The sequence below is a fragment of the Tachyglossus aculeatus genome, chromosome X4 (genome assembly GCF_015852505.1).
Source record: "Tachyglossus aculeatus isolate mTacAcu1 chromosome X4, mTacAcu1.pri, whole genome shotgun sequence".
Classification (NCBI taxonomy): domain Eukaryota; kingdom Metazoa; phylum Chordata; class Mammalia; order Monotremata; family Tachyglossidae; genus Tachyglossus; species Tachyglossus aculeatus.
The window spans coordinates 25,451,504-25,739,861 of NC_052098.1; the positions used below are offsets into that span (position 1 = coordinate 25,451,504).

At 41.7% G+C, this 288,358-nt stretch overlaps 4 protein-coding genes across 7 annotated transcripts; all 4 read right to left on the reverse strand.

Annotated features, from left to right (window-relative positions):
* Nucleotides 1–12,489: 12,489 nt before the first annotated feature.
* On the reverse strand, nt 12,490–89,227 carry ZDHHC21 (zinc finger DHHC-type palmitoyltransferase 21). The gene is made up of 9 exons (XM_038769595.1): nt 89,150–89,227; nt 74,087–74,205; nt 70,137–70,338; nt 68,098–68,196; nt 60,228–60,339; nt 57,414–57,552; nt 35,363–35,479; nt 13,855–13,898; nt 12,490–13,313 (listed from the first exon to the last, which is right to left on the reverse strand). The coding sequence occupies exons 3-9, from the start codon at nt 70,288–70,290 to the stop codon at nt 13,181–13,183; spliced, it is 798 nt and encodes a 265-aa protein (XP_038625523.1). The 5' UTR covers nt 70,291–70,338; nt 74,087–74,205; nt 89,150–89,227; the 3' UTR covers nt 12,490–13,180.
* Nucleotides 89,228–122,928: 33,701 nt separating this feature from the next.
* On the reverse strand, nt 122,929–174,644 carry LOC119947929 (FRAS1-related extracellular matrix protein 1-like). 4 transcript variants are annotated; one of them, XM_038769592.1, is made up of 15 exons: nt 174,466–174,644; nt 173,204–173,468; nt 160,218–160,632; nt 156,611–156,812; nt 155,719–155,863; nt 140,461–140,590; nt 138,195–138,267; nt 133,524–133,673; nt 131,797–132,038; nt 130,825–130,872; nt 130,328–130,507; nt 129,979–130,107; nt 128,864–128,979; nt 124,189–124,274; nt 122,929–123,291 (listed from the first exon to the last, which is right to left on the reverse strand). In XM_038769592.1, the coding sequence occupies exons 1-15, from the start codon at nt 174,626–174,628 to the stop codon at nt 123,092–123,094; spliced, it is 2,544 nt and encodes an 847-aa protein (XP_038625520.1). In that variant the 5' UTR covers nt 174,629–174,644; the 3' UTR covers nt 122,929–123,091. The 4 variants fall into 4 exon arrangements, 3 of the variants coding, with proteins under 3 accessions (XP_038625520.1, XP_038625522.1, XP_038625521.1); XR_005456596.1 differs by having other exon boundaries at nt 123,212–123,291; nt 124,189–124,279; XM_038769594.1 differs by lacking the exon at nt 174,466–174,644 and having other exon boundaries at nt 160,218–160,682; nt 173,204–173,280.
* Nucleotides 174,645–177,485: 2,841 nt separating this feature from the next.
* Nucleotides 177,486–215,678, reverse strand: LOC119947866 (FRAS1-related extracellular matrix protein 1-like). Its single transcript, XM_038769520.1, has 15 exons — nt 215,639–215,678; nt 214,838–214,980; nt 205,626–205,822; nt 203,931–204,021; nt 202,045–202,212; nt 198,988–199,196; nt 198,273–198,366; nt 194,426–194,678; nt 188,749–188,946; nt 186,490–186,675; nt 185,421–185,617; nt 181,590–181,815; nt 179,816–179,960; nt 177,614–177,755; nt 177,486–177,506 (listed from the first exon to the last, which is right to left on the reverse strand). Exons 1-15 carry the CDS (start codon nt 215,676–215,678, stop codon nt 177,486–177,488), a joined length of 2,310 nt encoding a protein of 769 aa, XP_038625448.1.
* Nucleotides 215,679–216,083: 405 nt separating this feature from the next.
* LOC119947867 (FRAS1-related extracellular matrix protein 1-like) lies at nt 216,084–239,624 on the reverse strand. Its single transcript, XM_038769521.1, has 9 exons — nt 239,391–239,624; nt 227,474–227,568; nt 225,059–225,357; nt 223,651–223,847; nt 222,344–222,667; nt 221,787–221,895; nt 218,979–219,110; nt 216,728–217,072; nt 216,084–216,265 (listed from the first exon to the last, which is right to left on the reverse strand). Exons 1-9 carry the CDS (start codon nt 239,622–239,624, stop codon nt 216,084–216,086), a joined length of 1,917 nt encoding a protein of 638 aa, XP_038625449.1.
* Between the last annotated feature and the right edge of the window lie 48,734 nt (nt 239,625–288,358).

A 288,358-nucleotide genomic window follows, 5' to 3' on the forward strand; every position in this document is an offset into this window, starting at 1 on the left:
ATGTTAAAGAGCTCAGAATCCAACACAGATTATCTGTTTCTTATGCACAAACCAGGTCCACATTCTGAGTCCTGAAACCCCCTTTCCCTCTGCTTCCCGCTCACTCTAACAAAAGCAGGTGTAGAGAGAAGCTACACAAATACTGTATTGTGCATCTGTACTCGATCCATGACTGCTAATACCCATTCATACGCAACCCATTACTTTCAAGGAAGGTCTCATTACTTGAGCTGACCCATATTTCCCAACTGTTATAGTGTTATATTGTACTCTCCCAAGTGCTTAGCATAGTGCTCTGACACGTTAAGCACTTAATAAATACAGTTGATTGATTTCTGATGCCTCCTCTCACTTGGAGTGGCTTTGTCCCAAGGAGGATCTGAGTTTCCATTTTTTTTTTTATGATTTATGTTCTTAAGGTGGTATAGAAATCTTAAGGACTGATGAGAAAAACTAGTTCTGTTGGGAGGGGCATGAGAGGTAGGAGAAGGTGTCAGATCAGAGAAGGGAACCATCTTTAATTGGCTGCTCAGTTGCATCATTCAGTAGTGTTCATTAGCATCATGGGTGCCTGGATAACCTTATCTAGAAATGCACAGCTCATCCCAATTGCTTAGGAGGACAATAAAAGGTTCCCTAAAAACTACCTGCCTCACCCAAAGTTCATCAGAGGACCATGACTGGTCTCCTCATCTTCAAAACCCTTCTGAACTCTCACTTACTCTTTTAACACTGCCCAAATACTTTTCTTTTCTCCAGATCTCATCCTTCCAACTGGTCATCACTAATCCATCAAAGATTACCCAAACATAGTAACAATCCAGACCTAGAAAAGACAGGGGCTACTATATGAAGCAATAACATTAAATCTTTTATAAAAATTCATTTTTGCTAGCTGTTAGCCAAGGTAAGAGCCCCGATTATGGCATTTTAAGGAAATGATCTTACTTGGTTCCAAAATGGAGCTTGTATGGCTAATGAGAGCAATGGGTTCTAACTCGGGTCTTGTTGCACATTGCACACCATGTTAAATAGGTATAGGAGGTCAAAACTGTTGTGTCATTTTCAGTAACACCTGTCTGGTGCATTTGGTCACTGGACACAACCAGAATTTCTGAAATTTATTTATTTATTTATTTATTTTTGCATTCAAAGTGCATTACAGTCTGTGTCTCCGCTTTAAGCAAGGAGGTTTTTTGGTTGGGAGAGGAGCCTAATGAGAAAAACATTGTGAAACTAGAAGGCACACAAAGAATGTGCTGGGACTGATACAAATTCTGCTCTGTTTTTTTTAATTAGCTTAGATGTATTTTATTCAAACTAACACACATCCTCTATCCTTCCTCAGTCCTGTTTACTCAGCTGGATGTCCACAGGGTCCAATTTTCCCTCCAATTGCCCTTGCACGCTAATATAATTGCTGCTCATATGGGTAATTGGTCAGCCTACAGCAGCGTTTGTATGCATTTGTTCATCTGCAGTATTTGGCAGTTTCTCAAATGAATTTGCGGACTCCTACCACTATCTTGTGTTTTCAGTTCCTCTTTTCCCATATAAAGGCTAAACAGCTAAATATATTTTTAAAGAAGCTTTTTTAAACTTTAAAAAATATGGTAGCTTTTTAAAAAAGAGAGGCCCTTGTTCTGATTTATCAAAAAATGGGGGGGGGGGGGGGGGGAGGATAGCTGTACTAAATGCCAAAAAAAACAAAAGAAATCCTATTGAACTGAAATAATTTTGTGATGTCTGGAAAACATATGTGATAAAACTCCAGACAAGAAAACAAAAGATGTTCTAACCAATTCTTTCCTAAGGAGCAAAAAAACACAGAAAGGAATTTCATGTTTATTTTATACATTATGTTTCATAAGAACATTTGGGGGATGGTGTGATCTTTTGTATTTTAGAGCAAATCCTATGCCATAAGCAATTCAACCAGTAAGTTGCTCTTTGGAAAATGTCAGTACCCAACTATTTTCATTTTTTAATTTTCCTTCTTGCATTTTTTTTTTACTTTATTGTCTTGCTTTCACTCTCTCTCTCTCTCTCTCCCCCCGTTCCTCCTTTTCCTCCCTCCCTCCCTCTCTCATTCCTTTGCCAGGGCTATTTTCACATCTAGCCTCTAGTCAAGAAGTCATAATTACTGTCAATGTCACTATGAATCCTGATAAAAAGATACCCTAAATAGCAGTTAGACTAAAGCCATCTCTGGTTGAGTCAACTTTACAGCATAGCCTGAATGCTAAAATCTAAAGATTTCTTTTGAATGGGGATAAACATATGCAAGACAACGGTTTTGTAGTTGTGGAAATCACTAACTGTTCAACTCTGATGGTAATTTCAATTAAATTAAATGAAAAAATTCAGTTAGAATTTTGGTCATACCCCCATTCTTTGTAATGAAATTTTAGAAACCAATGAAACTTTTGGTTAAAAATAGGCATTTTTTCTTCAAATGTTTAATTCTCACTCTTCATATGTAAAATCACATTTCCCTATCTTCTTTTTCTACAAGACTAAAAATTATTAGCTGAAAACAGAAGCAAAATTTAACGAAGCAACAGGCCCTTGGTTAGCTTCCAGTCAGTTACTGAGTCAAATCACGCAATTTACTGTCATCAAAATTGTGAATAATACCTCCAGTTTTTCTTTCTCTCCTTACATTAAACTGAAGCATTATACTTTACAGGACATTTTTAAAGATGTGATTGTGCAATAATAAAAGAGCTGAAAATTAGTGGTCAGTGATAATGGATAAAGAGAAAGCACAATCATTATAAAAACAGTTAAAAAAACATTTCCAGGAAACAGCGATTTATATTGCAGAATGACTAAATAAATAATGAGCTAGGATGGAAGGAACAATTTCAAATTTTGTTTTTAAAAATATTTATTTAAAAATAAGATTTCTAAAAATACAGTACATAATACATTCCAGTAGAAGTAAAAATTTCACCATTTAAATTAAAAACAATCTGTAAAGAAAAAATAGAAATATTACACAAGTGAAATAAAATCACCAAAATAAATACAAAAAGCATTGTTCATAAAGTAGGTATATATTTTGCTTTTTCATTTAAAGAACCAGTGCAGAATTTTTATTTAAATAAGTGTACCCCCTACCTTTCCCTGTCTAAACTTTCACCCGTTTTCTTCCTTTTTCATTCTTATCATTACTTCTCACTCATTGATTATATACTTCCCTTGTTAATCATCAGAACTAGACATTCCTACTGCAGATCATATTAAAATGCCCAAGGGGACTGCCAAGATATAGCATCAGACAACAAAGCAGCAAAACAGTACACAGGGTTTGGATTACATGGATTATAAAATTCTGATAGCGATAATTTTGTGGCACTTAAGGTTAAACATTTACAGAGAACATCACTACTAATACCATAGTAAAAGGAAAAAAAAAAAACAGTAAACACACTGAGTATAAGTGATCTCAAATACATACACTCAATTCAGATATAACGCACATTTTCACTATGCATTTTGGCTAAAATGCAACAGCAGAATCACAGAACATCTTTCTGACAACATGTGACTGCCTGGATACAGCCCAGTGCGGTGTCAGAAGAAACGGTTGTATGCGTGCTTGCAGCATCAAATGTGGAGTATTATATAAGTTGTCCTTAATGCAAGAATTAAACGCCTGCATTATATGAAAACTGGGTGTACAAGCATGATAAGGACTACTGAAGCAGCATGGCCTAGTGGATAGACATCAGCCTGGAAGTCAGAAGGACCTGGGTTCTAATCCAGGCTCCGCCACTTGTCTGCTGTGTGACCTTGGGCAAGTCACTTCACTTCTCTTTAACCTCAGTTACCTCATCTGTAAAATGGGCATTAAGACTGTGAGCCCTATGGGGGACAGGGGCTGTGTCCAATGTCATTAGCTTGTATCTACTCCAGTGCTTAGTACAGTGTAGTGCCCGTAGTAAGCGCTTAACTAATTTTAAATAAAAAAAAAAAGTTTGAATGGGGCTCAAAGCAAACATGCGGTTTTCCAATAAAGAATCCCTAGCCAGGTGTGCTGGCATGGAAAACTGAAGAAACTACAATGTCAAAATGCATTCAGAATACCCAAACAGAATGATAAGCCATGTTCTGTCTTTTGCCCTTAATTTGATTTTGAACTCTGGCTGTTCACCCTATAAAGCTAAACTCTGATTGTGGCGATTTGGTTTCATTTTTGCCAAGTTACAGGTTTAAAGTATCGAGAGAAATCAACTACTTTCTTAAAGTGAAGGTCAAATTTTCAGTGGCATTCCACATCACCTTGTCCAACTTTAACTCAACTAACTACACCAGGGCAATTCAAACTATATTGAAACAAGCTGCTGGAGATAAAATCAGTATTATCAATGTGATTTGGGAAATGCAATAAAAATGCTAGGTCTAATTTTGTTTTCAAATATATTTTACGCATAGTGGATTAGCCCTGATTTTATATCGTCTTGATTTCTAGAATTAAAATATTTTTCCTAGCTCGAGAAATTTTGTAAAACCCAATATGGCACAAACACTCAAAGGTTTGAATTTTAACTGACTGTCAAAATTGTGAAACAAAATCTTAAAATTTACTTGTCTGCTTTGTATACGTACCCAGGCATGCTCAGACACCCACTTACTCACTTCTTGTTGGAACTGTACTGTATGTATTCCTTGCATTAATCACTGAATAGGTCATAGCCTTCTCTATAGGTTTAGCATTTCTGCTGCACTTCTACAGACCAGTTAAGTGTACACTGAGTTTTGAAGGAAGAAGGGGGTGAATAGAGTACCAGAATGGCCTTGTAACCATCTACAGCAAATAATAATTATACTGGGCAAATAAAGAGGAAAGAATACTGTGTAACCCCTGGGGAAATGGTAGCCTGGTGAAAAAACCAAAGATGACATTTTTGTACTTATTTGCTAAACTAATTTAGGAGAACATTCCTTAATGCTATTGAGCATTTATGTACATATCCCCTTTTCCATCTTACTCCTAGCTGTAGTTTGAGTGTCTGTCTCTCCCCTGATAGATTATAAGCTCTTTTAGGGCACGAATCATGCCTATTCATGCTACTGTATTCTTCAAAGTGCTTAGTTCAGTGCTCGGCATACAATGGGTGCTCAATAAATACTATTAATTGATTTTGCAGAAGTTTAGGCTTCTTATTTTGCAACAAAACTTCCCCTCAATTATGAATGATACACACTTTGGGATTCTACCACTCACTCTATTAGGTTATGTAGCATATTCATTAACTATAAAAGCAGATCATTAAGTATCTTAAGAAAAGTGCTTCAACTATCCCGATTTATTGAACTACCTCATAAGAAAGGCAATTGCCCCAAAGATACACAAACACACACACACACACACTCTCTCTCTCTCCACCGAAAGAAAAGCTCCACTTTTTCTGAGGAAAAATGAAGTCCCCAAAACATAACACTTGCCATTGTACACCTTTACTCACAATGTGCTGCAGATATATTATAAATGCCTTCTATGAATATTAAGCCACTCTCACAACCACCTTATTAAGATTTTACAGTTGAACTGCTACATGCCAAAGGAAATAGAAATCTTGAGGTATAAAGCATCAGAGGAAGAAAAATGAAAATCCCCCTTCATTTCCAGACCAATGACTCATTCTCTACCAGAACATTATATTGTAGACTCCCAAGTGCTTAGTACAGTGCTCTGCACACAGTAAGCACTCAATAAATATGATTGACCGAATGACTGACAACAATGCTGAGATGTGGCATGGCTCCTTGACGAGTCTATTAGTAATTCCTTTGAAATAACCAGGAGTCAGGACCAAGTGAAATGCTTCCAAGTAAGGACCCAGCCTAATTTGATTCCAGGTATAATGTACAATAAACTTATTTGCCTCTCCAACTCTGGGCCACTTAATCCTTTCTATTCCACATAAAATATCTGCATTTATGGAAATACCCTTATCCCTCCTCCAGCAGGCCAGCAAACATATCACTACAGTAAATGGGTTCAAATTTAAAAACAATTCCTAAAAGATATCTAATCCAAAAGAGAAAAAGCAAAATAAATAAGTTAAACACCTTGGCTCAAGAGTGAACATTCACATGCCTCAAACAACTCTGATACTCGAGTAGCTGTCAGAATAATGATTTAATTCATCTGAGAAAATGAAAGCATGTCAGATGATCTTTTCTGAAAATATATTACTGGACAGTAAAATGCAGCTTTTTTAGCTTACAAATTCTCAGTTGTATGATGTTGTTTCAAGTTTTCTGGACAGGGTGGAATGGGTTTCATGGTAGCTCTAATGGATGATAATAATAATAATTAAAGGCTCACTATGTGCCAAATGCACTGAGCACTGGGGTAGATATATGATAATCAGATTGGACTTCTAGACTGTGAGCCCGCTGTTGGGTAGGGACCGTCTCTATGTGTTGCCGACTTGTACTTCCCAAGTGCTTAGTACAGTGCTCTGCACACAGTAAGCACTCAATAAATACAACTGAATGAATGAATTGGACATACACCACATGGGGCTCACAGTCTAAGGGAGAACAGGTACTGAATTCATATTTTACAGATAAGGAAACTGACCTACAAAGAAATTAAATGACTTGCCCAAGGTCACACAGCAGGCAAGTGGCAGAGCCAGGATTAGACACCAGGTGCTCTGAGTCCCAATCTGTGCTCCTCCCACTCACTAGACCATACTGCTTTCCGGTGCTAAAGAAACCATAGTATAATCTACGCTCTATTATTTGGAGCTAAAGACCCATTTTGTAGATTATCCATGACTGATGCCTCTTGGCAACCCTCTAGTACGGGCATACCCAAGATTCTGCTGGATTCTGTTCCTTGAAAAGGTGGCTGCATTGTGGGACATGTTTTTAGGTTCTGGTCCAGGACCTGCCCTGACATGAGGGCTGAACTCTACAAGCAAGTAAAACTACACTTTAAATCCCCCTGCCATGACATTGCTTCTTCTTTCCTTGTTTGTTCCTAGAAGCTTTCCTGCTGGCCCCTCCCCACCTCATTCCAAACTTGACTGCCTCCTTTCCCGTCTCCCCAGCCTCCAGGGTGTTGGGGTGGGGGGCAGGCAGCTGAGTCTGGGGTGTAGAATAGGGGTAGAAAAACCTGTGGGAACAGGAAGAGTGGAAAAAGAACAGGGGGAGGGAATTGACTTACCTGCCCACTTGGGAACGGAATTTATGTATTCTGGGTACAACATCAAAAGGATTAGCTCCTATCCTGGGACTCACATATTGGGAGGTGCTCAAAACCTGAAGTATGCCTGCACTGCATCATGTTCATTCACTATTGTTTCCACCAGAGAGGGGAGGAAACAGAAGAGGAGGGGAAACAATTCTGCTACTTGTTAAGAGCTTTAGTTCAGCTTTCTTGAAGTAGGAGTGAAACTAATGCTTAAAAGGAATTAACTTTATTTTATTTACTCTTTGTATCACTGCATTGGTAATTAATAGTTGACTGCACTACAGGTTCTGAAAGGAAGGAAAACTGTAAATGTCACTTTTCATTAGTGTTCAAATGCTGATGGAAAGGCTGACACTTTGCAAATGCTACATTGATCATTTCATTGGAATCAGAAAAGCTATATTGACTGGGATACTGAGTAAAATAAATTAATAAACGTTTTTCTCTGCACTATTCTGAACAAGTTAATTCTGTTCTTTTCTCAGGAACTACTGTGTGATACACTTAAGGGTTGATTTGAGAATTTCTAATTATAAGACATTATCCTAACTCCCAATGAATACATCAAACTCAGAGGATATACAGTGCAATTAAAGGATCAAATTTATGCCTATTTGTGTTTTGTGAACAGATTGTATTTTATGCTTTTTTGACTGTGACGTACTACGCTACTGCAATCTTGTAATCGCCTGCAAACTTGTTAAACAAGCTGCTTATGATTTTGTTTAGTACTTAAATCTCTCTAACTCAAAATCTCTTTTCGTATATACAATGAAAACTCAGGTATCCTGAATTCTAATCATCCATATCCATATCCAGACTATACTACTGAGGGAGGAGTGAGGAGTCAGAAAACTTCCTCTGAGAACTGTTGTCTTCCTAAACCAATGCAGTTCTAAAATTTAAATCATGGGATGGTAATGGTGATTTAGTTGGGTAATCTTGTGGTGTTCTAGCTGGGAAATATTTCCCAAGGGAGCACTGAATGCTGAGAACCCCAGGATGACCAGAAACCACCCATTTTATTTGGATAAAGTCCTTGCCAGTTTAGGCAGCAAATAGGTTTGGCATGACAAAGAGCTAAGAAACCCCCAAAGAAACTGCAACGTAGTCATTAGGTTCATTATTAGCACCCAGAATTAATTCAGCATTCCTTCACTAAATGGTGGTGTGAGGTTCATGAAAGCTCCCATGGCAAGCACAACTGGTTGGAAAAACCAAAGGCTTGGGGAATGAATGGAATTAGGGAAAGCCTCTGCAACTTCAGTCACACTGGATAGCCTCAATTTTCTTAAAGGTTCTCACATTGGGCTCAACATCAAATTGCCTCCTCACAGGCACTTCACTCTGTTCATGTGCCAGAAAATCCAACAACTTCACTTTCTTACCCAAGAAAATGACTTTTCTCCTTCTGCACCAATTGTTTGCTTGCTTTTTTCCTTAGGAGTCAGGATTAAGGACAATGAAATCAAAATGCCTGAGCACTGCAAAAAGATCAACAAGAAACTGAGAGTGTTGGGGTGTAAACTCCTTATGGACAGGGAATGTGTCTACCAACTCTGTGGTATTGTACTCTCCCAAGCACTTAATACAGTGCTCTGCACATAGTAAGCCCGCAATAAATACTACTGACTGATTGACTTGGGTAGTGAGACTGGATAACTCAAAATAGCAAGGAATGGGCCAAGAGGTTCTGCTACAAAAATCCTTTTTTCAAAGGAATTTTATTAAGCATCTCGGAAAAGCTGGTTAAAAGTAATAATTAATATGCCACTCAAGGCACTTTTTTGGTATTTGCTAAGCGCTTACTATGTGTCAAGCACTGTTCTAAGCACTGGGGTAGACATAAGTGGATATAAGGGTTAGATTTAATTGTCAGAAAGAAAGGCAAGCTATTAATGGACAAACTACACTGGATATTTACCATCAATCCATCTGGGGGATCCAAACTGTTTTATATTCTCTACAATTCTAATCCTTACTTCCCTGGGAGTCATACAGAAAATACTACTACTTCTTTCCAGTTGGAGATGAAATGCCCAAGTCCACACAAAGAGCCATTGGTATAGGCGGGTACAGAATCCACTTCTCCTAAATCCCATTTCCTGCTTCTCAATCTATCACACTATACTTACTACTCTGTTACTATTTATGGTAAACTGTTTTCTGCAGGTACATAAAAGATTTTCTATTGCAGTCCTAAATTTCTTAAATCTATTGGCCAACTACAGCAAATATTTTATTCCTACTTATGTCTTAAGCAGAAAAACATTCTTTCTAAAACAGTATACCAGTTCATTCTTATTTTTTAAAAATAAGCAATGGCTACAAAGTTCTTTTTCAGAATTCTTCAGTGGAGTGCCCTGTCCAATGAGGAGGTGTGGTCCCAAGGTAGGTTAACTCTGTACCCTTCTTTTTTTCATTTCATGTTTGGTTTGCAAAATCTAATATAATGAAATTTAGGAAGTGTGACTAACAATCTCTACTTCACTACCAAGGAGAGATTTTTCTTCCCCAATGTCCAATAACGTTTATGATATAAACCCACTTCTCTTTTAACACACGTTTTACTGTGGAAAAAAAATTGAACGTTTCCAAAGAAGCCTTTGACCCAACATATAGTAGTCACTCACATAACATCTGTTCCACTGCCAATAGAGCGATAACTCTTTTCTAGGACTCAATGGTTTCACTATCTTTATGTATAGAAAGCGTACCATAAATTATTGAAGACCAGAGTAGAGGGAATTAGAAATGGATTCAAAGACTCAATAAAATGCAAAACAATTACCAGAAAACAGAAAAATGACTACCTCTACCTCGTAACTACTAAAACTCTACGAAATAACTCCAATGTTTTTTAACTATATATGAAAATACCCAATCCTGTAAATGTGCAAAACAACAGTAGGGTCAAGTATAGTTTTAACATTTATTTTCAAAGAAAAACAGACTTCTCATCCATTCAATTATTTTTTTAAAAAGTGCTTCTAATCTTAGGGAATTAAAAAACTGCCAATATTCACCCCAAATAAAAATTGTGATTGTGTCCATCTGTTTTCCCTAAACGGATATAAATTTAATATTAATAAAAATGTACAAAATGATATATATTTGCATGTGGTGCAACAAGTAAACAGGACAGGCTAATGAACTGGGAATGGACAGTGCACATACGAATACACATTCACTGTTGAAAATTTTGCAGGTACTTCTTTTAAATTCACATCCCTTAGAGGTCCATTTATCTGCGAAGGTCAATTCTTTGGCTGCGTGTCGAAGACAAGACAGCTAATCCTTTTAGAGACTACATCATTTATGTCAATTAGCCAAAAGAGGGCGCATACGGAACATCAGACTTTTCTGATGTTTTCTTGGAGATTGTACATATCAGATTCTCTATTAGCCCACCAACAAAATCACCAAGAAACACACACACACACAGCTAATCAGCTCACCGGGAAACATCAAAAATTAAAGTATTCTTACCTAGAGTTTACATATGTAAATATACACATATGCACACACAGTACCCCAGCCACATTAATAAAAGTCTAGCTTGCTTCTCTGTCCTAGCAAGTAAGAGAGTGAGCCAGGAACAGGTCGTCGGAATGACCAGGGGAACTTGGAGCTACTCAAGAGAGGCAGGGAGAGAGAGGGGGAGTTAAAGGTATGTGTCGAATGGGTGTCTGTGTTTCCCTAACTCCATCCACTAGAGCCCAGGGAAGGCTAATCTGGAATCTGCAATCTGGAACCCAAGGATTCAGGATCGCTACTTGTCAAGAAAGAATGCCAAACTCGCCAAGACTGAGCCCTCAGTTCTAGGCCACAGTGTTGCTCTGTCTTTTTCCCACAGAAATGGCAGGTCCACGACAGCAGACAACTGCGCAAGGGCTTGAGTATAGGAAGTGGTATCTTCCGCTCCCGTTTCTGGGCCGGAGGCCCATTCTGGACCTACTTTTTGATATGGGAGGTTCCAGCACTATTTAGGAGAAATGTAACCATCGTGGTATTTTCTGTTTTCTTCTTGTGGAATCTCAGAATGGAAGGAACTGTTTTCCCTGAAGGTCCAATTTCCAATTGGATCCCGAGATATATTCACAAGGACTAGATTCCTTGAAATATTTCTCCTTTGGCCAATCCTTATCAGTAGGATACAGGGCCCCTCCCCTGCCTGGGAATCAGGCTGAAATTTTTCAATGCCCGGCGTGTACAGATGTCTGGTAATCGCCATAGCTGTGGTATACTGATTCTGTGCCTGATCAGGCCCTAATTAGAGATATCCTGGCATCAGGCTGGGAAAAGTCATTGTTCTTTCATATTCTAAATTACTCTAGATAAAGCACCTTATAAAAACTCACTAAATAGTGCCCCGTGCTTTCTAAAGTATGCTTAAGAGACCATGAAGAAATAGTTTCAATATTTCAATCACAACTTCACTGTTTCAGTATATTTTTTAGAACTCACAATATCTAAAAACACTGACTACATTCAGGTATTTAGACTGCAGCAAACTTCTGTTTCTTGATTTCTCAAGTATTTTCTTCAAGATGACAGAGTTCTGAGACTGAAAGTAAACTACTAACACACTTCAAGATGAGCAGGTCAGGAACACATGATCCTATCAAACCTCTTCTTAAGTGAAATATTGTGATCCTTTCCAATTAATAGTTACATGATATTTTTAAACAGAGCTACTTTTTAGACATCCTTTTCTCACAAATGTACTTTGACTTCCTAGAGGCCATCACTACAAATATATTTTAGCTAATAAAATCAGACAGGTTAATACTATTTGGTAATCAATAAGCTTTAAGGATCCTAAAGCTGTCATCTCACTTTAGGCACTGCTATTAATAGGGGACTCCATGAACTACCAAATGATCTTCACACCCCAAAGTGATGATTTAATTAACCAATTAAAACTGAATTTTATATGATTAACTGCAGATATACAGAAGTTACACATTAATAATACTTTCAAAGTATTTTTGCACCTAATATCCATTAAATATGAACATCCAAAACGAGCCTCTAATTCTATTAGAATGAGCAAACACAAAATAAAAAGTTTACTTCCTTAGAGAGAACAGAATTCTTCTATACAGTTTACATTATATATTAATGGCCCAAAATGGCATTTTAAAAAGGTTGCATCTTAATATACTGAACCATAAAAGGTATATATGGAATTATTGCAAATTATAAGGAGAATTTCAAGGGAAAAAATGGAAACATGCTTTTTAGTTACATTTTTCCTTTTCTGTCTTTGCTCTAACAGCTTTTATCAACAGAGCAAGCATAGTGATAACTTTGGAAGTAAGAATATTTTTATGAAGCTGTAAATTTGGCTGAGGATTGATTGTAAAAGAGAGGTGTTTAATGGAGAAAAGCCATTAGGAAGAAATCTGTTTTCTAATAAAACATTATGCCTTTTTTCAGTGATATGCTGCAATGCTAATCTCTTGAATTATAAATAAGAGGCATTAAAGATTTTTATATTAGATTAGCAGAAAAGGTGCTCATATAATAGCAATCTATATAAAAAAATCTAAAAAAATTAAATTCCGATTTGGTCAGTATTGTGCTTGAAACTGAAGATTTTAAGTAAACGTCACATTTCACTCAAAATAAAATCATCAACATACTCTGTCTGCACTAAAGAAAATTACATCCAATTATTTCATCCCAGTCACTGCCTTTTGAACTCAACAACAAAAGACTTTGAGAAATCCCAGTGGCTAGCTAATTTGAAAGTAAACACACTTTAAAACAAATATAGATCTTGTATTAGTCCCACAACAGGATCAAGATCACTATTAAAATAAAGCCTGGGGCACATTATGATGCCTAAGATTGGTGGGTGGATTTTAATTGACTTGAAGACTGTCATAGTTCTATTATCATAAAACCTGTAACACACTTCCAGCATGGAGGACCCATCTGTGCCCACCATCCATCTGTTTAGACGTGATTGGCAAAGTGGTAGGGAACTCGCAGTGGTTGCCTTTGCCTGAAAGGAATGAACCACAGGATCTTCCAACGAGTGCCAAAAACTTCTGAGAAGGTCTGCTGCCATGGCTTTCGCGGCCTGGATCTACAGAAGACAGCATTATTAGTGAAAGACAGCACTCCCCTGGTGCACTTCAGTCAGCTGAAACAATACAGGTTGGCTCGGGATCCATTACTGGACTCTGATGAATTGTGTCCCAGCATCACAAATACAGCTTTCCTTTCATTATGGCATGCAGCTGAGACTTAACTCTGGATAGCCGATATCGTATCGGTGTCGTCAATCAACCTAGGGCCACTTTTGAAGCAGAGGAGTTTCTCCAGATTAACAGAATGGATGTCAACAACGGAGTAGCAAGTGTCTCTTCGTGGACTTTCAGGCAAAATAATTTTGCTTGCTTTGGTTCAACAACAGACAAAACCAATCCAAAACTGAAATAAATTAAACCTCCATTAAAAACACCTTGCCTATTAACATGAGGCTGGGGGATCAGCCTCTCTTGCTTGGTTTTGAGGCAGGACAGCAAAGAAAAACTGTGCCTTCACTTTTCCTCCATATGCACTCATTCAAATTCTGCTGCTGGTTTAAATCTTTCAAGCACATTGTGCATAAATTTGATACTTACATTTCTTCACAACAATTTGACATCTTTTCAATAGAAGTTGTATCCTATTAAAATAAAAAAATATATTATTCAATTCCTTGTACAAATAGCACAGGCTTTTTTTATTCTCTCCAAGTAGTATTAAATATTTTTCTTTCACTCCAAAAGTCAAATAGACTAAAACAGCTTAACAACGCGGCTCAGTGGAAAGAGCATGCATGGGCTTTGGAGTCAGAGGTCATGGGTTCAAATCCCTGCTTGGCCACTTGGCAGCTGTGTGACTTTAGGCAAGTCACTTAACTTCTCTGTGCCTCAGTTCCCTCATCTGTAAAATGTGGATTGACTGTGAGCCCCACGTGGGACAACCTGATCACCTTGTATCCCCCCAGCACTTAGAACAGTGCTTTGCACGTACTAAGCACTTAACAAATACCATTGTTATTATTATTATTATTATTATTATCATTATTATTATGTATACTAAAATTATATTTGGGGCATCTTTTAAAACAAGATAATGCCTATTAAAGTGCATGACCTTTTTCTTTTGTTATCTACATGAAATTATTTTGAACTATGGGAGATCATATCTGTTCTCAATATAATTCAATAAGGCTATCGTCACTGCTTTGAATTACAGATTTAATTCTGTAATAAATATAATTTAGGTGCATTTAAAATGCAAATAATTCTATTAAATTAAAAACACTTATTGAGATTGCCATAAAACTAATTTAGGTAACTACACGGGTACAAAGTGAATTCAATTAATATTAAAAAAAATTACAACACAAAGATCCTTGAGATTTACAAACTTTAGAAAATATTTTTTTAACCTCAAAAATCAAAATTTACTGCTTATATCTAGAGTGGTGAGTTGGGTTTCAAAGTACCTACCAGAATTTCTGTACAAATTTCTTAACCTTCATAATACTTTGAGTCATTTATTGTGTTATTAATTCATATAAAGGAGGATATTAAAAATCAATTTCACAACATATGTCCATTCCCCTATTTCTAAATATAAATTATAAATTGCAGATTATTCACATTAATATAGAGGCACTGTTAGAGTTTTGAAAAAAAAATTCATTGAATAGGCAATTTTGTTATTTAAATGAAATATTGTAATTTAGTTTTTCATGCAAATATATTTACATTTTTTCCTTTAATAAATAGTGACAGGTTGAAATCTATGGATAAATCATGTAATGTATGGATAAATCCTTCTAACACCTAGTCCCTCAAGTACAGAAAGGATTTCTCTGTCATCAACAATTGTGTTTATTGAGTGCTTCCTGTGTGTGGACCACTGTACTAAGTGCTTGGGAGAGTACAATACAACAGAATTGTTCCCCGCCCACAAGGCCCTTATAGTCTAGAGGGGGATTAATGTTTTGTTCAAAATAGACAAATAATACTAGTTATCACAAATTAAGCATTACCACAATTTTTTAATAATCATCATGTGAAATGTCTAACCTGAGGCTTTTCATGTTATGGGCAACTGTTATTAACTGAATTGAGAAATGGATTTTCTAAAAGCAAAAGATACATCAATTTTTCTCATTAACCTAGGAAGTTATAGCAAAAATGATCCCCCTATACTAGCATAGCACATACTTGCATATCACCTATGAAAAGGAGATCTCTTTTTGAATTTCATGATCTGAAGTAGAATTACGGTACAGAATTTCACACCTCAGCTCTTTCAGTGGTTTGTATCATTCCCCAGGCTCCCTCTACATCAAGCAAAAATGCTGTTCAGCTCTCCTTCACTCCTATTAAGATCACCTGCTTATTTCCCCTCACTCCCACCTCTAGACTGTAAGCTCCTCGTGGGCAGGGAAAGTGTCTACCAACTCTGGTGTATTGTACTCTCCCAAGAGCTTAGGACAGAACTCTGTACTCAGTCAGCGCTCAATAAATACCACTGATTGAATGATTGACTGACCCCTAACTCACAGCGATCCTCCAACCCACCTCCCTGATCCTCGCCCAAATCTGCTACACCTAAGGGCTCCCTACTTTTTTTAGAATCCCACTTTAATTGATTCCCAAAACCCCAAGTCATATTAATTCAACAACCACTTTTAACACCTATTTATTTATCCCCATCCTCAGTGCTTATGTGTGTGCACACTTATTTATTCTGATTCCAGGATTTGTAAAATCTGTTTCCTCTGCTAAATCTTTAAGCTCCTTTGCAGACAGGGAATAATATCTTGTATTTCTGTTATACTTTCCATTGTGTTAAGTAGGTCCACTGTAAACAGTATGACTATTATTTTACTTGCAGTAAGTCCAAGTCACTGTCATCTACTGCCCTCTTGATTCCATCTCTGCATTTTTGAATCACTTTTATACATTCCTCATATTTTTCTTCTCCACCGCAGCTCCCATACTGATCTTTGAAGAGCCTGTGATCCGCCTAGATGATCAAGTAGAATCCATGGCATTTCAAGTTGTCATTCTGACCATAGACAATGACTCCCCATTAGCTGGCTCTCTCTTATTTATCTGCTCTCTTCTGTATCTACACCCTATCTTGCACTCTCTGCTCTTCCCAAGATCTCCTAAGTGTCCTTCACTCTTGATTCTCCAGCCTCCAACACATTGCTCACACCTATATCCTTACCTGGATGCTCTTCCACCTCAGTTTCCTTAAATTAAATCTCTCCCTCCCCTGAAAGATTTTCTAAAAAGTTACTTCTTCCAAAAGACATTTTCCAATTAATATCACCCCTTTCTGTCACGCAATTCTCTCACACTCTCAAGGATATCCTGTTTATTTGTTATTGATTTAATGAACCACTTGTGTTAATTATTTATTCCACTTCACTGTCTTACTTTTTAAAACTCAATTTATGTCTGTTTGTCTACCCCATTACAGGTTAAGGCTCTTGAAGATAATGCCTGTACAATAATTATGGTTCTGGCACTAGCTGCCAAAGCACTGTGCTACACATTGAGATAGACATGACATAACTGGATTGGATACTGCCTCTATACCATATGGGGTTCTCAATCTAGGAAGTTGGGAGAGAAGATAGATATCTTATTCTCATTTTACAGAAGAGGAAACTAAGGCACAGGGAGATTAACTGACTTGGCCAAGGTCATAAAGCACGCTAGAAGCAGAGTTGGCACCAGAATCTGAGCCTGACTCCCAGAAGCATGCTCTTTCCACTAGGCCACAGTGCTTCTTTTTATGTCTCCGAGGATCCAGTAGTGTTCTCTACATTGTAGACACTCAATAAAAATTGTCAATGGCAGTGATGATGATGACTCGACCTATCTCCAACTCCGTCCTACACTGATCTCATCACATAGGTCACAACAATGTCACAGGGTTACATATTGGTCTTTTCAGCCTCTCAGGCACACATGGATAGAATCTCACCATCAGTAAAACCTTCAAAAATCAAGGGACGATCACGTATAAACACCACACAAACCGTGGAGGTCATTAACCCCAGATGCTAATCCTAATAATGTTCTCTCTGATCTCCAGCTTTCAGACAGCAATCTTGCAGTCTGTCAGATTAATCCACACCTCTCCTCCTCTGGCCCAACTCTCTACCTCTGGCTAAGACTTCCACTCTATTCCTCTCATCTATTATCCCAGACAATAACACAAACAAACTCATCTTTCCTGTACTCAAGCAGTCATATCTTTAGACCTGGCTCTCTCGGCTATAAAACCACTCTCTGCTCCTGTTTCTGTCCAAACTCCTTGAGCCAACTATAGGCCCCTGCTATCCTGACTTCCCCTTCACCAACACCCTTCTTGACCACCTACAATCTCGTTTGGCCCCTTTCACTTGGCTGAAACAGCACTCACCAAGGTCTCCACTGGCATTCTTTTGGCTAGTGAGCTTTACTCTGTCAAAATCCTCCTAGACTTTTGGCGGCCTTGACATTTTTATCAGTAAATTTAATAACAGTGAATTTTAACCTTTTGATCCGAATAACCTGTATCTACCCCAGCGCTTAGAACAATGACTGGCATAGTAAGGGAAGCTCATCCCTCTAGACTGTAAGCTCATTGTGGGCAGGGAATGTATCTGTTTACTGTTATGTTGTGCTTTCCCAAGTACTTAGTACAGTGCTCTGCACAAGATAGGCACTCAATAAATACGACTGAATGAATGAATGGCTTAGCAAATACCATAAAAAAATTTACAAATAAGTTCCTGAGTAATATTAATGAACTACTGAAGCACAGTATTAGTCCTTAGTGCTCCGCAGTGAAACTGGCCTGAATGGGGTTTTTTAATTTGTTTTCCACAAACCTTTCTGAATGTCACCCTATGTGATGGAAACCAGGCCGAAGTAGCTAATCCCATTAACTCTATAAGCCTTGGGTATGCAAAGCAATTATACTTTCAGGAATTATACTTTCAGGAACCTAAACCCCACAGTGGGTGATGGAAATCTGTATTTATACAATTGAATTCCTCACCCTCCATCCTAAACCTATTCTTCCTACTAACTTTCCCATCAAACTCGACAACACCACTCCCTCACCTGTCCCAGAAGCTCACAACCTCAGCTTCACCTTTGACTCTGTCATTTATCTCTTAGTCTATCTACAAATCCTGTCCCTTCTTCCTCTACAATAGTTTCCAGATCTGCCCCTTTCAGCTGCCCTTGACACTGCCAACCACCTCCTTCTACTGGAAACATTATACAACCTTGGTTTCACTGACATTGTCCTCTCCTGGTTCTCCTCCTATCTCTCTGGCCACTCATTCTCAGTCTCTTTTATGGACTCCTCCTCTGACTCACTCCCCGAACCATGGGAGTTCCTCAGGTTCTGTTTCTTGGTCCCTTCTATTCTCCATCTACACCCACTCTCTTGGAGAACTCATTCTCCTATGACTTCAGCTACCACCTCTATGTGGATAATTCCCAAATCTACATCTCCAACCCTGATCTCTCTCCTTCTCTACTGCCTCACATTTCCTCCCGCCTCCAGGACATCTCTATTTGGATGTCCTGCCAATACTTCCAACTTAGCAAGTCCAAAACAGAACTCCTATCTTTCCACCCAAACCCTACCCACCCTTTGATTTTCTCGTCACTGGAGAAATCCTCTCCATTCAAACTGTTACAATGGTAATTCAAGCACTTAATTCTATTCAGCCTTGATTACTGCATCAGCCTCCTTGCTGATCTCCCTGCCTACTGCCTCTCCCCACTCCAGGCTATACTTCACTCTGCTGCTTGGATCATTTTTCTACAAAAACTTTCAGTCCGTGTTTCCCCACTCCTCAAGAACCTCCAGTGGTTGCCTATTCACCTCACATCAAACAGAAACTCCTTACCATTGTTTTTAAAGCACACCTTGTCCCTTCGTACCTTACATCGCTGCTTTCCTACTACAATCCAGTTCGCACACTTCGTTCCTCTAATGTCAACCTACTCACTGTACCTGCTACCTGCTACCATGCATTAAAAGATCATCTAATGAATTGGAAGACTTAGCATCCGTCCCCAAGTGCCAACCTAATACGAGCCTATAAAGCTAAGCACATGGAAAATTGGTTTTGCAATTAGAAGGATTTATGAAATGCACCTAAAGACAATCAGAATAATTTCCAGATGCTTGGAAGCATGTTGCCGGGACAATCAGCTTAAATCACTTCTTTTCTCTAAATTCTGCCTCAGTACCTTTACTCAAAGAACTGAGAGGGGGGAAGAGGGCAGGGGCAACAGGGTTAAGTGCAAATGGGTCACTTTTGTCATGCTAGCAACTGTCATGCTAGCACCTGTGGGATAAAGCTTAGGGAGGATGATCTTGGAGTTACTGACTCTTCATTTTTAATTACTATGGATTGAGAACTGCAAGTTAAGGCAGCGGTTGGACCATTTTATTTCTAATGTACTTTACCTGAAACAACTTATCTTCAAGAAAAGTAAGTTGTTGTTGCTGCTATTTTTTAGGTTTGAAGATCTTTGAGCAGATTGACCAAAGTCATTTAAGGGCCAAATTCAATATAATGGTAAAACAAAGCCTCAGGCCATCTTGCACCCCCACTGAAAATGGAGAGTCAATTGCTGACATAGACCTGCTTGGCATATTGCTATCAAGAAAGGAGTCACTCTGTTCGAGCAGAAGCAGCGTGGCTCAGTGAAAAGAGCACAGGCTTTGGAGTCAGAGGTCATGGGTTCAAACCCCTGCTCCAACAATTGTCAGCTGTGTAACTTTGGGCAAGTCACTTAACTTCTCTGTGCCTCAGTTCCCTCAACTGTAAAATGGGGATTAAGACTGTGAGCCCCTCGTGGGACAACCTGATCACCTTGTAACCTCCCCGGCGCTTAGAACAGTGCTTTGCACATAGTAATCGCTTAATAAACGCCATTATTATTATTATTATTTGTAAGAAATAAGAGCTAAGGTGGCAGAAAAAAAACAAATTCCAGACCCTGAAAACATTACACATGACAACACAACAAGGGAGATTGTGTGCACAACTTGGCCATGACTGTGGATCCTGCATTGGCCTTTTCAGTCACACAGGCATGTTATAGGTGAATTTCACAGTCAATGTTGTCTTTGAACACACAGGATGGGTTAGAAGAGAGATGCAGTTATTTCCTGGAAGGCTCTGTGAATCTGTCAAAACAATCCTGGTAAATTATGCCTTTTAAGAGGACTAGATTTCCTTAAGAATACTTATTTTCAATTAACTATTAAAAGATTCTATACTACATCTAGCAAACTGAGCAATGATAATAATGATGATGACTTTCATTGAGCACTCAGCTAGTGCCAAGCACTGTGCTAAACACTGGGATAGACAGAGATAATCAGACTGGATACAAGACTGTAAACTCCTTATGGGCAGGGATCGTGTCTGTTAATTCAATAATTGGATAGATTGAGTAATTGATTGAGCAATTGAGTGCTATTTAGTTGCTTAAGGGAAAGAAAGAGTATTTTTTTCCATGAGATATAGGGGAAGAATTTTCAGTGAAGTTATTTTTACCTTGAAGAGCAAATCTACATTACCAGCATAGGCGTGGTTCTTATATAACAGAAAAGTCCTTATATAACATATGTTTTCACTATGCATTTTGAATAGATCAGAGTTATTAGGGAATTAGGGAACATTTTTCTGAAAAATTTCTATCTAGAGAGAATGTGATGCAAAGAAACAGTTCTGCACATTCGGTCGACGTTGAAAGAAATGGCTGTGCACACGCAGGCAACGTTATTCAAGGCGTATGTAAGCTCGCTGTGGGCAGGGTATGAGTCTCCCAACTCTGTTAGACTGTACTCTCCCAAGCGCTTAGTACAGTGCTGTGCAAACAGTAAGCCCTCAATAAATACAATTAACAGATCGGTTGATTAAAACCCAAGTTTTTCTTAATGCAGGCTTGATCAATAACATAATCCCTGATTAGGAGAACTGTGTGTAACAATGTAAGCTCCTTGCAGGCAGGGATCATGTCTACCAACTCTATTGTACATAGTGCTCTGCACACAGTAAGTGCTCAAATAGTACTGGCTGACTGATTATAGATGGAGTCTTTGCAGCTCTTCGATGAATCAAAATAACAGAAGAAACAGTAAAGAAAACATAACCTCTTAACCTACAGGAAAAGCTTTTACCACAGAATAAAAGGTCCTAGAACTGTACTCCAGTATTCTGTGATAGAACACATTTCTTTCTTCTATCCAACTACCAACCTATCAGGCTCTGTATATGGAAAAAGCAGGTGAAACCTGTGGGGGAATTAATGATCAAAATTCCATATTATTTAGAAATGCTTCATTATAATATGCACACTACCTATTTTTTGTCCTGGAGATAAGGATGATGACATTCTTATGCAATTCTTATGCAGTTACTGCATAACCGTAATGCAGTTCTTATGCAATTCAGGCCTGCTTATTTTGATGCCTAAGTTACATTTTTTTTCTATTTTCTTAGTCCCAAATTTTGATTCAGTAGATGGAATATTAAGCGTATATAGCTACATATAAATCTTGGGCTACATATGCTCATCAGAATTTGGTTTCATTAATTTCACTTCCTTAAGAATCTGGGCCTTTCTTAAAGATTTATTTATGATACAGAATGCTATATTATTCTCTGAAGAAACAGATCCTAATATGCCCTTATTACTAGCTAAAACATACACTTTTGACAGATATACTTTCTAATCTGTTCTATAAAAGGAGTCATTTGAGAAATATATCGACAAAGACTGGGGAAAGGAAGATGATTCAGAATCCTTATCTTCAATCCCAGGATATTTTAAAGATAGATTAAATGTATCTAGTGATTTGAGGTCTATTATGAGATAGAACATCTAGTGTCAAGCTGAAAGGAAAAGAGAAAACTCCCAAATGTGTTGCTTTCCTATGTGCCATCCAAATCACCCATCAAGTCATCAACAGTAAAAACAAATTCTTGGAAAAGACATTTTCATAAAAATTGGTTAGAAAATTTCTGGATTAAGTATTACTTTCTTAATTTATCTTACATGCTGATTCCTATTTAAACCTCCAGTTAGCTACCTCTCTATATTTCACCCCAAACAAAGCTTCTTTCTACACAGCTGCCTTTATAAAGGTGTCATCTTTAGTTAGAATTAGTTTTACCCAAACACTTTCCAAATTTTAAAGCTTTTTGGGGTGGTAGTTGTTTTACAAAGAAAACAGGTTTTAATGACAAAATTTTAAACTAAAATCTAAAACTTTTGAACAGGTATTCTTTTTGTATTTCAAGAAGCAATAGAGCATGCAATTTATCTGAACAAAAGTAGTCTCAGAGATCAGGTTTGGCTGTGGTTTCATGCAAGCAATTGCTTTTCAAAAACTACTACTGATAAAAAAAAGAAAAAGTGGATCAAGTACTAGTCTTAAGTAGTCTTAATCCTTCATCTAAACTTTATTGAATGGTTAAATTTCTCTTGAGGGTACTGTGGTATAAACTGAAGTTTATTTTCATTGGGAAGACAAATAGTATTCAAAAAGTAAAACATCCCCATTCACTATTGATGAAAAAAATTAAAAGGTTTTAAAGAACTGCATAAAAGCCCCTTTATTGAAGGTGATGTCTATTGTGTTGAACATAATTAGCAAAGATATTATATTTGCAATGTGGTTTGGAGTTCAACATACCCATTTGTAATTTGTACTGAGATTGAATCTAATGCTGCTAATTTGCCACCCAGATTCTATGGCTAAATTTACTTACGAGAATTTATTAATTCTGTTGATTACCATTCTGTGGTGTATAAGAAAAGGGAGATAAAGCCATTCATTTGTTTGACTAATGAAAAGATAATTTAATCTATTATCTGGTTGAACATTTGATTAAAATATTTTGATAAAATAGTCCTTCCAACTAAAAACACTCATTATCTCTGCATGAATACATTTGCTTGAAAAATATATTTGCTGCGCATTTTAAATTGAAATCAGTGTCTCAATATGTATTTCAATTAAAAATACAAATCACCCTAAGAATAAAGAGACAAAGCACATCACACATCATTTAGAGAAAATAATATTCCCCTCATTTAATTTTGTTTACAGAAAAACCAAACTTTCCTTAATAATCCAACTTTCTAAAAAAAAAAATCCAAATGAAATCAAATAAAAATTCTCAATTATACCTTTCTTTTTGACGGTACAAAGCTTTGACAAAGCCTGGATTACTTTAGGCAAAGGTACTATTTAATGGCTAAAAAAATCCAGAAATGAACTACATGATTTTCACACACTCCACTGTGCACCTAAAAAGTGTCTTTATAGAGGAGTTAAAGTGTTACGGCAGCATCGCCGTACACAATAGAGAGCTGTCAGAGTACCACATGGTTGTGCCACACCAGCTGTTAAACTGTTCTTTTTTAACTCTCACCCACAAATAATACTGAAGAGATTAAACTGACACTGCATTTTCCAGTTCTGATGTTCAACAGTATTGACACGATCACTGTATGCAGTTTAAACAACTAATTAATAAGAAACCGTGGTAGCATTAATCACATTTCTAACATTCCTGTCCACTCCATTTATGGTGAGATCAATAACAGGCAAATAGTCAAGTAACACTGGATAATATCGAAATTAACTGAAGTGTCAAAAAATGCAAGAAAACACCAAATGTAAAAAAAATTACTATAAACAAAAACGCTGCATATTTAAGAACTTGAGGAATTAAATGTCATGTAAAACAATACAAATTAAAAGAATATTAAAATAGTCATAAATGTTAACTTTAAATGTAGGTTTATAAAAAACTATTCCGTGTTTTAAACATAAAATAAACAAAGTAATTCTTGAAAATTGGGTTTCAGATTAGCCTATGCAATTGAAACATCTGGTAGTCTTATGTTGAAGCGGACCTTTTTTACTTTAGAAATGAGATTAGTAGATCTATTATTTGTAAGGTCCAAGTAATTTCTAATTATTTTATCTGGGTCACAGATAATCCTCTTTTGCCGGTCTCATACAATGACATCAGAGGATCACTTCAAAAGTGATTATCTTGTTACCTTCCACTATCCCTGAGAAGATCGGATTTTTCCCTTTCATGCACAGAGTAGCCATTTTTTTCCAAGTGATAACCAATAACAAAAACCCACCAAAATTGGTAAAAAGATGCTTACTCTAACAACTCTAGCACACCGCTGAAGAAGAGAGAATTTTAAAGATGGGGTTTATTCATAGATAATGTAAACTTTAGAGTTACACCTTGCATTTTAATGGATGGTTAAACTACTATTCATGTTATTTCAGCAAACCTGAAATACAACCTTCTGGGCTAAGAAAAAAGTGGATTTTTCTTGTGAGGAAAAGAAAATATATTCAAACTCTAGTGCAAATAATATTTTAGGATCACTTATTTTACCCAATGAAAAAGTACAGATAGCGACAGTGATCCAATTTTAAAATAAATCAATATTAATTAGCTCTGAGATTTATTTATAAGAAGCACTTAGATTTAATCATAAATCATAAATATGGGAACACCTTAAAACTTTTCAAAAATGAAACCTGTCTCCCCTTTATAATGAACAATGATTTGGATACATGTATTAGTATGCATTATTGTGTTCTATTCTCCATTTAATGCTCAAATTCCTCAGTTAAAAAAGGAATGCCAATAGTAAAAATAATTGACATTTGTGAATTTAATTTGATATGGTTTCAAATTTTATGTTACTGTAACTCCAATTTTTATCATTTACACAGCCCCTTTCTCCAAATCATTCAAATAAATTTAAGGTTAGATTTAAAGCAATTATCTGAATACAGAATCAAGTTTCTTAAAGAAACTTAAATGGAAGGCTTAAGGAGTCCTTCAAACGAAAGTTGATAGAACATGTTCTGTAAAGTTTAAATCATATTTGAATTTATCTCGGTTGGAACTGTTTCATAAACGAAAACACCAGACTAATTAAAAATATAATCTAGATGCTCTTGAACATCAAAAGATATTGACAGTTCTTTTACTGATGTCCCTTAAAAACAAAATGATAATCCTGAAGCGGAAGGTAGTCACTGGACAAAATCAATTAACTGAAATGGTGACAGGCGCTGTTCTTTATATTCATAAATTCCAAGAACCTACTACGTTGATAATTTAAAAATTAATAGACTCAAAATGAATTTGAAAAACATTTGCTTTGTGTGCTGCCTTTTCACACCGACAAGAGATGCTATTTTCTTTTAAACCCAAGAAGCCAAGTGGGGAATGGTAAAAGAAATATTTCATTTAAAGGTTAAATTAAAATAAATTAGAATTTTAATAGAAATGTCGCCTTTGAATAGAAAGAACTATGTGGAATGAGGCTGTGAGCAGTGGATCAATGTTACTATGATTTCATCATCATCATCATCATCAATCATATTTATTGAGCACTTACTATGTGCAGAGCACTGTACTAAGCGCTTGGGAAGTACAAATTGGAAACATATAGAGACAGTCCCTACACAACAGTGGGCTCACAGTCTAAAAGGGGGACATTTCAACATGTGTAAGACATTTTTCTGGGTTGTGACCACTTGCCAGTTTAATCCTGACACATATAATTCATCCTTAACCTATCCAATGACTTTTTTAGTCTTGCATCTAATTGACTTGATATGTCCCGGTACTCATGAGAGCAGAGATATGTGACAATAAATTCTGTAGGCTAAAAGTAGATTAGCTGGGGAAGAGGAAAGTCTTGAAGTATTGAAGTGCTCTTAAACCAGCTATCAGACAATCCTCCCTTCCTCTTCCCCCATCAAGTGTAATTATTCAGAATGGAAAAGTAATTTTACAGAGCAAAATGCTCTCACGTACCCACACACATTTTCTCACACCCACATATTCTCACTCGCCGCCATTCTCACTTTGTACCTCTGTCTCTAGCCCCTCCTCCTCTAGAATCAGCAGCCTGGTCGGAAAGGTCGGTGAAAGTGAAGGTCGATAGGCTTTGAACTCTGATGTAAAAGGCAACTATGCTGACAAAAAGGCCCCATGGCTGCCTTCGAAGGCTTGGAGCCACATAGACAGTGGAGGTCGAGGTGAAAGATAGCAGCAGAGGAGGTGGGAGGCAGGCTGCACTGCTCTGAACACTTATGGTCAAGGCCATTTCCATAAACATTTATTCTAGAACAACCCATTTTGTTTGGGAACAAAATTTATGGCAATAAAAAAAATAAAAGCGAAGAGTGGCCCCCTACAAATTAGTGGGTTTACAGACTACTTGTGTTCGTAGGCCCTGTACACGTTTTTTGTTGAAAGCATGGCTTCAAACTCCCAACCCAGAAGTAAAAGTACAGAGAAAACAGCATAATCTCATGACAAGGCAGTATCATGAGACTAAAGAGATGGTTGGGACTAGGCAAATAAATAGCAGTGCAGCACATTTCAGTTTATTTGACAACCTGTATTTTACTTCAGCCTCTCTCTTGGAGATGTTGGCTTTTATAATTATCTCATAAACAATGTCTCCCGTTCATACAATATCATAATAGTTAGCCTAGGGGTGGGTAACTCAATTATGACAGTAAAAAGGGGTACATGTGTGCGGTTGTTTTTAATGATATTTGTTAAGCGCTTACTATGTGCAAAGCACTGTTCTAAACACTGGGGAGGTTACACACTTTATCTTTGCTTTTACATAATTCTAATCAATGAGGTCTCCTTGTACAGGTATAGTCTTCACAAGTTTAGCAGCGTGGCCTAATGGAAGGAGTACCAGCCTGGGAGTCAGAGGATCTGGGTTCTAATCCCAGCTCTACCACATGCCTGCAGTTATCGTCCCATATCCCTCCTACCATTCCTTTCCAAACTCCTTGAGCGAGTTGTCTACATGCGCTGCCTAGAATTCCTCAACAACAACTCTCTCCTCGACCCCCTCCAGTCTGGCTTCCGTCCCCTTCATTCCACGGAAACTGCACTCTCAAAGGTCACCAATGACCTCCTGCTTGCCAAATCCAACGGCTCATACTCTGTCCTAATCCTCCTCGACCTCTCAGCTGCCTTTGACACTGTGGACCACCCCCTTCTCCTCAACACGTTATCTGACCTTGGCTTCACAGACTCCGTCCTCTCCTGGTTCTCCTCTTATCTCTCCGGTCGTTCTTTCTCAGTCTCTTTTGCAGGCTCCTCCTCCCCCTCCCATCCTCTTACTGTGGGGGTTCCCCAAGGTTCAGTGCTTGGTCCCCTTCTGTTCTCAATATACACTCACTCCCTTGGTGACCTCATTCGCTCCCACGGCTTCAACTATCATCTCTACGCTGATGACACCCAGATCTACATCTCTGCCCCTGCTCTCTCCCCCTCCCTGCAGGCTCGCATCTCCTCCTGCCTTCAGGACATCTCCATCTGGATGTCCGCCCGCCACCTAAAGCTCAACATGTCGAAGACTGAGCTCCTTGTCATCCCTCCCAAACCTTGTCCTCTCCCTGACTTTCCCATCTCTGTTGACGGCACTACCATCCTTCCCGTCTCACAAGCCCGCAACCTTGGTGTCATCCTCGACTCCGCTCTCTCATTCACCCCTCACATCCAAGCCGTCACCAAAACCTGCCGGTCTCAGCTCCGCAACATTGCCAAGATCTGCCCTTTCCTCTCCATCCAAACCACTACCCTGCTAATTCAAGCTCTCATCTTATCCCGTCTGGACTACTGCACTAGCCTTCTCTCTGATCTCCCATCCTCGTGTCTCTCTCCACTTCAATCCATACTTCATGCTGCTGCCCGGATTATCTTTGTCCAGAAACGCTCTGGACATATTACTCCCCTCCTCAAAAACCTCCAATGGCTACCGATCAATCTGCACATCAGGCAGAAACTCCTCACCCTGGGCTTCAAGGCTCTCCATCACCTCGCCCCCTCCTACCTCACCTCCCTTCTCTCCTTCTACTGCCCAGCCCGCACCCTCCGCTCCTCCACCGCTAATCTCCTCACTGTACCTCGCTCTCGCCTGTCCCGCCATCGACCCCCGGCCCACGTCATCCCCCGGGCCTGGAATGCCCTCCCTCTGCCCATCCGCCAAACTAGCTCTCTTCCTCCCTTCAAGGCCCTGCTGAGAGCTCACCTCCTCCAGGAGGCCTTCCCAGACTGAGCCCCTTCTTTCCTCTCCCCCTCGTCCCCCTCTCCATCCCCCCGTCTTACCTCCTTCCCTTCCCCACAGCACCTGTATATATGTATATATGGTTGTACATATTTATTACTCTATTTATTTATTTATTTTACTTGTACATTTCTATCCTACTTATTTTATTTTGTTGGTATGTTTGGTTCTGTTCTCTGTCTCCCCCTTTTAGACTGTGAGCCCACTGTTGGGTAGGGACTGTCTCTATGTGATGCCAATTTGTACTTCCCAAGCGCTTAGTACAGTGCTCTGCACATAGTAAGTGCTCAATAAATACGATTGATTGATTGATGCCTGCTGTGTGACCTTGGGTAAGTCACTTAACTTCTCTATGCCTCAATTCCCTCATCTGTAAAATGGGGATTAATACTGGGAGCTTTATCACAGCTCACTGATTATCTTGTATCTACACCAGTGCTTAGTACAGTGTCTGATACATAGTCTGAGCTTAACAAATAGCATTTAAAAAAATTAAGCTGATCATGTAAACTTATAAATGAGGAGTTTTCACACTCTGAGAACTACATCTTTTTGAGACATCTATCCATATCAACATTATCCACTTAGGTTGAAAGATTCACGAGAGAATGGAAAACGTTTATCTGGCTTTGGTGTAACAATCAAGATGGCATTACTAGCATGCATAGAGTGAGTAAACGTTTTTTGATGAAGAGGTAGGGATGATGATGGCCCTTCTCCTTAATTATGTGATCTCTGATGCCCTTAATTTGCCTAGGGCTAAACCACTTGTGTGCAAGAATAGATTTTCACCATCAGTAGCTTCATCTTTGAAAATGAAAATGAAAGAAAACTACATATGTATATAAGTATATATATATATATATGTGTGTGTGTGTGTGTGTGTTCACATCTAGAAACGTATTTATCTTTCACCTTTTAATGTGAAACTACTGATGATGAGATATTATCCAGGAGTTTGGGTGGCAATGTATAGACTGACATTTTGTATGTAAAATGATTAGCAACTTAGTACATTAATATCAACTAGGCTATATAGAAGCAATGTGGTCTAGTGGAAAGAGCACAGGCCTGGGAGTGCGAAGATCTGAGTTTTTCATTCATTAATTCATTAATCCAATCAATCATACTTATTGAGCGCTTACTGTGTGCCAAGCACTGTACTAAGCGCTTGGGAGAGCACAATATAACAATAGACACATTCCCCACCCAATGAGTTCTAATCCCAGCTCGGCCATTTATCTGCCATGTGACCTTGGGCAAGTTGCTTAAGTTCTCTGTACCTCAGTTTCCTCTTCTGTAAAATGGGGATTAAGACTGTGAGCCCCATATGAGACATCACAGTCTGATATGTTCAAGCTGATCAGCTTGTAGCTATCCAAGTGCTTAGTACAGTGCCTGGCACATAGTAACTGCTTAACAAACATCATTTTTTTTAGAGTGAAATTAGGGAATAGCACTATCTCTTATTTTTTGCTGTGGGTGGTGTTTTTATGGGGGCAAAAAGGGCAGAAAAAGCAGAGTGAGAAAGACAGAGTGCTAGACATACATACACAAGAAACAGAGTGAGGCGCAGACGTAGATGAGAGACGGAAAGAGCCATACTCTTCTCACACACAGATATATACCAGTTAACTTGGATGAGTTCCTCCTGAGACAGGAGTGGGATATGGCGCAGGAGATGCAACAGAGTGCTCAGCCTTGACTTCTGCTGAGAAGTCAGGCACATGGTGTTGGAGGCGCTTCCTCCTGCAACTACAGTCGGTCTCCCGGGTGTCTGGCACAGGACTGGGGACATAGAGTGCTGCTGTCCTTAGAGCTATGGTACACTGGAATCCTGGAGAGCAACAGCAGAAGGAGCAGCAACCCTTGCTATGGCCTTGCTTCCTTGCTGTGGCCAGCTGTCTTTTGAGCAACATGCCGACCACAGATCTGGGGTCAGCAGATGCACTGTTTGGCCCAGCATTAGGTTCAGTGCTTTGATGATGTGTATGGCTAGCTAGAATATAAACTCCTTGATGGCAGGGTAATGTTCACTAACTTTACTGTACTCTCCCAGTCGATGATCCAAATTTTTGTAATTATTGAGCATTTACCATGTGCAGAGCATTGTACTCATTCCTTGGGACAGTACAATAGAGTGGGTAGACACAATTCCTGCCCTCAAGGATTTTACAATCTAGTGGCTAGAAAGACATTAAAATAAATTATCGACAGGGGCAGCAACCAAATATAAAGATATGCATGTAAGAGCTTGGATAGGGTGAGTATCAAAGTGCTTAGGGGGTATATATAAACCCATGAGCATAGGTGACTCAAGGGAGAGAGAATAGGGTGGGGAAGGATTCCTAGAGGAGATGTGATTTAGTACAGCTTTGGAGATGGGGAGAGTGGTAGTCTGTTGGATAAGAAGGGGGAGAGAGCTCCAGGCAGGAGGAAGAGCATAAGCAAGGGGTGAGTAGTGATAGAGACGAGATTGAAGTGTAGTGTTAGAGGTGCGAAGTGTTTATGCTGGGTTGTAGTGGAAGAGGAATGAGAGAGCTGGTTGAGTGAAGTGCTTAGAACAGTGCCCTGCACAGAGAAAGTGCTCAATAAACATTACTGACGTATTAAGTCAATGAAATGAATGAATGAAGTCTAGGCTGGTACATAATCTTACTTTTCTTCAGGGTCATTATTGGTCCATTCATTCACTCATTCATTCATTAAATCGTATTTATTGAGCGCTTACTGTGTGCAGAGCACTTTTCTAAGCACTTGGGAAGTACAAGTTGGCAACATATAGAGACGGTCCCTACCCAACAGCGGGCTCACAGTCTAGAAGGGGGAGACAGACAACAAAACAAAACATATTAACAAAATAAAATAAATAGAATAGTAAATATGTACAAGTAAAATAGAGTAATAAATCTGTACAAACATATATACAGGTGCTGTGGGGAGGGGAAGGAGGCAGGGCAGGGGGGAGGGGGAGGAGGGAGAGAGGAAGGAGGGGGCTCAGTCTGGGATGGCCTCCTGGAGGAGGTGAGCTCTCAGTAGGGCTTTGAAGGGAGGAAGAGAGCTAGCTTGGCGGATGTGTGGAGGGAGGGCATTCAGGTCAGGGGGAGGACATGGGCTGGGGGTCGATGACGGGACAGGCGAGAACGAGGCACAGGTTAGCGGCAGAGGAGCGGAGGGTGAAGGCTGGGCTGTAGAAGGAAAGAAGGGAGGTGAGGTAGCAGGGGGCGAGGTGATGGAAAGCCTTGAAGCCGAGAGTAAGGAGTTTTTGCCTGATGCGTAGGTTGATTGGTAGCCACTGGAGATTTTTGAGGAGGGGAGTAACATGCCCAGAGTGTTTCTGCACAACAGTCCACAGTCTGCTTTCCACAACACTGCCATTCTGCAATATATATTCTGTGGTACACCTACCCCTCTCAGTGAGTAAGCCAGCATCATGCCTCTTTTTAAATGCAGCGTAACACATGAAACGAGGATGTGTGATGTTGTTAATTTTAAAAGAGCAATACTTCTTTTATGGTCTGTATCTCCTGAGGGCCAATAGTACCACTCCAAAGTTTCTGGCCACATAATTGAGCAGACAAGGTGTGCCTTTTAAAGACCACATACAACTAGTCTGACCCCAAGGCTATCCAGCAAGAATGAGGTTGAATTACCTGTCTGACAGACTGCACTTACTGCACTTTCATTGCCCTGCCTTTTATCCCATGCCCTCTACGTGTTTTCCAAATAGGAAAGGGTGAGGTTCCACAACAAGGTTACACATTTTTGGCTACAGCATGCTATTCAGGTGAAATCCTTCAAGATGATATATCAAATAACATTCATTCATTCAATCGTATTTATTGAGTGCTTACTGCGTGCATAGCACTGTACTAAGCGCTTTATAATTAATATCAATATTATTTATATTACATATCATAATATATAAATAAATATAATAGCTAATAATATTGATAATAATAATGGCATTTGTTAAGCGCTTACTATGTGCCAAGCACTGTTCTAAGCGCTGGAGTAGATAAGAGGTAATCAGGGTGTCCCACATGGGGCTCACAGTATTAATCCCCATTTTACAGATGAGGTAACTGAGGCACAGAGACGTTAAGTGACTTGCCCAAAGTCACACAGCTGACAAGTGGTGGAGCCAGGATTATAACACATGACCTCTGACTGCCAAGCCCATGTTCTTTCCACTAAGCCATGCTGCTTCTCCTAATGGTGTTCTTAAATGTCTCCAGGCTAACTGTCTAATAGTTTGCATTTCTAGATCTCCTGATCTGGCAAATAGGGGCTGGAGATGAGGAAAGATTCTGATTTTGATTTTTCAGAAACATTCTCTCTGTGTCTCGGTCTCTGTGTCCCACTATGAGCTCACTACTACCTGGGACTGGAGGAATTCTAATAAATCTCCGCCATGTGCTGAGGCATAGCGGCCCCGGTTCCAAACCCTTCCCATAGCATGGGCAATGGGTCTAGGGACAGGGAAGGAAACTGATTTTGCTTTTCCAGAAACATCTCTCTGTCTCTAATAAAGTTTTAACGGTGTTCCAGATCCTGTCAGCAGAAAGTTCCAAGGTCCAAACCTCTCCCACAGCAGGAGCACTGGAACTGGGGATGAGGAAGGAAACTGATTTTGATTTTTCAGAAATATTCTCTTTGTCTCTAATAGAGTTTTAATCAAGTTGTGGGCAGGGAACATATCTACCAACTCTGCTGTATTTTAAACTCCCAAGAGCTTTGTACAATGATCTACAAACAGTTAGCACTCAATAAATATCACTGATCGATCCTGTCAGCAGGAACCAATAAAAAGTCACAGCTCCTGTTGGCAGGAGCCAATCAGAAGAGGAGATTCATAATTGTGCCATATATTAATCCCTTCAACTGAGTGAAGTGAGATCATATAGGGTCACCTAGAATGGTCCCAATCTAGTGAGAAGTAGTTTAGGCAGTACACACCCAAAAGAGATTTTTCTCAGTCAATAATGAAGCACTCATGAGAATACAGTCACAAAGTCAAAAATCACCATGCGCACAGAGCACACCCAAATTATTTTGATTAAACGAGCTCTAGTCCAAACACATTTTGATATCAGCGAAAATGAGGTAAGACACATTTGCACCATTTAAAATAAAAAATGTAAATATTAAAAATATTTTGATTTAGATATTTTTCTGAAAGAATGTAAATGCACTATTGAATTTTCAAAGAATTAACTTTCATGTGCTATTGTGCAAAAATATCATCTACGCTAAATAGATCTACCATCATCTATGCTAAATAGATAATATTTTCTAATACTAAATGGAAAATGGCTATTCAAAGTCATTCAAAATATTTCAAGGAAGAGAAAGGTAGGGCTTAAGCTAAGGTAAACTATGGAGGTACCTCAAATGAAAGAGTGCTATAAATACTACATACATTCAAATTCAGTAGTGCTAGTACTAAAGAGTGGTAGAAGAGTGGAGAAAGTGCTAAAAGGAGAATTTTATAAATGGGGAAGGAAAAAAAACTATATTCAGAACTGATCATGCATTGATTGATTGATTAATCTGTTTCAGGCTTTACATTTTAGGAAGGATGAGGGAGGAAACTGGAGGGTAGACTGAGACTGTAAGCTCCTCTAGACTTTAAGCTCCTCTAGACTGTAAGCTCACTGTGGGTACGGAACATGTCTACCAACTCTGTTACACTGTACTCTCCCAAGCACTTAGTACAGGGCTCGGCAAACAATAAGCGCTCAATAAATATGACTGATTGATTGGAAAGGATGCAGAGAAAAGTGTCAAAATTAAAAGATAGAGAGGATTGACAAATTATAATTATTCATCTGAGTAAAAGGCCAAAAAATGGCAATACTGGAAAAATACAAAGTGTTTTTCATGACCTTCACAATTACAATCTGATTTCCATCTCCACATAATATTTCCACTGTAAATCTTTTGGCTTATTAAAAGGGGAAATTACTGTACCATTACCATGTTCTATTGAATATCACGTGTACTGGGTTCATTTTTAAGAGTCCCCATACAGCTTGCACCATACCTTTAGAAGTTTGGTGCTGTTGTCACTGCTAAGAAGTGAAAGAACGATTATTTAGTTTGCCCTTGGTTGACAGATCAGCATCAATGAGTATTTCTAGATTAGACTTCAAAGGAGAAGAAAAATAATGCAAAAAACCCCAAAACACTTGCGTTAATTGCTACAGCTATATATTGGCCTAGCCTTTCCCAGAACACAAACTGATGAAAAAAATATGATACAATACTTCAGGATTTCTCCATACAAAATCACATCAAATGAACAGAGCATCACTCTTCCTTCACTTGTTCCAGGAAACTTTTCCAGACATAACAGGAAACACTATAAAAAGTATTGGTCTCTTCTAATAAAAGTCACAGCTTCAACTCATCATTTCATTGCCTTGGCCACTTGGGAAATATTCAATTTCATCAAAAGATTATATCCTAGAGATTCTATCATTAAATTTATTTCAAAGTGAAAACCCACACACTTAGTAAAGAGGAACAATCACAAAGGAAATGAAGGCTCCTTATTGGAAATACTCAGAGTGCTGCCGCTACCACTACCCCTGTCAAATATAACCATCCACCCTTATTTGACTTCTATGGGGTTTAGCTGAAATCAAGTTGAGAAGAAAAAGTGCAGCTAACTTGTCTGACCAATAAAAATATGTAATTATTTCAGGAAATCATAAATCATTGCAAAATACATTTACATCAGTAGGCCACTTTTCCTTTGTATTCTGGCTCACATATGACTAAGTAGTTTTACAAATTCATTAATAAAGGTGCTTGAAAGGCTTTAAAAAATATAGCCCATTATATAAAATGGTCCTTGCACTCATTCATGTACACAGGCAAGTTATTTTGCACGGAAAAATATTTGAATCATAAATAGTAAAATACTTACAGTGATGATGCCAATTAGCTGAGTGTAAAAGAGTCCACTAATTCCACCTAGCATAGTTAAACCCATAAAGGCAGCTATTCTTATTAAGGCCAGTTCATGTCTCACCAGAAAGAGATCCTGTGGAGAGGGCAGGGGGAAGGGTTTAAAAAAATGAAATCTGAGTTATCAAATGTTAAATCACTGGATCATGGCATATTTTCTCATACAATATTTTCATTTTATACACTATGCTCCACTTGGTCAATATACAAGTAGAGACTGATTTGAACACAAATGTTCCCAATTTAAACATGCAGGCAGACAAAATTGAGGATTTTCCTATGCTACTTTGCCAAAGGACTCAATCCAAAACTAAAGGTTGGGAGTTAGCCATGTTCATTTATTTTCGGGGTCTATTCTCCACAAAGAGTACCAGATGCTTTGCAATCTTCTATTCACATAAGGAAACAATCTATTAAACAGTCTCTCCGCTTTAAAACATCTGTATCTTGGCTTCACAAACCAAGTGATACACATTATATTTAAACCATGTGCAAAGTTACCTGAACATTTAGTGACCATACATTTCTCATTGAAAAGAGTAAAATGAGTGCATGTGCATAAATATATAGATACAGCTATATATATATATATATATATATATATACACATACACACACATACACACACACATGCTCTCTCTCAATCTTTTTCTCTCTCTCTCATATATAGACACTACACTGGAAATTTCCCAGGAGCACTTGTCTGGCCCCTGGATCATTTGTTCAACTATTTGGTTGTGGAAATAGGCCTGTGATATTTATGGAGGGATCGCAAGGCTACTCCCACTGAATGGGCTGAAGAGAAAACGACTCTCTCAAGTCAGACACACAAAATTCAGCAATGGGAGTCTCTGTTCTTCTTGTAGCCACCAGAGTAGCTTTACAACATCTGCATTGGGAGGAAGGAGAATCTTTTCAAATGGGGGATACCTAGAAGAAGTAGGTATAAGCATACTGGTGTCTACCCATTGGATTGGGAAAGAATACCACACTTGTTTAGACCCTGCTAAACAGCCAACCCAGCAGCAACAAGCATAGTAGTGGCCCTGCGGACTCTATCATGGTCCAAGCCCACGCCCAATCCCAAAATAGCCACAAAAGAGGAAAGTGAGGCAGGCCCAGGGTTTGTCTGGCCTTGCTGGATTCATCTTTGTACCACCAGCTTAAAGCAGGATCAGGACCAGGCCTGTCCCATGCAAAGGTTCTGCCAAGGTATCAGTCACCAGCTAGCCCATCCTACCTACCTACTTTTACTTCCTTTCACACTCTAGCCCCTATTCTAACAAAGCTTGTCTTTTTTCAGGTCCTTACACTGGCCTCCTTCTTTCATTGCCAAGTCTTCTGTCCTTTTACCATAGAATTAATTCTCTTCCTTCTCAAAAACCATATTTTCATCCTTTCCCTCTTTTAAACTGCATTCAAGGTCATATCCCTTCTGAGGAGCTTTCTGTAAATAGCCCTAACCACTGTTCAATCCACCAAAATAGTGTGACCCACTGCTTGCCCTCTGCTCACTCTTTAGTTGTTGTTTTCCTACGTGCCTACTTGTGCTGATTGAATGCTAATCTGTCTTGTCTGTTTGAGATGAGAGACCACGTCTATTTTTTAGCAATTATCCTCAGCACCTGTAGTGCATTCAGTCCTGTGGGCATTCAGTCTTGTTAACTGTGCAGTGATGTAACATTTCTTTAAAAGCATATTTTTATTAGTTTTACAAGTATAACGGGCTTCCCAGTCTTTAGTTCAATTGTGCTGATCCCCGAGTCTGAGCCATAATACCTTCTCAAATACCCTCCTGGGACTCCCAACCACATCAAATGGGATTTGCAATCTAGGAAGAGTAGTGCTGCTAAGGCCAGGAGAACTAACATCGCAGTGGTGACTCTTTTCCACTGTATTGGGCTTATGATGTTTACTTAGCAGGTTAGAGCAAAATCAGCAGGTGCTACAAAAGCCTGCAAAATTCACTTCTTGAAGAAGGGACAAGAACTCGACTTTCAGTGTTTGTGGATTCACCCCGGCTGGGTATGTAGTCCCTCCCCGTCCCCACCCTTGCAAAACCCTCCCCACTCTTTAAATTGCTGCAAAACTTGGCTTTCTCACCTTCTTTCCCTGCACCCCAAATTTGCACGTACACATACCCCCACACTGTCCCTACAGTCCCCGTGATATACCCCACCCCTCGGGCCAGTCGAACACTTGAAACCGGCCCAGGCTTTTTAAATTTTTTTTTAATAGTTAAAAAGAACTTAGTGGCTGCTAAGTTTAAAAAAAGTTTTTTGTTTTGTATTTTTAAAAAAAGGCCAGCGTTGGTTACCAGTGTTGGGCCAGACTGGTGGTGGGTGATGGGTGGTGTGGGAGGACTGTGGGAATGGGGGATAAAAGGGGCAAGTTTGGAGGACAGGAAGTGGGAGTCAGGAAATCTGGGTGGACAGCAATTAGAGAGTGGGGAGGGGAGGGTGAGGGGGGCATGGGGGCGGAGGGGTCAGAGAAGGGCGGGGGGAGGAGACTTACTTACCTCAAAAAGAAGCACGTTGTGCGCAGTGTGCTTCTCCTGACAGCGCAGCGAAATTCGCTGCGCTGTCGGGTATCTCCCCAGTGCTCTTTAGTATGGTAGACGGTAAGTAGACATTCAGGGAAAAGTGAACTGTCTCAGGTCCAGCTTCAGTGACTAGGCCATTTTGTTTAGCCCAGTTGCTGGCCGGAAATTTATGGTAGGCTTGCTCATGGTTGCTTGTTTTCCAAGAGTCCTTCAAGTTTAAGCTGAGCCGTTCCTAAGTAAGAAAATTCCAGTACTTTGTATCTCCTGCCTCCACCTCCCTGTAATGGTTCTAGGATAAATACACCATCCAAATTAGGGGGCTGCTTTACCCCTCCACTAAAGAACTGAAAAAAATGCCACCAAAACCACCCCCATCCTCTTCCTTGGCAATGTCAACAATCCAAAAAGGAAAGGCCTCAAGCACAGATTTTAGTAAAATCAGATAGTACTGGGTGAGCCAACTAATTCTATTAAAGGGGAGAAAAGTGACTAGCCTATAACAAGGCAACAGGTTCAGGTCAAATAGTCCTTCCTCTTCTAAGTTTTACCGCAATACATAAACTTTCTTTGGGCAGCCACAAGGGAATCCCGCCCATATGTTGTACTGATTTGCTTAAACAAAACTATTTTCAGAAATAAATAAATCTCCAGCACATAATTAAAAAATATGCATGACCAGTAAAACAAAAGAGAAAGATTGATTTTAGTTCTAAAGTTGACATTTGTTGTGTTATTTTAATGAAATAAAATGTTTAGTTAAATTTAAGCAACTTTCAGAGGGGATTTACAAAGCACATATTGCAGCTTTTGTGACAGTAAAGCAAAAATAGAAATTTTGGTTGTCCAAAATGGATGAAATTAAACAAATCCACATAGGTATTTAAAAATGATTCTTAAAGTTGTTGATAATTTCATAGCGCTAAGTTACATTCAATTGAGGTATATATTTCAAAAATATATTCCAAACAAAATGATTTTTAGGGCTGAAACATGCAATAAAATATTTCTGTCGATCCAAAATAAAGCATTTTGATTATAATTAATCAAAATACATATCTCACTAACCAAATGTACAAATTACCCATGTCAGAAATAAGTGAAACTTCATCCTGATCTCCTGTTCTATCCACTGTGCATGCTAAAAAATAAAAATAACTCTAATGGCAAGTAGCCAAAATTTCAAAGTGTTCTTAATGTGCCAGCCTAACGCTAAAATTCCAGATGGCCAACCCCTATTTTAGTAATTTCATCCAGTTTTCATATTCATGGCAAATATAAAGCTTTTAGATGGGAAAATAACAAAAACCAAAAGCTACTGATTGAAAGACTTTACTTACTGCATAAATGCTACTACATGTAAAAGGTAGGCATAATAAAAGTTCATGAAATGCTGTAGGGTATTTCATGACAAATCTATGTTTTGGGAGATTAAATTAATTTTTCAGTGTTGCCTAAATTCAAGACTAATTATAACCAACTTATCTTGCTGTTTTTGTTCTTTGTGATCCAAAAGACTGGGTGAATGACTTTATGTCAGTTATTTATGACTGAAAATCCCTAGCAACACTGTTAGACAATCAGCCAATTGGGTCAATAATGTCAATATTTTCCAAGCAAAAGAGCTGGCTGGATTTCCAATAGTTATTTTTCCTTTCCTGAATCTCAGCAGCATGTCCTTTACTAAAAAAAAAATCTAAATTCAGTCTTGTAGCTAGCTGCCCTAGATACAAAAATAAAACACTTGGAAATGACCAATTTGTAGTTGCCTTAAATTTCTTCCCCATTAAAAAAAGCTATTCAGAAAATTTAAACTTTAGCATAAAATAAATCGATCAATCAATGGTATTAATTGAGCACTTACTGTGCACAGAGCACGGTACTAAGTGCTTGGAAGAGTAAAATACAATAGAATTGATCTTCTGTAACAGACATTCGAACCTGAGTATTTTCAATGTGAAGGATGAAGTTTTCTCCCTAATAAAAATAATAGATCTATAAGATTTGAGTAAATGTATAGCAATTTGGATTCACTACAGGCCAGAGTTTGCCAATACCTATTTTGTAAGAACTGAATAACAGTATTTAAGAAAGAGCTGCATAAAATGAAGCAAATATATTATTTTAAAAACACAAATCAAGAATATTTTAAGAGGACCGGAATTGGTTTCTAAATCTTTGGCTTTATTTCTTTGCTTTCTTGGCTAAATAAAACATGCGCAAAAATCTGAGAGGCAGTGTGGCCTAGTGGAAATATCGTGGGCTTGGGAGTCAAAGGACCTGAGTTCTACTCCCACCTTTGCCACTTGCTTGCTGTGTGACCTTGGGCAAGTCACTTCTCTGGGCCTCAGTTTCCTCATATGTAAAATGAGGATTCCTGCCTATTTACACTGTAGCAAAAGGACTGTGTTCAACTTGACTATTTTGTATCTACCCCTGTACTTAGCTTGGCACATGTACATGTACTTCTGTGCTTGGCACATAGAAAGTGCTTAACAAATACCACTGTTATTATCTGCAGCCCAGAATTAAAAAAACAACCCTCTAAACTAGAATGCAAAAAAGAGAATATATTGAATCATATATATTATGATTCATGTAATCAAGACATATGTTAAAATCAAGATAATAAAAAAGTTGCAACATCCCAAACTCACCTACCAACTGTACCTCATTTTCGACTCTCCCAACTCTGACCCTTTTCTCAAATCTTGCTCCCTGTCAAATCTACCACACCATGTCCCTTCCCACCTTCAAAGCCTACTTATCAACCGATCAATTGGTAGGTATTGGTAGTGGTATCTACTATTGGCAGAGCACTGTACTAATCACTTGAGATGGTGCACCAGAAGTCACAGTCCCTGCCCTGAGAAGGTTTATAATTTAATGGGGGAGAAAAGCCGACATGCATTATTTACAAACAAAGAAAGCAGAAAGAAGAACAAGAGTACAACAGGTAGTAGCATGAGTTTGTCAGGACGAAATGGCTGAATAAACAACTGAATATACAAATGATTATATACATAGACATGTAAGTTCTGAGGATGGAAGTGACGACCTGAATGCCAAAGGAGGCTGTTGGGTTGATGTGATTTGAAGTGTTGGGAATTAGTCGAGAAAGACTTCTTGGTGGAGGAAGTTGGATTTTAGAAGGATAGAAGGACTCTGAAGATGTGGAAAGGGAAACAGCTCCAGGCAGGGAAAGCAGGAGGAGCAAGAGATCGGAGGTGGGTGATACACGGTTACAAGGTGTAAAGAATCAATCATTCAATCACATTTATTGAGCACTTACTGTATGCAGAGCCTTGTACTAAGCACTTGGGAGAGTACAATTGGGAGAGTCCATCTGGATGTCTGCCCGCCACCTAAAGCTCAACATGTCCAAGACTGAACTCCTTGTCTTCCCTCCAAAACCTTGCCCTCTCCCTGACTTTCCCATCTCTGTTGACGGCACTACCATCCTTCCCGTCTCACAAGCCCGCAACCTTGGTGTCATCCTCGACTCCGCTCTCTCATTCACCCCTCACATCCAAGCCGTCACCAAAACCTGCCGGTCTCAGCTCCGCAACATTGCCAAGATCCGCCCTTTCCTCTCCATCCATACCGCTACCCTGCTCATTCAAGCTCTCATCCTATCCCGTCTGGACTACTGCATCAGCCTTCTCTCTGATCTCCCATCCTCGTGTCTCTCCCCACTTAAATCCATAGTTCATGCTGCTGCCCGGATTGTCTTTGTCCAGAAACGCTCTGGGCATATTACTCCCCTCCTCAAATATCTCCAGTGGCTACCAATCAATCTGCGCATCAGGCAGAAACTCCTCACCCTGGGCTTCAAGGCTGTCCATCACCTCGCCCCCGCCTACCTCACCTCCCTTCTCTCCTTCTACAGCCCAACCCGCACCCTCCGCTCCTCTGCCTCTAATCTCCTCACCGTACCTCGTTCTCACCTGTCCCGCCATCAACCCCTGGCCCACATCATCCCCCGGGTCTGGAATGCCCTTCCTCTGCCCATCCGCCAAGCTAGCTCTCTTCCTCCCTTCAAGGCCCTACTGAGAGCTCACCTCCTCCAGGAGGCCTTCCCAGACTGAGCCCCTTCCTTCCTCTCCCCCTCGTCCCCCTCTCCATCCCCCCATCTTACCTCCTTCCCTTCCCCACAACACCTGTATGTATGTATATATGTTTGGACATATTTATTACTCTATTTATTTATTTATTTATTTTACTTGTACATATCTATTCTACTTATTTTATTTTGTTAGTATGTTTGGTTTTGTCTCCTCCTTTTAGACTGTGAGCCCACTGTTGGGTAGACCCTGTCTCTATATGTTGCCAATTTGTACTTCCCAAGTGCTTAGTACAGTGCTCTGCACACAGTAAGCGCTCAACAAATACGATTGATGATGATGATGATGATACAATTACAACAGATTTGGTAGATGTTTAAAGAGTGTGAGCTGGGGCACTGTGGTTGAAGGAAGTTGATATGCAGGACAGGGAGAACTGGTGGACACCCTTGAATCCAATGGTAAGGACACTGTGATTGAAGCAGAAGGAAATGGGTAGCCATTGGAGATTTTTGAGGGGTAATAATAATAATAATGGCATTTGTTAAGCGCTTACTATGTGCAAAGCACGTTCTAAGCACTGGGGGGGATACAAGGTGATCAGGTTGTCCCATGTGGGGCTCACAGTCGTCATCCCCATTTTACAGATGAGGTAACTGGGGCTCCGAGAAGTTAAGTGACTTGCCCAAGGTCACACAGCAGACATCTCCTCAAAAATCTCCAGTGGCTACCAATCAACCTACGCATCAGGCAGAAACTCTTCACCCTCGGCTTCAAGGCTGTCCATCACCTCGCCCCCTCCTACCTCACCTCCCTTCTCTCCTTCTACAGCCCTGCCCGCACCCTCCGCTCCTCTGCCGCTAACCTCCTCACCATGCCTCGTTCTCGCCTGTCCCACCATCGACCCCCAGCCCACGTCATCCCCCTGGCCTGGAATGCCCTCCCTCCCCACATCCGCCAAGGTAGCTCTCTTCCTCCCTTCAAGGCCCTACTGAGAGCTCACCTCCTCCAGGAGGCCTTCCCAGCCTGAGCCCCCTCCTTCCTCTCCGCCTCCTCCCCCTCTCCATCCCCCCCCGCCTTACCTCCTTCCCTTCCCACAGCACATGTATATATGTTTGTACATATTTATAACTCTATTTATTTTACTTGTACATATCTATTCTATTTATTTTATTTTGTTAATATGTTTGGTTTTGTTCTCTGTCTCCCCCTTCTAGACTGTGAGCCCACTGTTGGGTAGGGAACGTCTCTATATGTTGCCAACTTGTACTTCCCAAGTGCTTAGTACAGTGCTCTGCACACAGTAAGCGCTCAATAAATACAATTGATTGATTGATGTGGCGGAGCCGGGATTCGAACCCATGACCTCTGACTCCAAAGCCCGGGCTGTTTCCACTGAGCCACGCTGGGTAGAGAGGGCTGCATCAAAAGACATTTTAGGCAGCAGTGTATAGTATAAGCTGAATGGCTGGGGGAAGAGGATGGGATCTGGGCGACCAGTACAGAGACTAATACAGTATTCTAATTGTGACATGAAGAAAGCTAGAGGAATATACGGGTTCTGGGAAATGTTGCAGAGGATGAAACAGCAGGATTTAGCCGTTGACTGAATGAGAACGATGAACGACAGATGAGGAGGACACCGAGGTTGCAGGCTTCTTGGACTGGGGGGATGGTAATGTTAATGACAGAGATGAGAAAGTGAGGAATAGGATTAGGGTTACAAGAGAAGATGAGCTGCTCAATCCGAGACATGCTGAGCTTGATGTACTGGAAGTCACTAAAATGCTACCTCCTTTAGAAGGCATTTTTTCAACTGATTCCAACCACCCCCAGACATTTAACCTCATCAGTCATTCAGTGTATATCTGTTTATTTTACTTGTTTAATAATCTGCTTACTTTTGGTCAAGTCTTTTTATCTACATTAACTTACTCCTAATGTATGTTTGTAATTTGTCTCTGCTTGTTTCCTGCATTATATTGTAAGTTCCAAAAGGGCAAGGTCTCTTTTACTTCTCTTGCCTGTCAACAAGTGACTTGTACAGTCCTTTGAGTAATGTCATCTTTGAAAACGAAGGACAGATTAAAAAAATATGTACGTGTATACACACATAGATTGCATAGTGCTCTATACACAGTGGGTGTTCAATAAATATTGATAATGATGAAACATCGCTAATAAAATATTTGATATTCTCAAGGATTTTAAACCTGGAAAAGTAAATTTGTCATGTGTAGGTCTGTTTGAGAAAAATGTAATAATTTGTACTTTGGTAAACCACAAGTCTGAGATAAACCCAAAATATCTGTAATATAAACAGAGTTAGAGTTCAAGGAAACACAAACTAAGCAAGTTATGAAACTAGGGTCATTCACATGCAAAATTTTAGAACATCTATTCAGAGAAATAGTGCTTAAACAGCAGAATTTGTTACTCAAACACTGGACTGGTCCCCTTTAATATTTGTCACTGCTATTCATTAACCTGGCAAAAGATTTATTGTCCAAAACAATCCTCACTCTTCATGGGGGTTCAGGATATGGCCATTACTCCCAACCTCAATTGGCCCGCTGAGGAAGAAATTAAATTGAACTGGGGTTTTGTGGAGAGAAATTAAATTCCACTTCAATAATCTTCTTGGCATGGCAAGAAATGCAAATGATGGCAAATTATTTCATATCCCTGTAAATTAATCTTCATAATTTCAGTGGATCTCAAATATACACTGGGGTTCTGTCATAATGTGGTCACCTATCAGAGGAAAATTGTGCATATGTACACATGTGCATATATCTGGACATACATACATATAATTATGGGAAGAGAACATGTCTAATAATTCTGTTGTACTGTACTCTCCCAAGCACTTAGTACAGTGGTCTACACATAGTAAGCACTCAATAAGTACCATTATTGATTGCTACCACATATATACATGTGTATACACACACACACACACACACACACACACACACAGAGGGAGAGAAAAAGAGAGAGTTATTAAGCATGCAAGGAGTGAATCGCATGCTGTCTTTCATTTTCAAAGACAGTGAGCTATTATTCATACATGACCAAGGCTCTATGATCATGACAAAGGTAGATCCTTAACAGACTAATATGGTTAATCCATACAGGGTCTGTCTCTGTTTTCTAGCCTGCCTCCCGGTATCTAGATTTTCACCAAGTCAATGCTAAAGGAGATCAACCCTTCCCAATTGCTATCTGCCAGACTGGTCTATCCGCAATAGTGATCTCCCAACAGTCCAAAACCAAAAAAAGGTGTACCAGTCAAAAACAGGAAAACCCCATATACCTAAAGAGGCCCGCCCGCCATCACAGCGCGTGGCCCCCGCTGCTCCCGGAAGGCTCCTCTCCTCAGAGCGCCCCCATAGACGCCCCCTGCTTCCACACACACACACACACACACACACACACACACACACACACACACACACACACACACACACACCACCTAAGCGACCTTCCTTAAAGTGCCCCCCATACCCCCCTTCCCAGTCCAGACCTGACTGACTCTCCCCCCCCCGCCCCGGGAAAAAGGCCCTTGTTATCACCAAGTTACGTTAACGACAACCTCATTCGCACCTCCTCAGCCCTCCCATCCTATTTGGCTGTTCACTCCTCTCCCCAGGTATCTCTGCTCCCTGACCCCCCCTTAACAGCTCCACCCTACTCCAGAACATAATAGTTTGTATCTGCTCTCTGTGACATCATTATCTGCCAATTTTACTATTGCCATAGCATGTTAATCGTTAACTACCCCCTGTGATGCCACTGCCCATTTATATCATTGCTACTGTTTTATCGCTTCTGCATCTCAATTGTTAACCTCCCGCTGTACTGTCACTCGCCCTGCTGACCGCACCATAAACTTTCAATTCCCTTGCTCCCAACTGCCATTCCCATTCCTCACCTTCCCCTTCCCCTCCCCCACCAAGAACACTCCCCCTCACCCCCTACCAAGGATCCCTCTGTACCAGGGCCAATCCTCCACTCCTCCCTCCCAGCCCCCTCCCTCCCCTCCTCCCCGCCCCCACCACATCCCAGTTCTCCTTTCCCATCGCCACCCCTCTTCCCACTCTCCCGGCCTAGGCCCCGGCCAATTCATCCCAATCCAAACCCTCCCCACCCCTCACACCCTTCCCCCTCCCTCCCCTCCCTCAACAGCTACTGCCAAGTGTGGCCTCTGGAACCCCCGCTCCGTTATAAGTAAGATCCCTTTCATCTTGGACCTATTCCTTTCCAGCTCTCTACTCCTCCTCGCCCTAACTGAAACATGGCTGTCTCCAGATGACACGGTCTCTTCTGCTGCTCTCTCCAGTGGAGGCCTCTTCTTCTCCCACTTCCCCAGACTCACCAGGAAAGGAGATGTCGGTTTCCTTCTCGCCGCCCATTGTCGCTTTCGCACTATCCCTCCTCCCCCTTCCCTTTCCTTCCCTTCCTTTGAAGCCCACATTATTCACCTCTACCACCCCCTCCAGATTCTTGTAGCTGTCATCTACCGTCCCCCCCCGGCCCCACCTCCAACGTCTTTAACGATTTTGACCCCTTCCTCACCTTCATTTTCTCCTTTTCCATGCCCACTCTGATCCTCGGAGACTTCGACATCTACATGGATATCCTTGGTGACTCCTCTGCCGCCCGCCTTCTATCTCTCCTTGACACTGCCAACCTCTTGCTCCACCCCACCTCGCCCACTCACCAACTTGGTCACACCCTCGACCTCATCATCTCCTCCCGCTGCACTATCCCCACCCTCACCAACTCTGAAATCCCTCTCTGATCATAACCTTCTCACCTGCCTCCTCACTCACACTCCTCCACCCGTAAATCTATATTACTACCCCACAGAGACCTCCGCTCTCTCGACCCCATCCATCTCTCTCAGAGCATCACACCCCACCTCGCCTCCCTAACCTCTCTACCCACTCTTGATGACCAGATTACTGCTCTCAACTTCACCCTCTACTCAACTCGCTCGCTCCTCTTTCCCTTTGTCGCTCTCGTACCACTAACCTACAGCCCTGGATCACTGCCACTGTCCGCCTCCTTCGCTCTTATGCTCGAGCTACCAAACGCTGCTGGAGAAAGTCTAAACACCATGCTAACCTCGTTCACTTCAAGTTTATCCTTTCCTGCCTTAACTCAGCCCTGTCCTCTGCCAGACAAAACTATTTCTCCTCCCTTATTGACACCCATGCCCATCATCCCCGTCAGCTCTTCGGTACATTCAACTCCCTTCTCGGGCCCCCGGTTCCTCCCCCTCCTCCTTCCCTCACCCCCAACGATCTGGCCTCCTACTTCATTAATAAAATTAAATCCATCAGGTCTGACCTCCCTAAAGTCACTCCCCCCGCTTCCCCAACCTCCCGGCTCTCAACACTCTCTGCTACTCTCCCATCCTTCCCAGCAGTATCCTCAGAGGAGCTCTCCTCCCTCCTCTCAATTGCTACTCCGGCCACCTGTGCTTCTGACCCCATTCCCTCTCATCTCATGAAATCTCTCGCTCCGTCCCTTCTCCCTTCCTTAACTTCCATCTTCAACTGCTCACTCTTGACTGGTTCCGTCCCCTCTGCCTTCAAACATGCCAATGTCTCTCCCATCCTAAAAAAACCCTCTCTTAACCCCACCTCACCTTCTAGTTATCGCCCCATCTCCCTCCTACCATTCCTTTCCAAACTCCTTGAACGAGTCGTCTACACACACTGCCTCGAATTCCTCAACACCAGCTCTCTCCTCGACCCCCTCCAGTCTGGCTTCCATCCCCTACATTCCACGGAAACTGCCCTCTCAAAGGTTACCAATGACCTCCCGCTTGCCAAATCCAACGGCTCATACTCTATCCTAATCCTCCTCGACCTCTCGGCTGCCTTCGACACTGTGGACCACCCCCTTCACCTCAACATGTTATCCAACCTTGGCTTCACAGACTCTGTCCTCTCCTGGTTCTCCTCTTATCTCTCCGGTCGTTCATTCTCAGTCCCTTTTGCAGGCGCCTCCTCCCCCTCCCATCCCCTTACTCTGGGGGTTCCTCAAGGTTCAGTTCTTGGTCCCCTTCTGTTCTCGATCTACACTCACTCCCTCGGTGACCTCATTCGCTCCCTCGGCTTCAACTATCATCTCTACAGTGATGACACCCAAATCTACATCTCTGCCCCTGCTCTCTCCCCCTCCCTCCAGGCTCGCATCTCCTCCTGCCTTCGGGACACCTCCATCTGGATGTCTGCCCATCACCTAAAACTCAACATGTCCAAGACTGAACTCCTTGTCTTCCCTCCCAAACCCTGCCCTGTTCCTGACTTTCCCATCACTGTTGACGGCACTACCATCCTTCCCATCTTACAAGCCCGCAACCTTGGTGTCATCCTCGACTCTGCTCTCTCGTTCACCCCTCACATCCAAGCCGTCACCAAAACCTGCCGGTCTCAGCTCCGCAACATTGTCAAGATCCGCCCTTTCCACTCCATCCAAACCACTACCCTGCTCGTTCAAGCTCTCATCCTATCCCGTCTGGACTACTGTATCAGCCTCCTCTCTGATCTCCCATCCTCTTGTCTCTCCCCGCTTCAATCTATACTTCACACCGCTGCCCGGATTGTCCAGAAACGTTCTGGGCATGTTACTCCCCTCCTCAAAAATCTCCAGTGGCTACCAATCAACCTATGCATCAGGCAGAAACTCCTCACCCTCGGCTTCAAGGCTCTCCATCACCTCGCCCCCTCCTACCCCACCTCCTTTCTTTCCTTCTACAGCCCTGCCTGCACCCTCCGCTCCTCTGCCGCTAATCTCCTCACCGTGCCTCGTTCTCGCCTGTCCCACTGTCGACCCCCGGCCCACGTCATCCCCCTGGTCTGGAATGCCCTCCCTCCCCATATCCGCCAAGCTAGCTCTCTTCCTCCCTTCAAGGCCCTACTGAGAGCTCACCTCCTCCAGGAGGCCTTCCCAGACTGTTCCCCCTCCTTCCTCTCCCCCTCCCCCCCCATCCCCCCGCCTTACCTCCTTCCCTTCCCCACAGCACCTGTATATATGTATATATTTGTACGTATTTATTACTCTATTTATTTTACTTGTACATATCCTATTTATTTTATTTTGTTAATATGTTTGGTTTTGTTCTCTGTCTCCCCTTTCTAGACTGTGAGCCCACTGTTGGGTAGGGAGCAGCTCTATATGTTGCCAACTTGTACTTCCCAAGTGCTTAGTACAGTGCTCTGCACACAGTAAGCGCTCAATAAATACGACTGATTGATTGATTGATCAGCAACACAGAATTTAAAATTATAACTGAATTCGACTACCTACGAAGTACACTATCAAACAGCGCATGGATAAACAATGAAATAAGTAACTGAATAAATCAGACCAGTATGACTTTTGGCAGAGCGCAAGACAGTGTGGGCACTGGGTTTTAGGTCTATGATACTGTTGAAGCATCTGAGTTTCTATATAGAAATCAGTAATGCAGAACTGTCCAGAGTCTCCAAATTTGTATCACTGTGGCTAGTCACATGGTCCATTGAAAAAGCACCTCATTATGGTGTGGTATAGCTGGACAGAGATGGAGCATGTAATAGTGTATAATATATCCTACTTCATTTATTTATTTTTCTTAAAAACACTTCTATATTATATCCTAGTAAAATTTTCTGACCACCTGGGGATTGGGACAGGGGCTGTGTCAATCTGCAACTTATTTTAAGTGTTGGGCCTCTGCTAATTTGCTTGACTATTTTCTCTCCTTCCTCTGTATTAGCAGTAAATGGGATCGATAATTACTTTTGCTACAACTCTGTATTTTGCTTTTGAAACCCTTCCTCTTCTTGTAACCATCAGCTAATGAAATATGTTTTGATTTCACCACTTTTTGATCTCAGGATTTTTATCAGCTTAAGTCAACAAATGGAAACCACAGAATACAATTCACTATCATATTTGGAAACTCAAAAATCTTATTTTTCTACCACTGTACCCCACACTAGATGGTATCCAAAAGGCCTCAAAGAGGTCTTTCCTAACTAAGCCCCACTTCCCTGTTTAAATCCTGTGTGTCATCTTCACTCTTCTGCTAACCTATGCACTTGGGTCTATAGCCCTTTAGGCACTTGAAATTCACCCCACCCTCAGCCCCACAGAACTGATGTACAAATTAACAATGGACTTTACTGAGTGCTTCCTGTGTACAGAGCACTGGACTAGGTGCTTAAGAGAGTATGATACAATAGAGTTGGTAGGCATATTCCTTGCCCACAAGGAGCTTACATAACCTTAAAGTCTTCCATTTCCCGTCTGTAATTTATTTTAATGTCCATCTCCCCCTCTATTCTATAAGGTCTTTGTGGGTAGGGATAGTTTCTACCTACTCTATTGTATTGAGCTTTACCAAGGGTAAGCGCTCAATAAATACCACTGATGATGATGACGTCAACCTCGTCCACCTCAATTCATCCCCACCTACCCTAACTCTGCCCTCTCCTCCACCAAGCAACATTACTTCTCCATCCTTTTTGACTCTTGTGCCAATTGCCCACTCCAGCTGTTTCAGATGTTTAACTCTCTCCTCAACGCCCCCACCACCCTGTGCCCCTCATCTCTTGTCTCTAATGACTTGGCCTAGCTTTTTGTCAATAAAAATGAAACCTTTAGGTGTGGTCTCCCTAAAATCTCCTCTGCTCCTCTACAGTCCCTTCATCCTCCAGCTCTCTCTTCAACTCACCCATACTTCCCAACAGTATTTCAAGAGGAGCTATCCCACCTTATCTTAAATTCTAACCTCTCCACTTGTCTTCTGACCCGTTCCCTTCTCACCTCAAAGCAACTGCCCCCTTCCTTCTTCCCTCCCTGACGGCCGTCTTCACTCACTTTCCAATGGCTGCTTCCTCTCTGCTTTCAAGCATGCTCATGTACCATAGAGAAGCAGCATGGCTCATTGGAAAGAGCGCGGGCTTGGGAGTCAGAGGTCGTGGGTTGTAATCCCGGCTCCACCACTTGTCAGCTGTGTGACTTTGGGCAAGTCACTTAACTTCTCCCCAAGCGGGACAACCTGATCACCTTGTATCCCACCCCCCCTGTGCTTAGAACAGTGCTTTGCACATAGTAAGCGCATAAAAAATACCATTATTATTATTATTATCTATCCTAAAAGAAAACCCTGCCACGACCCCACAGCATCCTCCAGTTATCACCCTATTTCCCTCCTACCATTCCTAACCAAACTCCTTGAGTGAGCTGTCCACACTCGTAGCCTCCACTTCTTCTCTCCCAACTCTCTCCTTGACCCTTTTTGCAACCTGGCTCCCACCCCATCCACAGAAATGGTCCTCTTTAAGGTCACCAATGATCTCCTTCTCGCTAAATCCAAGGGCCACTACTCCATCCTAATTCTTCTCAAACTTTGTGCTGCCTTCGTGGCTGGGGACCACTCACTTCTCCTGCAAACATTCTCTAACCTAAGCTTCAGGAGGAGAACTGTCCTCTGATGGTTTTCCTCCCATCTTTCCGACTTCTCCTTCTCAGTATCTTTCACAAGCTCCTCCTTTACGTCCAACACCGTAACTGTGGCTCAAGGCTCAGTACTGGGTTCCCGTCTCTTCTTCACCTACACCTACTCCCTTGGAGAACTCATTCACTCCCATGGCTTCAACTACCATCTCTAAGTGGATGATTCCCAAATCTACCCCTCTAATCTTCTAGAGAAGCAGCGTGGTAGAGAAGCAGCGTGGCTGAGAAGCAGCGTGGCTCAGTGGAAAACAGCCCGGGCTTTGGAGTCAGAGGTCATGGGTTCAAATACCGGCTCCGCCACTTGTCAGCTGTGTGACTTTGGGCAAGTCACTTAACTTCTTTGTGCCTCAGTTCCCTCATCTGTAAAATGGGGTTGAAGACTGTGAGCCCCATGTGGGACAACCTCATCACCTTGTATCCCCCCAGCGCTTAGAACAGTGCTCTGCACAAGGTAAGCACTTAATAAATGCCATTATTATTATTATTATTATTAATCCTGACCACTCTCCTCTGCAGTCTTGCATTTCCTCCTGATTTCAAGGCATCCCTGTTGGGATGTTCCGCCAACACCTCAAATTTAAAATGTCCAAACAAAACTTTTCATATTCTCCCACCCAAACCTTTCCTCTCACTGTAGACAGCACCCCATCATCCCTGTCTCAAAAGCACCCATAATCTTGGCATTATCCTCGACTCATCTCTCTAACTCAATCCACAATTCAATCTGTCATGAAATCCTGTGGATTCTACCTCCAGAACATCTCTAGAACCCACCTTTTTCTTTCTATCTGAACTGCTACAATGCTGACCCAAACACTAATCATTTCCCACCTGGACTACTGCATCAGCCTCCTTACTGACCTCACTGTTTCCTATCTCTCCCTCTCCAGTCCATGCTTTTCATTTTTCTGAAAAATTCTTTTCTCCATATCTACCCACTTCTCAAAAGCCTCCAATGGTTGCCCATCCACCTCCACATTAAACAGAAACCTCTCACCAAAAGCTTGAAGGCACACAATTAGGTCACTCCCTCCTACCTAACCTAATGTGACATAGCTTATTCCCTTTTCACGGTTGAAAAAACTGAGGCATAGAGAAGTTAAATGCCTTGCCCAAAGTCACACAGCATGCACGGAGCAAGAATAAGCTTGGTCTAGTGGAAAGAGCAAGGGCCTGAGAGTCAGAGGAGGTGGGTTCTAATCCCAGATTTGCCATTTATCTGCTGTGTGACCTTGGGCGAATCACTTAACTTCTCTGTGTCTCAGTTACCTCATCTTTAAAATGGGGGTTAATACTGTGAGTCCCACGTGGGACATGGACTTTGTCCAATCTGATTATCTTGTATCTATCCCAGAGCTTAGTACAGTTACTGGCAAAAGTGAGTGCTTACCAAATGTCATAAAAAAACAAACAAAAAAACCCAATACTTACGCAAACCGCACACTCCACTCCTCTAACACCAACTTATTCTATATTCCTTGATCTTGTCTATCCTGCCACTGACCCCTTTCCCAATTCTCCCTTGGACCCCAAAATCCCTCCCGCTTCATAGCCGACAGTCTACCACTCTCCCCACCTCCATAACCCTCCTAAAATCACATGACCAAAGAGGCTTTCCCAGACTTAGCCCATTATTTTTCCTATCAGCCCTCCCCTCTATGTCTACTATGAACTTGGTTGTGTACCCCTTAAGAACTTTGATACTCACCCCAGCCTCACAATACTTACATAAATATCCTTATACTGTATGTACTATTTTTCCTATTCCTAATCCATTTTGATGTCATACTCCCCTCCAGACTACCCCTGTGGGCAGGTATCACAAACTCTGTTGCGCTGTACTCTCCCAAGCACGTAGTACAATAGTACAACACTCAGTACAATACCACTGATCGGATGACTGACTGATAATCAATGGCATTTACTGAGGGCTTACTGTGTGCAGACCACTGTATTAAGCACTTGACAAAAGGGATGCATCAAAACTTACAATATGGAATATGAACCACGTGAAGAGTGATAAGTGACAAGCACTTATAAGTGAGAAGCAGCGTGGCCTACTGGAAAGAGCATGGGCCTATGAGTCAGAGAATTCTGGGTTCTAATCCTGACTCTGCCACATGTCCACTGTCCCTTAATTTGTGTCTCAGTTAACTGACTTGTAAAATGAGAATTAAGACTGTGAGCCCCACTGAGACATGGACTGTGTCCAACCTGATTAGCTTGTATCTACCCCAGCACGTGGTACAGTGCTAAGTGCTTAACTAATGCCATTTAAAAATAAAACTTGGTGGAATATCAAGACTTCAGGCTGAAACTTAAAAAAGGCTTTCTAGGCATCCCTGAAAAATATAGATGGAACTACCCACCCTTCAAGGACTTCTACACATCCCTAAAAAGTGTATATGGACCCCTACATACATCCCACCATTGTCCCACTTTTAAGTAAATATGCCTGCACCCACATAAACAGAAAAAGAAGGAATCTGAAAGAGATGATAAGAACACTTCATTGAGCTCTGTAAATTTCCTATCACCACTGAGGATGATGTTCTACAAAGAAGAGCTTGCCTGCAAAACACGTCTAGGCAATGGTTCTCACTCCAACATTTGATGAAGTCTCCACCACAGTGAGACCAGGAAGACGAAGTTCCTAGATATGATGGAAGACCAACTGAGATCTACAAGCAAGGAGGAAATCTACTGGTCAGTCACCTTTACAGTAATAGTAAGCGCTTAACAAATGCCATTATTATTATTTACAGCCTCCTCTACAACATAAGGGACATCAAGGAAATACCACTGGATTTCAGGGAGTCCAGCATCATCCCCCTCTTTGCAAAGAAAGGGGTAAGAGCTGACTGGAAACGACTGCGGTATCTCACTGCTCTGAATTCTGACAAACTTTGAGCTGTAGTCTTTCTGAACAGGGCGTTGGAAGAACACTGTGAACCGGAATTGCAGTGCAGCTTCACATCACAGCAGAGACAGTATGCACGATCTCTGCCTCATGTCAGGTAAAGGAGAAGTGTGAAGAACCCTAGCAAGCCCTCTACACAGTGTCCCTAATAGTCCTCACAAAAGCATTTTGTATCATCAGTAGTCCTTGTTAACTACTGAAAAGCTTTGGCTGCCCTCAAAAATGTATCAAGTTCCTAATGCCATTATAGAATTGGTGGAGCCTTGTCGGAGCCTTTCAGCATCACCAATGGAATCAATCAATCAGTCAATGGTAGATTTTGAGCACTTACTTGAGCATAGCACTGTACTAAGTGCTTGAAGAGTACACTACAATAAAGTAGGTAGACATGATCCCTGTCCACAAGGAGCTTACAGACTCAAGAGATAATATAGGGCTATTCACTGGGTCCAGTCCTGTTCAACCTATTCTCTGCAAACATGTTTAAGGATGTGACAAGGGATCCGGGAGCTGGTGTTGTCGGAATATGGTTCCGAACCACTAAGAAACTTTTGATTCAGTGGGTTCAGAGCAGCACCACAGTCCTTCAATCACTCCCAGAGAAGGTACTACATGTTGATACTTGGAAGCCCCACAGACAAGAAGATATACAGACTTCCCAGAACCACCAAAGCACTATGGATTGGCAATTCCTCTGAAGAAGTCAAAATGTATTTGCCAGCCTGCACCTGGAAAGCTGTACAGAAAAACCAGACCCAATTAGAGGTTTATAGAGCTGTATGCCAACAAATCTATTCTAGGGCTGTGAGACTTGTACTCCCCAGTTGGAGCCACATTCAATTCATTCACCAATTCCATCGGCAAAAATGAACAGACTAAATTCAATATTGGATGACAAGATAAAATAAAAAGCAACAAAGTCCTCAAACAAAGTCAGTATCCTATCATCGATTAAATTCATCTCAACACATCTTCACTGGGTGGTTCACCTGAGGAGAATGTAGGATCCCCAAACAGCTACTATACGGTGAGCTGAAATTAGGGAACAAAAGCAAGGAAAGGAAAGATACCATTCTGAGAATATATTGAAATACAGCCTCAGACAATGTTGCACCTTAGCCAAAAACTAAGAACCCATTGTCATAGACTGACATGGCTCCCTACCCTCAAGAAAGAAGCAGCCCTTTCTGAGCAAAAAGGTTTGTTTAAGGAAGGAAAGACAGGGTGGAGAAAGTGAAAACAATGTCAGGTCCTGAAAAAACCTAAGTACATAGCAAGGAACAGTCTTTGAATTCACACACTGTAATTGAGACGGTAAGTCCCACATTGGCTTTTTCAGCCAAATGCAGACCTATAGGTGAATTTCACCACAATAGCACTTTCTTCAAGTATAAAAGACATGTCTTTCTTTAGTCTTTTATAAGTTTAAAATATGTTCTTGGATATGTGTATGTGTGTGTGTGTGTGTGTGTTTTGCAGCATGGCTCAGTGGAAAGAGCACGGGCTTTGGAGTCAGAAGTCATGGGTTCAAATCCCGGCTCCGGCGCTTGTCAGCTGTGTGACTTTGGGCAAGTCACTTAACTTCTCTGTGCCTCAGTTACCTCATCTGTAAAATGGGGATTAAAATTGTGAGCCCCACATGGGACAACCTGATCACCTTGTATGCTCCCCAGCACTTAGAACAGTGCTTTGCACAGAGTAAGCGCTTAACAAATACTAAAATTATTATTATTATTATAGTATAATAATATATATTCTCAAGTTTCTAGGACTTCTACTCATTAGAATTTATGTTTTTCCTGAACACACACATTAGATTATAAAATCCTATAAACGGAGATTGTGCTTTCTAACTTTCACAATGCACAATACATTGGGTGTTCAAAAAACACTAAATGGTGAAGAATGCCTAAACTGATTACTATTATTACTGATGGGAATTGGTATGCTTCTCTAGTACCTTCTATACACATTTTTTTCCATTCCCACCTCTTAGCGTCCTTTCCTGGTTATTTATTCTAACCTGGAGGTTGTAATCTTCCTTTATTCACCAATAATCATTATTTTACCAAGCAACTATAATCTACAGGTTCCACCTTAGTGAGAATTTTTGATCCTTTGAATAGCAAATAATTCACCTTTCACTTGAAAATCAAATCAGCTGACACTAATTCAGAGATCTGTGAACAGGAGCACTACATCATAACCTCTATTGCCCACTTTACTTTCTTTGATTTTTGTTATTTTCCAAGATGGCAATTTTATTTTCAAGATGTTTTTTCATCAAATAGCAACTACACCCATGGCTTCTTTCTTCCGTATATTCTCACTAAACTGACTGTACTAGTTATTCACTTCTTTTTATATACACTTATTTCTTTCTATCCCTCTCCATTTCTATTTTGCATTTTTCTCCCCTCTATCTTAGTCCCACCTACCTGAGACTTTTATCTTCAACCTCTCCTCATTTCTCTCAGCTTCTTTTAAATTCTAAGAACCCTACTGGAGTTCTTTGCCTACCTATTAAGCACGACAAATTAAGTCCATATTAGATTCAAAGGTGACATAGGTTGAAATATTTCAACAACTTCAGGACAAGAATGCTCCAAATACTGAGGATAGAATGGATATTCAGCTAAGTGGGCCTCAAATTGGCTCTTTTATGCTTTTTAGGGTGTCAGTGTCTACCCTTAATTAAATCCCTTGGATTGAATAAAAACTCTTCTGGTGGCAATATATCACCAAAGACCCCACTGGACCATGCAACTAGGCAATAGGAACAAAATGAGGCCATTTTTAAGTATCTAAAAAAGATCATGCATTTCAAAAAACAAAGAGGCAAAAGCTGCTTCTCCCACCTTCTGTCTCTCCAGGCACAAAGCTCCACTAAGTGTATTTGCCTCCAACAACTAGTAGCGTGCTCCTATCCACAGTTCCCCACTGTCAGCAAATATAAAGAGTTTCTTACCCAATTACGCCTTTTTAGTGGTAGGAAGTAATAATAGTGGCAGAAACAAATCATCAGTGAATAGCTCGTAAGTAGCTCTGTGTAGAAACACAACTGCAGAAACAGCCAATGATTGTCTTCCCCAACACAGTTGTTAATCCTGCAGAGAAAAAAAAAATGAAACAGACAACAACAAAAAAAATCCTTACTAGGACAACTTCTGAAATTTGAAGATAAGGGAACGGCAGGAAAAGTCAATACAACTTCACTTATTAAAGTGTATAAGACGACGTGGTGGTTAAGGCCATACTTTCAAAAAAAGCAGTGCAAGATAAAAGCCATTAATATAATAGCATATAGTTTCTTAACTCCAGCATGAGAGGTTAATTCTCTCTGTAGAAAAGAGCTTTTTGTATTTCTAAATCTGTTGTTTAGGATTTTTCTACCTTGGCAACTTTGTTTACATCAAACTGAACCATGGCCAACATACTGTCAATCTGGACAAATTTTCTCCTCTTTGAAAGGATGGTTTCAATTATTTAGAAAAGCATCACAGTTTCCTGAACAGAGACATTTGCTGCCAACTTTCCTTTTTAACCAGTTTTAAAATGAAACTTCATAAACAGATTTCACCTTTACACCAACTTCACAAAATATACTATCACTTTTTCTCTTTGACAAAATATTTAGGAGTGAATATTGCATTTACCAAACTGAAAAGGGATTTTGTCCAAATTCATATACTCTATACAGATTACATCCTTCAGAGATTTTGTAGTATTAAATATCTTTGATCCACCAATCTCAAATCCAGTTCCATATGTACATCAGTAATTGGCTCTCATTATAACAGTTTCAATGAAATTAATTCAAAGACCTTACACCACCCTAATACAAGTGGTTAGCTTGGACTCCTTTTTTTCTGTTGCAAGCTATCTAAAGTTATTTTTTTCAAAAAACCCCACTGAACTCCAAAATAACAATTACATTTCAAAAAGTGGGTAATGTATACTGGAAAAAGACTTCTACTGAATAAGAATTAAGTTTAAATTGTAGTCATTTGCATGTAGAAAAAATACCATGCAATATTTTTCAATTCAAAATGGGTTTTTTCCTCAAATCCAATAAAAACATAACCCAAAAGTTAAAGTTGCAATGCTACTAGCTCAATTTGTTTTAAATTTTAGTCAAACAGGAGTCTAAAACTCAGTAAATCACATATATTCAAGGATTTCAGGGGGTTAAAATATCTCACAGTAGCAGAGTAGCATTATACTGTCACCTTCTGAAGGAAATAAAGTATAGCAGCAAATCTAACATGTACCCACGATCAGAAAGCTCTTACAACTTGCAACCTGCACGGTTCCCTTTGAAAACAAGTGTCTTTTGCACCTTGAATTAAATATCTGAAGTAGGAAATGAAAGCAAACCTGCACCTGAGCAGTCAGCCCATGAGATGGTTTCTAGAATACATTTCATATACATAATATGCTTCATTTTTTTCTGTTACCCAGGAAGTTTCTGAATGGGTCTCTCATTTTCAAGAGGTTTGAATTTTGTCACCATTAAAGAATTTGGAAGAATTTGACAGAGAAGAACGTGGCATAGGTACATTCACTTCTACACTCAGATAGGAAAAATAATTCATTTTAAGAGTGGGTAATCTGGATTATACATGGCACACAGTAAGCACTAAAAAAATAACATTGATGATGACTGAAACATTAAATTTAAGCCTCCAAAGTATGGGGGCTTTGTTTCATCAAATCCATTTTACTCTGAGAAAAGAAATCCGAAATATTAACTGGATTATATAGAGGCAAACCATTTTGATTCTCCCTTTTGTACTGCATCAAATTTGTTCTTCTGAAGTTTTCATGTTGTTTATATTGTTTATTGCTTAAGGGTATCTTCTCTATTAAAAATTACATCAGCTAGTCAGAGGAATACCCTCAAAATAATTGATGACGTAAATTGAAAAAATAAACTGGCAAAAAGAAATAGTTTCAATTAGCAATACTGAGAAATTTTTAATGCCATGTTCTAGTCTGCATAAAGACTGGTTCCAAATGAATTTTGTAGACTAATAACTTCCTATTATTACATTTTTGAATATGTATTATATATACATAGATACATGTAAATACAAACACAAATAAGTATGTTACAGGCATATGTGTTTTAGAAAAAATATTTCAAAAACCGACACTGGATTTCTTGCTTTTCGCCAACACTGCAAAGTTTTGAATCAAGTACAGCACAGAAATCACATAAAACTGGATATAAAGACACTCTTTGCTACAAATTATGGAAAATTGTATTTCTGAACTAGACGTTTCCCTACGCAAAATACTTCCAAATGTTACAAGACAGCCCCCTATTGCTCAAAAGCGACACACACTACAGTACCATCAACCTACTCTAGCCCTCCCAAAAAATCCTATACTTAAACACACTAGTTTCATACACTGATAGTCAAAAAGCGAAAAAGCTTTCATTTTTATCAAGCAATGGTATAATTTTGAGGATGTTATTATGCGATAACAAGAATAATAATTCTTATGGAAGCAAAAGGCCAAATGCTACCATTCACTAAGGGCAAAACTAGGACTTGGTACTTTTGGGGGGCGGTTTGGCCTATACGCCTCTAATATTGATTATTATCTTGACACTAAATCTATTAAGGGACCTGGAGAAGAAAAATGATTTAATAAAAATGTAGCGCACTAAATAGGTGCTGAACAAACAGTCACCCAGGACCTTTCACTAAAACTCAATAAATAAATCTCCCAAGGATTAAGATTTTATTTTAAGATTAAAAGGTTCTTTTCTTACCATGGGCAATGGTGGTCCATTCTCCTAACACAGTGGCCACAGCGGCTGCAATGATGAGAACGCTTTGGTCTCATCAAATTGCACTTGTTACACAATTCCCAGAGCTCCCTTTCTATCAAGAGAAATTAAAATGAATTTAATTTAAATATGTCAATTCTCACTGAAATAAAATGCCATTTATTTTCAAGATTTCATAGAACAAAAAATACCCGTGATCTTTCAAAGATTACTTTTCCTTCCAGTTATACATGAATATGACCCTAAATTTAGTGGGTTGGCAGCATTTTTTGATAATCCATCCCCCCACTACTATATTTAGTATTATCTTCTGCAAATAGGATTTAGTCAAAAATACAAAATGCAACTTCCATCCAAAGGTAGGAGAAGAAGGCCAGGAATAAGGAATACTACTCTCTTAGTTCAGGCTGTTCTACTGATTTGTCACATGTGTTCATATATTCATTCATTCATTCAATCGCATTTATTGAGCACTTACTGTGTGCAGAGCACTGTACTAAGCACTTGGGAAGTACAAGTTGGCAACATAGAGATGGTTCCTACCAAACAGTGGGCTCATACATGTCGCTTCACCTCTCAACCTCTCAGTTTACTCATCTGCAAAGTGGGGTTAATGAAAATGACCCACCTCAAAAGGATATTATAATTATGAATTAGTGTTAGTGATGGCCTTAGATATCCACTGGTGACCAGTGCCAAGTACACTAGCAAATTCAAAATATTAGTGTCATTCAATAAGCCGGCAATGAAAACAATTAAACATTCATCTCAACACTTGCAATCCCTATTTTCAGAATGAAGAGAAAAACAATAACTGCCCAAAGAAGCAAAGTAAAATTAAACACATTTTTCAGTGATAGGACATAAATGTTTACTATAAGTGCAATCAAATGAACAGTTCACAACATATTTATACAGCAATGTGATTCACTAAAATTAAAGGGGATATTATATATACAGTTCATATGAATTTGATCTGCCAAAGGTGTTTTATCCAAAAGTTACACTCCTTTTACTCATTTTATTCCAACAGCTGAGAAACTCTTTACCTTATAGAAGGTACTGTTACAATTTGCTTCTGGACAAGACCTGCAATTCACGCCTCCTGTTAGGAGTTTCCTATGTAGCTAAAAAAGCGACATCATGTGACATTGCAGTAGTACAAAACCTCAATGTGAGAGACAGTTAAACTGGTAGTAATACCAGATGGAAATGGATTTTCAATCTGTCAGCATAAAACTGGTGTCACAAAAATGCCATATTTTGAAACTTAACTGGATGAGCTAAAATGCCTCAAACACTGAACTTCAAAATTCATCCATTTCAAAAGTGCACCTAAAGATGTGAAGCCTCGGGAGGCTACATTTTCTCCCAGGTGAAACTTTTTAAAATATCAAAACTCTTTTAAAGTAATACAAAAACCTTTATTTCCTTAAGATATTGTCCAGTCATATATTAATATATATATATATACAATATATAAAGTCCTTCTAGACGGTGAGCCCCTCCTAGACTGTGAGCCTGTTGTGGGCAGGGATTGTCTCTATTTCCTGCTGAATTGGACTTCCCAAGCGCTTAGTACAGTGCTCTGCACACAGTAAGTGCTCAATAAATATGATTGAATGAATTAATGGATGACCACAGAGGTATCATGTAGAAACTCTGCTTGATTTTTGGAGATCAGTACAAAATGCTGACTCTCCATTCCGCAACTAAAAAATGATTCCTTCCCTACAGTAGCAGATAATGTTTGTCGAGCACTCATTGGGTGTAGTACGCTGTACTCAGTGCTTGGGAAGTACAAAACAAACAAAAATATCTATATTCTATATTTAGAACAGGTTTGCAGTCCTATTGGTCTGCAGCATAAATGTAATGGGGCTAAAAGCCCTGGTGGGAAAGAGAAAAGCAGCTGCAACATGAGGCCTCCATAAAACCTCTAGAAGACTTGGGGGACTCATTGTGTTTGTGGACCCTGAGCCGTGAGGAACCCAAAATTCTGCTCCTCTTGACACAGGCCCCTGCTGATATTTTGTTATTTTGTGTATCTGCCCTTACCTATTTTGTTTACTGTTGTTTTAGTGTTTAATCTGTCCCCACTTGTATCCTTAGTTTGTGATCCCTTGAAGGGTCAGGTGTCCAATTACCTGTGTATTCTTTCCCAGAGCTTAGTAGTGTTTAGTAAATACTACTACTACTTCCACTACTACTAGAGAAACAGAGTGGCCTAGTCAAATAGGGCAGGTCTGGGAGTTGGATAATAATAATAATAATAATAATAATGATGATGATGGCATTTATTAGCACTGTTCTAAACACTGGGGAGGTTACAAGGTGATCAGGTTATCCTGGGGGGCTCACAGTCTTAATCCCCATTTGACAGATGACGTAACTGAGGCACAGTGAAGTGACTTGCCCAAAGTCACACAGCTGACAATTGGCAGAGCCAGAATTTGAACCCATGACCTCTGACTCCAAAGCCCGGGCTCTTTCCACTGAACCACGCAGTGTCTCAATTCTAATCCCAGAGCCATCACTTGTCTGCTGTACGACCTTGGGTGAATCTCTTAACACCGCCTGTTTCCTCTTCTGTAAAATGGGGATTAAAAACCTGTCCTCTCTCCTGTTTAAACTGTGAGCTCCATGTGGGGCAGGGACTTGATTATCTTGTATTTATCCCAGGACTTAGTATAGTGTTCGGCACATAGTAAGCACTTAAATACCACAGTGAGAAGCAGCGTGGCTCAGTGGAAAGAGCACGGGCTTTGGAGTCAGGGGTCATGGGTTCAAATTCTGACTCTGCCACTTGTCAGCTGTGTGACTTTGGGCAAGTCACTAAACTTCTCTGGGCCTCAGTTACTTCATCTGTAAAATGGGGATGAAGACTGTGAGCCCGTGGGACAACCTGATCACCTTGTAACCTCCCCAGCATTTAGAACAATGCTTTGCACATAGTAAGTGCTTAATAAATGCCATCATCATCATTATTATTATTAATTACTAATATCATTATTTTTATTCTCACTTCTACTACTAACTACTAACTGCTACCACTTTTCTGAATGGAGCTGCTACTTTGCCTGAATTTTTGAGAATCATATTCATATACAAATACTTTATGAACTGTTCATTTCATATACAATCTTGTAGATCAAAGTTGAAGAAATAAACTCAGAATACAACAAAGCCTTGAATGCTATCCAAAACCTAACATTAGTCCTTTGCTCAGACTTCCTCCCCCCATTTTTTTCCCATTTCATAAACTTTTTGGGTATTTGATAGGTTTAGAAGTTGTCAGAAGAGAAGTATACCTATACTTACATAAGAATAATCATCATGATGGGCAATTGATGTGAAGAGGTTTAATTAAGAATTGTTTTTACTATGTGTACACAGCTGAAAGATGTGATGACATGAGGGGAAGGTGAAAAACTTACAGGAAAATGCTCAATAACTAGCCCAGTAAACTGCAAGAGGCTAAATAATTGTGACAGGGAGTTTTGAAGAGTCCACCTGCCCCTGCCACCTGTTTGATGTCCCTAAGACTTGGTATCTTGAGAAACTGAGAACTCTTATACCCCTCTCTGTCAAAGAACTCTAATCTGGCAAGTGAAATCTCCAGGGTATTTTGGAGGCAAAAAAAAAGTGGCAAAAAGGTTGGTTTCTAGAGGAGTTAGGATGGAGTATAAAGCCCAATGGCAAAACAATAGCACATGTACATAATACCTCCATGGATGGAATGTATTGAATGCTTACTGTGTACAGACCACTGTATTAAGCATTTGGGGGAGTACCACACAACAGAGTTGGTAGGCACATAGTTTATAATAATAATAATGGTATTTGCTAAGTGCTTACTATGTGCAAAGCACTGTTCTAAGACCTGAGGAATACAAGGTGATCAGGTTGTCCCACGTGGGGCTCACAGTCTTAATCCCCATTTTACAGATGAGGGAACTGAGGCCCAGAGAAGTTAAGTGACTTGCCCAAAGTCACACAGCTGACAATTGGCGGAGCCAGGATTTGAACCCATGACCTCTGACTCCAAAGCCCGTGCTCTTTCCCCCGAGCCACGCTGCTTCTCTGTTTATATAGCAATAGCAATAGTTTATGTAGCAGTAGCATATGACAGACATATTAAACTCATTCCTGGGTGGACCACATTTGTGGTTATACAATTTAATGTGGGCCATACCTTTAAAAAGCTGCACACTACTAATAAATTATGTGGACAATTCTCAGCCGCTTAACACTTTATTATTAAATAACTTAAAAGGAAATTAAATTGGTGAACAGAACCACCTCACTTTTCCTTGCAGGTTCAGGGTTAGCAGCTGCTCCAGAGGCAGGGAGAATATTCCATGAATTGTAAACTCCTTGAGGGCAGGGATTATACCTGTTATTCTACATTACTCTCCCAAGTGCTTAGAGCAGTGATCTGCACCTGGTAAGCACTCAATAGATACTGATGACTGATAAGTGGGAGAGAAAGACAGGAAAGAGAAACTGAGACGGATGAGATAGAGGCATGGAGAGGCAGGTGAATGTCTCCTCGGACAAATGATGGTCGGGAGGGGAACGGAGGGGGAAGGAGAGAGAGGGGGAGACATGGTCAGAGTGTCCCTTTCTACTGCCAAACAGTTTGATAGCTTACTGTAAGGCTGCTGTCTCTGGGATTTCTGGTGTGGAGAGGCTATATAAAAACTGCCTCCTAGAATCCCAGAAACTGTCAAGAACAGAGGTGCGCTCTCTCCTCCTCTCCCTGCCGGCCCCAGGCCTGTCTCCTCCAGCTCCCGCACTTCTCTCCCCTCTCGTTTCCCCTTCCCCAGTTAGGGTGGTCCCTGGGAAAGGGGAGAGAAGTGGGGGGGATGAAGGGTCTGGAAGGGAAGGTCTAGGCTGTTCCTCCTGTTTCCTTGCTGCAGGTAATAATAATAATAATAATAATGGCATTTACTAAGCGCTTACTATGTGCAAAGCACTGTTCTAAGTGCTGGGGCGGTTACAAGGTGATCAGGTTGTCCGGCGGGGGGCTCACAGTCTTAATACCCATTTGACAGATGAGGTAACTGAGGCCCAGAGAAGTTAAGTGACTTGCCCAAAGTCACACAGCTGACAATTGGCAGAGATGGGATTTGAACCCACGACCTCTGACTCCAAAGCCCGGGCTCTTTCCACTGAACTAGCTGTGTTTATCTGAATTTAGCATGTTAAAGACTGGGACTCAGGTAAACCGGCCACAGGGAAGGGAAAGGAAAATGTAACCAATCTCCCTGAAATGGAGGAGAATACATCCTGAAGATACCTGAGCCATAAGTGGATTTAATTACAAAGACTATCATAGCAAGGAAGGGTGCTTTCTAACAACCAACTCCAACCCAAGCCACTTTAAAGAAAGCAAAGGAGAACACTTCAATTTTATTAGTGCTCTTCCAATGTTATTTTTAATCAGTAGCTGCTTAAGGCCAGACAATTGTCACATTATCAGAATGGGAAAATAAACGAGCACCAGAGCAGCTTTCTTCACCTGGCACCCCAATCACCATTCCCAGAATCCTGTAGATCACAAAAAACCTCTCTTGTCTAAAGACATCAGAGTAACTTGTTATATGATTTTCCAAGGAGTGTAAATTATATTCTTTATTTTCCTTCTGTCACTTCTCGTGGAGGTTTTAAAATTGGGTTCTGACACTCTTATGGCTGTGCCATTGAGCAAAAAGGAGGTCACTTGAACTGGAAGAATAAGTACTTAGGGATACGATAAAAAAAAGCAATGCATTCATTAGTCACTTTTGGAATTTGAAATTTGGAATTAAAATACCTTAAAAATATTATTTACACCACCACTTGAAATATAAGAAGCTTCCTTCACTTTTCAACCATTCTCTAGAACTAATATTGAAAACTTTCAGAAGCATAAACAAAGTTTTTCTTCTCTAAAGCCTGAAACAAATAGCTAAGTTTTTGTTTCCTACTAAATTTGACATGGCATGTCTCGATCCTGATTAATTTTTCCCTTTTTTAGGCAAAATCAAAATATCAGAATTATTGGATTGGAATCCGGAAACTAACACAAATTAGGAAAATATCACCCATTATACATTATACCCATATACATTATACAGTATCTCAGGCCTTGCCAATGGTAAAAGTAAAGCAGAATAATAATAATCATTATTATTATTATTATGACATTTGCTACTATGTGGCAGGCACTGTACTACGCGCTGGGGTGGATACAAACAAATGGGATTGGACACAGTCCCTGTCCCACATGGGACTCACAGTCTCAATCCCCATTTTATAGATGAGGGATCTGAGGCCCAGATAAGTGAATTGATTTGCCCAAGGTCACACAGCAGACAAGTGGCAGAGCCAGGATTAGAACTCATGACCTTCTGACTCCAAAGCCTGTGCTCTATCCACTACACCATGCTGCTTCTATGCCACACTGCAGATATGTCCAGAATGCCACCGCGGTAAACGACATTCAATCATTCATTCATTCAATCGTATTTATTGAGCACTTACTGCGTTCAGAGAACTGTACTAAGTGCTTGGGAAGTACAAGTTGGCAACATATAGACTGTGAGCCACTGTTGGGTAGGGACAGTCTCTATATGTTGCCAACTTATACTTCCCAAGCGCTTAGTACAGTGCTCTGCACACAGTAAACGCTCAATAAATATGATTGATGATATAGAGACGGTCCTTACCCAACAACAGGCTCACAGTCTAGAAGCAAGTGCAAGTATAGTCATTCCAGTATGAAAAATTTGAAGCTTTTTAGTTTTTATTCCAGTATGAAAAATTTGAAGCTTTTTAGCTTTTTTTTCTTTCCCTGCATTGTGGGGTGAGTTACAGGGGACCAGGTTGGTAGTTGGCCACAAGAGGTACTGTCAGCTCCTGTAGGGCTGCAGGCAGAGCATGGGGGCCACTTTGATGCGGGGAGTGGGGGAAATTCAGCTCTTCAGTTTTCTCTCCTCTCCCTGCTCCTCAACCAGGGTGATGCCTGCCCATCTGGTGGAGAGGCTGCTGTACTTAGTGCATACTCAGGGGTGGGCAGAGTGGAGAGAGGCCTCACCTATTCTAGGCTGGGTATGGCAAGGGAAGGAGGGAGGGAGGTGGTGAGCAGAGGGCAGATGTGGGAGAGGGTGGGAGGTGGGTGGGAGAGGAGGAGCTGCAGCTACTATGGCATGAGGCCAGTAAACACCTTCCTTTCGCTTTGTGGTGCAAACCCACCCTCTCCTCTTCAGCTCCCCCCCATCCCCACCCTTCCGTATCACCATCCAGAGCTATACTCCTAAACTCACTCCAGCAGTGGTTGCTATGGGGAACAGGAGAGAGACCAGAACCCAGAACTTCCCAGCAGCTGTAAGAGTAGCATCAGCTCAAGGGAGGGGAAAAGGGGAGTGAAGGAAGAAAGACCTGACTTCCAGGCAAGGAGCTCAAACACACGGAGAAGCAGCATGGCTCAATGGAAAGAGCATGGGCTTTGGAGTCAGAGATCATGGGATCAAATTCCGGCTCCGCCAACTGTCAGCTGCGTGACTTTGGGCAGGTCACTTAACTTCTCTGTGCCTCAGTTACCTCATCTGTAAAATGGGGATTAAAACTGTGAGCCCCCCATGAGACAACCTGATCACCTTATAACCTCACCAGAGCTTCGAACAGTGTTTTGCACATAGTAAGCGCTCAATACTATTATTATTATTATTATTATTATTATTACATGGCAACGGTTACCTCCCCCAGAAGCTCCTCTCTTGCCGTTCCAGAAAAAGGATTTTTTTTAAACTCTCACCCCTGGCTATTAAATAAGAGAAAATAAATATATTTCTGGAAAGTTTAATACCTCCATGGGGAATCTTTGGGTTTTCAGGGAGTCTTCCTGGATCAGATATAGAAGCTCTCACCAAGGCGACCAGACAAAACACAGCAATGCTATAAAATACTAAAAAAAAAAAACACAGGCAACCAATTATCCTTCAAAATCTTCACATTCAACCACATTTAAATTTGTGAAATCTCTAATTAGCACTGTTAAGACAGGAGAGGAAGGATTAATAAATTTACATTGTATTTGGTGATTAAAACACACCCAGTTGAAGCAAAGGGATACCCATATTCTCGAGTTTCACAGGGTCCGAGAAACCTTAGCCAAAAAAGCATAAAGAGAAATGCTTCATGCTACAAAATATGCCTCCTGGCCTTCAGGTTGGATGATGAGTAGATACAGTTCAGAATCTATTGATTGCAATGACGAATCCTTGTCTAATACATGGTATCGTGGGCCTGAGCCTATGGACCACTCATCTCCTAGGAAGGCTATGGCCAAAAGAGGTTTGTGCTCTGGGGAACCAGCCTTCAGTCAACAGCAACAGGGCAGGAGGGATGAACCTGACTAGAACCCTCTTCCCACCAGCCCTGCTTCCCCCTACTTATTCTGAAAATAGTGACCGCATATTCTGATCCACTGAACCTAGGAATGCAACCAAATGCAGCTCAAGTGAGTCACCAGCCAGCACTGGTACATGCCCTTTCAGCTGGGATTCGTCAGCCCCATCTTGCTGACTTCAACCTCAAAACCTCAAAACCTAGGACCTGAGTAGCCCCCTCCCGGGTCACTCGTTGGTAAATATGAACACTTTCAGAATTTTTACACATTTGAATTAAAATATCTGGAGTAAAATAGGTGGGGATGGAATTTTGGATTTTTTTTTTTTGGTCAGGTAGTGCATTCTGAGTAAGAATAGGGAAATAACCACTTAGAAAATATTCTTCTGAAAGAGGAACGCTTAGGAAAAACTCCAGGGATCTGAATTTGTAATTTAAGGTGACCTATTTTCAGACACTCTGAAATGAAAGCAACTGGCACACAATCAAATAACTGAATATCTGACTAGAGAAACTGATTAGATGTAACTGACAAACAGATGCACAGGAACATCTTCACTGTAATCACTATGCATTAGTGCCTATTGGATTACCACATGTTTTGGAAAAAAGGATAGAAATGTTTTCATTAACTTTTTCTCTAATGATAAAATGTGTCACCTGGGTCTGTTGTATCCATTTTCAGCTTAGTTTTGTTTCCATTCTATTTAGCAACTTGCCTCATGCTAAACCCCTTACAGTTCCCTGGGTTCTGAAAAAACATCATTCTCCACCCATGCTAAATAAGATTCTACTTCCCCAAGAAGTTCTATATGTGCCTATGATTAACTCAATTGAGAGTTTGAGAATTAAGAGTTTAAACACTCAACCAGGAAACCATTTTAGTATAAAGCCAGGAAAATAACATTATGTGTGATGATATAAACAGACCTGTTCAACACAACTACAGCTCAAGACCCCATCCATCAATCAAAAAAAAGATCCCTTTTGAACAGTTCATTCAGTCATTCATTCAATCGTATTTATTGAGCACTTACTGTGTGCAGAGCACCGCACTAAGCGCTTGGGAGAGTACAGTATAACAATAAACAGACACATTCCCTGCCCATATGTTACGTGTCTCTCAAAGTGAAAGCTGTTACATGATCCAGTTGAACATTAATGACTGTAAGCTCGTTGTGGGGAGGGAATGTGCCTGTTTATTGTTACATTGTACTCTCCCAAGAGTTTAGTACAGTGCTATGCACACAGTAAAAGCCCAATAATATGACTGACAGACTAATGATCATTATTCCAAATTTCTCGCACTCTGAAGGTGCACAGAGGCTATTTGCCAGAGTGTGTCCACTACTTACTAAAAAATAAAGAGAATGATAATGATGTTGAAGAAAGCAGGTACCTGACAGATACCATAAGAAGGGCTACCAGAGTGAGTCCTGTTATTCAGAAGGAGTCACACAGTGGAGTGAGGTGGTTCAAGTTAAATGAGAAACTTACACAGTATTGCTGAAGCAGAGATATGTCCTTCTTCATAGTGAGGATAAAGGACAATGTGGGGAAGTAGGATACAGTTGAATAACCAGACAAAGACAATCAAACCCATGCAGCACCAACCATGTGGGTCAACAACAAAGTGAATTCGTAGACCCATTGTGCATAGTCCTATGTTTGCTTTCCAACGCAGTGGGCAATGACAAACCTAAGGGGAGAAAAGGGGGAAAAAATCAATTTGACTGAATAATGGCCTTTGACTAATGGCAAAAAAGCAATTACAAAATAACATTCATCAACTGTTTCATCTATTTGAAAAATTTCATTATGAGAAGAGTTTCATCAGCAAACTTGTTTTCAGGTGAAAAAAAGTCATGAATCATCAAGTACATTGGGAACATAGATGGGTAACAGAAAGAGCTAATTAAGCCTGGCCAGCCTCAGTACAGCTTATATATATATATATATATATATTTGTGTGTGTAAGTATATTTATCATCTTTCCAATAATAAATATTTCCCAAAGTATTTCTAATATCATCTTAATAGTATACCAACAAACCACTAACTAATGAATTTAGAGATAGAAAAGTGCTTCTGGTTGCATGTACCCCAATGCTTAGTACAGTGTCTGGCACATAGTAAGCACTTAACAAATACCCTTAAAACAAACCATTAAAACAAAAAAGAGTATCTTAAAAATGTATGTGCACTTGGAAATCACTTCTAACATAACAATTTTTGTGTATGAACTAATGAGTTGGTCAAAGAGTTTCATTCAGATTGCTTTATGGACAAAATAGGTAATTGTTACAGTCCAAGCACTTTAAATCCCTGCCATCCCAAACATTCCTAAGAATGATTTGAACTCAACTGAATTGAGTACAAACACCTTTTCCACAGATTACCAAAAGTACTTTTCAATATCTCAACTTATGTTTCCCTTTTTCTTTATGCCATAAAGATTCCAAAAATAGGATATTAGGATGATAAAATATCATCCTTCTGTAACAATTTTCTCTCCAAATAACTACCTCTGTAACACAGAACTATTAATAAATCCAAACATTTACATGTGATTCAAAATTTTCATATTTCAAACTCTTCTCAGTTATCTGTGTTTAAATCTGATAAAATTACTAAAAATGAATGCAACGCTTTTCACCCCAAAACCAAGAGCTGAAGCCCAGAAGTTATTCCATTAGCATTCAATCAGGAAAGTTTAAAAGTATGCTGACCTTGTCAATATTAGTAAAAATGTGGAATACTTGGAAAAGTATTTTAATATAAAGTACGATTTAAAATTATGTTCATGTCTAAAAATCACCAAAAATGCTTTTAAAATCATATTAGTTTATTTTATGTTTCCTTCCAAAGAATTTCATATTAAGTAAATGCCAGCTGAATCACTCTTGGCTTACATGATATAACTATACTGGCATATCTCTTTTCTTCAAATGCTATGTTCCACTCAAAACTCAAATACACAACAACAAGATTCAAACAGTGAAATAGAGATAAGGATAAGCAAGCTAATTGCCGATTTTATATTCCTTTCCAAATTCAGTATCATGAGAAGTACAACACACAAACTTCAGGTAACAAAATGATCAAGAGTATTTATCGGTACAGAATCCACTTTGACTCTCCTGTACTACTAAGAGAAGAAAAACAATGTTCCTTCTCATTAAGATGAACAGCCTCTAGAGGAATAATACGGCTAATCTCTGCTGATTTTTCCTGGATTTACACAAAACAGAAATAAGAAAATTGAGACAGAGAAAGGAGAAGAGGATATCTGAAAAGACAAATCAATCTATTTTGGACAGCCATATAAAAGACCAAAGATGTACCTGATAAGGCGTAGCTAGAACAGCACAATCCTCACTAGAGCATTTGAAAGAGTTTGAGAGGAAGGAGCTATCTTCCAACAGCTCCAAATCCGATCAGAGTAGGAAATTCATAACAAGCAGAAGGCAAGGTCTCGCCACTCGGTTAATATCTACTAGGTGTGGCCTAAATAGAAACTATTACACATCCAGAATTTAACACAATGCTGCTCTTTGGGATTGCACAACCAAGGCAACAGTAGCATTTGTAAAATACTTTCATTGGCTGTTGTAAATTCCAACATGCTAATCTGTAAATTAAGAGGTGAGCTCACAACTTTGATTTAACTGGTGGACATACTGGCATTTCAACATTTCTGAGGATTGCTATCGGGGAACATAAGTATACTTCAGCACAATGACTCACTTCGCAAAGATACAAATTACTACAGCACAGAATGAAGAAAAAAAATTATAGCTCAGTCTACCTAACTTATACAGTAGGACCTTGCAGAGTAAATATAAATTTCAACTTGAATTTCTCTAAAGGCCTAAATCCTTTCCTTTTTTATGTAATAGAACATTTTGTCACAGTGGATGCCATAAGAAAAGGGATCAAACTACTGTGGAAAGATACTCTGTTTAAAGAGAATACAGAAGCCAATAGTTTATGGAAAGTTTGGCAAAAATTCTGCAACAAAGAAGCCCAAATAAATTAGTTGGAATTTCACCAAATCAACCTAAAACAATAGCAAACATCATCTAGATTTGAGTCATAAAGAAGATGAAGGCAGCATTAAAAGTATGTACTAAATACCTGATAATGCTTACACTGTGAGGCCCATGTGGGACAGGGACTATGCCCCACCTAATTCATTTATATCTACCCTGGTGTTTGGAACAGTGTTTGGCACATAGTAAGTAGATAACAAATACCATGAAAAAAATGCCTATGTGCATAGGGCTCTGTATTAGAAACTGACATAATCCCTGTTCTCTACAAATATACAATCTATAATGGACAGTAATGTTTCTAAGAACATCCAGAGATGTGGGCAAGCATTTAACAAAAACATAAATCAAATGAATGCATGAGAGAAAGAATGAATGATGTACTCATGATGCAGAATGGTGAGGGAAAGGGAAAATGATTCGCTTAAATCTTAAAGATATAAGATATAAATCTCTGCAGATGAAGTCAGGAGAAATTTCCTATTTAGTCAGTGAAAGCTTGGTGAAGGAGATGGGGATTTTGTGAATTTCTTGAAAGAAGGTTTGGCAAGTTGGGTGTTGGAAGATTGGCATTAGAGGCTTATAGTTGCCTATGAGAAGGCTAGAAAGTGGCAGTATCATGCTCAAATGGGAGCTTCAACAAATTTACCTGAATGAAAAATGAGGACAGATCTAGTAATGAGTGGAGACAAACCAAGTGGGATATGGTAACGTGAACTCTATCCTATTGTAAGTACACCACAGACCTTGCTTTCATAACTTCGAATTTTAAATCTCCTTTGGCAGAAATCTCAAAAAAAAAGTGAAGAGATGGTCCACTGAAGCACCACCCTATCAATGACTTTGTGGACTTATTCTCTATATTGTCAATTGTAAAATGGAAGCAAAGCTTTGAAACCTGAAATACTTCATAACCTGAGACTCAAAATGGTGAGTTTAAGCCCATCCATTCTATATTTCGGGTCTATCTCCTGGATGGATTCATCTGTACAATTTTACATCTACACAGCATGCTCTGTTTGTGATGACTGTTGTCTTTGAGGAGTTTTGAGCTATGATGAAAAATTCTCTGTAAATACATGACAAAAGCTTCATATGCAAAGTCCTGGGTGGTATTGTCTCATATGTGAATCTAACCATATTTAAAGCTCAAATATATATTTATGCAAGTTAATAATTATTTTTTGTGGATTCTTTTGGTATAGATAGGCGTCTCTGCCCATAACTTAAAATAAAAGTGAGCTTTCTGTTCCACAGATTTCTTCTGAAATAAGCATTTAAATTTACAGCTTAAGGTAAAAAAAAATACAGACTATTGAAACAGTGAAATAATGAAAGACTATTCTGAATAGAGTAGAAAAGCAATTCATTAAAAGGGATAAGCATCTTACTTACAAATTTATCAATCGCAAAGTCCACTTATGACACTACTGCTCCAAGTACTTCTCTTGCTTCATTCTTTACTTACAGATTACCAAATGTTTATGTCTTCAGTAATATATCTCCATGAAGATCTATTAATGTAAAGGATTAACAATTGTCTTACATTCACAAAAGACTTGCACAAAATTAGAAACTACGAAATGACAACCCCAAAACTATATTTGTGGGAATGGTAGGATTGGAACTAAATTCCACTGGACTCACTGCTTTCACAGGTAAAAGCAGTAGTTGTAGTAGCAGTACTAGTGCATATTAAATACTTACATTGTGCTGAGTACAAGCGCTGGGAAAAAAAAAATACACTCGCGAAAATTAGACATGGTTCCAGTCGCTGAAGGGGCTCAAAATCTGAGAATAAGGGAGGGAAAGGGAAGGGGTAACAGGTACACATGGAAGAGACAATGATATATACAAGCAGTTGGAAGAGTATAACAGAAGTAGTAGACATGCTCCCTGCTCTCAAGGGATGGGGATAGAGACACTGGCATATTTGGCTACAGTCCCCTTTGAGAGTCCACCAGTTGGAATGAGGTCATGTCTGTCTCCCCTGCTAGATTGTAAACTCCTTGAGGACAGGGATCATGTCTACTAACTACTGTAATTGCCCAAGTGTGCGGAAGAGGGTTCTACCCACAGTTGATGCTCAGTAAATATGACTGATTGATTTTTGCTCTCCTAAGCTTCTCATGTGTGCGTAAGTATTCCTAATGATGATATTATCTAGTTTAGGTGTGATTAAGCACTTAGTATTGGGCCAAACACTATGCATTCACTGTGTAGTCACTGGGGTGAATACAAACTGAACAATTCAAATATGGTCTCATACGGGGCTCGCTTTTTAGGTGGGAAAGGAAAGAAATAGAGGAGAGATAAATGAATTACAAAGGAGTATTTAAAATACAAAAATCATCAACAACACTAGGAGAGGGGTATGACTGAGCTGTGTGACCTTGGGCAAGTCACTTAACTTCTCTGTGCCTCACTTACCTCATCTGTAAAATGGGGATGAAGACTGTGAGCCCCCCGGGGGACAACCTGATCACCCTGTAACCTCCCCAGTGCTTAGAACAGTGCATTGCACATAGTAAGTGCTTAATAAATGCCATTATTATTATTATTATTACTACATACAACCAATCAATCATTAGCAATTATGGAGTGCTTACTGTGGGAAGAGCAGTATGCTAAGCACTTGGGAGAGTACAATACAATACAGAAGGGCGACATGATCCCTGCCCACAAGGAAGCAGTGCGGCCTACTGGAAAGAGTGAAGGCCTGGGAATCAGAGGACCTGGGTTCTAATCCTGACTCCACCACTTGTCTGCTCTGTACCTCAGTTACCTCATCTGTAAAATGGGGATTAAGACTGGAAGCCCTATGTGGGGCAGGGACTGTGTCCAACCCTCGTCCCCCTCTCTATCCCCCCCATCTTACCTCCTTCCCTTCCCCACAGCACCTGTATATATGTATATATGTTTGTACATATTTATTACTCTATTTATTTTACTTGTACATATCTATTCTACTTATTTTATTCTGATTGTATGTTTGGTTTTGTTCTCTGTCTCCCCCTTTTAGACAGTGAGCTATGGTTGTACATATTTATTACTCTATTTATTTATTTATTTATTTTACTTGTACATTTCTATCCTATTTATTTTATTTTGTTGGTATGTTTGGTTCTGTTCTCTGTCTCCCCCTTTTAGACTGTGAGCCCACTGTTGGGTAGGGACTGTCTCTATGTGTTGCCAATTTGTACTTCCCAAGTGCTTAGTACAGTGCTCTGCACATAGTATGCGCTCAATAAATACGATTGATTGATTGATTGATTAGTACAGTGCTCTGCGCACAGTAAGCGCTCAATAAATACGATTGATTGATTGATTATCCTGTATTATCCAGCACTGAATATGGTGCCTGGCACATAGCGAGGGCTTAATAAATACCATGAAAAGAAAGGAAATTTACAGACTAGAGGGACCATATAGGGTTATATACTAGGTCCAGCCCTGTTCAACCTGGGGTTGGATGAGTATCGAAGTGTATAATGGTACAGACCCAAATGCATGGATAACACAGAAGGGAGGGTGAATAAGGTGGGAAAATGAGCTGTTAGGGAAAGCTTCTTGGTTGAGATTTGAATTTAGTAGGGTTTTGAAGAAGATAAGAGTGGTGGTCTGTTGGATATGAAGGGGAGACAGTTCCAGGCAGCACAGAAGATGTGAGCAACAGGTCTACAGCAAGAGAGATGAGATCGAAACAAAATAAGTACGTTGGTGTTGGAAGAGTGAAGCATGTGGGCTGGACTGTATTAAGAAATCAGCAAGATAAACTATGAGGAGGCAAGCTGAATGAGTTATTTAAAGCCGAGGGAAGGGGTGTCTGTTCGATGTGGAGGTGAATGGACAACCATTGTAGGTTCTAGAGGAGTGGAGAGATATATATAGAATGATTTTTTTAGATAAATGATCCAAAAAGTGGAGTGTGGAGTTGGGGGAAACAGAAAGTAAATGATGCAGTAGTTGAGGAGGAATATGACAAGAAGTCTAAGACCTTGTGATGAACAGAGTTTCTGTGGGCAGGGAATGTATCTGTTTATTGTTATATTGTATGCTCCCAAGAGCTTTGCACACAGTAAGCACTCAATAACTATTACTGAATGAATGAATGGCTCTTCATGGCTCAGAGTCCAAATCACAGCCACGGCCACAGTTACAGTAACAATAGCCACAGTCTGCCCAACGCTCTGAAAGTTGAGGCGGCCTGATGTTGCCACTGCCTATTCACCCCCCCGGATGGAGGAGGGAATAATAATTGTGGTATTTGTTAAGCGGGTTTGTGCTTTGCAACATAGTAAGCGGTTAACAAATGCCATTATTACTATTATTATTATTATAATTATTATTATGGCACCGTACTAAGTACTGGGGTGGATACAAGTAAATCGGGTTGAACACTGTTCCTGTCCCGGATGAGGTCACAGTCTAAATCCCCATTTTACAGATGAGGCAACTGAGGCACCGAGAAGTTGAGTGAATTGCCCAAGGTCACATGGCAGGCAAGTGGAAGATCCAGGATTAGAACCCATGACTCTCTGACTCCCACTATGTCACTATATAGAGTACTATCCACTGTCCACTACGACATTGTGGGAGTCCCACTGAGGGGTGGGATGGAGTGGCCTCTCCCTCATGTGGGCAGGTTCGTACAGTCCAGAGGAAGGGGACTAGTTTTGGGTTGCTGTCGTTTCCTCCTGACTCTCCTGGCCGGAGAAGGAGGGACTAATGGGTATCCCAGTGAGGGGGAGAAGGGAGAGGAGGGGAGAGGATGCAGCCTCTCTCCTATGTGAATAAAGAAATGGTCCTTGTTTTCTCTAAATGATTTGCCTGCTAAGTTTATATAGACTCTCTAGCTTTGAAAATCAGTCTCTTCTTGCCATTTCAATTAGCAAGGCAATAAATCCACAGTGTGCATTATCAAAACAGCTATGATGATAAATCGTGAGGTGAAAAACACTGGATTATGAAAGCACAGAAACAAGCAGCAGGGGGTCAGTATGAGCGGAACAAGATTTTAGATTTTATCCTAGGTTAAAATTTGAATTTTTAAGAAAAATAAATGTCCCTGTCTTTATGAATCTACATCCTTCTTAAATGGATAATGTTAATCCACTGAGTAAAACAAAGACTTAGCTAATATCAAGAATACATACACAGCAGTAGCTAATATTATCAAACCTTCAGATAACAGAACTCTATTTTCCTACCAAAACCCTGTCCTCCCGTTTTTCCCATCACAGTACACAACACCACTATCCTCCCTATCTCACAGGCCCATAACCTTGTCACTGTCCTTGATTCATCTCTTTCACATAACGCACATATTCACTTGGTCACCAAATTCTGTCGGTTCTATCTTCACAACATCACTAAAATCTGCCTTTTCCTCGCCATCCAAACTACTACAACACTCCAAGGATTTATCCTAACCAACCTAGACTGCATCAGCTCCTTGTTGACCTCCCTGCCTTCAGTCTCTCCCCACTCCAGTCCCTACTTCAGTCTGCCACCCGGATCATTTTTCTAAAAAAACTGTTCAGTTCACATCTCCCCTCTCTTCAAACCTCCAGTGGCTGGCCAACCACCGCCACATCCAACAGAAACTCCTTACGGTAGGCTTTAAAGCACTCAGTCACCTTGCTATATTTATTTATAAATAATAAATATATTTATTTATAATAATGTGTCTCCCACTCTAGACTGTAAGATCATAACATGTCTACCAAATCTGTTATACTTTACTCTTCCAAGGACTTAATTTACTATGCTCAGTAAATACCATTAATTGACTACATAGTTCTTCCCCAAGTAAAATAGCTACCGCTTAAGGTTTTTCCTCTCCAACATCATATGTTTACAGTCATAAATTCCTGCTATACACTGATCTGTGTTTTGATATAAACCCAACTTTTTAACTTAATTTTAAGTCTTATTTGTTGCCCTGTGGCCACACCACTGCCTTCAGGTTGTGGAAAATCTGGTTTAGCACACTATAATGCCATAAGAAACTCTTCTCTACAGTAAGCCAACTAGCTCTCTACCTTTCTCCAGAAAGAATGCCAATACAATTACATTTTACACAGCAAAATGTTCTAATATACAGCCAAACACGTGAATATTGCTAAGGCCTCAGTTCCAAAATAATTCAGCTTTGTACCGTATGAACATAACGTGATCTCTTCACTGATAGCATACCCATGCTCTCTACCAACCATTCCCTCTTAAACCCATCCACCTCCACCTCCACATTCTTCTATTCTTCACCCACTCTGGCCCACTCATCTAGCCACTCTTTTCCATCTCAGCCACTGTGGGTGAATGAACACTAATAGACTAAAGACCCATCTGTACAGACGTTTTCCTAATTCCTAACTTTATTCACTCTAATTTTCATTCACTCTAATCTGAGCACTGAGGTTGCAACAACTCTGTATACAGTCCACTCCCAAGTCCTAAATACAATGCTTTGCATACAGCAATCACTTAATAAATGCCATCGATTGATTTACTTTATGTCTTAATGCAATTTTTTACAGTGTTCATCCTTTAGACAGAAATATTCATTTCGTTTGAGTTTTACATGAAAATGTAGGTGTGGTTGGTTTGGTAGAAATTGGTTATTTTTAAAGTAGTGTCTAAAGAAGTAATCATTTGGAAACAGGAAAGCTGGTTATGGAGCTTATATGGGACTGCTAAGGAGGGTATAAATGAAGTCATATATGCTACAAATGATTCAAAGGATGATATGGCTCAGAACGCTGGGAAATGAATCAGGGAAAATTTGTTGGAGGAGGTGGGATTTTCAGAGGGACTGCGTTCGGGGAAGAGGCTGTGGTTTGTCCGATGTTGGGAGAGAAAAAATTCCAAGCCAGGAGCAGTGTGAACAAGGGACGAAGTGGGAAGGGTAAAGAGCAAAGTGCAACTAGAACGCTGGCTTGGGAAGATGTCACACAAGACCCAAGGAGGAGGAGATGGAGAAATCCAGTGGAGGATTTTGAGGAAAGAAGGGGAGTGGGCCAAACGATTCTTCGGGAAGACCAAAGCTTGGGTATCAATTTGGGTGGAGCGGAAGGGGTGGCTCCAGGAGACATGCCATGCAGGAAGAATTGGCAAAATTTGGTGGGACACAATGTGGGAATGTGAGTCTTCTAGACTGTAAGCCCATTGTTGGGTAGGGATTGTCTCTATCTGTTGCCGAGTTGTACTTTCTAAGCGCTTAGTACAGTGCTCTGCACACAGTAAGAGCTCAATAAATATGACTGAATGAATAACACTTAATAATAATAATAATGATAGCATTTGTTAAGCCCTCATTCTTAATCGTATTGACTGAGGGCTTATTATGTGCAGAGCACTGTACAAAGCACTTGGGAGAGTACAATATAAGAGAGTCCCTGCTCACAGTCTAGAGGGAGAGACAGACATTAATATACATAAATAAATGATGGATATAATGTACCGAGCACACTACTAAAAGATGGGGTCGACCCAAGATGATCAGATCAGTCATGGTTTCTGCTCCATATGGGGCTCATGGACTAATTAGGTAGGAGAGCAGGTATTTAATCCCCATTTTATAGGTGAGTAAAGTGAGGTAGAGAAGTGACTTGTCAAAGGTCACAGAGCAGGCAAGTGGCCTAGTGGAAAGAGCATGGGTCTGGGAGCTTGATGACCTGGGTTTTAATTCCAGTTCTGCCACCTGCCTGCTGTGTGGCCTTGGGTAAATCACTTAATTTCGCTGTGCCTGTTTCCTCAACTGTAAAATGCCAATTTTATACAATTGATTATATATGTTCTCCATCCTGCTTAGACTGGGAGCCCCACATGGGGTAGGGACTGTGTCACCTGGTAAATTTGCTTCCACCCCAGCACTCAGAACAGTGCTTGACACATAGTAAGCACATAACAAATGACCATAATTCTTCTTAAGATTAAATGGTACAGCTGGGACTGGAACCCAGGTCTCCTGACTCCTATGCCCTTTCCACCGGGCCACGCTGAACTCTGGCATGAAGAGTCAAGGGTGACCCCGAGGTTCCAGACTTCTGGTACAGGGAGGATGTTAGTCTTTTTAGGTCTGTAAAGTGAGGAAAGGGAGTGGCTGATATAAAGCAAATAAGCAGAGCACAGAAAGAGAAATGGTGGGAAAGGGGAAGTGAAAGCTAAAAGGGTGGCCCAAGGAAGCCACGACTGTGTATGCAGCATTTGAAAGACAGGGTTCCACTTTTGTTTAATCTTTTTTTCCACTGTAATAGAATGGTAAAGTGAACTTAAAAGTGAATTTGGTGTACACAGAAAGGGCAGATCAATCAAATCTGAAATAATATTTCATAAATAGGGCAAAGGGATCTTACAGAAAAAGTCGTTCTACCCGTGCACTTTTGCAGGGCACTGAAAATGAAACTGGAGAAGCAGAGAATGAACTTACCCCAACCTTCAGGCCATCTCCACCTCCAGTAATTTCCACCCACAAGAAAAGGAGGAAGGAGGCTAGTAAACGGCAGAACCGTTGGGTTATTGGTGGGGGGGAGGGGGGAGGAAGGAAGGGGCAGGAGAGCAAGATTCAAAAGTGATCTGGTAAAATAGAGGGGGCTTTTTTGCTTTCTGGTAGGGGAATGAGGTCTAGGAGTACAAGAAATTCTGATTCTTCTACTATATACTCTCTTTGGGGTCAGAAAGAAGAAAAAATGTGTATGTATGGAAAGGTGGAGGGGACACAAGGCGGGAATGAATCAAATGCATTTTGCCTAGTGTACCACCATTCCAGGAAATCCTAAACATATGCAGTCTTGAAAATTCCTATGCTCAGGCAAGAGTAAACATAGGCTACACCTTGGCCCCCTAAGTTCCATCCACTTATTTCCATGGCAGTTGGGAATCTGAATCTGCTGTACTTTACTTTTGCCCTGTGAATATTCTGGAGAGAATCGAGACTGCTTCTTGACATTCCTCCCTTTCCTCCTATGGGTTTCTCTATGCTTTAAATATTTTCCTATATTTTCCTCCAGGTTTTAATATGTGTTACTTAATGCATGGCATCAGTGCACCCTTAATATTATTCTCTGAAAATTAGGTGTTTTACATTCAGTGGTGCTGAGAATGCTATTTTTGCATCCCTGAAAAGAACAAAATGAAGGTCCATCCCTTGATTTCTAGAGTGATCCTGTTATGGGCAATATAGCAATGGCTTTTGCTTTGCTTTCTCTGTTAAATCCACCAGGAATTCAGACCACGTTCATCTCGGTACTGAAAAATATTTCTGTTTCCATGGGCCTATGTTTACACTAAAACTCTAGAGGGAACAAGGTCTCTAATTTGTTACCAGGCTGCTGCTTCTACACTAAAAACCATAAAATATGTCAAATACCACTGCCACTGGAAATTAGCCATGCAGAGGAAAAGAGAGTCACAGAAACAGGGACTGTCAGATTTTAAGCCAACCCTAAAAGAAACCAGGCTGTAAGGCAAGTAAAAAATTGGATTCAATTTAGCAATAGGAACCACAGCACTCCTATTATTCAGATTATTGAAATCCATTTCCATCCAATTCATCATCACTTCTGAGAAGGGTAAAGAATGGAAAGGGGAAATGAGAATTTTTGCAGACAATTTCTGCATCAGCCTACTTGCTAATCTTCCTGTCTCCAGTACTTCACTCTGTTGCCTGGATCATTTTTATAAAGCAGCATTCTGAACACCACTCCCCACTCTTCAAAATCTTCCAATGCTTGACCGATCCTTGTCACTTCAAGCAGAAATTCCTGCCATTTGGTTTAAAGGGAGAGTGCTCTTGCTCTCTCTAAGTCCAGGCTCTTCTCTCATTACATCCCAGATCCCACACTTCATTCAAGTACATCTACTCCACTGTACCACATTCTCATCTCTTCTGTCAAACCCTCCCCACATTGTCTGGCACTCCCTTCCCTTTCAGATTTTGCAGACTACTCCTCTCCCTATCTTCAAAGCCCTACCAAAATCAAATCATCTCAAGGGGGTTTTCCCCAATTAATTTCTAATCTCCCCACAGTATATTTCTCCTACTACTACTTCAGCACTTCCACACAATCTATGTAACTGTGGATATTCATATACCCCTACCTCTCTACCTGCATCTCCATGGAATTATACTCTATTAGTTCCTTTTAGTTGTAACTGAGCTTAGTGTCTGTCTCACCTGCTGGACTGTAAGATCCTTGAGGGTAGAGATCAAGTTTAATAATTCCACCATACTCTCCCAAGCACAGAGTACGGGGCTCTGTATGCAGCAGGTCCTCAATAGATACTACAGACTAATAATTTTCTTTTAGAATCCATTTTCAATACCAATTTCAGCACATTACTTGCCTGACAGTGAAATAGTTCATTTAATTCTGGTAAGCAAAATCAATGACACGTAGGCTGTGAAACATCTACTACTCTCATTGTTTCATACCTTTTAATGAAACGTCATACTGAGTTGAACCAACTGCTTATCCAACTCATGCTCTGTCTTCGACGATGGAACCAAGGATGATTGGAGACTGAATGTGCGATCCTTCATCCACCCTGGTGGTTAAGGTTATACCTTCTAACATTTCTGTCTTTTCTACTAATAACCAACTGTAGATCTACTCAGATTTTCCACTGGGAAATTTACTCTGGTAATGAATTGTATATATTTCCTACCTTATCAACAATTCTCAAGCTCAAACAGGGCTAACGTTTTAAACACTTCAAACCTATCAGAAGGTTAGGCATTTGGATGGCTGGATTTAAGAAATCCGAAAGTTATTTTTTAGTATCTAAGAAATGGGATAAATATTCTTGATGAGAATATCCATCCATCTATGCTTATCTTACAGTGCTCAGCGCTTAGGACAGTGCTTCGCACATAGTAAGCATTTAACAAATGCCAACGTTATTATTATCATTATCAACACCCATCTACGCCTAATGCTACCTAGCATCGGTACTCATCCAGTCAATCAATGGTATTTCTCGAGTGATTACTGTGTGCAGAGCACCATACTCAGTGCTTGGGAGAGAACACCGTGAGTTAGTAGACACGATCCCTGCCACAAGGAGCTTACAGTCTAAAGTGGGGAGAAAAACATTGCAGATAAATTGCAGAGAGGTGAAATGGGAGAGTATAAAGATATAATAAGAAGAATGGTATTTGTTAAGCACTTACTAGGTGCAAAGCACTGTTCTAAGCTTTGGGGGGGTTACAAAGCGATCAGGTTGTCCCACGGGGGGCTCACAGTTTTAATCCCCATTTTGCAGATGAGGGAACTGAGGCACAGAGCAGTTAAGTGAGTTGCGCAAAGTCACACAGCTGACAGTTGGCGGAGCCGGGATTTGAACCCATGACTCCATGAACCCATACTCCAAAGCCCGTGCTTTTTCCACTGAGCCACGCTGCTTCTCTGGTATGTACGCAAGTGCTGTGGGGCATGGGGGTGGCAAGTATCAAGTGCTTAAGGAGTACAGATCCAAGGGCAAAGGCCACACAGAAGGGAGGGTGAATAGACGATTTGACGCCTTCGCCAGGGAAGGCCCTTGGTGGAGATGTGATTTTGGTAGGACTTTGAAAGTGGGAAGAATGGTGATTTATTAGCTAGGGGAAGGACATTCTAGGGCAGAGGTAGGATGTTGGTGAGGGGTCAGTGGTGAGAGAGACAAGATAAAGATGCAGTGAATAGGCTGGTGTTGTAGGCGCCTAGTTTAGACTGTGAGCACCTAGCTTAGACTGCGAGCCCTCTGTGGGCCAGGGACTGTATCCTAGCTAATTAAACTTGTACCTATCCTAGAGCGTAGAACAGTGTTCAGTACATAGTAGCACTTAACAAATAGAATCATAACAGTAAGAATGATTATAACAATAATAAATATCATTTTAAAAATGATCCAGGCAGCAGAGTGAAGTACGGAAAGAGGAAAGACAGGACTCCGTAAGAAGGTAAAGGCAGTAGTCAAGGCAGGATAAAAATGTTTGAAACAGTGTGGCAGCAGTTTGGACGGAAAGGAAGGGGCAGATTTTAGATATGTTGGGAAGATAGAGCCGACAGGACTTCGTAAGAGCCTGAATATGTGGGTTGAATGAGAGAGATGATTTGAGAATGACAAGGTTATGGGCTTGTGAAACAGGGAGAATGATGGTGGTATAGTGCTCGGCAACTGTAAGCACTCAATAAATACAAATGACTGAAGCCACATAGTGATGGATCACTGCCTTAGAAATCAAGAAAATTGGGCTCCTCCATTCTTCATTCCTCCACTGACTCTGTGCGGCCTCAAAGTCACGTATTCTCTCCGGTCTGAACTGCAGCCTTTTCTCCTGGTATCTCTTGACTCTCCATCTACCGTATCATAAGGATGATCTGAGCAGGGCTCAACAGATGTACTCATCTACCCTACAATGATGAGTGATATATCAAGGATCTCATCAATTCTCACACCTTCAACCAATCAATCAATAAACACTAAGGGCCAAGGGCTTCAGAGAGTACAATGCAATAGCTCTGGTAAACAAGTTCCCTGCCCAAGAGGAGTTTTCAGTCTAGAGGGGTACAAATATTAAAATTCATTATAGATATGTATGTAAGAACTATGGGGCTGATGGTGGGGTGAATAAACGGTATAAATCCAAGTGCATGGGTGATGCAGAAGGGAGAGGGAATAGGGGAAATGAGGGCTTAGTCAGGGAAGGCCTCTTGGAGCAGATGCGTTTTTATTAAGGCTTTGAAGGTGGGGAGAGTGATGGTCTGTCAGATGTGAAGGGGGAGGTATTTCCAGGACAGAGGCAGGACATGGAATAGGGGTTGGCAACGAGATGGACGAGTGCTAGAAGAGCGAAGTGAGAGTGGAAGGTTGTAGCAGGAAATCAGTGAGGTGAGGCAAGGTGACTGAGTGCTTTAAAGTCATTAGTAAGGAGTCTCTGATGGACGTGGAGGTGGATAGGCAATCACTGGAAGATCTTGAGGAGTGGGGAGAAGTGGCCTGAATATATTTTTAGAAAAATGATCTGGGTAGCAGATGAAGTAGGGACTAGAGTGTGGAGTGACAGTAGGCTTGGAGATCAGCAAAGAGGTTGATGCAGTAAGGGTGAGATAGGATTAATGCTTCGATCAACGGGGTAGCAGTTTGGATGGAGAGGAAAGGGCAGATTTCAGTGATGTCATGAAGGTAGAATCTATAGGATTTGGACTGGATGTGCGGGTTGAAAGTTGAAATTTTAGAAGATTCTAGGAAGGGAGAATGAATCATTTGAATTTGGATTATGGAGCTGGGTGAAGACAAGATAACCAAAAAGTATGCAACACCATATCTACAAAGATAAAGGCTTTATTGTTTCAACTCTTTGATGCAGTGCATGGGCAGGAGGGTTAGATCAAGTTATCAATCAATCAATTGTATTTATTGAGCGCTTACTGTGTGCAGAGCACTGTACTAAGCGCTTGGGAAGTACAAGTTGGCAACATATAGAGACGGTCCCTACCCAACAGTGGGCTCACAGTCTAGAAGAACACTTTTGGCTCTACCGTCCCAACTACTAGTTGACATCCCTACATCACCTTTGTTTTAAAAGCTATCAATTAACAGAGATACCCCAGGATGTAAATGTAGAATCAGCAGACTATTCAATAGCAAATGTAATACAGTTCATTCTGGACACCTTGTTTGCTTTTTGTTTTATTAGTGTTTGTTAAGCGCTTACTATGTGCCAGGCACTGTACTAAGTGCTGGGGTAGATACTAGTTTGTCAGGTTGGACACAGTTCATGTCCCACGTGGGGCTCACAGTCAATCCCCATTTTACAGATGAGGTAACTGAGGCACAGAGAAGCTAAGGGACTTAGCTAAACCCAAGGTCATCCAGCAGACAATTGGCAAGGCTGGGATGAGAACCCAGGTCCTGTCTCCCAGGCCCATGCTTTAACCACTAGGCCAAGCTGCTTCCCAAAGCACCTAGTTACAAATGGCATTTCTCGTTTTAAACCATAACGTGTAAGCCTCTTGCAGTGACCTAGTTTCTCCTCTACATCTCTTCCCCTCATATTTCAGAATCGTCAACCCTGGAGAGACTCACGAGAGGTTGAGGGGTTGATTGAGGCCTCTCCACTGTATCTCGATTCTGATCTCAAAAGGCCAACTACCACTAAAGGTGCACAGGAACAGCACGATCTCTGAATCCAGTAACCTTTTACAGGGTTGGCAATAAGTGGGCAACTAGTGTTGCCTGTATTTTCCGTCTGTTTTGCTGCAAGCGGTGGACCCTTTCACCCGGGCCATCAATTTACCTAATTCTTCATGCATAACCAACCACAGATTCTGCCCACCGATGCAAGAGGAAGGGTTCTGCCCCGGGTAAACCTCGAATCCATTCATTCGGTTGTATTTATTGGGCGCTTGCTGTGTGCAAAACACTGTACTGAGCCTTTGGAGGGTACAGTAACAACAACACATTCTCAACAACAACAAGCTCACAGTCTACGGAATCCATATCTGGTTGTTCCCCTATTCCATAAGCAGAGGATGAGATAGTCTACGGAATCCATATCTAGTTGTTCCCCTATTCCATAAGCAGAGGATGAGATAGTCTATGGAATCCATATCTAGTTGTTCCCCTATTCCATAAGCAGAGGATGAGATAGTCTACGGAATCCATATCTAGTTGTTCCCCTATTCCATAAGCAGAAGATGAGATAGTCTATGGAATCCATATCTAGTTGTTCCCCTATTCCATAAGCAGAGGATGAGCTAGTCTACGGAATCCATATCTAGTTGTTCCTCTATTCCATAAGCAGAGGATGAGCTAGTCTACGGAATCCATATCTAGTTGTTCCCCTATTCCATAAGCGGAGGATAAGATAGTCTACGGAATCCATATCTAGTTGTTCCCCTATTCCATAAGCAGAGGATGAGATATAGTCTACGGAATCCATATCTAGTTGTTCCCCTATTCCATAAGCGGAGGATGAGATAGTCTATGGAATCCATATCTAGTTGTTCCCCTATTCCATAAGCAGAGGATGAGATATAGTCTACGGAATCCATATCTAGTTGTTCCCCTATTCCATAAGCGGAGGATGAGATAGTCTATGGAATCCATATCTAGTTGTTCCCCTATTCCATAAGCAGAGGATGAGATAGTCTACGGAATCCATATCTAGTTGTTCCCATATTCCATAAGCGGAGGATGAGATAGTCTACGGAATCCATATCTAGTTGTTCCCCTATTCCATAAGCAGAGGATGAGCTAGTCTATGGAATCCACATCTAGTTGTTCCCCTATTCCATAAGCAGAGGATGAGATATAGTCTACGGAATCCATATCTAGTTGTTCCCCTATTCCATAAGCAGAGGATGAGATATGGTCTATGGAATCCATATCTAGTTGTTCCCCTATTCCATAAGCAGAGGATGAGCTAGTCTACGGAATCCATATCTAGTTGTTCCCCTATTCCATAAGCAGAGGATGGGATAGTCTACGGAATCCATATCTAGTTGTTCCCCTATTCCATAAGCAGAGGATGAGATATAGTCTGCGGAATCCATATCTAGTTGTTCCCCTATTCCATAAGCAGACGATGAGATATAGTCTACGGAATCCACATCTAGTTGTTCCCCTATTCCATAAGCGGAGGATGAGATAGTCTACGGAATCCATATCTAGTTGTTCCCCTATTCCATAAGCAGAGGATGGGATAGTCTACGGAATCCATATCTAGTTGTTCCCCTATTCCATAAGCAGAGGATGGGATGGTCTACGGAATCCATATCTAGTTGTTCCCCTATTCCATAAGCAGGGGATGAGATATAGTCTACGGAATCCATATCTAGTTGTTCCCCTATTCCATAAGCAGAGGATGAGATAGTCTACGGAATCCATATCTAGTTGTTCCCCTATTCCATAAGCAGAGGATGAGATAGTCTACGGAATCCATATCTAGTTGTTCCCCTATTCCATAAGCAGAGGATGGGATGGTCTACGGAATCCATATCTAGTTGTTCCCCTATTCCATAAGCAGAGGATGAGATAGTTCCGCATTGGAATTAGATCAGACTGTTTGGCTGGATAATCAACCGCTCCCTCTCCCCCTAAAAGGCTCAGCATCATCATCATCATCATCATCAATCGTATTTATTGAGCGCTCACTGTGTGCAGAGCGCTTGGGAAGTACAAATCGCTCACCTCCCCCGCGGCCACGGGGAGACTGAAGCGAGAGAAGGGAGCTGATTTCAGGGAATGAAAGCCGGCGGCAAGAGGGTGGGGAGGCAATTCCCACGGTTGGAAGCAGAGGCACGACTCGGGGGCTTAAGAGGTGAGAACGGGAAAGGAGGGGGCGGGAGGGAAGAGCCGGGTGGCTCGGGAAGGGGAGACGGGACAGGGAGGAGGGGGAGTCATCTGAGGTTAAGGGGAGGGGGAGAAGAAGGGGGATTAGGAAGGGGAGGGAAAGGTGAGGCCGGCACTCACCTGGGCCAACGGGGCTGCTCAGCCCCTTTTTTCGACCCCGCTCTCCCCTTCCGCTTCCTCGAGGGCAAAACGGCCGCCGCCTCGGAGCGGAGCAGCCCGAGACGGGAGCCTCCGAGGGCCAAGCGCCAGGCAGGAACCGTGTAGCGGGAGCAAGGACAATTGGTCCTCCCTCCCTCCCTCCCTACCCGCGGCCCTTGGCCGGCTTGGACTTGCAGTCAATCTAGCGATCAATCAGGAGCACTTAGGGAGGCCCTGATGTGGCCGGGGCATTGCCCTAAGTAATGCTGATAATAATAACTGCGGGGTTTGTTAAGCGCTTACTCCAGCTCGGCCACCGCATCCTCACCATCAGCCGTATTTATTGAGCGCTTGCTGTGTGCAGAGAACGTGCACTAAGCGCTTGGGAAGTACAAGCTGGCAACACATACAGTCCCTACCCAACAGTGGGCTCACAGTCTAAGAGGGGGAGACGGAGAACAAAACCATAAAATAGAGTAGATATCATCATCGTCAATCGTATTTATTGAGCGCTTGCTGTGTGCAGAGAACGTGCACTAAGCGCTTGGGAAGTACAAGCTGGCAACACATACAGTCCCTACCCAACAGTGGGCTCACAGTCTAAGAGGGGGAGACGGAGAACAAAACCATAAAATAGAGTAGATATCATCATCATCAATCGTATTTATTGAGCGCTTGCTGTGTGCAGAGAACGTGCACTAAGCGCTTGGGAAGTACAAGCTGGCAACACATACAGTCCCTACCCAACAGTGGGCTCACAGTCTAAGAGGGGGAGACGGAGAACAAAACCATAAAATAGAGTAGATATCATCACCGTCAATCGTATTTATTGAGCGCTTGCTGTGTGCAGAGAACGTGCACTAAGCGCTTGGGAAGTACAAGCTGGCAACACATACAGTCCCTACCCAACAGTGGGCTCACAGTCTAAGAGGGGGAGACGGAGAACAAAACCATAAAATAGAGTAGATATCATCATCATCAATCGTATTTATTGAGCGCTTGCTGTGTGCAGAGCACGTGCACTAAGCGCTTGGGAAGTACAAGCTGGCAACACAAAGAGACAGTCCCTACCCAACAGTGGGCTCACAGTCTAAAAGGGGGAGGCAGAGAGCAAAACCATAAAATAAATAGAGTAGATATCATCATCATCAATCGTATTTATTGAGTGCTTGCTGTGTGCAGAGAACGTGCACTAAGCGCTTGGGAAGTACAAGCTGGCAACACATACAGTCCCTACCCAACAGTGGGCTCACAGTCTAAGAGGGGGAGACGGAGAACAAAACCATAAAATAGAGTAGATATCATCATCATCAATCGTATTTATTGAGCGCTTGCTGTGTGCAGAGCACTGCACTAAGCGCTTGGGAAGTACAAGCTGGCAACATATAGAGACAGTCCCTACCCAACAGTGGGCTCACAGTCTAAAAGGGGGAGACGGAGAACAAAACCATAAAATAGAGTAGATATCATCATCATCAATCGTATTTATTGAGCGCTTGCTGTGTGCAGAGCATGGGCACTAAGCGCTTGGGAAGTACAAGCTGGCAACACATAGAGACAGTGCCTACCCTACAGTGGGCTCACAGTCTAGAAGGGGGAGATGGAGAACAAAACCATAAAATAGAGTAGATATCATCATCGTCAATCGTATTTATTGAGCGCTTGCTGTGTGCAGAGCACTGCACTAAGCGCTTGGGAAGTACAAGCTGGCAACACATACAGTCCCTACCCAACAGTGGGCTCACAGTCTAAGAGGGGGAGACGGAGAACAAAACCATAAAATAGAGTAGATATCATCATCATCAATCGTATTTATTGAGCGCTTGCTGTGTGCAGAGCACTGCACTAAGCGCTTGGGAAGCACAAGCTGGCAACACATAGAGACAGTCCCTACACAACAGTGGGCTCACAGTCTAAAAGGGGGAGACGGAGAACAAAACCATAAAATAGAGTAGATATCATCATCATCAATCGTATTTATTGAGCGCTTGCTGTGTGCAGAGCATGGGCACTAAGCGCTTGGGAAGTACAAGCTGGCAACACATAGAGACAGTGCCTACCCTACAGTGGGCTCACAGTCTAGAAGGGGGAGATGGAGAACAAAACCATAAAATAGAGTAGATATCATCATCATCAATCGTATTTATTGAGCGCTTGCTGTGTGCAGAGAACGTGCACTAAGCGCTTGGGAAGTACAAGCTGGCAACACATACAGTCCCTACCCAACAGTGGGCTCACAGTCTAAGAGGGGGAGACAGAGAACAAAACCATAAAATAGAGTAGATATCATCATCATCAATCGTATTTATTGAGCGCTTGCTGTGTGCAGAGCACTGCACTAAGCACTTGGGAAGTACAAGCTGGCAACATATAGAGACAGTCCCTACCCAACAGTGGGCTCACAGTCTAAGAGGGGGAGACAGAGAACAAAACCATAAAATAAATAGAGTAGATATCATCATCATCAATCGTATTTATTGAGCGCTTGCTGTGTGCAGAGAACGTGCACTAAGCGCTTGGGAAGTACAAGCTGGCAACACATACAGTCCCTACCCAACAGTGGGCTCACGGTCTAAAAGGGGGAGGCAGAGAACAAAACCAAACGTACTAACAAAATAAAATAAATAGAATAGATGTCAGCATCATCATCATCAATCGTATTTATTGAGCGCTTGCTGTGTGCAGAGAACGTGCACTAAGCGCTTGGGAAGTACAAGCTGGCAACACATAGAGACAGTGCCTACCCTACAGTGGGCTCACAGTCTAAAAGGGGGAGGCAGAGAACAAAACCAGACGTACTAACAAAATAAAATAAATAGAATAGATGTCATCATCATCAATCGTATTTATTGAGCGCTTGCTGTGTGCAGAGCACGTGCACTAAACGCTTGGGAAGTACAAGCTGGCAACACACAGAGACAGTCCCTACCCAACAGTGGGCTCACAGTCTAAAAGGGGGAGGCAGAGAACAAAACCAAACGTACTAACAAAATAAATAGAATAGATATCATCATCATCAATCGTATTTATTGAGCGCTTGCTGTGTGCAGAGCACGTGCACTAAGCGCTTGGGAAGTACAAGCTGGCAACACACAGAGACAGTCCCTACCCAACAGTGGGCTCACAGTCTAAAAGGGGGAGGCAGAGAACAAAACCAAACATACTAACAAAATAAAATAAATAGAATAGATATCATCATCATCAATCGTATTTATTGAGCGCGTACTGTGTGCAGAGCACGTGCACTAAGCGCTTGGGAAGTACAAGCTGGCAACACATACAGTCCCTACCCAACAGTGGGCTCACAGTCTAAAAGGGGGAGGCAGAGAACAAAACCAAACGTACTAACAAAATAAAATAAATAGAATAGATATGTACAAGTAAAATAAATAGAGTAACAAATATGTACAAACATATATACAGGTGCTGTGGGGAAGGGAAGGAGGTAAGAGGAGGGGGGTGGAAAGGGGGATGAGGGGGAGAGAAAGGAAGGGGCTCAGTCTGGGAAGGCCTCCTGGAGTAGGTGAGCTCTCAGTAGGGCCTTGAAGGGAGGAAGAGAGCGAGCTTGGCGGATGGGCAGAGGGAGGGCATTCCACACTGTACTGAGCGCTGGGGTGGATACAAGCACACTGGGTCCCTGGCCCCCGTGGGGCTCACAGTCCTAATCCCCGTTTTCCAGAGGCGGTGACGGAGGCCCAGAGAAGCGAAGCGTCCTGCCCGAAGTCACGCAGCGACAAGTGGCAGAGCTGGGATTAGAACCCAGGTCCTTCTGGTCCCAGAAGCCGCGTGGTTTAGTGGAAAGAGCCTGGATTTGGGAGTCAGAGGTCGTGGGTTTTAATCCTGACTCCGCCACTTTTCAGCTGTGCAATTTTGGGCAAGTCACTTAAGTTCTCTGTGCCCCAGTTACCTCATCGGGACAAGGGGGATTAAGGCTGTGAGCCCAAGTGGGACAACCTAGTTACCTTGTATCTAGCCCAGTGCTTAGAACAGTGCTTGGCACATAGTAAGCACTTAACAAATATTATTGTTATCATTATTATTCTGACTCCCAGGCTCTTGCTCTATCCGCTAGGCCATGCTGCTTGGGAGTGGGCAAGAGCCGGGGACACAGACATTAAAATCATCATCATCATCAATCATATTTATTGAGCGCTTACTGTGTGCAGAGCACACAGTACTAAGCGCTTGGGAAGTACAAGTTGGCAACGTATAGAGACAGTCCCTGCCCAACAGTGGGCTCACAGATAGGGGAAACAGTAGGCTATAAGGATATGAACATGTGTGCTGTGGGCCTGGTTGTGGGTTGATTATCAAAGTGTCTAAGGGGTATGGACTTAAGTGTGAAAGTGTAGAAGGGAGGGGAAATAAGGTGGGAAAATGAGAGGTTAATCAGGGAGGTGATTAATCGTCTAACTTGCCACTGACCCCTTTCCCACATCCTTCTTCTGGCCTGGAACTCCCTCCCCCTCCACATATGCCAGACTACCACTCCCCCCACCTACAAAGTCCTATTAAGATCACACCTCTTCCAAGAGGCCTTCCCCTATTAAGTGCTCTTTTCCCTGGCTCCCTCTCCCTTCTGCATTGTCTGTGCACTTGGATCTGTGATCTCTGGACATTTGACATTCACCCCACCTCCAGCCCCACCACATTTACGTACATATCTTTAAATTCTGTATTAGGAATTATTTATTTATATTAATTTTTATCTGTAGACTGTAAACATGTTGTGAACAGTGAGCATGTCTACCAACTCAATTGTACTGTACCCTTCCAAGTGCTTAGTACAGTGCTCTGCTCACAGAAAGCACTCAATAAATACCATTGGTGATGACTGATGATGATGATGATCTTCCCCACCCCCGTCCATTGCACTTACATTCATATCTTTAAACTCTATAGCTTCTCCCTACTTAAAATATAATTTAGTATTTGCCTCCCCCTTTCAGTTATAACTCTTTGATTGCAGGGATCATGTCTACTAGCTCTACTGCACTCTCCTAAGCACTTAGTACAGTGCTCTGCACACAATAGATGCTCAATAGATAGTATTGATTGATTATTGGAAGAAATCAAGGATTATACTAAGGTTGATGATTCTGGGATAGGGAGGAGAGAGGAGTGGATTTGGCAGGGCAGAGGAGTGGATTTGGCGGGGCAGAGGAGTTTCAGTCTTGGACATTTTAGTATAAGTTCCCAGCAGGCCATCCGTGAGTTGATGTCCAGGACGCAAGAAGAAATGCAAAATTGCAGAGCAGGTGAGAGGTTGGGGCTAGCCAGACATATTTGGAAGTTACCTGCATAGAGGACATATCTGCAGCCCTGGGTGGATGAAGTTCCAGAGAAGGTGAGTGCAAAGTGAGAAGAGTAGGGGCCTTAGAAAGTTCTCTGCATCTTTCCTATATCTTTCACCTTGCAAAGATTGTATCTGATGTGCTGAGGTTTGGTCTGAAAGTACTCTGTCTGATATTTTCCTCCTCACCATCGGAATGAAGCAAGGCCATATGGTTAGGTGAAGTCTTCTTCAGCCCTCAAGTTTGTAAGCTCCTTGTGGGCAGGAATATTGTCTACCTATTCTATTGCATTATACTCTTCCGAGTGCCTAATACAATGTTCTGTACACAGTAAGCAGTCAATAAATATCACTGATTGATTGATCAGTTGATTAAATCTATTTCATGCAGCCATGCTTCAGGATGCAGCCTGCTCAACAGCCTAAAAAAACATGACTGAATACTTTGGAGACAGTGGTTCAGGAACTGCCGTACACAGAAGATTTCATCTATAAGCCCTTGCACAAGAAGTCATAAGGTATTTCATCACTTTGCATATTCTCATATTGCATATGAGAAGCAGCGTGGCTTAGCAGAAGGAGCACGGGCTTGGGAGTCAGAGGTCGTGGGTTCTAATCCTGACTCCGCCACTTGTCAGCTATGTGATTTTGGGCAAGGCACTTAACTTCTCTGTGCCTCAGTTGCCTCATCTGGAAAATGGGGATTAAGACTGTGAGCCCCTTGTGGGACAACCTGATTACCTTGTATCTATCTCAGCGCTTAGAAAGTGCTGGGCACATAGCGAGCGCTTAACAAATACCATCATTGTTATTGTTATTATTATATTCCACATACCGCTATGGATTGACAATAAATCCAAAGAAAACTGAAATTACGTACCAGCCTGCACCTTTGAAGCCTCCCTCTCCCTCCCTGCAAACAGTAAAAAGTTGTCACTGGTGACACAGGACTTAAAGCTGTTAATTTCACTACCTAGGCAGAACACGGTATACTGATGCACAGATACACCAACTGGTAGAAAGTAGAATAAGAGACGGCAGCAACACTGTAGGCCGACCGCAAGACAGAATGTGGCACCTCCAAGGCATTAAGCTTCTTATCATGATGAAGGCCTATAAGGCTGTTGTGGGTGGATGTGGGTGGATATGCCTCTAGATGATTCTGAAACCAGGACCTACTACTATGGACAACCAGCATTACCTATGAACCATACTCAGCATTGAATGGCAGGACAAAATTACCGACATCATGGGTCGGGAATGCAGTCAGCTTACAAACACTGAAGCAACCCAGCTCTGCTGGACAGAGCATTTGAGGAAAACAGATGACGGTGAGATACCCCAAGTAGCCAATGTGTGAAGAACTGAAAGGGCACGCCAAGCCAGGAGGGCAGAATAACAATTTAGAGATATAACGAAGCACAGATTCAAACAACGTGAAATGGAAGTGGCCAGTTGGGAGGTTGCTCTAACAGACCAACCAGACTGGCTTTTCAGCAATTGCAAGAGAAGTTGCTCACACTGAGCAAAGGCTTTGCAGAGATCAGGAAACCAAAAGGCAGGCTTAAAACAGACCTAGGCTCTGAATGGGACAAACTCACTAGTACATCAACGAACTCTCCTTACATGAAAACTATGCAGAAGAGTGCTGATTAAACATCCGTCTCCTCAGCCACATTTGCCCGCATGGATAAAAGTCTCACTTTCTGTAGCATCATCTGCCAAAATGAAGAACAATTGTATATATGGGTGTATGCACATATGCATTTTAAACAACCTAGCATAGGAAATGGCTTCAGAAGATAGATCAGCCTGCTGTGCAGAGATCAGAATCAGGGTGAATGTCTTGGAAGTAGAGACATGAAAACAGTGCCGGTCACTATAGGTAATGCAATGAAGGATGATCTTTACAGGCACATGATACAGAAGCGATTGTTGATCATACACTGATATTATCAGCCAAACCTGCACAAACTGACAAAATCTCACTCTCACTAGCATCATTCTCCCACCTAAAGGGCAGGTTATAATCATAACAATGATAATAACGATATTCATTAAGCACTCACTAGTTGCCAAGCACGTTGCTAAGCACTGGGAAAGATACGAGATAATCAGATCGGACAAAATTCCTGTCCCATACGGGGTGAAAAGTCTAAGAGGGAAGGAGAGCAGGTGTCATCTCTATTTTCCTGAGAGGTTAAATGACTTTACCAAGGTCATGCAGTGGGCAAGTGACAGGGCCAGAACTAGAATTCAGGTCTCCTAATTCAGCCAGTGAGTCATATTTATTGAGTGCTTACTGTGTGTATACCACTGTACTAAACGCTTGGGAGAGTACAATATAACAAAATAACAGACACATTCCCTGCCTACAATGAGCTAACGGTCTAGAGCGGGAGACAGACATCAATATAAATGAATAAATAACAGATCTGTAATTGTCCTGTAGAGCTGGAAGAGAAGGAATGAATAAAGGGAGCAAGTCAGGGAGATGCAGAAGGGAGTGGAAGGAAAAGGAAAAGAGGGCTTATTCAGGGAAGGCTTCTTGGAGGAGATATGCCTTCAGTAAGGCTCTGAAGCAGGGGAGAGTAATTGTCTGCCACGATATGAGGAGGGAGGGTGCTCCAGGCCAGAGGCAGGTGATGGGCAAGAGGTCAGCAAAAAGATACATGAGATCGAAGTACAGTGAGAACTTTAGCATTAGAGGAGCGAAATGTGTGGGCTGGGTTGTAGTAGGAGAGTAGTGAGGTGAGGTTTGGAGGGAGGTGGTTGAGTGTTTTAAAGCCAGTCGTGAGGAGTTTCTGTTTGATGTGAAGGTGGATGGGCAACAACTGGAGGTTAAATGATCTGGGCAGCAAAGTATGGACTGGCGTTGGGAGACATAGGAGGCTGAGAGGCCAGCAAGGAGGCTTATACAGCAATCAAGGTGGGATAGGAAAAGTTATTGGATTAACGTAGAAGCGGTTCCCAATTCCCAATCCCACGCTCTTTCCACAAGACAATGCTGTCTATACGTCCTGTGCATTCTATTCAACATTTATAATTATTCAGATGCTTGGAACAAAAGTATACAGAACAAACCAAATTTATCAATCAATCAGTGGCATTGCTTGAGCACTTACTATGTGCAGAGCACTGTACAAAGACTTTAATTGAGGGTTTTTGGAAAATATTTGGTCGATCACTTACTGAAGCATCCTGATCATCATGTGTTGTTGTTTGATAATTGTAACAGGCACTGTCATCATAAAAACATTTATTGGCACCCTGTAAATATTCAATCAACAGGTTAAAATCACATCCTGTGAAGCAGCGGTTGATGCTGTTTTATGGAGGCAATATTAGAAAGCACGCAAGTGTGTTGCACTACAATTCCCATGATTCCTATTTCTTACAACTTCCCTGAAGCATGAAGCAGTGGTACAATTTGAACTCTTTAATCATAGTAGAATTGAGTTTCATTGATCTTTTGCTGTTGATAATGATATGATTGTCCTTCATACATATGAATCATTGGACCTTTAGAGGAAAGAATAAGAGTAGGTTGCTTTCCTTTGATGTTTCCAGTGGGGAGATAAAAAATCTCTTCATTCTACACATAAAGAACATGTAGGAGCTCCCAGTTGAAGCTATTACCTAAATGGTTTGCCTTAGTACAGTCAGTTCTCTGATAACACGAGGGTTATATTCCTGAAGAATGCTGTATAGAAGAAACCTCGGGTTGTAGTACCCTCACTCTGAGTTGACCCCGGGTGTATATGCATAACCATTTCCTCTGACACTACACATATTCTATCCATACTGCACGGCATCAGAAGACAAGGTCCCAACTGGGACAGGGACCATGTCTGACATTATCTTGTACCAATCAACTAATCAACCGTGTTTAGTAATGGGTTCTAATCCCTATTCCACCACTTGTCTGCTGTGTGACCTTGGGCAAGTCACTTCACTTCTCTGTACCCAGTTTCCTCATCTGTAAAATGAGGATTGAAACGGTGAGCCCCCATCATGTTTAACCTGATTTGTTTGTATCCACCACAGCACTTAGTACAGTGCCTGGCACATAGTAAGCATTTATCCATTACTATTTTTTTTAAAAAAAGGGCTTGGGAGAGTACAATATAACCAAGTTGATTAGACATATTTCCTGCCCACAACGAGCTTACAGTCTAGAGGGGGAGACACACATAATATAAATAAATGGATTAAATTACAGATATGTACATCAGTGTACATATCAGTGGGGCTGAGGGAGGGATGAATAAAGGGTACAAATACTAGTTCAAGGGTGATGCAGAAGGGAGTAGGAGAAGAGGAAAGTCAGGGAAGGCCTCTTGGAGATGTGTCTTTAATAAGGCTTTGAAGATGGGGAGAATAATCCTCTGTCAGATGTGAAGAAGGAGAACATTCAGGCCAGAAGCAGGATGTGAGAGATTGGTTGGCGGTGAGATAGATGAGACTGAGGTACAGTGAGTAGGTTGGCACTGAGGAGCAAAGTGTACAGGCTTCATTAAACCCTTAAAGCGTTTCTCTGTAATAGCATTTCCGCTCTCCATGCAGCAGTTGTTTAAGTAGCCTACTGACATTCATTTGATACACAGTCCCACCCATCAAAGCTATGTCAGAGGAGCAGCGTGGCTTAGTGGAAAGAGCACAGGCTTGGGAGTCAGAGGTCATGGGTTCTAATCCTGGCTCCACCATTTGTCAGCTGTGTGACTTTGGGCAAGTCACTTAACTTCTCTGGGCCTCAGTTACCTCATCTGTAAAATGGGAAATAAGACTGCAAGCCCCACGTGGGACAACCTGATGACCTTGTATCTACCCCAGCACTTAGAACACTGCTTGGCAAATAGTAAGCGCTTAACAAATACCAACATTATTGTTATTATTGTAGTAGGAAATCAGGGAAGTAAGGTAGGAGGGGGCAAGGTGATTGAATGCTTTAAAACCGATGGTAAGGATTTTCTGTTTGATGTGGAGGTGGATGGACAAACACTGGAGGTTCTTGAGGAGTGGGAAAATATGTACTGAATGTTATTTTAGAAAAATGATTTGCACAGAAGAGTGAAGTGTGGACTGGAGTGAGGAGAGACAGGAGGCAGGGAGTTCAGCAAGGAGCCTGGTGCGATAAGATGGAATAGGGTAAGTGCTCTACCCTGGTACCTGCCAACTCTATCATACTGTACTCTCCCAAGTGCCTGGCACAGTGCATCGCACACAGTAAGTGCTCAGTAAATACCCTTGATTGATCCCTTGGCAAATGGTAAGCGATTAACAAATACCACAATTAGTATTACTATAAGAAGACTAGTCCCTTATTCCCCAACCTCAAGCTCTCCAAACTGTGTAGTGAAAACATGCGTTTGAAGAGGACTGTATAGCTCTCCAAAAGTGAATGGATTTACTCTTTTCTAAATGGAAACTGTTTCATTACTTTTTGTGAAAACCACCTTGACATTTAGATAAACACTAATTACTGGGAAAGCCGAGTTCCATTAAATTTACATTTGGGTCTTTGGCATCTTCTGTGGTGTTGCTGTTTCAGTACGAAGCAATTTATCACAGTTAGTGGAAAATTTGAAAATCAGAATCTTACCATTCCTATTCTCCAGCAACACAACAATAGTAAATACTGGGCTATATTTGTGAACACAATTTCATTGATTTTATTAATTTAATCATTCTCAAGGGAATCACTCTGGGTGATCTCAGTGAAGTGATTTTTGATGGCATGATATGCATGTTAGCATGAGTTTTTAACCGCTGTCCCTGAAATCATAGTAATAATTGTATTTTTTGTTAAGCACTTACTATGTGCCAAGCATTGTAATAGCACTGTGGTAGATACAAGATAATCAGTCCCTGTTCCAGATGTGGCTTACAGTCTAAGTGGGAAGAACAGATATTTAATCCCCACTTCACAGATGAGGAAACTAAGGCACAAATAAATTAAATGACTTGCCCAAGATCACACAACAGGCAAGAGGCAGAGCTCAGATTAGAACCCAGGTCTCCTGGCTCCCAGATCCGTTCTCGTTAGACTAGACCAGCAACTTCTTAAAGCAGCTTTTAGAAGTTAGGAAAGCCCTTTCGGTAATATAATCAGTATAATGATTATAATAAAGAAAGTGGCCTACCTGAAATTCTTTTGTTTTGACAGTGGATCGTATAAATTTCTTTTCCTAAATGGGAGGTTTTTCCTAAAATTTCCAAGGAGATTAGTCCAGCCCCTGCCTGAATAGATTTTACATCCTACTGTGTGCCATCAGAGACTGATCCTTTCACAGCAAAGGAGGAGGAAGTAAAAATAAGTATCTGTCACACCTTAGGCAATGTGGGTGGATGAGTGCGTCTTCATTAGATGATGCACACCTTTCAAAAACAAGAATTACTGGTAAGTCATTTACAAATTTTTATTACTCATGTGAGGTGAACTCTAATAAAACTCCTAAGAATGAACATTAACCTACAAAAAATGAAAAAAATCCTCTTATAACAATTCTTGAACAGAAAAAACGGTGGTAGGGACAACTCAACAGAAAAACACTTTGAATAAGAAAGATGTATCAAAACTAGCTTAGTAATAGTACTGGACATCAGTTATCAGACACTGGGGCAATCAAAAGCCAAAATCTCTTTCTCTAACCTATCCTCATTTAGGCTTACAGTGAGGAAACATGACAAAGAGTGTAGCAATTCTCTCTAGCTGAGTCAAATGGATTTCATGAACGTTTTTCACTCTGGTATTACCTTTACCCTATACAGCCATAGCTAGTATCTCTATTTGCATGAAAATAGAAACAAGAAGGTGAAGACTATGAACCCCATGAGGAAGTCATTCAATAATTCATTCATTCAATCATATTTATTGAGCTCTTACTGTGTGCAAAGCATTGTACTATACATTTAGGAGAGTAATAATAATGATGGTATTTATTCAGCGCTTACTATGTGCAAAGCACTGTTCTAAGCACTGAAGTACAATATAATGATAAACAGAGAGGGACTGTGTCCAACCTGATTACTTTGTATTTACCCAATGCTTAGAACAGTGATTGACACATAGTAAATGCTTAACAAATACTATCATTATTATTATTATTATTATTATTATTATCATCATCATCATTATTATAGTACAGATAAAATGGGTAAAGAGAAGTCATGTCAGCATCCTTAAAAAATTAAAGACAGACCAGGGAGTACAGATAATTATGGATCCATAAGTCTGGGGCCTGGAATAAATCAAGAGAATCTAAAAAGCTAGGAAGCAAGCGGGTACACACTCTTTATAAAAATAAAAAATTGACCTCTCAGCACGGCTGTCATACTTGTTTAGGTTACTACTACTTACTGCCATTAGGTGCATTATTTTATGATCATAAGTATGGGAAAGACTGGTGAAACTATTGTCATCCAGAAAAAAATATTATAAATCATTTTCAGTTGACTATCTTGAGCAAATCTGCAAAGGTTGAGAGAGGATTTTTCGAGAATGAGAACAAAATTTTGGAAAGCAAAATTATGATGCTGCTAGCTGGAACAAGGTGACATAATCAGGTTTAAGCAATTACTAGCTGTTTTTTAGCTGAACAGCTGGTCAGTAGTATTTGGCATCTAAATATATTGACCGGCTGGGATGTCATTAATTTCTAAGAGTTTTATTCATGTGACTACATTTTAGGCAATTAGGTTACTTTGGCCATTAAAGAGTGTAATATATTCAGATGTACGTATACTACATTATATATGTAAATGGTATATTTCAAAATTTCAAATTTGGAAGTGGATAGAGTAAAAGTTGTGAGGTGGTCCTTTAAAAACTGCGTACCAGCATCACGTAGTACAGTGCCTGCCACATAGTAAGCAGTTAACAAAATGCCATAATTATTATTATTATTATTATTTAAAAAAGCAGTGTGGCCTAGTGGAAAGAGTATAGGCCTGGGAGTCAGAGGGCATGGGTTCTAATCCTGCTTTGTTAAATACCTGCCATGTGACCTGGGGCAAGTCACTTAACTTCTCTGTTCCTCAGTTCTTTCATCGGCACAATGGGCATTCAATACCTGTTCTCCTTCTTTCTTAGACTGTGAGCTCCATATGGGACCTGACATATGACATACGGCATATGGAACCTAACAATTGGAATCTGAAAATGGTTTCACTAACAACAATTTGGTTCAGGGTCAAAATTATACTTATTATTTAAGCAGTTTTTTAAGAAAAATTTACAAATGATAAGAAAATAAACTTAGAAATGTTATTGTCATCCAAGGCCAGAGGAAAGAGGCAGCATGTAGGCACCTGCTCTGTACTCTGCAGGCTGAGGACTCAGAATCCCACTTTTTTATGGCATTTGTTAAACACTTACAATGTGCTAAGTACAGTAGTAAGTCCTGGGGTAGATACAAGATAATTAGGTTGGACACAGCCCATGTCCCACATGGAGCTCACAGTTTTCATCCCCATTTTACAGATGAGGTAACCGAGGCACAAAAAAGTGAAGTGATTTGCCCAAGGTCACACAGCAGATACGTGGTGGAGCCTGGATTAGAACCCAGATCCCTCTGACTCCCAGGACCATTATCTATCCACTAGGCCATGCTGCTTTTATGAGGGCTTGTCTCCTCTTTGATCCAAAAGCAAGCGTGGGCTAGGATCTCTTCCTTGCCCTGGTTGTGCTCCTGCCTTTGAAGAGCACCTAGACTACTGATAACTAGTGCCACTCAAGAGCACATTAGATTCAGGATGGCAACAAAGACCCTAAGGAAGATTGTCCCTGAGGCATGACAGCATAGAGCATCCACCAGAGCATACTGAACTGGGACTAGGATCTGCTTTGGACATTTGACCACTCTGAGGTGGGGAAAAATTTGCTCCCCCCACCTCCATTCCTTATGACATAAGCATGATCTTGATATGTCAGGTAGATGTCGGCCCAAACCCAGCTCATTTCTCTGCTCTACAGCCATGACAATCTCCTGTTCATGCAAGCGCTCATCCCAACTTAGACAACTGCTTTCCAATTTTTAACTGCTGGCACCTAAGGCCACCCTCTGACGGTGCTCTCTGAGGTGGCTCCCTCACTTACTTGCTCTCTGAAACTTCTCCTGACTGGGAACCCCGCAGTCCAGTGTGGCCTAGTGGATAGAGCACGGGCTTGGGAGTCAGAAGGACCTGGGTTCTAGTTCCAGCTCCGCCACTTTTTTGCTGTGTGACCTTTGGCGAGACACTTCACTTCTCTGTGCCTCAGTTACCTCAACTGTAAAGTGGGGATTAAGACTGTGAGTCCCATGTTGGACAGGGACTGTGTCCAACTTGATGATCTTTTATCTGTTCCAGTGCTTAGAACAGTGATTGATTGATAGTCCTTAAATTAAAAGCTTACAGGTTTCTTTGGATTTGTCATTCTTGGGGGGCTATTTTGATTTTCATTTGGGTCTTTGACATTAACTCTAGTCATATATATATATAACTCTAGTTATATGTATATATATATATATATAACTCTAGTCATATGTATATATAAATATATATATATAACTCTAGTTATATGTATATATATATATAACTCTAGTCATATATATATATATATATATATATATATATATCCATGTAAGACTGAAAGTAGGAGTTGGTCATTATCGTGAGCTCTATTAACCTGACATTGGCCTTCATCCACAATCAACACCACCTATTTTCAGAAGAGAATCTAGTGTAGTTCAAGTCCCAGTGTTTCATGATGAATTTAGTAAGCAAGCAGTGGGAACAAGAGGTATATCCACAATCTTCCTGTCCAGGAAGGGAACCTCCCAGCAAACAGGTTGTTCACCATCATCATCATCATGATATTTGTTAATCGCTTACTATGTGCCAAGCACTGTTCAAAGCACTGGAGTAGACACAAGGTAATCAGGTTGTCCCACGTGGGGCTCACGGTATTCATCCCCATTTTACAGATGAGGTCAGTGAGGCACAGAGAAGTGACTTGCCCAAAGTCACACAGCAGACAAGTGGTGGAGCTGGGATTAGAACCCACGACCTCTGATTCTCAAGCCCAGACTCTTTCCACTAAGCCATGCTGTTTGCACCATCACCTTTTCACAGTTCTCATGCATCACAATATGAAATGACAAATGAGTTAAAGTACTAACATAGTCTTCTATATTTATATTAGCATGGGCTTGGGTGTCAGTAGGACCTGGACTGTAATCCCAGCTCTGCCACTTGTCTACTGGGTGACTTTGGGCAAGTCACTTCACTTCTCTGTGCCTCTGTTACCTCATCTGTAAAATAGGGATTAAGACTGTGAGCCCCCCAAGGAGGGACTGTGAGCACTAGCATAGTGCTTAGAATAGTGCCTGGCACATAGGAAGTGCTTAACAAATGCCATTATTAGTATTATTATTATTTAGAATACCCCAAATTCAAGACCTTTAAAAAGCTTATTTTATTTAGTGATGCCATTCAAAACAGGTTTATCCATACATATATCATTTGGGGGCAAAACATATTTTAATTTTAATTAAGGATAGAACTAAAAAAAATGAGTTTAAAAGGAAACTTGACTGCCTGATTTTCTAATTGCACCCAAGCCAACAAAGCAGTCATTATTATTAGATAATTGACTTGTCATTGTTACATAATCTTGACTTTTCGAGCAGGTTACTGCACTGCATTGCATACTCAATTACATTATAATACCACCTGCTTAATTGGGTGACATTACTAGACTATAAAATTTTACACAGCAATGGGTTGCTTTCATACGGAATAACCTATATTGCAAGTGATTCTTGGAGATACGCAAATGCAGAGATTTTATCAACAAAAAACAGTATTAGACCTGTTAACATTGGGGTCTAACTTAATTATGAGCTGTAATAGTCTGTGTGGGTGGGTGGAGGGAGGCATAAGTCAGTTAAAATTCCTGAATAATATTAGCTCAAGATACTGGACTAGGAACACTATTTGATGGTGGCAAATATAGGGTACTACTTCAAAAACCTTCTCTCTACATTTATCTTTGCCTAAATTGGAATTTGCTGTCCAACTGTTGGCAGATTGAAAGTTAGACCATCCAGGAAAAACTGCAAACTCTCTAGAGTTTATTTAAACTTTTGAGTTCTCCCTAGATGGTACTCTAGATGATGATGATGTCAGAAAACTGTGCTCTTCCCTAGTGGTGTAAACAGACCATATCTTGGATGTGGTGAATCAATAGCAATATCAATCGTGATACTTGTTAATCAATTAATCCATGACAAGCACTGATGTAAGCACTGAGATAGATGTGATTTAATCAGGTTGGACACAGTTCCTGTCCCACAGTCTAAGCAGGCGAGAGTAGGATTTAATCCCAATTTTATGGATGAGGTAACTGAGGTACAGAGAAGTTAAGTGACTTGCCCAAAGTCACACAGCAGAGAAGTGGCAGAACCAGGAATAGAACCCAGATTCTCTGACACCCAGGCCAGTGCTCTTTCCACTAGCCCACATCAGGTATGTGCCCTGAGCCCAGTGCTTCAAGGATCCCTGTCATTCTCCACATACAAGCCAGAGCCACTTCAGGAAATGCCTCACAACCACCTGTGCAAGAGGGAACAGAAACAGCAGGAAGGCAGGGAGATTATACCTCCTAGCAATATTGTTTATCCTAGAAGAGAGAATGCTACAGGAAGAGAATAATTGTCTATAGATGACAATAGGTGCACGATGGTTCTTCATAGAAAGGACAACAACCATGTTCTCTATATTAATTGAACATGTGGGAGAGAGTCTTTACTATCAAGGTGATGAAACCCTGGAATAGACTACAAAGTCACATTGGGTAGTTTCCATCCCTGAAGACCCTAAGGATGAGAAGCAGCGTAGCTCAATGGAAAGAGCCCGGGTTTGGGAGTCAGAGGTCGTGGGTTCTAATCTCGGTTCTGCCATTTGTCAGCTGTGTGACTTTGGGCAAGTCACTTAACTTCTCTGTGCCTCAGTTACCTCATCTGTAAAATGCAGATTGAGACTGTGAGCCCCACGTGGGACAACCTGATAACCTTGCATCAACCCCAGTGCTTAGAACAGTGCTTGGCACATAGTAAGCACTTAACAAATACCATCATCACCATCATAAAGTAGACAACCATTTTACTCATTTTTCTGCCTAGAACCTGGACCAGATGACTTTTAGAGATGCCTTTTACACTGTGATTCTATGGATTGACTGTTTGCCCAGAAATTGCTCTGCCCCCTACTTGCCTGTGAATTACCAGAGACCGGGGCCTCTGGAGGTTAGCCAGTCTCCAACCAACCTCACTCTTAACTTACAGCTTAGCACACAGCATTGAATATCAAAGGTTTATTCATACATGGGGAGCAGCGTTGCCTAGTGGGGAGAGCAGGGACATGGGAGTCAGAAGACCCGGATTCTAATCTCGGCTCTGCCACTTATGATAATAATGATGGGATTTGTTAAGAGCTTACCATGTGCCAAGCATGCTTCTAAGTACTGGGGTAGATACAGGGTAATCAGGTTGTTCCACATGGGGCCTACAGTTTTAATCCCCATTTTAACAGATGAGGGAACTGAGGCACAGAGAAGTGAAGTGACTTTCCCAAGGCCACACAGCAGATAAGTGGCAGAGTCAGGATTAGAACCCACATCCTCTGTCTCCCAAGCCTGTCACTTTCCACTAATCCGCAATTTATCTGCTGTGTGATCATGGGCAAGTCACTTAACTTCTCTATGCCTAGGTTTCCTAGATAGTAAAATGGAGATTAAATCCTACTCTCTCCTACTTAGACTTTAAACCCCAATATGGGACAGGGACTGTGTCCAGCCTGATAATCTTGAATCTGCCCTAGTGCTCAGTACAGTGCTTGGCATGTAGTAAGCACTTAACAAATACAACAATAATAACATTAATAATAATAATAGTAACTTGGGCTGCAATTTCCAAGGAGCATGCACTACCCAGAGTTTAGAACAGTGCTTAGCACATAGTAAGTGCTTAACAAATACCATCATTATTATTACAGGCACACGAGTCTGCATTCCCAACTGTCATGCTCACCCTCATATTTTGACAGCCCTGCCCTTAGCTTCTCCTTCATTCATTCAGTCATATCTACTGAGCCCTTACTGTGTGCAAATCACTGCACTAAGCACTTGGGAGAGTACAGTACAACAATAAACAGACACATTCCCTGCCCACAACAAGTTTACAGTATAGAGGCGGGGAGACAGTCATTAATATAAATAAATAAATTACGGATATGTACATAAGTGCTGTGGGGCTGGGAGGGGGGAAGAATACAGTGAGCAAGTCATAGCGAAGCAGAAGGGTGTGGGAGAAGAGGAAATAGGGACTTAGTCAGGGAAGATCTTTCAAAGGAGATGTGCCTTCAATGAGGCTTTGAAGGAGGGGAGAGTAATTGTCTGTCAGATTTGAGGAGGGAGGGCATTCCAGGCCAGAGGTAGGATGTGTGTGAGGGTTCAGTGGCAAGATAGATGAGATTGAGGCACAGTGAGAAGGTTAGCATTAGGGGAACAAAGTGTGCGGGCTGGGTTGTAGTAGAAGAGTAGCAAGGTGAAGTAGGAGGGGGCAAGGTGATTGAGTGCTTTAAAGCCAATGGTGAGCAGGTTTTGTTTGATGCAGAGGTGGATGGGCAACCACTGGAATTTTTTGAGGATTGGTGAAACATGTCCTGAACGTTCTTGTAGAATAATGATCTGGACAGCAGAGTGAAGTATGGACTGGAGTGGGGAGAGACTGGAGGCTGGGAAGTCAGCCAGAAGGCTGATGCAGTAATCCAGTTGGGATAGGATAAGCAATTCCATTAACATGGTGGCAGTTTGGATGGAAAGGAAAGGCACATTTTAGTGATGTGAAGGTGGGACTGACAGGATTTAGTGATAGATTGAATGTGTGGGTTGATCGAGAGAGGAGTAGAGGATAACTCCAAGGTTACGGGCTTGTGAGACAGGAAGAATATTGGTGCCATCTACAGTGATGGGAAAGTCAGTGATGGGAAAGTCATTCTTCATGCTTAGTAGAGTGGAACATACTGAGTACCTAGTACTGGCTAGGTATGTGGGATTACAAACGAATCTGTTTTTCCTTGTTTTTTCATCAACTGCTGGCATTGCTTTCTAACTCATGCTTTCAAGGATACCATGCTTTCTGTGGGAAAAGTCCTCACTTCTCTTTTTTCATTATTTCCCTGCTTCTCCTGGACAAGAGAGCAGTAGCAGCTGAAATAGCAGGAGAAACATACTTCTGCTTCAAGTTTCTTTCCCTTAAGGAAAGTTCTGGTGCTTTCTGGTTTGCTATGGAAAGAGTTTGTGTGTATGTGTATGTGTGTGTGTGTTACATATATGTATGTATATATGTATGTTTTATGGTCTCTGGGGGGAGGAAGGGATCTCTAGAAAGGCAAAGTAAACACATTTGTGTTGCTTTTAATTATCTGTGCTAATTCCATCCAGCCTTCCCTATTGCTTTGTGTATTTTCGAAGGCTCTATTGAGAGCCTGGGGGCCCAAAGGCATCCAATTAGCTGAAAGAAGAGTTTGGATCAATTATTTACCTAAGGTCTAGGAATTAAGTCGAGTTCCAGGATGTGTATTAGCTCAATCAATACATTCTTTGCCTGAATTTTCCATCACCACTCTGGGGAGAGATCATAGTTATGATCAAGCACTATACAATGTGGAATGTCCACTTCAGAAACACTGAAGAATGCAGTAAATCCATATAATTTTTCAATATATATTTTGCAAAGTCCTAAAAGACCCCTTAAAGTTCAAAAGGAAAGCCATTACGGTGGGAAAGCAAGACAGGGAAATTGGTAAGTACATTTTGCCTTTGCAAGTGCACCCTTGAAATTTTTATTTCAAGGAACACTTTCACTTTAAGTGAAGGTCCAAAAGAACTGGAATTTTAATTTTCCTAATGAAGAAGCAAGAAACTATTTGTTCTTTTCTATAAATGGTGTTTCTCTACTACTAAATCTCCTGCCTCCATGATTAATCATCATAAATCAGTTTGGATGTTCAAATGGAAAAAAGTAATATCGCAAGGAAGAATCCCTAGCAGAACTTACTTTTGTACAGGCAGGGAAGTGAAGAGTCTTCTATGACTATAGAGCTGGGGGAGAAGTTTCCTACCTACCAGCCCTGCTCCGATGTGTGGTCAGTGCTCCAAAATTTGGCACAGCAACAGTGAGTGCTCCGGCACAGGCTGCCAAAGTCTTCCCAAGATTCTGTGGAGACGGCAACAGGCTGCAGCTGCTTCTCTCTGTCCTGCCAGTGTGGGACCTGCAGGGACCATCAGGATGGAGGCTCCTCGGCGATGTGGAGGAGAGCCAGTGCAGAATCCAGGGGGGCAATGTAGTGGTCACTAAAGGAGGACCCTGAGGGCCCTGGATTTGTATGGCTGTCTGGTGGAGTGACAGGCCCAGGTTTTGGTCTGCAATTGCTTAAGTCCATATGGCTGGGGGAGCAACGGGTATACTGGGAGTGTTCCCGGACCCCTGAGAATTGCAATGGAGGAATGGCAAGCTTAAGCACTAATGGCTTTCTGAGTATCTAATTTGATTTTCTTCTCTGTTGGGGAACACACATTTGTCCAAGTTTCCTTCTGAATTACTCTATCTTGATTAAAAGAAGAAAGATTACAGTAGATAGTTGGAGGGCAGATGAAAACATATCCTGAAGAGCCTAAGTATTGAAAGATCCAACCCAAAGCTTTCTGATATTTTAGTAAGGGTAGGAAATAAAAGATATATTCAGAAAGCATCTTAAAGAGCAACTAAGAATTTGAGAAAACGGATCAAGTGTAGAGTATGCAGGCCGAGGCTTGCTCCTCTCTCTCCATTAGATGGTTAAGCAAAATAATTGTGGTATTTAGGGTCCCTACTCCCAACATGCCCTGTCCATGCCGTAGAGAAACAGTATGGAGTAGTGGATAGAGCACCGGCCTGGGAGTCAGAAGGTCACGGGTTCTAATCCAGTCTCTGCACCTTTCTGCTGTGTGACCTTGGATAGGTCATTTAACTTCTCTGTGCCTTAGTTCCCTCACCTGTAAAATGGGGATTGACACTGTGAGCCCCACATGGGACAGGGACTGTGTCCGACCTGATTTGCTTGTATGCATCCCAGTATTTAGTACAGTGTCTGACACATAACAAGTGCTTAACAAATACCATTTCGGCTACAGCAGAGCTTTGGCTTCTCTCTTTACCAGGCGGCCTAACCGAAACAGGGCACTCCGCCACCTTACCATTGTGACATCCAATCAATCAGTGGTATTTATTGAGCATTTACTTTGTGCAGAGCACTGAACTAAGCACTTGGAAGAGTACAATACAACCGAATTAGAGGAAACTTTCCCTGCCCATAACAAGCTTACAGTCTAGAGGACGAGCAGAGTCCCCGTTCCTGACGTACCAAGTGCATGAGAGGCTGTGGGGATTTATGCTGGAGCAGTGCATCCCTCAGCCTCTCTCTCTACTGGGCTGCCAAGCAAAGCTACCAGTAATTCCAGCTGCGCCCTGTCGCGATACCCAGGGCCCCTGCTCTTGACATGCCCTCTGCATGTGGGGCCACGGGATTTAAACAGTGACAGTACTCAGACTCCACAAGTTTTAGGTGACCCTTTTACCATCACTTGTCTTATGTGGCTCAGTGGAAAGAGCCCGAGCTTTGGAGTCAGAGGTCATGGGTGCAAATCCCGGCTCTGCCAATTATCAGCTGTGTGACTTTGGGCAAATCACTTAACTTCTCTGTGCCTCAATTACCTCATCTGTAAATGGGGATTAAGACTGTGAGCCCCCTGTGGGGCAACCTGATCACCTTGTAACCTCCACAGTGCTTAGAACAGTGCTTTGCACATAGTAAGTGCTTAATAAATGCCATCATCATTATTATTATTATCCTGCCTTGATTATTGTATCAGCCTCCTTGCTGACCTCCCTGTCTCCTGTCTCCACTCCAGTCCATACTCATTCTGCTGCCCGAATCATTTTCAGAAATGTTCAGACCATGTCTCCCCACTTCTCAAGAAACTCCAGTGGTTACCCACCCACCATCAAGCAAAAATTCCTCACCATTGGCTTTAAGCACTTAAGAACTTTGCCCCCTCCTACCTCACGTTGCCGCTCTCGTACTATAACCCGGCCTGGACACTTCCATTCCTCCAGTGCTAACCTTCTCACTGTACCGTTATCTCATCTATCTCACCACCGACCCCTCACCCACATCCTACCTCTGGCCTGGAATGCCCTCCCTCCTCATATCAGACAGATAATTGCTGTCCCCCACCTCAAAGCCTTATTGAAGGCACATCTCCAGGAAGCTTTCCCTGACTGAGCCCTCCTCTTCCCTTCTGCACTGCTCATACTCGCTCCTTCATTCATCCTCTCTCCCTTCCCCATGGCACATATGTATATATCTGTAATTAATTTTATCTATTTATTTATTTATATTAATGTCTGTCTCCCCCTCTAGACTGTGAGCTCGTTGTCGGCAGGGAATGTGTTTGGTGTTATATGGTACTCTCCCAAGAACTTAGTACAGTGCTTTACACACAGTAAATGCTCAATAAATATTATTATTATTATCAATAATCATACATACGGGTCTCTGGACTTCTATGATGATTTCAATTTATAGTATCTCATCATTCCTATTGTTTGTCTTACAGCATGGCATAGTGGATAGAGCATGAGCCTGGGAGTCAGACGGTCATGGGTTCAAATTCCGGCTCCGTGGCTCATCTGTTGTGTGACCTTGGGGAAGTCACTTCACTTCTCTGTGCCTCAGTTACCTCATCTGTAAAATAGGGATTGAGACTGTGAGCCCCATATGGGACAAGGACTGTGTCCCACCTGATTTGCTTATATCCACCCCAGTGCTTAGTACAGTGCTTGGCACATAGTAAGCGTTTAAGAAATACCATTATTATTACCAACTGTATCCACTTTATTTTTAGATTTTGAGCCCCTGAAGGAACAGAGACCATGTCTAACTCACATCTGTGTTTTTCCCCAGCACTTGGTACATTAGTTGGCACACAGAAAGCACTTAACTACAATTCTCAGCTTGTACTTCCCAAGCGCTTAGTACAGTGCTCTGCACACAGTAAGCGCTCAATAAATATGATTGAATGAATGAATGAATTCTCCTCCTAGTCTTCCTATTATTACTCGATGACTTATTAAATGATAAAACTACTTTCAAATTGATTCAAAGTCACAGCATCATGGTAAGGTACAAAATTGGATTGTATAAACATGTTATTTGTTTGTGCAACTCATCCTTTTAGATGATATCCTGATATTATCCAATAAAATGGGTGTTCATGTGTTCATGCCAATTCAGCTTGCTTTCCAGGAAATGGGCTTTGTAACTATTTTTTCAAAAGCTTATTTCTATTTTATCAGTCATTCTTATTATTCATCCCCTAAACCAGAGTCTCTATTTCTGAAGTTGTTTCCAAAACCTATGATCTAAATATGAGCATTTAGGACCCTGCTATACTGAATTGCACTAAAATGATTGCTTTTACTGAGCTAAATGCCTATTTAATCTATGTTCATGTTAATTAGTGTCTAGTTGATCTACTCAAAGTGTGTGTCAGTATATGCAGTCTTTTTTAAAATAATTATTTTTTAATTGATTGTTAATTTGACTTCCTGACTTCCCTTCAAGGATTTAAGGACATGGATTGCCAATCCTGCAGAATTACCCCACATGTGTATTATTCTATGAGCAGCATGAAACTGAGTTGCCTTCTTGCTTCTTAGCCTTCATTTTCACTGAAAAATAATAGTACCAAAATTTATGTCCCGGAAGACATTTCTTTATGTTATTTTCAGTCTAAAAGTTGTTTTTAATGTGTAAAATGTTTAATAGGAATTCCATTCACTTTGGAATCTTGTCAACCAGTGTTTTTCAACATTAAAGCCTTCTTTAAGTTTGCTTTTTGGGTCTCAGAAAACTGCTGCTGTGGATTTAAAATGGCATTGAATGTCCATGCTAATGCCTTGCACAACTCCATCATTTCATCTGTAGGAAAACCTTAAATATTTTTACCACTCTTCCTGGGGATGAATGAATGCCCCATTTTGCTGGTTGTTTGGCACACTATCATCCAAATATTTTGTTTCCAAAGCCCCCCTGCTGTTCTGTCAGACCTGTTTGACAAATGTTCACATCCCAGGATGGGAGAACAAGGTTCCTAGGGGCAGTGTTTCTTTAGTGTAGAACTTGCAGAACACAACAATCTCAGCCTCCAGCCCAGGTTTCATTTGCCAAAAAGACTGCATTCTTCAAGGCTGTGAGCACCTTTCATGAGTTCTAAATTCACAAACCTTTTCATGGGTACTAAAAACACACACAATTTGGACAAACATTTTGAGCTTCTAACATAAACACGCTGCTCCTTTGAAATTGAGGAAATAATTGGGACAATATCCAATGTCAGCATCAAGATTTCTAGCAATTAGGTGATGCCAAATAGGTGTCAGGCAGAAAGAGGTTTCTTTGATGCCCTATGTGAAAATGAAAATTCACACTTCTCTAAGAATACGTACCAATAAGAATAGGCACAAAGAGAGATTCAAATCCTAATTCTCATACCAAAAGTGGAATTTTCTGAGTGGCAGAAAGTATTAATGAGAAGCAGAGTGGCCTAGTGGAAAGAATATGGGCCCGGGAGTCAGAGGATCTGAGTTCTAATCCCGATTCTATCACTTACCTGCTGTGTGACTTTGGGCAAGCAGCGTGGCTGTTAGAGAAGCAGCGTGGCTCAGTGGAAAAAGCACGGGCTTGGGAGTCAGAAGCCATGGGTTCTAATCCTGGCTCTGCCACATGTCTGCTGTGTGACCTTGGGAAAGTCACTTAACTTCTCTGAGCCTCAGTTACCACATCTGTAAAATGGGATTAAGACCGTGAGCCCCACGTGGGACAACCTGATCACCTTGTATCCCCCAGCGCTTAGAACAGTGCTTTACACATAGTCAGTGCTTTAAAATGCCATTATTATTATTACTTAACTTCGCCGTGTTTCAGTTCCCTCATCTGCACAATGGGGATTCAATATCTGTTCTCCCTCCTACTTAGACTGTGAGTATCCTGTGGTACCTGATTATCTTGTATCTACCCCAGCGCTTAGTACAATGTTTAACACATAGTAAGCATTTAACAAATACCAGTTGCTGTTATTATTATGATTAATAATTTCTTATCCCCACCTTCTTTAGTTATACTTAGTAAAATGGTTTCTCTCACAAAAGATAGTCCTTGCCCAGATCTAAATGTGCCTATAAGAGTGATAACATACTGTTTTTCTCTGTTCTCTTATTGTCTCACAAGAGGATCTGGCATGTTCCCACTTTATGTTGGATGCTGGTCTTTATTCTTGGACAATTGAAATTGTACTGTTTACTATATAGAGAATCAATATTGCTGGACAGATGTCAATAGTTAAACTAAGATTCTGTGCGGGGTATATTTTTCAGGGTTTTGTTGCATCATAAATCAGCTGAATAGAGTCTAGAAACATTAGCCATCTGCCCCCTCAGAATTCTCAATAGTTTTGTCAGCATGAATCCAAAAGATAAAGATTTGTTTATTCTGGTCATCACATTGGCTGCCCATCTTCCTCTGCATCAAACAAAAAGTCAAACAAGTGCTTCAGGACTCTCCATCAGCTCTCTCTATTTTACCCACCAGTTCTCTTCACCTGTTCTTCCATAGCTAGCACTTTTCATTCCTCCCACAATTCACCTTCAAACAGTTCTTGGTGGTTGTCTCGCCCTCCCCCCATATTGTTCCCCCAACCTAGAAACCCCTTTCCCCCCAAATCCACCAGGCCACAGACATCCCGAAATTTCACCTTTCTCCAAGTCTTACCTGTTTGATTTCCCACACCTTGAGTCATATCAACCCAACAGCCACCTCTAGCACTTACGTATTCACTTCAGTGCTTGTGTCCATAGGCATTTTTCATTATTTATTCTGCTTCTAACCTTCATAAATACTTTTATGCCAATCTCCCCTGTAGAGGGTAAACTTCTTGTGCTTCGATTGTACTTTCCCAAGCACTCAATACAGAGCACTGCAACCAATGCTGTAATACTTAATACTATTATTATTTTGAATGGCATTTATTAAGCGCTATGTGCAAAGCACTGTTCTAAGTGCTAATATTTGTGTTCTTAATCACAAAAAATTTCCTGAAACAGATTCATCCCACTTCCTGCCATTTCCAGCAAGAAAGCTCCACCAGTGAAGTGGGAAGCTCGATCGCTTGTGTGCCTCAGAAATCACTCCTTGTGACCCAAAGGATCCCTTTCTATTGAATTGTAAACTTGCACCCACCTCTAGTAGCAATAGGAAAACAGGTTGGACTCAGGAAAGACCACAAGCCTGGAAGTCAGAGGACTTAGTCCCAGCTCTGCCGCTGGACTGCTGTGTGGCCTGGGACAAGTCGCTTAACCTCTATGTGCCTCAGTTTGCTCATCTGTAAAATGGGGATTCAGTGTTTTCCTTTTCCCTTAAACTAGGAGCCACGAAGGGGGTGGGGATTGTGTCTGATCTGATTATCTTGTATTTGCTTCACACATAATACGTGCTTAATAAATGCCCTGATAATAATTCCGTATGTCTTGGAATAAAACTATAAGGTGGGGGTAGTATTATCCTAGAAGAAACTAGGGAAAGTGAGTTTGGCTTCAAATCCCTCAAAGCTCAGTGGATTCTGTATTCCGGATGATGCTAGGAAAAACTAAAAGCATTTTCCAGTAACACATGGGCAAATTATTAAGAGCACATGGAAAACCGATCCGTGGTGAAGCTAAAATTCAGATGGGAATGAAATAGTAACTCGCACAGCTTTCAACTGTTTCAGGGCCAAATGTGGGACAGAATGTTAGGAAAAGATGCCAAAATAGAGGGCAGACAGGAAAAAAATCGTACTGAGAAAGTCACTTGAAACAATTATACCTTTTTGTTATGGAAAGACTTTCACAAAAGCCCTCAAAGGGCATACAGAAAACTATTTTACTGGTCCCCATAATGCTGAATTTGAGAAGGAAAAGAAACATCAATATATTCATTTTTAATGACACTTTAAGCAGCTCTATTTTCTACTTTATATAAAAGTTGAACTCATAGAGATTCACAAGTGGAGTTTTAATAAAATGTCTAACAATGCAATGAACTTATTATGAGGGTTTTTTTCCAAATCATAGAATTTAAATAATATCATCTTATGAGGCTACGTGTAAAGCACTGACAACATCAAATGGGAAAACTGCTCTGTGACCTTGGGCAAATCACTTAACTTCTCTAAGCCTCAGTTCCCTCATCTGTAAAATGGGATTCAAACCCACTCTCCCTTCTATTTAGACTGTGAGTCCCATGGGGGACCTGATTATCTTCCATCTACCCCAGTGCTTAGTAAAGTGTTTGGCACATAGAAGTGCTTAACAATTGCCATTATTATTGTTTATTTGGCATCTACTGTGTGCAGAGAGACCACTGAACTAATTTTGCACATTTAGTTGTAAATATATTTTGTTTGCCTCCCCTTTTATCGTGTAAGCTTCTTGAGGGCAGAGACCCTGTCTAGTAACTATTGTTGTTTCCCAAGCACTAAGTACAGTGCTCTGTGCACAGTAAGTGCTCAGTAAATGTCACTGAGTGTTACTGTTGCAAGCACCCAAGCTCTTAGTACAGTTCCTATCAATAGGTGCTCAATAAATGCCTTTGAATGCACATCACATTATAGACTGTAATCTCACTGGAGGCAGAGAACGTTTCTGCCAACTCTGTTCTATTGTATGTACTCTCTCAAGTGCTTAGTACAGGGCTCTACACACAGTAAGTGCTCAATAAATATGACTGATGGATTATATAGCATGTTGAGCTTTCCTTCAGTTCAAATACAAGACTGTCAACAGTGAGACTTCAACTATGGATGAGTCTTTGAGAGAGAATCTCATGCACACTCGTAGCGCAACTTTTCTGGAGCATTGTTGAGTTCACCATTGGGTGGGCATTGCTCAAATACTAATGGTTAAAAGGGAAAAATATCTCCTACCTGTAGGGGATATGCTTGACTTACTTTTTTTTGGAGATAGCAGTGATGATTTTTGTTGAGCCAGCCACAAAATTATAGCATATGAACAAGTGAATCTAATACACTAATAATGATAATTGTGGTATTTTTAAGCACTTACTATGTGTCAAGCACTATACTAAGCACTGGAGAGGTACATGCTAATCAGGTCCCACATGGGACTCACTGTTTAAGTAAGAGGGAAAATAGGTATTGAATCCCCATTTTGCAGATGAGGGAACTGAGGTAGAGAGAAGTGACTTGCCCAAGTTCTCAGCAGGTAAGAGGTGAAGTCAGGATTGAAACCCAGGTTCTCTGACTCCCAAACCCATGTTCTTTCCACTAGACCATCCTGCTCCTACAGTACTCTGTATCGTAACTTTTCAGTATTCATAAAAGAAATATATCATTTCAAATTTGTGTAGATTTTATATCACAGATTTGCCCCCATCTTACCTCCTTCCCTTCCCCACAGCACCTGTACATATGTATATATGTTTGTACATATTTATTACTCTATTTATTTATTTATTTTACTTGTACATATCTATTCTATTTATTTTATTTTGTTAGTATGTTTGGTTTTGTTCTCTGTCTCCCCCTTTTAGACTGTGAGCCCACTATTGGGTAGGAATTGTCTCTATATGTTGCCAACTTGTACTTCCCAAGCGCTTAGTACAGTGCTCTGCACACAGTAAGCGCTCAATAAATACAATTGATGATGATGATATTAGAGATCCTTTGAGGCAATGTGGTATTGAGGTTTGTCTCTTTACAAACTTTTAAAATTCCTGTTCCATATCCCTGCTATTTATTGCCTTAGAAATGGGAGGAATTCAAACATTTTCCTTTTGCCAGATTTGCGTTTTTGATTGACTTTGTTCTGGGACTGGACTATCTGCCAGTCTGCCTATCTGGACTATATTGTTTCATTATTGTTGTACATAGAACCTAGAGGCTTTGCAATCCGCACCACTCAAAGAAACCAAAGATTTGAATGAGGACTGAAGTTGAGGAAACAAACCTTATCGCACAGACTTAGTGGGAACTTTTACACTTGTTTAACTTTTTGATGATGAATTTCTTCTTTTATATGGAAATAATTGGTGTTATTTGGTGAATAAGGAGAAAAGCAGTGTGGTGTGCTGGTGAGATAACTAATGGTTTTAGTTTTATTTTTAGCTGCCAATAATTGATCAGTTTGAAAACTGCATTAGGACTGTTCTTTAAATCAGCATTTCAAATTAGCCCCTTTGAGGATAGAATAGTTTTATGCTAACAAGTACAAAAGAAGCTAGTTTGATTCATTTAAAACCACTAGAAAGTTCTTGGAGTCCATATCCCTTAAGCACTTTTATATTCACCCTTCCCCCAGCCCCACTGCACTTTGGAAACTACCCATCTGTAATGTATTTTAATGGCTATCTCCCCATGTAGTTTGTACTACTTTATTCCATTGTACTGTATTCTCCCAAGAGCTTAATACAGTCCTCTGCATACAGTAAGCACTCAACAGATACCATTGATCTGAATGATTGGTAACAGTTTTCTACTGTGCCTATTTGCAAAGAAGAGTGGATAGGAGTAGAGGAAATCTTTCATAATATTCTTACTTCACACTGTTTCACATGCTTCAAGACATACTCCACTTCATACATCACAGAACAAGGAAACCTTTCACAGATACTTTTCTAGGAAACAAGGGATCAAAATGATCAACCCTTTAACTGTATTTGCTTTGGAAAAACAGTGCAGTGCATGTGGCATGCAACTTGAATAGAAATGAATAGAATGTGCCTTAAATTATGCAGAAATGTGTTAATAATGAAAACATATATATGCATATTATATATATAATTTTTTGCTGTTTTAAAGGGAGCAAACAAAAACATAAACACAATTTCCCTTAATTTTAATTTCCTTTTGAAGGAAATGGAGTGATTACTGTTTTCAACAGATGCATACTATGGAATTGTAACTGGGTTTAAAGGCCTTTGAGAAAAAATACAATCTCTTCATTGGTTGTCACACTATTCTCCTAAAGCTAGGTTTTTGCCAAATCCTGCACAATCTCCTCACTTCCACTTTGCAACAACTCCACACAGCCTTCAACCTGCCTCCTCATTCATTCATTTTGGAGTCACGGCATGTTAAAATTGCTCTGTAGGAAATGTTCTGCAGATGAATGATTCCGTGACCAGAAAAGCCAAGGGGCCTATGCAGTAGATGATTAAAAATGTTGTTCTTGTTCTTTTATATCCCCTCATTAGGGCAACAATAACAATTGGTCATTTTTAAAGTACTTCTGACTAATGAGAACCTGTGAGGCAACAGTGCAGACAAGAGTTTGAATAATTTATATTTCACCATCTCATTTATATTCTTTGGCAGTTTTCAAATGTTTTAGGATTCCAGTAATTAGAAGCAGCTCATGACTGGTATTTGATTCTTTCCCAATGTCTCATAACACCTACTCCCCACCCTTTATATCTCCATTCCTTTCTATATTCACATTTTCTGCCCCATTCCACTACACATAACCATTCAGTACACTTTCCTGATCCATGCCCTTCAACATATTACAGAAGTGTATACACAAGGGGAGTGAAGTATATCAGAGTTAGAAAAAGCTCTTCTCAAGATTTACATTTATTAGGATCTCAAATTCAGTGCCATTTTATTTCAAGGAGCTAGAGTTGGAAAGAATAGGACTACAAGAGAGGTAGTTAGTCCTTTAAATGAAAAATCTATGATTTTTGCCCCACGGCTCAATCGTTATCCATTTCTGAAAAAAAATAAAGATGTACAGCAATATAGTCTGGATTAAGAACTGAGAAGCAATGTCATCCAGTGGAAAGAGAAAGGTCCTGGAAGTCAGAGGACCTGGGATCTAATCATGATTCTTCCACTTGTCTACTGTACGACCTTGAGCAAATCATTTAACTTCTGTGCCTCAGTTATCTGAACTGTAGAAAAGGATTAGGGGGTTTGGATGCCACCCATGGAAGAGTGGAGCTCTTGTAATTGTGGGTAGTAGTAGTAACAGCAGTAACAATATCAAATGCCTACTCTGTGTTTTTTTTTGTTCTATTTTTTGTGTGTGTGCAAAGCACTGTACTGAGTGCTGGGAAAAATACCCAGGTGAGAATAGACCTGGCCTCAGGGCCCCAATGGGCTCACAAGCAGAGAAGCAGTGTGGCCTGGTGGAAAGAGCACGGTCCCAGAGGTCGTGCCATCCAATGCTGGCTCTGCAAAACGTTTGCTGTGTGACCTTGGGCAAGTCACTGAACTTCTTCATGCCTCAGTTCTCCTGTTCTCCCTTTTACTTAGACTGTGAGCCCCATGCAGGCAGGGATGTGTCCAACCTGGTAAACTTGTATCTACTCGCAACTTTGGTGTCATCCTTGACCCCGCTCTCTCATTCACCCCTCACATCCAAGCCGTCACCAAAACCTGCCGGTCTCAGCTCCGCAACATTGCCAAGATCTGCCCTTTCCTCTCCATCCAAACCGCTACCCTGCTTGTTCAAGCTCTCATCCTATCCCGTCTGGACTACTGCATCAGCCTCCTCTCCGATCTCCCATCCTCTTGTCTCTCCCCACTTCAATCCGTACTTCACGCCGCTGCCCAGATTGTCTTTGTCCAGAAACGCTCTGGGCATGTTACTCCCCTCCTCAAAAATCTCCAGTGGCTACCAATCAACCTACGCATCAGGCAGAAACTCTTCACCCTCGGCTTCAAGGCTCTCCATCACCTCACCCCTTCCTACCTCACCTCCCTTCTCTCCTTCTACACTCCAGCCTGCACTCTCCACTCCTCTGCCGCTAATCTCCTCACCGTGCCTCATTCTCGCCTGTCCCGCCGTCGACCCCCGGCCCACGTCCTCCCCTTGGCCTGGAATGCCCTCCCTCTGCACATCCACCAAGCTAGGTCTCTTCCTCCCTTCAAAGCCATACTGAGAACTCACCTCCTCCAGGAGGCCTTCCCAGACTGAGCCCCCTCCTTCCTCTCCTCCTCCTCCCCCTCACTATCCCCCCAACCCTACCTCCTTCCCCTCCCCACAGCACCTGTATATATGTTTGTACATATTTATTACTCTATTTATTTTACTTGTACATATTTACTATTCTATTTATTTTATTTTGTTAATATGTTTTGTTTTGTTGTCTGTCTCCCCCTTCTAGACTGTGAGCCTGCTATTGGGTAGGGACCTTCTCTATATGTTGCCAACTTATACTTCCCAAGCGCTTAGTACAGTGCTCTGCACACAATAAGCGCTCAATAAATATGATTGAATGAATGAATGAATATATTTCTGGAACCAGCTAGAAGTGCTTAGCACAGTGCTCCTGTACACAGTAAGTACTCGGTAAATACCATTGATTGATTAGAAAAACTTCCATGTCAATAATGATCGCATCATAATTCAAGGTTCATAGCATTATATGAATTTTCTTCCTTAGCTGCATGGTGACTTTTGAGGGCAAGACAACGCTATTCTTCACTGATTATCATGGTGATTTATTGAAGCATTCAAGTTTATTGTTTCTTCCAAATGTCTATATAAAATACCAATTTGTAAAGAACTGTTTGTAATGGGGACAGAATGGGAGATGGGGAAATGAAGGAGGGGAGAGAGGAAAGGAGGGAGGGAAGAAAGGGAATGGAAGAAAGGAAAAGAGGAAGAGACACAGCCAGACAGAGACATGAACATACACTTGGACAGGTTTATATTTCTTAAACTGCATGGAAAACCCAGCTAGCATGTAATGATGACTGCCCACTCTAGTCTTGGAAAACTGATCTGCTGCATGATTAGTACTGAAGAAATGAAGAGAAAATTAGATGCTCAGCTGAACACTAGAATAATATCTTGAAACTTTCCTTGTGGGCACACACAAAATTTGGCTCTTCTGACATGATGTCAAATTATTCCAGCTCCCAGTAGTGATTCCCTCATTCCTAATCTCTCCTTCAAAGGTGCATAGATTCAGTTGACTCTCTGCTTCCAATATGTTTTCTTTACAAACCACATTTATCTCATAGTAATTGCATTAGACTAAATATGATACAATAGGTTAATAAAGAAATCAGGCAGCACAACTTTCGGGTGATGGACTATCTTTGAGCAGGAAGGGAAGCATCAGATAGAGGGGTGGAAGCAAGGAGTTAGTCTGGCTGAGGTCCTGAGGGTTTTCCCTTAAATACACAAATACTGCACTAGAGAAAATATTGAGTTTTGTTTAGAAGAACTGAGGGGTTAAAAGGCTTTTTTGGGGTGGGGGTTGAGGGGGGAGGGGTATGAAACATATTACCAGATTTGGGAATTGCTGATTTGTGATTGATTTTAATAAAGCCTTTTATACTCAATGACAAATCCATAAAGCAACCCTTAACAATAATGAAGTTACATTCCTAAACATATACCTTCACAATACTGAAAATAAATATGTTAAAAAGCATTGCTCCATGAGGGAAGTCCATTAGGCCTTTTCAATGTCAACTACGTTTACAATTTCCTGGAGCATATATAATTGTAACCTTTGCCCTTCCTGCAGTTCTTGGTTTGCCACTTTCCTCGCCTTTGTACCAAAACACAGTTTTTTCCCTTTTTTGAGTGACGGGGAGGCCCTCTTTTCCAGTTTGTGAAGGTAACAGTTTCTCCTCCATTCCACTCCCAGTGGCCAGCATTCACTTGATCATTCAAACCTAGCAGAAACCAAAACAACTTGTTACATCTATTCATTCTATTTGGAATCAAGGTGAAACTTTTCTAGAATTACTGATTGCATTTTCATGGCTAAATAATTCGATGTCTATGAGAATCCAGATTTGAGATAGTGTCCAAGGACTCTCCCTAAACTGCCTCAGCATATCTTATCCAGCCTCTTCGGCTTCCCTTTGTAACTTCATCTTTCTCTTTTCATCTGAGTAATGGAACATTTGACTGAAACCGAAAAACAAGGTTGGAGGTCCATTGGATGTTACTGAATTTATATATTTCCTGAATAGGAGAACCACATCTCTGTTTCAAAAGTCGTGGCCCTGCTAGGGAGTCTTTACATGGGCTTGAGAATGTTGACGTTTATGTTCCCTTGGAATGCAGTTAAGTTTCTGGGGTATATTTTTACAAGAATGTTTGTTTACTATTGAAATGCTTCCAGATGAACCTGACTCGACTAGTAAATAGTTCAAGAAATAAAAATTGGGAATCAATATGAATGTGCAAAAATCATGTGTTTTTACACTAACACAAAACTAATATTCCAAGAATGTTTATATCTATTTTTGAATTTCAGGCAGTTGAATTACAATCTCTCTTCTCCTTACTGCAAATCTGACTTTATAACATAACATACATCCTTAACTATGAGAATGAATGTCAGAGAGCAACCATTATGCTATTCCTCCTTGCATTCTGCAACTTCTGTAAGACAAAATTTTGAGCTAGACTGTGGACCTCCGGTTGGATTTAATAATGGCATTTCTTTTATTCTTAGGAACAGGCCTGTAAATCGTCAGTGTCCTTAATTAGGGATTCTGACATTGCAATAGTACTCCCATCCATCCCGCTTGCAGAATAAATAAAACATCCAGGATACTTGCCTATCCAAAAAGGTTTTCTTCCACTGAAGTCCCAAAGCCATTTCATGTGTTGTTTAGTAAGCACACTTACTAAGCTGCCCAGGTGTCTAAACTCAAATAAAAGAAAATGGAGGAATCAGAATTTGGCCAATTAAAGTATCTATAAAAATGCTGTCAACAATGTTACTTGTGGTATTTGTTAAATGCTTACTATGTGCCAAGAACTGGACTAAGCACTGGGGTAGATACATGATAATCAGGTCAGACACAGTCCCTGTCCCACATGGGACTCACAGCCTATGTAGGAGGGAGAAAAGGTATTCATCCACATTTTAAAAATGAGGAAGCTGAGGCACAGAAAAGTTAAGTGACTAGCTCAAGGTTGCACAGCAGGCAAGTGGCATAGTCCCCTGAGTCCCAGGCCTGTACTCTTTCCATTAGAACTTACTGCTTCTGTATATTGTAGTGATAACAATATTTATTAAGTGTCTACTCTGGGCAAAGCACTGTACTCAGTCCTGGGGAAGAAGGACATGGATGAATTATAGATCTGGTATTCTCTTCCAGCCTTTAGTGTGGTCCTCTGCAGACAGGAAGCCCTTGATTACTACTGTTACACAGTCCCTGGCACCCAAGGGGATCACAATCTAAGAATCAAGAGGAGAGGGGGTTGACAAAGAGACACGAAAGGAAGATGAAACACAAATATAAAAGACAATGATGACAATAAGTGCAACAGAAGTAGCAGGATTTAAGGTTCCTGACACCTTAGGCGCAGAATTCACATCTGCACCTATGGTGGTGGCCATCCCAATTTTTCAAAAGCTGAGAAGTCCTCATGAGTCCACTGTTTTGTATCCTTCCTATATGGGAACAAGGGCCGATGGGAGTCCCAGGGCTGTTGGGGTGTAGTAGTTTCTCTCTCTCACTACCTATGTATGGGAACATGTATGTTGAGTCTTTCAGAATGATATCTTCTTAGTTGCTACGTGGGGAAGAGAGGGATTGGATTCCTGAGGTGACAGCTGTTTCTGGTTCCTGACTCCTGGTTGTTGAGCTGGACTTCCACAATGATGGACAAGAGTGGAGAAGCTCCTAGCAGAAGCAACTCCCAGAGCTCATGGTGTGGCCTAGTGACTTTATGAAAATGGGACTTGTTTTGTGCTGGTGTCTTTTTCTCCTAAAACAAAGACTATGCAACAAATAATGGGATACTAAGAGTCAGTCTTAAAACAGTACTGTAACAAGTGTACTTAGATTAGCATATTTTGAACACATAATCAGGAGGACCAATTCTCTGGAGAAGACACTAATGGTAGGAAAAGTCTAGGGAAAACGTGGAAGAGGAAAACCGGTAGCTAGATTGGATAGAGACCATAACAAAGATAGAGGAAGAACCATTAGAAAAGTTGTGGATTATGGCAGAGGACAGGACGTTCTGGAGGAAGTACATATATGGAGTTGCTATGAATTGGAAATGACTCAATGGCACATAATAATAATAATAATGATAATAACAATAATAATAATAACAGCAAGTGTAGCAAGGATTACTTTTCACATGAAGACAGAGTAGACTGTAAGCTTATTATGGGCAGGGAACATGTCTGCCAACTATGTTGTATTCTGTTGTATTGTACTCTCAAGCATTTCAGTACTCTGCACATAGTAAGCACTTAATAAATACTATTGATTGATTGATTGATTGAAGAGACTCTTGATCCCTCATTAGTCTTTACAGCTACATTTATATGCATAGATGGAATTACACCTTCAGTACTGTCATCTTTGAAAACCAGGACAGATACGGGTTTATAAATGTTTATAAGTGTAGTAATCTAATGTAATATTTACTCTATCAGAGGATATGGATACAAAACTATCAGGTGGTTTAAGAACACAGGAATAAAATAGAAGACCTATTTATAAATAAATCTTATCTGTGATTGTTTCCAACTCCCAAATTGGTAGAGAAAGTGAAGGCTCAGTGACTTGGTTTATCAAGACACTGGAATAAATTTCGCATTCTATGCCATGGCCAGATATTATTTTCTGTGAATTTAGGTAGCACTTCTAACATAATATCACTCACTTAGAGATTTATTAATTATTTTAACTAGAGAGGACCTTCTTGATTCTGCTCTGCTACACACAATGTTATTTGGCAGAGGTAGATCAAGCAAGTTTGCATCGTCCTAGTGAAACTGCAGATTAATAGCTTCTCTTCCAGATAGGAATCCAGATTACTTCATAAATCAATAAAATGACTTAAATAGAGGTCCGGGCTTGCCAGATTTGGCAGCTAAAGCTGAATGGTGAATTTAGCTTGACAATCAACTTCCCTTGAATGTCTGAGGAAGGTTTGGTTCAATCAAATGATGAAAGCCGTGATTTTGACAGCTGTGATTTTGATTATACTGAGGAAAATCACTTAACAATCAAGACAAATAATAGCAGAGAACCGTGGATGTATGTTTCAGAAGCAATACTAACTATGCTTTTGTCAAATCCTGCAGAGAATTGGGTGGCTTAGACTCTTACTTTGCTTTGCGATTCTGGATTTATTTAAATCCAAAAGAAAACTAAGTCTGCAAATGTACCACAACCTAAATCAAAATATCAGTCTCCAAAGAAAATTCCCTGTTCAGAGAAACTGCTATTTTTTTTTTTACAATGGAAAAAAAAACGAACTCTTGCACTCACATACCTCAGTCCTTTTAGGTGAAAAAGTACCAGCTAGAAAGATAGGAATCAATAGTAATGAGGCAAGAACAGCTTATAGACAGGTACTTCTTTTCAGTTACCACCAAAATAATAAATGTAGGGCATCTTCCTATTTTGAGGATCAATTTTTTTTCTTGTTTCCAGAATTTTAAAAACTTTTCTTTCATTTTTGAAACAAAAAGGCAGCCCAAGAATTTGTAGCTTCCTCTGTTCCCATGAGACAGTACTGAGCAGAGGTTCTGCGAGGGAGACAAAGTGATGGCTTCCACCTAGCCCTCCCTTCTTGATCCCTGGATTCTTCTGGCTGGTCATTTTTCTTCATAGTTTGTGTAGGAGGAGGGGCAGTTACACCTCAGGAATTTTATGAAGCTTCATAAGCGTTTAACACAGTGCTCTGCACATAGTAACTGATCAGTAAATACCATTGTTTGTGGCATGAAATACCCATAAACTTGCATTACAATATTTTGTTTCTGTGTGTCAGTGTGTTTTCACATCAAATATCCATGTGAAGCAGCCGTGCAGCAAAGTGATGACAGTGTACCATGCACAGCGTGACATGAAACATCATGTGTCACATACCAACCCCTGACCTAGGGCACATGGAAAAACAGAGTTTTCCCGGATGGCAGTTAGAGAAGCAGCATGGCTCAGTGGAAACAGCACGGGCTTTGGAGTCAGTGGTCATGGGTTCACATCCCGGCTCCACCACTTGTCAGCTGTGTGACTTTGGGCAAGTCACTTCACTTCTCTGTGCCTCAGTTACCTCATCTGTAAAATGGGGATTGACTGTGAGCCCCACGTGGGACAACCTGATCACCTTGTAACCTCCCCAGCACTTAGAACAGTGCTTTGCACGTAGTAAGTGCTTAATAAATGCCATCATTATTATTATAATTATTATTATGGAGCCTTCACAGCAACAGCCATTGTTAGCAGCGGAGAAGGGAAGGGGGAGCGGAGGGATGGAGTGATGGGCTGTCGCTGGCAGAGGTTAGTTTCTTCTCTTCCCTCTTCTAGACTGTGAGCCCACTGTTGGGTAGGGACTGTCTCTATATGTTGCCAACTTGTACTTCCCAGGCGCTTAGTACAGTGCTTTGCACACAGTAAGCGCTCAATAAATACGATTGATCGATAGATTGACCATCTCTATATGTTGCCAACTTGTACTTCCCAAGCGCTTAGTACAGTGCTCTGCACACAGTAAGCGCTCAATAAATACGATGGAATGAACTGACCCCAGGGAAGTGAGAGGGCAGTGTCCACACAGCCGGGCATGGACATCTGCAGCACTGCACCTCTCTCACCACCCAGGCCCCTCAATCTCCCCGACAGGAGTGGCAGCATGATCTCTGGGCTTAGGAGTGTCCTGTTCCTCCCAGGATGGAGCAGGACACCGTGCTTCCCCGCATTGCAGCCAGCATCAGTTTTCAGCTGTGTTTCTCTGATGTAGGGATGGAGGAAGGACTTCCCGGGGCTCCTGCTCCAGTCTTCCATTCCTCCTTCCCCACCACATCGAAATTGGCCTCTGGGACTTCCTTCCTTCCTTTCTGGCTCCAAAGAGCTGTCAAGACTGAGGGAGGTGAAGGGTGGGGATTCCCCTCCTTGGAAGGGTGGGAACTCCAGCATTTACTATTAGCACTGAGCTAAATTCTGGGATTGATACAAGATAAGCTTCCCCAGTCCAAAAAGATGCAGGGTGGACAGTCCAAGCAGTGTGGGTCTGGCCCCAACTAGGTTTTAGAATCTTCCACTGAGCTCCCCCAATAATATTTTTAATTTCATCCTAATGGCCTGTGAAAAACATACATGAAACTTAGGCCAAAATGAGTTCTGTGGTTGGCTTAAACCATAATGAATGGCAGAACTGAAGAGACCAGAAAGTGTAGAGAAGAAAACATACAAATGACAGAGGAAAAACTCTAGCTAGATAAAAGCAAACATGGATGAAAAAGATGAACTGAAGTCTTACTGTTCCCGGCAAGCTTGAGCAGCTGCATTCCAGGTGATTTTCTTCTCAGTAATCAAGGAATAGCAGTAACCAGAATGGTAACTCCATTCAGGAGGACAAGTCCTCTCAATCGTTCCCTAAAAATACATCATTTGTGTTCACCATGCCAAAATGTTCTGAAATGTTTACGTTCACTATCTATAAAGTATATATTGTAAATTATTTATAGTAATGTCTGTTTCCCTCTCTAGACTGTCAGCTCATTGTGGGCAGGGAACATATCTACTAACTCTGCTGTATCGTACACTCCCAAGTGCTTAGTAAAGTGCTCTGCACACAGTAAGCTCTCAATAAATACCACTGATTGAAGATTAATTGATGGGGCCCCAAACTACTCTTCCATTGGATCCAGGGGGTTCACCCCACCCACCATCACTGGGGAAAAGTCTAGCCTGAAAAAGCAGGACAGGTGGAAGCTGAAGGCACAGCACACCCAAAACAATTGTTGGAACTTCGGGAAGATTGTGACTGTTGGACTAGGGACCCTCCTACTGGTATGCTGAGGAGCCAGAAAACTTGCACCATGGTAACATACTGCAGCTACTCTTGTGTCAATACTATTTCTGTTCATTAATATATTGCTTTTTCCTTTTCTATTTTACCATTTCTTTTCTTGGGTTACCAGTTGATTGCTATATTGCCATTCCTCTCACCCCTCACACTTTTAGACTGGGAGTCCCCTGTGGGACTCTCTGAATTATTATCCTTGTATCTTTCTTCAACATTTATGACAGCGCTCTGTACAAAGTAAGCACTAATATGATAAAAATAAATCATATTCCTATTTTGTGACCTTCAGCAACCAAATGGTTTTTGACAAAGAGTTCATCAATGTTGCAGTTTTTTTCTACACTTATCTTTCAGTAATTTTGGGAGCCAAGCCAATCACTTTTATTTTCTTTTTAAAAGATCTGCATGGAGTTAATTTTTCTCCTGTCCATAAAGATGGAATATGACATCTGGTTTTTTGGCTTTTTTAAACTGAAAAATAAACCTGATTTCCCAACAGAAATACCCTTTGTCCCACTATTATTCTTCTGGGGGAATATGCAGAGTACTCACTGCATTTCTCCCACCTTGTTTGTAGAGCTCCACAGCTTCCAGGAAATCCCATCACACTGAAATAACTTCTGGAGGATTTCTTCAAAATGCAAAAAGCCCTTTAATTCCAGGCTGCATTTCTTTGGAAAGGATGGTGAAGGGTCCTATAAAAAGGGGTTGAATCAGGGATGCAACAGCTGAACTAAACTGAAGTTTATTAGTGAGGAAGTTTGTCGTATATAGGTGGTTCTTTCAATTTATAAAATCCCACTCTGAATAACTTGGTCAGAAGAATTGGAAATGGGATACAGAGCCTCAGAGATGGAAATGTCCAAGTAAACAAGAAGTCAAAAACCCATTAGGAAGTGAAAAAGATTTCCATACCTGACTCTGGAAGTGTGAATTTGGTGTTCGCTCCACCTTATCGGCCTGAGGCAATTCTATCTTTCTGGAAGTTTTCTTTTGTTGAAGATGATGGTCATTAATGGTAGCTACTTTGTCCTTCTTTGAGGGGTTAGCTGGGGAGCTGGCCTCTTCCACTCGTAGTGATACAATCCCATGATACTTGATTTTAAAATAGGCACAAAAACAACACAGGCCAAAGAAACGTGAAAGAGGAGGTTGTTGAAAATTAACAATTCTAAATTTGGAATAAAGTCAAAAGACAAGGTATATTTCGAATTCTAACTTTCTGAACAATAAAATCAACAAAAAAGTGATTAAAAAGAAGGGAATGGAAAAAAAAGAAAGGAATAAGAAGAATGAAAGGAAAAATCACTTTGTTCATTCTACATCCCTATGCTTCTGCACCATTACTAAAGCAAAACAGAGAATAATGAGAAGCATATCTGAATACAGTGTGCCCTTTAGAAAATTCTTACTTTAAAAATGATATCCGTTCCATTTCTATAAACAGATGATGGATGAACCTAAAAGGAGCAGACAGCAAGATAAAATTGAACTTGGCTCTCGAGCAGCATGAAAGCAAATTGATTTGCACAGAATCTAACGAGGAACTGATGCTTTTCGATCGAACAGTGTGCATGGTTAAACTGGGGATTTGGGTTAGAAAAAAGAAAATAAGGCAATTGATTTCTAGGAGTCTCGCCCATTCAAAGGTGCCAACTCCTCTCCCTCCCTGCTACACGCACAGAATCGGCACCCAAGGCAGAGTGGGTAGCTTCAGCTCCCTGCCCCACCTCTCAAAGCCAGAAGGGCATTGGGTGGAATGAAGCCACTTGGATTGTGTCAGAAAGAGGGTTCCTGGGTGGTTCTGGCAGTGGGTTCTCACCTGACTCTGGTTGGAAACAGACATTTGCTGCTTCCTGGGAGGTTAGGCTCTCCCCAGGTCTAGGGCCCCCACTACGCAACCACTGGTATCAGGACAGGGGCTGATTGAGTCCATCATTCTGTTCTTTTATCCCCTTCTTTGTCCTTCTAGGTCTCTGTTTCTCTGCCTCCCAACCCCTGGAAGCCTTCTTTCTTGGAAGACCCAACCTCTGGAAGTTCTGTCTCTGCAAGTTCGGCCCCAAGCTCACCCCTGTACTCAGAAGGAAAAGTTGTTATCTACCTACACATCTGACTTATTTTAACTTTTCCCAACACATTCAGATTGGACCATAGCCTGTACACCAGTTGTGTAGCAATCCTTGTCATGCTAATAGGAAAAGAAAAAAAATCCCAAAAGCGGGTTTTTACAAAAATATACAAGTATATTTGTATACATACTGCATACTATGCACTATGACACCTGGGAACAGATTCATCTCTTTGGATTGTTATAGAAATAGATCCTATGCAACAACTGCCAAAAAAATCTCTCATCTCTTATTTAAGTTACATTTAATCCTTACTGTTTGGCCATTGGTGATTGCGCTAAGCCTGGTCCTGGACATTTCTGTAGACTCAAATCCCCGTAGCTTGTCCCTTCTGGGATTTAGTGCCATGCCTTTGAGAGGTGAAAGAGAGCTTCCTTCTAAGTGAACTGCACCATGATTGGAGGGTGATGATGAGCCTGGAGACATTGGAAGCCATATGCCTTTCCCCCATGAGTTGTACTTGTTTGGGCCGGAGGAATGTGCAGGGCTGCACTGACCTGAAAACATGCAAGATGGCAAATGGTCAGTCAGTTTATTTTACAGAAGGAAATAACTGATTACACTGACTCGGAGGCTGGAGCAGGTTGTAATTAAGGCTGGATGGATGGTTTTCCACCAGATGATATCCTATTTGCTATTTTCCTGTTACTTTTTCCTTCTCCATCAGTTTTCCTATGGGAAAGTTGGGCTGTTCTGCATTCAATACAGAAATTGTGAATACATGCAACTTCCTTTATGTTAAACCACTCCCCGGGGTGCCTGCTATTCCTCTGGCCCACATTTTATTCTGCAACTCTTCATTAATGAAATGTAATAGAAATACGTCTTATTGTGGTCACTTGGGCAGAATACGGCACTCCCTGGCCTCCTTTGCTCCACTGCACCAGAATTCTCAATTGTTTAAGGGTATTTGAAAAACTAGATGAATTGATTTTATCAAAAAGAGCTTCCCAAAAAATCACAATAACAACATCAGGAGGCCAAGCCCCAGTGAAGCAGCTTGTGCCTTCAGAATGCAACTTGGAGACATCATGGGGAGGTGGCTTAAATGCCTAAGGATGATTTGCTGGGTCTCATGGAGGGCTACTCAAGACCTGCAGACTCTGCTGGAAAAGAGTTGGCCTGGGAATAGGATGATGGTAGTGGATGGGCAGGGAACGTATCTACCAACACTGTTATATTGTACTCTCCTAAGCATTTAGTACTGAGTACAGTGCACTGCATACAGTAAGCGCTTGACAAATACATCGATTAATTCACTGACTGACTGGTGATGGCTGAAGGGAAAAGAGAAAAAGAATATTCTGAGGGGAAATAAGCAGTAACTCAATTTCCCCAAGGAGAAAGGGGAAAACACTGAAGACAATGGGACATGTCCAAGTAAAGACGTGAAGAGAAGAATTTTGGGAAATGGAAGTTTAGACTATCCTCCAGATTGTTGAGTCCTGCAGGTGTTCCTCAGGATACAGCAAACAAGAACTCTTTTCCCCTGCTGTCTAGGGCAATTCATGAATATTCTCTAATGACCCTCAATTCTCAGGCCAGCTGCATCTTTCATTTCTGTTTTTCTTCAACTGTTCTATCTCTTAGAAGTTTTCTGATCACGTTGTAATGTGGGCTTGGGTTTTAGGTTTTCAGAGACTTCTTTGACAGAGAAGGAAAATTACAGTGCTGCATTCATGGGGGGAAAGTAATTATCAATCGATTTTCAATACCTTTTTTTCCTGCAAAAACAGCAAAGAGGGTGGGAAAAAACAACCACCTTTCTGACTTGTTGCTTTTCTCAAGTGATCGTTCCTAACAGGAGAAAAACAGCATGCAGCAGGGACCACAATAAAGGGTCTACTGGGTTTGAGATTGCTTTCTTGACAAGAAATTAAGCATTTTGATTTGAAGGCGTTATCAACCACATTGGCTGTTGAAAGCCAGCAGCAACTGAGCCAAGACTGCTCCTGATTTCAAGATGAGGATCAAAAGAATACCTCCTTTTGAGTCCAAAATTTTCACTAGAGCTTTTGTCTTTGTGCCAAGAACTGCATTCACAGGGGAGTTCAGAATTACTTCAAAGACCTCATCATCTTCCTCAAATCCGTCATAGGTAATTGCTATATTCCACATCTTAGTTGACATTCCTACAAGAAGTAAACATTTTAATTACTCTTTAATTGCTATTTCAATCAACCTAGGTGTCAAAGAAATATATTAATTAACATGTCTACAGCTATACTAGAGTAGCCTGGGTGATCTATTGTGCTCCCACCAACTGACTGCACTCCTGCTGTTCTCCCAAATAACATTAAAAGACCACATTTGTTTCTGGACAATGATGATTCGGTTTAAATGCAAACACTGTAATAAAAAGGGCTGCATTATTCAGTAGAAGCAACGGTTAGTACATGAGATTTAAGACTTCTTTCTCTCCCACCTGCTCCCTTTTTTCATAAGGAGAATAGACCAAGTATTTACATTTTGAAATTTTAATTCTAAAGTAGCTAAAATTACTTAAAATGCTTGTGCAGTCAATTAAAAATGATATTATGTGGTATACACGGGACCCAGGAAATGGTTGATTTCTAAAGGCAGCTGCTTATATGAACTATCTTTCACTGTTTCTAGTCAATGAATGTTGCCTCTGCTGATGGAATACTTTGTATTTTAGTATCCTCCTGAGGAGAATTTAGGAGTTGGAATTTCTTGAAATTGCCTGAACCATTTGTTCCCTTTCTTGTTTTATCTATGTTCATAAGCACTCAATAAATACCAATGATTCATTCATTCATCAATGCCTTTGGTGGGCAGAATGCTGCACTAGGTGTCTGCGAGCATACAATAAAAGTAAGACACAGTCCCTTCCCTCGAGGATCTTACAATCTAATGGTGACACAATTAAGTTTAATTCCTACTCTTCATTTCTATTTACTACTGGAAAAAAAGCTTCACTCTGCTAACACTCCACCAGACCCTTTTACTGCTATTATTATGCAACGTACAGTGGTGTGGTTTATTGTGCTGCCTAGACTGAAGTCCACTAAAAGGTGGTAGAGACAGTATGAATCATGGGAAGAAGCACTGCTCTAAGAGTCAGGAGATCTGGATTAATCTTATTCCTGGTTAGACCATCTACTAGACAAAACTGTGAAACACATTAACCCCCTCAGTTAAAAGAACAGTAATACCAGTTTCCTTTTACCTATCTTTAAAGGGCTGTTTTCTGCATAAACATGGTGATGTATACGACCTGTTTTGAAGTCTTCTGAATGGAATTCAATGAATTCAAGTTATTATTATATAGGAAGATAAAGGCCATTCTAGGGCCTGCTACAGGCAATCTTCAATTAAGAACATTTCAAGGTATGATCAACAGTATTTATTTTAAATTTTACACCGAGTTTCAACTTAGAACACTTCAAATTTGACAATACAACACTAACATTCTTTATGGCACTAACTCCAGAAACATGGGCAGTGGGAGGGAGGAGGAGAGTGGAAGGGTACTGTGATGAAATGGGCAAAGCATTTTCAAAGCTGTGATGTGGCAGGGACGTGGAGTAAGGTTTAAGAAGGGCAGGAGGTTATAGAGGGAGGGGCCTTAAAATGGGGAAAGGGGCAGTTTCCTGATCATTAAGTGGCATCATGAGGGAGGATTGATGCATCCATTTTATTTCCAGTAAAATCAAAGTCTACTGCCAGCTTTCACTGTCTGAAATGTATTTTGTCACGTGCCTCGCTAAGTATCACTCAATCACTAGTAATTATTGAGCACTTACTGTGTGCAGAGCACTGTACTAAGTACCTGGGAGAGTACAACAGAATCAATATACATGATCTCTGCCCTCAAGGAGCACACAATCTAGCACTAAAACAGAACTCATCTTCCCACCCAAACCCAGTCCCCATCACTGTAGACAGCACCACCATCCATACTATCTCCCAAGTCTTTGGCACTATACTCGATTCATCTCTCTCATTTAACCCATATATTCAATCTCTCATACGATCCTGCCAGTTCCACCTTCATAACATCACTAAAATCTGCTCTCTCCTCTCCATCTAAACCACTAATACATTGATCCAAGCACGTATCCTAGTCTACAATTACTACTGCATCAGCCTCTTTGCTGACCTCCCTGCCTCTTGTCTCTCCCCACTCCAGTCCACGCTTCCCTCTGCGGCCCAGATCATTTTTCTAAAAACTGTTCAGTCCATGCTTCCACAATCCTTCAGAACCTTTAGTGGTTGGTCATCCACCTCTACATCAAACAGAAACTCCTTACCATCAGCTTTAAAGTACTTGATCACCTTGCCCCCTCCCATCTTACCTCACTGATTTTCTACTGCAACCCAGTACATTCACTTCGCTCCTCTAACACCAACCTACTCACATCATACCTGGAGCTTGTCTTTCTCACCACTGATCCCTTGCCCATGTCCTGCTTCTGACCTGAAACTCCCTTCCCCTTCACATCTGACAATCACTCTTTCCAACTTCAAAGCCTTATTATCAGATCTCCTACCAGAAGCCTTTTCTGACTAAGCCCTCATATCCTTTACTCCCTCTCCCTTCTGAGACACCCTTGTACTTTGATTTGTACCCTTTATTCACCCCACCCAGAGCCCCACAGCACTTATGTACATATCCATAATTTATTGTAATATTTGCCTCCCCCTCTAGATTGTAAGCTCCTTATGGGCAGGGAACTTGTCCACCACCTCTGTTATATTGTACTCTCCCAAGTGCTTAGTACAGTGCTCTAAAAACAGTAAGTGCTTAATAAATTCAATTGACTGATTGATGTTTTTGGTGACTACTGAGTTCAGTGCATTGCCTCATGCATACCAGGCCAGCACAACCTGAAAAGAGGGTGAGGTCTAAAGCATGGTGAGGACATGTCCAAACAGAGCTACTGGCACTCAGCAACTGCAATTTTGCCCTCGAGCCATCACACCACAATGTAAAGTAATTCTACTGTGAGAAAAGCTGCTTTCCCTCTGAAAGAAGTGTAGTTTTTCTTTGCCCTGCTGGGAGTTGTCAGATCTGGTTGAAGGAAACAATTCCAGTGAATGTAGGGATTGTTCATTTCCTGTTTGGGCCCCTCAACTGGAGCCCAGTATGTCTGTCATATCTCTAAACTGTTCTGACAGGAGATGGAGAGAAGCATGGAAATAAATAGGTTGTTATCCACTTATTGACATAATATGCTATTTTTCAAAATGTCATGACAATCATAGGGATCAAAGAACGGTCGGGTCCTTTGGAAGAGATCTGGGTCAGGCGAAACCAGAAAAAGCTTGAAGTCTCAGACTGATGGGTGTCTACCCCATCCTTAGAAATCATCAGGAAAAGAGATTTCCCAGCCACCCTTGGAAATCCATCCTGCTCCCTACAAACCCATACAGTTACAGTATCCGGTATGCCGCTCCAAGCATAAAATCTGAATCTGAGAAAAATTTGTCAAACAAATTTGAAATGGAAAGCAAGCTCAACAAAAGCATACTACATTTGGAAAAGCAAGAAAGCAGGAGCTGCCTTAAATCGAAATAGAATAAAGGACACCAGGAAAACCAGTTTCTTTCATTTTCCACTGCCCTTGGCATAAGGACCTGATGAAATTTATGCAAGGTAAACTTAAAACAAATAAAAGGAAATACTTCACACAGCATGTACTCAGGCTGAGGAATTTACTGATGCAGGTCAGAAAGTTAAATACCGTAGGAGGGGGGAATTATTTTATGACCAATAATAACAACATTTAGAGTTATGCGTGCCAAAATAAGGGTAATTAAATCTCATGCTTCATGTGGTAAAATGATTGCTGAAGTGGTCAGGAATTTCCTCTCTCTCCCATGAACAGACTTGCTCAATATTCTGGGACATGTTGGGCTTTTTTCTTTTCACCTTTTTCTGAAACATCACATTATCTGATTTCTAAAGCAGGATTTGAGACATGATTCATCTCAGATGTGATCCTTTGCTCCTGGAAACTTTCCTTCTGTAGGAGAGAGCAAAGTTGCAAGGGCCCCATTTTAGATAGGACTGAGAGCTAAAGGAGATCTTTTCCTCATTATTTTTTGTGGTATTTGTTAAGGACTGACTACGTTCCGGGCACTGTACTAAGCACTGGGATAGATACAAGCTAATCACGTTGGACACAGTTCATGTCTCATATGGATTTCACAGTCTTAATCCCCACTGTACAGATGGGGAACCAAGGCCCAGAAAAGTAAGCAATTTTTTTTATAGCATTTGCCACCCTTCCAGCACAAGGGGTTGTGACTGATCTCAGAACATGGGCTGACAGGAACGGAATGTAGCAAAGAGAACTATCCCTGATCTTCAAGCATCTAGGGAAGGCAGGTGCAGGGCCAACCATGTCACATGTCCACCCAGAGCACATGGCTGACAGGAATTGCCATCTAGAAACCAGTTGCATGGACAATGAGTCGAGAGAGGCACAGTGACCTAACTCACCTGATTGACCGAGTCAAGTTAGAAAAAATAGCTTGCGGGTGTCTCTCCGAAAGTTTCGGAGGAAACCCACAGCTGGGCAACCATTGCAAGCCTCTTGCTGCTTCATAGTTTAGCAGCCCTGACTCTCTAGAAACCCACATTCCTTCCCCAAAATGTAAAGTTAAATGATCAAAGCAAAACATACCTGGATCAAATTGAATCAGCTTGGAAGGATTAACAGTGAAATCTTTTCCAATTGTGGCTGACAGTTGGTTGACCTTAAAGGAAGATTTTTTTTATTCTTTTTTGTTTTACAAAGCAAATACAATATCCTGAATGTTTCTCCACCTACTTGTCCTGTCCAAACAAACATATACACTTGAATCTGTTTTCAATATAAAAACTTTTTCTTAAGCCATTAAACATTTAGGCTGCAATAATCTTCTTGAAAGTTTACTGCCAAAGTAATCACAATGGAAAACAAGGTTTTCGTTCTCGAAATTAGTGCAAAAATTCCCAGAACTTTAAAAAATAGTTTCTCTTGATTCAGTGTAAAATCCAATATCAGAACATTTTAGAAAAATAGCTTGGCCACAGCGGGGAAAAAAAAGCAGGGGGTGAGGGGGAGGGAGGTAGAAAGAGAGAGAGAGAGAGACGTAGTAAAAAAGTAGGTTTCCACTGACATCAGAATGATCCATCAACATGCCCTATATGAAAATTTGTTATCCCTACAGAATTTAAAGACATTGGCAGGATTAATTAAAAACCCAACCATGTCCATGGATGTAGCCATAACTCTCACTGACTTGAATGAAACCTTTGTGGAGAGAATTGGGTTGCTAAGGATTACTGGCATGGAAGTGCAGCCCACACTCTACATGAATACACTGTTAATGTTCCTTGGGGATAATTTGGTAAAACATCGCCCTGATCTCAAGAAGCCACTGGCAAGTGACTAAAATCAAAGAGGATGGCAGAGATCTTTAAGGAACAGAAGGAAAAATACCTGTGAAATTTAATTCTGGTGGCACGGAGAGAGGGAAATCCAGGGTCCTTTGCTTTACTATTATAACAACTACGTGGTTCATCTGCCCATTACAGTAGTAAGGGAATACATCAGATTACACACATGTATTTCTGAAGGGAAAAGGCTTAATGTGTTTCCCACAAGTTTTCTCCAAGAATGATTTAGGCAGCTGAACAACCTTCCATAAAACCTCAGGCAACAGTAACATCATTTAGGCTGAAGAACAAAGGGATAAAGGGGGCTAGCATCTGTTAACATTCCTTCATTGAAAGGAAGCACTTGAATCCACCATGCTGAAGGTCCTCACAAGGTACAATTGTGAAGCAGCAAGCCGATGTACCTCTGGATTTACCATATGCTCTAAGTTCTTTTACCCTCCATAATGAAGGAGCAGTTACTTAAATATTTGCCACTTGTGGGTCTAAAAGCTTAAGTAAGGAGAAAACTGCTTTCAAACAGACAGTGGAAGGCTGTCATAATATTTTCCTATTGTCCTCTCTTTACTCCTATTGACACTTAAACAGCAGCTCTTCAATGGGTAAAAAGCACTTGAAAAGGTCATGGGGGATTTACAAGGAATTGCAAGCTCAAGCTCTCTGATTTAAAACAAAGCTCATGCTATACAGGAAACAGAGATCACCAAAAGCCTCAGTGAGAGTTGAGAATCAACACAGTTTGTTGCTACTGCTACTGCAAAGTGGAGTATATCCTTTGTAGAAAATACGGTGCTTGTGAAAATTATACTCTATCATATATACTATGAATATTAATGGGACCTGCACTTTTTGGAAAGTGATCTGTAGTATGCCTTATTAAAAATAGGATTTAAATCAGAATCTCAGTCAGGTGCTTTTTTGTTGTTGTTGGGTCCTGGGGCAGTGGGTTGGAAATGCCTCGTTACTGGAGTGAGAGCAAATCTTTGTGGTTTTCTTTTTTTTGAATCAGTAAAACCCAGCATTTTCTCCCATAAAGGGCCCTAAGAGAAGTTCTAGTTTTAGTTGCCCATCAGAGAGATATTACAATGTGGAAAAGGAATGAGTTATGCAGCCTTCTCTACATCTTTTATTTTCAGTTCTGAGTGAAACAATCCTTCATCTTCACTAGGTCTGACCATTTGCTTGTGAAAACACAGGTAAAGTACAAAGTCTAAACAGAAACCGACCAAATGAGAATAACAAATTCTACAGTTTTAATAAGGAATTGATGAATATCAGCTGGGACTCAGGGCAGGGGAGGGAGTGCAGGGGGAGGAGATACTTCAGAAGCATTTGAAGTTAAACTTCCTGTCTCCTAAATCTTTCAGGGATAGATAAGGACAAGAGAGCTAGTCATTTTAGGAGCCTGAATGTCTTTACCATGTTAAATGTTTCCCACCACATGATCAGGGGCAAGGCTGGCAGATGTTTCAGTCCAACCTCAGAACCTTAAATAGTTTGTAAATTACCTTTACTCCAACAAAAGCAGAATCCATGGAGTACCCTATCCTGACGATTTTCAAGGGTAGTGTATCCAGCGTTTCACACACTTCATACTCAGTATGCAGCAATTCAATGCGAGACCACTTGAGTTCTAAGCTGTATATGGGAAGGAAAAGAAACTATCAAAACAACATTTTCTTTGGGAGGCCCAAAGGGATTCACTGCTAACTAAATTATTAATTGTTGTGATTGGTTATTTTCACTTCATGGTTTCTGATATCATTCATAAATTAAATTAGATTCTTGTTGTCTCTGTATAAGCAAAATAATCCATTGAAAAGAATAGCTTAGTCCAAACTTATCCTGATACATTTCAGCTTCTGAAATGTAATTCTTCTTATTTTTTCTTTTTGAAACCCCAAATGTGCCTTCTTTTCTTGTATTCTGATAGTTCTTAAACAATAGCAAAGACTCTTCCTACACCACAACCCTTTAATAATACTACTCGTTTTTATTCTCATTCACATACTCTCTCCATTCACCTCTCCCCATCACTCTGAAAGGAGTTTCAAATCACTATTTTAGTCCTTATGGGAAAACATCCACTGTAGGTGATACTAGATCCTTGCAGTAACGACATACAAAAAAAAAAACAAAAACCAGAGACAGTATGCAGAAGTAATATAATCATGTAATGGTCTATCGTTAGGTGCAGCATGATTACTGAAGTGAATTCGGAAGAGTGCAGTTCTGCAAACTGTTTAGTGTCAGTATATTTGTATAACTGTGAGAAAAGTTGCTATGCTTCATTAAAAATATTGCACACTGTATCAACTTTGGGTGTCAAACAATGTGAGTAAAATATATATATATATATATATATATATATATATACCCTCCCCTCCCCCCACAGCACTTCAGTACATATTCTTACACTCTGCCATTTCCCTTAACTGAAATTTAATTTAATATCTGTCTCCCCCTCTAGATTGTAAGCTCTTTTTGAGCACAGATCTTTTCTACCATCTCTATTGTATTGTGCTTTCTCAAGTACTTAGTTCAGTGCTCTGCACACTGTAAGCACTCAATACCACTGATTAAAGATCTAAAATATATTTGAGGTCATAATATTTGTCAGAGAATGTTTTAATCTGTAGGATCTTTAAAGATCCAAGTACTGGATCCTACAAGATGTAATAATAATTGTGTGGTCTTATGCGCTTACTGAGTATTAAGCACTGGGGCAGATACAGTGCAATCAGGCCAGAGAAAGTCAATGTTCCAGTGAGAACTAAGGGGGAGGAAGAACACAACAAATACAAACAACAAATTTATGGCATCACATTGCTTTGATTACTGTATCAGCCTCCTTGCTGACCTCCCTGTCTCTCCCCACTCCAGCCCATACTTTTTTTAATGGCATTTATTAAGCGCTTACTATGTGCAAAGCACTGTTCTAAGTGCTGGGGAGGCTACAAGGTGATCAGGTTGTCCCATGGGGGGCTCACAGTCTTAATCCCCATTTTACAGAGGAGGGAACTGAGGCACAGAGAAGTGATGTGACTTGCCCAAAGTTACACAGCTGACAATTGGCGGGGCCTGGATTTGAACCCATGACCTCTGACTCCAAAGCCCTCTGCTGTCCGGATAACTTTTCTACAAAAACGTTCAGTCCATCTCTCCCCAATCCTCAAGAACCTCCAGAGATTGCCCATTCACCCCTGCACCAAAGAGGAACACCTTACCATTGGCTTCAAAGCACTCACTCACCTTGTGCTCTCCTACCTCACCTCACTACCTTCCTACTACAATCCAGTACACACACTTTGATCCTCTAATGCAAACCTATTCACTGTATCTCAATCTCATCTATCTCACCTCAACTTCTTGCCCACGTCATGCCTCTGGCCTGGATTGCCCTCCCTTTTCACATCTGGCAATTACTCTCCCCACCTTCAAAGCCTTACTGAAGGCAAATCTCCTCTAAGAGGCCTTCCCCAACTAAGCCCTCATTTCCCCTTTTCCCACTCCCTTCTGGCTTGCTTCCTTTATTCACGACCCGGCTTCCAAGCCCCACAGCACTTGGGTACATATCCGCAATTCATTTATTAAGTCTGTCTCCCCCTCTAGACTGTAAGCACACTGTGGGTGGGGAATGTGTCTGTTATATTGTTGCATTGTACTCTCTTAAGCACTTAGTACAGTGCTCTGCACACAGTAAGTGCTCAGATACGACTGATTGATCAATTGATTGATCAAGTATGCACTTTTCACTACCTTATCCTTCTCCCTCAGCCTTTTCTCTAGACAGCCCTTACAACAAAATAGCCCAACCTCTGAACTGCCATTGGAATCATCCCTAAGCTGGCTACAAGAGTATCAGAGATTTCTTGGGGTAAGGTGGCTGCATTCCAGTACCAAAGCCTGGATTCTTGGTATCTTTCAGCCTTTTACTAGGATCTGTGGCACAACCACTACCTCAACCAGGCTCCTTCACCTCTGTGAGGATTTCTAAAATAGCACTGGTAGCAGATGGGCTGGTAGTGTCTATGTTGCTTTGACTCCCTACTCAGAGAAAGCTTGCTCCCAGCTCCATAATTTTAAAAAGCAGATAAGGGAAGTGATGATTGAGATCTACCTAAGGGCTTGGCAGACATATTGCATTTCAAAAATATTTGGTGAAAAAAACACTGGCTGTTATGTCAGAATCTAGTATGAAAAAAGGTATTCTTAATAGAGAATCCACCAATAAGAGTATTAGTAGTTATAGTATTTTTAAAAAATTATGGCATTTGTTAAGTGCTTACTATGTGCCAAGCAATGTACTAAGCACAGCACTTACTGTGTGCAGAACACTGTACTAAGTGCTGGAAGGGAATAATTCCCACAAGTGGAAATTAGATATAGCCCCGAGGGGCTCACAATCTAAGTTGTAAGCTCCTTGTGGACAGCGAACGTGTCTACCAACTCTATTGTACTGTACACTCCTGAGCGCTTAATTCAGTGTTCTGCACAGAATAAGTGCTCAATAAATATGACTGATTGATGGATTGATTTAGGTAACAGAGTAGTAATGATATGAAAGCTCAAACTTGGTGCTGTCAGTTAACATGGGGAACATATGCTCCTTTAATTTGCAGAGGGGACATGATGAAAGGGAATATAAATCAATCTATGGTATTTATGAAGTACTTATTTTGTGCAGAGCACTATACTAAGCACTCGGCAGAGTACAACACAAGAGAGCTGGTAGACATGTTCAAGAAGTGAACTTATTTCATTCATTCAATCATATTTATTGCACACTTACTGTGTGCAGAGAACTGTGCTAAGCGCTTGAGCATTGAACAACTCATACATATATCAAGGGAAAATGTCATCTGTGGGGATTCCACTTTGAAAAAAATACCATTCCCCTGATATTCATTTCTCTGGTTAGTTTATTTGATATATATTAGGGAATGTGAAAATTAAGTGAAAGCAGTTTAAATACAAATTTGGGGTTCAGGATAGCTAACTATTATTGCATTACAATGTTTATGGGAAGTTGCTTAACCTCCCTGTACCTGTTCCCCCAATTTTCAAGGGATGGTAATAATAAATTTCTACTTCAAAGGGTTATGTGAAGCTTAATTAATGTTTGCTAAGTACTTTGAGTTCTTTGATGAAAGGCAATATAAAAGTATGAAGTATTATTATTCTTATAAATGCTCCTGCATTTATACTAAAGGAGTGTATGCCTTAAGGAGCAGGACGAAACTTAAAAAAACAACATTCAGTGCATTTAAGGGTCCCAGTGAGAGAGTGTATTTATTGGCGGATGTGACTATTAAATTCCTCATTTAAATATAACCAGTACTCAATTGTCCTGGAAGATAGAGAGTGGGATAGCGTAGATAATTAAATCCCAAAACCTCATTTGGGGCATAGTTTTGACCCTTGCTGCCATCAAACTGTTCATCATAGGTACCAACAACAATATTGACTGATCTGAGTCCATCCTCTTTCATTTCTCCATCTTTCTTTTGGTAAGAGACAGATGTCAGTTAAACAGCCAAAAGAAATACAATGAGAGAGATAGAAAAGTAAACATATTAGGCCAGGGGTCAGCAACTTTTTTGCACTGAACAGGCTCATCACGCCATTTTCCAAAGCCCTCTAAAGCCACTTCACAGCAATAGCTGCTAGCAGAGCTGAACAATACTGGCAGGGGCAGAAGGGAGAGCAGAACGAAGAAGAAAGGAAAGGAAGGACAGACAAGAGGTAGGGGAGGCATTGGGAGGAAGAGAGGCACTGCATGTCTGCCAAAAAGCAGCAGGTGCTTTTTAATGGTACTTGTTAAGCACTTACTATGTACCAGGCACTAAGCACTGGGGTAGGTAGAAGATAGGTTGGACAGTCCCTATCCCACACTGGGTTTACAGTCTTAATCCCCATTTTAGGGATGAAGTAACTGAGGCACAGAGAAATTAAGTGACTTGCCCGAGCTCACACAGCAGACAAGTCACCCTCTAGACTGTAAGCTCATCCTCTAGACATTAAGCTCGTTGTGGTCAGGGAATGTGCCTGCTAAATTGCTTTATTGTACTCTTCCAAGATCTTAGTAGAGTGCTCTGCAAACAGTAAGTGCTCAATAAATACGACTGACTGACAAGTGGAGGAGCTGAGATTAAAACCCTGGTCTTCTGAGTTCCAAGCCCGTACTATTTCCACTAGGCCACACTGCTTCTCCAAGGGGCAACTTGACTCCAACACCCTTTGCAGCTATTACCACAGGGGGAACTGGGGGAGGAGGGGAGCCAAAGGCCTGAGGGCAGTTTTGCTGTGGGAGCACTTTGCTGCCAGTTTTGAAGGTAGAGGTGGGAAGAATGAGGGTCGCCATCAGTACCTCTGAGCTGCTGGAGGGAGAGCCGGAGACCTTGGAGAGCCCGAGACCTTGGAGAGCCCGGCAGCTCTCCAGCTGCTCTCAGGGGTTGGGTTTGTGCAGCGGCCCTGGGGCGGTGGCTCTTCCTCAAGACGGGGGCTGGGAATTGCCAAGCCATATTTGCTTACGTAAAGAGCCAGATGTGGCCACCCCTATTCTAGATAAACATCAGTGCCAGATCATCAGTCTACCCTCTTCCTGACCTTTCTGCCACCCTTGATATTGTTGCTCACACTCCTTCCTGAAAATCTTTCTGGCCTTGGTTTCAAAGACACAGCACTTTCCTGATTCTTGTCTTCAGTTTCCTTTTCTTCTAATCTTTTAACTCTGGTTTATCCCTCAAGGCTCGCTCTGGATCTTTTGCTCTTTTTGCTATTCATACCCACTCCTTTGGGGAGCTCATTGGCTCACAAGGTTTCAACTAACACATTTAGGAAGAGGGTTTCCAAATTTACATCTCCATCTAGAACCATCCTCCAGTATCTCCATTCTAGGATGCCTCCACTTCGATGGCTTAACACCTCAAACTTATTATAGTGAAAACTGAATTCCATACCATATCTTCTAAATTTTCGATTCCTAAGTTTCTCTTCAATGTTGACAGGATCACTCTCCTCCTTGACCCTCAAACTACCTCCAACCTTAGAGTCATCTTTGACTCCTGGATACTCAAACCAACCCATCAATAAATAGAAAAGGGCAGTTTGAAAATGAACAGATTCTATTCAAGATCTGGGAGTTATCAAGGGAAACCTGTAGACAATTTCTCCAAAAGAACCTGGAGAGGAAGAAAAAGTTTTAACAGCCATTCCAGCAGAGTGTCAACAAATAACAGGAGTAAATTAGAATTCTGGCACTGCAAGACCTACTGTTTTGCACTCACCCTTCCACAGACCATCTGCCACTCACATCTGCCCATTTTTCCTTAGTAATTTCCCTTGCTCTCCAGCGGTACAACCACAGCTTCACTACAACTCCTGACCATCTTGTCTAGATTACTGCAACACACTCTGTGCTGTTCTCCCTGCCTCCAGTCTGTCCCAGTCATGCACTTTCCTGATTCTTGTCTTCAGTTTCCTTTTCTTCTAATCTTTTAATTCTGGTTTATCCCTCAAGGCTCACTCTGGATCCTTTGCTCTTTCTGCTATTCATACCCACTCCTCTGGGGAGCTCATTGTCTCACAAGGTTTCAACTAATAGATTTAGGAGGAGGGTTTCAGTCCAGTCATGCATAGCTGCAGGAATCATCTTTCTCATAAGGAGGTTTGTTTCTCATACTATGATATGATCACAACACCCCCTTCCTCAAAAGCCTAATGGGGGCTCCTTATTGCTGCTCGATTCCATCTCAAGCTCTTGACCAACAGCTTCAATACTTTCTACCAGCTGGCTCCCTGATATCTGTCTTTCCCAATTACTTCAGCATGTGCTCTCCTCTCCACTCAAGCACACTTCTTCATTGTCTCTGAGCCATTTCGAATGCCAATTTCCTGAAGATGTTCTTCCACTCTACTTCATCTCTTTTTTAATGGCACTTAAGCGCTTACTATATATCAAAAATCATTCTAAGCTCTGGGGTAGTTGCAAGTTAATTAGGTCGGACCCGATCCTTGTCAAGCATGGGGCTCACAGTCTAAGTAGGACTGTTTTATTATTATTATCATTATTATTATAAGTGCCATCAAGTTCTTTCTGATACATAGCAACTCCATGGATATACTTTCTCCAGAACGTCCTGTCCTCTGCCATAATCCACAACCTTTCTAACAGTTCTTCTGCCACCTTTGTTATGGTCTCTATCCATCTAGCTGCCAGTCTGCCTCTTCCATGTTTTCCCTGGACTTTTCCTAGCATTAGTGTCTTCTCCAATTAGTCCTCCTGATTATGTGCCCCAAATATGCTAATCTAAGTTCAGTTATTTGGCTTTCCAAAGACCACTTTGGTTTAATTTGCTTTAAATTTGATTTAATTTAACCCCATTTTACTGTTGAGCAAACTGAGGCCCAGAGAAATTAAGTGATTTGCCCAAAGTCACACAGCAATCAATTGGCCGAGCAACTGGCAGAACCAGGATTAGAATCCAGGCCCTCGGACTCCCAGGCCAATGCTCTTTCTACTAGGCCACGCTGCTTCTCTTTCCCTTCAAAACCTTAAAACCCTGCCTTCAACTTGAAATCTTCCCTTCCTTTCATACCCTCCAGCTCTTACTGGACTGATCACCATCCACACAGCACTTATCTACATCCTTCTGTATTTTAAGCCCTTATAGCTACTTGTGGGCAGGGAGTCTACCAACTCTTTATATTGTACTCTCTCAAGCACTTAGTACAGTGCTCTGCTTATAGTAAGCACTCAATATATACAATTGATTGTACTTTTACTGATTGCTTCCATTTTCATGCTTCTTTGCCTTTCTATTAGATGATCAGCAACTCCAAGGCAGGGATGTTGCCTTTTTCTCTTGAAATTTGACCATAGCACCTGGCACTTTGTCTTGCACAAAGGGCATACAAGTTAAAAATTGTTGATGATGATGTTAGTGAAGATGAACGTAGAGTGGGCCTTTGATTTGAAGACGCTGCCTAAGGTGAGGCCATAGCCATGGATGTAAGTGTCGCAGAAAGAAAATCTCTTTGCGCACTTAGTCCATGAAAGTACAATAGTGTACCTTTTGGGTTCTTTGCCATTTTGGGTGAGGACTGCTCAGATGTCAATGATTAAAAGAGGGAAATATATGTCCTAGCACTATCAAGATATGATCTTGAGTTGTTTTTGCACTAGTCTGAGCCATCCACACTCTGTTACCTGGACCCCTTATATCTGTGGACAGATTTGGAAGGCCTGATCCCTGCAACTGTCTGACTGGGACTCCCCCACCCACCGATCAGCTACGGCTCCGATGAGGAAAGACCACTTTGAAACAAGTGCATCTAAATCTTTCGTTAAGTTGTGCAGTCTCACCCAGAGCTGGGATACTGACTCCACACTGAAAACAGACCAGCATTTCTTTTGACAAACACTCTTTTCAGAAGCAAAAGGAAACCGGCCAATTTTGGAAAATAAATTTAAAAAAAGCTCTTGCCAGAAATGTAACATGTAAACTTTAGCAACATAGTCAGTAATGGTATTTTTTTCTGGAAACACTTGATGGGTAAGGGTCTATGAATCAGTCAACCAAGACCTTGGTCTTTCTACCTATACTTGGAGACCCATATTAGAATAGAAGTTTGCTTGATCACAAGCTGAATATTGTGAGTAAAACAATTACTCACTCCCTGCCTGGCACCCTGCGTCTGGAAGCTGATTTGATTCTACTTAAGCTTTCTGGGTTCAAGTCCAGATCTGTTGGGCCAGACTCAATCTGGGAGACCCTGAATCCCAAGAAGATCAAGATTGAGAAAGTCAGCAGCTCCCTATAGTGAGTCTGGATTACTGTTTGACCAAGGATCCCGCTCCTCCATGGCAGTCTGGACTCTCAGAACAGAGACCGGAACTTAATGGGGGCTGGTCAAATGGACTTCTAGACTGGTCTCAATCTTTATGGGGTTCTTAGGATCAGGGGAAGACTCTGAAATGGTATTGTCCCTCCAAGGTTCTGAAAACAATTAAATTGTTAAACCGTTAATGCGGAGGGGACCCGTAATTGGAACCATTTGGGTATGGGTAGAAACTGATCTTCCCTAGAACTGCAGGGAACCCAACAGTGTCAGAACCCCAAATGTTCATTCCAGCCAGTTCCCTGTCATGATGGTGAAGGACGAAAAAGATCTGGTCTTCTGGGTGAAGGGAATCATTGGCTCAGAGTTAAACCATTAACTGGTGAGGTCTCGAAGCTTTTATTTGGACCTAAGCCGCCTCTGATTTTCTTAGAATTTAGAGTAATAAAATGCTCTTATTACTCTGCTCCCTCTTTAAAAATACTGTAACTCATTGACACTAGAAAATCAGGCTCCTTTTGAAGGGGCAATTCAGTCGGTCAAATATTAGTTTAGCTTCAGCCGAAGAAGTTATTTATCTTCCACAGAGACTAGAGAGTCTGTTGCTATGTTCCAAACCCAAAGGAGACTAAAGTTCAGTAGTGGCTGAATGCTATTCATCCATTATGTATGTATCTCTGTATATATATACAGCAGACTAAATGAAGCAAACTTCAGTTCACCATTTGGGTCACCATCTTACTGTCTTCTGATTGGCTAGCAAGTCTTCCAGGACAGAGAACCCACATAAATGAATTGATTTCAGTTCTAGTGGCTTATGCGGCACCATTCGCATTCTCTCACTTCTGCCCCTGTCACAGTCCATCAACAGATCTTGGATCTGACAAATGATAAGTAAATATGGTGAGAAATTCACCAAGATTTTTTAGCTCCACCATGATGAATTGAGTCGGATTTGAAGATGCACATTCAGACCCTCTTTCCAACACCAATGGAGTGATGCAGGGCTGTGTGATAGGTCCCAGTCCCGTTCAATGTATTCCTTGCCATTATGCTCTAAGATGCACTGAAAGATTTTAGAGCTAGAGCCAGAGCATGACTATGAGCCACCAAAAACCTTTTCCAGCTCAATAAACTATAAGCATCATCGATACTCCTTGAGATTGCAGTTTAGAAATTGCTGTATGCTGATGATTGTGCACTTTAGGCACATACAAAAAACCCTGACATACTAATGATTCTGAGTCACAGTGCTATGGACTGACTATAAGACAATGAATCTAATCTATAGGGAAGCCTTAATTATGACCAACTATTTTCTTTGGCAACCCAGAACTGAATTCTGCTACCTAGACAGCACTATCTGAAATTGCAAAAATAGACAAAAATGTAGGAAACTGAATCAACAAAGACAGTTTGCCTTTCAGCAGACTGGAAAATAGAGTGTGGTGACAATGAAGCATCAGGTTCCATAACAAGCTGAAAGTCTGTAGACTCTTGCAGTGTTCAAACTTCTGTATGGCTTACTACAGAAGACACAACCAGCTCCTGGAGCAGCTTTATCAACATCTCAACATCAAAGAGCAGGACAAGGTTATCCACAGTCATGCCCTGGAATGGAGCCAGCTCACCAGCATTGAAGTAGGCCTTCCCAGGAGGCCTTCCCAGACTGAGCCCCTTCCTTCCTCTCCCCCTCCCCATCCCCCCCATCTTACCTCCTTCCCTTCCCCACAGCACCTGTATATATGTATATATGTTTGTACATATTTATTACTCTATTTATTTATTTATTTATTTTACTTGTACATATCTATTCTATTTATTTTATTTTGTTAGTATGTTTGGTTTTGTTCTCTGTCTCCCGCTTTTAGACTGTGAGCCCACTGTTGGGTAGGGACTGTCTCTATATGTTGCCAATTTGTACTTCCCAAGCGCTTAGTACAGTGCTCTGCACATAGTAAGCGCTCAATAAATACGATTGATGATGATGATGATGAAGTAATGTTAAGAGCGAAACAGCTCTGCTGGGCAAGGTACGTGAGGAGAATAGGTGGTTATGGGACACATGAGTAGTTTCTGTGATGACAGGTGAGTCTTGGTCCTGAAATTTCAGGACCAAGAACCAACGGAAAGGGGGCACATGGAACCCAGGAAGGAAGAAAAGCAGTTCAAAGACATTGGGAAGCACAGTCCTAGATAACATGACATAGCAGCGAAATATGGGGTGACCACTGAAGCAAACAGACAATGGTGTAAGTAGCTAGAGTGTGGGCCTGGGGGTCAGAAGGTCAGGGGTTCTAATCCCGGCTCTGCCACTTGTCTGCTGTGTGGCCTTGGGCCAGTCACTTCACTTCTCTATGACTCAGTTACCTCATCTGTAAAAGGGAATTAAGACTGTGAGCCCCACATGTGACAGGACCTGTGTCCAACCCTATTTGCTTAGTACAGAGCTTAGTACAGTGGCTGACACATAGTAGGCACTTAAAAAATACCACAATTATTACAAGCCTGGCAAGAAATTATTACAAGGAATTAGAGAGGGGCTACTCTTACTGAGGAACAGCTTCACAAATATCATGATACCAAGAGGCAGCCTTGAAAACAGACAGACCATGATCAGACAAAAATATCAATGCAGCAAAGAGCTATTTTTATGAGCAAACAATTCACAAGGGAGGGTTAATCAAACATCGATCTTTTCAGCCATATTTGCAAACATGGATAGGATCTCACCATCAGTAGAGTCATCATTGAGAATGAAGGACATCCATATAGAGGTAGAAAAAGAAATTCAAAGACGCAATCTGTGTTTTACTGGCCCTAGACTGTAATCTAGTTGTGGGCAGAGAACATAACTACCAACACTTATACTGTACTCTCCCAAGCACTTAGTACAGTGCTCTGTACACAGTAAGTGCTCAATAAATGATTGATTGATTGATTGAGTTCAAGCAGAAATTTGTGGAGATGAGAGTTACTACTGAAAAGCATTGGATTAGGAGACCCTTTGGGAGAAAACATTTTTATTTTAGTAATTTCTAAAAAAAAGAGGGAATCTTTGTCAGTAGCTGAGAAATTATCTTACTGGCTGTAAAGAGGATTACTACATCAGATTGCTGGGATGTTGGGATGAGGCAGGAGACTTGGGTTCTAATCCTGACTCTGCCACTTGCTTGATATGTGATCTTGGGCAAATGCCTCAACTTCTTTGGGTCTCAATTTCCTCATATATTAAAATGGGGTTATGCTAACTATTCTCCCTCGCCCTTAGACTGTGTGTCCCAGGTGGGACAGGGATTTTGTCTGATCTGCGCATATTGTATCTACCACTGCACTTAGTGCAGTGCTTGGCACGGAATAAGAGTTTAACAAATTCCACAATTATTATTCTTTTTAGAGTCCCCCAGGTAACAGTAATTCAGAAATCAGGCCATAAGTAGCAGCCTCTCTGTTTTTGCATTTGCACTCCCAGGGGAGGAGCTCATGACCCCACAAGGAAACCAGAATTGCCCACCCTCATCGTTACCATAGGGATCATGTCTACCAACTCCGTTCTATTGTACTCTCCTAAGCACTTAGTACAGTGCTCTGCACACAGTAAGTGCTCAATAAATACCACTGATTGATGGATTGATTGATCAACATTATTTAATAAGAATCCTGGAATGCAGCCGAGGAGTGAACTGAGTTCTGGGGGACAATGTAATCAAAATTAGCCTACTCAAACCCTTAGGTGCCTCAGGTTTCTTTCTCTTGTTTTACCTTAGCTCTCCTTTAAATCCTGAACACAAGCGTTTTAATTGCAAAAGGTTCACAAAGCATTTCACTCCTAATGTCCGGCCTAACGACTGTGCAGAGAGCATTTCCAGTCCTCAAACTGCAGATAGCCACAGGGTATTTATTAGGCATTTAAAAGCCTTAGCTGAATTTATCTGGGATACTCTAGAGACATCTTCTGGTAAATCCTAGATTGCATGTTAACCTTTTGCGGTCGTTCTTTCCCGCCGCTTTGAATCAATCCATCAGTCAATCGTATTTATCGAGTGCCTCCTGAGTGCAGAGGACAGTACTAAGCGCTTGGGAGAGTACAATATAACCTGTTCCCTGCATGCAATGAGCTCTTCCAAGTCCAATTTATTTTGTGTAAGTCGAAGGAAAAATGTTTAATGCACAAAATGAAGGGTTTTTTAAAACATTTATACCTTTCATTAATTCAATTTGTTACCAATTTTGATACGATTATGCTCTTTACTAAACGCCCGGCTCAGCTGGCCCAGGACTGCAAAGGACTAATGGTAGTATACTTTGAAAACAAAATTGTCCTGACAACCAAAGTATTTCCTCATCCCATTCTCCTGTCCAATTTAAGCCCTGCTTATGTCCAAGTGTAAGGGTAAGGTGATAAGAACACCATGCTCTCTCATGCTCAAGTGAAAATGGAAAAATTCAAGGGAGGGGTATGCCATGGTATGGGAATGAGTAAACAAAAAGTTGATAGCAGACACAAAGGCAGGCAGGCAGGAAGGAAGGAACCTGATAAACCTTCAGTGACTTTAGTTTCTTTGACCTTGAGTCAGTTACTAAGTTATTCCACACTCTAGAAATGGGACTCTGCAGCACATTTGAGGAAAAGCGTCAAATGAGAATGTGATGGGTAAAATTGCTGATGGTTATGGCTGATTATTCCTGTTAATTCTGAAGAGAATTTTGATAATCTCTTTAATTTAAAGATTGCATGATTCCTTTAGTGCTTTTACTATGTTTTCTCCCATCCCTTTCTGAAAAGAATTGATCACATTTATTGAGTGCTTATTGTTTGCAGAGCATTGTACTAAGTGCTTGGGAGAACACAATATAATAGAGTTGGTAGACTGTTCCCTGCTCACAAGGAGCTTATGCTCTAGAGGAAATGTCCATTTCACCAGCAAACAGAAACAGTCACCAGCTTTTAACTTTTCCTTCACTTTCTTTAAAGAATGGGGAGGGCCCATTGGAGATAAAATACTTTTTGGTTAAAAATACGAAACTATGAAACCCACATTTTAAATGTCTGGCCACCCAAGCAGGATGGAGGCAGGGCCTCAAAGAGAGAAGAGGACATGGGTGGAGAAAGCGGGGGGGGGGGGGGAGAAAGAGAGTGAAGGGGAGGGGGAGAAGTCTTGAAAAGTAGAGAACAGGAAGGAAAGGGGGAAAGTGTTGGGGGGGAGGGGGGCAACTCACCAAATCGCTGACATGGTCTTCTACTGCCATGGGATGCCCGCACACTTCGCTCCTCTAGTGCTAACCTTCTCACTGTGCCTCCATCTCGCCTGTCATGCCGCCGATCCCTAGCCCATGTCCTGCTTCTGGCCTGGAAAGGCCTCCCACCTCAAATCCGACAGACTTTCTCTCCTCCCCTTTAAAGCCTTACTGAAGACTCATCTCCTCCAAGAGGCCTTCCCAGACTAAACCCCACTTTTTCTCACTGCCCTCTCCCAGCCCCACAGCACTTATGTACATATTATAACTTCATTCATTTGTATTGATGTCTGTCTCCTCCCCATCTAGACTGTAAGCTCGTTGTGGGCAGGGAATTTCACTGCTTATTATTGTGTTGTACTTTCCCAAGCACTCAGTACAGTATTTTGCACACAGTAAGTGCTCAGTAAATGAATGAATGAATGAATGAATTACTGCCAGCACCACTAGCCACCTCCACTGCCGTCACCACCCAGCTACCACTGCAACTCAAGTGGTCTTTTCTGGGGCCATTACTGGGGAGTTTCTGGCACAGCTGAAACATAACATTCTGGCTAGCCAGAAACCCCTAGCAATCCCCCAGAAAGAGCTGGTTCAGCCAAGGCACCAGTGAAAGAAGAGGAAGAAAAGAAGAAGGAAACCACACAGCTTCTTTGCTCCTCCTTTTCCTTCCTACTGCTGTACCGTTGCCACCACTCCTGGGGATGTCGGGTCCCTTCTTGTCAACATAGCCAAAGGCAGCATCCGAATGAGTCCTGTCTAATTCAGGATGTCTGATTACTTTAATGGCTTTCTGAACCAGAACTTCAGAAAGACCATACCCATAAGAAGAGCTGGCTTCAGATATTTGGCCACCCCAGGCAAGGAAAAATGAATCTTGCACTCCTGTTTCATATGACACCAGTACAATACGCTGCAAGAGCATGCAATGTTTCGCACAATGACATCCTATGGACATCCTTTAAAGCCCCCAAACCTAGAGTGGTTCTCTGGGGAGACCCCTGAACCCCCTACCTTTGCTTTGTAGCATTCCCCTTCCATGTCCCCAAACCTAGAGTGGTTCTCTGGGGAGACCCCTGAACCCCCAACCTTTACCGCGTAGCACTCCCCTTCTATGTCCCAGTTTAGAGTCATGCCGCTTCTGACTCAGACTAAGGTGTTTTCAAAAATGTTCATGGCTACCGCGCTGTGCTGTTACCCCAACTCCACTGGCCCAAGCTGGGCTGCCCCCTGCACCATGCAGCTGCCCCCTCTGACTTATGTTCTGAGGCAGTTGCCTCACTCACCTTCTGAAACCTGCCCCGTTTAACAGCCTAAAGCTCAGAAGGTCCTCTGCTGTTAACTGTTCAAAATTCACAATTCTAGCCCACATAGGACTGTCAAAACAGAAGACTCTTTGTGGTTGGTGGGTGGGTGTACTCCTACGCATAGTGGGGACGCATGTTTCCTCACTCGAGAAAGTGACTGGCTTTCCCTTTATTGAACACTACTTGAGAGGAAATCCTTCTTTCCCACTCTCCTCTATGTTTCCTGAATCAAAATTTATGAGATAAATTTGTAAAACTCTTCTCTCATCTTAGTAACCAGCCAACCTGGTTTCCGAAAACATGCTATATATCACCCAGTGGTCTAATAGGCGTGGAACCCGGCATGCCAGATCACTTAATATGCAAACTCTCAGTTACATTTGAGGAGTGGCAGAGTTCCCGGTTGGGTCTGTGACTTGAAACTCCAAGCTATCTGAATTTGCTTCCAAGGATGGATTGATGATATAAAGAATGTTTTTTCTGTTCAAATCCTTTTGGCTGAATCTCTCATGGATTAATTCACCTGTGGAAAAGAATAAAGGAATCACTAAAAAAGGCAGTTAAAGAAGAGAGGGCATGGTTATATATGGTTATTTCTTTTAAAATACTTTCCAATACAATCAGTACAGCTCAGCTTTAGTTTTTCAGAAATGTGTACTGTTCCAACTGCTTTAAGCTCAAATGGGGATCATAAGGAAGCTTCCAACCCTTTAAAATCATTTTACGTTTAGTTCAGGAAAATGGTGTTTACAGATAAAAGAAAGAAAAAGGAATAGTGAGATATGCTAGCAAAAGCAGCTTCTCCATAGCTCCATCCTGTTTAGTTTTATCAATCTTCACTGTTGTTACAAGGCAGAAGTGACATATAACCCAAGCAAAGCACCAGGCAAGTAAAAGTGGATTACAAAATTAACTGACATGGTATGAGGATTTATTTTAGAACTGAAAATCAGTTACAAAGATTAATTTGGGTCTGACACTCTTTCTTTCTCAGTAGATATTACAATCTGACAACGAAAGAAAGTTGTAAACAATAAACAGCTGGGTATCTGAATTGAGTTTCCCTACCCAAGATGAATGTAGGGGTTTTAGCCTTTAAATCCTCTTTAATGGCAGTATTGATTTATCAAATGCATCTATCACAAAGCCTCTGGGAATGTTTACCAAATGGCCATCAACTTAATTTAATTACTCTCCAGCACTCCAATCCTTGATGTGAGCCACTGGGTGTTTTAAAACAAGCAATTATAAGGATTAAGGAACCCAATACCTGTTGTTATATTTTCCAGATGCCCGTAACGGGGGCCTTGTAAAATATTGAAGATAATTTGGTCAGCCTCCGTGTCAGGATCGAATGCCTTCAAAACACGTGAAGTAATGTAAATTCCGTAACAGCCGTTTTTCAGGAGCTCCACTTTGGAAGGACAATGTAGATGGACAATGCGTGGAGCTGTTTTGTCTAGTTGGTCCACCTGAATCAGTACCAATGACACAGGCACTTCTGAATATTAAGCTCTATCTACTCAGGGTTCTAAAGTTTTAAAAAAAGATTATTATAAAAAGAAGTTTGGAGCACATTTCTTTCTAAAGGATCCAGGCATCGGATCACCCACCCACACCTAACTTCTCACTTCCCCCACCAGAGGCTGGGAGGAATAGATGGACAGGTACAGGAAGTCCCATGATTTAAGATGCTTCTCCTTAAGATGAACAGGACCACAAGAAGCAGTGTGGCCTAGTGGAAAGACCTCAGGCCTGGGAGTCAGAGGACCTGGGTTCTAATCTCGGTTCTGAAACTTTTCTGCTGTGTGATCTTGGGCAAGTCACGTAACTATCTGTGCCTCAGTTACCTCATCTGTAAAATGGGGATTAAAGCTCTGAGCCCCATGTGGCATATTGGCTATATCTAACCTGATCATCTTGAATGTACCCCAGTGCTTCGTACAGTGCCTGACACATAGTAGGCACTTAACAAATACAGTGTTTGGCACATAGCAAGTGCTTAAGAAGTACCACAATTATTATTAATGGAGCTATGTAACCTGAGTACACAATCTTGGGTAATTTTGGCAAAAACAGGGTAGCTGACTTTGCTTCGGGAACTACTCAGCACTATTCTTCTGACCAACTTGGTTCTGATTTACAAGGTTTCAACTAATAATGCAGTTTGCAGGAACCAGTTCTGTCGTAAGTCTACAGACTACCTTCTGCTGCCTTCTACAAGATAGGCTCTTTCATTAAAGGGAACTTAACAAGAGTAACAATAACAATCATGGTATTCCTTAAGTGCTTACTATGTGCCAAGCACTGTGCTAAGCAATGGGGCAGAAAGATACAAGATAAGGAGATCAGACACGGTCCCTGTCTCATCTGGGGCTCACGGTCTATAGAGAAGGGAGAACAGAGATTTAATCCCTGCTTTACAAATGAATGAAAATAGTTCAGTGGGGATGGTGGTAGAGGGCAGCAGCCTTTTCAGCTGGTGGAGAGCAATATCCTGGGCTAGAGTGGGGCTGTAGTGCCCAGCCCTGTCACCAGAAAGTGGAGCCAGGAAACAGGCTCAGGGCGGGAACTGGGATAATGGGAGGTGGCAATGGTTTAGAGGGGCTTTAGACCCTCTCAGAGACCTGTGGGGAGCAAGCATTATCGGGGGAGGTGTCATGAGGCAATTTTACTAGTACTGTAAGCACCTTGTGGACAAGGAACCGGTCTACCAACTCTGTTATATTGTACTTGTCCAAATACGACAGTCCTCTGCACACCGTAAGCAACCAATATGTTGATGATTGATTGAGTGAAGGGTCACACACAGCACATGGTCTCTCTGCAATCCAAAGCCCAGTCTGACCAGCACAGCCTAGTCTGGCCATCACAGCCAATTAGATGCTGCCTCCCCATCCACCCAGGTACCTGTTGCTGCTCTCTGACCCCTGCTGTGCCGCGAGCCAGGCTGCCAGAGCACAAAACAGTGACCTGCTCATTTGCGCTCTCTCCTCCCTCCTTGCTATCCTCCTTCATTCCTATCAATCAACCAATCACATTTTTGGAGCACTTACTGTGTGCAGAACTGTGTACTAAGTGCTTTGGAGAGTACAATAGAACAGAGCTCGTAGAGAAGTTCCCTACCCACATCAAGATTACAGTTTAGAGGGGGAGACAGACATTAATATAAATACATAAATTACAGATATGTACATAAGTGCTTTGAGGCCGAGGAAGGGGTGAATATAGGGTGGAAATCCAAGTGCAAGGGTGATGCAGAAGGGAATGGGAGAACAGGAAATGAGGCTTTAGTCAGGGAAGGCCTCTTGGAGGAGATGTGCTTTTAGTAAGGTTTTGAAGGTGGGACGAGTGATGGTCTGTCAGATATGAAGAGGGAGGGTGTTTCAGGCCAGAGAAAGGACGTGGGTGAGAGGTTGGCGGTAAAACAGAGGAGATTGAGGTACAGTGTGTAGAAGGAGCATAGCGTGCAGGCTGGTTTGTAGTAGGAAAATGGCAAGGTAAGGTTGGAGGGGGCAAGGTGAATAAGTGCTTTAAAGCCAATGGTAAGGAGTTTCTGCTGGATGCAGAGGTGGATGGGCAACCACTGGAGGTTCTTGAGGAGTAGGGAAACATTCATTCATTCATTCAATCGTATTTATTGAGCGCTTACTGTGTGCAGAGCACTGTACTAAGCGTTTGGGAAGTACAAGTTGGCAATATATAGAGACAGTTCCTACCTAACAGTGGGCTCACAGTCTAGAAACAGTGGGCTCACAGTCTAGAAGACTGAAAGGTTTTGTAGAAAAGTGATTTGGGCAGCAGAGTGAAGTAGGGACTAGTGTGGGGGAAGAGACAGGAGACAGGGAGATCAGCAAAGTGGTTGATGCATAATCAAGGCAGGATAGGGTAAGTGCTAGGATTAATGTGGTAGTCGTTTGGATGGAGAGGAAAGGGCGGATTTTAGCAGTGTTGTGATGGTAGAACAGAAGGATTTGGTGACCGATCGAATATGTGAGTTGAATGCGAGAGATGAGTCAAGTTTATCACTAACATTACGGGCTTGTGAGACAGGGAGGATTGTGGCCCTGGCTACAGTGATGGGAAAGTCAGGGAATCTCACACCGTCCTCCCACTTCCATCAACTCCACCACTGAGGTTTCTCAGGGAGGAGGAGTAAGATCTGGAGACCAAGTGGGAGTGATTGATCTAGCCTTACAGCCTTATATGATCCAAACTGTGGGTGCAGATTCCCATTGAGCTGTGGGGAGAACTGCTTGGGTGAGGGGTGGAAAAGGCAAGAGGAAAGTCACTTCTTTCTAGGGGTTTCTGTTCCTTGCTCAAAAAGTAGAGGCTAGAGTGAGCTGAGAAGAGTTTGGGGACCAAGGCTTCAGCCCTACCCCTGGCATTATCAAATAATACCACATGCATAAAGTATGTGATGTCATGAGCATTCTGGTAAGAAATATTTTCTAATTTCATGAAAGTGGAACCTTAGGGCAATCACCATCTGGAAGCTACTTGTGAGCTAATAAGAGCATCCCAAACAGTGACCTTTCCTTTTTTAATATGTTCAGAGATGAGGAAATCATTTGGGGTGTAACAACATTTTCCTATGCTTAGTTGTGTTTGAGGCTTCTAAAATAGAAACTGTTTTCAAAATGCAAAATGACTCTTGCAGTAATTAGCTTGACTCACACACCACACAGCTTTTGCCAAAATAGTTGCCTGTTAAATACAAAGTTTCCTTTGAAAGCAGAAAACCACAAGTTAGTAAAATGAGATATCTGTAAAGTAGAAAAAAAGACCTTGGCTACCATGACGAGAGAGCATATTTGACTTGCATGAAAGAATTCATTGATGGATTGGAAAGTGAATGGTGTGTTTTCCATACTTGCCTGGATAATGAAAGACACAGGTTCTTGAGAAAGCTTTCCATCCACAAGAAAACCTTGGTTTGTCCCGTCAGAAGCCACAAAAGTGAACCGATCGATCTGGGATCCCCCTTCCATGTGCCTGTAGGCTACATTCATGTTGTCCACATCTTGTTGGGTGAAATTGTGCTGTAGTAGCACAGCTCCTCTGAGATAGAGTTGACCATACTGAGGAAGCTGGACCAAGAGGAAGGTTAGATTATGGGCTGGAGTATCTGCATCTGACAGCTGGAGGAAGTCAGGAGAAAGGAGCATCATGGCACCCTCAAATAATTTGATTCCCTTGTTCCTGGAAACCACAGGCAAGGCATGATCCGCAGTCTCCAGTAGGATCTCCAAAACCCCGTGCTTGGTCCTCAGGCCATTGCTAACGATGAATCTGGCAAAGAGAGGCAAGGCAGCCTTCAGCATGTGTTCTTGTTTCACCATCTACTGAAATGAAATGATAATACACACCTTTACTAAAGAATCTGCCTCTCAACGACTCTGAAATGCAAATTAAAAGCTGTTCTCAGAGGAGGCTTTTAGGTGTTTGGACAAAAATCCTGAGTTAAGGGTGAAATTGACGGGCCCCAAGTAGGTTTACACATGTAAATATATCTTTATAGATATCTACCTATCTAGATAGATATCTACATCTATACACACACACACACACACACACACACACACACACACACACATATACATATTACAAAAAACCTGCCATATAGTTTCCCTTCAGGTTTGGGGATGACGCTGTTGATGATGGGATTGTGCTGTATTTTTTACTGGTGTGTCAGAGTGCAGTTGACAAGACCAATGCATCACCAATCCCCTCCAAACCTTTTGCATGTAAAGATTGTTCCTTATTGCACTGTTCAAATCATTTACCCATCAGTCTTGGTGATACTTTCGTTTCTCTTTGTGTTTTGATCTCCTCCAAGCTTCTCTTAAACAGTCAATCCATCTCTAGTGGCTGCATGCCAGGCTGATCTGTCCTCTACTACCATCTCCCAACTGGCCACCACTCTGCCCCATTGCTTGGGGTTTTGCTTCATACTAAGTGCTCAATAAATATGATTGATTGATTGTGTCTTTTCCTACCCACTCTGTTTCTGGTTACTTCGCTTGAACTAACTGTAGAGCAGCTGTTTAGATAATTACTTTGCAATCAATCGATCAATAGTATTTATTGAGCACTTTGTCCAAGAGCACTTTACCCAAGACTTTTGTGACAGAGTGGGTTCGCCTTTCCAGGGCCACTGTTCAGACCATTCAGGAAAATGATTGTGTTCAACCACTCATTAACACCCATATTCCCTTCATGGAGTTATTAATAGGGGAGGCAGCATAGTCTAATGGAAAATACATAGTCCTGGGAGTCAGGAGAGGCAGGGAAGTCAATTAACCTCCCTTTACCTTGATTTCCCTGTTAACTGAAAATGAAACTAGCATATTTTCTGTCTACCTCACCAGGAAGGAGGTGAAAAACTGACATGAAAGCACTTTGGAGAAAACAAAACTGTCACACAACTTCCAAGTATCATTTTCCTTGTTATCATTTCCAGCTAGTCTACAGACCTGAGACTTAGATTCAAATCCTGAAAAAGTGAAAAATTAAGAATGAATATAGTGGCCTCTTGTATCTATCTGGGTCCCCATCAGTGAGCCAGCCAAAAGCTACAAGCACATTCCCTCACATTCATCCTGTGGTTCACACTGAGATACTCTGGCAGAACTGTGAAGAAAAATTCACCTTAAGGGATGCTAATGCACGATCACCAAATAAACCAGAGATCAAAAGAGAAAACAGAGTTGTATTCTATCTCCATGCCTGGGATATTTACTTTCAAGCCCCCAAATTCCTAAAAATATATAGTAGCAATGTTATTCGAGATTCAGCAAACCCTGCTAAGAAACAAAACGACACACAAAATTCACTCTGTCCTGGCCACTAATCAAAGCCATTTTGAGTCCTTCCACCTCTAAACCGGATAGCCTCGGTGTCTTTTATTTTTCATTGAAAAAAAAAGCTGAAAAAACAAATGGGAACTATTCTCAAACAGTCCAGCGACACTCATCATCTTACAGATGTATTTTTTTACAGTAACTCATATTTGAAAAGTATGAAAATTGCGGTTTGGAATTAGCTTTTAAATAGTTTTTTAAAAAAATCAATCCCTGAAATTGAAAAGCTGATTACTCAGAATCTAGATGTCCAAATTAAATGGGGTTCAACTTACCCTATATCTATTCCATAGTATGCGTTTTAAAAGTCCCAGGGGACTGGTGATGTGATTTGTCTTTTGTGCTTTATTTCCACAGGGAGAGGAACAATTGATTTTAATAAACATTTGACTTAATTCTTTCCTTTGGTGAAATGGTAGGCTTAGCTTTAGCTGGGCACAGAATGCATTTTCCATGAATAAGTGAGTTTTATAACCTAACTGCAGCTCAACTTGCTCTTCAATAAAAGTAGTTCCAAGGGAAGTACCCTGCAGGCTGAAAAGCCCAGGAGCCCCAGAATAAGGGCTTTGGCATTCATTTCCTGGGTCTTCATCTGGTCAAAATGGTCCTGGGCCATTGAGTGGATCTTTCTCCTGAGGGCTAGGCTGCCTCCTTTTCTAGATTGTAAGCTCATCGAGGGCAGGGAACCAACTCGGTATTGTGTCGTACTCTTCCAAGCACTTATTACAATGCTTGGCACACAGTAAGTGCTCAATAAATACCACTGTGACTGATTAGCTGATGGGAGGCACCCTAGATCCTCTATCAGCATCTTCAGAAGATGGTTTGGCCACCAGCTTTTTGATGTTGTTTCAACCCCACAGCCCCCCAGTCTCCTGCTCTGCTTTCTCATGGCTTCAGGCCATCGAACAATGGGTTGGACACCTCTGAGTTTGGCTCTTTATCCACATAACACCTGTGCTGGGTGCACTGTGAAGTTTCAGGGGCTTTAACTGGTAAATTTAAAATCTATTGCTCACCACTTCTTTATTGAACTTCAAGACAAAGGGCAGGCTGCTTTCCTCAGACATACCCAGCCTCAGTCTATGCAGCATATATTTGTCATCATCATCAATCGTATTTATTGAGCGCTTACTGTGTGCAGAGCACTGTACTAAGCGCTTGGGAAGTACAAGTTGGCAACATATAGAGACAGTCCCTACCCAACAGTGGGCTCACAGTCTAAAAGGGGGAGACAGAGAACAAAGCCAAACATACTAACAAAATAAAATAGACTAACAAAATAGTCAAAGAATAATAATAATAATAATAATAATTGTGGTATTTGTTAAGCACTTACTATATTACTATGCTTAGAGAAGTAGTGTGGCTTAGTGGAAAGAGCCCGGGCTTGGGAGTCAGAGGACATGGGTTCTAATCTCATCCCCACCACTCATCTGCTGTGTGACCTTGGGCAAGTCACTTAACTTGTCTGTGCCTCAATTACCTCATCTGTAAAATGGGGATTAAGACTGTGAGCCCCACATGGGGCAACCTGATTACCTTGTATCTACCCCAACGCTTAGAACAGTGCTTGGCACATAGTACGCACTTAACAAATATACCATTATTATTATTATTACTCTTATTATTATTGTTATTATTATGTGCTAGGCACTGTTCTAAGCCCTGGGGTAGATACAAGCTAATCGGGTTGGACACAGTGACCGTCTCACATAGGGATCTCAGTCCTATTGCCCATTTTACAGATGAGAGAACGGAGGCCCAGAAGTGAAGTGACTTGTCCAAGGTCACACAGCAGACAAGTGACAGAGTTGGGATTAGACCCCAGGTCCTTCTGAGTTTCAGGCCTGTGCTCTATCCACTAGGTCATGCTGCTTCAGGTGCAACTGATGGTGAAGTTCAGCTATGACTACATGTATAGCTGAAAAGGTCAATCAATCAGTCAATCAATGGTATTTATTGAGTGCCAACTGTGTGCCCAATCCTCCACAGTCATGGCCACCTTAGAAGCCTGAAAAAAACTGACCAACCTGCAATTGAGAAAGCCTATGAACAACTATAGATCATCATCAGCAACAAAGAGCACTGAATCCTGCTATCCAGGCATTACACTAGCAAACGATGCAAGGATAGGCAAAGAAGTAGAAAATCAAATCAAGGCCAGCATGGCCTTCGATCAGTGGTATTAATTGAACAATTGCCATGTGCAGAGCACTGTATTAAGAACTTGGGAAAATTCAATACAACAGATTTGGTAGCCGCAAAACCTGCTTTGAGGGGAGACAAGCTTTAAAATAGATGGGGATAGGGGAAATTGTAGACTATAAGAATGTTTACATAAATATTGTGGGCCTGGGATGACTAACAAAGGGTTTGGGAGATACACAGCAAGTGCGTAGCCTACACATAGGGGAGGGCAGGTGAAATAAGGGGCTCAATCTAGGGAGGCTTCTTGGAAGAGATCTGATTTTCATTGGGTTTTGAAGGTAGGGAGAGTAGTGATCTGTTGTATATGAATGGGAAGGAAGGTCCAGGCCCAAGGGAGAACATGGGGGCAAGGGCTCGGTGGCAGGAGAGACCAGATAGAAGTACAGAGAGGAGATTGGTGTTAGAGGAATGGGGTGGGTTGAAGCAGTGTGGCTCAGTGGAAAGAGCACGGGCTTTGGAGTCAGAGGTCATGGGTTCAAATCCCAGCTCCACCACTTGTCAGCTGTGTGACTTTGAGCAAGTCACTTCACTTCTCTGTGCCTCAGTTACCTCATCTGTAAAAGGGGGATGAAGACTGTGAGCCCCATGTGGGACAACCTGATCACCTTGTAACCTCCCCAGCGCTTAGAACAGTGCTTTGCACATAGTAAGCACTTAATAAATGCCATTATTATAGAAGCAGCATGGCTCAGTGGAAAGAGCCGGGGCTTTGGAGTCAGAGGTCATGGGTTCAAATCCCAGCTCCACCAATTGTCAGCTGTGTGACTTTGGGCAAGCCACTTCACTTCTCTGTGCCTCAGTTACCTCATCTATAAAATGGGGATTAAGACTGTGAGCCCCCAGTGGGACAACCTGATCACCTTGTAATCTCCCCAGCGCTTAGAACAGTGCTCTGCACATAGTAAGCGCTTAATAAATGCCATTACTATTATTAGTAGTATTAGTAGAAAATCAGCAAGGGTAGGTAGGAGGGATAGAGCTGATTGAGTGCCTTAAAGCCAATGGTGAGAGGTTTCTGTTTAACGGGGACAATGGGACTTGAGTGTCACACTAAACTGAAGGTTCACATAACTGTGGTGGTGTTTTACCTTCTAAATTCATTCATTCATTCATTCAATCGTATTTATTGAGCGCTTACTGTGTGCAGAGCACTGTACTAAGCGCTTGGGAAGTACAAGTTGGCAACATATAGAGACGGTCCCTACCCAACAGTGGGCTCACAGTCTAGAAGAAATAATCATAAGACCTGGATTTAGCACAACCAAGGCACCTCTAGCATCGTGAGCTGTTTCCACAGCACTAAATAGAAGCTATACTCAAAATCAAATGGCAAGACCAGCTAACAAATACCTAGGGCCTGGAACATGGTCATCTCAACAACACTGAGCAATGCTCATTGTACCGTAGTTTTGCTGGATATAAGAAGAATGGACGAGATCAGAATCCTCAACCTGTTGCTTTCCAGTAAACCAAAAGGGAGCACCTGCAAGCAGGGAGGGCAGAACAAGTGTTCTAAAGCATAGTCTCAAACAGTGTGATATATCAATCTATTTTGGGGATGCAGTAGCAGTAGACAGACCAACCTGAAATGTAATAGTCAGGAGAGGGGTTGCCTTCCTTGAACAGGGGTTTCTGGAAGATCAAGATAAAAAAAGAGGCAGTTCCAGAAATAGTAAAAGTGCCTGACAAATGTAGAACCACAGCATGGAACTATTTTAAGGTGCTCACAATTCTATACCTAATTCTTGTTCCAAATGTATCTTAATGTCTGCCTCGCCCTAGAGACCATAAGCTTCTTGTGGGCAGTGATTGCATCGACAAACTCTGTTGTATTGTACTTTCCCAAGTGCTTAGTATAGTGCTCTGCATACAGTAAGCGCTCAATAAATATCATTGATTGACTGGTTGATTGGAATGTACTGCCAGTTGTGTTTTCAGCAACCTGTATATATGGATATATGACACGCAAATTCGTGAAGCGTTCCATATTTTTCTTCAAGGTCCTACTGAGTGCTCACCTCCTCCAGGAGGCCTTCCCAGACTGAGCCCCTTCCTTCCTCTCCCCCTCGTCCCCCCTGCATCCCCCCATCTCACCTCCTTCCCTTCCCCACAGCACCTGTATATATGTTTGTACATATTTATTACTCTATTTATTTATTTATTTATTTTCCTTGTACATATCTATTCTATTTATTTTATTTTGTTAGTATGTTTGGTTTTGTTCTCTGTCTCCCCCTTTTAGACTGTGAGCCCACTGTTGGGTAGGGATTGTCTCTATATGTTGCCAACTTGTACTTCCCAAGCGCTTAGTACAGTGCTCTGCACACAGTAAGTGCTCAATAAATATGATTGATTGATTGATGATAGGATTTCACTGCCAGTAGAAGGACAAATATATCTATCTATCCATCTATGGATAAAACCACTGCTCCCTTTCACCCATCGTAATTGCTAGACCTAAGCCCCCCTCAATTTGAAAGCCCTCCTAAAATCCCACCTCCTCCAACAAGTCTTCTTTGATTCTCATCAATCCTTCAGTCTTCTCTTGCCCATATGTATTTATTTATTGATTGAGTTATGGCTATCTTCAGTACTTCAAACAATGACATTTATCCATCAGTGGTATTTATTGAGGGCTTACTGTATGCAGAGCACTGTCAAGTGCTTAGGAGAGCACAATACAACAGAGTTGGTAGACACACTTCCTACCCACCAGGAGCTTACAGTCTAGAGGGGGAGACACACTAATATAAATAAATAATTTATGAATATATGGACAAGTTCTGTGGAGTTCAGGGCGGGGTGAACGCCTAATGTCCAAAAGGTACAATTCCAAGTGTATATTTGACTATTTGAAATGTCTATGTCTCCCCCATGAGAATGAAAGCTCCTTGTGAGCAAGGGTTGTTTCCTGTGCTTCAGTTGTATCTTTCAAGCCCTTAGTACAGTGTACTGTCTAAAAGAGTGACTCAATGAATACTGTTGTTACTACTACTGCTACCATTACTACAATACTAGCAATGCAGAAAAAAAGACAGCTTGAGATCTGCAGGAACACTACCAGATGGTGCTGTACATATCACCGACCAATGTTTCCTTTTTGTTATCCAGCGTTCTTGAACGACGAAAGGCTCAGATTTGCTCTCCATGCTGTCCTGAAAGAAGAACTTTGTGTTACCCTATCCCCTGATCACTCACTCTCATCCCACCACAGACTTTAGCCAATAACACAAATCCCTTCTTTCTGGTCTGTGTGAAGAGCACTTAATTACACTCTTTCTTATGCTGCAAATGTAGATCATGTAGATCAATGCTTTAAATGCTGCAGTCTACAGGCAGCATTTAATGTGTAAGGAGCAAGAATCTGTCCTGGTTCTGGCAGTAGAGAGGTTATAAGGCCCCTGGCTCAGGCTCCCCCAGGATGGGAATTACTAACCTTCATGCTCTCCTTGCCTCTCAGTGTTCCTTTACCCAAATACTGCCTTCATTCTAACAAATGGTTTTTTGGTTCAGAACATTGCGCACAATGGACTCTAACTGAAACTCAACCACACCAAAAATAAGATAAAGTCCAGAATAAAAGGAAGGTCAGTGAACCGGGTGCTGGCTGCCCATTTTGATTGTATTTTTACGTCAATAAATACATTTTAGGAGTGGTTGTAGACCTCTGAGGATTGAGGCAATGAATTTTCAAGTACAACCTTTTTTCTTTTAATCGAGACTAGAATTTCATTTCTGAAATATATGCCCTTTTTTCCTCCACCCCTTCCCACCCCCAACACACATGTCATTTGAAATATCCTGAACGGCTTTCTGAATCTACTACTCTCCCTGCTCAGATTTACCAGCTCTCATCCTCTAGAGCCTGCCTCTCCTGGCAGCCAAACCTACTCAATACTACTCCTGTGGCAGGTTCAGTAGCGCCTTTGTTAATAAAGTGTCTTCTCCCCGTCTTTCATCCACCCTCCATATTAATCAGCAGCTGCATCAGTACTTTCCATTCAGGGTTGAGATAGGAGGGTCAGGAGGGAGCTCTCTTCGCTAACTCCTGACAAAGTAAAGCACTCTTTCACTAAGCTGAGACTAAAGAAATGAAGCTGGTGACTAGCTGTTTTGTTTAATTCTTCAAACATCGAGTTCAGTTATCAGAATCATTTCAGAGAATGTTTTAAAATTTAAAAAAAATAAGATTTCCTGATCTAGCTAAATGTTGCAGCTAAATCCTTCCTAGACAATCAGGTCTTTTTACTCTACTAAACATTACCTCATGATGAGGCATTTGTGGAACTAAATCTATTTCTGCCTATGTGAGAAATAATTTGAAAGAAAATGCAGAAAATGGGCTCTCTCGCTTGCAAAACCTTCATTTCACTAATGTGATAATTTTTGATGACCCCAATAGTAAAAAGGACTACATTATGAGTATTGTAAGTATTTTTGCTCTGAATGGTAGGTAGAGAATGGAGCCTGTAATTAACTTTCTCCTTAATGTAGCCCTTTTCTTCCCCAAATATTTGTATTCCCATTCAGTATCCATCACTCATTTTCATTTTCATCTTGATAAAATTAACAAGTTCAACCCAACATGATATTAACATGTTCAACCCAACGTGATACATTTCAGGAGCGGAATTTCTATTTACAAGAATAATACATCCTAGGCACCCATTTAAGACTTGCCATTTTGTTTTCCAATTTGGTTGCTTAGCTCATGCTCTTTGTTCTGGAGGATGAAGAAAGTTTTGCTTGGTTTTTTTTATGGTATTAGTTAAGCACTTACTAAGTGGCAGGCACTGTTCTAAGCACTAGGGTAGATACAAGCTAATCAGGTTCTCCCTTCAAGGCCCTACTGAGAGCTCACCTCCTCCAGGAGGCCTTCCCATACTGAGCCCCCTCCTTCCTCTCCCCCTCCTCCCCCTCTCCATCCCCCCGTCTTACCTCCTTCCCTTCCCCACAGCACCTGTATATATGCTTGTACATATTTATTACTCTATTTATTTATTTTACTTGTACATATCTATTCTATTTATTTTATTTTGTTAATATGTTTGGTTTTGTTCTCTGTCTCCCCCTTCTAGACTGTGAGCCCACTATTGGGTAGGGACTGTCTCTATATGTTGCCAACTTGTACTTCCCAAGCGCTTAGTACAGTGCTCTGCACACAGTAACTGCTCAATAAAGACGATTGATTGATTGATTGACACATACCATGTCCCACATAGGGCTCAGTCTTAATCTCCATTTTACAGATGGGGTAACTGAAGTACAGACAAGTGAAGTGACTTGCCCAAGGTCACACAGCAGACAAGTGGCGGTTCTGGAATTAAAACCCAGGTCCTTCTGTCTCCCAGGTCTGTGCTCTATCCACTAGACTACGCTGCTACACTCGACTGCAACAACAGGAAATTTGTATTTACAGAGGGCATGCATGACCTTCGGGAGGTCACTAAAGTTCATTTTTGCATCACAAGGCTGCGCATTTCAAACTCCTCACGGCTTGCCATCCCTGCTTGATAAGCAGGGTCTGACCAACTTGAAAACAGGCACCTTGCCATCAGACAGATGGGAATGAGCAAAGGCAGGCCAGAGACCATATATGAGTATGAAATATGTTTACTGAGGACAGTATTCCCAGCTGGGAGCATCGAGACAGCTGTCCATGCTGACCTAAAATTCATGTGCCAATGGTCAAAGGGACACAATTACTAACATCGCTAGATCAAACAGAGTATTTGCATAATCAAAATCCCAATGAAAATTCGCTCTGGACTGATAATACTATTTCAGTTGGCCAGTGAGAGACTGGGAGAGTGCTGAATAAGGATGCGTACCGTCAATCACAAAACCTCCCATCTTTTTAAACTCCCTGAGAATGTCACCTTGGGAAATTGAGTCTTGCAATTCAAGTTAGATAAGATTAGGTCAGTTCATGTGTGTGAAAATGTAGGCCAAGAACATTCTGTCCATTTTCTCCAGAAAGAAACCTCTAAACCGGTCAGGAAGGCTAAAAACAATAATGCAGTTGGTACGGGTTATCTCAACTCTCAGATAATGAAGTTAGTCATGTCAAAGAAACATCTCCTTCTATGTGGCAATTTTATTATTTCCAATTACTAGCCTTTCACTTCCCCTGGGAACAGAAGACAGCCAAGATTGCCATCATTTAGATGAAATTTGGAGATGACTTTCAGATTTAGTTAGGACACACTGCATGGCTTGATTTCACCATTACCAGGGTTTTCATGCTTTCTTCAGTTCCATGGCAATAGAGCTGGCTAACGAAGCCACCATCTGTCATGGCATTTAGAAGATAAAAATGGAATCATAAATAGTGCCAGCTCAGTGCAAAAAAAGTCGAGCCGGCATGTCAAAATGGAGGACATTAGCATGTTCTTTTAGCACCCGGCTGCCAGCATCTGAAGTCAGGTTGCTAATCACTTGATGTCATCTGTCCCATAACATGCTGCCAAATCTTTCTTCCAGGCTAGCAACACCAAACAATGCAGGAAAAATTTATGATTCGAAAAAATATTTTTGCGGAAGGTAAAATCCGATCATTAAAACTCCCCCATTTAATTAATGTTGCAATTTCTTACATTTAGAAAGGAGAAAAAAAAAAAACCCTCTGCCACAGAATTTATCTTCTCTACCCAGCCAAATACTTTGCCAGAATCTAGCAGCAAGCAGCGTAAGTTTAAATGATTAGAGTGGCTGCAACTTTCATTTTCTTACAGCACCATGATCATGCTTTCATTAAATCAGGCTTTCAGCTTCGGTTTCGGAACACTTGACAGACATTGAGTTAGTAAGATGACAAAATTGAAATACAGAGCTTAGACAGATGCTAGTCTCTTCCATTTTAAAAATGCAAGGTCACCGGCCAGACACCAAACAACCCCAGTTTTAAAAATTCTGGGGTGTCTCTCTCAGTCTCTCTCTCTCTCTCTCTCTTTTCAAGGGGCTCTATCCCAGGACTGAGTATTTCTGACTCTGAACAAGATCAAAGCTAGATGCACAGAGGAGATAAAAATTAGAGAGGCAACCAGAAAACAGCCTGAGGTATTTTTGACCTCCAGTGCCCGGACGCCTCCAGAGTGTGTATGGAGAATTCTGAACCTAAGCCAAGACTCCTTCCCTTTTTCCCATTCCCACACCATAAAGCCCTTTGTCTTGTATCTGGCATGCCACTGAAAGGTCCAATATTTGCTTTTAGATTGTTCAGGTTTCCATACCCTAATCTGGGTAAGGAAACATTTCCATGGTCCACCCTTTCCTCTTCATCCAAATGGCCACCACATTGGTCCAGGCACCTGTCAAATCCCAGCCTATCTATTGTATCAGCCCCCTCGCAGGTCTTTCTGCCTCCAGTCTCTCCCTTCCCCAATCCATATGGCGCATTGTTACCCAGACCATTTTCCTAAAACATCCTTCAGGACACAACTCCCCATTCTTCAAAAACTTCCATTGGTTGTCCATTCCTTGCCACATCACACAGAAATTCTTGACTATTTTGAATTTTAGGGACTCCATCATCTCTCTCCCTCCTATGTATCCAGTCTCTTCTCCCACTTCACCCCAACTCATTCTCTTCATTCCTCTCAAGTTACTCTATTTGCTAGGCCTTGTCTTCAGCTCTCCGTCCTCCAACCCCTTCTTCATGCTCTCTCCCCTGCATGGAACTCTTCCCCCTCCATATCCAACAGACTGTATCTCCCCACAACATCAAAGCCCTTTTGAAATCATAACTTTGCTAGGAGGACTTCCTCAATTAATTTCTATATAATTCAGGCACCTTCTATCAGCCAGATCCCTTGTCAGCTTTCCTGCACCACCAAGGCACTTGGGAATCTTATCTTTATACTGCATTATATGCTCCAATCAATCAATGGTATTTATTATTATTGTACATACTATTACTCTGCACAGGGCACATACATACTACTACATTTACATACATGTACATACTATTACTATTACTATACATACATACTATTTACATACATGTACATACTATTACTATTACTCTGCACAGGGCACTGCACTAAGTGCTTGGGAGAGCACAGAACAACAGAGTTGGTAGACATGTGCCCTGTCCACAACAAGCTTACAGTCTAGAGTAAAAACAGAGTTCTATCTGAAATGTATCTGTGTCTGTCATCTCTGCTTTGATCGTAAGCTCCCGGAGGGGGCAGATCATGGTGATCAATTCTATTGTAGTCTCCTAAGAGCTTAGTAGAGTGTTGTATTCACCATAGGTGTGCCATAGATACTTTTGTGTGAACCCCATATGGGACAGGGGCTGTGCCCAACCTTATTATCTTGTATCTGCCCCAGAATTTAGTACAGTGCTTGGCACATAGTAAGTGCATAAGAAATTCCACAATCAATATCCTTTTTGATTGAACTGGCAAGTAGCGAGCAGCCAATAGAAATGAAAGCAGCAGTGAAGCTTCATGGTCTAAGTGGCTGGAAAGGATGGAAGAAGTTTAGAAAGCCAAATGGGCAGGGAATGTGTCTGCCAATTCTGTTGTATTGTACAGTATGGTGCTCTGTACATAGTGAGCACTCAATAAATACTATTGACTGAGGGAATACCAATCAATCATATTTATTGAACACTTATTGTGTGTAGAGCACTGTACTAAGGATTTGGGAGAGTACAATACAACAGTTAGGAGACATGATCCCTGCCTATAATGAGCTTATGTTCTAGAGACAATATGCACATAAGTGCTGTGGGGTGACCATCAAAAGGACACAGATCCAAGTAAAGTTGCATCAGGACTCACCTGAATGTATCTCTGGGAACAGCTGCCTTGCTTTTGTGCACGTAGCAGACTGTCTGACCTGCTACATCCATTTGGCTGAAGCTTGTAATGGGGACTCCAGGATAGCTGACATACTCCATCTGGCCATACTGAGGTGGAGAAGTGATTACATAGAGAAGCTCCTCTGGTCTGTCTGTTCCATCAACAGCAAGAAGAGCAACAGTTGTCAAGAAACCCCTGTCCCCATTCGACACGACAAGGGGTTTGGCAAAAATTACAATATCTCCTGCGAGACATGAGAGATGCTGGTTAAAAAACATGTCTTTAAAAGATTACAACACAGTGTTACAACACTGAGCATTATACTTCAGAAAAACGACTGCCTTCTTCATAAAATAATAAAATATCAGGGTTGACACTTCAAACCAAACCCTGTCCTGTGCAAATGTCTTGAACTCCTGGAAAAGATAGGAATGATCATTGCCAGGATTGAGGGCAAACACACTGTGGATTTCCCATACAGTGATACACCCTGCACATGGTACCAATTTATTCCTTCTCTTCCTTTTACCATCATTATTATTATTATTATTATTATTGTTGTATTGATTAAGCACTTACCATGCATTAGGCAGGTTGGGCACAGTCCCTGTCCCATATGGGGCTCACAGTCTAAGTGGGAGGGAGACTAGGCATTGAATCCCCATTTTCCAGAAGAGGAAACTGAGGAACAGAAAAGTGAAGTGATTTGCCCAAGGTGACACAGCAGACAAGTGGTAGAGCTGGGATTAGAACCCAGGTCCCCTGACTTTCAGGCCCGTGTTCGCTTCACTAGGCCACGCTGCTCCTCAACACTGCTCCTTCTTTTCTCTTTAAGAAAGACATATTTGTGAAGTAAAATACATGATGTAATATTCACTAGCAGAATAAAAGAACATGAGTGGAGCCACACTGGGCAGTCCAGTGATCTATTCAGCCTACTGTTTTGCCTTGGATAGTGGCAGCAAAGAATTCTTTTTGGTATCCCTGTAAGTAGAGAGGTACCTCCTAACCAAGTGTTGCATTGTCAACCTACTGTCCATGAATTGAGCAAAAACGTTTTTGAATCTTTGGCTATCTCATGTCTGCACAACCTCCTTGGGTAACAGATTGCATATGTTTTCTACTAACTGTGTGGAAAAGTGTTCCCTTATCCTGGTTTTGAAGGTACCACATTTAAACTTCCACGGCTATCCTCCGATTCTGGAATGAACTAGGAAGACAGAGATAAGCAATATCTTTACCCTTTTCCATGTCTTTGATGACGATCTGACAGACCAGTGTTGGGGACCTATTGTCTCCATCCCAGAGGTGGAATGTAAAGCTGTCTTGGTTTGGGGAGCCCATTGCCCCAGTGTGTGCATACCTCAGGAGATTCAGATCTACCTCTTCCTGAGAGCACTTCATGCCAGACTGGAGAGGAACCCAGTCCATCCCCACCTGTGAGAGAGAGAATGCAGTCAGTTACCCAAGGATGGATAGATTTTTTTTTTCCTCACGTTAAGTAGGTGTGGCAGAGGAATTCCAAGCACCCTGTTTTTTCCTCAGTTAATCACTGCAAGCTTTTCTGCACTTTGCAGAGAAGCTGCCTTGCCAAAAAGAGCTATGAAAAATGAAATTAACCAAACCCTTGAAAAATGATTGTAGAAATTCATACTAAAGGTGGAATGAGGTCTTTTGGATTTTTTTTCCCAATTTTCCCAAATCTTAAGTACTCACCTAAGCACTCAAGTTCCTTCAACTTTCTGTAGCACTACATATATCTTTCGTAGTCTATTACTTAAGCACTATTCATGTACATTGCCCCCTTTTCTTCCTTCTTATCTATAAACTTATTTTAATGTCTCCCCTGATAGACTGTAAACTCCTTGTTGATAAAGATTATGTCTACTAATTCTATTTTACCCTCACAAGTACTTAGTACTTGCAGTTGTAGGTGGGGCATTCTGGGAGAAATGTGTCCATGGCACTGCGATGGGTCGGAGATGACTCATTCATTCATTCATTCAATCGTATTTATTGAGCACTTACTGTGTGCAGAGCACTTTACTAAGCAATTGGAAAGTACAACAAAGCAATAAAGAGAGACAATCCCTGACCACAGTGGGCTAACAGTCTAGAGGGGGGAGACAGACACCAATACTAGTAAACGGGAATCAATATAAATAAATAGAATTGTAGATATATACAAATATACATAAGTGCTATGGGGGGGAGGAAGAGCAAAGGGAGCGAGTCAAGGTGACGCAGAAGGGGAGGAGCTGAGGAAAAGGGGGCTTAGTCTGGGAAGGCCTCTTGGAGGAGGTGCGCTTTCTGTAGGGCTTTGAAGGCCAGGGGGAAGAGTGATTGGCAGATTTGAGGAGGGAGGGCATTCCAGGCCAGAGGTAGTATGTGGGCCAGGGGTCAGCGGTGAGACAGGAGAGATCAAGGCACAGTGAGAAGGTTAGCACTAGAGGAGTGGAATGTGCAGGCTGGGATGTAGAAGGAGAGAAGGGAGGTGAGGTGAGAAGGGGCAAGGTGATGGAGAGCTATGAAGCCAATAGTGAGGAGTTTTTGTTTGATACAGAGGTGGTTAGGCAACCACTGGAGATTTTTGAGGAGGAGGGTGACATGCCCTGAATGTTTCTGTAGAAGGATAATCTGGGCAGTGGAGTGAAGTATGGACTGAATTGGAGAGAGGCAGGAGGTTGGGAGGTCAGAAAGGAGGCTGATGCAGTAAATCCAGTCAGGAGTGATTGTACTAATGTGGCAGCGGTTTGGATGGAGAGGAAACGACGAATCTTGGCAATGTTGTGAAGGTAAGACAGCAGGATTTAGTGACGGATTGGATATGTGGGGTGAATGAGAGAGCGGAGTCAAGGATGACACAAAGATTGCGGGCTTGTGAGACAGGAAGGGTTGTTGTGCCATCTAAGACAAGACAAATGTGCCAAGCACTGTTTTAAGTGCTGGGGTAGATACAAGTTAATCAGGTTGGACACAGTCCCTGTCCCACATAGGGCTCACACTTTTAATCCCTATTTTACACATGAGGTAACTGAGGCCCAGAGAAGTTAAGTGACTTACCCAAGGTCACCCAGCAGACATGTGGCAGAGCTAGGATTAGAACCCAAGTCCTTCTGACCCCCAGGACCGTGCTCTATCCACTTAGCCAAGCTGGTTTCTGACCTACTAGGGGCACACAACCTCAGTGGGAGAGGGTAGAAATAGCGAATAGTAACAAATTATTCCCTCCTCTTTATCATGGTACTTACTGAGAGTTTACTGGGTACAGAATACTGTATTAGGTGCTTGGGAGAGTACAATAGCATAAGTAGATATGATCCCTGACTTCAAGGAGTTTACAGCCTAGTTGGGGAGAGAGACATTAAAAATAAGTTACTGGTTGGGGAGACAACTGAATTGCAGGTGATTTTCATAAGGGCCGCGAGGATGGGCTGGAGTAACTAAGTGCTTCTTAAATCCTACCCAGCTTCATGAAATCAGATTATCCCCATCCAAACCACAACACACTGCTCACTTCAGGTCTTTGCCAGAAACTATTACCTCAGTGTAAACTCTATTCTGTTATTTGTGTTCTTAAATTTCCCTTACATTCCCGTGTGAACTTTTGTCCTGGAACACCAATTAGATTGTAACCTCCTTGTGAGCAAAGATTATAACTCTTTCTTTCTCTATAATTCCCCTAAAGTGCTAGAGTCAGTTGATGATGATGAACAGGAGGAGGAGAAAAAAAACACTACACAATCCTCTAGATTGCAAGCTCATTATGGCCAGGGAACATGTCTGCTAATTCTGCTGTACTCTCCCAAGTGCTCAGTACAGTGTTTGGCGCATAATAAACCCTCAATAAATGCCATTGATTGATCACTTTCTCTAGACACAGAAATAGCATTGCAACAGAAACATTGCAATAGAAACAGAAACATTGCAGAAACAGAAGCATTGCAATAGAAACAGCATTGCATCACTTTCTGAATTCAACAAGCTACCTCCAGTAATATTCCTTACTGTTTTATCCAGTACAGTTTAAATAACTCAGTTAACGGATCTCCCTGTCCTTTCTTCACACTTTAGTTCCCTTAATTCACTGTTCCTCAACCCAAAAAAAGCTGTCTATTTTTTTAATACATGACCTTTTTGTTCTCTTCTGGTTCATTTCTAGCTATAACACATTTTCAAACTATCACTAGTTCCATGATATTTCTACCCATCAAAGTTTGCATTGGGCATATTTTGTATACTAACTACTGAATCACACATCCTACTGGTTCACATGATCTTTCTACCCCCCCAAAAAAATGATATTCAGGAAAAAAAAGTGCATTCATTGCCTAACATACTGGATTTAAGATAGATTATTATTGTTGGTTAAATAAAAAGGCCACAAACCTGGAGCTGAAGCTGCCCATTTTCTGGAAGTCTTTCAAATAAATAGTAAATCCTTTCCCTGGGGGTGTCTTTATCTAAAGCAGAGAGAATGGCACTAGAAATAAACCGAGTTTCACCCATATTCACTGTTATTTCACCCTTCCTGCAAGAGAAAAAATTCAGTGTTGACATTAAAATAGAAGCTGTTAGTTCTAGGGTGTGCCACCCCAAAGGCTTACGCATCATGCCAACCTGCAGGGCGGTAAAAAAGAAAGCGTAGCTAAGGAAAAGCAGCCACACTAGGGCATCTGAAGGGGTAAAAAGGAAGGCATGTGAATAGAAATCACTCACACCAATTCCCTTCCTTACAAGACTCAGCTTATGCATCAGGAACAATATTTGGATACATACAATGTGGGAAGGATTGTCAGTCACACATCAATCACGTCATTCACAATCACACCCAGGAATAAAATCCCTCCATCAGTAGCATCTTCTAAACTGGAAAGAGTTACCATAAAGCATATGAATTTTCCACAATAGAGATGTGATTCAATGCAGAGAAATAATTTCCCTTACCCTTGTTAAAAAATGAAAATATAATGCATTTGTTACTTGCTCATTAGTGGCAATTAAGGAATAAAATATGAATTCAGAATTTATTTTAATGTCCAGCTCCCTTTTTAGACTGTTAGCTCTTTGTGGACAGGGATCATTCATGCCTTCCAAGTCTTTTGTACTGTACTCTCCCAGGTCCCTAGTATAGTGCTTAGCACACAGTAAGTGCTCCATAATAACCATTGGTTGACTGATGATGATCAGATAATACACAGCCAGTATTTTCTGGTATTGATTAATCTGCCTTGGAATCAGTATGCATGAAAAATGTTAAACTTCAAAAAAAAAATCAAAAGATAATATCTGATCTGAATGTGGTAATGACCTCTTTGAGGAGGTGGTAAGTTTTTTCATCGTATGAATTTCTTTGCATTTCCATATAGGTGGTCTGGCATCAAAATCACAACTTCTAGCCAGGGGAGAGAATGAAGCCTTTCGCTCTACCATGGCTTTCAGTCTACGGTCTTTAAGACACCATGGCTTTCAGTCTACGGTCTTTAAGACCTGCCACGCTACTGGAGGACCTTGCTGTTGTTACACAATGCCGTTCCAGTGAGAAAGTAAGACACTTACCAAAACTGACATGGTACATGGGAGAGGTAGTTTTTCTCTCCATTAAAGTGGTGTATGAGCGGGAAAAGAAATGGAAAAGAACAAAAAAGGTCTATGTGAGCTGTCCGTGCATATACCAGCAGAGGGTGCACTAAGATCAGCTTTGTTTTGAAGTAGCCTCAATAAACTAGGGGGTCTAGGATTTACAATAAATGGGTATGTGACCTATACTTAACTGTGACAATTGTTCAAATGAATAATCATAAGCAAGAGCTTCAGAACTCTGTTACTTAATCTAACAGGCACTTCATCATCATCAGTCGTATTTATTGAGCGCTTACTGTGTGCAGAGCACTGTACTAAGCGCTTGGGAAGTACAAATTGGCAACATATAGAGACAGTCCCTACCCAACAGTGGGCTCACAGTCTAAAAGGGGGAGACAAAACCAAACATACTAACAAAATAAAATAAATAGAATAGATATGTACAAGTAAAATAAATAAATAAATAAATAAAAAGAGTAATAAATATGTAGAAACATATATACAGGTGCTGTGGGGAAGGGAAGGAGGTAAGATGGGGGGGAAGGAGAGGGGGACGAGGGGGAGAGGAAGGAAGGGGCTCAGTCTGGGGAGGCCTCCTGGAGGAGGTGAGCTCTCAGTAGGGCCTTGAAGGGAGGAAGAGAGCTAGCTTGGCGGATGGGCAGAGGGAGGGCATTCCAGGCCCGGGGGATGACGTGGGCCGGGGGTCGATGGCGGGACAGGCGAGAACGAGGTACGGTGAGGAGATTAGCAGCAGAGGAGCGGATATGTTTGTTCAATCTATCCATCTTGACCAAACAGTAGGGTCAGGAAGGACTTTCCTGGCTAGCACACTCTGATTTCTATTTATTTCAGAATAACCCTGATCATCACTGACTCTTGGAGGCTACTAGTTATCATGATCAACCACTATCAAGTACTGTACCACTGTGCACAAAGGGCACTCAGAGTCGCAACAATTGTTCTGGTATCTTATAATCTGAGTATACAGACAACGAATAAGTGGCTTACTTGTTCATCACTGGTTTCTCATCATTAACTGGCATGACTTTTACCGAAATGCTTTTCAGGATTTTATGTTTCCCATCTGACAACTGAATTGTGAAACTATCCTCAAGATTTTCAGAGTCATCATGTACGTACATCAACTTCATTCCTGGGAGAGAAAGAAAGAAAGGAAATGTCTTCAAAACTCTCTTCACCACATTTCTCTTTCACTGGACTTTCACAGTACAAGTGAAATGGGGATTTTTCAGTTACCTTGTTAATGTGACTCAGGTACACAGCCAATCTGAGTAATTAAGGCCTAAAGTAGGGTGGTCTGTTTTAGATAGAACTATTCAGTTAGTCTGCTTAGATTAAATTCCCAAATAATTACTCAATCCTCCATTATCTTTTAGCTGGGAAAACCTAGCCTTTGTCTCTACTACATGTCTCAGGCAGCTTGTCTCTGCTAGTTTAGGGCATGTCTACATATCAGTGGCAGTTCATTTTAATCCAGCACTACAGTCTCCAAGATGTCATCATGATGACAGCTCATGAGGCTTAAATTATGTGGATTTCCACAGCAAAGCTTTGTTCAGTGGCATTAAATGAAACAAAACTTGTTTTGTCACTTAAAACTGAGGCATGCTATAGAGCACAGCTGGGACTATCATATTTCCCTTTTCCATGTCGTCACATTGAAAGGAAAATTATCAAATGAAACATATATGGTCCAACTTGCAAAACATTATCATGGACTTAGGTCTATCATCATAGATATTACAGGTGAAATCCCAGATTCCATATCTCTGCAAAGGTTGCCCTTTTAGAGCCCTGAGGAGGAAATGGAACCATAATACATGGATACACAGCTGGTCTCAGAGAACAGGATCCAAACCAGCAAAAACATCAACTCCTGCTTGGATTTGCATGTGTGCAGTGATTTGTCACTCTACCTGGCTGAAGAAACTCTGTGGGGAAAAAGTAATTTCTTGAAAAAGGAAGGGATAAAGACTAAACAAATCAAGATACCCAAATCGCTAAGGCAACTCTAGCCTTGTCAACTTGTAGAAGTTGACAATTAAAACACATGCTATTTTCTTGAAATTTTCCACAAGCATTGTTTGGGTTTGGGTTCTGGGGGCCGGGGGTTGGGGGAGAAGACAGAGAAGAAAATAGGAAAAACGGCAAGTATTTTTTTAAACACGTGGAACTATTTTCTTGTTTTCTCACTTAACCGAAAAGCTAATTAACAATTAATTGTATGCTGTGGTGAGATATGGTTACTCAGGTCATTTAAGTAACTTCAACATCTTTTTAACTTCAACATCTTTCCTAAATTTACTCTACATTTCCATTTCCCAGAGCACCAAAAAGGAAAAAAGGTGATGTGAATGAAAAACATGCACTACGGTGCCCAAGATTTTTCATACGATCATCAAAATAGATTTTAAAGAGCTATATTGGATTTTCAAAGAATTTTCCGACTTTTCTTTTTATCCCTCTACATGGAGAGGGTTTCTGTTCTGAAATTCAGAGAGACCTCAGAGGAAGCTTGGAATGTTTGTTGGACTCAGATTAGTTCATAGAACATACTCCTAGAGAGATTCTCATACAGTTAGAAAAATGCAAACTGACCCCAAGGTCTAAATGCTCCTCTATTGAATTTGTTAGGTTATTTTCAGTATTATCTAGGATAATCCAGTTAGATCTTCAGAATAAATTACGGTAGGAAATTAATGTTGCTTACTTTTCCCCACTCCTGATACTGATTATTAAATGCAAGAGGAATGCTACATACCAGTCTTGAGAAGATCCATGGAGAAGTTGTGCAGAGGAAATTTGGGATTCTGATGCATATTAATTAATCGTTTATAGAAGGTGACATCATTGCCAAGCACCCCATCAACAAGAATTCCATGCTGTGGCTGTTGGGTGACTGTGAACATTAAGCGGTCCTGGGGAATATCGAGATCAACTGCATTGATGATGGAAGGATCGAGCTCCTTCATCTGGCCCTCAACCACCTACACCGGCAGAGTGAACAAAAAGAAAATTGCCAGAAAATGTCAGTTGTCCTGGGAGAAAAGAAGGCTTTCAACAGATGGAAAAAAAAACCAAACATAAAACAGGATCTCATCTTTTAGTAATAATTATCATAATAATAATAGTGGTATTTGTTAAGCATTTTACTAAATGCCAAGCCCTGTACTAAGTCCTGGAGTAGATACAAGATAATCAAGTCAGACAGAGTCTCTGTCCCAAGTGAGGCTGACAGCCCAAATAGAAGGGAGAATGTGTATTGAATCCCATTTTTCAGATGATGAAACTGAGGCACAGAGAAGTGGCTTGCTCGAGGTCACACCCATCAGTTGGCGGGGTCAGCATAGAATCCAACTTCTCAGACTCTCAGGCCCGTGATCATTCCACTAGGCCATGCTGCTTCTCTTTCAGGAATCAGTTTTGCTTGTGTAAATCCTCGCACAGAAATCTTTGTGATTTGGGGGTGAAACAACGAAAATCGTTTTCTGCAGCTTTATTTTGAGGATAACAGAGCTCAATACCCATCCTCCGCTCTATGAATACAGTCAGGTTATTTGTTTGAAACTCCCACCAAGCATCATGAGCATCTGACCTTCAGCTTCTCCCAAAGAGCTCTAGAAGGGTTGGTGAGAGGACAGTCCAGGGACGTTTTGGGGAGTAGGAGCAGAGGGTCAGCAGGAGGACCAAGGGAAGGCTCCTCGCAGTGTGTTTCCTCCCACAGACTTCCCTGGGGCAGGCTCTCTCTCACCACGGAGGGCCCTAGATTTATTTCAATAACCTACCTAACATGGTCAAAATGGATATGTAATACCATCACAATTTGATAGATGAAGAAACTAAAGAACAAAGAGGACTTTTGGTTTGCCTGTAGTTACAAAGCAAATCAAAGGTCAGGCATCCAATCTATGGTTTAACCTACTTAGCCACTTTTTTTTAGACTGAGCCACATGTGGGTCAGGAACTACTTCCTATTCATCCAATCTGATTGTACTCTACCAACCGCAGTCCTCCACACATAGTAAGTGTGCCATAATCCATACCCTCACTTGCTTCCAAGGCCCTGAATTTACTAAGTGGATTTGATATGGTAGACATGAAAGGCTGCTGTATAAATAAGGGATGGCATAAATGTATGTTGTTTACTGTTCTACTATACTTAACAGTATGAGCTACACAATTTGATAACCCAAATTAGCCTCATATTTTTCAGGATGGACTCCAACTAAAATACAGTCCTGCCTAGCCTGAAATGTCACAAATCACATCTTTTTGTATAACAAGATCAAAGGCAAAAACTTAGATCTGTTTCAGATGTTAGTAGTGGTCTTGGATTGAGAACTGATTCCCTTTACAGGTCCTGTCTTTAATTCGGCTGGTGAAATTTCACACATGAGACACTGAAGAGAAAACTGTGTGAATTACTTTCCTGCCATCTACTTCAAGAAGACTAATTTGGAGTAGTATTCCACTTTAACAACTGTAATTGGTATATTGTAATAAAGTGCAAAAATTGAGAATTGGCATTTTTCCTCATGGATCTTAAAATACCCAAAACTTAAACTATTTTAGAGACCTAGACAAACTCCCATATCTTTCACTAGTTCTTGCACAAATAAGGCACAATAAGGCACAAGTGAATTTAACATGAACTTCTCTGTTTAAACAATTATCATTACATTACCATTTTGCAAAGGGAGGCTCTGTTGGTTAGTACAATTACCCTGGGATTCCTATGTGCAGAGTAAATATTCACTGGCTACTTTAAAAGAAAAATGTGACATAAATGCAGGACAATGTGATTTTCTGGATGGGAATCCGACTTTCAGAGAACATACGTGACTAGCCATCACAGGTGTCTGGTTTTGATTTGAATTTCTGAGTAGAAAAAGGAGCAGGGCTTTTAGGAGGGCTGCAAGAAGGATGGGGCCAGGGAGTGGCAAATAAGCTTCAACTGACTTGGGATCTTTTCAGCCCTGAACAGAAGCTTTCAACTTTCTCAGAGACCTGGAAGGTGCAGGGCTATCAATCAACGGTAGAATAGCCTTGCCTCGACAGTCTCAAACCCAGAGGGGCATTGGCCCCCACTGCTCCCATGGAATTAGCAGTTATGTTTGTCTGCCATTCATTCTAAGGCAAGTCAGTAGCAGGGTTTTGGAAGACAGTCAATACTCCTGCCTCTTTGGTCACCATGCTCATCACCAAACCATAAAAAAACAAAACCCAAGATAAACTAACTTCATAAAATATCTTGGCCAGAACAACTTTACAGGCATGGAGAAGTTAATTTTTCAAAGATTAAAAAGTTAGTTTTCTTTAAAAATCTATATGAAGCCTAAAGGTAGGCCTGTTGGAAAAGTGACCGACTTGAAAGTGACTGCTGTTTTCCATCCAGATTTACTCTCCAGAGCTTCCATTGTCAAAGTGCACAGGTAGAAAGCAAGGTTTCACCTAAAGTCTGGAAAGGGGGCCCAGCACTTCAGCAGGGCTCAGGTCTGACGTAAGTGTGCTCTTGGGAGCCACTGTGCCAGCAGAAGGGGTAGGAGTGGAATGAGAAACTGGTAAAGTTTCTTGTCCTGCTTCCCACAGAATCCTTCCAACCCCCGGTTAGGCTCTTCAAAAAAGCCGGCAACCCACCCAAATGAGAAAGGGAAAGTGAATCCCACAGATTCCCAGAGTGACTCTCTATAAGCCTCGACTATAAAAGTCCAAAGAGGATGGGGCAGGTTGAAAAGTCAAAAGTGTTTCTTGCATTGTTTCCAGCAATAAAGAGCCTAGCATCGGAATTTTGCTATAGGTCTTGAAACAGGATAAAGTCTTGGGTCCCTCTGGCTTTACCTTATAGATGTTGGTCCCGCAGTACGAACTGTAGTCCAAACTTGCTTTGGTCAATAAAATAAGTAGATATTACTCCAAAAAGAGAATGGTCAGAAATAAGGAGACATGAGACAGCCATGGCTAGACATTAAGTGCAACTAAAATAGAACTGATTTTTTAAAAAATAATTCTGTAAAAAGAAGTTTGTTAATCGGATGTATAAGCAAAGATGTGGGGGGCATGTCTAGGCCATTTGGTGCCTTTTGCACAACGCTGTTTCTGTCGCTTCCTTCCCCTGTGGTTACAGAGACTTTCACCTCCAGGGTGCGTTGGAAGAGCAGGAAAGGGAAGGGGAGAGAATACTCCTCTACTCCCAGACATTTCCACCTCTGAACCTGGCCAACTCTTGCCCTCCTCCCTGCCTCAGGTGCCTCACCTGTGGGTGAAAAATGCTCTTTCACACCCAAGGCCATTGTGCTCATTGTAAATGCAATCATTGGTATGGATTCCTAAATATGAATAGAGGGATGCATAAGGCCATTGTTCACGTGTATTCTGCATACATGATTTCTTAAATAGGTTTCATCAAACAAGGAGGGACTGCACTTCCCATGTGGGTACAGTATATGATTAAGTTTTCCAGTAGGTCTGAAGTGTTCGATGAACATAAGAATGTGCAATCGAAAAGGGTAAAGCATGGATCTCGAAGGACAGGGTAAGAGACAGAACATGAGACATCAAAGATAGAAGCTCAAGATATTTCTTTCTTCCTTACAGTGATGTTCCGTGCTACAAAGCCAGGAACTTCATCATTTGTCGGGTTGATTTTAATGTAAAATGGTGTCTCCAAAGAACGATGTTTCCCATCCGTGACGTACACCATAAACTGGTCTGACGTTGGTTCTATCCTCAGATGCCTGGACTGCACATAGTTTATGTGCAAAGCCTTCATGTGTTTCCACTGAAATGATGCTATAGCATTCCAAGAGATGACAGACAGGATGAGAACTACTTACAAAAAGAGCATCTCTAGATTCTCAACATTTGAGTCAATAATCCATTTTACAGAACAAACAGCATTATAAATAGGAACTGCCCACCTCCTTAGTTTGGATGGATCAAGTCTGCTACTTTGAAGAAATGCATCATACTTCTGTATGAGCACCTTTTATTAAGTTCAAAATATATAGACCCTGATCCTAGAGATGAAATCCTAATAATTTGCAAATAATGTACCTGGTGAATTTTTATAACCCTAAACTCACCTCAGGTCCAGTGTTTTTGAGGTCTTCGATATACATGCTTCCAAATCCAACTCCCCAAATCAAGGACTAGTTACCCCAGCTAGGTTTGACTGCTGTTTGTTACATTGTAACCGGAGATGAAGTTCATATGAAAGAAGGATATTGTTGCTCCAAAAGCAACCTAGTCAACTTATCGCTCTATCAAACTACTTTTGGGTTTTAAAGTTTTGAAACCCTTTCTTCCTTGTGATACTCAAGGTCATTTTTTTCAGTTCGTTCTCCTCATACCCATTCAGTTTTTTTTTTAAAAAAAGCATTGAAATTGAGAACATGTGGTAGCTCAAGCCATTTAAACTCTGATCCACCCAAGGACAGTGAATTCTTATAGTATTTTTTCCTTGAATGAAACACCTATTGGTTCCCAAAGAAAACTTAAAAGTACAGGCTGTGCACAGGTTAAGGAAATATGATGAAAGCAAGGCCATAAATAAAGCTCAAATTAGAACCAGATGTCACAAGTAAGCATGTGTTGTCAATCAAGATCCAAAATGATAAATGAAGGATAGTAATTGTTGGTCTTGTACCTAGAACTGTACTTACCTATGCTTATGCCCATGTTGCTTTTCTCAAAACCTGGGGTCGGTAGTGTATTTTCAATGTACCCAAACTGAGGAGGTGAAACCAAAACAAACTCTAAGTCATCTGCTTCAGTGTCGGGGTCAGTGGCAAATAAATGATTAACGGTAATGGCAGCTGAGAAGCTTTCATCCACAGCAAACACAGTACCTACACACAGATAATAAAATGGTTAGGAACTTAGAGACACCATCTTCTAATGACGAAGAGCAGAATTTGAAATTTCAATTACAAAGCCCTCAAATTGCATTGGAACGATCATGTAGATTACAGGGAATCTTCCTTCAAAATGAAAGTCTAAGGAGAAAATAATGGCTAGAATTTAATTCAACTTAGCAGGAGTTGTGTTTTTTCTTGTAAATGAGTCAACACCTGAAAAGTGTCTATAATTTAAAGTGTTCTTATTTATTTTCGAGTTATTCTCATGCCTCACTTGGAGTTGCAGTTGTGTCACCTAAGTGACACAAGGGGGAAAAAAAATCCCAAAAACCTTTAGTTTATGTATTCCTCAAGATCGGCCATTCCTTCAAGTTTTTGGAGTGTTAATTGTAGGAGAGCTATTATACAATGGCTCATAATGAACACTTGTTCATGTGTTGGTGCTTAATTATTTTGCCGGGACAATGCTTCCTTTCCAGAACATTGCTTGGGTGATAGGCTGTAAATTATAATAACATGCATGCATATGCTTAAATATATTTCTGAGAAACAGAACATATACAAAATGCCTTTGGAGAGATGGCCTTATAAAAATGAAATAAAACAATATACGTCTGTGCATATCAACTAAGAGAATTGTCTGGTTTCACTTGGGCCAAGGCAATGGGAACAAGGGCAGCTCCCCCGGCACCTCCCCCCAACCCAGCATACCAATTCATTCATTCATTCATTCAATTCATTCAATCAAATTTCTTGAGTGTTTACTGGGTGCAGAGCACTGTACTAAGTGCTTGGAAAGTACAGTTCAGCAACAAGTAGAGAGAATCCCTGCCCACAATGAGCTCACAGTCTAGAAGGGGTGACAAAGGCATCAAAACAAGTAAACAGGCATCAATAGCATCCCCTTTTAGACTGTGAGCCCACTGTTGGGTAGGGACTGTCTCTATATGTTGCCAACTTGTACTTCCCAAGCGCTTAGTACAGTGCTGTGCACACAGTAAGTGCTCAATAAATACGATTGATTGATTGAACAGCATCAATGAATAGAATTATAGATATATACACATAATTAACATAAAGAGAATTATAAATATGTGCATGTCTACACACAAGTGCTTGGGGGGGGTGGGGGGGGGGGACCAGAAACCAGTTCCTCAGCCCTACAGAGACACACAAACACACAAAAATATTTCCCATGAGGGAGCAAGAGAATTAGGAGATAGCCAGAGGGGAAAGAGGGAAAGGTTGGCCTGATCTCTAGAAAGTGGGGCTTATTTTCTTGATACAGCAGCTGGTAGGAGGGAGGAGAAGACCGAGTCATCAGACCTCTCTTCCCAAAGAGAGGAGCTGACATAGCAGTGGCTGTAGGAAGGAGATGTCACAGGGAAAGGGATACAACAATGGTTTAGGAGGGGCTACCAGATTGGTCTCCCTGGGGACAGGGCTTGGTCCATCAGCTCCATCAGAGTAGATTGGTCCATCAGCTTCCCACTAGCCCGTGTACAGAACTAGTGTCCTGTGGTGGCAGGAGAAATTGACTCAGGCTGAGTGGGGGGTAGGAGTGGTTAGATCTTCTCTCTAGGGCAGAGCTGTTACAGTGATGTCAGTGGGCGAAATGAGGGTTAAGCTTGATCCTCCGGCTCTTTCCTGGAGATCACTCTCTTTTTTCCATTTCAGAATCCCCAAAGCCTGCCCCCTGAATACCAGGGTGATCCAGGGAAACATAACCATGCGTGAATTTTGTCTGTAGTTTAAGATATTTAGCTAGGTATCTGTCATGTAGTTATTCTGTTCTAACAGAATATGAGTAAAAAGAGAGAGCACTAAAGAAGAAGGCACTTGGAATATTTATTTCTAAACTGAAAAGAACGGGACATTGTCCTCATTAAAGTGTTTCACCAGTAATTTTTTTGTTACTTAAAAACATTTACAGAAGCTATTTTTTTATTAAATCCTACCTGGGCTAAAATTTTTAGACAAGAACAATTATATTTGGTGACTTCATAAACTAGCTATATACGAGGATTAGTAGCTTAATGGCTATAATAAAAGAAAGGTTTTCACCGACTGCAATAGATGGTGGCTGGTTGTCCACTGGGTAGATGGTGATATGGAGATCATACACCGGAAATGAATCATGAAGTGGAACAGGAGGAGGAAGAGGTCCATTGTAACAACATTCATTTACATATGGTCCAGCTTCACCATCAGAAACCATAAAGGTAATCGTGTCGAAGTAAGGGACCAAACCAATCTCTCCACCTGGAAAACAGGAGCTGTAGATGTCATGCATCCAAAATAAAAGTGTTGGAAACAAGCAATAACAGTATTTGTTAAGAACTTACTATGCGTCAAGCACTGCACTAAGTCCTGGGATAGATCACTCAATCAATCAATCGCATTTACTGAGCATTTACTGTGTGCAGAGCATTGTACTAAGATCTTGGGAAAATACAATATAACAGACATATTGCCTGCCCACAACAAGTTTACAATCTAGAAGCCCCATGTGGCTCACATGGGGAAGCAGCATGGCTCAGTGGAAAGAGCACAGGCTTTGGAGTCAGGGGTCAGGGGTTCAAATCCCGGCTCCGCCAATTGTCAGCTGTGTGACTTTGGGCAAGTCACTTAACTTCTCTGTGCCTCAGTTACCTCATCTATAAAATGGGGATTAAGACTGTGAGCCCTCCGTGGGACAACCTGATCACCTTGTAACCTCCCCATCACTTAGAACAGTGCTTTGCACATAGTAAGTGCTTAATAAATGCCATCATTATTATTATTATTACAAATCACCCGTACCTTTTTTTCCCTAAAATCCTTGGTCAAGTAGATCATTTATTTTATGAGTTCAGAGCAACCCTTGGAGAAGAAGGAATGGGAAGCAGTGTGGCTCTATGGAAAGAGCCCACCAGGCTTTGGAGTCAGGGGTCATGGGTTTGAATCCTGCCTCTGCCAATTGTCAGCTGTGTGACTTTGGGCAAGTCACTTAACTTCTCTGTGCCTCAGTTACCTCACCTGTAAAATGGGGATTAAGACTGTGAGCCACCCATGGGACAATCTGATTACCTTGTAACCTTCCCAGTGCTTAGAACACTGCTTTGCACATAGTAAGCACTTAATAAATGTCATTATTATTATTATTATTAAGGGGAGACAGACATTAATATAAATGAATAAATTACAGATATGTATATCATCATCATCATCATCATCAATCGTATTTGAGCGCTTACTGTGTGCAGAGCACTGTACTAAGCGCTTGGGAAGTACAAGTTGGCAACATATAGAGACAGTCCCTACCCAACAGTGGGCTCACAGTTTAAAAGGGGGAGACAGAGAACAAAACCAAACATACCAACAAAATAAAATAAATAGAATAGATATGTACAAGTAAAATAAATAAATAAATAGAGTAACAAATACATAAGTACATGTACATAAGTACATAAGTACAAGTACATAACTGCTGTGGGACTGAGGGGTGGGGGTGAATAAAGGGAGCAAACCAGGAAGAGGTAGAAGGGAGTGGGAGAAATAAGGGCTTAGTTGGGGAAGGCCTCTTGGAGGAAATGGGCCTTCAGTAAGACTTTGAAGGTGGGGAGAGTAATTGTCAGATACGAAGAGGGAGGGTGTTCCAGGACGACGTGGGCAAGAGGTTGTCACTGTGATAGACGAGATCAAGGTACAGTGCGCACATTGGCATTAGGGGAGTGAAGTGTGCGGCCTGGGTTGTAGCAGAAGAGTAGTGAGGTGAGGTAGGAAAGGGCAAGGTGATTCAGTGCTTTAAAATCTATCAGGTTGGACACACTCCCTGTCTCACATGGGACTCACTCACAGCCTAAATTAGAGAGGGAATTCATTCTCATTTTGCAGGTAAGGTAAACAGAAGTGATATGCCCAAGGTCACCCAGCAAGTAATTGGCAGAGCCGGGATTAGACCTTACTCTCAGGCCCGTGCTCTTTTCACTAGGCCACGTTGCTTCAACATACTCTGCAGCCCATTTTGCACTGAGCACTGTAATAATAATAATAATAATGGCATTTGTTAAGCACTTACTATGTGCAAAGCACTGTTCTAAGCGCTGGGGAGGATACAAGGTGATCAGGTTGTCCCACTAGGGGTTCACAGTCTTAATCCCCATTTTACAGATGAAGGTAACTGAGGCCCAGAGAAGTGAAGTGACTTGCCCAAAGTCACACAGCTGACAATTGGAGGAGCCGGGATTTGAACCCATAACCTCTGACTCCAAAGCCCGTGCTCTTTCCAATGAGCCACCAACTGAGACCCACTGTAGTAAGCACATCAGAGAGTTCAGCAGTTAGTAATCATGATCCTGCCCTCAGGGAGCTTATAATGAAGCGGAGAAACAGACACTAAAAGAATTCACAGTTAGAGGAAGAAGAAAGTGAATATATAGGGGAGTGAATGTTTAAGTAACGGTTCGCATACAGTGCTACAGGCTAGGAGCACTTAAATGCATACTTGGCGGTGCTGTGGCAGTAGCTGGGGGATAAAAAGTGGAGAAGATAAAAAATAAAAAATGAATCAGGAAAGGACTCTTGAAAGGATAAAATTTCAGAAAGGCTTTGAATATGGGGAGAGCTCTGGTCTGGTAGATAGGAAGCAGCAGGAGCTTCCAGACAAGAAGGCTGCAAACAAAGGGGTCAGAGGCTGGAGAAACAAAAGCTATTAGGTTAGCTTGAGCAGAACAAGAGGGTGAGTTGGGGTGTAATTGGGGAAGAGTATGTATAAGAATGAGGAAAGAGAACTTAGATTATGTGCCATAAAGCCAAGGGTCAAGAGTTTCTAATAATAATAATGATAATAATAATAATAATGGTATTTGGTGAGTGCTTACTACGTGCTGGGCACTGTACTAAGCGCTGTGGTGGATACGAGCAAATCGAGTTGAACACAGTCCCTGACCCATTTCGGGCTCACAGTCCCAATCCCCATTGTACAGATTAGGTAACTGAGGAACAGAGAAGTGAAATGACTTGCCCAAGTGGCAGAGTCAGGATTAGAACCCATGACCTTCTGACTCCCGGTCCGTTTTCTATCCACTAGGCCATGCTGCTTCTTAACTGTGGTATTTGTTAAGCACTTACTATGTGCTTGGCACTATACTAAGTGCTGGGGTAAATATAAAATAATCGGGATGAACACAGACCCTGTCCCTCATGAGGCTCTCAGTGTAAGGAGGGAAAACAGGTATTTAATCCCCATTTCACTGAAGAGGAAGCTGAGGCACAGAGAAGTGACTTGCTCAAGATCCCTCAACAGGTAAGTGACAGAGCTGGGATTAGAATCCAGGTCCTCTGATTCCCAGGCTCATGCTTCTTGATAATAATAATAATAATAATGATGGCATTTATTAAGCGCTTACTATGTGCAAAGCACTGTTCTAAGTGCTGGGGAGGTTACAAGGTGATCGGTTGTCCCACGGGGGGCTCACAGTCTTAATCCCCATTTTACAGATGAGGGAACTGAGGCCCAGAGAAGTTAAGTGACTTGCCCAAAGTCACACAGCTGACGATTGGCAGAGCCGGGATTTGAACCCATGACCTCTGACTCCAAAGTCCGTGCTCTTTTCCACTGAGCCACGCTGCTTCTCATAAACTCTTCATGTAAGTAGATGTCCTGGGTCAAAACTGTCTCTTTGTTATACCAGTAGTAGTAGTAATAGTATTTATTGAGCAGCCACTGGGTGCAACACAATGTTCTAAGTACAAAATAAATAACTTATTCCCCACCCACGAGAAGCTTGCAGCATTCTAACAGGTATCCAGATGTTACTCATCATTTTATGTATTATTTGGATATCTGCCCTTTATTCTGGATTTGACTGTGAAGTGTTATTAACAAGGATGTTGCAGTCACACATGTTCCAGGAATAAGTACCTATATTGAGTGAAAAAGCTAAATACTGTACATGCTTTCCAGTTACCTTCCCTGGTTGAGGTGTTCAGGCTTCTGGTTACGCACAGCTATTTCAGGCTGTTATAGTAGGGAGAGGCATGGATCCCCTTTCCCATCCCAGGCTACTGTTTCTTTGACAGGCAACACACCCAGCCTGTCCTCCTAGTCTAGGAAGGGGGCTGGTGGATTTTTTTTTAATACAAAAGCTGTATTCATGGCTACAATATTTAAAATGGAACTATATAAATGTAAACAAAGTGCTTAGTTACCTGCTCCTTCTGGATTTCCCTCTCCCAACAACCTTCCAATCTAAGGGTGGAAATTGGGGGTGATAAAAGACCAGAGGTCCAGGGGAATGGGAGAGTCATAGTGGCTGTGCAGTGGCAGTCATTCATATTTATTGAGCACTTAGTGTGTGCAGAGCACTGTACTAAGCTCTTGGGAGAGAACAACACATCAATAAACAGACACATTCCCTGGCCACAATGAGTTTACAGTCTGGCAGCTGAACCTCATCCAGGCATTAAGAATGGAAGCAGGATGAAGAGAAGAGGTCCAATGCTCCCATAGGATACTGGGCCCTAATCACTGTATCCATTACTCACTCTAAATTACTGTCCATTGGAAATGCCTGATCTCAGAAGATAAAAGACACCAAACTAATATACCATGTAAGGTGGTGTCATCAAGATCATCAATGCCATCATCACAGAGAGAAAAGTAGAGTCTCTAAATGCCAGTTTCTTAAATCCCAGGAAACTTTTGGGAGTGTCAATATATTACAAATCTCCAGCCAGCCCACCCCCAAAAAATTAAAAAACATTAATGCATACCAAAATTTATCTCTGAGTTTTACAACATGGAGCATGCCTGAATTTTTTTTGTGGTATTTGTTAAGTGCTTCATATTTGTGAGGCACTCACTGTACTAAGCGCTGGGGTAGGTACAATCAAATCAGGTTGGACACAGTCCATTTCCCACACTTTACAGATGAGTTAACTGAGGCACAGAGAAGTTAAGTGACTTGTCCAAGGTCACACAGCAGTCAAGTTGCAGAGCGGGGATTACAATCTGGGTCCTACACAATTTTATGACATTCAAAAATACAGAAGGACCTATATTTCTCTATAGTAGTTGAAAGATGAAAAAGCACTATTAAAAGTAGTTGTTGGTTATTGACAGCCTTTTCTTCCACTCAGATATAGCAAAGTCCAATGTTTTTGAATTTGGGAATCAGATGTACGACTATTTAGTTTCTCGTGAAGGACAAGGAGAAGACTTTAAAATCTGTCACCGGGTCAGAAAATGGCAGCTGAACAAAGATTTACTTTAGGCTAAGTGGTCTCGTTATATGACCAATAGGCTTTTAACTACATTCACAATAGGACATAGTTCTGCAACAACATATTCAATGTGTATTATTATTCCCTCCTCAATATTACCTTTCTCTTTCATTGATATCATCCCTAAAGCAAATACTTAGTCTGTTTTGCTGAGGGGAAAAGATGCCATGGGCTGCTAGAGTTATATGACAACCTCAACACCACTGAACAAACATTTTTCAGAAGGCAACAGGAAACCAATGGGCAGGAAGGCTTTCTCCAGACTATCTGTATCTGTGATTCAGAGATTGTAAATGCCTCCAAGGCTTGGATTGTGTTTACTTATGCTATTGTACTCTCCCAAGTTCTCAGCACACAGTAAGTGCTCAATAAATACCATTGATTGATTGATATCTGGATTACCCTCAAATATGGCTTAAAATAGCATTTTGATTATACCCAGCATCAATTTCATCTTCTCATTAGTGTCACTTACTTGTGTGCTTGTATGTCATGACTTTTGAAATGATGTCTGCCTGAGAGAAACGATCCACAATGATCCCAGCTTTATGCACAATCCCGTGACGAGGCTGTCGAGCTATCACAAACATCAGTTTCAGGTCATCACTGTCCGTATCAGTAGCACTAATATAATCTGAGGTGATGATCACTTCCCCTCCCTCCTGACAGTTCATAACAGGAATCAGATCTGCTTTCAGAACAGGCGGTTCATCATTTACAGGCAGCACCTAAACAGAAAAAAAAAACCAAACTTCAAGGGGAAAGAAAAAAAAAAGACAAAGTGCCCAACTAGCAATTTATACATCACAGGGCAAGAGATGGAGATTTTCAAACAGAGAAAAAAATACTTTTCAGAAACATGAAACAATAAGCATGGAAATCGGCCAAGCCGCCTGCATCTTTAAAGTTCCCCATATGTATCATCTTGCACCAGATGACCCAGGCAGGGAACACTGAAATAGGGATGGGCGGGTACAGTTATCATTTGGGCCCAGCCAAAACTCTCCCACTATATTTCAATTGTTTCAGGGTTGGCAAAATTCAAAGCACATTTTGCCAACTTCTCTTTGTCCTTCATTGTTGAACTCATTTGCATTCAAAAGGAAATCTAACCCATATGTTTCCTTCTAATTTATAATTAACTCATCTGAATCAGATTTGGTACAAATTGGTCACCATTAAGTCTCAGTGCATTCCTTCACCCCCATCAAGTCACCATGCAGGAAATCACCCTGGTCCGGGAATAAGCAGCACCTGAGACTCAAAATGTACAGGATAAGTGAAAAATTCAGAACCCACCTGTTTTGAATGGGTCAAAACACATTACACCATCACTATAATGAAAAACAAACTTATAAATCTCAAAGAGAAATTGAAAATTTATGGAAGGGTAATTTCTCAAAGTCTGTTTAGATGAATGGATGAACTGGATGAATTAACAGCTCCCAAGAGTTAGGCGGACTCTTAAGGAAAGGTGAGTCCCAGTATCTGGGGAATAGTGGTGGGGTCAATGGGAATTTGCCTGCTATGAGTACAATCCTTATTGCAGGTGCCCTTATACATGGTTCTTCATTTAGGAACTAATGGTTTTAAGAAAGAGCAGAAAAATCATTATCCATTTAAATGGAGTTATTTAAGATTATCATCTGGCTTCAAAACTGGGTCCATTTGCACAGGTATGTACGTATGTGTGTGTGTGTGTGTGTGTGTGTGACTATCTATCTGGATAGATGGACAGATAGATTCTAGCGAACTTTTGAAGTCTGACTGTGAACTTGATTGTGGCAGAATTCAACTATCGAGCTGACATATCTCTCCATGTGGAAGTTAAGCAATATATTTCCAAATTACCTTGACACACAGAATGTCTGGTTCAGTATCCTGCACTTAAAGGAAGCTCAGTCAGCAATGATGGTGGAGTTCTATAGGATCGAGACATATTCTCATCTATCAAATATAATGTAAGTGTAGTTTTGCCTGGAGGCAAGGGAATTGGCTGTTACCCATTCAAGTCCTCTGATTCTATGGTAATACAAAAGTTTTAAATGCCTAGAAATAAATAAATAAATAAATATGATTGAATGAAACACTGTTGTGCTCTCCCAAGTGCTTAGTATTATGTGTTCTGCACACAGTAAGCACTCAATAATTACTACTGATTGATAGTAGGTATTTCCAGGGCTAGTGGAAAGGGTAATGGCCTGGGAGTAAGGAGATCCGAGTTCCAATCCCATCTCCACCACTTACCTTCTGTGGGACCTTGGGCAAGTCATTTAACTTCTCTAGGACTGAGCTTCCTTATCTGTGAATTGGGAATTAAATACCTGTTCTCCCTCAGACTTTGAGCCCCATGTGGGATGGAGACTGTCTGATCTGATTGCATCGTATCTATCTGAGCACTTAACTTATACTTATAACTTATATGTTGCCAATTTGTACTTCCCAAGCGCTTAGTACAGTGCTCTGCACATAGTAAGCGCTCAATAAATATGATTGATGATGATGATGACTTAACAAGTGCTTGGCACATAGTAAGCACTTATTATTATTATCATCATCATCATTTTATGGCTCACACTGGCCCATTGGGAGTTTCCTGGTGCTAGCTGCATCTACAGATGCAGATTCACGAGTTCCAGTTCCTCCACTGCATCATGGTTAAATCCAATCCTGTCCTCTCTCAAAATACACAGCTCTTTGGCTTTAGGACAACTAGGATAGGCATTGTCATTGAGTTGTTCAAGTGTTTTAATGTGGCTACCCACCATACGAGGTGGGAACTTGTTCTAAGGAACACTTGTGAGTCAAGCTAGCAAACTGCAAGGCAGACTGATAAATACACATTCATAGGTCACAAGTTTTCCTTAAATGGTGATGAAGCACAGATGCTGAATCATTAAGGGTGAATAGTTTCTTCGCTCTGATTTCTATCTTTTTAGAGGGTCCACACTTACAGTGATCCAACTTAAAGAACTTTAGGTGGCTTTTGACAATGTCCTCCCCTATTTCTGCTGTGAATTCAGGAATCTCACAAGTAAATCATTCTTGACCATCTTGTGGCACTCCAAAAAAAGGGTTTCAACTTTTGAAAGGATAACAAAGTCCAGAGGCAATAAGATTAAGAACATTCCCCCTGTTTAGAAAATCATAAATTCTTTTTTTTATGCAGCTTGGGTTCTGGTTTTCAAAGAGCATATGTTTTTGTTTAAAGAGTAACAATAAACAGATTGCCTCCCAAGATGCACTGAAAATTACCACTAACAAGAGGGGATGTGGATATTTTCCATGGAAAGTAGGTATTTGTTTTTTGAAATTTCCCTATCACGGGGATATCATTCACAATCATTGTAATCAATTTCCATTTCTGCTGCCAGGATGCCACCAAAATCAGAAACAGTGTTTTTATACTGAGAACTAAGTTTCACTGAGATCCCTTCAGAAGTTCCACAGAAATCAGTAGAACCGAACACAATTGTGTTAGTGATTCCTTCTCAAAGTATATTACATCTATCTACCCATCCTTTTCACTGTCCAAATCAGAGCCTATTTTATGGATATGTGGAAAATTACCACATTCAAGTGCAGCTAACTTGTTGTTAATTGAAAACTGGGTCACTCAATCCACAGGACTTTTTCCTAATCCACCATGTGTAAAGCCCTGACGTGAGGTTACAAAGGAAGAACAAAATACAGTGCCTGCTCACAAGAAGTTTCTGGAATAATAATAAAAAATATTACATATAGCACACAAATTCTCTCTAGACTAAACTCACTGTGGGCAGGGAACATGCCTACTGACTCTTATAGTGTACTCTCCCAAGTGCTTAGTACAGTACTCTGTACACAGTAAGTGCTCAACAACTCAACGAAGAATTGATTACCCACTGTCCTAGCATAGCTCTGAGAACAGCTATTACAATTTAGAAGTCAGCCATATAACTTGGCTGTTATTAAACTCACGAGATGGTACCTTTCTGAGTGCTAGTTAGGAGTCCTACATGCTTCAATTTGAAAACAGAGAAACAATTTATAATTGTGACATGAAATTTAAAGAAATACTTAGAACTGAAACCCTGAAATTTGGAAGCCAAGCAAGTTCCAGCTTTAATTCCTCTAGGGCAACATTTGCTAGTTTTGTTGGCAAAACAGAAATAGTTTCTTGAAAACCATCTGCCAAATATGCTTTCCAAGTCATATTCTCAGGGAACATACCATCCCCTCACATGGGAGTCCAAGTGCTCCAAATTTCCCTCGCAGCCCTGAAAACTTGCAAATCCTGAGCTGAATCTCTAGCTGACCTTGTGAGGTAGCAATACACCAACCTTGACCTGTAGGTCAAATGCTGCAGAATTAGTGCCGTCTGTGGCCACAAAACGGATGACATCGTGCAGAACGTCAGACCCATCATGACGATACCTGTGGGAAATCAAAATTAAGAACTAGTTTTTTTGTGATATTTTGTACAGCAATAACATGGCTTGCTGTTTATTTTAGTTTATTTTCTGGCTGCAGGATATTTCAATTACTATGAAAACAGTGCTCAGTTTGTACTGAAAGATATATGGGGGATAGAACAGTTATGGAATTTTACATTTTAAATTTGTAACAACTTTGAATATGTGGAAGTGTATTAGCTATATCATTAACCTATAAACATATATCTTGCGACTAACCCAGTGCTTGGCACATAGTAAGCACTTAAATACCACAATTATCACATATGTTCATACAAGCAATAAGTACAGTTTCACCCCTGTACCACCCTGGATGAGACAAAACTGGTCAACTATTATACTACTACTGTTAAAGGTCCTCAGGGAACAATGAGGACCTTTCCAATATGCTGAAGCAGAAAGCTACTAAACAGCAGTTCTGTGCCACAACATAAACTACTGTTAAAATCATTTTTTCTGAGCACTTAAGCATGCCTTGGTATGTTTGATGAATTAAACAAAGATGTTTTAGTTAGCCATGTTAGCTTTCCTTTGCTTGGGAGCATAAACATATATGAAGAAGAATGTATAAACTGTTTCTAACCTAACTTTTAATGTGTGGAGATCTTTCCAGGAAAATATGTCCCCTAGACTTAGGGGAAACCCATCTAGCTCCACTTCTCCATGCAGTGGGCATCGCTGTAGGTGAATGTGGAGGTCACTTTGCTTAGTATCCATATCTGAAATCAGAATATGCTCGGTTGTGATAGTGCACAGACCTCCTTCCTCCACTTTCAAGGGTTTCACAAATACCTAAAAAGAAGAAAAAAATTCAAATTGTTAGACACAGAGCACCAAAAGGGAAATGTCCTCAAGAAAAGAAGTAAAGGTAGAGGGGGAGATGCAAAGGGGCAAGGGGCAAAACTCACATGCCTTACCTGATGGCACGGCTTCCACCCAGCAACTTCAGTGGCCCAGTAGAAAGAGCATAGGCCTGGGCCACTGAATCCCAGCTCTGCCAGTTGCCTGCTGTGTGACCTCGGGAAAATTATTTAATTCCTCTCTGCCTCAGTTTCCTCTTCTATAAAGTGGGGATTCAATACCTGTTCTCCCTCCACTTAGGCTGAGAGTCACATTTGGGACAAGGATTGTGCCCGGCCTGATTATCTTGTATCTAGCCCAAAGTTTAGTACAATGCTTGGCACATAGTAAGTGCTTAACAAATATTATTATTATTATTATCAGCCTGACCCAAAACAGGCCAATTTAGCTGGGAATTAGCCAGCACCCTTCCCAAATCATGGCAGTAGTAACACTGACCCCAAATGAAATTGTGCCGCCTGCCCATATCACTGCCAGGGCTGCTGTTTTGAATTACCAGGGAAATTAGTGCTGGTGGCAACAGAGCACAGGACAGGTCAGTGAATCCAGGGCTATGCCACTGCTGTGACTCAGGCATAAGCAGCAATGGCCCCCTGACTGACCCCTCAAAAATAGAAACTTCTGGCTGTGCCAGATACTCACAATCCCACCACGTCACAAACTCCTATTTAAGCCCATAAAGGGCCAAAATGGCAATGATAGTGGAGAAGAAGGAGGAAGAGGAGGAGGAAATTTGGGAAAATTACTCACACTACCTGAATTACACAGTCATATTAATAGCCTGTACTTAAAACAAATAATCCCTTTCTGGTTGCTAGGACCACTGTAATCTTCTCCATATCCCCGGATCAACAAGTTGATACAAAATTAAATTGAAGGGGCCTCTGTCAGGCCAAACTCTGGTTTGGCAACTGGATAGTCTCACCTTTCAGATTGCAGAAATTCATTCTATCAGTCCACAGGTGTTGGATAGATAGGTGATAACCAAAGCAGTGTGATTTAAGCACTCTCCTATGAGGGATGGCTGAACATTATCAAGGGAATTGCAAGGGCGGAAAAGGCCCAAAACATGATCCAGAGTGCAGAGGGGCTGGTTTGCCTACACTTCCCAGAAGCTATTAAGACATTCTGGAAGAAGTGGGTCCACCCTCATTATAGGTGAGAGCTCCACCCGCTCTAAGTGGAGCATAATTTACCCGAGGAATTTCCAGGCAAGAGTGCTGACTTTGTGCTGTTTAATATCTGTCTCTCTTTATGCTGGAAGCAGGACATGTGTGTAACAACTCTGTTATATTGTACTCTCCCACGCTCTTAGTACAGTGAAGCAGTGAAGTAGAGAAGCAACACGGCTCAGTGGAAAGAGTCCAGGCTTGGGAGTCAGAGGTCATGGGCTCTAATTCTGCCTCCGCCACTTGTCAGCTGTGTGACTTTGGGCAAGTCACTTGACTTCTCTGTGCCTCAGCTACCTCATCTGTAAAATGGGGATTAAGACTGTGAGCCCCACGTGGGGCAACCTGATAACCTTGTATCTACCCCAGCGCTTAGAACAGTAAGTGATTAAAAAATGCTCTCATTATTATTATTATTATTATTATTATTATTATTATTACAGTGGTCTGCACACAGCAAGTACTCAGTTAAGATGATTGATGTAGATGCTGTTCTGTCCATGCTGATGGCTGCTTCCCTGCAGCTGGCTGCCTAATCTGTTCCCACCTGGGATTCTACTTGAAGGAGGTTTCTATGTGGTGAGATATTTCCTCTCTGTTTTAAACAATACCTATGATAAAAAGGGGCTAGGTAATCTAATTTGAGGATATTTCAATTTGAACCTCTTCCATCCCTTCTGCCAAGCAAAAGCCTTGGGCTCAGGGTAGCCTTGTGATTCTAAATACATGGTAAGTGGCTTTTACATCCGGCAATAAAGCTTTCCATTTGCAGTTTTGAACCCCAGGGGTTTTCAATTGCATTTTGTGAATGACCATTGGAATCCTTCTGTCTGTATTCTTACCAAGTATAAGAATTATTAAACACTGACCTTTGCCATTATTCCACTTGGGAAATTAGTTCAGCCATAGTGACTGAGGCTTTTGTAGAGCTAGAAAAAAAAACTTGGATAACCTCCCTGCCTCCATGTTAATAATAATGACGGTATTTTTGAAGTGCTTACTATGTGCCAGGCACTGTTCTAAGCACTGGGGTAGATACAAGCTAATCAATTTGGACACAGTCCCTGTCCCACATAGGGCTCACCGTCTTAATCCACATTTTACAGAGGAGGGAACTGAGGCACAGAGAAGTTAAGTGACTTGCTCAAGGTCGCACAGCTGACGAGTGGCAGAGTAGGAATTATAACCCATGACCTTCTGACTCACAGGCTCCTGCTCTATCCATTACTCCATGCTGCTCCTCCAAGAGGAGACTTGATATTACGATGTTTAATCAATAAATCAATCAATGCATTTATTGAATGCTGTGTCTAGAGCACTGGAGTTCAAGAGACTAGGTGGACAGGACAGCTGTCCTAAAGGATCTTTTAATCTTTGTTCTGTAGAAATCAAGCAGGTGACACCACCAAGCTCACGAAGCGTTTACTCCTAAGTCTAACAACAGGCTCTTTAGAACATTGCTACGAACAGTCCAAGGCTCTGGAAGAAGGAGCGGGGGCAAAGGGAAGGGGAAAGAGAGTGAGGGCCAGAGAGTCTCTACTTCCAATGAGGTCTTGGTCTTACTTAGGCTATACTTCCCTCCTCTCTTCCATTTGTAGCATTATACATACCTCTGGAGCTTGATTGTCTACTGGGAGAATAGTAATGTTAAAGCAGATTCCATGAAGTGTGCCCCCATGTTGATTACTGATGGAAAAAACGAACTGGACATGCAGAGGAACAGGGCCAATATCCTGCATTGGTGGCATATAGGCCACTTTCAAGAAATTGACTGCATGCTGCAAAGACAATTGAGAGAATGGATCAGATTTAGGGTTCTGGCAGGCACAAATGTTCAAGGTTCTATTTTCATGATAACCTTCCTGGAGATATTAACAAGGGTTGATATTATTATTATTATTGTCCTTTGACTGGGAAGGGCTATTTTTATCTGAGGGCTCATTTATCTGCAAGAAAAACCTGCATTTTTTGCACACTGGGAAAGAGGGATGCCTACAGGGAAGGGTGAGATCTACGAATTCTTTGCACACTGAAATTACAAGACCAAAGCACACACAGCATATTCATTCAATTGTATTTGTTGAGCGCTTACTGTGTGTAGAGCTTGGGAAGTACAAATTGGATATTCTTGACTGCTACCATTATGGCAGTTCACGGATGCTCTTTCTCTTCTCTCCCAAATGGACCCTGATAGTTAAGAACAGGAATTGCCTAAACAAGTAATTGCTGTTTGTCTCTGGATATTGATAACATTTTATCTGTTGAGTGTATTTTGAGACCTCCCAGACTTTCATAACCATATTTCCCCTGAAATCGACAAATTTGTCCCCTCGACACAACAGCGGATGCACAAGAGCAGCATTCCCTTACGATCTATCTTCCCTCCTGTGTATTTTCTATACCACATGAGTGCAGGTCTCCCTATGGTTGCATGGAATGTAAGCCATCACCAGCAGTTCAAAACCAAACCCTGGGCATTTTCTCCTGACAGTGGATATATTTTTCCAGGATTCTGGGAGATTGGAGACTAGATCAGATTGTGTATAATTAGTAAATGAAAAATTATAGAGCTTTTGGGTTGTACTTCAACTGCATTTGAGCTCTGATTGCTCTTTATTCCAAATTATTCTCCTAAACAATATGTTTAGGATGTGTATAATTTCTAAGAGTGATCAGCCTATAGCTTAATTATGTTCTACAACATGCAAAGCTTTGTGCAAGCTAATGAATATAGATGCCTGAGAACCAAATTTCTTTTGCTTGTTGGTATCTTTAACTGTCCAAAAACTTGTTCCTCATATTAACAGCCCTTTATAGCAATAAACACTAACCAAACTAGGCCTCAAGACTGTAAGCTCCTTGTGGGCAGGGAACATGTCTACCAACTCTGGTATACTGTACTCTCCCAAGGGCTGAATACAGTGCTGTGTACGCAGGAAGCACTCAGTAAATACCATTGATTGGTTCCCCTTCACTCAACCCTAAACTAAAGTTCTATGAAACATCGGTAACCTCATTCTCTCTCATATTGAGGGCGAGAGTATAGTGCCATTTGATAGCACCCTTGATGTCTGAGCAGCCCTATTTATCGTTGCAATGCTCACCCTTTAATTCTATTTGTTCAGACGACTTGACACCTGTCCACATGTTTTGTTTTGTTGTCTATCTCCCCTTTCTAGACTGTGAGCCCGTTGTTGGGTAGGGACCGTCTCTATATGTTGCCAACTTGTACTTCCCAAGCACTTAGTACAGTGCTCTGCACACAGTAAGCGCTCAATAAATACGATTGAAAGAATAAGGGCTCAGAAAATGTGCCCAATCACCTTTTCATGGGCACTGTGGGCAAGGCACTGTTTCTCAGTCTCTCCAAAAAAGAAGGAAGGTTGTCAGCGAAGTTATCAAGCTCCTCTAGAGTTCCAGCTACCCTTCTCACCTTCCAAGAAGGATAGAGGTTTTAGGGATTGAAGCCCTTCTAATTTGATGCAGACTAACACACCTGAGTGAATGATTTCAGGCTTGGAGCTGTAGGGTCCTTCATCAGCTTTGCCACACTATCCACCGTGAACAATTTCCCAGCATCTGAATGTCTAAACAAGAAATATAACAGCACTGATTGCAAAATCTCCTCACCATGCCTCGTTCTCGCCTGTCCCGCCATCGACCCCCGGCCCACGTCACCCCCCTGGCCTGGAATGCCCTCCCTCCAAGCTAGCTCTCCTCCTCTCTTCAAGGCCCTACTGAGAGCTCACCTCCTCCAGGAGGCCTTCCCAGACTGAGCCCCCTCTCTCCCTCCTCCCCCTCCCCATCCCCCTGCCTTACCTCCTTCCCCTCCCCACAGCACCTGTATATATGTATATATGTTTGTACATATTTATTACTCTATTTTATTTGTACATATTTATTCTATTTATTTTATTTTGTTAATATGTTTTGTTTTGTTTTCTGTCTCCCCCTTCTAGACTGTGAGCCCACTGTTGGGTAGGGACCATCTCTATATGTTGCCAACTTGTAGTTCCCAAGCGCTTAGTACAGTGCTCTGCACACAGTAAGCACTCAATAAATACGATTGAATGAATGAATGAATGAATGAAAATTGGCAGAAATAGCAAATCATATCTAACACAAATTTTCAAAACCCATCAATTCCTATTTTTAATGTTTATGATAGCTACTAACTGTCATGGTTGAGAATTCTATTTTTAAACCTACTTTCATCACTGCCCAACTCTTCCATGATTTTAGGTAATGAATGCAGCATGAACAAAGGCAGATACTGAGCCCAACAAATGGAAAATCTGAATACTTTCAGCACACCAGTCACTGAAAACCATGAGATGATTTGGGAACTGTTTGAAGTACAAATTACTGAATACATGTCATCTCATTTTAAAATGCTGTGTCTAAATTAGGAATGGCTCAACTGCAGATCCTGTGAAGCACATAAGGTCTCTGGTAGTTTGAGGGCTACTAAACATAGAGAACCAGAATGGCCTAGTGGAAAGAGTATGGGCCAGGAGTCAGATGACCTGGGTCCTAATCCCAATTTTTCCAATTACCTGCTGAGTGACCTTGAGTTTTTCAGTGCCCCAGTTGCCTCATCTGTAAAATAGGGATTGAATATCTGTCCTCCCTCCCACTTGGACAGAGAGCACCACGTGGGAGAGGGACTATGTCTCCCCTGATTGACTTGAATCTACTCCAGTGCTTAGAACAGTGCTTGATACATGGTAAGTGCTTAACAAATACCATAAAAAGCAAAGCATAAGCGAAGAGGGAGTGACTTGCTTAGCTGACTCCTTTTGGGAACATTATCCCCAGGGTACATGCTAGATACCTAAGCTTTCAGTTTTTGATAGCTGGAGCCTGAGGACACAAACCCACCACAATGTAAGCATCTGTTGGGCAGGGATCAGGTCTCCCAACTCTATTGTACTGCATTGTCCCAAAAGGTTAATACAGTGCTCTGCACACAGTAAGTGCTCAGTAAACACCACCGATTGATGTGAGAGCTATCAGCTTGTAGGTGGACAATCCTAAAGGGTGTGTGCTGCAGGAAAATAGCTCAAGAGTTACAGCTTGGCCCATCCTAATCTAAATATCTGGCTACCTAGGGTAGACACGCAGATTTTAAGCACTCTTCTACCCGCAGTGTGATAGATACCTACCATCTGTCCAGTACCATCTGACATACCTGTAACTAAAGGAGAAAAATGGAGGTGTTGTTACTGTGTAGAGAAGTTCCCTTTCACGAGATTCCACGTCTACAAAATGCAGATGTTTCTTAGTGAGATGAACCACCTCGGTTTCCTTGACAACCAGATGCCGAGTCACTCCTGCAACTTCTTTAGGAAGTTGGTCATCCACTGGCATGATATGCATTATTACCACCTAAAGTGAAAAATCAAAAATTGAACTGGACATAATGAAAGCAAGGTCAAGATTAATACAAAAAAATATTCCCAAGAGATGTCTCTCTAAAGCTATTTTTAATAAATTAACTGCCTAGTATAAGCCTGTAAGTTTAGTCTTAAAACTACCATGAATATGAACCAAAGCAGAAATATCCTTTTTTTCCTTTTATAGGGTGTCAGGCAAAAAGAACATCGTTCTAAGTGGGAGCTGAGGGAGATAGCCCTACTGAATTATCATTAGTATTAGTATTATGGTAGTTGTTAAATTCTTACCATCAAGCACTGTTCTAAGCACAGAGGTAGATATAACTTTCCCATCACTGTAGACAGCACAACCATCCTTCCCGTCTCACAAGCCCATACCCTTGGTGTCATCCTTGATGCTGCTCTCTTATTCAACCCACATATCCAATCTGTCACCAAATCCTGTCAGTCTCACCTTCACAAAATAGCCAAGATACGCCCTTTCCTCTCCATCCAAACTGCTACTGCGTTAGTACAATCACTCCTCCTATCCTGCCTAGATTACTGCATCAGCCTCCTTTCTGACCTTCCAACCTCCTGCCTCTTCCCACTTCAGTCCATGCTTCACTCCACTGCCCAGATTATCTTTATAAGAAATGTTCAGGGCATGTCACCCCCCTCCTCAAAAATCTCCAGTGGTTGCCTATCCACCTCTGTATCAAACAAAAACTCCCCACTATTGGCTTTAAAGCTCTTCTTCACCTTTCCCCCTCCTACCTCACCTCCCTTCTCTCCTTCTACATTCCAGCCTGTTCACTCTGCTCCTCTGGTGCTAACCGTCTCACTGTGCCACCATCTCACCTGTCTCGCCGCCGACCTTCGGCCTGGAATGCCCTCCCCTCTTCAAATCTGCCAATCAGTCTTCCTGCTTCAAAGCCATACTGAAGGCACACCTCCTCCAAGAGGCCTTCCCAGACTAAGCCCCACTTTTCCTCAGCTCCCACTCCCTTCCGCATCACCCTGACTCACTCCCTTTGCTCTTCCCCTTCTCCCTGCCCCACAGCACTTATGTATATATGTATATAATCTATAATTCTACTTATTTATATTGATACCTGTTTACTTGTATTGATGTCTGTCTCCCCCCTCTAGACTGTGATCACCTTGTGGGCAGGGATTGTCTCTCTTTATTGCTGTATTGTATTTTCCAAGCACTTAGTACAGTGGTCTGCACACAGTAAGCACTCAATAAACATGATTGATTGAATGAATGAATGAAGATAACAGGTTGGACAAAGTCCTTGGCCCCCTTGGAGCTCACAGTCTAAGTCAGGGGGAGAGCATTCATTGATTCCCCATTTTACAGATGAGGAAACTGAGGCACAGAGAAGTTAAGTGACTTGCCTAAGGTCACACAGCAGGCAAGTGGCAAAATTGGGATTAGAACCCTGGTCCTCTTACTGCCAGGTCCATGCTCTTTCCACTGGGCCATGATTCTCCTCATTACATGGCAATGTCAAGGCATAGTGATGTTGTCCATTTTCTGAAGTGGGGTGAGGCCACTGGACAAAGACATGGACCCAAGCCCTTTGTACAGTGCTCTGCACACAGTAAGCACTCAATAAATACCACTGATTGACCGGAGTGTCCAACTTGAGAATAGACCTTTATGATTACCCTTCCCCTTAGATGCACTACTGCCCAGAGCCTCATTCATTAATTCATTCAATTGTATTTATTGAGCGCCTACTCTGTGCAGAGCATTGTACTAAGCGCTTGGGAAGTACAAGTTGGCAACATATAGAGACGGTCCCTACCCAACAGCGGACTCACAGTCTACAAGGGGTAGACAGACAACAAAACAAAACATATTAACAAAATAAAATAAATAGAATAGTAAATACGTAGAAGTAAAATAAACAGATTAATAAATCTAAGCCTCCTTTGGCTACTGCAAAGCATGGGTTATGGGCAGGAAACATGCCTACCAACTCTGTTATATTATACTCTTTCGAGCACTTATTACAGTTCTCCCCCCACAGTAGGCGGTCAATAAATAACACTGATCGATCGATTGATTGATTGATGGGCTGCTGTTACACTCCTAGTTACTCTGGACTGGACTTGAGGTTTCTCCCCAGGATATATAGCTACTCCGAGGCTGAAGGAAATGGCTGGCAGCAGCAGTAGCAGGGATCCCAGCCCAAATTGCAGGGATTTGTGGAGTAGAGGCAGCCCAGAGGCAATAGCAGGGCTGCTCAGGAGTGGAAGAGGCTTCTCATATGGGCGTTCAGGAGATTCTCGCCACGGCAAGGACTAGGCAGGTAGCCACCTGCCTCCTCATCTAACATAAAAGTGACCTTCACCCCCTAGATCCATACCGGCTGCTAAGCTCTTAGTGACTGCCTCAGTCCTTGCCGCATATTTGCAAAGACTATGATGTACCAGAATCTGGAATCCAAGTTTGTTTCTTCAATTTTTTTTTATGTCAACACTCACACTCCCTCAAGCAACGGTTAGTGTTTCAAATCCAATGCAGGGTTAAGTTATTTTGCACCATATGGTACATAATTGAATACCCTTGCATTGGTCTCTCTGAGTCTTGTCATTCTATATTAAACCAGTAATTCAGAGCAGCATATGTCTAGTACCATCATTAATATAACCTCCCTAAATTTGAAAATAAATTCATACATTTGTGGGTTTTTTAATGCAAAAGTGGTAGCATGGCCCTACATTACTGAGACTTCATTAGAGCCACAAAAAGGTATGGCATTTTTACTCATTTTATAAAGTATGTCAGTGCTGAAAAATAAAGTGATCCCTTCCAAAAAAAAAATGCATACCTTCAGTGATGTGTTATCTTGAAATTTACTGACTGGTTTCTTCCATGACTTGCTAGTCTGCAAAGTTCATAGATTCCCTTAAGAACTTCATAAACACTGTGTGAATGAGTTGGTATTTAGTCTATTGTTCAAAATGTATTTAATAAGAAAACAATAGAGAAGCAGCATGGCTCAGTGGAAAGAACACAGGCTTGGGAGCCAGAGGTCAAGGGTTCTAATCCGGGCTCTGCCATTTGTCAGCTGTGTGACTTGGGGCAAGTCACTCAACTTCTCTGGGCCTCAGTTACCTCTTCTGTAAAATGGGGATTAAAACTGTGAGCCCCACTTGGGACAACCCAATCACCTTGTATTGTCCCCCCCCGCACCAGTGCTTAGAACAGTGCTTTGCACATAATAAGCACTTAACAAATGCCATCATTATTAATAGTTATTGTGGCTTTGAGGAAGCACTTTTCCAATTTTTGTATTTATTCTTTATTTTTTGCTATGTATCAGTAAAACATTTTTCAAGCACGAGGTTTTTCAATCATAAAGTACATTTCTTTAACAGTATCTTGAATGATGTGGTTTTATGTTTTTACATGTTCACATATATCTAGCTATACTCCTATAATGTAAATAAATATATCCAGGTCCTTTCCTACTCCAAGATGCTGTTGACAATGACACAAAGGTCATTCTCGAGTATATATGAGGCTGAAAGTATCAATATATGCCTATCTGATCTTTCCACTTGGTTGCAGGTAGAATTTAAACTACTCAAACATTTAAGGTAATAAAGAAGTACCAGATTCCATTTCTCCATTGTGAAAGATATGTACTGTTTCCAGCTCCAGTCTTTCATACCTAAGGAACTACTGTCTGGAATCATGGAAATGAGGAATCAGAGTAGAAAATGCACAGCAAATAAGGCAAAGCCAGAAAGACAGTTTGGAATTTAACGGGGCCATGGGAGAAAATAGCCCTGGTATCTGAGTGATGGAGAAGAGGCCCAGCATCAGTGGAGCCCAGAGAATGTCATGATTGCAGGCCATGATCGGGAGAAATATGAAAGGAAGGCAGGTTCATGACAGGGGAAATCTTAGCAATCCACCATAGGTCATCCTGGATAGTTGGGGTTGCCAGTACACCTCAAATAGAGTGTACTGAATCCAATCTCTTACCTGTTTTAAGTACCACTTCCCATGAAGCATCATGGAAAAGAAAGAGTGCTATTTTCAGTCTGAGTTAGAAAGGTCTTGCCCCTTTGCCTTGAATAAATGAGTCAGGTTCAAGTAGTACTGCCAGCAAACAGCTAGACCTTAAAGGCTGGGTTTCAAGAATGCATGCCCATTCCGGGACCCCCTAGGTGGAAACTGTCCAGAAGCAAATTGGAAAATTTTCCAAAATAAACAAATAAATGTCAACCCTACATGCTGAGCATAAGGCCTGGTCAGACCACCCACTCTTTTAAATGAAATCGTTGCTTGTCAACTTTCCTGTACCTAATTACCTGGACCAGCTTTTGGGAGACTGTGTTTTTTCCAAGTGTAGCTGACAATCATGCTTTATATGGTTAATTTCTATGGAAGCAGAAGCACCAAATTCACAGCTAGAGCCTTTTCCATTTTCCTTATCATCATTTATAGTATTTAAGGAAAGATATACCTGAGGACATTTTAAAATGCCTCAGCCACCAGATGTCCTTTATCATCATCATTCTGAAAGGTATTTATTGAACACTTCCTGAGTTTCCTTTCAGTATGTTAAAAACTTAGCTTCCCTCTTCCTAAAAGCATGTCATTTCTCCTCGAAGTTTTCTTTTTCATTCCTTCAAGTAATGAAACAGCATCTGAAAAATGTACTCATTCTCATTTCAGTGATGCACTGGAAATTAGCGTTTCAGTAAACACATATTTTGAGATCTAAAATGAGATTCTTTAACACTTAATGAACATTCGACATGGAAGACGGAATATAAGGCTCAGCTTTTTCGATTTTAAACAATGATAGTATTCCGCCAGTGCACTTTGATTCATTGTGGAGTTTGAGTACTGATCTAGAAGTATCATTGGCCAGCCAAGAATGGCTTCCTAATATTCTTATGTTCTTAAAAATGTTGATAATGTTCTATATAGAAATAGGAGCTTAGCATGTACTCCTCAAAGTCAAAGCTCTGCACAGATGCAACACAAGTATCAGTGAGTCTTACTAATCTCTGTCACTCTTTTATAAATATTTACCTATCTGATCTATCAAACCAGTTTATGTACAGACGGGTCTTCAGCACTAATTTGAACCAGGATCCTCACACTGGATTTTGACAGATAGACAACAGGAGGTCAAATGAAGGATGAGGGAAGAAATTAGGTAGTAGTTCCTCAAGCAAGTGTATTCCACTTTGCTTCTTATAGCACACATCAGTCAATGATATTTATTGAGTGTTTACTGTGTGCCAAGCACTGTACTATGTTCTTAAAGAGTACAACACAACAGAGTTGGTAGGGTACACACATCCCTAGCTGTCTCAGTTCCCACCCAGCACCCACTTCCCTAAGATTCTGGATTCTCTGCCACCCACCCCCCTAGAAGCAGCGTGGCTCAGTGGAAAGAGCACGGGCTTGGGAGTCAGAGGTCATGGGTTCTAATCCCTGCTCCACCATTTGTCTGCTGCGTGACCTTGGGCAAGTCACTTAACTTCTCTGTGCCTCAGTTCCCTCATCTGTAAAGTGGGGATTAAGACGGTGAACCCCACGTGGGACAACCTGATTACCTTGTATCCCACCCAGTGCTTAGAACAGTGCTTGACGCATAGTAAGTGCTTACCAAATACCATAATAATAATTATTATTATTACTCTGGCCCTTTAGTTAGAGTCTTCCTCCTAACAGAATCAATCAATCAATCAATCAATCGTATTTATTGAGCGCTTACTATGTGCAGAGCACTGTACTAAGCGCTTGGGAAGTACAAATTGGCAAAATATAGAGACAGTCCCTACCCAACAGTGGGCTCACAGTCTAAAAGGGGGAGACAGAGAACAAAACCAAACATACTAACAAAATAAAATAAATAGAATAGATACGTACAAGTAAAATAAATAAATAAATAAATAGAGTAATAAATATGTACAAACATATATACATATATACAGGAGCTGTGGGGAAGGGATGGAGATAAGATGGGGGGATGGAGGGGGGACGAGGGGGAGAGGAAGGAAGGGGCTCAGTCTGGGAAGGCCTCCTGGAGGAGGCGAGCTCTCAGCAGGGCCTTGAAGGGAGGAAGAGAGCTAGCTTGGCGGATGAATGGCAAAGACTACATCGAACGTCAGAAAGAAGTGGAGGGATAAGATTCTGGAAATTAGTCAATCGATCAATCATATATATTGAGTGCTTATTGTGAGCAGAACACTGTACTAAGTGCTTGGGAGACGACAGTATAACAGAGTTGGTAGACATGTCCCCTGCCCACAAGGAGTATACAGTCTAGAGGGGGAGACAGACATTAAAATAAATAAATTGCAGAAATGTACCTAAGTGCTGTGGGGCTGAGGGTGGGGTGAATATAAAGTGCTTAAAGGGTACAGATCCAAGTCAAGAAAATTTGGTAAAGCTTTTCAGCCTTTATAAGTCCTTGCTGATGCCTGTGAAGATGATGTCAATGATAATGATGACAATGCTGTCCATCATCAAACAGATCACCACCTTCCCCATCTTCAAAGTCCTACTTAAATCATATACTCCCTTCCTCCAGTATCTCCTATGCGCTTGGGTCCATACCACTTAAGCACTTTGACATCCCATCCCCAGCCCCAAAGAACTTGTGTTCATATCCTTGTACTCTCCCATTTCTCCTATCTTTAATTTATAATAATCAATCAATCGTATTTATTGAGCGCTTACTGTGTGCAGAGCACTGTACTAAGCGTTTGGGAAGTACAAGTTGGCAACATATAGAGACGGTCCCTACCCAACAGTGGGCTCACAGTCTAGAAGATAATATAATAATAACAATTTGGTATTTGCTAATCACTCACTATGTGCCAAGCACTGTACCAAGCAATGGGGTGGAGACCAGATAATCAAGTTGGACCCACTCCTGTCCCACATGGGACTCGTAGTCTAAGGGAGGGAGGAAAGGTACTTACTTCTTTTAATGTCTGTCTCCTCAACTAGACTGCAAGCTGCTTGTAGGCAGGGGTCATAACTACCAAGTCTATTGTTTTGTACTCTCTCAAGTGCTTAGTACAGTGCTCTGTACCCAGAAAGCACTCAATATCATTGATTGATCTACTGACGACAATGATACCAACCTAGGAAAAAAGCCACTTTAACTTAAATTCATCATTAAAAATATGGAATATTTGTTTTAAGAAACTGCTAAGTATGTGACTTCCTACCATTCAGAGGATCCTGTTTCTTAGACTCATAAGTTAATATGAATACTACTAGAGAAGTAACGTGGCTCAGTGGAAAGAGGAGTCAGAGGTCATGGGTTCAAATCCCAGCTCTACCAACTGTCAGCTATGTGACTTTGGACAAATCACTTGACTTCTCTGTGCCTCAGTTACCTTATCTGTAAAATGGGGATTAAGACTGTGAGCCCCCCGGGGGCAACCTGATCACCTTGTAACCTCCCCAGCGCTTAGAACAGTGCTTTGCACATAGTAAGTGCTTAATAAATGCCATCATTATTATTACTATCTTTTTAATGGTGTTTGTAAAGCACTTACTATGTGCCAGGCAATGTACTAAGTGCTGGGGTTGATCAAGATTATCAGGTTGGACACAGTCCATGTCTCCCATGGGGCTCACAGTCTTAATTCACCCTTTCCTTTCCATCCAAACTGCTACTACGTTCATCTAAGCATTCATCCTATCCAGCCTTAATTACTGAATCAGCTTCCTTGCCGACCTTCCTGCTTCCTGTCTCTCCCCACTCCAGTCCATACTTCACTCTGCTGCCTGGATCATTTTTCTTCAAAGCCATTCAGTCTATCTTTCCCCACTCCTCCAAAACCTCCAGTGGTTGCCCATCCACCTCTGCAACAAACAGAAACTCCTTACCATAGCCTTCAAAGCACTCATTCACCTTGCCCCTTCCTACCTTATTTCCCTGATTTCCTACTACAATCCAGCCTGAACACTTTGCTCCTTTAATGCCAACCTATTTCCTGTACCTTGATCTCCTCTATCTCACTGGTGAACTCTCGCTCACATTCTGACTCTGGCGTGAACGTCCTCCCTCTTCATATCTGGCAGATCATCACTCTCCCCAGCTTCAAAGCCCTATTTAAAGCACATCCCTTCCAAGAGGCCTTCCCTGAATAAGCCCTCATTTCCTCTTCTCCCACTCCCTTCTGCACTGCCCTTGCACTTAGATTTGCACCCTCCCTCAGCCCCACAGCACTTTTTTACATTCCCATAATTTATTTATTTGTATTAATGTCTCTATCCCCCTCTAGACTGTAAGCTCATTGTGGGCAAGGAACTTATCTTCTAACTTTGTTACATTGCACTCTCCCAATCATTTAGTATAGTTATCGCAAAGCGTCCAATAAATTATTGATTGATTGACTAATCCCCATTTTACAGATAAGGTAACCATGGCACAGAAAAGTTAAGTGACTTGCCAAGGTCACAAAGCAGACAAGTAGTGGAGCCAGGACTAGAATCCAGGCCCTCTGACATTTCTGTCTTAGATGGCCGAGGTAGTAGAGATAAGACCCATGAATTCCTCACTGCCATGATAGAATTCAAAAAGCACCTTCATGTTGGTTTGCGGGTTCAGAGACGCTGAAGTAATAAGATGACCACTACATGTCTTTCCTCAAAGATGACGACAGGGCTAAAGTGATCTGTCAGTGGGGCATTCATTCATTGGCTTGCACCCAAGGGTGCTCAGTTGAGGGGCGGCCACTCAGGCAGCAGCAGGATCAGAGGAAGAATGTTGAAGAGGCAGCAACAGGGAAATGCTCTTCCACAAAATGCTGTGCATGACTCTGTGGTTTTACACTGTGTATGTGGTGTGACATGATGATGGTTGGTAAGTACATTGTGCTGTGCGTGCAGCTTGACATGTGCACAACTTGACATGCTGGCGGTAGTTAGAACATGGTGGGCAACCATGGAGTGCCAAATGCCTGAAGCAGAGCCTAGATGGGAGTCTGCATACCTGAAAAGGCCCCCAAAATGTCCTCTTACCTGTGGCTCTGAGAGGTTAGGAGGATCATGGCTGTCATACAGGACAAACTCAAAGGAATCCTCAAAGATTTCCCCACCAAGGTGATGATAGTAAATAATACCATGGAAGAGATCCCTCTGAAGGAAGCCAGAGACTGGATAACCTGCCAGGACACAGAACGCCATGTATTTTACAACACTGTCCATGACATCTAGTTCAATTATATCAGGTTCATCTTTACCAATAAATTCATTCATTCAATCGTATTTATTGAGCACTTACTATGTGCAGAGCACTGTACTAAGCACTTGGGAAAGTACAGTACAACAATAAACAGACACATTCCCTGCCCGCAATGAGCTCTGTCAGATATACCTAATAGGGCTCCTAGAAAAGTGCCTGCACCCGGTGTGCGCTCACTAAACATAAGCTAAATAAAATATACCATAGTACATGTGATGACTTAGAAAACTACTGTATAGAGCTGCCCTCGTGACTCAAGACTAACTCTAACTGTACTGATGGTGAGTGTCGGTCTGAGAGATGATTGATGAATGACAGACCATCTCTTCAACATCATGTACCTCTTGCAATAACCGCAATGCTAACAATAGTATTTTTAAGCACTTATGTGAAAGTACTGTTTTAGATACAAAATAAACAAGTTGAACACAGTCCCTGTCCCACATAGGGCTCACCAAGTAAGAGGGAGGACAGGTATTGGATCCCCATTTTATAGATGAGGAAATGGAGGTACAAAAAAGTGAAGCATCTTGCCCAAGGTCACATGGCAAGTGGCAGAATCTCATTTTATTTCCTACTCACACTGCCTGGCTCTACTTTCATTTCTTCTTCTTTCATGTCCCGATCTTCTCAAAGCACACCCAGTCCTACAAAAATCCTACATCTGTGTTCCTAGAGGACTTTACATTGTGAAACAAATGGGTTACAGAAACCATTGATTCAATAGGAAGTAATGGGTTATAATATAGATGCTTCAAAGATACCACCATGAGTGACATTTTCTGATACAAACGTTGATGTTATCATTTTACCCTTGATCTGCACTTTGGGAATCCCTGGTAGAACTTTCCTTGCATGTTGGATCTATTTGGACTAGCAATAGTTACGTAAACCTTTGTACCAATCTGCACCTATAAATTCCTACACACCACCAAAGATTTTTAAAGTGTCACTGAGGTCTGCTACCTAGGCAGTACATTATCTAATGATGCACAAATAGATAAGGAGCTAGTAAAGAAAATTTCAAAGGCCCAGCATGGCCTGACTGCAATTAGAGTGTGGTGACAACAGGGCAGCGTGCTCCATACCAAGTGGAAGGTCTATAAAGCTTATCAGGGTAGCAAACCTTCTTTCCATATGTCCATGAGCCCTGGATCTAGCCCAGAAGACGCATCTAGCTTCCTGAGCAGTTTTACCAACATCATCTGCTAACCAAACCAAATATCAAATGGCAGGATGAGATTATTCAATAAATACGATTGATGATGATGATGATTATCAACAATAAGGTCTTGGAACTGGGAAACCACTGCAGCAGACAGACCAACTTCAAGCAGAGATTTCAAGAAAATGGGGCTGCCAAGAAGGCTCAAAAGCAGAAACAGAACAAACCAATCAGCGCAATTAAGGCCTATTTTTACATTCAAACAATGTGGCAGAGTGTGTTGGTTAGACATCAGTCTTGTCACATGAGTAGTTAGGATCCCACTGAGAGGGAAGGAAGGCATAAGGTCAGTAATGTCCTATGAAGACTTAGGTGACTTGAGAACTGATTGATTGTGAAGCCTATTCCTGGAAGCTTACATTCAGATGAGGGAAGATATATCTAAAAGAAAACTAGAGAAAGGGGGAAATTTCCAGCTCGCTTAAGAGACCCCCAAACTTACCAATAAAGCCTGGTCCTGGCTTCTTCACGATCTCTCCTGCTCGGGAAGGCTTGGTGATATTGAAGAAAATATAGTCATCACTGGAGTCCACGTCAGAAGCCTGCAGCATGGATTCTTGTATTGGGATGGTCTGTCCCTCGTGCAGTTCAATGACCATGTTGGTGATGAGGAAAGGGGGGCTGTCATCCTTCGGCAGGATGTTGATGGGAAACTTATGGCGAATGCTGTGGTGACCATCAGAAATCCTGAAGACTACGAAATCCTTTGTGGAGTCACTGTCATCATGATGATAGCGAACCACCCCGGCCTGAATGTCAGCCACGGTGAAAATGAATCCTTTCCCTCCTGACAGAAACAGTAGAGATGGGCTCTGTCAAAGATGGGCATAGAGAGTCAACCGGCAACCCCTACAGAACTGCACTTGGAGGATCACGAAAGAGAGTCAGCCAAATAAAGCTGCTCTCACCCTTGGAAACTAGGGAAGCTGTAACTTGACAACTCATTTCCCTGTGTTTGAAATCTCAAAAATTTTTCCTTTCTTGAGCCTGTCTCCCTTTACTACCTGTAATTATATTACAGGATACAGGACAGGAAACTGCCTAACAACTTTGCACCTTACTCAGAGGAGGCATTGTAGGCTGGGAATGAGTATGTTGTGAGTCTATTTTTTTCTCTGTCAGTGTCTTTTTATGGGGATCATCATCATCACCATCAATCATATTTATTGAGCGCTTACTATGTGCAGAGCACTGTACTAAGAGCTTGGGAAGTACAAATTGGCAACATATAGAGACAGTCCCTACCCAACAGTGGGCTCACAGTCTAAAAGGGGAAGTCTAAAAGGGGGGGACAATTATAATCAGTCCCTATCTAGAGACAGGATTATTAGGAACCTTGGGGCTCCTCAAAAGAAGGCATTCAATAATCTTAAGGGATTACTGACAATGAACTAAATGCTTCCCTCTTGAGCCAGGCTGGCACCAAGCTTTGGGAATGAATTGCTGCTGTGGAGTTAGAGGATCTGTGACTGGCAGAACTACAGGCCCTCTTGGAGCTTCAACCTCCTCTCTTGAGGTGCAAACACTCTGCCTGTACCTCCCAGTTCCTCCTAGGCTCCTAATGGCCAGACCCAACTCTTCCAAAGCCTAAAGAATTTTGGGAAATATAGGCCCTCAATATCGAAGGAAGTGGGGTTTTAAGAAAGTTGAAGGTTACTGGAGTAGACTTCGCATTCCTTTATTCCCCTGTGTTCATGTTCCAACTCCCATAAGGGCTTGAATATTCAGTAGTAATAATAGTATTTAATAAATGTTTACTGCGTGCAGAGCACTGTACTAAGCACTGAGAAAGAATACACAGATGGGAATTTAGCCATGGTCCTGTCTCTCTGGGGACTTGCAATCTAATAACAATTAATAATAATTATGGTATTTATTAAGCACTTACTATGTGCCAGGCACTGTACTAAGCGCTGGGGTGGATACATGAAAATCAGGTTGGACACAGTCCCTGTCTCACACGGGGCTGACAGTCACAATCTCCATTTTCTGGGTGAGGTAACTGAGGCACAGAGAAGTGAAGTGACTTGCCCAAGGTCACACATCAGAGATGTGGCAGAGTCAGCATTAGAACCCATGACCTTTTGAGTCCCTAGCCCATGCTAGATCCATTATGCCATGTTGCTTCTCCTTTATCTAAGAATCTAATTTATCTAAGAATAAAAAGATTGGGAGGGGACTGGTGACACACACAGGTGGAGAGATGAAACATTGAATGAAAAATCGGTAACATGAAACAAAGATTGGGAGGGTACAGCATGTGAGCAGTATAGCCTTAGAGTCAAGGGACCTGGGCTCTAATCTCAACCACTTGCCTGTGTGATCTTGGACAAGTCACTCAACTTCTCTGTGCCTCAATTTCCTCTTCTGCAAAATGGGGATTCTCTTTCCCACTTAAACTGTGCACTCCATGTGAAACAGGGATGACCTGGTTCCCTAGCCCAGGGCTTAGGACATGCTTGGCACATAGTAAATGCTTAACAGATACCACCGAAATCATTATTAATGCACAATGAAGCTCTGACACCACCACAAAATAGCAAAAAATCTTCAGTGATTCATAAAGCATTTTAATTCAGAACAAATGCCTCATCAATCAATCATATTTACTGAGTGCTTACAGTGTGCAGAGCACTGTACTGAGTGCTTGAGAGAGTATTCTACCAGTTAGCAAACAGAGAATGACTGTTTACCTCTGACAGTGAGTCGTCCATGCTGTAAGCCATCTACTGTGACCAAACGGACGGTGCTGATGTCATCATTATCTACTATCTGAAGCTGCTCCCAAGTGATGGGCCGAGACTGTCCTTCCAGAAGATTCAGACCTGCCAAAGACAAAAAAGGAGAGTCAGTCCCCCGGAACATGTTTTTCTTAGTGAGAAGTTAACCAAGACTGTGATCCTTGCATTCTAGAAGGCCTGATTGTTCCATCCATTTTAAGAGATAGTTAGAAGAAAATATAAATAAAATGACACCCAAAGAACTATCTAAATAGTTCTTTAAAAGCATTTAATGTCCACCAAATGTTAATTCCAGGAATATTAACTCTACTCTCCACAAAGGAAGCACTCCATAAATACCATTGATTGATTTAACCACTAGTCCAATAACATTACTAAAATCTTTCCTTCACAGGAATCATCATCATCATCATCAATTGTATTTATTGAGCGCTTACTATGTGCAGAGCACTGTACTAAGCGCTTGGGAAGTACAAATTGGCAACATATAGAGACAGTCCCTACCCAACAGTGGGCTCACAGTCTAAAAGAAATTGTCCCTCCAACATAAGGATTATAGGTAGACCTGCCCTTCATTTCTGAAGATGATGGCAATGAGAACTATTTTGGCAAGTGCAGCTGAAAATACTAATGAGCCACCAACAAGTCATTTCCTCACAATCACTTATTTTGACAGAAAGGCTGTAATTTATTTATATTAATGTCTCTCTCCCCCTCTAGACTGTAAGCTCAATGTGAACAGGGAATGTGTCTGTTATATTGTTATATTTTATTTACTCTCCCAAGTGCTTAGTACAGTGCTCTGCACACAGTAAGCACTCAATAATGATAATATTAATAATAGTGTTGGTATTTGTTAAGCACTTACTATGTGCCAAGCACTGTTCTAAGCACTGGGGTAAATGCAAGATAATCAGGTTGTCCCATGTGGGGCCCACAGTCTTCATCCCCATTTTACAGATGAGGTAACTGAGGCCCAGAGAAGTTAAGTGACTTGCCCAAGGACACACAGCTGACAAGTGGTGGAGCCGGGATTAGAACCCATGACCTCTGTGTCCCAAGAGCGTGTTCTTTCCACTAAGCCACACTGCTTCAATAAATATGATTGATTGCTGGATTGATTGGGAGCTGAAAACCAATACCTCGCTCATGGATGGTCAGTCACCTGCTGACTGGATTGCTAGAAAATGAGAAGGCGGGGGGAAAATGGGATTTGAGAACAAGAAGCTCCTTGGGTTTCTGTGGCTCGAAGGATCCTCACTGGTCCTATCTATCGATCTTCCTCCCTTCATCCCTTCCCTCTTCCTCTCTTTCTCATTTTGTTTCCATGATGACAGATCCAGTTGGCAACCCTCCTCCTCTTTTGCTGTGCTTGTGCAATTGCTCTTGGAAGGACTTGCTCAATCAATCGATTAATAGTATTTATTGAGTGCTTACTGTGTGTAGAGCTTGCAGTCTAGAGGGATAAACAGACATTAATTTAAATAAATTATATATACATAAGTGCTGTGGTGCTGAGGGAGGGGTGAATAAAGGGTTCAAATCCAAGTGGTAGTGTGGCGCTGAAGGGAATGGGAGAAGAGGAAATGAGGCCTTAGTCAGGGAAGGCCTCTTGGGGGAGATCAATAAGGCTTTGAAGTTCGGGAGAATGATCATCTGTCGGATATAAAGAGGGCGGGCGTTCCACGCCAGAGGCAGGATGTGGGCGAGAGGTTGGCAGTGAGATAGACAAGATCAAAGTATAGTGAGTAGGTTGGCATTAGAGGAGCAAAGTGTGCGGGCTGGGTTATAGTAGGAAAAACAGTTCCTCCTGTTGAGATAGCCATTTCTTGTATTTTTCATTCTATGTTCTTTTTCTGCAACCATGACTGAGATCCTACACTATGAGAACAGGGCAATTCATGAAAAACGTTTAGGGAGCTGGTGAGAACCTATAGTATTTTCTGCACCCAGACCCTTGTTATGCTCCCTTGCTCTGTTCAATGTAGTCCAAATACAATTCCCCTTTCTTTTAACTATGGTAAACTATCCCAAAAGAAGGATTTTAACTCATCTAAAGATGTGTAGTTGAGTTTCTGGGACACCAACATCTTACATTCCTAAACTATCAAAAATGCTTTCAATCGGGACAGTTTACATAACTGAAGTCCATGTTTTCCTGTTCTATTAGGAATTGCAATTTCACAGGATCATGTCATTTTCCAATTGTGCACATTTACTTTTGTTACAAAGTCTCCTTTGCCACAGCTTCATCTCAGCTTTGCTATTACTACCTTTTAAAAGCTACCAACCCAGAGTATTTTCTTGCCACTGAAATAATCGTCATCAAATTACAAAGGCTTAGCATTCAGAGGCAGGTGACCATCTGTTTTCCATCTTCTCTAAGAACAGAATAAAAGATAATGGACTTAATGTGCGACATTAGGTTTTAGGTTTGACATAAGGAAAACATTCCTGAAGTGAAGGTTGGAATGAGTTTCTTACGATCTTTCAAAGCCATCTAGGTACTCAGCCATCTGGGCTGGTTTAGGCGTGGTCCCACAAGAGGACAGAGGGAAGGATTTAATGACTTCATCGGGTCTTTCTCAGCCCTAGGAACTCAGGAACCCCAGTGGTCTCAAGCAGAGCCTCTCCCAATGGTGTTTTATTTGAAGGTTAACTCTAAAGCATATAAGGTGCTATAAGCATTTAAGATTTCTATTTCGTTCAATGTCAGTAGTTTAATTTGTCAGTGGACCAAAATTAAACCCAATGCCTCACCCATGTTCCAAGAGACTCTTGGGGCATTTGTATCTGCTTTTCGTATGGAGATATGGACAGTAATTGGTGAGCTCCTTTCAAAAAAGAAGTCATGAACCTCAAACTCCACCTGTTAAATAAACAGACATGTGTTGGCAAGATACAGACAGGAAGGGCACATTCGGTGCTGGATACAATTAAGTACGGATAATTTCCAAATACACCACTCTTCTGGTTAGTTTGTGCTAGACTTGGGTCTCTAGGTTGGAGGGTAGTTAAAGAAATATGTGTGTGCATGTGTCTGCGTGTGTAAGTAAATATAATGTTACAGAGTTGTCTATCTGTACAACAGAATTCTTATGATCATTCTATGAACCCAGATGCAACTAAGCAATGAAGGCAACATATAAAAGTGATAAATACCAAAGCAATAAAGGTATTGCTCAACATCTGGAAACGATTTAAGTGTTGGACTGCCTGAGAGTAGAGGGATGAACTAGATAACCTCTTAAGGCCCGTACAGCACCAGAATTTTAAAACGCTAAACAGACACAAGATTTATTCCTTCCCTTTATTACCTCAAAATGCCTCCTCTCCGTATGGCTGCTGTTTGGGGGCTGATAAGCAATCTGCATCTCATTTAGGTCTTCCCAAGTGAAGGAGGAGATGGGTTTAGTGTGGTCAGACAGATGAGTTATGTAGCCCTGGAGAGGGGGTGCGGTTATGTTGAACACCAGCAAGGATTTGGGTGTCTCGTCATCTTCACAGTCCACAGTCGAGGTTGACAAGGAGCTCAAGATGAACTGGTCCACCTCCAGAATATACAAAGGTGTGAATGCGGCTCTGGGGATCTGGTTTGGAATGGCACCCTTGATGTGAATAGGCAACCATGCATTTTCAGACTGGAAAAAGAGAGGCAAAGTGTGAGGGGAATAAAAGTGAGTACTTGTTAAGTGCTTGCTATGTGCTAAGTGCTGGGATAGAGACAAGTTAATCAGACTGGACACAGTCCCTGTCCCACATGGGGCTCACAGTCTAAGTAGGAGGGAGATCAGATATTGAATCCCCCATTTTACAGAAGAGGAAACAGAGAAGTTAAGTGACTGTCCAAGATAACATAAAAGGCAAGTGGCAAGTAAAAATGAGGAGTCTGGAGATCTAAATTCTAGTCTTAATTTGGTCCTTGGCTCAAATTGCAAAATAGGGTAAATGTAAAAGAGGGTGCTGACAGATTGATGCTAAAGAGGCAGAAATGATGTCTGGAGGAAAATGTACTGAGGAGGAGTAATTCTGAACACATGATTGTTTTAAAGTTTACAAAGATACTAACTCTATCTTTGAGTTTTTCCTTGATACATTTATCCATTCAACCAGGAATTTTTAATAGTATTTATTAAGTGCTTACTATGTGCCAGGCACTGTACTAAGCACTGGGGCACATAGCTAATCAGGTTGGACATGCCCCACAAGGGGCTCACACTCTTAATTCCCATTTTACAGATGAGGTAACTGAGGCACAGAGAAGTGCAGTGACTTGTCCCAAAGTCACACAGCGGACAAGTGGTGGAGCTGGGATTAGAACTCATGTCCTTCTGACTCCTAGGCAAGTGCTCTATCCACTAGACCATGATGCTTCTCAAATCTGTTGGGGTTCCCTGGGTGGAAGTGGGCAACTGGCTCCAAAGCAAATATGACTTTTATGAGGTGAAGAAATCCATTTCATTAGACCTCCAATGCCCACCCCCATAATCAGGTGCCATGAACAGTTTCCTGGCTGTTTCAAGGAGATGCTCAAGGAGGGCTGCTAAGAGGGCTGATTTGAGTAGTAAATACAACTATGAATTGATTGGAAAATGTATGAAAACCAAGGACCCCTGAATCTTACCTTGTATATGGTTTTACTCCTTCTATCGATAAGGTCCAGTCTGATAGAGATGTAATCAACATTGGGTGAAGGAGGAGCCAGGTGCTGATATCTCAACTCCATGAGTAGGAACTCTTCACAACTCACTTGGAGATTTTCAATTTTCTTCAACCCTGTAGTACAGCTCCCACTTGAGCAATTGGGATCAATTCTGTGTTCTGGAATGTAAATATTTTTTTGAACACATATTTGACCCCAAAAGCGCACTCCAACCCCCTCCCCACCCAACACATAGATTTTTTCAAGAAAACAAAGGGGTTGCCAAGGAGCCTAGGGGAATCTGTGCTGGTAGACCCATTTAAGATCCCGTGAGAATCCCACTTGAACCCTGGCTAATCCATATCAGTCTCCACATCAAACACTGTCTTTAATTCTGAGGTTCACTTTGTGTCCCAAGTTAACTGCCATAATGGAAGATGAGTGCAAACAATCTCACCTCCGCATCATCGCCAAGATCTGCCCTTTCCTCTCCATCCAAACCGCTACCTTGCTGGTTCAATCTCTCATCTTATCCCGACTGGATTACTGCATCAGCCTCCTCTCTGATCTCCCATCCTCCTGTCTCTCCCCACTTCAATCCATACTTCACGCTGCTGCCCGGATCATCTTTGTGCAGAAACACTCTGGGCATTACTCCCCTCCTCAAAAATCTCGAGTGGCTGCCAGTCAACCTACTCATCAAGCAAAAACTCCTCACTCTCTGCTTTACAGCTCTCCATCACCTCGCCCCCTCCTACCTCACCTCCCTTCTCTCCTTCTACAGCCCAGCCTGCACCCTCCGCTCCTCTGATGCTAACCTCCTCACTGTACCTCGTTCTCACCTGTCCCGCTGTCGACCCCCCAGCCCATGTCCTCCCCCTGGCCTGGAATGCCCTCCCTCCACACATCCGCCAAGCTAGCTCTCTTCCTCCCTTCAAAGCCCTACTGAGAGTTCACCTCCTCCAGGAGGCCTTCCCAGACTGAGCCCCCTTTATCCTCTCCTCCTCCCCATCCCCCCCGCCCTACCTCCTTCCCCTCCCCAGTGCACGTGTATATATGTCTGTACAGATTTATTACTCTATTTTACTTGTACAGATTTACTATTCTATTTATTTTGTTAATGATGTGCTTCTAGCTTTATTTCTATTTATTCTGATGACTTGATACCTGTCCACATGATTTGTTTTGTTGTCTGTCTCCCCCCTCTAGACTGTGAGTCCGTTGTTGGGTAGGGACCATCTCTATATGTTGCCAACTTGTACTTCCCAAGCACTCAGTACAGTGCTTTGCACACAGTAAGAGCTCAATAAATACGATTCAATGAATGAATCTTTGTAGGTTTCCTAGAAGGTGTCTGGAGATGGATGAAGGTAATTAAGACAGGCCTTACGGGATCCACGGAAAAAACCACGAGGCTGATCACCCCGAGGTTCCTCTTGAGGCTCCATGATGACAACGTGCCCATGAGCTGGTAAGTGAGTTTCAAGAGGCTCTAGTTTGATGGTGCACTCCAGACCGATTTTCCTTTCATACTCAAAACTAAGTACATTCTTATCGATCGCTCCAGACAGGCCTTTGAACTTAGGGACCTCCAGAGTCCTGGCACTCATCCGAATGATGTGGCAGTCAGGTTCCAGAAGCTGAATCCGAAGTATGAAGGTCTCTATGAAAGTTTCTGTTTCTGTAAATCTATGAGGAAGGATGAAATGGAGGAGGATAGCATATGGGTGGTCAGAATAACGCCAAGCCATGGCTAACTAAAACCCCTCAGCCAAATAACCACCTCATCTGTCAGGTTGCTGTCAGGGCTAGAAGAAGGATCTACAACAGGAGTTATTCAATTGACCTACAGTGAGTCAATAAATGTGGTGCCAAGGAACAATCAGGGAATCTGTGTGGCTTAGTGGAAAGAGCATGAGTCTGGGAGTCGGAGGACCTTGGTTTTAACCCCAGCTATACCACATGTCTACTGTGTGACTTTGGGCAAATCACTTAAATTCTCTCTACCTCAGTTTTCTCATCTGTAAAATGGGGATTCAATACCCGTTTTCCCTTCCTTTTAGACTGGGAGACCGGGACTGGGTCTGACCTGATGATCTTATATCTACCCCAGTGCTTAGTATGGTTCTTGGCACATAGTAAGTGCTTAATACCACACATAATAATAAATTATCCACAGCCCAACCCTGCTCCATATGCCACATTGAGAAGGCAGTCATCACCCCACCCTTTCTACCTCCCACCTCCTTGACAAGAAAACACGGAATGACATTACTGAGTCAGGGCTCTCCACAATAGACTGTAAGCTCGTTGTGGATAGGGAATGTGTCAACTAACTCTATTGAACTGTCCTGACTCAAGCACTTAGTACAGTGCTCTACACACAGTAAGCTCTCCATTGATGATGAGTCAGTAGTCTATAACAATCGCACTAACAGATGTTTGGAGGAGTCATGTGATAGCTGCCCTTTTTGACATCCAACCACATGGTTAGGAATACTCCATTTACCATCCTTAAACTTTCCCTCTAGCTACCTATTCTGGACTTCTCACTCAATAATTTTTCCAAAGCGTTCTTGAACCATTTAAGGTTTTCTCTCTATACAACTTCCTGGGTAATGAATTTCATATGTGTGAAAAAGGTTTTCTTTTTAATTGTTTTCAGTCTACCCCCTTAAATCTTCAGTGGTCCACCATGGTGCTGGGATTGTGGGATTTGGTGAGTGAAAATCTGGGTTCACCTGGTTTACACTCTTTAAGATTTTGTAAACTTCATTCATGACTCTTCCCAGCCTTCACCTTTCCTATCTGAAAAGACTTAATCTTTGCAATCTAGTCTCTTACGGAAGTTTACCTATTTCCCTGATACTGTTGGCTGCTTTACTCTTCAACTTCTCCCACTCTATGATTTACTTAATATGTAGTCACCAGAATTCCCACTAGCATTCCAGATGTGGGGTACTGTGATTTTAAAATGGGGCAGTTTGATGCTTTTTGCTTTGTTCTCCACATCCTGCCTGAGGGTACCCAGCATTTTCCAAGCCTGGTTGGCTGACTAGGTACACTGGACCAATGTTTTGAGGGTTAAAACCACAATAATGCCAAGATCTTTTTACTGCGTTATCACTGAGCCTTCCTTCGCATAGCCCAGGAAGAGCTCAAAAGTAAGTGTTAGGAAGGATCAGATTATGTTGGCAGCCCTCTGGACTCAGAGACTTTGTAATGGTTTTGATGAGCTGCACATCCAAATTCTTCCAGCTGCAGTTCTTAACAGAATCACTTGACAGAGCACCATTACTGTGTGCTGAATGGGATCCTTCTGTTGCTGACACTCTCAACACATGGGGGGCTGTCATTTACCCTGTGGGTAAGGGAAATTCAGGGTGGGAAAATTGAGCTCCTGATTCATTCTGGATGGAAGGTCATGCACTCCAGTTCCCTACTATATGAGAGGAACTGCAAAATCTGAGGTTTAATCATAAAGCTTTCCATTCTCTCTTCAGTTCAGCATTTTTTAAACATATCATTGATGTTTTCTCAACATTGAATATTCAGCTGCCTCACATAAATGAGGACAAATACATTTCTTTCCTTTATAATTCTGAACTCCAAACAGGCACAAAACCCTATAATAATTTTGAAAACCCTTGCTGATCTTCAGTCTCAGAGAATGGTCTTCCCTAGGGGTTTTGCCTGCTTTCAATATCACTTCCTGCCTCCTCACTCACATATTCAGACCTTCCTAAATAAGGCAAGTGCTCTGTGAAAACACCTATAAGGATGGCCAAGACTTCAGGTTTCTTACCTATATAGCCTAATTTTAACTGTATCTTCATCTAAGATGGGGCATCCATTATGAGTGTACTTCACTTCATTAGGGAGGAAGTGGCAGTCAAATACCTAAAAAAAAAGAGCATTGGAATATTAGCACAAAAATATACCTATTTATTTGCATAATTGACTTGACCACACATATCCCCCCCACCGTTTTTTGAGGAGGAAATAAAAGATCATTTTTTTTAGCAGCAATAGTTGGCATATCCAGATAATTATATCCATTGTAAGTGAGTACACCCCCCTCTCAGGGTTGCACTTGGAGAGTTTCCAGTACTTCACCAGTCTCAGCTACGGGAGGGAGAGTCAATCGGAGGCCTACCCATTCCATTCCTAGTTTGGGCAGCAGCTAGCAAGTAGAAGGCAATCTGCTACAACTCAAAACTCACCCATGATGGACAGTAGTGGCATGGAAGAGAGTCAAGGGCAGAGACTCGAGTTTACTGCATGGAAGGTGGCAATGGTAAACCATTTTCATATGTTTACCAAGAAAACTCTATGAATACACTACCAGAACAATTGCAGATGGAGAGCGGGGCATTCTGGGAGAGATGTGTCCGTGGTGTTGCTACGGGTCAGAAATGACTCGATAGCATAAGACAAGTGAATAAATCAACGTACAAATGTCTGATGATGAGAATAAATACATTCATATGATGGATGGCATTATATGACTAGGCTTGCAGTGGTAGGAGCTAATCAGTGAAGGCTTGTTGGAGGTGGTGGGATTTTCTGAGCACCCCTGGTGGTTCAGGAACCCCTTCTTGATAATAATAACAATAATAATAATACTAATCATGGTACTTGTTAAGCTCTTACTTTGTGCCAGGCACTGTACTAAACGCTAGGGTAGATACAAGCAAATCAGGTTGGACAGAGTCCCTGTCTCACATGGGGCTCACAGTCTCAATCCTCCTTTTACAGATGAGGTAAATGAGGCCAAAAGAAGTGAAATGACTTGCCCAAGATCACACAGGTGGTGGAGTTGGGATTAGAACCCACGACCTTCTGACTCCCAGGCCTGTACTCTATTCACTACGTTTATCTTGGTCTCTTGCATTTATGAATTTATTCATTTATGCCCAACCTCAGCACTTGTGTATTTATGCATATTTGCCTGAGTATTCAATTTTATTTATTCTGATTCCACTGCTTGTGAACATTTCTGTCTTTTACATTAGGGTGTGTATTCCTTGTGGGCAGGGGATGTCTCCTGTGCTTTTGTTGTACTTTCCAAACATCTAATACAGTACGCTGTTCATAGTAGGAGCTCAATAAATACCATTACTACTACTACTACTGCTACTACTAATATTTTACTAGTACTACTAGGCCTAGAGAAACATATTTTCAGACTGCTGCTACTAAATCTTAAAAGAATGTCTAAATAATGTTTTATCAGCCCATAACAGACAGTACTGATGGTGAGACCTGGAAGAAAAAATGGAATTGGATTGACTGTCTCTATATGTTGCCAACTTGTACTTCCCAAGTGCTTAGTACAGTGCTCTGCACACAGTAAATGCTCAATAAATACGATTGATTGATTGATTGATATACTCTGCTATTTCCCCTACCTGTAATTTATTTTAATGTCTGCCTTCCCCATTAGACTATAAGCTCCTTGAGGACAGGGATCATGTCTGCCAACTCTATTGTATCATACTCTCCCAAGTGCTTAGTACTCTAAGAGTACTCTAAGTACTTAGTACTCTAAGAGTACTCTACAGTACTCTACACACAGTAAGTGCTCAGTCAATACCACTGATCGATTAATTGCTTTCTGTGCCCAGTTAAAAAATGGTACCTGAAATGCTATAAAAAAATGCTCATATTCAGGGAAAAAATGTGCAGGGAAAAGGGAGGAGGTGCTGGGAGAGAGTTATACCCTTACCCCCAAATTGACCCATTCTCTTGAACACGAACATCTCCTCCGCTTCCTGGAATGAGCTGGGGGCTCTCATGCTGGGGGAGGAGGAGGTACATTTTGGTTTCACAGATACCAGATGCCCCTTCTCTGACCCAAAAGTTACAGACATATGCTCCAATAAGTATGTTATGTCAGTCACCTAATGCAATGCAGTGAGAGCACAGGAATCTATTTGTGGAAGTCTGTAGAACCTACAGCACTTCTCAGTGGAGGGTATGGGGGAGAATACCTGATCCCCCCCTCCAACTCCAAAGCCTTTGGGTTCCCCTTCCAAGCCCCTATAAACAAGTGTGCTAATTCTGAACCTAGTACTGAATGGCAAGAGCCAAAGCGGAGGGGGATTGGGCATTCAGAATGAAAATACAGGGCATAAAGGCATCTGGTATTGTATCAGCACTAGGTAGGGACCAGGCCTGCCACTACCTGGACAGTCCAGTAGAAAGCAGGACAAATTTCCTATTTGGAAAAATAGGACAAACCCTATTTCCCAAGCCTTTAAAACTGACATAACAGGTTACATCTCATTCAAGGAGCTAATGATCAATCAATCAATCAATCAATGGTATTTACTGAGGACTTACTGTGTGCGAGCTCAGTACTAAGCACTTGGGAGAGTGCAATACAACAGATTTGTTGGACATGATTTCTGCCCTCAAGGAACTTGCATTCTAGTCGGGGAGGCTGCTTGGACCTTACTGGTTCAGTGCTTTCACCAAGACCCAGGCTGGGGACATCTAAGAAAACTTTGAGCCCCATGTGTGACAAGGACTGTGTCCGACCTGATTACCTTGTATCTACCCCAGTGCTTCGAACAGTGCTTGACACAGAGTAAGAGCTTAGCAAATATAATAATGATAACAATGACCTCAGAAACTCAAAATGGAGCCATCAGGGAATAGGGTAAAAATGGTAGGAAAGGAAAACAGAAAAATAAAGAGGTACAGAGAAAGAAAAGACAGGCATAGAGAGGAACAGAAAGAGAAGACAAAAGTAGGGAGCACCTATCCACACACACACCAAACCACCACTGCCACTATCTCCACTGCCATGGCCAATTTTTCATTGCCCTTTAGGCTACTTCTGCTTGACCACTAACCATTTCCCTCTTAATGAGAAATGGTTAGTCAATGGTTGGAGAAGCAGTGTTGCCTAGTGGATAGAGCACAGGCCTGGGAGTCGAAGGACCTGGATTCTAATCCCGGCTCCACCACTTGTCTACTGTCTGACCTTGGGCAAGTCACTTAATTTATCTGTGCCTCAGTCACCTCATCTGTAAAACGGGGATTAAAACCGTGCACCCCATGTGGGACAGGGACTGTATCCAACCTGATTACCTTGTATCTACCCCAGCACTTAGAACAATGCCTGGCACATAGTAAGCACTTAATAAATACCATAAAAAAAATTTAAAAAATTCAATAAACTGAGATACCAAATTCCCTCAGGAGGGCTTCCTGGGAGGTTTTGGGACCAGGTATAAAATTTGAAGGAGAAAAACCTAGCCTGAGATTTCAGTTCATTTAGTAATTAAAGGGTTTGGTAATTAAAAGAAGAATGGGTATTTTGTCCCAGTTTTACAGATGAGGCAACTGAGGCCCACTGAAGTTAATTGGCTTGCTCAGGGTCAAACAGCAGGCAAATGGCAGTCAGTATTAGAACCCAGGTCCTCTGACTAACAAGCCAATCCTCTTTCCACTAGGACATGCTGTTTAGGAAAAGATCTCAGGGTAATCCATTTTTGCTTCTAATTTGCTGTAATCAGAGGTAAGATTTTGAGTTTGAAAGCCAAGACTTAGAGCCTCAAACTTTTGTAAGCACCATAGTCCACCCACAGGATGAATTCATTACTAAGACAATGATTTTCTTTTCTCAAAGACATCATTGGTTCCTCTTTCTAATTGACAAGAAGGGAGATAAGCAAAAGACCTTTCTCCATATCACCTAAAGATACTGATTATAACATAAACTCAATCTGCTTTGTTCAATGAAACATCTGTTTTATGTTTCCTAATATGTTTTCCTTTTATAAGAGGCGACAACCGTAATTGTCTATAAATTTACTAACTAAAACAAAGCCGAGCTAAATCATTTTCTAATTACCATCTAGGTTTGTTTTTTTTCCACTTCAACTGCTTTTCAATTACAATTTATAATTAAATTGTCACACATTCTTAACACATTACTCACTTTAAAGACAGTAAACCAGTTCAAACTAGAGACTTCTCACTGCTACACTTCCTGTTCAAAAGAGCACACTCAGCAATAAATCAAGTGTGCTGCCCATCTAGGAAATTTTTCACTTTTGACCACGCATGATGGACGAAAAGCAATTTTTTCATTATGAAAAGAAATGGGGAGTGACAATCTGAGCCTGCATGGGACAAACCTAACATTAGGTTGATAAAATGTTGCACAATATCTATTTTTCTCCATTGCCCTAACAAAATCTGTCCTGTTAGTTGCTGACAACAGGGAGATTTACTTCCAGTTGCTCCTGTTTGTGTTCTGCCTCTGTGATTCTATATATATGTGGTATTTGTTAAACATTTTGATATGCCAAGCACTATAATGCCAAGCACTATAGTAAACGCTGGGATAGATGCAACACTGGGGTAGACGCACGCCAATCAGGTCCCCCAAAGTAGGAGGGAGAGCAGGTATTGAATCCCCCATTTCGCAGGTGAGGGAACTGAAACTCCGAGAAGTTAAGTGAGTTGTCCAAGGTCACACAGCAGGTAAGTGGCAGAGCCGGAATTAGAACCCAGGGTCTCTCAATCCCAAGCCCATGCTTTTTCCACTAAAAAAAACCACGGTATTCTTTTAAGCTCTTACTATATGCCAAGCACTGTTCTAAGCGCTGCAGTAGTTACAAGGTAATCAAGGTAAGTTGTTCCACTTGCAGCTCACAGTCTTAATCCCCATTTTACAGATGAGGTAACTGAGGCACAGAGAAGTTAAGTGACTTGCCCAAGGTCACACAGCAGACGGGTGGCAGAGCAGGGATTAGAACCCATGTTCTCTGACTCCCAACCCTGTGCTGTTTCCACTAAGCCATACTGCTTCTGGCTTCCTCTCCTCCTCCCTTTATCTCCCCCTTCCAATGCCCAACCCAGATATCTTCATCCCTTACCTTCTTCCTCTGCCAATCTTACCCATGATTGGACCACTGAGTCTACCCTCTGGGATCCCTGCTCCTCTCCCACTTGGAGCTCCAGAAAATCTGCTTACTTTATCTTCACCCTATTTCCTGCCAACCTGGAGCCATGAGCTGAAGCCAGTGTAAGGACTAAGGGCCACAGGGGTCCAGGGAAAGGAACTGGGCCCAGAACAGCCACTGAGTTGTGAAAGGGACAGAACTATGCCTGGGTGCTCCTCTGGAGTCAGAGCCTAATGGTGAGGAGTCAAGGCCTCCTTCAGACACCCACAGACCAGGATCTCAGCCAGGTTCTTCATCCTATGTGGCATTGACCCTGGGGACCTGGCTCTCCCCTTCCCAGATGGTGTAGACCCTGATGCCATTCCGTAGTCTCGGGGCTATGAAACAATATTCTTTCAAGAGGGTCTCTCACAATTATTCTCGCCCAGGTTTGGCGGAAGCTTGAGATGGCCCCACTCTAAGAACTGCCACAGTGGCACAGGGTGGGGAAACAGGGCCGGTGGCTGGAAAAACCCTCAGTTGCCATCTATCAATCAGGTGAACATGCGAACATCAGGGTTCTTGAGGTACATCTCCGAGGAGGAACTAGAAGCATGTGGCTATGGCAGTAAATTAGCAGGATCCTGTTATTCATTCATTCATTCAGTCGTATTTATGAGTGCTTACTGTGTGCAGAGCACTGTACTAAGCACTTGGGAAGTACAAGTTGGCAACATATAGAGACGGTCCCTACCCAACAGCGGGCTTACAGTCTAGAAGGGGGAGACAGAGAACAAAACAAAACATATTAACAAAATAAAATAGAATAAATATGTACAAGTAAAATAAATAAATGGAGTAATAAATATGTACAAACATATACATATAAACAGGTGCTGTGGGGAGGGGAAGGAGGTAAGGTGGGGGGATGGGGAAGGGCAGGAGGGGGAGAGGAAGGAGGTGGCTCAGTCTGTTAGACCTGCTCCATTAAGATTCAGGTCAAAAAAGGAATTGTTCAGTAAAGATTAATTTTAAAAGAAGACTGATCCCATGGAGAGGCGCAGAATTCACTCAATTAATGTATCAAGAGAGGTAATCTTAATAGAACACATACTTGGTGGGAATGAGCCTAAATCCATTTTCAAATCTCTGTCCAGAGAATGCACTTGCTGGTCCTCAGATCAACTTTGATATTTAAACAAAACCAAAAAATTGGACAGCTGCTAAAACATTTTCTGCTCAAGCCACTTTAAATAGTTCATTAAACTGAAGGGTATTACTTATACAATTTCATTTTCCTAGAAAGCTGGCGTACACAAGCTTCAAGATGAATTTATTATAATATTATATTAAAGAATACCCCATCTCTTTTGCACTCAGCCTCAAGATTTGGTAAATAATCCAACCCCTGTGGTAGATGAGGCAATTTTGATTAGCCAGTACTAATTCCAATTCATACTCTTCCTGTGGTTCAAAAGTGTTTTCTAGTGGAAAGAACACAGGCCTGGGTGTCAGAGGACCTGGGTTCTAATCCAGCTCTGCCTCCTGCATGCTGTGTGACCTTGGGGAAGTCACAACTTATCTGTGCCTCAACTGCCTCATCTGTAAATTCGAGATTAAACTCCTCTTTTCCCTACTATATAGATTATGAGTCCCATGTGGGACAAGGACTAAAGCTGACATGATTCTCTACCTCAGTGCTTAGTGCAGTGCTTTAGCACATAGTAAGCATTTTTAAAATGTTATTATTATTATTATCATTATTACTACTACTACTACTATTACTTTAGGTGTCTGTGGCCAGGATCAGAAGCAGCAGAACCAAATATCAAGAAAAGTCTATTGGTAATTTTGGAAAGAGAGTTAAAGGTTTGTTTGAAAAAAAAAAAAAAAGATTGCCCAGTTCTGCAAATTCCAGACCTTCACAAGAATCCTAAATCCAAAGGGCTCACCCATGATTGAACAGGATTTTACAGGTTCCCAATCCCTAACCTTCACCAATTTTTCTTTAGGAGGTTTCAGATAAAAATTCTCATTTCTTTCCAAGAAAACAAACTGAAAATTCAAATTCAAAATACGGATGTGGGTGAGGAAGAGGGTGAGATGCTGGAAGTTGACAGGTTTGACTGGTTATGTTGGGAAGGCATTAGAGGCCAGGATGGCAGGAAAAAATCTATTCAATCAATGGTATTTACTGAGCACTTACTGTGTGCAGAGCACTGTTCTAAGCACTTGGGAGAGTACAATATAACAGAGTCAGACATGTTCCCTGCCAACAGTGAGCTTACAGTCTAGAGGACTCTATTTCTTCCAAGAAGGGTGCTTATTGAATCTAGAATTCTAAGATGTGTGAGGTAGCACTATCTAGAATTTGAGTGGGTATCTTTTGATTCCCCCTGGAACAACCATGAGAGTGCAAGAATTTCATAAAAAATGAGAGCACGACAACCAAACAGCTGTGGAAGAGACTCTGGGAAGGCTGAATAAACACAAACAGAATCCCAGAAAAGCAAATACAAAGTAAGGCATAACTAGGGCCAAAACCCCATCCAAGGAATTGCAGAACAATTTGCCATACAGTTAATCTACAATCCACAAGCATGCACAATCCATAATCCAGTTTATATTTTTCCATCTGGAGGTTCTGACTTCATTTTAACAAATACCACATTCATTATTTTATATAGTCTTTAATATTGTAGATAGCATTTAGAACCTGCAAAACATTAGATAGATAGATAGATAGATAGATAGATAGATATTGATATATATATATATATATCTAGATATATATTGATATATATTTATCAATAGATATCTGTTGAGGATATGGACATAGAGAGGTTCAGTTCAGATCATTATCTGTATCCCAAAAGACCTAAAATTGACCAAAATCTAACTCCATATATTGCTTTGTCTCAAGGATTGCAGATCTTTGGATAGCCTGCCATTATAAAACTACTTATGATGGCAGCAAAAAGTTTCCATGTCTGTATTAAGGATATAGAATCATGGAACAGAAGTGGGCCTTAAGAATCACAACCTTAACTGAGTATGGTGGTGTTGTCAATAGAGATGGGAAAGTCGGGAAGAAGAGAGGGTTTGGGTGGCAAGATGAGGAATTCTGATTTGGACATGTTAAGTTCCCTCCCAAACCCTCATCTTCCTCCAACTTTCCCATCACTGTTGACAACACCACCATCCTCCCTGTCTCACAAGCCCTCAACTTTGGCATTATCCTTGACTCTTCTCTCTCCTTCAACCTGCATAATCAACCAGTCAATCCATCAGTGGTATTTTTGAGGCTTACTGTATACAGAGCTCTTGGGAGAGTACATTGCAACTGAGTCAGTAGACACATTCTCTCCTCATGAGCTTAGTGAGTCTAGGCTGCATGCTTAGTCACCAAATTTTGTTTGTTCTATCTTCACAACATCTCCAGAATTTGCCCCTCCTTCTCCAACTAAACTGCCACTACACAGGTTCAAGCAATTGCATCTGCCTCCTTGCTGACCTCCCTGCCTCCAGCCTCTTCCCTCTCCAGTCCATACTTGATTCTGCTGCTCAAATCATTTTCCAAAATCACTGATCTGCACGCTCCCCAACTCATCCTTTAAACTAATATAAATCCACCCTTCCTTCATTCTGCAATGCCTCATTGCTTCGACTTGTTCTGTCATCAGTTACTCGTTCGCTTCGATCTTTTATTCTGACTCCAGTAAATATTGAGACCAGCAATTCTTTCTCTGCTTAATACAATCAAAACCAAGCAAATTGAAGGCACCCACAACCAAGCAGAGCCAACAGGACAGAGGTACAGATTGGGTATTTTCCTAACTGTTTATTTATATTAATGTCTGTCTTCCCCACAAGATTGTAAGCTCTTTCTGGTCAGGGAACATGTCTACCAATTCTGCTATACTGAACTCTCCCAAGCACTTAGTACAGTACTCTGCACCTACTAAATACCATTGATGATGATGATGATGGACCAGATTTATCGATTCTGACTGATTTCATTCGAAATGTCGGATACTCTCCTAGGGTTATTTGTTTGGGAAAAATATTTTAAATGCCAGTCTGGTACTAAAACATTATTGAGAGAGGAGAATGTGAGAGATGGGTACTATACTTTGCATTAATTAGTTCTTTATTAGAAAACAGTGTCCAATTTAACATGGAGCCACCAGAAAGTGGATAATTCCAGAAAAAAAAGCTGTTCTGAAGGAATGGAAAAAATATCCTATGGGGAAAATTATACCAAATTGGTATTGTTAGTCCAGTGAAAAGAAGGCTAAGGGTGGCAATACTGTCTTTAGGAATATGAAGAGTTTTTAATTTGAATATTAACCATTTGTGCTCCCAGGAAAGAGATTGAAATTTTAGCAAGAAAGTTGGTTATAGAGCAGTAAAGTGGAGTAGTGCAGATGGGGTAGCCCATAGCAAGTGCAGGGGGACAAGAGGTACTTTCTGAAAAGAGCTTCCTTGACCTCCACCCATGCCCTATCTCCTGCACCAAAATATACCTCCTCCATACACTTCAGACCTCAACTTCTCCAACCTGGAAGTTCTTACACTAGCACTTATACTCTAGCAGGGGAGACAGCAAAAAATAGTTACAACTAGAGCAAACAAAATAAATAATTCAATGTAAAACTGAAAAAACATATAGGCCCAATCCAAGGATGAGTGTAAATTAAATTTTATTTGGTTGGCCTGCCAATGTGGATGAAATCAATCAATCAATCAGTAAGTGGCATTTCTTGAACCCTTAATTCATTCATTCATTCAATCATATTTATTGAGCACTTACTGTGTGCAGAGCACTGTACTAAGCACTTGGGAAGTACAAGTCGGCAACATATAGAGACGGTCCCTACCCAACAACGGGCTCACAGTCTAGAAGGGGGAGACAGACAACAAAACATGTAGACAGGTGTCAAAATCATCAGAACAAATAGAATCAAAGCTATGTGCACATCATTAACAAAATAAATAGTAAATATGTACAAGTAAAATAGAGTAATAAATCTGTACAAATATATATACAGGTGCTGTTGGGAGGGGAAGGAGGTAGGGCGGGGGGGATGGGGAGTAGGAGAGGAAAAAGGGGTCTCAGTCTGGAAAGGCCTCCTGGAGGAGGTGAGCTCTAAGTAGGGCTTTGAAGGGAGGAAGAGAGCTAGCTTGGTGGATGTGTGGAGGGAGGGCATTCCAGGCCAGGGGAAGGATGTGGGCCGGGGGTCGAAGGCAGGGCAGGCGAGAACGAGGTACAATGAGGAGGTAAGTGGCAGAGGAGCAGAGGTAGAGCATTAGAGGTAATGTGGGCAGAACACGTTTCTGTGTAAATTACTGAATTTGCACAATTTATGGGGCTGAATTTACCTCAGCCCCATACACACTGTGGGGCTGAGGTCGGGGTGACTATCAAGTGCTTAAAGAATACAGATCCAAGTGCAAAGGCATTGCAGAAGGGAGAGGGAATAGGGGAAAAGAGGGTTTAATCAGGGAAGGCTTCTTGGAAGAGATGTGTTCAACTGAATAATACTCAATCACCCATTTCATTTGGACTATAAACATCTGGCCTATGACTCATTCTATGAAATTGGACTGAAAATATCATGTGATCTAGATCTCAAGCAATTTGGGCTACTTGAATACAGTCAGGATGGAAATACACACAAGGATATTCTCTCCTGTGGTGATTTTGATGGTTTCAAAATGAAGATAGAATTTAAAAAGTGAAGTGGGTGACTAAGTTTGAGAAGAAAATTTGAACTGATTCTTATTTTTTCTGAGCAAACATTCCATTGATTCCCACCACCTAACTCCCTTATGGCATACGTCTACTCTAGCCAGGCTGTTAGGCAGAAATAATGCTCACAAGAGCAACAAAGAGGTACATTTCATGACAGGGCAAAGTGTAGCTATGGGCCTTGTTTTACAAATCAAATAGACTGTCCCCATTTGAGAGTGAAATTATATTGTTTTTTATAGATCTGAATGCATCCTTGAAGCTCTGGTGGGCAGTTCTGAAAAGGACAGTATTCATCAGAACAATGAGCAGCAGAAAACAAACGTGGGAAATAGCTTTAGAGGCTTCTTAGTAGAAATGCTAAACAGGCCTTCCATAGCATTACCATCTGTTTGCATTTACTACACTCACACCAAAAATACTGTGTGAGTGGGGCTACTTTGGGTAATTGAAAAGGAAAAAGTTTCCCACATAGTGATGGCATGACTAACATATGGATGCTTTACCCAGCTTCAGAATATCTTATCCTTGGGTTGTTTGTTACCCTTATTCTATGTCCACAAACAGCTAGAGGCATTTTTCTCCCTAGAAAAAAACAGGGCAGCATTTTCTATGGTTTTCTGGTTTGGCACAGTATATCAGCCTGAAAACCTAGATACCGCTCTACTCCATCTTCTTCCACACGTGTTATTTTAGTCAGGAGTAAACACCGTTGGTTCCAAGGTTAAGATTTGCCAGCCAGGCATTTGAGAAGAAAAGTTGTACTTCAAACAGAAAAGCTGTGTAAGACTAGGTGAGCTAATTTAAGTTTCCCTTACCTTTCCAGTTCTGACCCTCGATATGATTCTAAAACAGCATACATTGATCTATTTGTACTTCCCAGCGCTTAATACAGTGCTCTGCACACAGTAAGTGCTCAATAAATATGAATGAATGATTAAATGATCGATTTTTTAATACATATATGTGTCACACACACACACCCACACACACACACACTCTCAGGGCTGGAGGAAGGTGGAGGATGGGAGAAGGAGAATACAATACAGAAAATTTCCAATGGGACCTACCTGCGGAGTGAGTTTTCCGACTCTCTGAGTTATTGGCTCATCCATCACCACTTCCACTTTGCAGGCATCTTTCTCTTTGGGAATGGAAAATTGCAGGTCTTCTCTTGACAGGAAAGCAGAATGTCCCTTCATCACACTCATCCCACGATTGATATTGATAAAGGAAGAATCGATGAGGCAGCTCCAGCTCAGCAGCAGCAGAGGAAACAGCTCACCTCGCCCAAGAGGAGTCATGCTATCAGGAAAAATAGTTCCTTTCCACCAGTAAAACTCCCTAAACAATAGCGGTCTTTTCTTCCTTCAGAAGTGTCAACACGTAGTCCAGAGGCATGCCTTGGGGTGCGTTGATAGTAAGAGGTGCTCTTTTTATTGAAATTTGGACAAGGAGGTCTTTCAAGTAATCCTGGGGCTTTTAATAAAACTCGCTGATCAATTCTGACAACGCCAGAAAGATTAATGTGCCTTCAGAATGCTTTCAGTTTTCTAATCCTGCAAATGGGAGAAGGGGTAGGAGGGAAAGGGAGAGAGATTCAAAAGTATTGGGTGGCTAGAAACAAAGATTGGTACAGACAAAGGAATCTTTCAACCAGCCTATAATTTCAGGTAAATTAAAAACAAATAAACTAACTTGACCCGGGGGCACATCTGAAAGCTGGTGAAGCCAATTCATTATGTGGCTTGTATCTATGGCTTCCTGCCTCCCTCAGTAACACTCTTTAGCAGGATTGCGTGGTCCCAAAGGAGTTTCTATTGCTGGTTTTAAGATGAATAGATATATACTGATTCCCTCTGTGGCCTGAGGCAAGAAACTGCACGGTTAGTTTCACTGTCCTCATTTAAAATTCGAATTACTATTCAGTTGCTCCACAGAGGCAGGAGAAAATTAGTTTGCATTTGTATAAGCCTACAATAGAATATATCCTTTGGGTTGTAATTGTGCACCCAAGCCAACAGGGCAGTCAATGTAAATGCAAACATACAATATGGATGCCAGGGTCGTCGACAGCCAAGTAAATGTGATGTAATTACTGCTATATCCTGGTTAGCGCTCTTAATTGGTTCCATTCATTCATCAATCAATCAATCGTATTTATTGAGGGCTTACTGCGTGCAGAGCACTTGTACTAAGCGCTTGGGAAGTACAAGTTGGCAACCATGAACACAGAGCGTTAGGCAGAAGAGCACTAAGTGAAGTTTACTTTCCCACAAGCCTATTAATGCAGTCTCAAAATTTAAAAAATGTGACACAAGCAATAGAAGTAGATTTCGAAGTGATTAAAAAATAGTTACATGATCAAATAGCAATGCAACTATGAACTAATGATAAAATATTTTGAATTCAATTTTACCGGTGGATAGGGAAATAACTTTTTCAAGCTTTACCTTTCACATCCTATTCAGCAAAATGTCACCTGGTGGTAAGGCACTTCTCTCATCTATGCTAAGTAGACTTTCCATTACCTAATCTTCCATTACAATAGACTCTAATCATTCTATTTAAAGCACTTGAAAGACAGGAACAGAGGAACTGAGTTATTTAAGCTAAAGTAAACTTTGGAGCATTTTCAGTCAATCAACTAATGGTATTTATTGAGTGCTTATCAGTGTGCAGAGCACTGTACTAAATATTTGGGGGATGATCCCTGCCTTGTTGTTTTAGAAAAATAATAATAATAATAATGGTATCTGTTAAAGCAGTTACTATGTGCCAGGAATTGTACTAAACTCGGGGGTTGATACAAACAGATTGGGTTGGACAAAATTTTATAAGCTCACAGTTTTAACCCCCATTTTGCAGGTGAGGTAATTGAGACACAGAAGTTTAGTGACTTGCACAAGGTCACACATCAGAAAAGTGGCAGAGCTGGGATTAGAGCCCAGGTCCCTCGGCCTCACAGGCCCATGCTCTATCCATCAGGCCACGCTGCTTCTCAATGAACCAAAATGAGCCAAGTAGCAGAGTGAAATAAAAGACTGGAGTGGGAAGAAAAAGGAGGTAGGAAGATCAGCAAGGAGGCTGAAACTGTTGTAAAGTTAGGATAGGATAAGCCTTGAATCATTGTGGTGGCAGTTTGGATAGACAGGAAAGGGTGGATTTAGCAATGTTCTGAAAGTTGAACCAAAAGGATTTAATGAAAGATTGAATGAGTGGGTTGAATGAGAGAGATGAGAGGAGGATAATGGCAAGGATATGGGCTTGAGACAGGGAGAGTGCTGGTGCTGTCTACAGTGACTGAAAAGACAGGAGGAGGACAGGGTTTGGGTGGGGAGATAAGAAGTTCTATTATGGATATGTTAAGTCTAAGTTGTCGGCTGGACATCAAAATAGAGATTTTCTGAAAGCAGGAGGAAATATGATACTGCAGAGATGGAGGAAGACCAGGGCTGGTGATGTCGATTTGTGCATCATACACATATAGATGGTAGTTGAAGCCTTGGGAGCAAATGAGTTCTCCAACAGAGTGGGTGCAGATGGAAAGTAGAAAGGGACCCAGAACTGAGCCTTGAGGAACCCCCATTGTCAGATGGTGGGAGGCAGAGGAGGAGCCTGCAAAAGAGACCGAGAAGGAGAGGCCAGAGAGAGAGAGGAGGAGAACCAGGAGAGGACAGGAAGAGGCAAGTGTTTTGATAAGTTGACAAGAGTTGGGGTTGGAGGTGCAGGTGGAAGGGGTTGATTTTGAGAGGAGATGGGAGATCTCTTGAGATACTGCTGGGAAAGATGGGAGAGTCAAAGAAAGGGTAGGAGAAGGGAGGGACTGGAGAGGAGCAGGGGAGATTTCAGAGAGATCATGCCTGTTGGTTTCAATTTTCTCAATAAAGTATGCAGCCAGGTCACTGGGGGCAAGAGATAATGGGGGGGGGGGGGCAGAGGGAACAGGGGTTTTGAGGAGGGAGTTAAACATTTGAAACAACCAGTGAGGGTAATAGACATGGGGGCCAATAAGGATGGAGAAATAATGTTTCTGGATAGAGAAGAAGGCAGAGTACTGGAGGATGAATTTGAGAGGGATGAGGTTGGCCTAATATCTGGATTTCTGCCAGCAGGACATTTGCATACTAACATTTCTTGAAATCAAGAAAGCATCAGAACAAAAACATGCAAGTAAATCTAATTATTCTGGATGCACATTTTTTATTAGAAATCTGTAAGTTCAATAGAATTTTTAAAAATCAGCTGCGGTTTTACTTTGCTTTACTGTCAGCTGATGCCTCTTTTCTGATGTTCATCAGTCAGACTTTCTCAGTGTCTAAATTTTGTTCTGTATTCAATTGAGGCTTTCTTCCTTCCAGTCATTAATCAGGTCAAGGCTTAGAGTACATCCCAGCATGACACCTAAACAGCAGCTGATTTTTCCAGTTACATGTAGCTTGCACAGCTATACATAAATCAAGGCTCAAGAAGAGTCAGACCCAAGAGTGTGGGAATCATTTTGGACCTCTGTACTAAGCAGATCCTGATGTTCGTCTTTTCGAGGTAGACTTTTCTAGGTCTTTTCTAGCAAGGAAGCTCGAAACTATAATAATCCTGGGCAAAGGTGAAGTCAGCAGCAATTTTGCTGCTATGAAGGATACAGTGTCAGGCTCATAGCAATAGAAAGTTAAGGATTCTATTTACTCTTTAGATTTTTCAAATTATGCCCTCCTTTAAATGTGGGCTCAGTTTAAACAGAGACCAAAAAGGGAACTGTAGCAGTATTGAAAACAATAAGCCAGAAACTGCAATTTCCAGCTGCCACTGAAAACACTTCAGGACATTGTAAAAGGATGGGTCTTTCAGAATTCCCTAGAGGCCAATTCAATCTGGTTCTGTTGGGTTGGTTGAAACGAAGCACAAATAGGGATTTGGGGTTTTTTGAGGTTTTTTTCTGCAAATGGGAGTCCCCACCTCTGATAAACACAAAACAAGGACTCAGTCACAATAGCAAGCACTTAGGCTAGGGAAACATAAGTGGAGGAAGGAGGAAATTTTTGTAAAGTTCCCTTTTGTTTTTTTAAAGGTGACACCAAACAGCTGTGCAGAGTCTCCCAGCTCCAGTTTCCAGGACCAACTTAACTGGGGTATCTTATCTCCATATCCCAGTCTCACAGCCAGGCTTGGATGCAAAAGTTGATAGTTATGGGGACTTTTGCTTGAAAAAGCACTATCTATATGTATAAAAATAATAACAATAATTATGGTATTTGTGCCAAGCACTGTTCACCTTCAGTAAATACTATTCTTCATCTGAGCCCCTGAAAATTGAATCTGGAAACTAGTAGTAGTAGAAACTAGAGAAGCAGCATGGATCAGTGGAAAGAGCATGGGCTTTGGAGTCAGAGTTCATGGGTTCAAATGCCGGCTTTGCCAGTTGTCAGCTGTGTGACTTTGGGCAAGTCACAACTTCTCTGTGCCTCAGTTACTTCATCTGTAAAATAGGGATTAAGACTGTGAGCCCCCCATGGGACAACCTGATCACCTTGTAACCTCCCCAGTGCTTAGAACAGTGCTTTGCACATAGTAAGTGCTTAATAAATGCCATTATAAAAAAAATAAAAAAATAGAAGGAGCTAACCTCTACATTTCAAAGTATATGTATGGAGAGAGGGAAAGAGGGAGAGAATGGATGGCAAAAGTTATCTGAACCCACATCATGCACGGTTTTGTTAACATTTGTCAGCACCATGGAAAAAATTATTAAACCAGCACATATTTGGGACTTGAAAATGCATATACAGGTGGGTGGGTCTCGGAAAGGGGCCAAGCCATCACCCACAGCCTTCCTGCCAACTTGTCTCTGACCTCTGAACTGGCCCTACTTAGGGGAAGAGGAGGTAGCAGAGATAGCTGGAAGTGAGAGTAGGGCAAAGAGCCACTGGAAAGCTACCAAGAGGATTGTGAACTACTATCAATCAATCAATCAATCGTATTTATTGAGCGCTTACTGTGTGCAGAGCACTGTACTAAGCGCTTGGGAAGTACATGCTGGCAACATATAGAGACGGTCCCTACCCAACAGTGGGCTCACAGTCTAGAAGGGGAACTACTACTTAATAATCTCTTACCTAAACTGATTTTGCAACATAAATGATCATTTATCTACATGGCTCCTTACTGCAGCTGTTCCCCAGCACTCCACAAGCCTCATGCCATACCTGTAAACCAGCTTTGTGTAAAATCCACTGGCCCATTGCCTGTCATTGCAGTTTTTCTCAATGAGGAAACTATATTCTCCAAGTGTTAACTAACTAATGGGAAATATCATTTTGACAAACGAAAATCTCCTACTCATCGGAGTTGCTTAGTGGATTTCTTTCTAGGGAACAAACTTAATTGCCATTGTGAATTGCAATGAGATTTTGGAATGTGGTAAAACAGTGGCTCTTGCTTCAAATCATCATTATTATCATCATCATTGTGGTACTTGTTAATCAAGTTCTTATTCGTTCAGTCATTTACTGAGTGCTTACTGTGTGCACAGCACTGTACTAAGGGCTTGGGAGAGTACAATACAACAATAAGCAGACATATTCCCTGCTACTTGGATGCACTGTGCTAAGGCTAGTGTAGATACAATACAATCAAATTGGACACAGTCCCCGTCCCCCAGGGGCCTCACAATCTAAGAAGAGGGAGAACTGGAATGTAATCCCGATTTTACAGGTGAGGAAACTGAGGCATAGAGAAATCGACTTGCCCTAGGTCAAGCAGCAGGCAAGTGGTGGAGCTGGGATTAGAACCCTAGTCTCCTGACTCCCTATCTTACGCTCTTTCCTCCAAGGCCATGTTGCTTCATTAACTGAAGGATAATAAAAAATGAGGCCAGAGAAGCAGGGGCCTAGTGGACAGAGCACGGGCCTGGGAGCCAGAGGACCTGGGTTCTAATCACACCACCACTTGTCTGCAGTGTGACCTTGAGCAGTTCAATGAACTTCTCAAATACCGTCCTTATTACTAGTAGCAGTATCCGGGCTCTGCCATGTGTCTGCTGTGTGACACTGTCAGTCATCACCGCATCTTGTTCTACCTTCCCAACATCTCTAGAATCATGCTTTTTTATGGTATCTGTTAAACACTTACAATGCGCCAGGCACTGTACTAAGCACTGGGATAGATGCAAGTTAATCTGGTTGGACACAGTCCACATTCCATATGAGGCTCACAGTCTTGATCCCCACTTTACAGCTGAGGTAACTGAGGCACAGAGAAGTTAAGTGACTTGCCCAAGGTCACACAGCAGACAAGTGGTAAAGCTTGAATTAGAACCCAGGTCCTTCTGACTTCCAGGCCTGTGCTCTATACACTAGATCATGCTGCTTCCCTTCTCCAAATTGCCACCACACTGGTCCAGACACTTTTCATACTGCATTTGACTACCATATCAACCTCCTTGCTGACCTCCCTGCCTCCAGCCTCTCCTTTCTCTAGTCTATAATTTACTCTGCTGTTCAGATCATTTTCTGTAAACATCATCCTGTGCACAAATTCCACACTCTCAGAAAACCTCCAGTGGTTACCTATCCCTCTCCTCATCAAGCAGGAATTCCCGACCAACAGCTTTAAGGCACTTAGTCAGCTTTCTCCCCACTACTTACTCTCACTCCTCTTCCACTTCAACCCAGTCTGCAGATTTCACTCTAATGCCAACCTACTCACGATACCTCGAGCTCCTGTCTTGCAGTAGACCTCTTGCTCACATCCTCCCTCTTATGGCACAACCCCTATTTTTGCTTCATTTCAACCAGTCCAACAGAACCACACTGAATTTACCTCTAGGGCATTCTAAAAGACCCATCCTTTTAAAATATGCTGAGGTGTTTTAAGTTGCAGCTGGAAATTGTAATTTCTGGTTTATTGTTTTCAAACTCCCTCCCTCTTTATACCCAAGGAACCCCTACTCTCTCCATCTTCAAAGCCCAGTTAAAATCACATCTCTTCCAGGAAGCTTTCCATGACTAATCTTTCATCTCCCTTATCCTATTCTCCCCCCCACACACATCGTTTATGCACTTCAGGCCTCACCCCCAATCACTTAAGTACTCACTCCACCTTCTCCCCCTACAGCACTTATGTACAAATTTTTAAACTAGGTTACTTCCCCCATCTGTAATTTATCTTAGTGCCTATCTCCTCCCTCACTATACTGTAAGCTCCTCAAGGAATGGGTTTGTCTATATTAAGTCTATTATACTCTCCCAAGGCCTTAGACAGTGCTCTGCACAGAGAAAGGGTTTAATGAATATGATTGATAGGTTTTTTCTTATCAATTATTTCATTTTATCCTCATAACATCCCAGTGATGTAGAAGAGGCAAGGATTATTCTTCCTACTTTACAGATGAGAACTGAAGCACAGAAAGGTTAAAATACTTAGTCACAGTCCTATAGCAAGATCATGGCAGAGCTGAAATTAGAAACCAGGTCTCCTGCCTCAGGATGCTCTGGCTATCCACTCCACAATACGTGCATGTAAAGAGGCAGGTCTTTGGTGTTCTATTACACTTGCGATTTGCAGTTGGGAGTGCTGTTTTTGATTTTGCCTCTTGGTTTTGCAATCATAAAATGTACTTGAAAACATTTGGGGATTTTTGTTGTTGTTTTTTTAATTGAAGGAGAAGCAGAGTGGAAAGGCAATTATAAACCTCCATTATCCTAACAGCCAGTTATCTGAGCTAAGGCTACTTTGGAGACGTTTTTAAGAGGACCAGGTCGCCAAACAAAATTGGTCACTACCTGTTCAAAATAGCCAAATTCGATTAAGCTTGGTTCTTCACACTTTCGATCATCTGAACTAACTCTCCAATTAGCTCGGATAACTGTTTTCTACTAATCAGGAGAAGCAGCATGGCTTAGTGGAAAGAGCCCAGGCTTGGGAGTCATGAGGACATGGGTTCTAATCCTGACTCAGGCACTTGTCTGCTGTGTGACTTTGGAGAAGTCTTTTAAGTTCTCTGTGCCTCAGTTAAGTCATCTATAAAATGAGGATTAAGTTTGTGAGCCCCATGGGGGACAGGGAGTTTGTCCAACCTGATTAGTTTGTATTGTATCTACCCCAGCGCTAAGTACAGTGACTGGGACACAGTAAGCACTTAACAGATACCATTAAAAAAAAGTGAAAAGAAGAAAAGGAATAAGAAAAGGTAACAAAGAAAGGATAGAAAACAAAGACAGAAGAGGAAGAAAGGAAGAAAAGAGGAAAAGAAAGGGTAACTGTTCCTGTAATTTGAAACAGAGTTTTCCTGCTTTATCTAAACAATCAGGCATTATGGAACAATATATGGCTGGACCCGAAACATTCAACTGTACATTGTTAGCAGTGAATTATAGTTAAGTCACAGCATTCAGCCTTTAATTGTAATTAACAATTATTTCAAGCTACCCATAACTCTTTTCCCCCAAATCATTTCTCAATGCATTCTCCATTCTTCACCATGCTTCAGGAAGATGATCTAAGCAGTAATACATGCTATAGAGTGGAGAGGGAGAGAGGTTGGAGGCAGAGAGACAAGCAGTGTACGAAGTGCTGGGATAGATGTAATCATGACAAATCTGACCCAGCCCCTGTCCCACTGGGAATAATAATAATGACTGAACTCCTTGTCTTCCCTCCCAAACCTTGCCCTCTCCCTGACTTTCCCATCTCTGTTGACGGCACTACCATCCTTCCCGTCTCACAAGCCCGCAACCTTGGTGTCATCCTCGACTCCGCTCTCTCATTCACCCCTCACATCCAAGCCGTCACCAAAACCTGCCGGTCTCAGCTCCGCAACATTGCCAAGATCCGCCCTTTCCTCTCCATCCCAACCGCTACCCTGCTCATTCAAGCTCTCATCCTATCCCGTCTGGACTACTGCATCAGCCTTCTCTCTGATCTCCCATCCTCGTGTCTCTCTCCACTTCAATCCATACTTCATGCTGCTGCCCGGATTATCTTTGTCCAGAAACACTCTGGGCATATCACTCCCCTCCTCAAAAATCTCCAGTGGCTACCAATCAATCTGCGCATCAGGCAGAAACTCCTCACCTTGGGCTTCAAGGCTGTCCATCACCTCGCCCCCTCCTACCTCACCTCCCTTCTCTCCTTCTACAGCCCAGTCCGCACCCTCCGCTCCTCCACCGCTGATCTCCTCATCGTACCTCGCTCTCGCCTGTCCCGCCATCAACCCCCGGCCCACGTCATCCCCCCGGCCTGGAATGCCCTCCCTCTGCCCATCCGCCAAGCTAGCTCTCTTCCTGCCTTCAAGGCCCTGCTGAGAGCTCACCTCCTCCAGGAGGCCTTCCCAGACTGAGCCTCTTCCTTCCTCTCCCCCTCGTCCCCCTCTCCATCCCCCCATCTTACCTCCTTCCCTTCCCCACAGCACCTGTATATATGTATATATGTTTGCACATATTTTTTACTCTATTTATTTATTTATTTTATTTGTACATATCTATTCTATTTATTTTATTTTGTTAGTATGTTTGTTTTTGTTCTCTGTTTCCCCCTTTTAGACTATGAGCCCACTGTTGGGTAGGGACTGTCTCTATATGTTGCCAATTTGTACTTCCCAAGCGCTTAGTACAGTGCTCTGCACATAGTAAGCGCTCAATAAATATGATTGATGGATTGATTGATTGATGATGGCATTTGTTAAGCACTTACTATGTGCCAAGCACTGTTCTAAGAGCTGGGGGGGATACAAGGTAATCAGGTTGTCCCACATGGGGTTCACAGTCTTAATCCCCATTTTACAGATGAGGTAACTAAGGCCCAGAGAAGTTAAGTGACTTGCCCAAAGTCACACAGCTGACAAGTAGCAGAGTCAGAATTAGAACCCACGACCTCTGACTCCCAAACCCAAGCTGTTTCCACTGAGCCACACTAGACAGATAAAGACAAGGTAACAATGCAGCACCTAAGCTATTGATTCCATCTATTCTCAGTATGATCAAAGATTTTATCCGACCGCTAGATATTTGGTTGGAGAGGAAGGAGGATATTGAATCACCGTTCTGCAGATAAGGGAACTGAGGCCTAGAGAAGTAAAGTAACTTGCTAAAAGTCACACAGCAGACAAGTCATGGAGCTGGGATTAGAACTCGGGTTCTCTGACACTCAGGCCCATGCTCTATTCACTAGGCCATGCTGCTTCTCTGTTCACGCCTGATGGCTTTGATTTTACCAACTGAGCAGTTGGAGAGGTTATAGAGGGTTAGGAAAGGAGGTGTTGCTGGGATTGGGGAATTAACCTCAACAGAATTACAGGGAGCAGGTTCCTATTATCCCTACTTCCAGTCCTCTAAAGAACTATGGTTGTACATATTTATTACTCTATTTATTTATTTATTTATTTATCTTACTTGTACATTTCTATCCTATTTATTTTATTTTGTTGGTATGTTTGGTTCTGTTCTCTGTCTCCCCCTTTTAGACTGTGAGCCCACTGTTGGGTAGGGACTGTCTCTATGTGTTGCCAATTTGTACTTCCCAAGTGCTTAGTACAGTGCTCTGCACATAGTAAGCGCTCAATAAATACGATTGATTGATTGATTGATTGATAAAGAAGGGTGGCCTAGGACAGCCCTCCTGCATACTGGATAAGGAGAATCACATGACAAAATATTCATTACACCAGGCATACAGCAAAACCTGATGACATTGCAGGTGTCATTTTGCATGTTTCTAAAATATTTTATGGAGGGAAGCCCTGAACTATGCCCTTGCTCCAGAGCCTTGGCATTCCTCTCCCAAGTCTGTGAGGGAATCAGGGAAGCTTTGATGGGCTTGCCCAGGGAAGCGGGTACACCAGAGAGAACCAGTCTAAACAAGCAAGTTCCTGGTTTTGAGAGTTTGCAACCAGGCCCAGCACCCTGCCCAAGGAGATGTCCTGCACATGGAATGAGGGAACACCAATTCTCCCATCTTGGATAAACCCATGGAGAGGAAAATAATCATAATAAAAAAAATTATTATTATTATTATTATTATTATTATGGTACTCATTAAGGTTTACTATGTGCCCAGGACTGTTCCAAGTGCTGGAGTAGATACAAGGTAATCAGGCATCCCACGTGGGGAAAAAAGGAGGATTTAACCAGAATCACTCTCCATCATAATTATGATAATTATTAATAATTATGGTACTTGTTAAGTACTTACTATGTGCCAAGCACTGTTCTAAACACTGGGATAGATACAAGTTAGTTGGTTGGACACAGTCTCTGTCCCACGTGGGGCTCACAATTTCAATCCCCATTTTACAGATGAGGTAACAGGCCCAGAGAAGTGAAGTGACTTGCCCAAGGTCACACAGCAGACATGTGGCAGAGCCAGGATTAGAAACCACGACCTTCTGACTCTCAGGCCCGTGCTCTATCCACTAAGCCAAGCTGCTCTGGTTATACATGATCTGAGAACTCTTATTCAACTTAAAGACATGGTTTGCAGAGTGCCACTAGCACACCCTCATTCCTACTACATGTATTCCTGCTGGGATATGGAGTGCAATCGGCAAGTAAGTTTGCAGGGGTACGGCATGTTGTAAAATGCATGCAAAGGGGTTTTTTGTTTTTGTTATTTTATGAGCAGCATCCATTTATGGTAAACTGTCAGCAGCTGAAGCTGTGTCATAGTACCATAAGGGGAAGCAGCATGGCTTAGTGGAAAGAGCCCAGGCTTGGAGTCAGAGGTCATGGGTTCTAATCCCAGCTCTGCCATTCATCAGCTGTGTGACTTTGGGCAAGTCACTTAACTTCCCTGTGCCTCAGTTACCTCATTTGGAAAATGGGAATTAAGACTGAGCCCCATGTGAGACAGGGAACTGTGTCCAACTTTGCTTGTATCCACCCCAATGCTTAGTACAGTGCCTGGCACATAGTAAGCGCTTAACAAATACCACAATTATGATATCATCCATATATTTTTCAGGATTTCTTCTGTGTCTGTCCAACTAGAGGAACACCCTACTTGCTTCTTCAGTTAGAAGGCGTGATGGTGTAGCCCCAGAGGGCATTCCCCTATATGCAGGCAGAGTCAAGACTAGAACTTAGTTCTCCCGATTCCCAGAGCCACACTATTGCCACTGGATCGACTGCATAGGTGTACAAACACGCACATACAGTGGCAGTAACGGTGACAAGGGACAGACCCAGTGTGATTTGGGCCTCCTTCCCCTCACTCACTGCTTATCCCTTCCAGGTGGAGGCTACCAACTCCAAAATACTGAATGGAACTGAGGATGAGGTTTGTCATAACTTCTAACTTTCAATGGGAATAGCATTATTTTACCCAACTCCTGCCAAATGTATCACTGGAAAGGGATTCAGTGGAAATAATAATAATCATAATAATGGCATTTGTTAGCACTTACTATGTGTGAAGCACTGTTCTAAGTGCTGAGGGAGATACAAGGTGAGCAGGTTATCCCATGTGGGGCCCCCAGTCTTAATCCCCATTTTACAGATGAGGTAACAGGCTCAGAGAAGTGAAGTGACTTGCCCAAGGTCACACAGCAGATATGTGGTGGAGGCGGGATTAGAAACCATGACCTCTGACTCCCAAGCCAGTGCTCTTTCCACTGAACCACGCTGCTATACTTTTGCACGCTTAAAAGTTAAAGAATAAAATGATGTTTTTAAAAACAAGCTCCCATTTTTGGAAGAAGCCTGCACACTGCCCTTCAACCTTATTACCTTCTTGTCCACCCACAGTACCTTTGGACAGCTGGAGCCCATGTTTATCTGAAAATCTGCACATCGCAGCTCTAATTTATCATCTTCATGGCCAGCTTTTAGAGACCTTCGAAAATGCTGCAACAGGCAGGGCAGTAACTTCAACTTCAGACAAAATAAGACATTTCATTAGGGAGGGAGTTACTGCCCCTCAAAATGTTTTGCTTAGCTGCAGGAGAGCAACTGCAACGCTCCCAGAGGCCTGTGTTGCAAGCCACCAAAGCACAGATGCCTTCAAATGTGCTGCAGACCACTCAACTCTCACAAGTGGCAGTTCCACCCAGGGTCAGCCAGGAACTCTGCACATAGTAAGCTCTCAGTGAATACCACTGATTGATAAGATTGATTGATTGTGCAGACAGGACTTTGCCATAAAGACTGGTGTGGCTCATTAGGAAGTCAGCATTTCCCTAACCGCTCCTTCAGTCAGTGGTGGGAATTATTTGTGAAGAGTGGAACTATGGTAACTCTTCACTATAATGAAATCACCTCTTTGGCTGGAAGCACTCTGTGGAGCAAATCCGACCTGATTAACGTATATCTGCTTCAGTGCTTAGAACAGTGCTTGTCAATTAGCAAATACCACAATTATTATTATTAATTATTAAATCAACCTCAGTTTAGCACAATGCTTTGGCATGTAGTAAGAGCTTATAAGCAGCATATTCATAACTATGGTAAGGTAAACATCAGGAGACTCAGTGAAAGAATAATATCTACCTAGCATCGTGCAGAGCATTATACGAAGCACCTGGGAGTGTTTAATAGTGTAAGTAGACATGATCCCTGCCCTCAAGGAGTTTACCGTCTAACAGGAAAGAAAATACTGGGCCAAATTCAGAGGATGTGCTGCTGTAATTTTGTTTTAGAAGAACTCTTCAAATATCCAACCTGAATGACTCAGAGCCATTAACCGAAGCACCCCGAAGGGGCTGAGTTCCAACTTTTCACGCAGTCCACCCAAATGTCTAGCATGCCAAAGTGAATACCTTGGGGATTCACATCAAACTTCACCCCCACTGAGATGAATATCTCCATGGCCCAGCCCCCCGATATTTCCACCCAGTCCACTACATTTGGAGCAGTCCCAGGATTTGATTTGGCCTGAAGGATTCCCGAAAGGCCAACCTCAGGTCAGTTCCAAGATGGGCTAGGCTAGCCCCATGAATCTCATTTGGAATCCCTGGGCCTGCCCTAAGTACAACTGGCCTCCACCAGGGGAGGAGTGAGATAGCATTCACTTTGATAATTGGCCCAGATGGTTTTCCTCACATGAGACTTCCATTTTCACATCCAAGGAGGAAAAGCAGTATGATAAGGATAGGGATAAGAATGTGAAAGTTGGTGAATGGTTTTGCAACTAAATGGCTTATATCTGGGCCAAAGTTAGCACTTGGACTCTGGGGCTGATGAAACAGAGACCATGACAGCAAGAGAGCTAGGGAGAGAGAAAGGAGGAACAAAAGAGAAGAGATAGAGGAGAGAGCAGAAATCATAGGAGATAGAGAGCGATAGAATGCCAATGGGTATGAGCCTACTGTTGCCCTTAGTGGTATTTTTACTGAGTGGGGACGACCACTATTGTCAAGGGCTAAACACTTGATCATGGAAAACTGCTGCACAATAGTTTGCCAGCAGTATTCATGGAAGCCATGCTACTTCAGATAGGACATGCTGGATTTTTAGGGCAGCTGGACCCACAGTGCATGTAGACCAATACATTTGGAATGTCAAGCAGTCGTGAATAGGTTAATCTTGCCACCATGATCACTCAGACCATAAACACCAAAAAGGACTTTTTAAATGGTGCCATTTCAAATTGTATAATTATCATCTCAGTGGGGCCTCATTTGGATTCCTTATGCTAGTACCGCTGAGAGGAACACAAAATTAAACAGAAAGAATTACTTCTGTGTTCAAATGAAATGGAAAAGTATTTAACTACGCCATCCACATTTTTGCGTGACGTTTGAACAAAGACAAGAGTCATCCTTTGACAGTCCCAAAAGGTCCCAAACTCTTAGCTCCATAAGCACACATGCACAGACACAATCATGTTTGGAAAAAGCATTGCCTACAGATGTATCACCGATACAAATGGATCTAGAAATGGCAAAATTTACATTTTTTTTCCTGGTGACAGCAAAAGTGTTATTTTTATCTTTCTGTTCTACTTACAAATTGTCCTCTGTGGGCTGTTTAATTGAGAAGAAAATATGAAGTGTCCACGCTTTAAAACCTCTTAAACTGAATCTAAAAATTAACATTTTCTTGATGTGCCAAGGTACGGAATCTGAAGTGTTAGAAATCACAGTTTAGAAATTAAAAGTAGCATTTGAGATGCAGTGGAGAAATATGAATTACTAGGCAAACTAAAAACCTAATTTTGCAATGTATTTTTGTTAAATTCACTACAGCCAAAGAGTTTACCAAAGATCTAAACTTTCAGCCTAAAAGACTGCATGTTTCATGCATTGTAATCCAAAGTTAATTACACCCCGAAGATAAGCTCTTAGGTATCAGTTAAAATAACATTCACTGTCAATACGAGATGAAGGACATAAAGAAGATACTTACAGGTCGTGATGTTCTTTTCAGAGCTAAAAGGCAATAAGATCCCGGTCCAGGAGGGATAATGAGACTCAGTGATCCAATAATCTCTGATTTAAAAGGACTGGGGTGGGGGTGGGGGGATCGATCTAGGGAAGGGGAGAGAAGAGAGCTGAAATTCCAGACTTTCTGGTCAGCTTAGTTTTAGTTTTCTTTGTACTAAAAATCCATGAACCCAAATAAATGCATACATACATTCACACATACATAAAAAGTACACATGTACACACACCTCTCTTTTCTGGTCTTCCTCAAGAGTGCTGCTGCTTTGAAAACTTCCAGAGCATAAACCTCAGAGCTCCCCATGAGAAGGGCATTTATAAAGATGCCTTCAACTGTTTACAATGAGTCCTGTTTCTCTGGCAGTGAGCCACCGTTCCTCCCATCCCCTTCTGCTTGCTGGGTCTGCGGGGACAAAACCGAGCTCCAGGAAATAAGGTCTGCTGTTTCTCTTTCCAGTCTTCCTTTCCTTCTCTCAGTTGTGGGCTTACTCTCTTCGGCAACATCCCCTTCCTCAACCTCTCCTCTTCCCCCCAATTTCCTTCTGAAAGGGGCTCTATTCGGATGCAGACAAGATTCACAGCCTGCATAAAAGAGAAACGGAGCAGGTCTTAACTTTTTGTCCCGGCAGCCAGGAAAAACCAGATCAGGTGGCTGGGCTTCACCACCTCCGTTGTTTTCTTTTCCAGACATTGGATGGCATTTATATTATTTCCATCACGAAACATTCCTCAAAGAACTTCACCGACCTACAAGAACTATGAAGGTAGAAATATTCAAATTTAGAGATGCAGCAAAACTGCAAGTGTAAAACCACAAGTTGCAGTGTGAAACCTTGTTTCTACCTCCCAATTCTGCCTCAGTCCCTCTGAGATTCCCATCCCATTTCACTTCTTTTTGCTCTAGTTTGTTTTTCTGCAACCGGAAATCGCATTCACCCACTTTATGTGATTGATTGTGTGAGTAAAACACTATGCTGATGTAGTGTTAATTTCTGACAGATGAATGGTGACTGTCAGTAAGTGCTCAATAAATACGATTGAATGAATGAATGACTGTAATTGTCAGTGTCAGAGCCCCAAAACCAGAAAAATGATTCCATCCAATTCAAGTGGTGATGAATGACAAAGGTTCTCCTTGAAGTTAGCCCTTTACTGAAATGCAATGAATGGATCCTGAGCAGTGCAAACAATAACATTATCTATCAAGACAGTATATCAATCAATCAATTGTATTTATTGAGTGCTTACTGTGTGCACTGTACTAAGCTCTTAGGAAAGGACAATACAACAGAGTTGGTAGATGTGATCCCTACCCACAAGGAGCTTACAGTCTACAGGGGGCACACACATTAGATTAGGGACAAGGAAAATAGTAGAGTAAAATAATATTTACATAAGTATTGTGGGCCTGGGTTGATCCTGGGAGGGTGGGTAGGTGAAATAAGGAGGAGGCAGCATGGCCTAATGGAAAGATTACAGGCCTGAGAGAGGACCTGCATTCTAATACCAGATCTCCCACTTCTCTGCTGCATAACTGTGGGCAAGTCACTTAACTTTTCTGTGCCTCAGTTTCCTCACCGGTAAAATGGGGACTGAACACTACTCCCTTCTACTAAGACTCTGAGTCCCATGTGGGACCGGGACTGTGTCCAACCTGATTATCTTGTATCCACCCCAGTACTTAGTATAGTGCTTGGCTCATAGTAAATGCTTAACAAGAACCATTAAAAAAATGCAAGGGGGTGGGGGGGCTTAGCCTGGGTAGGCCTCTTGGAGGAGATGTGATTTGAGGGGGAGGGGGAAGGGAGTAATGTTATAAAGCAACTATTAGGACAATTTAGGGGAGTCAAGGTGTTTAAAGTGATAGACATATTGATCTTAATGGTCGAAGCACAGGAAATGGCTTTATCACTGATACTGTCAATTGACCAAATGGTTTGCATTTGCAGTCTAACAAGAGAGACTTATACAGCATAGCTTAGTGGATAGAGCACGACTGAGTCTGGGAGTCAGAGCACCTGGATTTTAATCCCGGCTCTGCCACTTGGCTGCTGTATGACCTTGGACAAGTCACCAAACTTTTCTGTGCTTCAGTTTCCTCATCTGTAAAGTGGGGATTAAGACTGTGAATCCCATGGGGGAAAGGGACTGTGTCCAATCTGATTATCTTGTATTTACCCCAGTGCTTACTACAGTGCCAGGCACATAGTAAGTGCTTAAAAATACCACAGTTATCATAATCATTATTATTATTCTTACCCAGTCTTCTCCTCTTCAGTGTCACCACAAATGACCATCCAAGACATTTCGTGAAGGTTTCTGGCAGGGCCATTTTCATGTAGGTGTGCTGGAAACTTTCAGTAGCGAGATCACAGATTGGAGTGCCTGCTGTTGCACCAAACAGCATCAAAAGTGGAAGCTAGAGAAGGACCATGCATGAGTGAGTGTTTGCATGTGTGGGTATATGTTGGCCAGCCCACCTCCATCCACTCTCTCTGTCCCTCCCTTCTCTACAGTGTCCCTTTTCTTCTTTCTCTTTGCTCCTCCCTCAGACTCTCAATCTCTCTCTCTCTCTCTCTCTCTCTCTCTCTCTCTCTCTCTCTCTCTCTCTCTCTCTCATCCATCAACACTGGCAGCATTCATTGAGTATCTACTTTGTACAGAGCACTGACTTGAAGCACTATAATGAGGGAGATAGGCGGGCAGAGAAAGAATTTACAAACAATGGGAGCAGATAGGAGAACACGGAGACAAATGCTAATAGCAAGAGAATGGAAGATGGGAAGACAATTAAGTAAGTGAATAAATAAAAGATAGGAATAAATTAAAGGTAGACCACACACAATTACTATAATATAAACACTAAAGGGTAGGCGTTGCTAACCCAGGCTCTCTTAGGGGGTTGCAATGGAGGTCATCAATGTCTGTCAGGGGGACTCCCCACAAGGACCCTTTCCCTGCCATTCCAACAATAACTTCTACTCACCCCCAATTCCTCTCCACCAAGGTCACTTCTGGGCTAAAAACGTACCCCAGAAATACAAGGGAAGGAGGTGTGTATGCCAAGCCGTGTGAAAGCAGGAATCAGGTATACCAACTCTATTGTTTTGTACTCTCCCAAGCACTTAGTACAGTGCTCTGCACATAAGTGCTCAATAAATATGATTGATTGATTGATTGATTGATTGGTGCCTTCCCTGGGGGAGGAGAGTGGAGCGGGGAGGAGAGGATTGTTAAGCTTGGAGAAGAAACAGTATGTGATGATTTACTAGTCCTTTATCATATAACTTGCAGCACTTAGAACAGTGCTTTGCACATAGTAAGCGCTTAATAAATGCCATCATTATTACTATTATTATTATTGTCCATTGTCAACAATGGAAAAGAGTAATAGGCTTAAATGGGTTTAAACAGCAGCAGTAGAGAATTTGGGTGGGTATGAGGAACAGCGGGCTACCAACAGAGATTGTGGTGGAACCTATGTCCTCATGGATCTCAAAACTAGAAGAGCCTAACAATAGCTCAGTCATTACTAGTCTTTTAGAAAGTCCCAGGCTATGCTATGTCCATCAATACCAAACACGAGGGCTAAATATATGTATATATGTAAATATATGTATAGATATCTATCTATCTATCTATCAGCAGAGGGCATCTAATTGAGGATGGGGTGTAGAGGACTCTGAATCTTTCAAGATCCAAATACAAGCTCAAGGAAAATTCTCCAGTCAGTAGGAACAGTCATGTAACTTGGTCCCAGCTCCTAAAGGAGATGGAGGAAACTCAAGATGAAAAGGACAGAAACAAAAACTGTCTTAGGTATCCAGAAGACTGACTGTAGGACAGTATTGTGGAGGAAAGGATAGAGTTCCTTGAGGTAACAAATCAAACTCTGCTGCCCTCATTTCCTTTTCTGTCTCTCATCACCCCTGCCCATGCCACCCAAATCCTGCTTTAACCCTCATATTCTTCAAAGGACTTGGATGGATGTTGTATTTCATTTCTGAGTTTTTACGAAGGAAGAGAGTCTGAACTCGCAACATCGTGGGCTACATGGGTTTCAGTGGCAGTTATCATTAAATTTGGTCATTGTGGTTCAGGACATTATGTTTTACATTCAGGGATCCTTCATTCCCACTTCAGCAAATGGACTCTAAAACTCTTGACAGAGTCGATGTAGGGCCAGTGACAATTTCTTCCCAAATTCAGCAGGTTCTGTCCATTTCATTGAGGAAAAGGCATCATCCATGCTCCCTCCTTATTTTGTCCTGGTCTGGAATCCAGAGTCCAGATAGAGATCTAGTGTAATAAGAGCTACAGGTGACAATACATTTTTCATGTCCACCAGTTTAGCCAACACCCAGGCAAATACTCAATTCAAGTTACAGGTTCTGTCAGTCCTGAAGTATCCAACCTTTCCACCTCTCTTTCATTGACTGAACCACACATTTATCATCTAGCCATATTTATTGTACCTACTGTGTGCAGAGCACTGCACCAGGAGCCTAGAAGAAAGCCAGAAAGAGCAACAGATATAGTCCCTTCCCTCTAGATGCTTACAATCCCCCCGATTACTCATCAGTCGTAATAATAATTATAGTATTTGTTAAGCACTTACTATGTGCCACGCATAGCACTGAGCATAAGGGTAGATACAAGATAATCAGGTCAGATACAGTTCCTGCCCCACATGAGGCTCCCAGTCTAAGTATTAGTATTTATTAAGCACCAACTTGGAATAATACACTTAATATTGAGTACTTGGAAAGTGCAAAATTCTCTGCCCACAGGGAGCTGACATTCTAATGGGAAGACAAGTGTAAAAATATTTACAGGAGTAGCCAAAAGAAATAATTGAATGTAGTAGTAGTAGTTCTGGGAATCTGCACCCGACTATCTGTTTCTGGAAGATGTATTTGTGATTTTTCAATCTTTCTATCATCCCTACTAAATTTTAAGTTTCAATTTCAAGTATCTTCTTTTTTTTTTTTGAAACTTCCTGCAGCCAAGAATGGACAAGTAGAAAATGCTGAAGACTGCCTTAGCTGTCTGTGTTAACCCAGGACAAGCCCATTTCCTTTGACAAAAATTATGATTTTTTTCCATTCAGACTACGATTTTTCCCAACATATGTGTACCAATCTCAAAAAGTTAAGGTTGTGCCATACCGACAGGGCCAATATTTTCAGGGCCCGGACCACTAGCCATATTCTTAGCCAGCCCTGAGATCAAGGCAATCCAGTTGGGTGACCGATGACATATCCCCCCAGCCCTGTCCTTTTTTCCTCCAACTAGTCCGGTATATCTCAGAGCTGTTTGGCAGGATGGGCCAGGGCAAGGAAGCCCAGTGCAGAGCTGCTAGCACCTCCAGGTGCAATTGTTGATCAGATGGACTACTGGCCAGATCCATCAGGGCAACCAAAGACATAATCTCCAAGGGAAAAAATACGTCACCTGCAAAATTTAAATGCCTAAGGGGATGTGGTTCTACTATGTTGGCCAAAATAATTTAGTGACCAAAGTATTCGTTTACAATCCTAATGTTTGTTAGCTCATGTGCAGGAAATCATGTGGACAAAGACACATACTGACTTGTGAAGTTTTTTCAGTCTCCTGTTTAAGTTCACTCTGCAGTTTTGGCAACTGACGGAGATGCTTTCACTTACCCACAGACGCTGAAACGGCAGACTAAAAATGCTCCCCCTGAGAAGAAATACACTATGTTATCCTTATCATTTCCACATTTGCCTGAGAAGGCAAAGCAGGAAATGGAAGTAGACTGACTCATTCCATTCTTCCCAGATAGCCTGAAAATCAAACATGCAATGTATTTTTTTCATTAATAATTAGCTACAACATGACTTAGAATTCTGGCATTAATGTAAACAGCTAGCAGAATTTCCAGATGTTTTCTTTAAACATGACAAATCAATTAGGAGTCTTTTTTATCCTCATCTTTTAAAGGGAAGGGAAAAATGCACCTGAGGCACAATCATAACAAAAGAAGTGCTCTCAGTTTCAACTCTCAAATTAAATAAAATGGTGCATGGGGAACAGGATGGCCTATCCATGAGAACATAGTATTAAGCGTCAGTCAGAGACTCACTGAGTGTTCCCCCGAAGGTAATGCAACCTTACTTCTCTGGGTCTCAGTAAAATGGGATCTTATCCCGAAGTGTTAATTAACGTTGGGTAATAGCTAACAATGGTTAATAGTTAACATTAAATAATGTTAACACTAGTTAATATTAACATTTGTTAGTAAAGGGCATTGAGGGCTGCACTTGCAAAGAAGCTGTGCACATGCATTAATTTGTCCTTCAGATTCCACAAGGATGTCACAAAGGGTGAAGTTTTTCCCTACAGGAAAATGGTGTCTGAAAAGGTCAACAGGACTGACAATCCTGACTATACCACCCCGACACAGTTCCTTATTACATGGTCATGTGTTATGCAGATTTCCGGAAAAACAAAAAACTTCAACATATCGTTAAAAACATATGGCCCTGTATGTCATCATAGCAACTCTGAAGAGTGAAGATGACTCCAGCTTCTTCACAGAAGAGAAGGGAGTCATCATCATCATCATCAATCGTATTTATTGAGCGCTTACTATGTGCAGAGCACTGTACTAAGCGCTTGGGAAGTACAAATTGGCAACATATAGAGACAGTCCCTACCCAACAGTGGGCTCACAGTCTAAAAGGGGGAGGCAGAGAACAAAACCAAACATACTAACAAAATAAAATAAATAGAATAGATATGTTTAGAGTCATAAAAAGATGTTTACAAGTCAACATCTTCCTCATCGCACCTTGAAGAGGAGGCCCTTCAAAATATAGAAAACCTTCCAATATGTAATATGCACTTGTCCCAACTACTGAGGAAGTTATCAAAGCAGGCAGAGCCATGAAAAATGGCAAAGCAACTGTACCTCATAGTGTATTGGCTGGCCTCTACTAGCATGAAGGGAATATCATGTTTAAGCACTTATTCCAGGACTTCCTCAACATATAGAGTAATAATAATAATAATGGTATTTCTTAAATGCATACAAGCATAAAGGTTGACTGGCATTCTGTTAAATGTGTAGATGCATTTGACCGACAGTGCACAGCAAAGCAATTCTTTGGGCATCAGACACCAGACTAGTATTTAAATCCATTTGGAGCAAGGAGTTATGCCACCATCTTGCAAAGCTTTGAGATGAAACATTCTCAAGTGATTTTTCAGATTACCTGTTGCACTCCACATCATCTAGCATAACATTAACTAAATTGCATTTGTGTTGATGAGCCTCAAGCTTACTAATAATTAAAATACTTGTCCAGTGCCTTTTACCAGAAATACAAATATGACCCCACACAATGTATTCATTTTTTAATGGTATTTTTATGGTATTTGTTAAGCACTTACCTTGTGCCAGACACTGTTCTAAGTGCTAGGGTAGACACAAGACAATCAGTTTGGACACGGTCCATATCCTACATGAGGTTCACGGCTATACTCACCATTTTATAGATGAGATAACTGAGGCACAGAAAAGTGAAGTGACCCCCAAGGTTACACAGTAGACAGATAGCACAGCCAAGATTAGAACCCAGGTCTTCTGACTCCCAGACGGATGCTCTTTCCACTAGGCAAGCTGTTTCTCATTACTGGTCAAGCATGACCTCAAATATAAGCTGGGAAGATTTGGAAACTCTTCCTCCAGAGAGAGCAACTCAGCCAAATTCACAGTAGAAACAGCACAGTTTGGTTTCATTACTCTGTTTAGATTTTCCCAGCCATCTGAGAGAAACACAGAGAACCAGTGCTATCAGAGATATAAGCTTTAGCTTCTTATCCATCTTAGAGATACCCAGTCTTATGCACTGATTGTCTGATAGTCTTAAACCAGCATTCCTTTCCCTCCTGTGCTTGGTGCTGATCTATTGACATAGTTATATGGTGCCTTCTATGGTGGGATCTAGGGAGCAGCCCACCTAAGTTGAAACCACTGGGTGGTCCAGAGAGGAAATCAAATGCCTCTGCAAGATTAAAAAGCAATAAACCAATAGGTCACCCTTTATCACCAGTGATTAACAAGGAGGGCAGAAACTCTCACAAACTCTGCAAGCATTAAGAACCTGGCAGTATTTGAATGATATCAAAGCTCACCCATGAGCTGGATATAGCAGGGAGCCAGATAGCTCCATGTGGGCATGGATCATGCCTACCACCTCTGTTGAACTGTACTCTCCCAAGTGCTTAATAAAGGTGCTCTGCACACAGTAAGTGCTCAATAAGGATTATTCTTTGATTGACAGAATCAATTGGTGGACATGATGCACAGGGAGAGAAAAAAGGAGAATAAGAATGTATTTTGTCTACTCTACAAGCTCACATTTTCAAACCAGATATGAATTTGTGAATCCATTAGCTGAGAGAACTCAATATAGCACTCTGCACACTATAAAGCATTCGATGAACATGATCGAGCGGTTGATTAATTGAGAGCATCTGCTGAGCCTCCACTGTAGGCAGAACCCTGGACCTAAGCACTCTGAGGAAATTCAGAAGAAGGAAATGGTATGGTACTTGCACTCATGTAAACTACACTCTCCCATGAGGCAATACAAATGCACAAACATATAAACACAAAAGGCTATACATAAACATACAAATTAATATGAACAACAGAGACAGAAGCATGAAAACACATAAAAGAAGCATATGAATGTAAGATTTATAGAGATACACCTATATGTTAATGGTTGACTGAGAAAAAGATACAAAGGAAAAAACAAAAACAATTTACTTACCTACTGCCAGACAGAATTACCTGTCTGGTGCCAGTGAAAAACTCTGGGGCAAGGGTGAAAAAGAGAGGTTGAAAATGAACCGCTGGGAAGAGTCAGCGTGGCTCAGCGGAAAGAACACGGACTATGGAGTCAGAGGTCATGGGTTCGAATCCTGGCTCTGCCACTTGTCAGCTGTGTGACTTTGGGCAAGTCACTTAACTTCTCTGGGCCTCAGTTACCTCATCTGGAAAATGGGGATGAAGACTGTAAGCCCCCTGTGGGACAACCTGATCACCTTGTATACCCCCAGCGCTTAGAACAGTGCCTTGCACATAGTAAGCGCTTAATAAATGCCATTATAAAAAAAAAAAGGAGTCACCAAGAGTTGCCTTGCAACAAGGTAGAAGTGTTTCTGGAGGGTGGAATGAGCCAGTACCGTTTAGAGACTGATTTCTGACAATCTGGTAACTAGATTTCCCAGAATCTTCCAGGCACAAATTAATTAGAAAGCTGGGTCATCTAAATTCAGAAGGGGAAACTTCACTTTTCTGCCTTTCTGATCAATTATCTGGTAGCCTTGCTGAATGGGCCATTGTATGGGCTGACTTTTGAGTTTGGTGCATGTTTCGAAGGTTGGTGTTAGAGGAGCAAAGTATGTGGGCTGGGTTTTAGTGGGAGAGGAGTGAGGATAAGTAAGGGGAAGAGAGCTGATGGACTGCCTTGAATCTAATCATCATCATCATCAATCGTATTTATTGAGCGCTTACTATGTGCAGAGCACTGTACTAAGCGCTTGGGAAGTACAAATTGGCAACATATAGAGACAGTCCCTACCCAACAGTTGGCTCACAGTCTAAAAGGGGGGAGACAGAGAACAAAACCAAACATACTAACAAAATAAAATCTAATGGTGAGGCATGTCTGTCTGATGAGAAGATGGATGGGCAATCTTTGGCGGTACTTGAGGAGTGGGGAGAAGTACACAGAACTAATTTTTAGAAAAATGATATAGTCCGCAGAGTGAAGTATGGACTAGAGAAGGGAAAGGTTGGAGACATGGCCTAATGGACCAATCAATCAATCAATCAATCGTATTTATTGAGCGCTTACTGTGTGCAGAGCACTGTACTAAGCACTTGAGAAGTACAAATTGGCAACATATAGAGACAGTCCCTACCCAACAGTGGGCTCACAGTCTAAAAGCATGGACCTCGGAGTCAGAAGAACCTGGCTCTGCCACTTGTCTGCTGCGTGACCTTGGGCAAGTCACTTAATTACAATGTAACAAGTAACAGAGCTGGCAGACACTTCCTTTGCCCACAATGAGCTTACAGTCTATGCAACAGTAATAATAATAATGGCATTTGTTGAGTGCTTACTATGTGCAAAAAGCACTATTCTAAGCACTGGGGGGATACAAGGTGATCAGGTTGTCCCTCGTGGGGCTCACAGTCTTAAACCCCATTTTCCAGATGAGTTAACTGAGGCACAGAGAAGTCAAGTGACTTGCCCAAAGTCACACAGCTGACAAGTGGCGGAGTCAGGATTAGAACCCATGACCTCTGACTCCCAAGCCTGGATTCTTTCCACTGAGCCATGCTGGCATCCCCAAAAGAAAAGGTTATGTCTATGGCCCAGTGAAAGAAAGATGCCGGTATGGTTTCCTTCATTGACTACAAAGGTAAATTTTTTTAATCTAGAAAAAGGAAGAAGCTGCCTTTTTTACAGCAACTAACAACCAAATGAGAAGCAGTGTGGCCTAAGGGGAAAAATCACAGACCTGGAAATCAGAGGACCTGAGTTCTAATCCTGGCTCTGCCACTTGCCTGCTGTATAACCCTGGAAAGTCACTTAAATTCTCTGTGCCTCAGTTTCCTCATCTGCAAAATGAGGGTTCAATGCCTGTTCTTCCTCCTATTTAGACTGTGAGCCCCATGTGGGATAGGAATTGTATCTGACCTGATTAAGTTGTATCTTCCCCAGAATTTAGAACAGTGCTTGACAAATAGAGGCATTTAACAAATACCATAATGACAATAATTATTTTAAATATCTTACTTTGGCTAATTAAGATTCAGAAAAACTGAAAAAATAAGCCTTGCTTTGAAATGGGCTGTTTATTTTATCAACTGGTTTTGAAATATATTGACTGTATCATTTTGGCCTGAGGTTTTGCCCAACGGATTCTTTTAAGCTGCTGATTTAACAGTGTGCCGACACTTTTATTTTTCTTAAGATTAATAACTTGGCTACTTTTAACACAAAACAGTCAACCAAAATGACAGGTAAAATGTAAAGGCTGTAAATTGTGATAACTGATTAAGCAGCTCTGGTCTTAATTACACAAACTCTAGAGCTTTGAACAGAGGTGGTTATGGGAATGGTTATGTGAATGGTTAGAGAATTAGAACAGTGCTTGGCACATAGTAAGTGCTTAACAAATACCGTTATTATTATTATATGAGTATCATAAAAAAATTATTGCATCAGGCCAAGACATGAGAATGGTTAGAGAAGCAGCGTGGCTCAGTGGAAAAGAGCATGGGCTTTGGAGTCAGAGGTCATGAGTTCAAATCCTGGCTCCGCCAATTGTCAGCTGTGTGACTTTGGGCAAGTCACTTAACTTCTCTGTACCTTAGTTACCTCATCTGTAAAATGGGGATTAAGACTGTAAGCCCCCCGTGGGACAACCTGATCACCTTGGAACTTCTCCAGTGCTTAAAACAGTGCTTTACACATAGTAAGCACTTAAATGCCATTATTATTCATTCAATCGTATTTATTGAGCGCTTACTGTGTGCAGAGCACTGTACTAAGCGCTTGGGAAGTACAAGTTGGCAACATATAGAGACGGTCCCTACCCAACAGTGGGCTTATTATTATCACTAATATTAATGGTTAGGGTTGTGTGAAGGGTTAGGGTTAGGGTCATATAGGACAGTAGCCTTCCATATCTTTAATGCAATTCCTGGTTATTAATAGCTTGAAGCGACCAAACAGGATATCTTAAAGTCAGAAACATCTTTAAGCAGGGAAAGTATACAATTAGTTCTGTATATGTAAGCACTTTAATGCACACTGATTATTCAATATATTTTTATGCCTTGGCCTGATGCAAGAATATTTTATGATATTCATATAATAATAATAATGGTATTTGTTAAGCACTTACTATGTTCCAAGCACTGTTCTAAGCACTGGGGTAGATACAGGGTAATCAGGTTGTCCCACGCGGGGCTCACAGTCTTAATCCCCATTTTACAGATGAGGTAACTGCGGCACAGAGAAGTTAAGTGACTTGCCCAAAGTCACACAGCTGATAAGTGGCAGAGCTAGGATTAGAACCCACAACCTTACAACCTCTGACTCCCAAGCCCATGCTCTTGCCACTAAGCCATGCTGCTTCTCTTAGGCATTTGAAGTTCCTCATAAATTTCCATTTAAAAAATATGCGACATTATTCCATTATAAAAATGAGAACTGTGTAGGCAGATTAAGGAGAAAATGGACTCATGACTTGATCTTCCGTGGACCAGGTGAAGGATTTTACCTGTGGGAAATTCTTCCTGGACAGAATCTGCGAGGCCAAATTAAATTCTTCAGGCAATATGCAGGTAGAGGCCTTGGAGATAGGGTGAACTCCGGGGATCCAGGGACCACTAGCTTTGCCCCAGAATTCAGCTCATTTACCTGATAGAGAGATAGCATTTAGGGTAATTTTATGTCCCAGCCCTGCATCTACACCCTTTTGTTACCTTTGGGTCACTCGGGGTATTTCCCAGAGGCCACGCATCCTGACAACAGGTACAAGGAGGAACGCAAAATCCCTACATGGTAACTGACGAATCAGGGAGTGGTGATCTGCATTTTCACATATCTAAGTAGTGGCAAATGAGTCATAGAAGTAGTAAAATATATTACTACTAGAGAATATATTACTAGAGAATATATAGAATATATTCTATATATTCTATATATATAGAATATATAGACTATATATAGAATATATAGAATATGGAATATAGAATATATATAGAATATATAGAATGTATATATATAGAATATATATAGAATATATATATATGTATAGAATATAGAATATATTACTAGAGAATATATTACTACTAGAGAAGCAGAGTGGCTTAGTGGAAAGAGCAACGGGCTTTGGAGTCAGAGGTCATGGGTTCAAATCCCGGCTCCGCCACTTGTCGGCTGTGTGACTTTGGGCAAGTCACTTAACTTCTCTGGGCCTCAGTTATCTCATCTGTAAAATGGGGGTGAAGACTGTAAGCCCCCGGTGGGACAACTTGATCACCTTGTAACCTCCCCTAGTGCTCAGAACAGTGCTTTGCACATAGGAAGCGCTTAATAAATGTCATCATTAAGCATTTACTGTGGGCAGAGCACTGTACTAAGTGTTGGGAGAAAGAATACACAAGTTGGTACACTGCCCTGAGAAAATCCCCAGGAGGAACCTGGGGGGTTAAATATAAATTCAGAAACAAACCACAAAAAGCTGTGGATTCCTCCATCTCTCTGTGCTGCTAAGATCACCAACTCTCTTTACAACATAAAGAAATGCTCCCTTCCCTGAGTGACTATCAGTCTCACCTACCAACTCTTCCCCGGCCATGCTCCTGAGTCAAAGCTGCCTACTGAGTAGACGTCCGGGTCAATTGGAGAAGCCTTCAACAGGACACAACCGTAGGGCCAAAAGCTACGTCTGTAAGACATTAACCCACTCTCAACTAAGAGCACAGGCCAGGATGTCAGAGGATCTGGGTTCTAATCCTGACTCTGGCAGATGCCTGTTCTGTTACCTTGGACAAGTCACTTCATTACTCTAGGCCTTAGTTTCCTTATCTTTCACTCATTCATTCAATCGTATTTATTGAGCACTTACTGTGTGCAGAGCACTGTATGAAGCGCTTGGGAACTACAAGTTGGCAACATATAGAGACGGTCCCTACCCAACAGTGGGCTCACAGTCTAGAAGGGGGAGACAGAGAACAAAGCAAATTAACAAAATAAAATAAGTACAATAAATATGTACAAATAAAATAGAGTAATAAATACGTACAAACATATATACATCTATACAGGTGCTGTGGGGAGGGGAAGGAGGTAAGGCGGGGGGATGGGGTGGGGGAGGAGGGGGAGATGGACATTCAATGCCTGTTCTCCATCCTACTTAGACTGTGAGCCCCATGTGGAACTGGGACTGTGTCCTTCCCCTGGCCTGGAATTCATTAATTCATTCATTAATCGTATTTATTGAGCGCTTACGGTGTGCAGAGCACTGTACTAAGTGCTTGGGAAGTACAAGTTGGCAACATATAGAGACGGTCCCTACCCAACAGCGGGTTCACAGTCCAGAAGGGGGAGACAGACAACAAAGCACAACATATTAACAAAATAAAATAAATAGAATAAATATGTACAAATAAAATAGAGTAATAAATATATACAAACATATATACACATATACAGGTTCTATGGGGAGGGGAAGGAGGTAAGGCAGGGGGATGGGGAGGGGGAGGAGGGAGAGAGGAAGGAGGGGGCTCAGTCTGGGAAGACCTCCTGGAGGAGGTGAGCTCTCAGTAGGGCTTTGAAGGGAGGAAGAGAGCTAGCTTGGTGGATGTGTGGAGGGAGGGCATTCCAGGCCAGGGGGAGGATGTGGGCCGGGGGTCGATGGTGGGACAGGAGAGAACGAGGCACAGTGAGGAGGTTAACGGCAGAGGAGTGGAGGGTGCAGGCTGGGCTGTAGAAGGAGAGAAGGGAGGTGAGGTAGGAGGGGGCGAGGTGATGGAGAGCCTTGAAGCCGAGAGTGAGGAGTTTTTGCCTGATGTGTAGGTTGACTGGTAGCCACTGGAGATTTTTGAGGAGGGGAGTAACATGCCCAGAGCGTTTCTCCACAAAGATGATCTGGGCAGCAGCGTGAAGTATAGATTGAAGTGGGGAGAGACAGGAGGATGGGAGATCAGAGAGGAGGCTGATGCAGTAATCCAGTTGGGATAGGATGAGAGATTGAACCAGCAGGGTAGCAGTTTGGATGGAGAGGAAAGGGTGGATCTTGGCGCTGTTGTGGAGGTGAGACCGGCAGGTTTTGGTGACGGATTGGATGTGAGGGGTGAACGAGAGAGCAGAGTCGAGGACAACACCAAGGTTGCGGGCTTGTGAGACGGGAAGGATGGTAGTGCCGTCAACAGAGATGGGAAAGTCAGGGAGAGGGCAGGGTTTGGGAGGGAAGATAAGGAGTTCAGTCTTGGACATATTGAGTTTTAGATGGCGGGCAGACATCCAGATAGAGATGTCTTGAAGGCAGGAGGAGACATGAGCCTGAAGGGAGGGAGAGAGAGCAGGGGCAGAGATGTAGATTTGGGTGGCATCAGCGTAGAGATGATAGTTGAAGCCATGGGAGCGAATGAGTTCACCAAAGGAGTGAGTGTAGATAGAGAACGGAAGGGGACCAAGAACTGACCCTTGAGGAACCCCTACAGTAAGGGGATGGGAGGGGGAGGAGGGATTGGAAAGGGGAGGGGGAGGAAGGGGGAGAATGACCTCCCTCCACACATCCGCCAAGCTAGCTCTCTTTCTCCCTTCAAAGCCCTACTTAGAGCTCACCTACTCCATGAGGCCTTCCCAGACTGAGCCCCCTTTTTCCTCTCCTCTTCCCCATCCCCCTGCCCTACCTCCTTCCCCTCCCCAAAGCAGATTTATATTTGTACAGATTTATTACTCTATTTTACTTGTACATATTTACTATTCTATTAATTTTGTTAATTATGTACATATAGCCTTAATTCTATTTGTTCTGATGATTTTGACACCTGTCTACATGGTTTGTTTTGTTGTCTGTCTCCCCCTTCTAGGCTGTGAGCCCGTTGTTGGGTAGGGACCATCTCTATATGTTGCCGACTTGTACTTCCCAAGCGCTTAGTACAGAGCTCTGCACACAGTAAGCGCTCAATAAATATGATTGATTGAATGAATGAATGAATGTCCAACTTAAGTTGTATGTATCCCAGTGCTTAGAACAGTGTTTGACAAAGTAAGTACTTACTAGCTGTCATAATAATCATCAAGGCAAAATTAACCTGAGTGAAAAGGAAATGAATCCTGTGACGACAGGGACTGTGTGTCTTGTGCTGCCCTCCCACCGGCCAAAACGGAAGTCATTCTTGGCGCCACCATTACAACAAAAGAATTTTCATACCAGAATGGTCATTCCAGCACTTTTGCTTTAACCAGAACTGAGTTCTGGCACATTCTGGATTACTTTCAGCACGGTTCCAGTGCAAACCAAGATCTCTTCATTCCCAGAGCAGTGTTCTAGCGATAAGAGCACTGTTCAGGGAATGAAGAGGCCTTCGTTCCAATCTCCATTCTGCCTGTAGCACACGGGAGCGAAGACCACAGATGCATTTCACAATGTGCTGCACCCCTGCCACCTACTCGCTCAGTGCACTCTGTGCCCCAGGAGGAACGTGACTGGCGGGGATGAGAGAATGCGAGGGATGATGTGCAAGCCAATAGCACTAACATTATTACCTTTATTAGAGTGTAAACTCCTTGTGGCAGGGAATGTTTTGCTTCTTTATTCTGTACTTCCCAGGAACCTAGTATAGGATACCGCATCAAGTGGCCACTTAATAAGTACTATTGCTGCAACTATTACTCCTACTAGCATTATTGATCTGTGTAGGTGTTCAGTCTAAGGACTGAGGCTCATCTGTCCATTCTGAGGGGGAGGCTCCATCATCACTTTCCCAAATGCTGGTTTACATTCAGTAGATGCTCAATAAATAGCATCAACTGAAAAGGGAGCAAGGCACATTGTCTAATAATAATAATAATAACAACAATACTAATGACAATGCTTGTTAAATACTTACTGTGTGCCAAGCACTCTATAATCAGGTCAGGCACAGTCCCTGTCACACAAGGGGCTCGCAGTCTAAGTAGGAGAGAGAACAGGGATTGAATCTCTATTTTACAAATGAGGAAACTGAGTCTCAGAGAAGTTAAGTGACTTGCCCAAGGCCATGCAGCAGGCAAAGGGTGGAGTTGGAATTAGAACCCAGGTCCACCAACTCCCTGGCCCATGCTCTTTCCATTAGGTCATGCTGTTCATGTAATGACACATCTGGGATTGGATGCATTTTTTGTCATGAGCATGGGTTTCATCTCATGCAGATGTGGTCAGTCGTCAGCCAACAATATTTACTGTGCTACCACCCTCAGCAGGGAGCATTGTGCTAGGAACTCTAGAGTGCTACAGAGGAAGTAGCAGATAGGATCCTTGCCCCAAATGGAGTTTACAATTTAGTGGGGAGACAAATGAAAATGCCCAACTTCAAAAAAAGGTGCATAAAATGGAAATACGAGGTACAAAGCAAAAATCAAAGGTATGAAAATACAATCCAAAATTGCACATTAAGCTTTGGTATCAATGCAATTGCCAAGGGTCCAGTATGACATTCTGCAGGGCCACATCTAGATCCCACAATTATTGTAGATCATCTAAAATTGAAAATGCACTGAAGCATGTTCCTCAATCCTATTGCACACCTGTCTTTCCAGTATTTTGCTGGCATGAAATGCACAGGGGCAGAATGGCTGTTTCCCACAAAAATGCAATGAAATTCTTCGAGACTTCCTGTGGATACAGGTGCTGGCAATGGGGGCTTTCCCCTCTGACCCTTTCAAACTTGCTACTTTACCTGGACTAGGTGGAAACATGCATGAATGAGTCACTATGAAAAGAATTGTTAGTTAGTTCCTTCCAATATTGAAAGGAAATCATAATAGAAGGATTTTTAAATGAGAATCCACTAGCTTATTTGGCTGCTTTTTTTCCTTATTACGTCGGACGGGGGCGGGGGGTTCATTTTCCTGAGCCCAGTTCACTCCGAACATGGTATCCAAACATATTTTGAGATTAAACTCAGTGGCTAATTCTCCAATGGGCCTTATACTAGAAGAGCAAATTTGGGAGGGGAGAGAATATCAATTTTTCAGAAAAAAAACGAAAAATGAAAAGTGTTTATGTGATGAATACAAAGTACCGCCACATATTTTTTCAATTACAGTTTGTGCATTCCCAACACAACAAGCACGTTACAATTCAGTAACCAATGTGGTTGGGTTCTTTACTTCATCATCATCATCAATCGTATTTATTGAGCGCTTACTGTGTGCAGAGCACTGTACTAAGCGTTTGGGAAGTACAAGTTGGCAACATATAGAAACGGTCCCTACCCAACAGTGGGCTCACAGTCTAAAAGTCTTTACTTGACCATGGCAGTCCAGAAGTGAGTGGTGTACAGGAAAGAATACTTTTCTTTCTTTGGAGTGCCTATAAACAGCAAAATGACAAATCTTTCCCTACCACTTCTATGAGGCCTAATTAATCCCTGCCCTTTGTGTTTTGCATTCATTTTGATCCCAAGGTTTGCAGATGACAAACACATTTTGCAACAATTTCAAATTGTACCTAAATATTTGTTAAAAGAAATTTTCCTAAGTTGACTAGATGAAATTTATTTCAAGTGTAATATAAATCATCATGGTCAAGCAAACATACACAGACACTCATGACAGATTCTGCCCTATAGGCTAGGGGATGGGAAGAGAAATTGATGGGAATTTTCTGTGTTTTATATATCTGTATCTGCTTATTATCAAGGATCAAGGAAAATTTTTATGATAACCATTTCCAGGAGAGATATAAAGCATCTCCATTTTTCAACATGACATTCTTTATAACCTCATATTAGCAGCACTTTTACAACCTATTACCCTGTTTTATAATGTGACTCTAGAGATGGAGAAGCATTCTAGCAGCATAGCACTATAGCACTTTGAAGTAGGCCTCATTCTTGTTAGGAGGTTTTAAGGAAAGGATATAATTACTTTCATTTTACTTCAAGGGCAAAACTGGCTAGAAAGATCAATTTTATAAAGATGATATTTAGGTCTTCTCACACATGTCTAAAGTTAGAGATGCAGTTTGGCGTAGAGGATAGAGCATGGGCCTGCGTGTCAGAAGGACCTGTGTTCTAATCTGCTGTCACTCCAGGGCCCACTCTCTTTCCACTAGGTTAGGCTGCATTCTCCCAAGTGCTTAGTGTAGTGCTCTGAACACACTCCGTAAGTGTGAAATAAAAAAAAAAACCACAGATCAATCAATTCAGGGCTCCCATGTGAGCAGATGCCCCAAATTAATCTACAAACTCTGAGTTTGGTCAGTACGTGGCTACTGTAGGAATCAACTCTCTCCAGATAAGTTCACCAGAAATGAAGCTTGCCACAGTTTGTTCAGGATCCGTAGCTTTGAACTTCAGGCATAATTTTTCAAGTCCTTTTCCTCTTATGGCTTACCAGAGCCAGACTTTTTTTGGTTTCGTTAGTTTCCATTTTTGATTTATTAACGTCCCTTCTTCATCATCATCATCATCATCAATCGTATTTATTGAGCGCTTACTGTGTGCAGAGCACTGTACTAAGCCCTTGGAATGTACAAATTGGCAACACATAAGACAGTCCCTACCCAACAGTGGGCTCACAGTCTAAAAGGTACTTCCTATGTGCCAGGCACCGTACTGTTTTGGGGTAGAAAAAGATAATCAAGTCAGACACAAACTCTGTCCCCCTTGGAGCTCATAGTTTAAGTTGGAGGAAACTGAGGCACTGAGAAGCTAAACAAATTGTCCGAGGTTACACAACAGACAAGTGGCAGAGCCAGGATTTGAGGCCAGTTCACGTGACTTTGAGGCCCTTTCTCTTTCCAGTAGGCCACCCTGCTTCTCAGAGTTTGCTACAGGACAGCCATGAGAGCCACTACCATGGTCTGTCACTCACCTGGCTGAACGGAAAAGAAAAGGTCCATTCACTACAGAAGAAAATCACGTGCTCATGTCTTGAACTGACCCCAAGGGACCTCCTATTCTCTTAAAGTGAGGGGAGATGTGGGGATTTTCAGAGAAGTGTCCTCTACTTCTGGCTTCCCAGAACCAGCCTTCTTCTGTGTACTGGGGTTGTGAGGAATTTCCTACGTCTGGAGCAGGTTTTCATAGATGGAACAAATGGAAGAAAGAAACTATAAATACCATAAGCACGTCCTTGTCTCACTTGACCTAAATCATTCTCATATCTGTTATTGCCAGCTGGCAGCAGAAAGCTGACAACCACTTGGATTTAGAGATTTCACCCGAACAGGTCACAGATTACCTTGAAATAAGCAGCTAAATTAAGCTAATAGCCTTAGCAGAACTGAGTATTAATGATCTTTAAAATTTGAAACAGAAAATAGAAAAAAAATATTTGGACCCTTCCCTGAAAACCAGCTGCTCCTTAAGTCACAACAACTTTCAACAGTCTGCTAGCACAATCTGCACCACAAAGGTAATAAGGCCTGCTGCCAGCTGCTAGGGTTCAAATGAAAAACTAACAACAGAGGGGAAGTAAGAAATAAATACTTCAAAGGCGACATTTTAGTCAACTAACCAAGACATCCCTTGAAAAAGCAGACATATTCTTTAGCAGCTCAGACCTGGAATCGGTGGCAGCAAGTTGACCGAAAGAAACAAACTCACAATCCTGAATGATTACCTGAATTTTCCAAAATGACTTTGGGCTATCCATCTTGTCATCATGAGTTTTCAGCATAGGATGGAGACAACGCCTACAAATCTCTACCAGAAGCACCCACTTGTAACTAGTAACTTCAAGAGGATGAACCTATCCATGGTGTCAAACCTCTCTGTAAAATAATATATATTTTATATATATATTATTTATATATATAACACATATATATATATGTTATATATACTATAGAGATCTTGTAGTTCTCAGTGCTTCTCTTGTAGCTACACCATAAAGATCATGAATGTTTTTCTGTGGTTGTATCTCAAAGCCACAGGCAATTCCAAGGGTGGTGATTGATAGTAGAGGTGTCAGAGAAGACAGGCAATAGGTCATATTCACATGGCCATGGCTACAAATGGAATCAGGCCATTTGACAGTGCTGACAAAAAACTGACAGAGCCCTTCATGGTTTAGGTTCAGACAACTTTTGCAATCTATTCTCTTTCCCTCACTCCATACAACAGCTTCTAACAGGAGAGGTCAGCTCCTCCTACCAGTTTCCAGATTGAGTTTGCAGGAGCCTAGATGAAAAACAGTATCAACTGAAGGGTTTCATACTTAGAGATAGTGCTTTTTCTGCCACAAGTTCATGAACTTGTCTGCTGTGTGACCTTCTGCATCTAAGCCTGGCTGTGAGACTCTGCTAAGGGCTTAGTACAGAAAGTGCTCAATAAATACCACCGATTGATTGATTAATGGAGATAAGCTTACACTCTAGACTATAAGCTTCTTGTGGACAAGGAATGTGTATATCAGTCTGTTGTGTTGTAGTCTCCCCAAAACTCAGTACAGTTCACTACGTACAGTATAAGTGCTCAATAAATACCATTGATTGATGGATTGACTCTGGGTCCCAATCTGACTAAGAGAGACAGGGGAATGGTCATTATTGGTTCCCTGGATCATTGGTTCATTGTTGGCTTTGGAGAGAGAACTGAGGGAAACTCTGAATAACTGATTTAGGGTGCCCAGGAAGGGAGGTGTTTAATTAACCTCTTCTATCTGCTTACTGTTTCCTAGGTATTTGCTCTCCTATTAACATTTATTGAGCACCCTCTATGTAATTTTCACCTCTCACTGACATGTACTAGAACTTCTGTTTCTGTATAGATGAACATATTGCATATGCTGTATACTTGCATTTATACCTTTTATATGTCTATACAGCATGGCTCAGTGGAAAGAGCATGGGCTTTGGAGTCAGAGGTCAGAGGTTCAAATCCCGGCTCTGCCACTTGTCATCTGTGTGACTTTGGGCAAGTCACTTAACTTCTCTGTGCCTCAGTTCCCTCATCTGTAAAATGGGGACTAAGACTGTGAGCCCCCCATGGGACAACCTGATTCCCTTGTAACCTCCCCAGCGCTTAGAACAGTGCTTTGCACATAGTAAGTACTTAATAAATGCTATTATTATTATTATTATACACAGATCTATGAGGAATGTGGAGTCTTGAAATTGTGTATGAAAGTCTCAGTGCCAGGCAGCAAGCAAGTAAGTGGATTGCTGGCAATTACACGGGCCTCCACTTCCACTCCATTCTGTGTGCTCCCAAAATCCCTATTGAGGTAGGAGGAGGGGAAAGTTCCCATTCTTCTCTTGCACACACAGATACAGCTTGCGTGTCCTCACCACACACTCTGCCATCCATACTGCTCTTATGGTTAAAATAACTACTTTCTTTCCCCCTTAGAGAAGGGTGGTCATTCCCTATCCCATTCATTTTCCCCCCATCCCAATTACTTAAGAATGGACTGGAATTCTTGTGGGGCCTGGCCTAGTTGAATAAACCCTGGTAAATGCACCAATTCTTTTAAAGAGCAGTTCAGCACCAAAATGAAGTGAAACTTCCTCACTTGAAAAAAACCTTAGTCCCTTCAGTTTTTTTCTAAGATTAATCATTCCCACAGAGAAACTCCAGAAATTGTGCAAGAGAATGAAATCCATATTCACACTAGAGTCCAGCCAAAGACTCCTTTTGTTATTACAATAGCAGAACCACTTGGGACTTCTGTAGCTTCTGGACACCACTGGCCTATGGCCAGAAGACATCATTATTCAATCATTTGTTCTATTATTCTTTGTAAAATATTCTTAAAGAGTGGTTTTTAAATGTCTTGCCTAGTGGACAGAGCATGCGCTTGGGAGTCAGAAGGACCTGGGTTCTAATCCCAGCTCTGCTACCTTGTCTGCTGTGTGACCTTGGGCATATCACTTAACTTCTCTGTGACTCAGTTATCTCATCTGTAAAATGGGGATTAAGATGGTGAGCCCCATTTGAGACAGGGACTGTGTCCAACCTGATAATCTTGTATCTACCCTAGCACCTAGAACAGTGCCTGGCACATGGTCAGCACTTAACAAAGACCAAAAGTCTTTTAGACTGTGAGCCCACTGTTGGGTAGGGACTGTCTCTATATGTTGCCAATTTGTGCTTCCCAAGCACTCAGTACAGTGCTCTGCACATAGTAAGCACTCAATAAATACGATTGATGATGATGATGACCAAAAAAAAAGAGAATGTGTTGGTAATTATAATATACTCATTGGCCCCTCCCATATCTTCACCTCACCCTCACATTCAGTCTCCCAAACAACATAGTGATCTTCACAACTCAGTTTTCTCTCTCTTTTCCTATTCTTGAACCCCTGAACAATGTGCTGCCCAAGTTGCAGAATTTGAAGGCAGTTTTTAACTAAGGGTCACCGACAGATCTTTGGCTTTGTATAGGATTCACAAGTGCAGGCTGATAAAAGGCCTTGGTCTTTTTCAGACTAATGGTCAGTCTATAGTGCTTTGCTGATTCTAAGTTGTTTATAATCATCTGCCTAATCATCTTCTTGTTTGTGTTTCCAGAGCACTGTCATCAGAATATTGGAGTTTCTGCATGAGTGATTCAAGAAATTTTGATGATGCTTCCATATCATTGACGATTGGGATGACATTCTTGCCTGTCAGGGACCTCCTTCCAGATTCCTTATCATGCCCTCAATGTGGCTGCTCGGAATAGGTTGAAAAGACTGGGGAAAGGATAAGTAGTAGTAGAAATTGTATTTATTAAGAACTTGCTGTATGCAGACCACTGTACTAAGTGCTGGGAGAGAATACTCATGTGGGAATTAAAGATGGTCCCTGTCCCTTGGGAGGAATAATAATACCAATAACAATAATATTTGTTAAGTGCTTACTATGTGTCAAGCACTGTTCTAAGCACTGGGGTAGATACAAGCTGATCAGGTCAGATTTAGTCCCTGCCTTACTTGGGGCTCACAGTCTAAGCAGGAGGAAGAACAGATATTGAATCCTCATTTTACAGCTAAGGAAACTGAAGCACAGAGAAGTTAAGTAACTTGCCCAAGGTCACACAGCAGGCACCTGGCAGAGCTGGGATTAGAATGATGGGATTAGAACCCAAGTCCTCTGACTCCCAGGCCTGTTCTTTTTCCACTAGGCCACACTGTTCTAAAAGTATAAGTGAGGAGACGGGATTGGAGATAGATAATCAGGAATGACGAAACATTAAAACACAATAGGGACAAATACACAAAATAAAACCCATATCAGAAGGGTGTTGGGGGTAGAGGAGCAGAATTTCAGGCTCCTCAGGACTCAGAGTTCAGGGCACACCCACTGCCATCAGTCTTTCTGGGGTCTTGTGGAGGTTTCTCTTGCTGTGGCTGCAAATAGGAGTAGCTTTTATCCTCAGTCTGGCAGGCAACAGAGCATGCCAAAAGCAGGGATCCCCAGTGTTGGGAGGGAAGAGTAGAAGTTACCATGGTTGCTTTTGTTGGTGGCAATGTGAAAATTTGAAAGCAAGGAGATGTTTTCCTTGTCTTCCCTCCCAAATCCTACCCTCTCCCTGACTTTCCCATCTCTGTTGACGGCACTACCATCCTTCCCCTCTCACAAGCCCGCAAACTTGGTGTCATCCTCGACTCCGCTCTCTCATTCACCCTTCACATCCAAGCCGTCACCAAAACCTGCCAGTCTCAGCTCCGCAACATTGCCAAGATCCGCCCTTTCCTCTTCATCCAAACCGCTACCCTGCTCGTTCAATCTCTCATCCTATCCCGTCTGGACTACTGCATCAGCCTTCTCTCTGATCTCCCATCCTTGTGTCTCTCCCCACTTCAATCCATACTTCATGCTGCTGCCCGGATTGTCTTTGTCCAGAAACGCTCTGGGCATGTTACTCCCCTCCTCAAAAATCTCCAGTGGCTACCAATCAATCTGCGCATCAGGCAGAAACTCCTCACCCTGGGCTTCAAGGCTGTCCATCACCTCGCCCCCTCCTACCTCACCTCCCTTCTCTCCTTCTACAGCCCACCCCGCACCCTCCGCTCCTCTGCCGCTAATCTCCTCACCGTACCTCGTTCTCGCCTGTCCTGCCATCGACCCCCGGCCCACGTCATCCCCCGGGGCCTAGAATGCCCTCCCTCTGCCCATCCGCCAAGCTAGCTCTCTTCCTCCCTTCAAGGCCCTACTGAGAGCTCACCTCCTCCAGGAGGCCTTCCCAGACTGAGCCCCTTCCTTCCTCTCCCCCTCGTTCCCCTCTCCATCCCCCCATCTTACCTCCTTCCCTTCCCCACAGCACCTGTATATATGTATATATGTTTGTACATATTTATTACTCTATTTATTTATTTATTTTACTTGTACATATCTATTCTATTTATTTTATTTTGTTAGTATGTTTGGTTTTGTTCTCTGTCTCCCCCTTCTAGACTGTGAGCCCACTGTTGGGTAGGGACTGTCTCTATATGTTGCCAACTTGTACTTCCCAAGCACTTAGTACAGTGCTCTGCACACAGTAAGCGCTCAATAAATACGATTGATTGACTGATTGATTGATTGATTTTGCCTTTGTTCCAGTACAGATTCTTCCTCAACGTATGGAAGTGAGAAGAAATGCTCCAGAATTTCAAAGATTCCCACATTATTGCTGTCTTCAAGAAGAAAGGGGAGCAAGTGGACTATGGAAACTATTGTAGGCTCTCCTTCCTCTCCATTACTGGCAAGATTCTAGTCAGAGTTGTTTAGGACTGACTACTGAAGAACATCACTGACCAGGGACTTTTAGAATTGCAGTGTGGTTTTGGATCACAGCAAGGCCCCTGACCACGATCTTTGTAATTTGTCAGATACAGGAGAAATGTAGGGGGTAGCAAGACTTTTACATGATATTCATAAACCTTACAAATACATTAGATACTCAGTAGACCTGGACTCTGGAAACTACTAAAAAAGTTTGTCCGCCCTGAGAAGTTTATTAAGATCTAAGATGACTCTATTACTACTCGACATTCAACGTAAGAAGATGAATGCAGTGAACTGAACTGATATAGCCCACTGTTGGGTAGGGACCGTCTCTATATGTTGCTAACTTGTACTTCCCAAGCACTTAGTACAGTGCTCTGCACACAATAAGTGCTCAATAAATACGACTGAATGAATATAAAGCCAGTACTCTCCAACATACTGCAAAGTGGGTTTGGGGGAGGAAGCAATTTACATCTACAAGCATTGTATATTGTACTTCAGAGTGTGTCTAGGAAAATATCAGTGTGCCTAGTGCCAGGACTTTCTAATAATGTTCAAAACTTGAAACAAAACAAGGCAAAAGAATCACCAGTGGAATTTACAGAACCATTCATTCCTCAAGCCAATGACTTTATTAACTCTGTCTGATCTAGACAGCAACAAAAACCCTATTAATAATCTAGCCAAAGACTGTAGTTTGATCCCTTTAAATCATAGAATCAAGTCATGTATGTAATTACATGGATGGGAATTACACAGACACTATCAAAGACCTCTTACCTGTGGTGATGGATGTGATCTTGGCTCCCAACCCTATTTATAACATACCACGTTTCACTGCTTGTAGGCCCTGCTGCTCTGCTAATTGCTCTCAACCTTCGGAGGAGGAAGAAAATCAGTCACTTTCTTTTGTTCTTTTGTAATTGCAATTAAAAACTGCATCTACACACTCCTGAGAGATCTGGCTTTTCACTCTAGGGCATTCCTCCATTTGTCTATGTAATTCCTGTATTACTCGGTACTTCTAGCATCTAATGGAGACAGGTTAGAACTGCAACTGCTCTAGTCAGACTTGGAACAAGCATATATAGTATGAGTATATGAAGAGCTGTCTCCAGGGTCTTACCAAGTTATCCCACTCCCCAGCCTATGACTACCATTGATTTCTATGGAATATCAGACAATGACAATGACTCTAAATTCAAAATTCAATGAGTCCTAGAGGACGTGCAGGTATACTCAGAGGAGTCAAGAGACTAGAATTCATAATTTCATTTCTACTCAGCTGATTTGTCCCCACCTGCAAAGTGAGGTATATTACACTTACTATGCCCATCTCCTTCCCTGGGGCATCATGCATATCGTGACAAAAACAGTTGCAAAGCTGATTAAAGAAACAGCTTCCAATTCATCCCCTTTGTCATTAACAATCTGCTTCCCCTACCAAATTATCAGTAATGGGTTAAGTAAAACCAGCACATTTTCAATAGAAAACACTAGAAATGGGGGTTACCGATTTTTATATTAGATCAAAGATGTGTGAGATGGAGGATCTGAAAATAGACAGTCAAGTATTTCAAGATGTAATTTCTTTGATCCTCTATTCCTGTGTCCCGCTTGTTCCCTTCTTGAACCACTCCTGATTTCATTTTCTTGTCCTTTTCACTCTTCTGCTCCACATTGCTCCCTCTCTTTCTCTAATTAGACTTCTAATTAGGAGGGAGATGGGCACCGAGTCCTCCTGTTTGGTGGGAGGATACAATGAAGAACCCCTGGTTGGGCTGGGGCAAGCCTGTGATAGCTCTCTGGAAAGGCTCTCATGCTGTCAGGTTCTTGGTCCATCCTCAACTGCCTGGGGGTCCTCACTGCCTGATCTGCATTTTTACTCTTTCGACTGGGTCTACTGGGTCCTGGAGACTCTACTAAGTATTCAGTACAGCACTCTACACACAGAGGCACTCAGTATGGCCCTCTACAAACAGGAAGGCACCAATTCCAGTCTCTGTTCTGTTGACAAATTGCACGGGGGTGATTTTAAAAAAAAATTTACCCAAAGTGCCAAAATACCTCAGCCTTCCCCTGTTGATAAGCACTTAGAGAGGAAGAACCAAATGGACATGATGATGATGGAGTCTCCCATCATAAACAATGGATGAGTCTCTGTCCGGTCACAAAGACTTTGGAATTGAGGACCTATGTAAAGGTCCACAGCACCACTTTTGGTCTCTCTTCCCTGCCAGTTGTGAGAAGGTAGTCAGGGTGCAGCACACTGCAAAATAGATACAATAATTTTAGGTACATTTGCGGCCATAGTGAGCATACTATCTATGCTGTCCTACTGTACACAGACCTGCCGCAAGCAGAGGGTTGTCAGGATGCCCATCTCAGTAGTCACTGTGGTCTTGGACACCCACATTATTCAGCTTTTTAAAATACCCCCCAAGCTGAGGCTGGCCACCGTGTGAGAAGTCGTGGGTAGCTCTTCAACCAGAAATCTGCCCTGGTGACTGGGGTTTCCCTACTTCTGGCTGTTTCATCCCTCTACCCCCATGGTGGTGAAATATGAGTTGGATTGTGGGGGAGATGGGCAAACAGGACATAGTATCCGAAAGAATGGCAAGCCTTGAACTCCTTGGGTAGAAGAAAACCCACAGATGGGAGCAGGGCTAAAACTATGAGCCAAAGACAGGAAAAAGCAGAAGGGGAATTTTAGGAAAGCTAAGGGAAAGCCAGATCCCCTGAAGGGAGATAGCTGAGAAACAACAGGATCAAAGGAGGCACATAAACAGCAATTTAAAATAAGATAACATCTGAGCCCTATATCAGGGAAGACAGCAGCCTTTATTGCACTTACTGTAAATTGTGGGAATAAAATTCTGAAAAAAAAATCACCCCAAAAAATATCAAAATTGAGAAAGTGACAGAGAAAAAATTTGAAAAAGGCACAGGAAAGAATGACACAAAATCATTGCCACTGTAATGATAATAATAATAATGATGATGATGGCATTTGTTAAGTGCTTACTATGTGCAAAGCACTGTTCTAAACGCTGGGGAAGATACAAGGTGATCAGGTTGTTCCACGTGGGGCTCACAGTCTTAATCCCCATTTTACAGATGAAGTAACTGAGGCTCAGAGAAGTTAAGTGACTTGCCCAAGGTCACACAGCAGACATGTGGCAGAGCCAGGATTAGAACCCATGACCTCTGACTCCCAAGCCTGTGCTCTTTCCACTGAACCACACTGCTTCTCTATAATGGCACAGTGGTACAAGGGTGCCAAATTTTCCATTTGAGCTGAAGGCCCTGATCTCTCCCCTTCTCTGCCATCTTGCATTTCCTCTGGCTTCAGGACATCTTTCCCTGGACGTCCTGCCAACACCTCAAACGAAACATGTCCAAAACAGAACTCCACATCTTCCCACCCAAACGCTGACTTTCCTAGCACTGTAGATAACACTACTAATCAATCAATGCTATTTATTGAGTGCTTATAGTGTGCAGAGCACTCTACTAAGTGCTTGGAGAGTATGATACAGTAGAGTTGGTAAACACATTCCCTGCCCACCATGTGCTTACAGTCTAGAGGGGAGACAGACATTAATACAAATAATTATGGATTTGTACTGTGGGGCTGAGGGTAGGGTGGATATCAAATGCTTAAAGGGTACAGATCCAAGTGCATAAACAAGGGACAAGGTAGAAGGGAGAGGAAGTCAGGGAAGAGAGGGTTTAACTGAGGAAGGCTTCTTGGAGATGTGGCTTTATTAAGGCTTTGAAGGTAGGAGAGTCCTGGTCTGGCATATATGGAGGGGGAGGGAGTCCCAAGACAGAGGCATGATGTGGATAAGGGGTCAGCGGCAAGACTGAGGCAGAGTGAGCAAGCTGGAGATAGAGGAAGACTGCCATCCTCCCTGTCTCCCAAGCCGGTTACCTTGGCATTATCTTCAACTCATCTCTTTCATTTAACCCATATATTCAACCTGTCACCAAATCCTGTCAGTCAGTTCTGCCTTCACAACATTGCTAAAATCTGCCCTTTCCTCTCTATCCAAACTGCTACTATGCCAATCCAAGCACTCATCCTATCCCACCTCGACTCCTGCATCAGCCTCCTTACTGACCTCCCTGTATCCTGCCTCTCCCTTTTCCAGTCCATACTTCACTCTTACTAGTGTTTCATGCTTAGTGTACTGCTTTGTACCGAGTAGTAAGTACTTCAGGCTTAGTATGGATGTCCAAGACAGAAACAGAAACTCTTTACCACTGGTCTTAAGGCACTCAATCAGCTCTCCCCCTCCTACCTTACCTCCCTGATCTCCCATTACAACCCAACTGGCACATTTCATTCTTCTCTTGCCAAGTTAGTCACTGTACCTCAAGCTCATCTATCCTGTCTCTGACCCCTTGCCCACCTCCTCCCTCTGGCCTAGAAACCAGCACTTAAATCAGTGCTTTGCACATAGTAAGTGCTTAACAAATGCTATAAAAAAAATTCACTCCCCCCTCACATCCTGCAGCCCAGCACTCTCCCCACCTTCCAAGTCTTATTAAAACCACATTTCCAAGAGATCTACTGATGAAGTCCTTATTTCTTCTACTTTCCCTTCTGTTTCACCTATGGCCTTGGATCTGTTCACTTTAAGCATTTGACATTCACACACCCCTCCCCACAGCACTTACATACATATCCTTGTACTCTCCCATTTCTCCTATCTGAAATTTATTTTAATGTCCATCTACCCCTCTAGACTATAAGCTCCCGTTGCGCAAAGATCATGTCTATCAACGCTATTGCATTGTACTTTCTCAATGGCTTAGTACAGTGCTCTGCACACAGTTAAGTGCTCAGTAAATGCCACTGATTGATAGATTGATAAGGGGTGAAGCATTACGGGGTGGGGCTTTAGGAGTGGAGATTTGAAGGTTCAAGACTTTGAGGGTACTTGGAGAGAAATGAAAGGGAGAGGAAGGGGAAAAGGGAGCTGAAGAGTTGGGGAGGAAATGAAAGAGAGAAAGGGAGTTGTAGTAGGGAAGGGAACTAGACATGGGGAAAGGAAACAAGTCAGGAGAAGAGAGCTGGTTGGGAGGAAAGGGAGTCAGTGGAGAAGAGCAATATAAAGAAAGAGGGAGGACAGGGAGGGGAAAGTCACTGTACTCACCAAGGCATGAAGTTTTACTCACCCTCATGGGCTCTGGAGCTCTGGGAAAGTGACCAGTCTGCTTACCTCACCCCACCACCTTGTTTTCACAGGCAGCTAGGAATCCTGGGCAGATGTGGTGGGAGTCAGAGCTTCATAATAGTGGCATCTATTTAAACCTCTCAAGGCCACTTCCCAATTCAGAGTCTGCCACTGTCTCTATGTGAGCAGCAATGGAGGAGGAACTGGGCAGAGAGGAAGTAGACCAAGTGGGAGAGTGACAGCCAGACAGCTCACCCCTAAGAGGTTTTTGGCACCAGGGGGTGAGAGGAACCCCTCACTCTGAGTCCTGAAGCTCCTTTGAGGATGAGAAAAGCAGTTGTGGAAGACTCTTCCTTCTTCTTCTTCTTCTTCTGATGGCAAGGGGCAAGAGGTGGAGCCAACACCTTGGCTCCATATCTGGTCCCTTTCTAATTCCAAGAGGCCAAGCAGGCAGCTACAGCTGCCCACCTACCTTACCCTGAGAGTTAATGACTTCATCTTCTCAGTGCCAACTCCGTGGGGGCCATAGTCCCCTTCATCTCCATGAAGTTGGAGCATATTTACTGGCATGTCTGCATGATCCAACTTTCCAGCTGGCTGAAAATTTCTCAGGTTTGTCCTGTGCCTAAAGAGCACGAATAATATCTGACTCATTCACCAGTTAGCAATAAGAGGATTTGTGGCAAATACTTCTTGTCCAAATCAAGCCTGGAACAGCTGAATTGGAGGTGGATTGCTGTTGGTCAGCCAGGGTGTTTGCTGTGTGCTTGCATTCTTCCGCATGGTCCCTCATTGGTCTAGGAGTTCACTCAATGATCAGCTGCTGTCAGGGGGTGGCACACAAGCTGCTAATACAGCAGCTGTCATTTACAGAAGCAGGTTCTAAGTAAGACTTAGAGAACCTTGCCAAAGAAAATATGAATAGCAAATTAGATAACGATGTGTTAGGTTCCCTAAATTCCATCTCTCCCGATGTTTCTTATGATCTAGAGAAAGAAATGAAACTATTGTTTTAGTAAAGTGTTCCTGAATCTTCTGAGTCTTGAAGTCTAGTGATCTTTCCAAGTATTTAAAACATGCTCCCCTATCTTCCGTGTCCACCCATCTCACCCTACAAAATATTTGGTCTGTGAAATGGATTCAGCTGGATTATGAAGCAAAACATGTGTCCTATCTCATCACTAATCAAAACTCACACGATCTCTTTGCTGTGCTGTCGATCACAGTACTACGGGATCTAAAGATCGAAGGGATTTATTAGAATATCTAGAGTAACACGACCGTTCATCCCACATTGAGCAGGATGGTCACATATTGTTCCTACTGGTTCCATCATCCACCAGAAGTTCCATGGTGCAGTGAAGTAAAATTTAGAGACCCTATTTGAGGCAATGTTAAAATCTTGGAAGGAAGCCCAGCTCTCCACAAAACACAGAAGCTGCTGCAAGGTGGGTTTCTAGTATTAAAGTTAGTGATTTTCTTAGTCATAATTGTCTCTGATTATGGAACCCACCTAGACCAGCTCCAAATAAAGGAGCTCTGGGGAACCAGTGGTAGTGATGACCTGGGCTTGGCCTGTTGCTGTTGCTGCTCACCTTCTCCCATTGCTTCTGTTTGTCTTCATGCCATGCATGTTTGTGTGACTGGATGAATGAGTCTATAAAACGTGGCTGCCTGGCTGAGCAAGTGTGTGCCTCGCTTTCACATCTGCATGTGACTGCCTCTCTCTCTCTCTTCCCCCCTCTCTTTTCTCTCTCTCTTTCTCTGACTCCATCTCTTCTCTCTTCTTTTCTCACAACTGCTTAGACTAGTGACCAAATTCTGTAGAAACTCCATTCTTTTCCCACACTAAACTCCAGAAAAATCTGGTCCCTTTAATCTAGGCTATACCTCTGGGTCTAATATAGAACTGGTCTTTTAATATATTTCTAGGTACCGTATTTATTCAATTTGATTTTCAATAGCTCTAGAGGTCTTGTTCAGAATGTTTTCTTCTCAGAAGCATACAACCATTTAAAAGGTCACATGATCATGTAACATTTGGTCAGAACTTTCTTTGTTGCATTATTTACAATTTCAACTCACCCACTCCAGACAATATATTCAGTAATTCCTTCTTCCTCACTGAAATTTTCATCCAACTGTTATTTGTACATAATAATTTCATTACCTTCATGCAGCACTGCTTGATTGGGTTACATGCCTAGGTCCTCAAAAATCAGTCACCCATCCTTTTGGTGCTTTTTCTAAGTTCTTCTGTTGCTTTTCTAAGACCCCTCCTCCTCAACCAGATAATATATAGATGGGAAAAATCAAAAATGAAATTCCTGTTCATAAGTAGATTTATGGTATCAAAAGAGAAAAGACAACTATAAAAGACCATTAATAAAGATAACAATAATTGTGGTATTTGTTAGGGGAAGCAAAATGGCCTAGTGGAAAGAGCAAGGGCCTGGGAATCAGAAGGACCTAGGGTTCTAATCCCAGCTCTGCCACTTGCCTGCTGTGTGGCCTTAGGCATGTCACTTAACTTCTCTGTGCCTCAGTTACCTCATCTGTAAAATGGGGATTAAGAGTGTGAGTCCCATGTGGGGCAGGGACTGTGTCCAACCTGATTAGCAGCATGGCTCAGTGGAAAGAGCACGGGCTTTGGAGTCAGAGGTCATAGGTTCAAATCCCGGTTCTGCCAATTGTCAGCTGTGTGACTTTGGGCAAGTCACTTAACTTCTCTGGGCCTCAGTTACCTCATCTGTAAAATGGGGGTAAAGACTGCGAGCCCCCCGTGGGACAACCTGATCACCTTGTAACCTCCCCAGTGCTTAGAACAGTGCTTGGCACATAGTAAGCACTTAATAAATGCTATTATTACTATTATTATTATTAACTTTTATCTACTGTAGAGTTTACAACAGTGCTTGACATATAGTAAGTGCTTAACAAATACCATCATCATCATTATTATTATTATTATTACTAAGTGCTTACTACATGCCAGTCACTGTGCTAAGTGCT

Coding starts and splice junctions, on each gene's coding strand:
- ZDHHC21 (XM_038769595.1), bottom strand. CDS start 70,290: ATGGGTCTACGAATTCACTTTGTTGTTGACCCACATGGTTGGTGCTGC. Junction 60,340..68,097: donor CCCAAAGATTCCCCATGGAG/GTATTAAACTTT, acceptor TTCTCTTGATAG/AAAGGGAGCTCTGGGAATTG. Junction 57,553..60,227: donor ATGGACCACCATTGCCCATG/GTAAGAAAAGAA, acceptor TTTTCTCTGCAG/GATTAACAACTGTGTTGGGG.
- LOC119947929 (XM_038769592.1), bottom strand. CDS start 174,628: ATGAAGTGCTCTCAGGAAGAGGTAGATCTGAATCTCCTGAGGTATGCA. Junction 132,039..133,523: donor AATTTTGGACTCAAAAGGAG/GTATTCTTTTGA, acceptor GCATGTTTTCAG/GTCAGTGCAGCCCTGCACAT. Junction 128,980..129,978: donor TGTGGAGCTCTACAAACAAG/GTGGGAGAAATG, acceptor ATGTATTTTTAG/GGAACGATTGAGAGGACTTG.
- LOC119947866 (XM_038769520.1), bottom strand. CDS start 215,678: ATGAAAGAAGAAGAAATGAAAGTAGAGCCAGGCAGTGTGA. Junction 186,676..188,748: donor GCCACCATCTATTGCAGTCG/GTGAAAACCTTT, acceptor ATCTGTGTGTAG/GTACTGTGTTTGCTGTGGAT. Junction 179,961..181,589: donor CATGGATCTTCTCAAGACTG/GTATGTAGCATT, acceptor TTTCTCTCCCAG/GAATGAAGTTGATGTACGTA.
- LOC119947867 (XM_038769521.1), bottom strand. CDS start 239,624: ATGACTCCTCTTGGGCGAGGTGAGCTGTTTCCTCTGCTGCTGCTGAGC. Junction 222,668..223,650: donor GGAGTAAAACCATATACAAG/GTAAGATTCAGG, acceptor CTCTTTTTCCAG/TCTGAAAATGCATGGTTGCC. Junction 216,266..216,727: donor GCCAGGACCAGGCTTTATTG/GTAAGTTTGGGG, acceptor TTTGGTTAGCAG/ATGATGTTGGTAAAACTGCT.